This window comes from Pecten maximus, chromosome 15 (assembly GCF_902652985.1).
Source record: "Pecten maximus chromosome 15, xPecMax1.1, whole genome shotgun sequence".
Lineage (NCBI taxonomy): Eukaryota > Metazoa > Mollusca > Bivalvia > Pectinida > Pectinidae > Pecten > Pecten maximus.
The window spans coordinates 32,322,001-32,579,609 of NC_047029.1; the positions used below are offsets into that span (position 1 = coordinate 32,322,001).

Below are 257,609 nucleotides of genomic sequence, written 5' to 3' on the forward strand. Positions count from 1 at the left end.
TTCACACAATGTGCAAATTTGTCTCAAGAAAGATTTATCAATTGTGCCTTTTCAACCTGCAGATTGGATTTAGAAAGTCAGTCCTGTATAGCATGCTTGACATTGGATGACAGGCGTATGAAAACAAGGTGTATATTGGACCCAGGTCCGATGAATCTCCCTGGTATAATGCTACTCAGCAAACGTAAGGTTTTCAGCGTCCAATACGAGTTCTTTGAGGATCCAGAGCTCAAACTGTTATTCCCTAGGGGATATATTTCTGCAAAGGTTAGTTTTTTTAAACTCTCTTTCCCGAAGGTGTAGTGTCCGTCGTGCGAGTCTTCTGTTAACTACTTCTTCACAATAAGGAAACGCTCAATGGTCATGATATAATGCAGCCGTAGGAAGTTATTCTAATGAATGATCTTAGTTTACTATCGAGTTTACAGGGTCCAAGTTGTTAACATCCCTGGATGACTTATGATCATTAAGATGCCCAGGCAAATGATAAGATCAGCTACAAGCTAAGGAAAGTTAGATACAGTTTATTTCAAACGAATGACATTATGATACATTCAAGACCACATGTATTATGACCAAAATTGAAATACAAATGAACAAATGTTCACTTTACAAACTGCTAAAAAGAGGAACGATACAGGCCCATTTGTGCATCTTGTTTTTCTTTATTCAGTTGGCGTCCCTCTAGAGTTTATACATGGCATGTCTGCTGAGAAAGTTAAACCCGAAACACTATAGGAGTTAATACTGACGAGTGTTATGACTGTATTTTCAATAACCCCTGTAACTCAATATATCATCATACTATCGTATATCTTAAAATGATTTTAAATAGTATTTTCCAATGGTAAACATTTCAAACACAGGATATTAAAAACAAAAAAGTCCTTAATAATATAATTAATAATCATAGCTCCTGTATCGACGGAAATAAAGACGACGACGACGACGACGATGATGATGATGATGACGATGATGATGATGATGATGACGATGATGATGATGATGATGATGATGATGAATAGGGGAATTGTGATTTACAAGTGGGCATGAAACCTCTATCATCTGCTCAAAATATCTGTCAATGACATGATCGATATCATTGATTAAAGAAATGACTGTATCTGCAATGTTACAATACTGCATAAATCAGACAAGTCTGTTTAGCATTATTGATAATAACGTATGATTCATTAGCTATTTTGTAACCACCGGGATGATAAAACAGACGGACTTCTTAGCGATACTATTTTTTAAAAATCATTACAGTTTTCTCAAAAAATCTCTTTTATTTATTCTGATTCTTCTATTTTAGATTGCTGGTGTCGGAAGAGTAATATGCACTCACCAAACTGCTTTCCTGGGTCCCGTGTATCTTGAATGTACGTAAACAAACATATATTGCTCAGAATATCTTCATTCCCATTAGTGATTTTCAGGGGAATCTGAAGATGAATTTTAATCCGATTTCATAAGCAGGTCTGTCTTGGTCTCTTGTTGCAATATTTTAATTTTGAGACTGATATGAATCAAGATGGCCTACAATCTGCCATTTTAAATGTATTAATTTCATCAGCTAGTTCACTAAGGACATTGTAGTTTCATTCTGGAATGATAAAAAAGGAAATGGCTGCCATGCTGTCATTTTGAATTTTAACGGGTAGTACATGTAAGTATCGCTATTTCCTAGAAATATTTTCTTTCTCAAAATGCATGTGCAGGTTTCTCCTTGATTAGTTTTATTTCGTTGTCTTCAATTTTCAGAGATCTTGATGAATTTTGAATCAATTGTTCTAATTATACCTATTTACCTTATTTTACCCTGTCCTGCCTTATATTTACATAATTAATATAGCGAGACCTGTTTACTCAAAACGTAATAATTAATCAGTTATGTGTCAGAACTGCATCCCATATGCTCTTGGGATTGAACTAAGATCTGAAATGGCCATAGGCGTAAACAAACACCTTCTGAGTGACTGATAATGATCATACGACTCTTCATAAAACAATATCGCCACTCTGTGCTAGAAATGTCTTCAAGAAAGTTTATTGGTGTGCTTCTAAACACATCTATTCTGAATTACTTCCTCTTGTCAAAATGTCTAATATATTTCAATTTCAGCTATAAGAAGGATTAGGTTTATTATAATGCTGAAATATTCTGTTTGTTGTAATAATGTTCGTAAATTGTATGTTCCTTGTCGAATGACTGTATACCCTGGAAATATGACTAAAACTCCAGAATTCTAACCAATATAGTTTTATTAACAGACAACCAATAGAAAATTTCAACAGCCAATTATCACATGTCTAGAATAGAAAATGAAATCGATAAAAATGGAGTGCATTAGCATCACTGCCAAACAACAAAACGTCTGATTTAGGCAGCTTTATTTTCAATATTATGCATGTACTTTTATAATACTGATTTCCAATATAAAGCTCCCGTTCCATTGAATGTCCTCTTTCACAACTTTTTCTTTTTATTATATTTAGATACTCTACGACAACGCAATATATACTCAAGTTGGGCAGAACAGAATTTGGCAGAATCGAAAAAACTGACTGCGTTGGCCAACAGTTTCAGACTATCGGCTGTCATTGCTGGCGATATCAATGCTAGTCCAAATACATCGACATCTATAACACCATTCTTCAATGGTACGCCCCACCATATTACTCCAAATCCGCTCTCATTTTACTGCCAGTTCTATGGGAGCATTCGAATTTGTTGATTAAAGGACTAAGTCTTGTCGGATTGTTGAGTCGACAATGCATTTATATACAGGAAAACATATATGATATATCCAATAAAATATGTTATATGTATAGCTTATCCTATGACGACCAATAGCCTCTGCATAATAACCGTCTGATTTATTCCAAGTTTTAAACTAGTCTTCATTTTATATAAACAGATACCTATCAGCATTATACTGATTCAGGATTTACATCCCCTTACGTAGACATAGATGGTCGGTGTACATATTGTGCGGATAATCCATTAACGAACTTACCTAACGGAGCAGATTTCGTGTTAGACCACGTGTTCATCAAGCCAGGAAGTCACGTGATCAACACTTGCGCGCGCCCTACGTGGACTGGTCTTGCGGCAGAGGTGATATGTCTCATTTTTTAAATTATTTTCACACATCCTAACATTATCTAAGTGCAGCATTGATAACACAAAATAAATAAACAAAGTGGTACTTTGAAACGCCTTAAAATGCCGAAATTGTTATATTCAGTGGTAAATCACGATTTGTTGAATAAGGATATTAACGTAAAACAATCACAAATGTGAATTGAATCAAAACGGATATCAGTGCTTAAAGCTCAGTCTACGCAAATCGCAAATAAGAACACGGAAAGTTGATTTTACAATACCAGTGAAAAGAGTAAAAACAATTCTCATAATAAAACAATCAATTTGAGTGTCAAGCAGAAGTTAACGTTACGACATATTAAAACAATACCAAATTATCGGTCGGATATATTATAAATATACTCAAACAATTAAATTTTCCAGAGAATCCTGGAAGGGATTATTCCAGGAACTCAATACCCAAAGTCGGACCACTTCGGTGTTCGTGTGGATATCGTACCTCTCAGGCGGAGGAAGATGAACCACAAATACCCAGGTACCTACCGGACTCATGGCGGATTTCATTAAACTCTGCTTATGCTCGGGTTCTTCTGTTGGTGGATATATTCTAAGTTTCCCAGTAATGATTTGATTAAAAGTGTCTTTTTTGTAACCTTTTATTTCTGTTTTCTTTCCAAGATTTTTGTTTTCAACAATGCAGTTCAAATACTCAACCATCTCAATCATCAATACAACTCTTTTTTTTAAACTGATACACCAATATTTGTTCTCTCGATCATTTTAAAGATTTGAGTAAAATTATCTTATTGTTTTACTTTGGACAGTGTTGACAATTTTAGACAGTTACAAAGATCTAAAAGCACAAAGTTGGAATGTAAGCATGGCAAAACCACTGACGTTATTTACTTAAACATGTTTTTTATCACAAATATCTGTCTTTGTTTTCGATAGAATTAAAACTAACCAATGGACGTTAAATACGCCGATACCTGGATAAACGAAAATATGTAAGAATACAATTATATGTATCACTTTACCTACACTTACCTGACAAACAATACGTATGCAGTCTTTAACTATAAAACAGAATCTGCTAAAGCCACGACCTTAAATCTAGCCGCGGGAGGGAGGAGGGGAAGACACCTCCTACCAAAAAAGTCTTAATAGACAGATTCCTCCAGGGTTTCGGGAGAGAGTAGAAATAAAAATAATTCAGGTACAAGGTTTTTAACCTACTTCGTACTAAATAAATTCTTATTAAGACTGACTGTTGTATAATAAAATTAGTTTATCTTATATACGAACATGTTTGTCACATTGAGATAGTTGGCTAGACATTTTACCAGCCAGCAAATCAGTGCTCCAAAGTCTTGATGACAGGTAATCTGTTATCTGTTGTCTCTATATAGAAATAATTTGAATATTGCGTATATGTAAAACCAAAATTTCAAATGTAAGTTGAAATAATTAATAATTAATGAATTCCCGCCACGCATTGGCTCCGATTGGTCTGAGTGTACAGTCCAATATTTCAAAGTGGAGATAAAACACATAATTTTACGATTTAGGATTTTTGATAATTGAACATGTCAAGTAAGAGTTCATCAATATATCCGACCAATTTTCTTACGAAGGTATTTTTTCCTATGTCGATCAAACCAAACCTCACTTAATTTTCGATTTAAAGAGAATTAACAGCAGAGTTCACAAATAGATTACATTTTAAAACATTAAATACAATACCCAACTACTGAAACCATGTTCCACTTGATTTTTAAAACAAAGGGATGCGTTTCTTTCAATTTTACGGTGGCATGGGTTCTCGTGACGAGTGACAACATGGTAATCCAGTGATAAGAGCTAGCTGATATTTACCTATTCTGATACTAGCTACATTAGCCAAAAATTGTTTACTCATACATGTTCAACTTTAATTTTTATAAAACGTTACGAGGTCTAATGAGGAACGTTAGCGACTTAAGCCAGACAATTTTGACACAGATATCAATCTTTCTGTTTTCATCAATCATCTACTGATCCGTCGACGCCTTCACATCAGAGACTAGGCTTACTAAAATCGTATTACTGCAGTGCGTGGAATGAATAACAATAAAGGTAAAAGAGGGATTAGTATATTTAGTACATTTGTACCAGTGAAGTAACAAATAGTACCTACTTTATAAAGTCAGTGCTTAATTTGGTTGTGACCAATCAGAAAGTTGACTTTCTATCTACGGCATTAAAATCCGCTGATTGACAGAAGAAAAATCTCCATTTGTGCTTAAATATAAATAGTTTATCATAAGTAATGTTCAACCCGCAATGATTAAATACTAATGCACGTGTATAAGGTTTAATGTATATAGGACTTCTGACGACAAAATTAACTATGAAATAATAATAATATATCAAATTAGTAAAATACACGAAAAGAAAAAAGAACCTCATATTTGAAACAATAATCAAGGTGCCTAAAAGGACCTAAACTTAGGCTTCCATACAGACACCAGCAGCACTTTGAAATCATATTCAAATGCAGTAGTCCTATACGAGATGTAACAGGTGACACAAAAACAGCTATATTATGCATGAGCATATGATTAAATTTAGTGATCAAAGAAGTAATTGCAGTCATCAATAAATATTCATGCAAGATATAAAAATCAGATTGATCAGCGTTCTGGAATGTATATATTATATAATGCATTTCTATATAAACTTTAAAATCATAATCGGATATGCACTGTGTGTTGTTATGCGTATATAGGAATATCGTGTATAAGTGTTAGCTTGTGTTTATTTCCATGTTAGATACAACCTATTTCAAGTACGAAAAACTTCAGACAGTCCATATCGAGGTGTCTCGATTTTACCTCTTAGGAGCAAGTAATATACACGTCAATTTCTTTGCTGAAATATCGCCGTAGATATCATCCACGAACTCAAAGGATGGTCACCAAGGTGATCCTGTTTCTTCTTTGCTTCGTGGGTCGGCTACACTGCGTCAAAATCGTAACCTTCAACACTGGTCTTGCTGACAGCGTGGATTTCTATGCCAGACGGAGAGCTGCGATTATACCGGCTATCCGAAAAATTGATTTTGACGTCATGTGTCTCCAAGAGGTTTGTAGAACGAAGTTTATAGCTCTACATGAAGAAGTTTATATCGACTTTTCTGATATAAAGCTATCAATGTATATTTCATTGGCTGGAAACACAAAGAAGAGACAATACGTCTTTAAAGTGAAAAGAATGTCATATTATACCAAATTGGTTATTTCATATTTTTTCAAAACCCATAATTTGAGGGTAATCATGTAATAACGACTTTTGATCTCTCAGTGACCTTTTCTTTTGTTACGAGCATATTTGAAATCACTGAATTAAAGTTCCTCGTGTTCAATATCCTGCATATTTATTTTTCCATTATTGATACTTATTGTTTTTCACAGAATAACTTCCATGATACTAATTATTTTTAGGTTTTCTATGGAAATGATTTGATCGAAATCGAAGCTAGCCTTGGATCACATACTACTTCGTTGCATATGCCTTTAACACAGGAAAGAGGTAACAACGGCAACAATGAGGCGCCTTGTGACGCTGCTGCCAGAAAGGGCTCGCTGACATGCATGTTCACACAATGTGCAAATTTGTCTCAAGAAAGATTTATCAATTGTGCCTTTTCAACCTGCAGATTGGATTTAGAAAGTCAGTCCTGTATAACATGTTTGACATTAGATGCAAGGCGTATGAAAACAAGGTGTATATTGGACCCAGGTCCGATGAATATCCCTGGTATAATACTACTCAGCAACCGTAAGGTTTTCAGCGTCAAATATGAGTTCTTTGAGGATCCAGATCTCAAACTTTTATTACCTAGGGGATATATTTCTGCGGAGGTAAGTTGTTAGTTGATATTAACGTAAATGCGTATCAGAGATTTTCTTTTGAGACTCCAAATAAGGAAACACGTGAAACACCACAAGTGATCATCTACTCCTAATGCAATACTTTGTATAGTTCCCTATCACTTCTGTCTACTGCTTTGGTCTGATTAATCGCATTAAATAACGAAATAATGCCCCACGGTCATGATTTTAGGCAGTGATTGTTCCAATGAATGCTCTAGATTTACTCTCAAATTCACAGGGTCTAACTTGTAAAAAAATCTTTAAATGACTTATCACCAGGAAGCCTGGGGACATAGGGTCAGTTAGAGTTTTTTTTATATACCCCACTTAATTTTTATTCAAGTAGTTTCCTGATTTCGTTCTCTAAACATGCTTTTTTTTACTAGTTATCTTTTAATAGTCTTATATCATCTCTATGAACCAGTAACATAAGTTACAATATATTTCCATATAGATTCCTTTTGTGAACTTAAATTTCAGATTAATCTTCTTTTTTGGGGGGGGGGGGGGGGGGGGGGTACAAAATTTTTTTTTTATTCCCCCAGACATGTCAAACATCGGAGGGCTGCCAAGGTTGGGGCCTTGGGGTCAGCCCTCAATATAAATCATGTACCCACACAGGGGGCTTTCACTCATCGCACTCGACACACAAATACCACGCACCCAAACTCTAAACATTCTGTCAAATAAATTAGTCAGTTACAGTAGAAAATAACAATAATAAATATGATACACGTTTTGTTTTTGTCAATAACAAAACAGTTCATAAATAATTTTTACTTCATATATACACACCCATACCATCATCATACACTCACATACATACATACATACATACATACATACATACACACACATACATACATACATACATACATACATACATACATACATACATACATACATACATAATACATACATACATACATAATACATACGTACATACATACATACATACATACATACGTACATACATACATACATACATACATACATACATACATACATAGATAACATACATACATACATACATACATACATAATATATACATACATACATACATACATACATACATACGTACGTACATACATACATACATACATACATACATACATACATACATACATACATACATACATACATACATACATACATACATACATACATACATACACACACATACACACACACACATACATACATACATACATACATACACATACATAGATAACATACATACATACATACATCGTAATATATACATACATACATACATACATACATACGTACATACATACATACATACATACATACATACATACATACATACATACATACATACATACATACATAACACAACATACATACATACATACATACATACATACATACATACATTACATACATTACATACATAACATAACATAACATGACATACATAACATGACATACATGACATGACATGACATGACATAACATGACATAACATAACATGACATACATAACATAACATGACATACATACATAACATAACATAACATGACATGACATAACATAACATGACATACATACATAACATAACATAACATGACATAACATAACATAACATAACATGACATACATAACATGGCATAACATACATAGATAACATAACATAACATGACATGACATACATACAGAACATGACATACATACATACATAACATAACATAACATAACAATAACATGACATACATAACATGACACGACACGACACGACACGACACGACACGACACGACACGACATACATACATACATACATAACATAACATAACATAACATAACATGACATACATATACATAACATATACATAACATACATAACATATACATAACATAACATATACATAACATAACATACATAACATATACATAACATAACATAACATAACACAACACGACATGACATACATATACATAACATACATAACATAACATATACATAACATAACATATACATAACATAACATACATAACATAACATTCATAACATATACATAACATAACATAACATAACATAACATAACATGACATGACATGACATGACATACATACATACATACATACATACATAACATAACATAACATATACATAACATAACATAACATATACATAACATAACATAACACACACACACACAACTACATAACAAATAAACATAAAATGTAACAACATGGAATATATCACATAAGACGTAACATAAGCATAACATATTTATAACATAAATGTAACATAACATAACATATTTACATCCATCTTGACCACTAATATACAAACATAAACACATGCATACATCTTTCTCTCACACGTGTGTGGCACATAAATGTACACAAAACTGTTACAGGAACATAGACAAACACAAAGCACAAACATGGAAGATACTGGTGTAGTTGAAAACAGCATTGGTCTCTTCTCGTATTAAATATATATATGATATTTAAATGTACAATAATATATAATATTGCCATATTAATTTTTCCAAGGGAAATTTGAGTAGGGGAATTAAGCTGAAGTATCATTATTACTTTAGAATACCTCATATGAGAATAGGAAGATATTCCCTAGTGTCACTCAGCTAGGTGGTAGGATTACAGTACTTATACTACATAGCTATAAGCCATACATAAACTGGCTCATAGAGGATTATCGTAATTATACTTAAAAAGCTATAAATTAAACTATACATAAATTGGCTCATACAGGATTACACTAACTATAATATATAGCTATAAACTAAACATAGACTGGCTCGTAGAGGTTTACAGTAAATATACTATAAACTATACTTTTAAACGGTAAAACATATGTGACCAATACATTAACTGGCTCAGAGAAGATTACAGTAACGATACTACTGTTTTACACTGTAAATGCACACATTACAAATATGTTTACGGTATTTTGATTTACAAATTAAAAATATGTGACCAAACATCCCAAGTCTTTTCAAATTTCTCAGTTTCATCCCTTCTTTGGGCTACAACTTTGTCAATTTCATATATATTTGATAAATACTTGATAAATTCATTTAAAGTGGGTTTTCTGTTCTGTCTTGAGGTATAATATATAAAAAAAAACTTAGCATGAAACATAATGGTATTAGCAGGAATACAGTTTTGAAATTCCGAAGTTTTACCAAATAAAATAAAGTCCTCTTTAATTTCAAAGTTTTGTTCAGTTTTTGAATAAATCCATCTATGTATGTCCTGCCAGGAATTCTGTGATATTTGACATTCATAAAAAAGGTGCTCTATAGTTTCCTTGCTGTTTTGGCATAAATTACATAATTTACATTGTCTAATTCTAATTACTTTTAGATAGTGGTTGAGCGGAAGTATTCTTGACATTAGTCTAAAGATGAACCATTGAATACTACTGTCTTTTGTTATTTTAAAAGGGAGAGCATAACTAGCTTTCCAATTAACGTTGGAAAAAGATGGTGTAATAGAAAGCCTCTTTTTTTGCTATGTTAGTATGATTTTTATTATTAATGAGAATATTGTACATGTCCCTAGTTCCTTTTCTATTTTGCAATATCACATTAATGTGAAATGGTATAAAAGGTTTTTGAATAAATGAATGATGTGGTGTGATATCATTATCTCTCATAAATCTTTTTATTAACTCACAGATGCTTCTATATTGTAAAAAATTTCCAGTGACAATGTTAAACTTATCTTTAAGTCTACATAACTTAAAAATTCACCATTCGAAATATATCTCCAACATAGACTATGTTTTGTAAATACCATTCATTATAGCAAAAATGATCATTATTAATTTTAAAGTTTCTATTATACCAAATTGGCGATTTTAAAAGATCTTCAAAGTTTTTAATGGTTATCCTTTCTTCTACTTTGGTCCATGCTTCGAAGACATCTCTCCAAAATATGTTTTGGGTCAGTTAGATGCTAGGGAAAATGGTATACCTTTTTTTTCAAATGAATGTCATTGGGACTACTTTATAGGCTGCATGTGCTATGAAATTCAAACCCTAAAACAAAACAGGAGCTTATACTAATTAGTCAACGGATCTTGTTTTAAAAATCCTATAACACAAACTTGATACCATCACATTGTCAATATAATATCACAATAAAAATGATGATGATTGTTGAACTCTTCTAACAAATCCCATGCGACATAGCCAATCATGTAAGATCCCCTGTTTGTGGTTTTTCGGCTTGAGTAGAATTGAAAACCATTTCATACCTGAATTAAGAGCATCTGGTGACAAGAGCATTGTGTAAAAGTTGTTTGTTATGCTATCCCGCACGTGAATACAGTATCTATTAACACTGACTCGCGATGCAATGCAATATGGCAGTTGCTTTTGAGGACAATAAACAGAACCTGCCCTCACTATCCCCAAGAGTACAGCTGACCTATTCTAATTTTCGTTTTTCACTTGTCTCCGCGCAAAGCTGTCTTTTGTGCATTTGAAACATTTTGTTTCTTATTCGTTTTTAGATTGCTGGTGTTGGGACAGTCATATGTACTCACCAAACTGCCTTCCTGGGTCCTGTCTACCTTGAGTGTACGTATGAAAATAAATTCTGTAAACGTACATATTTTGGCGGTTATTCAATTTCAGGTTTTATAGCATTGTCAAACTTCGAGTAAATGGTGATTGCGCTAATATCAGTTTCTGCTTATTGTTTTCTCTTATAAGTGCAGGAGGGGGGGGGGCGTCAATTCATAATTCTGATAGTTTGTGTAAAGCAAGTATGTACTTAAATTTCAATGGTCATAGATGTAAAAACACGTTATTTAGTTTTCAAAAAAATATTTTTTACAAATTCTGAGTGGCTGAAATAAGGTCACATGACTTCTCGTAAAACAATATTGATATATCATGCCAGAAATGGTTAATAAACAAAACTGACTGACTGAGATTACTCCCTATTGGCATTTTCAAACAATATCCAATATCTTTCACGCATTCAAACTTTGAGAGAGATCATGTTAAGTCAATATAAAAGTTTTATCAAAGGCAGTACAGAATGTCATTGTATAACACGACCGATTTCTACTCGGCTGTTAAGTTGGCTTGTACCTGGACCTAAAGTCAATAAGTGAAAACTATCGTGTAAACAAAACTTCATCCTTGATAGGTTCATTTTCTCTCTCTGTACCACATCCTCGACTACAGAGGCTACGTTTACTTTCTCTCTCTACGCCCAATCTTGGATACTCTAATGGTTACGCTCTCTTTTGTTCGCTGTACCCCTGGAATATGACGTGACATAATCGAAGGCACTCGACTAGCTATTTGTATTGGTATCGGGAGAGAAAACCTGAAAAATCCCTAAGGTGATATATTCTGAAGATTATAGAAGACTGCTAACCGAGATCAAAGCCAGTGATTTTAACGGATTGTTGACCTGAAGAGTATTTTAATGTACAAACAAGGATCACAGTAATCTTTTTTCCTTTGTTTTTTGTGTTGTTTTTGTTTTGTTTGCTTGTTTGCCTTTTTTCGTAGTTGTTTTTGTTGGTATTTTCACAAAGTTAAGTCAATGATTTTGCCATGGCATTCTTGCGGTGTAGAGAGCGAACGTAACCCCTTGAGTATTGAGGATGATGAAACGATAATTTCGGGTCCAAATCGATACAATAGAGTGAATTAGCATCACAGCCGACTCATATAGGGAACAACCAACCAATTGAAAAAAATATTTTTGACACATCCCCTGTGTATAGAAAGTTAAGCCAAGGATAAAATGTCTGGCAGTCACTGATTGGCCAGTATGTTATGAAGTAAGAAAACAGATATGTAGCCTGATAGGTAACTATCAATAAGAAATGTTGATATAAAGTTCGTAAGTCCGATTGATCTTTTCTCAAAAGTTCATGTAATAATAATTAACAGGTAAACATTTAAGATTTTTGAGAATTATTACTGCGAAATTCAATTTCAAAATGGCTACCCTGGAGAAAATTGGAGCTGAAGGACCCAACTTTTTTTTATTAGGTGTTATATGATACCCTAAACGTTTGCTATAAACCATAATTTTCATATTGAATTCAAGAATTTGAATGAAAAACTCCAAAACGTTAACACTAAAGTCTATGGGAAAAACAATTGGTTGGTTGGTCCCTATAAGAAGCTATATAATGTAGTTATACATTCATAATTTGGCACATATTTAGATATTTTTTATTTCTTATTTAATGTTGTTGTTCCATTGTGTGTGTACAATTGTTTCTTTTGATATATGTTTAGACACTTTACGAGAACTGAATATTTACTCAAGTTGGGCGGAGCAAAATTTGGCAGAATCGAAAAAATTGACAGCATTGCCAAAGAGTTTCGGACGATCGGCGGTTATTGTTGGCGATATCAACTCAAGTCCAAGGATATCTACAGATATCACACCATTGCTCCAGGGTTGGTATCCTCCACCTGTATCCTTATTACTCAAAACATTGTGTTTATATTTATTATTTTCTTTTCACAACATCTACTGGCATATAAAGGCAGTTTTTGCAAGATAGTAACTCAATATGTGCTCTCAATTTAAATATCATAACGTGACGTTAGCTTGACATTTCGCAATGTCACATTATGCTGAAAGCTTCCTAATCAATCTTTACCGTTGTCAATTTCATATTCAGCGTATTCGCCGATTTCTAGACCACGGCCAAGAAGCAGTTAGTTTATTCGCAATGTTCAGCACTTAACTGCTTAACCAAATTCGCAGTTTTTCTTGAGAAAAAAACCCACTTAGATTTGAAAGTAAATTGAGCAAATATTCCAAACGTTGAGGTGGATACCGTAGTTTATTTCGCCCATAACGTCCTGGGAATAAATGAAATCATGTTATGTCCCGTTATATTGTGATACGCAGGGCGACCCACATCTGTCTCATCTTATTACGTGCTAGACACATAATTCTCAAGGATACACATCTGTAGCTTGACTATAGCTTATCACAAGTTCATTGTTCACGTACTTATTTAAAGCACCTGGCTACATTTGCATTTTGAAATGAGGCATTAGTGACCAGGTAACGACAGAAATGCGACGATTAAACCATTAGAAATGGTAGAAATGGTGCTGTTGTCGAGTGTATTGTTATCAAACATTTTATCATAAAATCATGGTAGTGATTTTCTTCCTTTTTAACATACAGACGTTTCTATTCTTTTGCATGAAATCGCAACACAAATTGACTGTTTTTTCCCTTTAATATCTAGTTAGCACTTAGGTAGAATATCCAACGGCAAACCTTTCATATCATCAATGTATTTCAATATGTAAGAAATGATCTGCAAATTCCTAAAAGTATAAACCCGTATCAAGTTGGTGGACTGTCATTTGCTGAATTATATTGAAACTACTAACTTAAGTTTGTAGAACATTTACGCAAGATCCTCATTTTTCTCACGCTTAGTAAGATGTCTCCGATTTCACTAATATTAGGTATATAAGATACGTACAGTGACAATGTACTTTTTGCTGTGAATTGAAATGTAAATCATCTACAAATTCTAATACTGGAAGGAATATAAAAAAAAATCAGGTTTTGCAAGTGGCCACAAGAATGATATGTCCAATGATATATGTACTAGGAATAACTATCATTTGACGGCCAGATATGTAAATGCCCAACCTTTAAAGACACTCATTCGGTTACTTTTGTTTTATACCGGCATACATTCCATTTACAGATTCCTATCAGCATTATATTGACGAAGGATTTACCTCACCTTACGTAGACATAGATGGTCGGTGTACATTTTGTGCCGATAATCCATTAGCGAATTTGACCACAGGGATAAATTTCCTGTTAGACCACGTGCTCATTAAGACAGGAAGTCACGTGATCAACACTTGCACGCGCTCTTGGCGGACCAATCTTGCAGCAGAGGTGATGTCTTGCTCATTTGAATAATACACAGCATCTTTTTTTAAGAAGTTCTATTCAGAAAAACTTTTAGAAAAACACGGATGTCAGTAAACAACAGTTATTTGTTATACTTATATGGATCTTTTATTCGTGTTGTTGTGAATGATTGGATAACATAATTTAAATCAAAAACTGAAGTTTGTTAAAGCTCCAAGCGTATCTTGTACAATAAATATGATTATCAAACATCAGATATCGTTATGATACTGACGTCACTCTGTCAACTGTTTGATTTATCATTAATCCATTAAAACATACTTATGTTTTTCAGAGATTCCTGGAGGAAATTATTCCGGGAACTCGACACCCAAAGTCGGACCACTTCGCTGTCCGTGTGGATATTGTACCTCTCAGACAGAGGAGAGGAAAACGATATATCAAGGAATCTACTAAGCTCCGCTAATGATCCGGACCTTGACATTGTCGGTCGCAATGTCCATTCAATTTTTAATGAACATTTCTCCCCAGTCGAACATCTTCCTGAAGGGAATATTCGTAGAGTCATAATTTGTATTGCTTTACTTTAAAACTGTTAAAAAGCACATTGTCTGTACTTGGTTTGTATTTTTACTTCTTTCAAACTGGCAATATGATCACATGTCTATTTCTGTTTAAATTCTGTTAAACACAAAACATGGAAATTATCAGAGAAGCGCCTCAGATCTGATAACTGGACAACCGTCTATAATCGATAACTATATGTTCTCTGTCAATTACGGCTTTCGATTTCTGTTTCGGGGCTCTGTACAGAAATTGGTTTTAAGTTTCATTACAACTACGAATTCATATAAAGTGCATATTTCATTGATATCTCATGACTGAAATGTTTACCGCGAAGTCAAAGAATGAATAGTGTACGGTTTGGTAAGACACAAGAATGAATTACAGTATTGATATCAATATGCTTTGCGATGATATCCCAGACAACTTAACATTCAACAAATAAAACGACAAAGGTGATTATCTAACGTTTCACCTATTTATCCTGATTGGCGTTTAGTAAAGACTTAAAATCCTCTTGGAAGTTTGTTTTGAACATCCCAAACTCATTGTCTAACTCTACGTCACTTCCGGTTGTGTTTCCGTGCGTGAGACCAGAAATCAATGTACAGCTATCAGTCTTCTTGTCCACATTGTCCTTAACACTTGTGTTGGAGTTCTTTCTTCCTAATGAACTTTTTGATGGTACTGCCATTGGGGGTTTGCCAATCTGAAAGGCGTGAACACAATATTAAAACACTGAAATACTTAATCGGAAATTTTGATCTTTTTTTTTTTTTTTTATTATTATTATTTCTTTTACATTATCAAGAGTTCCCTCTACATATTATTTTAGAACACACGTAGGTAGAACCTATTACCAATTTGAAGACATCTATTACAAAGGTATTAGGAGTTATATTGCAACATCGATGTTGGAACAGATCGTATACGTCAATAGCTGAAATCTGCCTTAACGAAATTGTTTCTTAGTATTTATCTTTTTTTTCTGAATCACAAATCGTCGTGCAAAATATAAGAATTAAAAGTTGAATTTTCTGCGCGAAGATCAAGTCGTTTATAAATCAATTTGAAGTGGTCACGAAAGTGTTGAAACTCATTATTCTTTTAAATAAAGAACGCCAGAATAATTGATGAAGCTCTCTAATCTGAATATGGTTGGGTTCAAAATCAGAATGACAGACGAACCCGTCAACTAACACTTACTTTGTTGTGAGATAACAGTCCTCGGCTAAACTGCCCCCTCCGCGCATTCTCCGTTGCCTTTTCCCTGTTGCGAAGACGAAGTTTGTCTAACAAGGTTCTGTGGGAGGGAAAGCCTTCTATACATTTCACGTCACATTGAAAACAATGTTGACCTTTAGTTGTTAGAAGGACAACGGATTAGAATGTTCACTATACTTATATGTATATGTACAACGATGCTTGCGTGGAGAGTAGTGTCTAATCAGGGTTTATGTTTGAACTGATTTAGGAACATGATAAATCATATCATTACAGCTGTATTCCAAACACAATTAACAAGTTCAACTGTTACGGTTACCAGGATAGAAAGTATGAAACAGGTTTTTTTTATTTCGTGAAAATTAGGTTTATCATTATGACGAAAATATAGGAGAGAAAAATATAGTTTACATCACTGGAGCAACTATCGATACGAAATTACAGCAGGCACAGAGGTGGAATCAAAACAAAAGACAAGGCAATCGGGCATTTTGTAAAATAGTTGTTGCTGATTATTGACCAGGTACTGTAATGTTCCTAAGACAATATACTCAGGAGGAAGGAGAGACACCAACACAAAATTGTATCATCAATGAAATTAACACGAATATAGACCTAGCCTAAAATCATTACTCCATAAGGGCACCTGAATATCAAAACAGCATTGAAATTAGTATTTTGATTTTGTATAAACATGTTGAAATCCAATTATAAAAAATATATTGTAAATAACAAAGTTATATATGTACACAGATGACGGTAAGGGTTTTTTTCCATCACATATTTGAGACATTATCTTGTGTTATTTGACGTGAAAGATAAGATTAAATAATGGTTCGAATTAACAATTGTAAAAATACATCAGCTTAAAGAGTAACCAACTTGATTAGGTGATTTCTTCATTTAATGATCTAACTAGCAAGATAAAAAAATTGTTTATTTTTACTTTCAGATTGATATTACTAACACGTATTTCTTACCTCCAGGGTAGTCTATGATACCGTCGCTTTTCGAGGTCAAGGTCACCAACTATGTCCAGATTTACTCCGGCCCGGTCCGTTTTCAGCTGTACAAAATCGCAACAAAAACACGTTTGCTAATCAATAGTCTCAAGGACCTGATATAAATGAATAAGTAAGTTTAAAAAAATTAAGGGATAAAATCTATTAGTGTTGATCCCTGAGAAGGAACAGACCTTTCAATTTAGTGTAGTGTCTTAGTATGCGAAAGTCATCGTAAAAATATCCGTCCCTGTTAATTAACTTATCACACAACATTTCATGTTCAGTGGAATTTTGGTTTTATTTAATTTTCTTTTTCTTTAAGTGAACCAAGAAACACTGCAATGGTGATAGCGTGTTTATACGGAAACTCAAACCAGTCAGCAAAGCAGTGAAAATTATCTTGGAGCTGACTTCCCAGTCTGCCTATATATGTTTGATTTTCATTTAAGGCAAGGGTCCATACCCTCTTTTATGTAAAGTACAAAAGAGTTGTTCATATTTCATAACATTTGACGAGGAGACATGCAAGTGTTGATAATCTGACGTTGTTAAAGCACTGATGGAACATCACACTTTCTAAAGTCAAGCCGAACTCATCATCAAATTTCAGTTGTGATTTTTTATCATCTATTATGTATATTTTAATAACCAAAACGATCAATACTTCGACCTATGCTTAAGTTGTCGGATTACGGCACTTTAATAGTTTTATCATGCTGTAATAACACTTTATATATAGGGCACGCTTTTATAGTTGCATCACTCTGTAATAACACTTTATAAGGCACGCTTTTATAGTTTCATCACGCTGTAATAACACTTTATAGGGCACTCTTTTATAGTTTCATCACAATGTAATAACACTTTATACGGGCACGCCTTTATAGTGTCATCACACTGTAAAGACACTTTATACGGTCTAGCCAATCCTTCCACGGCAACGTTTAAGCTGAATATCAAACAGAGAGGTACCAATCAATATACGTAGTTAGAAACAGAATCCAGAATTTTCCTCACATAGGCAAATGTTCATTTTGAACCAGGACAGAAACCATATCCATGTGTGTTTAACATGACATATTAACGCGGCACTGCTGATGGTCTTGTCAAAGAAATACCATAATAAAATGATTTTATATACACCAAACATCTAAGGCTGTAAAAAAGAGACACTTTTCAGCAGCTTACATTTTATTAAAACCACTGTCGTACACCCCCAATGACTTGATGACACACATTACCTTATTGATTTGATGACACACTTTACCGTATTGATTTGATGATATACTTTACCTTATTGATTTGATGATATACTTTACCTTATTGATTTGATGACACACTTTACCTTATTGATTTGATGACACACTTTACCTTATTGATTTGATGATATACTTTACCTTATTGATTTGATGACACACTTTACCTTATTGATTTTATGATATACTTTACCTTATTGATTTGATGATATACTTTACCTTATTGATTTGATGACACACTTTACCTTATTGATTTTATGATATACTTTACCTTATTGATTTGATGATATACTTTACCTTATTGATTTGATGACACACTTTACCTTATTGATTTGATGATATACTTTACCTTATTGATTTGATGATATACTTTACCTTATTGATTTGATGACACACTTTACCTTATTGATTTGATGATATACTTTACCTTTGCTAGAAGACACAGGGCGAGAATGACCAGCAGTAAGAAAATAACAGATGCGAACATGGCGATCTCGAATCTGTGATCATTCTTCATCGGTGACATCTTAACTGGGGGCTGTGCAAACAAATAGTGACGTTACAATTGCGCTCTTGTTCATTTTGAATCTACATTAACTAGATCTCAATTTCTTTGAAAGGTGCAAATATATCACGTGTGTTTTTGAACAATTCATTCAACAAATTAAACGACAAAGGTGATTATTGCGTTCACCTCAAAACGTGTATAAAAGCCCCAGTGTACTAAAATGTATACCATAGAATTGAGAATACATGATAACATAGGTAGGGTAAGCCGAGTAATATCTACTAGTCTTGTTAAATCGGGAGCTCACAACATGTAAAACATGCATTAGTTTTGAAATGTCCTCCATTGAAAAGAAATATGCATTACCAAACTACCTGTACCAATCACATCTGTAGCCTTGTATTTCAGCTTGAAATTACGTAAATACTTTGAATTTGTAGAGGTTTCCCTCTTAAACTCGTTGATATTTATCGGATACTGCGGACAATGACTTTACTGATACCTTGTCATATCCGGCACGTTAAAGTGACCCCTAACCCAATTAAGGTACTATGATATTTTTGTTTCATGATGTGTATTTTTTTATAATTATATCCAATAAACAAGTGACCAATTCAAAATTTTGATGCTAAATTTTATTGGCAAGAGGTTAACTGGGGCACGTATTGGATGTTTTTAGGTGGGGAAGGGAGTAAGTCGACATGTTGTTTTTTGGGTTTTTTTGTTTTTTGTTTTTTGGGGGGGTTTTTTGTTGGTTTTTTTTAGGGGGGGGGGGGGGGGTGTTAACCTAAAATTACTAAAATTACTTCGGATGTTTTTTATTTTCTATTATATTTGCAAAACCATAGAATAAGGAATTTTGTGTATAGGTTATTTAGAGTGATAATACGAGGATTTGACTTGAATGGATTGGCAGTAGATATTCCATGACTTTGGTGAACTGATGTTACGGCCATGGCATTTTTTTTAAATACAAAGTCTTATTCAAATAGCTTTAGACCAAAACAAATGAAGTTGGCGGGGCGGGAATATCCGCTCCAACCCCAACCGCCCCCCACCGAAAAAATCACCCTCATATTATCACCAAATCAAAATGCACATATCCTTTTTCCATTATCGAAACCCTCAAAACGTAAACAAGCCTTAGGACTCTTACCAAATCCAAGTTTTCGTTAGTATTTTGACATTTAGAAGTAAATATATGCAAAAAAAGTATGAACAGGGGGTATTATTTTGGTTCTGTCCTTTACAATCTCGTACAAAGGGAGATAAATACTACTCCCAGATTAACTACATGAAATATTGGTTTATATTTTCATGAATTTTTAGTATTCAGATCGACAAATATCATATATCGAGGTCATTTTTAACAAAATCATTATTCGCGGCGTTAATAGTGGATTAAAGAGTCGTTATTAGTTACCTTTTTCGTCGTTGCTGCTGGTGTATTCCAAACTCCTTAAACCGCAAAAATAACAAATGGTAATTTAATCACAAAAATATATTTTAAAGTTCAAAAATCTACACAGTGAACCTTATTTTGAAATTGATTTATCGCCAGATAAAAAAAAACCGTTGTTTTATTTTACTTCTTTTGCGATTGAGGTCCGATTAGTCACTAAAATGATGTTAAATTAGGCACACAAAGCAAATTGTTTTTGGTTTCCAGAATCTGCTAATTGAAATGCTGTTATCTAAACAACAGTTGACTCGATGAGTTGTTACTGTAAAATCTCTTGTCAATATTAAACGGTAACATTAAACTCATTTAAAACATTATCAATATTTCATCTTGCTGTGTCATTTCATTTGTCTGTTTACCCATGAACTGAGGATCTGGATCGTTTCCCGTAGGAGTTGCACCAGTTGTTCGTGTATCTTTGAAAATACTTCCTCTGTTTTTCCCTGTCAGTGGATTTGAACAAAGCAAAAATATGTTACGAGAAACTGGTAACATAAGCATCGGTTGATAAAATAGTTATAACATGTTCAGTCGCAGGAAGTTTTTTACTTACCACAAACACAATATCGACTATCAAATCTAGAAAATTTCTGACAATGAGATTCAATTTCAAATAAATGACCAACTTTTTCTGGAAACACTTCTGTTTGAAATTAGGGGCAAAACTATCTCTTACTCTTCTTTTCAGAAAAAACAGTCACATATACATGAAAATCAATTTATAGAGTCAATTAAATTGCTAGAAGCCCAAGACAATATTGATTTTGAACAAGTAGAGGCGAAAAAACGGGAATTAGAAACAGAATGAAAGGAAGTCGTTTTGATCAAATGCTAAGTGGGTTGAAGAAGGGGAGAAGCCTAAAAAATTAAAAAAAAAAAAAAACAGAAATTTCATTTCAAAAATAATTTCTAAGGTGGAAAAAGATGATGGAGAAATTATAAGAGATCACGCAGATATTTTAAATGAAATAAAGTTATTTTATGAAAAGTTAATCTCAAGAGAAAGTTACATTGAGGAGGTAAATCTAGATGCTATTTTAAATAGTGTAGTGGAGTTGATATATGTAAATGGGTTAAAAGATTACATGCAGAAACTGTCTCTTCCATAAATCAGGGTGGCAATCTATCAAAAACTTTTAGTATTAAAAGATGTTGTCGTCAAGGCGATCCGATCCGAATTTAATGTGGATTTGAATCAAATTCCTAAATTGAATTATGACAAAGAACTAGTAAAACTGAAGTCATTATTTAAAATATGGAATAGAAGGTTTTTGACACCTATAGGGAGAATCCATATAATCAAGTCCCTCCTTATTTCTCAGTTTAATCATCTTTTTATTACTTTACCAAATCCTGATAATATATTCATCAAGAAACTGAATATAGAAATTTATCATTTCTTATGGAACAGTTCATCACACAAGATAAAAAGATATGTAATTATTAAGAACTATAGTAAAGGGGTCTGAAAATGATACACTCACAATCTTTTATTGATTCATTAAAGCTTACATGGATTCGACGACTGTTTGCAAGTAATGGGAAATGGCAGGCAATTTTTTATATAAACTTTATTTTATTCGTTCAATTCATACATATACAATATACAATCATACAATCATAATTTGAATGGGATTCGGAAACAAGTGTAAGACTTATATTAATCCGTCTCCTTTTATGACACATTAAGTAAACGGCAGCAAGTGGGAGAATACATAAGTGAGCAATGTAATACTTGTATAGATGAAAAATGGGGAAATTCGGAAAAGCGGAGAGATGAAAAGACTAGAAGAAAAAGATTAGAGAGGAATTGTATGCCATGACATGAGATATACAATCTGCTGTGTACTGGACAAGAAAAAAAACAATCATTCAAATCTTTTAGAAATAGTTATAAATTCTTGAACACTGGAAAAAAATCAAAAGATTTTCATCATACGCAAGTTCGCTATCACCAAAGAGTAGTATTTCAGTTGATAAGGGATAGTTTAGAGCACTAAAACAACGTAAGCGAAACTGCGCGAAAAGTGGACAACGTAATAGGAAATGTTCATTTGGTCCCACCTTCTTGATTACACGTGCATAGAGGACTATCTATAAGATTTTTATGAAATAGATAAAATTTTAGTGGACTGCACTCCATCCTCAATCTAGCATGGTGAATCTGACCCAGTCTAATACCGCTAAGGAAATAATGTGGAACTTTGTGGCGTGGTTTATTTAAATAACTTTTCAATTTATGGACGGATCACTTTTTATTGCATCTGGCAAGGAATTCCACAAAGGGATTACAGGTGGCAGAAAGGATTTCATGTAGAGACTTGTGCGACAAGGAGGAGGGCGAAAGTTATTTCCAACACTAGTATTGTGATCATGAATGCTATTGTTACGCTGAGAAAGAATTTTTTGTAGATACTGAGGAAGCCGACCGGGAACTATTTTATGGAAATGAATTATTTTGTGGTGTTTGGGTCTTTGCTCTAAGGGAAGCCAGACTGTTTCAAGATAAAGTTTTACTCTACTTGTGAGTTTAGTTCCGCCAGTAACTATACGCGCTGCCTCTAATTGGAGATTTTCTAGCATGTCAGACTGAGTTTTTTGTAAGGTTATCCCAGACAATATTCCCATATTCAGATATAGGTCGGATAAGAGTAAAATACAGAGTTTGAAGGAAAGTACGATCTAAAGTAAATTTGAATCTGCGTAAAATATTTAACTTTGGTGAAACCTTAGATTTGGTCAAGTTGATATTATCAGTCCAACCGCCATTGTTGGACAAAATCCAACCGAGATGCCTATGTGAACTTACCTCAGAAAGCAAAATATTCTTCATGTATAGAGGAGGATGAATAAGGGAATTAGTCTTTTTGGATATTAATAGGGTTTCCGTTTTAGTAGGATTGAAGTTAACCAACCAATTCGCTGACCATTCATGAATTTTACGAAGATCGAAATTCAAACCGACTGTACTAATCCTAGGTGAGTCGATAATGACATACAAAGAGGTGTCATCTGCAAATAATTTTATATAAGCTCGTATGTCTTTCAGAGTGTCATTTATAAATAAGAGAAACAAAAGGAGGCCCAATATCGAACCTTGGGGAACCCAAGCCTTAATTTCAGACCAATTAGAAAATGTTCCGTTGATAACAACTCTTTGTTTACGATTGTAGAGGTAATTTTCTTCACCATGGTCTAAAGCAGAGTAAATATCATGAGTGATAGCAAGAAGTTGACTAACGGGTGAGTCACCGTGTCTAAATCCAGATTGGTGGGGAGATAGTAGCGAGTGGGCATGCAAAAAATTGTGAACATATTCTAAAATGCATCGTTCCATCAATTTTCCAACAAGAGATAATAAGGATATCGGTGTATAGTTTGTTAAGATAGACTTATTTTCTTTTTTATGCACAGGGGTTACATAAGCAGATTTCCATTCTGTTGGGAAAATACCAGATGTTAGAGATAGGTTAAACAGTGAGCTTAAGGGCTTACAGATAATGTCAACAGATTCTTTAAGCAATCGAGGATTGACAAGGTCGGGGCCAATGGCTAGATTTAATATAGCGTCTTTTACATCAGTAGCAGTGATATGTATATTAGAAAGAGTGTGGTTACATTCGTAATTAATCTTTGGAAGTTCAGAGTTTGAGTCATCAATAGTTGACTGGGCACAGAAAAATTCGTTGAACAGGGAAGCCTTTTCGAAATCATCTGAAACTATAGTGTCATTGTGAAGAAGTGGTGGTATCGGGGATTTTCTATAATTTGGCAATAATGAGTACACAGTTTTCCACCACTTCCTCACATTGAGATTAGATGGTTTCTTGAGTGTACCACAGAGATTGTTAATCTATGCGATTTTTGCATGTTTAATAGTGTTAATGCATTTATTACTAATTAGACGGAATTTAGTCCAATGATCATTGATAAGTGTACGTTTGGCTCTTTTGTGTGCACGTTTCCATTTTCTAATTAGTCTTCAAATTTCATTATGCATCCATAATAATTTTCACAGGTAAAAATGTAATAGAATTATTATGACTTAGTGGTGCTTTTCAGTAAGAGTTATTGCCCTTTGATATTTCTATCTTTGACTTATCGTATCGATAAGTTGTTGCCGTAAAATATCTTGTCAATATTATACGGTAAAATAAAAAGTATTTAAAACTTTATCAATATTTTCTCTCTTGCTGTGTCATTTCATTTGTCGGTTTACCTGTGAACTGGGGATCTTGATTTTGTCCCGTATGAGTTGCTCCAGTTGTTCGTGTATCTTTGGAAGCACTTCCTCCGGGTTTCCCTGTCAGTGGATTTGGAAAAAGCAAAACAGAATAGGTTATGACAAGCTGGTTACCACAGCATCGGTTAATAAAATACTTATACCATTTCAATACGCAGGAAGTTTTTTACTTACCGCAAACACAATATCGACTATCAAATCTAGAAAATTTCTTGGTTACATATACTCGTATGGCCGTGCATACACGTCATTTCTCCGTTTGGTTTTTTTTTTTTTTGGGGGGGGGGGGGGGGGGGGGGGGGTTTGTGTGTGTGTGTTATTTTAAGACAACTGATTCTGAAATTAAGAACCAATTCAATACATCCGCTAAAAGATAAACGGCGGTCTGTATTTTGGGTAGGCCAAAATGTCTGAAGGACAAAAGAAGATTACAGACTTGTTCGGCCCTTCACCTCGCCAGGACTTGTTGAGCTATGAACCTAAATCCTCTGGGTCAGAATTTTTAACTCAAGATCCAAAGCATCTACCAGAACTTGACCTAGTCAATGTGGTATTATAGCCCCGATACGTACAAAACACAACTACTAACTGGGACATGGGACACATCTCTTCTTCAAGGTACACAACACAACTACTAACTGGGACATGGGACACATCTCTTCTTCAAGGTACAAAACACAACTGCTAACTGGGACATGGGACACATCTCTTCTTTAAGGTACAAAACACAACTACTAACTTGGACATGGGACACATCTCTTCTTCAAGGTACACAACACAACTACTAACTGGGACATGGGACACATCTCTTCTTCAAGGTACAAAACACAACTGCTAACTGGGACATGGGACACATCTCTTCTTTAAGGTAAAAAGCACAACTACTAACTGGGACATGGGACACATCTCTTCTTCAAGGTACAAAACACAACTACTAACTGGGACATGGGACATATCTCTTCTTCAAGGTACAAAACACAACTACTCACTGGGACATGGGACACATCTCTTCTTCAAGGTACAAAACACAACTACTAACTGGGACATGGGACACATCTCTTCTTCAAGGTACACAACACAACTACTAACTGGGACATGGGACACATCTCTTCTTCAAGGTACAAAACACAACTACTAACTGGGACATGGGACATATCTCTTCTTCAAGGTACAAAACACAACTACTAACTGGGACATGGGACACATCTCTTCTTCAAGGTACACAAAACAACTACTAACTGGGACATGGGACATCTCTTCTTCAAGGTACACAACACAACTACTAACTGGGACATGGGACACATCTCTTCTTAAAGGTACAAAACACAACTACTAACGGGGACATGGGACATATCTCTTCTTTAAGGTACAAAACACAACTATTAACTGGGACACGGGACATATCTCTTAAAGGTACAAAATTTAACTATCTAGCCAAAGATTGAAATACTGTTACGCAATACCATACATGTATATGTCATAACAGATTGGGTTGTGTAATAGCCTTTATGATCACCGATACATTTCTGTACCGTGGCTACCATACTATTGGTGTTAATTAGATATACATGTATTTCTGTACCGTAGTTACCATTTCTTGCTGTTAATTAGATATACATGTATTTCTGTACCGTGGTTACCATCTATTGGTGTTAATTATATATATTTCTGTACCGTGGTTACCATTTCTTGGTGTTAATTATATATATTTCTGTACCGTGGTTACCATCTATTGGTGTTAATTATATATATTTCTGTACCGTGGTTACCATTTAAAGATGTTAATTAGATATATTTCTGAACCGTGGTTACCATTTATAGATGTTAATTAGATATATTTCTGTACGGAGGATGCCATTTTATGCATTTTATTTTTTTTTTATTTTTATTTTTTTTTTTTGAGAAGCACTGAATACGCTGTCGGTGTTTGGCATCTTTTAAAGGTCAGATATCAACCTTTTGTGAACAGGAAATATTTTAGAGTGGAAATCATAACTCAGTGACAAACCTGTCTGGGTGCCTTCTAGTTTCCTTATCAGGTTAATGATGTCACGTACGGCACTCAACATCCTGACTTTGGCTTCTCGTTTCTCCGATTCGTCTGTTATTTTTTCAATGCGAGAATTCTCATTTTGTATTTCCCGCACAAAATTGTTAATAGAATACCCTCTTCCGGTAGTGTCTCGCGAATGACGTATCTTCGCATCTGTGTGAGGAAAACATATATATATATTGTAAAATATGTAACCGTGTCAAATTTTTCACCAGAAAAGACAAAGAATTCATTATCGCTTATTATATTCAATAATAGTATCATACTTTCGTTTTACCGATAAGATTAATGTTGACGAGGGGGATATAACTCCGTTAAGACACAATTTGAATTAAGGTATGATTAGAATTTGTTATTTAACGGACATGTTGTAAATCAATTAGTTTCTGATTTGTTAGAGTCATATATGACCTAGGTACATTATAATTACAATCAATTATCAACCATACACGATTTACCACAAGTTTCCAGGGAGTACAGTAGACATTTAGAATTATCCGGGACCGAGCTGTATCCGGGATGACTTAAAACATCTGACCACTCACAGCTGCATGTGTCAGTCGCATCATCTAATCTACAACAAAATCAAACGCAACATTAGCAGAAAATATGTCTTTGGTTCATGGTGTATTTACATTTTGGTATATTTACCATTTCCGTGTAACAGGAGAGGGGAAATGCAGCGGCCAGGCCGGGATTCTAACCCGGGACCTCCGACTGTAGACTGTTGACTACTTGGCCACCGGCGCCCAGCCAAGTCCATTTCCACCACAACAAAGCCTTCGACCCCGAAGACACATACGAGACCCTATACCTCCTCGTTGGGTATTGAGTTAGACGTCAGATATAACAGGAGAGGGAAAATGCAATAACCAGACCGGGACTCGAACCCGGTACCTTCGAAATCTAGACGGACTCTTTAACCTTTTGAGTTACCTGGCCAACGGTACCAAGTCCAATTCCGCTAAATCTATATGTTTATAGTAATACTGTACTATGTAGGGTAGCCAGGTGGCACATTGGTAACATCTAAGCGGCCAGGGCTCGATTCCCGGATTGGGCACGAAAAGGAATGTGGTCAGTTGCTCTAACACGTGGGCTTTCTCCGCATACTCCACAGGAATACTCCTCGCGCGCTTCCATCCGAGACAAAAATAGTTGTTATATAATTTGTTTTACAATTGTTTTAAGATAGATAAAGTTTACAATACTATAGTAACACTCCTTCCCTACCATCATACCTCTATATCAGCAAAGGATATCTTGACATTTTGTATATATTTTCCATTTCTCTGTGGTAACACTCCTGCTTCCTAGTTTAAACATATTTTATTTGAAAACATTTCAAAAGGAATTGGACACAAGTTTTACAACTTATAATTGTCCTCTTCCATAAACATGAATATAATGGTATTAACAAATGGCAGCATTTACGATACAATATAATGATATTTTACACATAGATGTTCTATATATATATAAAAGAACACAACATTAATATTTATTGGTTGAAACAACGACGTGTGCCATACCAGTTACCAAAATTACAATAGTGTTATGGCTATTAAGTAAATGATCATGACATAATATTAATAAGTAAACATAAAACAAAATGTACAATATGGTAATAAAAATGTTGGTTTACATGTACTATCAACAATATAGTTTCGATATATATAGTCTATCGATGTTATATATATCAGTATTTTGCATAATATATATGTCATATATAATTTATTTTGCACAAATTGATATAGGAGTTGTATAGTCTATTGTTCATGACTTACAATTATGACATAAATGACATCAGATTAATAAAAACGGTTAGTATTTTTTATATATTCTTGAACAATCAACCGTATATTGTCATTGTCAATTTGACTAAGTCTATCTGATCCATTAAGTATCAGATTTAGATCTATATGGACATTAAATACAGACAATTTCCTCAAAAACATGACACGATGATCGTTATATTGGTCACATTGTAAAAAAAATATGTAGCGCATTTTCCAAGGGAAATGAACAATTACATGAAGGGTTCAGAGTTAAATTAATTTTAAAAAGGTCTGAATTTAATGAGCTACATCCATGTCGAAGTCTAGTGTGAAAGACATCAAGTTTTCTGTCACCAACTCCTAGTCTTATTGCTACAGGTATTTTTCGTTTTATTTGTCTTTTAAAGTTTGCTATTGTTTCTGAAGATCTTACAGTGATGTCTAAAGAATTCCATGTTTTTACTGTGCTGGGAAGAAATGATTTTTCATATAGAGACAGACGACATCTAGGTGGTACATAATCTTGGTTATTTCTCAAGTTGTAAGTAGTATTTTCATTAACTCTGTTGGGCAAAAGGTCGTTCAAATAAGATGGCGCCATATTATAGTGCATTTTATAGAATAATAAAAGTTTTTTTCTGCTTTCGCCTTTCTAATAGTGTTTCCCACCCGGTTTCTATATATAGCGACTGTCTACTTGTAAATTAGGTTAAACCTGTGACAATTCTAGCTGCTTCTAGCTGAATTTTCTCTAACTTGTCAGTATCTGAGTTGTTACACCCATCCCATAATTCACCTGCTTCCCAATATACAGTGTGCATTCATTCGATATTCAACGGCATGTTCCTAATATAATGACTTTCTGGATAAATGTCGACTGCTGGTGGGGAAATGTTACACTGTTTACCGAAAATATTAAATTATGCAAAAAAACCAATGACCGAGCGAAAACATGCTAGAAGGAAAACAGCACAAGAGTCCGCCCAAAAAAAGAGGGGGAGGGAGCGATTTTGACAAAGACAGCACCCGCATATATCTTAAGGAGAAAAGATAGATCAATGGAATGTCATCAAAGAAGAAAACGGAGAAGCCCTCATCTTACTGGGTGGATGAAAGTCTACGTTCTGTGCGCCATGCCCGGAATAGGAACGGTTCCCTATACCTAGTACTTTATTTTTGAGAGATGAATATCTGTAGCTCTGTAATTGCCATCCCGGTCTATTTATATGAAATTCTTTACCTGGTCAAACTGGACACTATTATGTCCCAAAAACTTTGTGAAAGTAGGAACGGACATCTGGAAGAACCAGTAACTACAATATAACTATTTAACTGGCACACCTCTCATTTATGGATTAGAATTTTACATAGGAATATGGCAGCCTTCTAGTCCGAATCTACCTACATGTAGAATGAATCATTCATTATTGTCCGACCGGTGACGTAAAGCGCGTGCTTGCAAGGTCGAACTCCAATCTAAATGTAATTAAAATAAGACTTGTAATTTCCACTTCTCTACGATACACTGCAATGCAAGTACTTGTATTGCAGTGTATCGTAGAGGAACGGAAATTACAAGTCTAATTTTAATTAGATTGGGTCGAAATCATGTAGGTACACCACTAGCTATCATGTTACACGTGTGTGAATGAGATCGGGAGGTCAATAGATATTGATTGGTAAGTGACCCTTGGTTGTCGTAATATACTTACGGTCTTTTGGTAAGTTCGACGCATGGCTCCAATAATAAAAGCGACTCACAGAGACGCCTACCTTCCTCCGATAACGGACACTTTGGAAAACATGGGACAGGACCAGTCGCTTCTTCATATCCCGGAACATATCCAAGAAATAATACCAAAAGGAGCCTGTAGCAGATTTTCATGACAAGCTTCCAATTCCCATCCTAATCATTGCGCTAGAAAATATACATATTTATATATATGTGTATGTATGTATTTATAAATCTGAGGTCGAAGAAAAAAATTGAAACAGTCGCATGCAAATATAGACTAACTATCATTATTATGTTATGTTATGAAAAGCATCGACACGATAAGAAGATTGTACGAAGCAAAATTGAGACGTCATGATGAACGTTATTTCGTTTGTAGCTTGACCTTTCACCTTACCGGAAATCAGCAATACACTGGTTATATCAATTTTACAAATGCTTACCTGTGAGATCGACGTGAAAAATTGTGTGTAAACAAGATGTGACGTTTTGATCATAAATGATGACGTCATCAACAATGAGCGCCTCCACGAATAACGCCAACCATTGCGCCAGTTTTTCCTGCATTGTTCCTCCGATAGTTCTTTTTATCTTCAGAATGCGTGTGTTTGCCGATAGAATCAAAGATTTTTCTGTGACATAATGTGACGACATTTTAGGTACGTTTGTATCCTTTCTTGGTGTCCCTTCTTCGTACCATGAATCTGGTAGCGATGACTCTCCTCCAGGCGCTACGATTCGCTATGGAAAGCGATTACCGAATCATTGCCACAAGTAGAAAAAAATGTCAGTATTTATAGTAAATGATAACTACAGTATTGCATGAAAACAAGCGAATCAAACTGAATGTTATCAATACAATTGATAAATAAATAAATAATGCAACATAATCCTTGCGTTTGTTAATAACTGTCACTTCAAGAGCTTATCGTGACCAGAGTAAAAGTCATAAATCGTCTGTTACATGTATTACTGTGGTAAGGGAGGTAAGCCAATCGGCAATAATTCCGGATAAGATTAAATCCATTTTCTTTGTTTATACATTATTATGTAATGATCTGGGTCACAGATATGATTCAGAGAGAGAATAAAAAACGACATGGCATCTCTGAAGCGGTAACCAGTTAGATGCTGGAGTCAGATCGCGCTAAGTTTTCAAGCTAGTTTGTATGAAATCAAGCTTAATGATGCACATCAAATAGAAAAATATGTCCGACAGAAGTTTAGTGAATGTTTACTGCACAGACACTTTATGGAAATTGCTTCAGAAAGGTAAACGATGCATAAATAGACTGCCTAGTACCGACGATATCGCAGTATTCAAAGAAATCAACGTTGAATTTGTAGATTTAAGAAATGTATTCTAGCTAAAAACTTGATATAGTTGATCAAGGTATACACAGAAAACAAAATCTGTCGGTGTACGGCGTATAGTATCTAATAATTATACGCGGTACAGTAGCTCATCAACGAAAATTCATGTATCTCGCATGTTTCGTGCATTGCAATAACCTCCATTGCATAAAATTGTTTTACTTGATAACATTCCTTATTATAAATTGCGAACTCTATAAAATCAAATCTTTAGTTACATTTTCAACGTCTAAAACAGCGCTGATGTGAACGTTTACTCCGTACTGGGAACCTGAGTTTATGTCATAAAAATCATACAGTGCATTTGTTTGTTCATTGAAAATCGCATACCATGGAATCATCAATAAATCGTATTCAAACAAGCATGGCAAATTTGGAGTAGATTTCTATCATCTTAGCTTAAAACTGAATTAAATACCAACTTGAATATTTACCGTGATTTGACCTCTCGTTGTGGTTTCTGTCCTCTTCAGATATAGCTATAGCCGGTGTCGGTCATACACGATTTCATGCTGTTTGTGTAAATATTATAAAACCCCAAATTAACTGACATGGTTGTGAATCCGCGGTTGAACTTCAGCTAAGTACCTCTCCGCTTGACTTATGATCATTAAACTAATCATTTTATCATGTTTTTGGAGATATTGAACTGTTTGTTATGTTGGACCGAAATCGTACCATTGTGCTTTTCGGCGGGAAATGTCGAGATTCCCGAATATGCCGTCTGCTGATGAACAGAACTTTGATGAACTTTCGCTATTTTCAAAAAATATTGTGATATCTTTGGATTGATTTGATATACATGTGTCACCTTTTTGGTGAAATGGAGCTACTTCATGCTGATATATTGCATTTGAACTGTACATTTTATATGATCGACTTTTATACAAAACTGTACCATGTGCTTTTCGGCGGGGAAAAAGTTCATGGTCAACGAATGTGCCATCTATTAATAAACATTGATGAACTTTCGCTAATTTCCAATCAGTCATTCGCGTCATTAACATTATCTTTAGATTGATTTGCCATGATCATCATGTATCTATTGGAGGAAAAAATGGAGCTCCTTCTTGTTAATATAACGCATTTTGTTGTCGGCATTGTCGTCCGATCCTTCACCCTCTCCGCCCTACCCTTTTCCCGGCCGAGAAAAAACGCATGAAGTTTGAAAAAAAAATAATAATTTGCTTAGCCGGGGCAGGTGACTCCTAATCTGACTAAATCCATATCTTGATCTGCGCTCCCTTTCTATAAACTGCACTTTTCTAAGTCAAGCCTCCGGGGTGTATTTTACTGAACGGGAGCGCATGCCCCGATTCGGGAGTCGACACTGGCTGTCTTAGTGACAAACGAGGGCGCTCTCCATTGCGCCACTCGACTACTAAATTCATTGTTATGTTGTCTATGATAGCCACAAAAGTCACCAAGATTCTCACCAAAGATGTTTGCGTACTATTGAGGTGAAAAATAATCTACTAAGGGTGATTAGATAAATATTTCTTTATTACATGCAAAATCAAAATTGATATATGTGTGACATTCAGGACCATTTGATGAAATGTACTTATATAAATATGATGATATTTTACATTTTTACATTACTTAATGTATATATAATGTTTTAACTATGATGGTGGATGACTATACCAGGTATTCAGTCATATATAGTATGAGTTACATATTTCTCCCATATATGTACATGTGAGTTATATTATTCTGTCTAATCTCAATATAATTCCATATTATTTCCTGAAAGAGTCGTAGAAAACCGATTCTATAAAGGGTATATCAAACATTAAATTTCTCATGACATATTTTTTTATATAATATAGTAAAAAACGTCATTTGCTGAATGTATTCACTATAAAATTTCATACAATGATGACCATCCAGCGAAATAATACAAAACAGTTCATGCCATAGAAATGAAAATGTAGAATAGTTGTTTCGCTGCTCTCCGCCAGGGCTGGGTTAGTGTTTGACAATCTAATAAAAGTACATGATTATATTGCAGCGTACTCTTTCCCGGAAATTTTCCCGCGGATCTTCTGGTAGGTAAAAACAACTCCTTCCTAAAAAAGGAAAAATACAATTGTCTTATAATCTGGTTTCCGGTCATCAAACCGTCAGTGCGACAATTTTACAGCACATCTATCTATCTCATGTTGCTTAATTGGAACATTTACACGTTTACTCTTTCAATCTGACTTCTCCCTCGAGTCTTTATGGAAATAATTTGTATTGACACTAGACTGAGTGAAATATGGAAACTAAGTAGCTTTAACATCAGATCTGATTTCTACTTGACACGAGCGATCTGTTTATGAGAATAAACAATTGTCATTGTCATTGATAGTTACATCAGACTATAGAAAGTCTCCCGAAGGATGCAGAGCCTTGTTCCGGAGCATTAACACTCTAACTTGGAAACATTTACACTGTATAAAAGTTGGCATGTAAATTTTCAGGCAGTAAACTTCATTTCCTGATCAGACTTGAATTATCGATATTCGATGACCTACCTTAATCAGTCCTGGAACTGCTACCCAGAAATCTCGATGTGGTAACATACCGGCCCCTGTGGCCTGTTTTCTCACCCGCATGTACGTCATCCCTCCACCGACGTACACGACCATTCCAACGATAGCTCTACAATCAAAATATCGAAAGGTTATTACTACAGTCTTACCTGTTACATGGTATTACCGATTTGACCTCTCCGGGTTATCCGATGAGTTCCGAGAATACATAAGGTTCGTATTTGTTTGTTTGTTTGCTTGCTATGCTTATCGCCCCGTGAACAGCCAGGATCATATTCTGAGGCGGGGTATCCTTGTAGTAGTTGGTGACTACCTCACTGAACAACTAACGGGATGCCAGTCGTATGTCATTCAGAGTAATTGGGGTCTTGCCTAAGGAAACAACTCAGCTACCCGAGAAACACAAATTGACACGGATACTGAGTGCATTGTGAAACAGTGAAAATGACCTTTTCGACTCCAGGGATTACGTTCATTATCGCTCTCTGCACAGAAAGCTAAGTGAGTTTTACCCCTGGAGAATCGAGGATGTGAAAGTGGGTAAATTCAATAACTGATAAAGTTAAGAAATATGAAATTATAAGAAGAAGAGGAAAAAGAATATTCGAGCAACAAATGTCTCATAAACTGCCAACCAGCGCATTGATAAAGTGCCAAGTGAAGCACACCGAAGTTGCGGGAAAATATTAAATACACATTTACCTTTTGAAAAACAAGACGGACAGTTTATATTTTGTATTTCATGATGTTAATTTACATTAAATATTTGTATTACATATAATTCTAGTCTGGCTTTCTATTGTCTCGCGCACTATTTGTGTATGCGGAACAACATGATAGACCTGTCAACAAGCTCAGAGCCGAGAATGTCATATCGATTATTTAAATCACAAGTGGTGAACATAAGCTTTGAACTGCTTTCAGTTGGCATTGATGGATTGATAATGCCAACTGGACAAAGGAAAATTCAACATGAATCGCTAGCGCACTTCATTAAATTTCGAGATAGCCAATTGAAAGTAGTTCGTACGGGATTCTGTGACATGTACATTTCCTGTGCATGCAAAAAGTTTAAAATCTTAAGTGGAAAAGAAACTGAGCTCTACGAATATCTCCGATACGTACATTATACAGAGAATGGTCCCGGGACTGATTCCAGCCTCTACTGTGATAATAACGTCACCCCCGGGGTTTACGGGCTCGGGGTTGGTGCCGCACACTCCTGGGCATGCGCATTGTGAGCTAATAGTAAAGGTCTGAAAATAGAAATGTTCTATATACGTACGTATTTACATAATATATTATTCAAATAACACTCTGAATATAACATGAAATTACATGGTCAGTTTTAAGTTAACGACATAACTACTTCGAAATTAACAAATTACAGGTACGTTTTGATCTTTACCGGTAAGTTTTGACTTTTATGGGTACGTATTGACTTTTGCAGTACGCTTGACCTTTACCGGTAAGTTTTGACATTTACCGAGACGTTTTGACTTTTTCTGGTACGCTGTGACCTTTCAATATTATCTATCGGATTTGTCAGAAAGTAATAATTTTTAGAATAATGTAATATTTACATCATAATAATCATATACTTACATATAAGAGAGAATTGAAACCCTGCTCTCCGAACACCTGTATGTTAGGATTTATTGAATTTGGGTCACACTGCAGCGTAACATCAACTGTCCTGAGGAAATAATCATAATACTATAGGTATGTATATATGTATATATCAGATACGATAGTAGAGACCAAAGCTCAGACTAACGAGAATATCCACTTTGAGATCGAGAGGCCTAGAGCGCACAATATGGACTATTTTTTTCATTAAATCTCTTCATATCACATATATAAACTAAAATACATCCTCGCTTTAAGTCAGCTAAATATGACAATTTAGATTTACGAACAATGGAAAATAATTTTGTACATATTTGATGAATACAATGTATTGTATTAACAAAATATCATATCTAGTCGGGTTTCCTACTTGAAGTTCTTTGGTAAATATCCTCATAAACGGAAAATATGACGTCATTCAATACATTTTATGTCGTCGCCAGTAAATGATGACGTCATCCTTACCTAGATTTGCCATCGCCAGTAAATGATGACGTCATACCTTACATTAATGTGTCGTCGACGGTAAATGATGACGTCATCCTTACCTGAATCTGCCGTCGTCCGTCGGTGACGTATAAAGGACATGTACGTTGTTTGACGGATCTGTGCTAAACATCACGGAACTGGCATCTCCTATTTGGAATGTACTGATGAAATCCGGCGACGTTTGGCATCCCTGCAAATTATCATCATCATCATCATCGTCGTCATCATCATCATCATCATCATCATCATCATCATCATCATCATCATCAATAGTAATTAATTGACAACCTGATCATCACAGGTCTAGTTGTTTCAGCAACAAAACATTATCAAATATGTACAAAAAGCTATAATCCCACGGCATATCCAAAGGGAGAGAATGCTAAGATAGAAGCTTTGTTTGGTATTTATATCCCCAGTAAAAATCACCTACTCCAGAGACGTTTTCTTCTTTTTCTTTTATTTTTAATCGCGGTAAGGTTTTTAGCATTCTAAAGTTATGACCGAGGTACCTCAATACGCCGCTAACATTCCTTCATAGACTGAATTACCAGCCGTATATTTTCCTGAGCGCAATCTAGCGGAGACAAATGGTACAAAGTAGGTAATCCAATCATATGATTTCGGAAGCATAGTATTTCGACGTTACCATGACATGTTACCGGAGCTGAGCTATTATTACATTGTTCTTTGTTTATTTAGGAAGTAACTTTATAATGAGTGAGACAGTTATGTCAAAACTTCGGATTATTCAGAGTCTTGTCAGACGGCAAAATCACATGTATTCAACCTGAAAGTTGTGATATTGTGATTAATGCTATCAGGTCTGGGAATACTCACGGCGGCGCCGCTACACGAACCTTCGTTGAATGGATAACACAGATTCAAGGAATAATAAAACGTGTCCGGGCCAGGAATGGCGAAAAACCTACAACAAAATATTTTGATATTTATTTGATTTTACAATTAGCTTTCACCGACACATGTGATAGTTGTCTACCTTAGAACTCCTTAGCTTACATTTATTTTAGTATGCCTTCGAAAAGTAGTACACCAAGGCAGTGATGTCACAGGGCAAACCATAGCTTGAACAGGAACTGCGGGCACTTCAAAAATAATGGAAGCCCGCAATAGGAGCCGAATCATCATACAGGGCAATCGTAATCTGCCATGATACTTACTTCAAATAATTATGTACAAAATATGTTGATAACTACTTAATCATGATTTATTCTGATAGTTGAGAGATAGGGTAATTTCCGTGGCTGATAAGGGTTTTAATGATCAACCGATCGCCAATCCTTGTGACTAACTTATTGGTCAAATGGTAGACAACCCTGGCTAAATAGCTTATTGGCCAAAAGATAGACAACCCTGGCTAAATAGGTTATTGGCTAAAAGATAGACAACCCTGGCTAACTAGCTTATTGGTCAAAAGGTAGACAAACCCTGGGTAACTAGCTTATTAGTCAAAAGGAAGACAAACCCTGGCTATCTAGCTCATTGGTCAAAATGTCGACAATTCTGGCTAACAAGCTTATTGGTCAAAAGGTAGACAACCCTAGCTAAATAGCTTATTGGCCAAAAGATAGACAAACCTAGCTAACCAGCTTATTGGTCAAAAGGTAGACAATCCTGGCTAACTAGCTTATTGGTCAAAAGGTAGACAATCCTGGCTAACTAGCTTATTGGCTAAAAGATAGACAACCCTGGCTAAATAGCTTATTGGTAAATATAGACAATCCTGGCTAACCAGCTTATTGGTCAAAAGTTAGACAACCTTGGCTAACAAGCTTATTGGTAAACAGCAGACAGCTCTGGATAACTTGCTTTTTGATATGCAGGTAGAAAATCCTGAGGAAGGAAATTATTGGTAAACGGGTTGAAACACCAAGCCCTGTCGCTTAATTGTCAACGGCTAGACATCTATCCAGAAAACTCCTACCAAGGACAGGTTCTTAAACAATCTCTTACTTATGTAGTTGTGACAGTGTACGCTATATGCAGGGGACGATCACATGTTGCGACCGAGAAGAGAATAGAAACGGCTCTGAAATCTAAATCTTGTTATTTGTCATATCCATTGGTTTAGGAGACCGATTAATATTATAATTTATATTGGCAACAAACAGACTAGTCTCGGAATGACAGTAAAAATAACGGTCCCTTGTCCTATTGTCATACTTTGGTATCTTATTTAGTTTTCTCCCCTACTGTTTCCTTTTGAGCGGCTGAGTACCCATTTGCAAAAACCGAAAACCTGAGAAAAAAATGGAACAGCCGCACAATGCCTGGAATGTTTACCACAGAAACCTAGTCAAAAGTCGTGACTTACTTGGCAAATCCATTATTGTCACCCAATGAGGAAATATCCACAACATTTCCATCTGGCATGAAACACGAGCAAGCGTCAATCATAGTACATTGTGATTGGACTTCTGACACGTGCGTGATGATTGTCACTAAGGTCAGAAGGCCTGTGACACTGGACAGCATCTCTTCAAAAATGGTGGCGGCGGTGGGATAGTGTGTGGAAGAACAAATGTTAGTACCGCATTCTATCTCGTAGAACGCAGATAAAAACGATCATAACACAATCACTGGTATAGTGTTCTCTAAGTCCAAAACAAAAATCACAATTCACTCTCTCATGTCGAATGTATCATATGTGTCCGATAACAGTATATGCAGATACCATGTAACACACTGATAACAGTGAGGCCTCGCAAAGTAAACATCCATGATAATAAATAGATCGGCGTACTCTGGAATAACGAGTGATACTCTTACTATACCGGACGGCACCTAACTGTAATAGTATCTCATGCGATTACATGCTCTCTACAATCCGGAACTTCTATAAAACGATTATATTCATGTGCAATACAGCTGCAATAGTGTTCGGTAAACAGTGTCCACTGTAGTTTACCCAATGAGGAGTAATCATTCGAGCCATAGACCATGGCATCTTCGGACAAATTAATTTCGATTTTACGTTCTTTTGAACATCTATATGGATAGGTTTTGTTTCGTTTTGTTTTTATTTGTTCAAGGTGTGTTATGTAAGTCACACTGAAATGTCAAAACAGCAGACTAGACTTTACTCAGTTTTGTGGTAGGGGTGGAGTGAGGGAGGAGAGGGGAGGGGGGGGGGGGGGTAGCTGGTGGTTAGCGATTTAAGTCGCCACATACGACTGTGAAGGAGTGAAAATCTGATATTTAACTTGGCTTGTCCTTTTATCTACTCAGACCGACTCGTGACACTGGTATATCGCTATATCTTGTGATTAACACATGTACTCGATTGTTTTTATTTTTCTCGATACTTTAAAAGGAGCAGAAACGTGTTTCTGTATCAGTTGTAATCATTCGTTTTTCTACAATTTCCAGTGATTGTTTATTTGATAGTCGGCGTTTGAACTTTATAAGTAATGAATGGGAAAATGAAGTAAGAACATTGATCCTTCACACAGGGGATTGAAAATCAGTAGTTACACAATAATATTTCCTGGTCTATGGAATAAGTACCGAAATTGTGTGTTTCAGGTACCTGTGTTTAGCACGACCAGTCTACATTTGTTTTGTATCTTTCATATATATGTTACTGCAAGTATAATCGATATCTTAATTTAAATGCAGATATCATTATTTTAAAATGTCTCTTTTTCTAATAAATTACAAATTAATATGGAAATTGAAATTTTGATATCTTTAAAGTATTTGTGTTACACAGTTAATGTATGCTGTGTATATGTACCTCTATGATAAATACATGTATCGAGCTATTCCTTATTTCAAATAGCGGTATCAATTTAATCAAAATGCACATCTCTTATTCAAACACAGACATATGTAGCAATACCATAATACAATTTGTTGAACAAATATAAACTTAAACGAATATGAACCCAAACGGCTTGCCATAATTTATGTACAATATAACTACACTCCGATAATGTTGTTCCGGACAGACTTTGTAACTTCATATAGAAACTGACAGTACATAAATTCCAATAATGTTGTAACCTTACCTGGGTGTGGTTGGGGTGGGTGTTGCTGCTGGGAGCAGGGCCGGGGCTAGGTTAGTCCGAAGTTGAATCGCCACAAGGCGATATTACAGCAAAACCATTCGGAATAGGGCTGTTACGTGTGACTTGGGCTGGGGTGGAGCTGGAAGCAGAGTTGGGGCTAGGTGTGCCATGGGGTGGAGCTGGAAGCAGAGTTGGGGCTAGGTGTGCCATGGGGTGGAGCTGGAAGCAGGTCTGGGGCTAGGTGTGCCATGGGGTGGAGCTGGGAGCAGGTCTGGGGCTGGGTGGTGTGACTTAGGTATGGATGGAGCTGGAAGCAGGGCTTGGTATGGTTTTGGCTCGAGTGGAGCTGATAGCAAGACTGGGGTTGAGGGCGGGACTGTTGTTACTGGTTTACTTGATATCACGACATTGTTCTATTCTTAGATTCAAGATGTGTCAGTTACGTATCAAGAAAAGACAATGGCTATCAAACTGTCCAGATGACCATCAACCACAACCACTTGGTCAAATTCGCTTGACCAGGATAAACGAAACATCAGTAAGTAAAATGTCTACAGAATTAAACTTGTATTAAATTCCATGTTAAGGCAGACCTATTTTGATTTTATGTAATTTTAATTTTTCGCGTGTATTTTTTTTAAACATGTAGAAAGATGATAGTTACCAACGTTAATGATCAGATCCTAGGGTCTGAAAACATAAGACTAAGCCCCAGACGTAGACACATTTCACATTTCAAGGACAAAATCGGATGTGATAATACAAATTGGTCAATTGGTAAATCTATTTTGCCTCAAGTCAATGACGTTGGTGTTTTTTTTTCATTTTTGTCCCCCTAATATCTTAATACAAATACTGTATAGGGACATTTCTGAATTATCTGCACTGCTACAAGGGTGTTTATACATGATATATTTACTAGTATTTATTTATTTATTTACATATCTTTTTATTTTTTTTATTTTATTTATTTGTATGCTATGTCAATAATGAGTTATTTAACATGTGAACATTATTAATTCGTATACATTTTCCGTATATTGTTCATTTGTTGCTATATTTCACGTTAAAATGTAGATTACTTGATATGTTTACAGGATTCCAAAGTAAAATAAAATGTTCAGAGAAATCACAAACAAAAGCGGACAAATCTCAGTTGCTGGGTTCTCAAAAGGTAAATAGTCAACGAAAATTAAGCAGAATTATAATTTCAATTTATGTAACCAGTTGAGACTGTTCCATGTTGCGTTAGGTTTAATCTTAGTTAAGACCTAAACGCTAATATATCTTTTGTGCATTTTGTTTTGGTATATAATAAGATGATAGTAACAAGCGAAAGGTCATCCTTAATAATCCAATCCATGGGTCCGAAAACATAAGATTTTATAAAGTACTTTGTAAAGTAGTGAAAAACAGTTCGTTCCTTCATATTTCGAATCCATGTCATTTACTATTTTCATATAGTTTTTGAATTCATATCAAAATCTTCTTATTCCAGGGGACCTGTACCCTCAACTGAGCGAGGACTCAAAGAAACCAACACCTTTTTGGTTTGAGTTTATCAATGACAAACTACCTAACAAACAGTCTACTCCGGACAATAATCAGTATCTTTATAAATCTATACGTAACGCTTATAATTTTATATTCGTTCTTTTTACCTGGTAATTTAATATCAACATGAGTAACACATGCAGCGGCTACTTACTCCATTTTCAACAGGTATAACAGAAGATTCTAACACGTGAATAATATCACCGACAAAGATCTGATTAATCAGAGCAGAGGCGTATATATCATGATATACAAGTCTCTGCTCAGAGTCTGTGTTCGTAGAATAAATATTCATATATTGCAGACATTGCTCTCTGACGTCTAACTGTCAGAAATCGTCAGTCGTCGTCCTGGGTACGTGGTTACGCTGTCGGGATGACTCGGGTAGACTCGTTTATGACATTTTAATTTTAATTCATTAATACTCAAAACACCTATATGATTCGAAAACAAGGTAAGAGCTCATATTAATTCTTTATAGTCAAATTAAAAAGAAACAATGTCACAAAGTCGAAATTCAAACAGATCAATATTAAAATCTCCAGGCATGACGATATTGACACATTAGTTAAAATCCCTTTCTTTATATGTAGATTTGAAATGTCCCCGGAAAACAGTATATTGGATCCTTCAGGTCGACACTACAGATAAGATAGGAAATAAGTATCACTTCAAACTTTCACCTCCATAAAAATTCTAAATCTTGTCGGCGTGAAAATTGAACGTGTTTGTTTCCATTATCTCATTGCAAAACTATAATTTTCTTCATATTTACTCTGGTTTTATATAATTAGAATTCCTATGTACATGTTAAGTAATAATTGCCCGAGGGAAGTCTAGTGTTGATAACAATCATTTCAAATAAGATGTGATATAGAAGGTGTGTACTTAATTCACATCGGCTCCATAGCTCAGTTGGTTAGAGCGCCAGTCTAGTAAACTGGAGGTCGAGGGTTCGACTCCCTCTGGAGCCTTCGTTGTGGGTATTTTTATCAATCATTTTAAGAGATCAATTTCACAATTTCACAATGAATAATTTCACAACTCCTACAAGTAAACACATTTTTTTTCCCTAAAGTTTTATTTAGATTATAAAAATCGTTGATTTGATTATTACTAATTTGTGTTTGATATGTGTGTTTCTACCTTAGTTTTTTTGTTATTTTGAATTGGGTTTGAGTAATTTAACTAAACATGAAACATTTATTTATCTAGAGTAGAAAAAGAGGTAATTTAATTATGCCAGCATATAGCTAATTAAATTGCTGGTTGAAAGTTGAAAAGTTCGGAAACACTAGTAAGTCTATATGTCAAAAAATATAACACCTGTTTGTTAATTATACGTCCCTAAACCATCAAAATGAATAAACTCAAAATTGTATGTTAGCTTCCTCATATCAGAGCCGACTGGTCGGTGTCAGATACCCTCTGTCAATCCGTGTTCCGTTTTAAATAGGCAAAACGTGTTACAGTACTGTACAGCCATTTGACTTCAATGATAATGGGAATAAAACATGTTACATCATCTTCGTCATAAGTCATTCAGATTCATAACTTCATATGTATACAGTGGAAATAAAAAGAATTCAATTCCAAACTTAGTTTCTGGTAGATTTGTAAGCGGTTCAATGTCGTTAGTTGGATAAGTATTTTACTAAGAGTTACTTCCCTTGACAAAATTACATTTTTTGCAACTTTTTAATAATTACATTACTAATATATGTGACTTTTATATTTTTATAATTTACTAATCAAGAGTATATAAAAGTTAATATGGTTATGTAATTGATTAATCTTAGGATGACATATTGGATTTTAAATTAAACAATGAAAACAAATGAAGCACAATTTGAGTATGAACGATAGTATATGGCTATTTTCCAGAGCTATTATAATTGTCTCAGTAGAGGAATTCTTACCTGCAGCCCTTTGGGCTACAGTGAGTGTGATGAAGTTGGGTTTCTGATCAGATGATTTAAAACCCACTGGAGAAAGGGCCTGCAACTCCCTATTCTTCACTTCTGACATTCCATCTGAGACATCGAAAAAGATCTGTTACTGATCGTCTTCACTTATGATATTTCACTCGAGACGTTGGGAAGTTCTCGATAGATTTTAATAGCAGTGTAATATCCTTCAGCTGAATAGAAATTTCTCGTTGGTAAAGAAATAATAGACATTTGATGTGCTTAATTTATTCCATACGATTCGATACGAAATGGTAGAGAAACTGACTTAAGATATCTTCAGATATTTTGTCTTTAATATAAAACTCGCTATTCCAAACATTAATGGGACACAGCTCTGTCGTCTGTGTCACACCATGGACATAAATTAGTATATTTAGTCCGTGGGAACACAAACAACAAAGTAGTCTGCTAAATTTCTGACGGTGCATTTGCATGAATAGAATTAGGGGGAAATAATGTGCTTACCAAGCATTATAAATATTGACCGCTTGGTATCTACTTCTTACTAAACCCAGGGATATGTTCAATAATTCGACGTGATTTTTCGAGCACCCCAATGGCAAGTAAAAAGAGTTATTTACAACACGTATGGCACTTCAATATTTTGTTTTGTAAGAGGAAGACACAGAGAGTTGTCGTTCCTTATGCTAACTTAGTATAAGGAACGACAACTCCGGGTGGTCTCGCTCATATATATTTTCGACCCTACACCCTAGAACAAACTTGTTTTCTCGATTCATATTCGTTGCAGTTTCCTAGATATATATATGTATTTACATCGATAAAGTTATATTACGTTATTAACACCCTCCAAAAGTTGGTGTTTCTCTTTATTTTTAGTTTTTGATAGAAAATGAATAATTAAATAATTGCACCCAAGAGTATTGTAAGCGATCATTATCAGGATGAGGACTCGGCTATTATGGTTGTAGTTTGTTGGTGTTTATATATTCACTTTGTATCATTGTAATTTTATGATTTTTTCAGAGAAGCTCTTTACATTATACAGTCGGCAGTGTAGCATCTTTAAACGTTAGCTGTGTGCTTCATTAAGGACTATATTAATGGTTGTTTACCATACTGTAAAATTGCCAACACTTTTAATAGAGGACTATACAAATTATACGGGGCCTTTTGGGGAACTATTTAGTTCATATGGAGATACTGGATGAACAAACATAATTTGGTTCCCGGGCAAATCAATGGTTTATATCACAGGGCCTTGGTACGGATGTCCCACCCACGGTCCGTATATATAATATATATGTGTGTTTTAGTTTCTTATAAGTATCATATGGATCGTGGGTTAGGAACTTGTGTCGAGTCCCTGTGATCTGTATGAAAGGTTCTTCGGTTCACTTGAGGTAACGTATGATCTATATATATGTGGAGTATAAATATATGGCAGAGTGGTGGCATTTTAACGAATTTTAATCTAATCTTCATATACATTTAAAAATACTCTCTATGATATCGCCATAAACAATACCGATTTCTCAGTCGTAAAATACCATAGAACTAAACAAACAATCAACCCAATATTTGCAAGCTACATTTGCAGTGGCTAACACGTGCTTTTACGCGCGTTTTGCAAACAGGCATTTTTTTCAGATTCAGCGTGTACATGTCATCCGAATTAAATCACTCTGGCTCAAAAACGAATTTTTAAAAATTTTGACAAGATTAAGAACCTAGGCCATTTCAAAGTCTCCATCAATCGGAATCGACCTACGTACCCTGGTGATTCGGAGACCAATGACCCGTGACGGTTTGAGAATCGGAATGTGTACTGCACGTGCGCTACATGGTAAATATATATCAGATATGACACGAGTGAGGATATTGGTGTTATCACTGCCATTTTTTGTCCTTTGTTTCGTGTACGTACCACTCATGAATACTACTGTACGTAACAACATCATGCACGTGATTAAGGCACGTGGATACGTCTCGCCGAATATTGCCACATTGAAGGTCTCATCAACTGATACGTCAGGTAAGGTAACTTGATGTTGTACAGATTTTCTCTACAGTTTCCTAGTGGTTACCACCATACCTAGTTTGCTTTAATCTGAAAATTTCACGTGAAAACATATTATTTCAGGGAATGAGGGGAGATGTGAGGGATTGGTGTGTGGTACCCCATATTCCCCATACTCCATGAAGAAAAAATCAAAAAAAAATCGTGATACAATTTGTAGAATTCAATTAAAATAAGTTCATTTCAATTGCATTATAAAGACGGAACTGTAATAATAAACATATATCCTGCCTTTCCTTTTTTTCTAAATAATTAAAGAATTTATATGTAAAACTTGTAAACTAATAGTGTAACTGTAAAAAAAAAATTATTTAGCAAAACCTATCACGTGGATAAAATCGGATAGCAGGTAATCCAAAATTCTGTTTTATCGGCCTTAAATCTGATGAAAGGAAAGTCAAGTGAATTAAAAAGAGGAAATCAACAAGATCAGAGATAAGGAACATAATATTGAATGCAGCTTTCTTTTCAATTGAACTGGTTTTGAATCAGTCTTTGATGCACATAGAAATCAAATATTAAATAAAGAATATGCATGGTACTGGGATGCAGATTCCAAAACGGAACAATGTGCTCAGATTGATTCGAATCTCTCAAACAGATAGTGAGGAAAATTTACTAGTAATGTTCCTTCAAATTTTGATGTAGAATTTATCAGGAAATGTACAATATAACTTATGTTGCTTCAGTGATTTCGTTGTTTCAGTTGGTTAATTTTCTATGTTACATTAAAAGATGATGGACGGACAGAATGTGGATCCTTCAACATAGCATGTTTAGTTTGTAAAATGTGAGCTGAAAAAAAACGCAATGTATACGAAAAACGTTCCTGTATAGCCCGAAATTCATTTGACCCCACTACCAGAAGTTAGACAAATTAAAAAACAATTTCATCTAAGGTCTGGTGTTGAGGTCAGAAGAAACTCGGGCTGTGTAACCCAAGCATGTTTTACAATGTACACAAATCTCAGACCTGTATTTGTTCATTAGGTGTTCGTCTACTGTGCTGGATAATGACGTCACCACAAACTGTTGTTTCCAAGGCTACGCATGTTCAAAACACGTGGGGTAAACGATGTGACAAACTCTTATTCATGAGTTCCAACGGAACGAAAGAACAGGCGAAGCATCTCCCTGTAGTCGAACTTCCAGTTAAAGAAGGCCGAGAACAGTTATGGCAGAAAACGAAAGAAGCATTTTTACATATATACTCTTTATATTTACATGATTATGATTGGTTCCTGAAAGCAGATGACGACACTTACGTCATTGTGGAAAATTTACGTCATTTCCTCAGCAATAAAAACCAGAAAGAAGCTATCTATTATGGACGAAGGTTTAAACCTTACGTAAAACAGGGTTTCATGAGTGGTGGGGCAGGCTATGTTCTCAGTCGTCAGGCCATTCGATCTCTCATATTAACCGGAAATTCTACAACAACCTATTTGAAATCTAAATGTGCCGAGTTTTTTATTGGTGAGGATGTTCAACTAGGCCGATGTCTTGAGTTGGTAGGGGTAAAAGCTGGAGACACCAGGGATTCGGAAGGAAAGGAGCGGTTTTTCCCTTTGAATCCGGAAAATCATATTGTTCCAGGCAGCATTCCACGGAATAGCTGGTATTGGAGTCATCTCTACTATCCACATATACAGGTAGGTATTTCACTTGTCTTGTCCCATATTGATGTAAAATAGTTTAGTAGGTTATATTTTCAGTTACTTTCAAGTTGGATAGAACAAGTGCAAAGATAGGTAACCTTGATATTGAAATTATTACGCGACATTATTTACTTTTGCAATACAATATGTATACACATTAGATTTTAGGTCACCTGGAGATGAACGACCTTGACATACTTTCAAGACCACAGGATTAAATGTAAAAGTTTTAAATAGTTTCTTCTCAATAACCAAATATCCCATGATCATGATACTTAGCCAATAGCATTCTGGGATGAAGGGGTTCCCAGTTTGTTCAAATGATTAATTTGATTTAAGATTTTAACATAATTGACTCTGTGACCCTGAATGTAGGTCAAGGTCATTCATTTGACAAACTAGGTAGCCCTTCACCCAAGCATGCTACAGACCTGATATAAAGTCCCTGGGCCTTTCGTTTATTGAGAAGTTGATTAAAGACTAAAGAGCCTACTCAACTCATGTGACCTTGAATTAAGTAAAGGTCATTCATTTGAACACACTTGGTAGCCCTTCTCCCCAGCATGCTACACACCTTATATCAAGTCCCTCTTGGTTATCAAGAAGAAGTTGTTAAATATTTCCTTTACTTAATTGAGGTAAAAGATATTGTAGCTATGTAAAATTACACCTTCATATTTTTCAGGGTTGCAGTCGTTCTGTGATTTCCTTTCATTACATAAAGCCTAAAATGATGTACGCCTTGGACTATTTTGTGTACAACATGACGCTCCCTACTAAATGACATCACAATTATGAACCTGTAAATACCTTCCTGTCTGAGGATTAGCTATGCCAAGTTGGAAACCAATCGGAAATGAAATGTAACAGAGCATTCTCGGCATGATCTGCTGTCAAGGGAAGTAACTCTGCTAAAATTATCAGAATGAACAATAAATCAATGGCCAATTCAAATAAGCTAATTTTTTTTTCATTTTTGCAGAATCAGCAATTTAAAATACGTTGTAGTAAGCTAAAACGGATGGAGGAGGGGGTTGAGAATAAATATTGTTTGGTACCAAAGGGATAGCCTGGTAGTGTTTTCAATGTATTTACAATAACCAAATCATTACAACAACATTAATTTTATTGTGCAAAAATAAACAATTTACATGCATGATATTTGATACAAACTGTACAGCCATGTGCCAAAACTCTACAAATACTGCTTGTTTCAGGGCCTGTGTGACCTTCACCTTAAAGGCAATTAAACCCAATACTGTATTATACTTTACCACATTGTGTCCTTGACCCACATACAACGACCATCTAGACTGATCACCGTGAACTTAACCTTATATATTTGATGCCAATCTGGAAAAATTTTATGAAATATTTCAGTCATAGATCATTTTTTTACCCATTTTCAAAACACTAGCCCCATTGTCTTACATCTGGTAAAGTATGATACCATTTTGACTATGTCCATTCATTCCATTCATAAACACATATGCATATAGTGAGACATCGATGTGGATCAGTATACAATATGTACTGTATTTATCAACAAATAAGCCCCTTCTTCAGTTTTGCAGAATCAACAAGGCATCGCAAACGATACAAATCCCCTCGCGTGCTAACACATGAACTCAAAATGGGGGGTGGGGTTATTGCAGGACATTGAAATAACATCAGTTGTCATTTGTACTGAACTGCAATAGACATGGATGGGCTTATTATCAGGCATGGGCTCATTGGCAGATAAATATGGTATATATTGTTATGCATTCAACAGTATCTGGTTACGCATCACACTAGCAACTTCATTTCCTGATAGTAATTATAATTATGTGTGTATCTAAATGCATATATAAGCATTTTCCTTTGTTCAGAAGGTTTAATTGACTCATATATGAAGTTTGGTCAGGATCCGTTCAAAAAGAAGTCGCATCACAGCGCTGACAAAATTTTTCTATAAATAGTAACTGTGACATTGGCCTTGACCTTGGCGCCCTAAAACACGAACTGTTTCGAGGTATTCCCATGCTGGACCCATATACGAAGTTTGGTCAGGATCCGTTCAGAAATGAAGTCGCAAGAGTGCTGACAAAGATTTTCTATAAATAGTAATGGTGACCTTAACCTTGACCTTGGCACCCTGAAACACGAACTCGTTTGAGGTATTCCCATGCTGGACCCATATATGAAGTTTGGTCAGGATCCGTTCAAAAATGAAGTCGTAAGAGCGCTGACAAATATTTTCTATAAATAGTAACGCTGACCTTGACCTTGACCTTGGCACCCTGAAACACGAACTCGTTCGAGGTATTCCCATGCTGGACCCATATATGAAGTTTGGTCAGGATCCGTTCAGAAATGAAGTTGCAAGAGTGCTGACAAAGATGTTCTATAAATAGTAACAGTGACCTTGACCTTGACACCCTGAAACACGAACTCGTTCGAGGTATTCCCATGCTGTACCCATATATGAAGTTTGGTCAGAATCCGTTCAAAAATGAAGTCGCAAGAGCGCTGACAAAAGGTGAACATACGTACGTACGAACGGAACGCTATATCCCCTCCCTGACTTTTGTCGCGAGGGGATAATTATAAATGGTAATCTAAAATGGATTATAAACAAGCCATCTCATAACTAAATATAGTTGATCTGGTATCAAAGCAATAGTGTTGTCAATTATACATAATAACCAAATAGTTAAAATAAATACAACTTTTATTATATACATATATATGTACAGTAAAACTCACTTTTGTCGAACACGCTTGAATCAAATACATTGGATGATTCGAATGTTTCGTTCGTTCCCGATTTTTTCCCTTCTTTATCTTAGTGAATTAAACATGTATGATTTGAACACTGTTGAATCAAATACTGTGGTTGTGTCAAATACATTTTGTGGTCCCTGTATCCCTTCTAAACTATACCAAAATTTCCATTTTTGTGTCGAACATCAAAGGCGTCATGCTTTCTCAGGTAAAATTTGCTGACATTGGCTTGATTGACGGAGTGTGACCGATCAGTCGTAACAGTGTTACCAGAGCCTATTGTTAGTTTCAGGCTGTCTCATCCCATTGTTTATACAGGTGCACTGGTGAAGTAAATCGTAAGGGTATACATAACTTAGAATAAAATGTACAAGTTTTAGTCTACAAACCATAACAACATGACCTACTGTTTTGATACACTGACTGCGGAAAAATATCAGGAAAAAATAAACGATAAATTACAAATCTTCCACCCGCAAAATGGACACAAAAAATACTTGTCTGTCATTGATTTATTTATCTATGCCTAAATTCTGAATACACCGATGAAACAGTAACAATAATATACGTGATTTTATTCTGTACAAAAAAACATGTGGCAATGCATGGTCATGCAGCCGATAAAAACTAACTGCGGTTAGTACAATTGTACAATTAATTTCTTTGTTATTATTTATTGTTCATTTTCGACCATGTTATCAAGCACTTGTCAAGCATACAGCCGATGATACTCGGGTATTTTGTCTCCGTTTACAAACTGACACGGATAAGTCGAATATTTTGCTTGGTCCCGTTGACTTCAACTTCTCTGAGTTTTACTGTATAAGGAATTTACTTGCTTTTGAACCATTTTTATGCATGATCATACTTAATTTGTTTACAGTCTAACATGTCAGCAAAATTTTGAAGCCAAATTTTCCTCGTAGAAACTAATCAAGATTACTCATTATCAGAGATTAGTAAAACAATGCTAAAATATTTCATATTAGGAACTTAAAGGTTTCTTTTGTATATTCAATAATGTACATTAAATACATTTGAATAGCACTTTACGGAGAGAAAACTTTTGATGTGTTTAGACTGTAAATGAACATCGAAACAACCCATATCTGGATTTTCATTAAAAGCACTAGATTATAGTATACCAGGTATGTCTATATTCAAGATAAATATAATATATATAATAGAATTAACATACATTGAGTACATATAATACAGCAAAATATATGTGATGGGTGTATTCAGACAACGCTAATGCCAGTTCAGGATAAAAGATTGTCCTGAGGTTGGCTGTTTGTTCATCAAATCAGGCATTTAAGCAAATAAATCAGATCTCAGTCTATCACAATATGCAGGATAATATATATAATATGATTAAAAGTTCATATCCAAAAGGAAGTTTGGAATGTTTCCATTTCCGGCTTCTGAATCTTGTCCCTCACTTTCTGGAATTTCTTTCTGTTGGTCCTCCTCGGTATCGTCATCTATCACAATAACATCTGGAGACTCTGCTCTCACAGCTCCTCCAGGAGAGGAAACACCATTTGTGTCAATACTTTCACGATCTTGCTCCTTCCTGGGGTGATCTGTTTTTATCTTTTTACATGTGGACAATTTATTCAACAATTTCCTCTTCACCATCCGCGTCTTCAGGCCTGACGGCAGGTTTGCCATGCTCTCCATGGTTGCGGTTTTACAATCCTTGACCCAGCCCTTTTCCTCTCCTGTTGGTTGTTGAGCTGTAGTTCCTGCTGGTGGAGACGGCTTCCCCACATGTGGTGTACACTTCCTGGTGGCTGTGGTGGTGGGTTTAACACTAGGCTTTGTTAGTGTCTGGGCTGTACAAACTTCTGTCGACTTGTCAAGCGCCTGAATTTTCAACCCCTTGTCTCTTTGTTGAATTGCCAGATTGGACAGAACTGAAATGATGAATGAAAAAAAAGGTTTGATAATTGCCGACAAGCATTACTGTTATTTATTTCTCTACTGCTCTATAATTGATTGCCTACTTTTGTACCAAAGTCGATGCTTTGTCCCCTGGCAGACTGCTTTGGCTCCATTTTCTTATTTTAAATCACACAACAAAAGAATAACATGGGTCGATATCTAAGGATTCTTAATAAAGGTATGTTACTTATTATGTGTGCATTTGATATTTCAGTCCAATTGAACTTGATGTGAATAAAAGCTCATGTCCCACTTTTGACTTTTCAAGTGTTACACTTTGCTGATATAGTAGGAGTAGAGGATAGTATGTTTTTATACATACTTAACCAGATGCAGATGTCTGTGATACTGTAAAAGTGGATAATTTCGCGTGTGGAAATTTTCGCTTAGCCAGCTTCCAAAGTGTTCACGGTGTGGATATTTTCGTGCCGTCAAGATATTTTTGCGCTAACTTGTATCTTTTATATTTAGTATTTTTATGTGTTATTATATTCGTGTGTGGAAATTTTTGCGGAGATTTACCGATAGCGAAATAAGCGAAAAATTTCCACACCGCGAATATTTCCACTTTTACAGTACCATCAAATTAATTTGTTACTATATGTAGCGTGGTGGGGTGGTGTGACTGTGGTTGTGATATTATTCAATTTCACTTACAATTCATCCAGTTTTTGCCCTCCGTAGCATTGCACCTCTTATTGACATCTCCCTGCAGCATTTTGTTCAGAACAAATCTCATGTCTGTACTCACAGATTTAGGCATTAAACTCAGTGCAAGATCCAGATTAGAGCAGAGCTGTAAAGACAATTTGTGATTTATACTACATAACTATCAATACCTACAAGTATTTCAAATGAATTCTCAAAATATTTGTGATTCAGGTAAACATGTAAAAAGTTACAGAAAAAGAAATTGACAGCACAGAAACGGATTTTAATCATAAAAAAAATCCTCTTGCAAAATATCAGCATCTTAATACTTATATGAGTGATTGGCTAGCTAGACCAAATTCTTAACAGGAGAGAAAGACAGATAAGAGATTTAAATTATATTTTTGCCAACAATGAAATTTTGTGGAAAGGGCATGAATGTACTCAATATCTTCAACATTGAAGGTTTTTTCTCCCAAATATTACAAAACAGAATGTCACATGATCAGATAGTCGGCTTTCAATATTTCTAGAAGGCATATTTTTTGTGGATAGGAATTAATCTTTCTTACTTATACAGGGTGTTACTTTACAAATTTGGTATTACTCTCAAGATTATAACTTAGGCAATCTAGGAAACATAACTATTTCTACAAGGATGAAAAATTGAGTAAAAATATTCAAGCACTCATATATCTAACCATGTTAAAATCAATTCTTACATCAACTAGAAGATTCACTTGAAACTCTGATTGCTTCTCAGCATCACGGTAAATATTGTCTCCATTTGTGGCGTATTTTATCAGCACATGCGACTTCTCATAAGCGTACATCATTGTTAACGCCATGGCAAATATGTCTACTTTCCCAGTAAGATCACTTTCTTCTTGTCCAGTTGGCTTTAGCTGATGAGGAAACTTGGACAGAAGAACCATCCAAGCTCGCTCCGGACTGAGATATTCCACAGTCCACCCAACCATGTCATTCTTCTCTCCTATCATTTTTGCGGCGCCAAAGTCAGCAATCTTCAGGAGAAACTGGTTCTCATCAACCATCAGTAGTAGGTTTTCAGCTGAAATTGATAGAATACACTATCAGAACATTTATCAAAATAAAATTATCATTGACTTTTTTTGTACGAGAAACAATACTGGTCAATACAGAGGGCACATTAAAAATTTCAAAATTTGTAACACAAGAGTTTTGGAGTCTTTATTTGGGTTTCAAGGTCCATATTATAGCCAGTTCAATCACCAATCTTAACAACAACATGGACCTTTATCAAGACACTGCTTCGATTGATATTCTCATTGAATTACTTCTTAGGCATTTCCTACCTTTCAGTTAATTATTACTTTCTTTGAAAATTTTCAAATTCTGTACAAATCAAAATTTCTGGTATGCAATACTAAAATCAGTGGAAAGTTTTAATCCATTGTTTCCCAATCAAACCAAAAAATTTCTAGCTAGTTTTAGTTCAAACTCTGATTGTTTATATCTAGCCTATTTCAGATCGTTATCAAACTTGTCAAATAAAGAATGATAAATTTGATTTTTATGCAAACACCATTGAAAGCCTGCCTCGAACAGCCCCCTAAAAATGTTAAGATTTTAATCAACGGACAGTTTATGGTAATGGGTTGTATGTGTGAACATTAATTGCAGCATGCCTGTGACAGAAAAACCACAAATTTATGCCATATACTTCAGCACTGAATGAGTTTTTTACATTGAAAAATACATTGTACACAAAAATACAGTGTACACAAAAATACATTGTACACAAGACAACTTAAGGCCCCAACAATGTTTAGATAACATGTGATCAGTACTCGCGCTGAATGACAAACTAAAATATAATTTGTGTATTGTCAAACACTGTTAACTAAGCATTTTGATAATCTAAGTATGCGTAGATATCTCATCATTATTGTCAATCAAGGTACTACTTATAAACCTGCGCCCCCACACTAGGTAGGCAGGCCACCTGCAGTTAAGTTGAAATGTGCTGAGTGACGGGATAAGCATTGTGTCCAGTCAAAACAATCTACAGGTGTCCCAGTAGCGATGGGTAATTTTGAAGGTGTCAAATTTAAATTTTCAGTTCTGTAAATATTATGACTAGGCAGCTTTAAAGCAGACATCTCGATGTTCTGTCCTATAATTACAGTAGTGCTTTTGTTAATGCAACAGGTTACATGTGTAAGACTGTAAATATTTAATGAAACAGACAAATCATTAATATATACAATAGTGTCTGATTCACAAACGTATAAACATGTGGAGACTCAACATTTATAAATTACGTCTCTAATATACACAAGTTAATTTAACTTTTGTATCACCAATAAAACTTGTACTATGTAGGAGCCTAAGCTTATACAGTAGAGCTACATGTACACAATGGCCAAGCAGCTTCGGGATTAATATAACGATCATAATTATTATGAAATGAAGAAAGTTTAAACATTGAATTAAATAAAATACTACCATTTTACCAATTTAATTTTTCTTTTTTGTTATTTCTATTTTCTTGAACATAATTTCATATATTCAAACTGGTTCATCAATATTATTCAATTTTGTTCTAATTGACCGAAGGTAAACTGTATTACATGGTACTGTTTAAAATGAATCACTTTATTTGGTAGTTTCTGTTTGATAAATATCCAGGTACGTCCTCCTGTCGGGTAGATGTTTTACTCAGCTCTAAGATGACACTTCTGATAGATACAGAAAGTTACAAACAAGTCTTCAATACAATGGTTATACCTACGTTTTATATCATGGTGACAAATTTGGCACTCCTCCAGATATTCTAGGCCACACAATCCCTGGTAGGTGAGGTCCCATATATCACGATCCTGAAACTTCCTCAGTCTTGCCATTTGTAACATGGACTGACCTACCAATCAGAGAATAAAACTTTAATTAAAAACCTTATCGTTCGTTTTTAATGCACAACTCATATATATGAACACAACAGATTTTGAAGGCCATTATGGTAGATATTCGTGGTAATATATTAATGGTGACCATTATGGTAGATCTTCATTGTAATATATTATAGATTGCCATTATGGTAGATCTCCATTGTAATATATTAGTGATAGATCTTCATTGTAATATATTAGTGACGGCCATTATGGTAGATCTTCATTGTAATATATCAGTGATTGCCATTATGGTAGATCTTCATTGTAATATATTAGTGACGGCCATTATGGTAGATCTTCATTGTAATATTCTAGTGATTGCCATTATGGTAGATCTTCATTGTAATATATTAGTGATTGCCATTATGGTAGATCTTCATTGTAATATATTAGTGACGACCATTATGGTAGATCTTTATTGTAATATATTAGTGATGGCCATTATGGTAGATCTTTATTGTAATATTTTAGTGACAGCCATTATGGTAGATCTTCATTGTAATATTTTAGTGACGGCCATTATGGTAGATCTTTATTGTAATATATTAGTGACGGCCATTATGGTAGATCTTTATTGTAATATATTAGTGACGGCCATTATGGTAGATCTTTATTGTAATATATTAGTGACGGCCATTATGGTAGACCTTCATTGTAATATATTAGTGACGGCCATTAACAGTGTTTTTTTTAGGGTCGATTTGGGGCCGAATTTCGGCCCCTTCCCCTAGAGAAATTTTGTTGTATTTTCCCAATTTCTTGCTCATATTTTCCAATTCAGAAAATATCCCTTCATATTAATTAGTATAAAGAAATGCCAATCAAAATGTATTTCACAAGATATTTTCAACGCCGGTGTTCTCGTTCTATGTTGGTCGCGTTCGATATCGCAAATTCCCGTGCTTTCTGTTTCCGTGTCTGAATCGATGTCGTTTTCCTCAATGTTTCAAATCGAGCGCACCGCGAAAGTCTGTGTCGATCAAGTGTTTTAATTGCACACGTGTCTCACATATGCTATGACAAGCGCTTGAAAGTTTAAGATCATGCAAACAAGAGTCACACAACGCGAAGTATTATGTCAAAAGACTGACAAAAAAAGAAAGGAAAGGCCTTACGAAAGTGAGTGACTTCTTCAAAAAGTCTTCCGGCGGCGATATACTAAACAACCCGTCAACCAATGAATCATCATCCGACATTGAATCTGTTTTATTAACCGTCCAGACGGAATGTTTACCCGTATAGCAAATGTACATGTAACCCGCGACGAAAATCTGGTATTTACTTTATCGGGAAAGTGGATAGACGAACATTTAATGCTGCCAAATATGGATCTGCCTTCTCTTGGCTTTATCACAGTAGTGTGACATGTGGCTACATGACATGATGTGCAAGTACTGAGAATTGTTTGTTTTTGGTGCACATTCGAGTTGTAAGCCATTTGTTACAAAGGGTGTAAAACTTGGGACACATCCCTCAAGAAAATTGAAAAAACATGACCACTGGCCTGGACTCTTTGGTGGACATGTTCAAGGGGCAAAAAACAAGGAAAATGGCCCTTTAGATAGCTATTAGGAATCATTAAGCCAGATGAATGTTGAAAGTTTAACAGATAAATAAATATTTGGATGTGTTATTGACTTTTTTTTTTCATTTAAAACCAACAGCAAATTTTCCCAATTTGGGAAAAATGCCGCTGTATTTTCCCAATTGAAAAGGTACAGGCCCCTGTAAAAAAGGGATGAAAAAATCACTGCATTATGGTAGACCTTCATTGTAATATATTAGTGATTGCCATTATGGTAGACCATTGTAATATATTAGTGACGGCCATTATGGTAGATCTTCATTGTAATATTTTAGTGATTGCCATTATGGTAGACCTTCATTGTAATATATTAGTGACGGCCATTATGGTAAATCTTCATTGTAATATATTAGTGACGGCCATTATGGTAAATCGCCATTGTAATATATTAGTGATTGCCATTATGGTAGATCGTCATTGTGATATATTAGTGATAGCCATTATGGTAAATCGCCATTGTGATATATTATAGATGGCCATTATGGTAGACCTTCATTGTAATATATTAGTGACGGCCATTATGGTAGATCTTTATTGTAATATATTATAGATGGCCATTATGGTAGATCTTCATAGTAATATATTAGTGATAGCCATTAGGGTAGATCTTCATTGTAATATATTAGTGATTGCCATTATAGTAGATCTTCATTGTAATATATTAGAGACGGCCATTATGGTAGATCTTCATTGTAATATATTAGTGATAGCCATTATGGTAGATCTTCATAGTAATATCTTAGTGACGGCCATTATGGTAGATCTTCATTGTAATATATTATTGATTGCCATTATGGTAGATCGTCATTGTGATATGTGTGTGTGGGGGAGGAGGGAGTGGAGGAATACACAAAATGCTTTTTTAGTTTTAAAGAGAAACTGTCGTTTTAAAAATGTGTGCAATAGGAAAAGTATGAGTATGGGACTTAAAATATCTGTAAAAAAACACTTCTTTTTATCACCTTTTTTCAGTTAAGTTTTACTTGAGCAACAAAACAAGTCTCCTAGTCAAGATAAAAGTCACCCACTTACAAAACTTCATCAGTGCCAGGCCTATTACCAGTAGGACCTCGACAAAAACTGTTAAGTCAGTGTCTTATTAACAGGAAGTTACCTCCATACTCCATAATGATTTCAGGAATCTTGTTCCGGACCACCATTCCATAACACTGGATTATGTACGGACTGTTCAGCTTGGCCGTCAACACAATTTCATTTCTTTGGAAATCACTGGTAATCTGATATCAACAAAAGATCAACAACTTTTATTTTTCAAATTATTTTTTGTCTATAACAACTTATAGTGGTAAGGTGCAGACAAGTAGGGCTGGGATGATACAGTGATGCCCCGATCCGATACTTATCACGATGCTAGAGCTACGATCAGATACTTATCGCGATACATAGAGAAACCATAGATTTTGATCCAAGAGGCGATTTCAAAGCTACCATTAGTTGTTCGCCATGATGTTTGGTTTGATGTGAACGAGTACTTGTTAAACGCTTTCTGATTGGCCTGCTGCAGCCGGTCTCAACCAATCATTTAACTGCTTTCACTTTAAGATTAGCGCTCAAGTTCCCCGGAAATGGATAACACTTTTGTTTTCGACAATTGTCATTTAATTTTTATTCAATTCTTTCCGAAGAAAATTCATTTATGTATTAAACAAACAAACAACAAGAGCAAGACACAGGATCAATATAGGTATCATAAAATTGCATTTGGATCGATATTAGTATTGTAGAGAAAGTGATCGCGATCCACCAGTGCATTATCCCGGCCCTACAGACAAGTACACGATTTTACAAATTAAAACTTAAATATTCAAGCATGGTCAACATATGATAGAGTTATACCAAGCATAATATTATTTTTTATTTTAGCAAACTTTATTGTATTTGTTGAATGTACAAACCTGTTTGACAACATAGTCAGTCTCATCGTGCACATACAAGTTAACTTTTCCAAAGGTACCTCGTCCCAACACTTTCTTTCTGATGACTTCTCTTCGATCTTCTGAACTTAGAAACCATAGGCTCTGCAAAGACAGTATATTATGTAACATAAAATGATGTAAGTTAATAATAATAGAGTTTGTTTTTTGGTTCATTGCCCCAGCAACAGTGAGCTTCGAGGGTCATCCTGAGTGCGAGTCTCTTGTATAATTAGTTGTGAATATTTAATTGAACAACAAATGATGTCTGTTGCATGTTATGCAGAGTAGTACTTTGTTATCAACAACTTATAATTAATATATTATCATGTACATTCAAATATTTCTTCCTATTTTCAAGAAATATAGTGAATATACTACAAATTAATATTTCCCAACAGAATATTTAATCACTACTATGAATGTGGGTATGAATGGCACTGGCAGACTTATATGAGAAAGGGAGAAAACTAATGTCAAGATAAAATATTTATCCAGCAAAAAGCCAATGCCCAGTAATAAGCCCATTCAAATTCAATGATGGTGAATATAATTACTAACAATTGGCATTTCAATTTCATTGCCCTGTAATAAGCTTATCCCCTTATTGTGAGTTGAGTTTTATTTTATATAATTATGTACTGCCCCCCCCCCCCCCCCCCCCCCGGCTTCTTTCAGGATCCAGAATATTCCCCATTAACTACAACAAAAGTACCTTATCAACAAAGATTCCTGTTTCCTCATCAGGAAGGTTAATCATCTGCAGCACCATGTCAACCAAGGCATCTTTAGTTCCATACACTGTAAAACTACAAATGTAAAAACACAATAACATGCTGTTCAGTCCAGAATTTCACCAAGAAAATAATAATTCATAAAGACATTATAAGTTTACATTGTAAGAATGTCGATGTCAGAGTCAAAGATAGAAAACTGGTCAAAGCATGCAGTAAGATTAAACTCTCAAAGAGTCATGATCAGGAACTCCCAGGTTGACGCACAGCATGCAAAAGTGCTGAGACAAATTAAATTTTGCTGCCTATTTGACCCGAGGTCTCGGGTTGTAATGGATGCTTTGATTGTTCTTTTTTTTGTCAGATTTGTAAAAATATCTGTTGAGCTAATAAATATCTAGCCATTTTGTATAACATACCCTGGTCTAAATTTTGTTACTGGTACTTTCGCGGTTACTTGTTCGCTTTCTTCTGAAGTTCCTTGCTCCAGTCGCTCATGATCAACATCCACCTCCATCCCTTCTTCATCCTCAACTTGCCTGCCATCACTATTATCTATGATTTCAAAGGGCAGTGATGGTAAAGGTAGATCACTTTCCTTTAGTTGGTCTAAAGCAGGCATTGTTTCGGCATTATTTGCCAAGTAGCCATCAGCAGAATGACTGTAGCTTTTTCCCGTGTCAAACACTTTGTTACTGATTTTATCAATAAAAACAGAGTTAGATTTGAAATCATCTTGCACAGGGGGAAGCACTTTATTAAATTGAGAATTATTTGCTGCAGAACTTATATTTCTATTTATATGGATGTCAATTCTAGTGAGCTGTTCTAGACCTACAATTATTGGCTCAGAATATTGGATCACAGGACTAGAACATGACAATCTATCTTCAGCATGATCTTTTCCAGGCTGAAGAATTTTCCTTGTTGGGGCACTGTGTGCTCTAGATCTGGGTACCATTTTAACACCAGAGGATCTCAAATCCTGACTGCTATAGTTGCCAGATTCACTGCTGGAGGTGATGTCCTCCATGTTTTCTTGACCAGTGATCATCGGATGTCAACGACCTGTGTGGAAAAGGAGGAATATAGCCGTTATAGGAACATCATTTAGGAACAAAAACAAATTTATAAAACACATAACAAGGTGTACTAGTGGTAAATAGAAATGGAATATATCTTACAGTAATGAACGGCCCACTTTTCACTCTGCAGTCTTGGTTGATTTATCGGTCTTGATTTATAAGGGGATTCCCCTTCGTTTCTGGTTTAAGCCAGTTTTTACCAACTTATAACAGCATTCTTTACAATGGAGTTTTAATTGCCAAATACCGTATTTAAATTTAAAATAAATTAGTGTATGTCATTAGATTGGTTGACGTTGTATGTCGCATGTAGAAACACTAAACGACACTGTTAGGTCAGTGATAGAGCGAGCGCCTTACGTATTACGTGATCGTGCTGCAGACCGTCAACATTTCAATCGGAGAGCATGTCTCCAGGCCAAACACTTGGCTAGATACCAGTGGTGACAACCAATCCTCTAACTTCATTGATTATCGATGTCAAACATTGTGTTAAAATAAATAATATAGTATTTACCAAAAGCGTATAGTTTAGGATACTCCTTTCTTGTTAAAACATACGTCCAAGGTCCACTAGCGCCATTTTATCCGAATGATCATATACGTCGGGAACCTTCGGTAGTTTCCGTAAACTTTTTGAACCTTCCTAATGACCTGAAAAAATAAAATGAATTTTCCGGATTATTTTCAAGTGTAATGAAAATCGTATAAATAACCTGCTTGTGTGTCACATAAAATACCTGGCTGAAGAAATGACACCCGAGAATATAACTACTGTAACATTTAATGACAAAGTGTAATTTATAATTCCTGGCGCGTGTATATCATTTGAAGGAATTCAATATTGAGATCTCTGAAGGTTTTTAGCAAAGTGTTTAAGTAAAAAAAAATGTTGAGATGTCTGTGGGTTAAAGCAGATATGGACACTTCAATATTTTATCTTTGAGGTTTTAAGCAAATTCTTAGATATCGATATATCTGACAGTTTTAGCAGTTAGTTCAATATTGAGATACCCGAGATATTAAGCAGTCATTTAAAATTGAGATATCTGAAGGTTTAAATAAGCTGATACTTCAATAATGAGGTCTCTGGATTAAGGTATCATCCGGGCCTGCAATTGAATATTGAGAAAACATATATCAAACAAAAGTAAAAATTAACAAAATTTGATAAACTTGCACAGGTTCCTTCATTTAGTAAGCTTTGGAAACTTTATAACATTATGAGTTGTACACTGATTTGCCTTATAACTTTCTTCAATTATATCTGGAATTGACACATTGCAGCATTTCATGGATATTCAATATAAATGTATCATGTTATGATGACCCACTTTTTCTGCTGCCGTTTTTCATCGTTTGTTGTAAATTGGAGATGTAAAATTAATTCGTTTTTAAATAAAATATCGATCTACACATACCCACTAATCGACATCCTTCGTCATGATGAAGAGGGGAAGACAATATTGAATAGGAACGTACATGTGAAGTCTTCAAGAGAATCGGTTGTGATCTGGCGGAAGTTTGTTCCCACTGGTAATATTTTTTGGAAAAAAAAGAAGATATTTTTTATTTTCGCCAGACAGTACCAGTTCAACAAAAGGGTGTTTGACCAGACAAAGGATTAGAATGTTGAGTCTACGGTGTTCAGTTTTTCATCAATATTTGACAGCAGAAAGGTTGTGGGAGATTTTATGCATCAGAATTGGACGAGCGTCCTTGCTGTTATTAGGCTTGGCCAATATATGTAGATCTTCTATCATGTCGCTAAAATTGTATTGTGATATGTGTTTCTGACAAAACTAGCTGCTATTCGCTGTGCCGTATCTTATTTATGAATGGCATTTTTTTGTATTCCAAATTGGACGTACAAAGCCTTATGAGTTTGTTCTTAATTTTTTTTTAAATTTATTTTAAGATTATTCCGAACGAAGCCCAAATATTGTTAGCTTTGTTACGTATGTTAATAATGTGGGAATCCTATTTCAGGTCTTGATGGATCGTGATGCCTAAGTATTTGGCTTTAAATTATCAGTATGTTAGAGAAATTGACCCTGTACAGTTGAGTGTAAGCTAACCTTTACACCTAGTGCACTATACACTAGTAGTGCATTACATTTAAACTACAGGTAAACTAGTAGTGAAATATACCCAAAGAGGTGATGAACGGCAAAACCCCTATACAGGTAATGGGCAGTATCCAAGGCTACCTGTGATTTTTACCTGTACTGTATATATAAGACTATCTAACAGCTATTTGGAAGCTTAGTTTGATGTTATATTTCAACCTTTCTATTCTTGTTAATTATACACTGTTACTAAGTTAAGACAAATTTACTTTATAAATCCTTTAACTAAGTTAAATTGTTCAAGCCAAGTTTCATTTATCTTTTGGTACTTTATATTTTGTATCGATTGATCAGTTATATATTTCACATGTTTAATTCCATTTTTTTTGTTTTCATCACATGAAAGTATATAATAAAATATTTGAAAACAATTATCGTTACTTGAAACATTTTCAATTTGATACATTTAATTTATATTGAAGTTTGATTTCAGATTAAATTAAGCAGCCTATTCATAATTTCATTTTTGGTGTGATATTCTGCCTTTTAAAACCTAATTCAGCCCATTATGGCATATTATATGTTGTACATTATATGTGTATACATCCAATGCTTAAATTCAGAAACCTGAAAACATAAAGAAATCATTTAAACCTTGATTTAACATGTAAAGAAAGAGATTATTTGAATGTACTGGTAATTAAGTGATCATAACAGTTCTACATTTCAAAATTTTAAGTTTATAAAAGGTATATATGTTACTTGAAATACACCTTCCATCTTCCTTTACTGAAATACTTGAAATTTCTGTACATGTACCCGTGTGCAGGTATCTAATACCTTGAAGATCTAACATATTGGATCTGATTCCAGGTACATGTATCAGTTACAGGTAACACAGAATGAGATAATAGCCCGAGGGAACAATTAATGTCATTTTTGTTATGAAATACATATACTGGTAAACTTGGGGAGGGGGAGGGTAACAGTTTTAAGCTTATATCCCACACATACATGTTCATGTATCTGGAGCTGCACAACACTTGTATTTGTGATATCATAATTTTCTTCTATAAAGTTACCTGCTAACAAATGTATTATATACACATGTGGATCATGTGGACCTTAAGCCAAAGTTTTTTTCTACAGTTCACGCTAACATATTTTTTTGCAATATTGTTCAAAAACAAAATTTTGGGATACATTTTGATCAGCATTTAAGTGTTTCCCTATTGCATTAAGAAAATGATTAATTGTTCTTTACCTTAAAATGTATAACTGATGGGGATTTTACCTCTTCTTGTAATTAAAGAAAATCAGCATATAAACTTTATTTATTGAATATCTTTATTGTGAAGAAAAATGTATATAAAAATTAATTATTTTTTGATGATTCGCACAATTTTTTTTTTTTTAAACATCCACAGGTAGACATTATATATGGGTAGTGTTAGATGCTAATTACATGTAGGTAAGGCAGAGTAGCCTGGCACAGCATGCTATAAATGGACCCCTGGGGGGTAATGGGGACTTGACAAAACTATAGCCAGGTGTTAAAACAAGCACACCTTATATTAAGATTTGTACTTCAAACATTTATTAACAAGTATTTAAATAAAAAGGGCGGAAGGTTATACTGCTGCTTTGTCGATTACAAGAAAGCGTTCGATCTTATTGAAAGGTCTCAATTATGGAGTAAACTAATAAGACAAGGTGTGAGGGGGAAAATGTTACGAGTCATTCAATCATTATATAATTCAGTTAAATCTTGTGTGAAACATAACGGTTATTACTCTGATTTCTTCTCCAACACAATCGGTCTCTTCCAAGGAGAAATCCTCTCCTCGATTTTTGTACTCATTATTTGTAAATGACTGTGAAATGCATTTTATAAGTGAATGTTGTCCATCAATTGAACTTAACTTAATCAGTATTTTTCTTCTTATGTATGCTGATGATACAGTGTTATTTGCTGACTCTCCAGAGAATTTGCAACAGGTCATAGATGCTCTCAAATCTTATAACAATAAATATAGTCTTATTTTGAACACAGACAAGACGAAAATAATGGTCTTTAGAAACGGCGGGAATATTAAAAATAACGAAAAGTGGTTTTACAATGAAACTGAACTACAAATTGTAGACCAATTCAATTATCTAGGGATGCTTTTCAATTATAATGGTAAATTTTATGTTACCCAAAAGCATGTGGCTGAACAGGGCAATAAAGCATATTACGCTATATATAATAAGTTCAAAAATCATGATTTCAACATTAATACCCAATGTTCTGTGTTTGACACATATGTAAATAGCATACTTAGTTACAGTGCCGAGGTATGGGGTTTCCACAAAGCCTTAGATATTGAAAAGATACATATTAATTTTTGTAAAAAAGTACTTGGTGTGAAAAAAAGTACATGTAATAATTTAGTATATTGTGAACTCGGAAGATTACCATTGTCAACATTCAGAAAACTTCGTATAATTAAGTACTGGTTGAAACTGAGAAATTCATATAATTGTATATTAAGAAATTGCTATGAGGAAAGGATAAGATCAAATGACAGTTGGATTTTAAACATAAGAGCTGAATTAGATAAATTAGGATTATCTTATCTTTGGAACAATATAACATGCAATGATAGGAAAGCTTATAAAATTATTGAAAATAGATTTTACGACGTTTATCGTCAAGAACTTTTATCAAACATACAAGCAATTCCAAAGGGTTTTCTATACCGACATCTTATCGATAATTTTACACTACAATTTTATTTAACTAAAACTATTAGTAGTTCTTACCAAAAGAATATAGCACGTATTAGACTTAGTTCACACAATTTAAATATTGAACAAGGACGGTATAGAAACCGTCCTAGAGATCATAGGATATGTGAAGTATGCAATTCTAATGATGTTGAGGATGAATTTCATTTTCTTCTAAGGTGTAACTGTTATACTGATTTAAGGCAAAAGTACATTAAGTCATATTATTACAGACGTCCCAGTGTTTTTAAGTTGATCCTTCTATTAAATACCCGGAATATTGGAGAATTAAATAAGTTAGGCAAATATATATCTTTGTGTTTTAAGCGCCGAAATAATTATATCTAATTTTGCCTCAAGATAGGTTGATACAAACATATCAGACCTGTACTTTCATTTAAATTTTATATCAGTTTAAAAGACATGTCGAATGGTTGAGATTGTATAATTATAGGATAAAAGGTATATATCAGTGTACTTCCTGTCTACAAATCAGTGGTCCTTATAAAGCTAATATGTAAAATCGTATATGTATATACTTAAAGTAAGGATTGGCAATATTTACCGTTTCTATAGTACTAGTATACTATATCATGCTTGTATTATCAATGAAATCAGTGGTCCTTATAAAGCTAATATGTAAAATCGTATATGTATATACTTAAAGTAAGGATTGGCACTATTTACCGTTTCTATAGTACTAGTATACTATATCATGCTTGTATTATCAATGAAACATATTGTATACTATATTACTTTATTATGCATTTATGATAAATGTGTATGAATATTATCTATACTTAATAAATATGTCAGCGTTCATATAGATTTTATCCTGGGGCTTATATCGAGGATTTGTATGAAGAGTTTCTTTTAAAAAATCCTGAAAATTTTGTGGTCAACGTAGGGAATGTTAAAATATCAGTGCATAAACACTGTGATTATCATTTAATATGAATTTAAGTAAATGTAATGCATTGTGCTATTTTTTAATGATATACCATGTAATGTGTTCTTCTATATCAAGATATATATATTCTTGATTGATATAATGATATGATTGTCCATCACTATCTGTACTATTGTATTATTGTATATGTATATGTCTACTCTCCAATGTGTCTCGTAACACAAGGAAATAAAATAATCTGAATCTGAATCTGTTAGATGCTAATTACAGGTAGGTAAGGCAGAGGAGCCTGGCACAGCATGCTATAAATGGACCCCTGGGGGGTAATGGGGACTTGACAAAACAATAGCCAGGTGTTAAGACAGGCACACCTTATATTAAGATGGATTCTCATCTGATACATACATATAGGTAAGGTGTTATGGAGGTACATAAGGTGGTGGTGAGGTGGGGTTTGGGCTCTTGGGCCCAGGTGGCCATGACAACAGGCACGTCCTAAGAGTACCATGTACATTTAGGTACATGTACATAACTTGTTGTGTAGATATCGTCTCTTACAGAACATAAATGAGAATATACGAAACTTCTGATTCTTGATTATGTACTATGAAATGATTTCATGGTTGAATTAACAGATATTAGTGAAGTAACAATACATTGAATTCAAAAATATTTTTGTCTGATGAAATAATAAATATTAAAATATATGTACATATACAGTGTACTTATCTACAAACAGTCATCAAGGCCTAAGGTAGAATTAATCATTAACATAAAATGTTTATAATTACATCTAAAAGATAAATGAAACGCATCAAAATTTTGAAATCATGAAGATAAACCTTAATTTTACACTATAATCAGGAACATATAATAATCTTATTATATGTCCCTGCTATAATGAAATCTTTAAAAAAAAAATAACAATGATAAAAAACACCGCAGGAAGAGTTTTAATTTCTCTTGTGCAATATATCATATAAGAACCGCAGCCAATTTTATTTTGAGTTAATATTAGATAAAATTTTATCAACATTTAGATATACCTGGTAAAGTCAGGATGACAGATATAAGGCAGTCAATTTACACAGGTCTGTATATGTAACAACTACAGGTATCTAACACAGGTGTCCAGTGGCACTGTCCATTACCTGTATAGGGGGATATGTGGTCACATCTGACTGGACGTAGTGCACTACAAGTTTACCTGTAGCTTAAATGTAGTGCACTACTAGTTTACCTGTAGCTTAAATGTAGTGCACTACTAGTTTAAACGTAGTGCACTAGGGTATAAAGGTTAGCTTACATTCAACTGTACATGAGTATGATAACAAGAAAGACAATGTTGTGAATAAGATAATCGAAATTAAGAGCAGTAAAGTTAAATACATGTAGCAAGCACAAATCTCATGCAGAGTCATTGGGTAATTAAAGCACAATGGCTATAACTTTTAGAATTGACAGGATAAGCACTAGACATATAGTTGCATACCGAGTGCATAGAGCATGATGAATGAAGGTAAAAAAGCACATATAAAATGGATGTATTAAATACATTTACTGTACATGCAATCGATTTATGCGATCCCCAGCTATACAAGACATTGTCAACTTTTTATTTGTATACCGTCAAAAGAAAGAAGGAAAGGAAGATCGTTCATGTCAGTCCTGCGTAATAGATGGCGATCGCTATTCTTGTTATTAGTAGAACCCAAGCGTTTTAATAACATTGATTTTTCTCGCACACAAAACTCAAAACTCGCAGAAAGCTCGATCAACATGGGTCGAAATCTGCGGCATCAACACAAATATACACCTGCTGTAGGGATAAAAGAAGATTTTGAGGATCTTCTGCAACGTTTTATAGCAACAGAAACTGTTAGATATGAAAATTTTGTGGAAATATGGCGCGACATGAAAATGCCATTGATTTTTGCAGGAAGACAATCCGAAAGAGAAGTTTGCGAGGTACAGTTACTAATTATCAGAAGCTGAACGAACCTGGCTAGCGGGTCACGATCTCCTTATTAAACATTTACATGTAAATTTCAGTCTCTCAATATGTAACTAGTACTGTATCAATTTAATTTACAACTTGAAAGGATATATTTGCTTACAATACAAGAGGGAGGGACTGTGTTATAATTAGTGCATTTTTCCAAACGGTTGGGAAGGTGGGAATATCTTTTATACAAACTTGTTGGAATCCTCCAGCGCACCTTCAGAACCGAGAAGGATAGACAGTAAAAAATTCTTTATCTTCGACACAGTCAAGGTGATATTGACAGGTGACCTGTTTTGAAGACCTTTGACAACAAAGAATATTAGGCTAAAATTAAAAGAAACCGTGAATTCATAACTTAAACTAAATGTATTAGGGGAGGGTACTGTATTTAATGCCGATGTATTACCAGCCAGCTCGGTGATGTGTGTAAGACTGGTGTATCTTTAGAGTTCTTTATAATTTTGATGTTGTCAGGTCATTTTTGGTTGACCCTGTCGTACTGTGTATCACCGCTAACTGAATAGTTGAGTACACAAATAACTTTGCACGAGCATGCCTCCGGTTAAATCATTGGTACAAAAATATATATGCAAGTGTCTGATGTATGCAGCGGGCAGTCGAACAGATTTTGTCCGTATTGTGAGTTTTGCGGACTATCAGCATCCAGATTATCGTGAAAAAGAGATGCATGCTTTAAAAAAGAATAACTTCATACACATAGTCTACATGTGATATTTTACGACGTGTTGGATTATGCCAATGTGTATGTGCAGCATATATGTACACATAATTACTGTAGATACAGTATTGACTGGTGACCTAGCTTAGACCTGTTCATGTGCAGTATTGGCTGATGACCTTTGAACTTAAAAGTATTCACTGGTGATCCTTGACCTGTATCTTTGCAGTACGTATTGAATGTTGAAGGTTGACCTTTGAACTGTTTGTTTTTTATTGGATGATCATGATAGATGATAACATTAATTTATGAAGATCTTTCCTCTTTTCTTAAGTTTACAGAAGAATGCTTCAGGATAGCTTCACAATATGTTGTGGCGCCTTACAATTTCCAGGTGCGAGTGGGTGCTCTCTACCTCCTGTATGGACTTTTTAACACACAACCTCTGTGTAGTAGAGCCAAGGTACTGACCAACTATGTCTATTCATGTTATAGTCTTATAGGATAACGTTTGAATGAATGCTCTTCTAACGTTAACTATGCCATAATGATTAAAGATGCTACAGCACTGACAGTGTACACTACTTCTCAAGTTCTCACAGAACAAAGTGATACCGTACCCTCAGTACAGAACATATCTAACACCAATAGATGCTAACCACATTACAGAAATATGTCTAATAAACACCAACAAAATTAAATGCTAACCACATTATAGTAATATATTTAATTATCACCCAGCAAGTGATTTGGTACTGGTCAGGTGGCACAGTGGTACCACACTTGCCTATCACCTTGGTGGCCGGGGTTCGATTCCCCGATCGGACGTGAAAAGGTATGGGGTCACCTGTCTGACCACATGAGTTTTCCCCGGGTACGCCGGTTTCTTCAGACAGTAAGACCCCTCGCGTGCTTCCATCTGGGCCAGCAACCGTGATTACCTGGTAATATAAGTTAATATAACTTGTTTCGCAATTGTTGTAAAATAAATAAAGTTTATATTTTTACATCACCCAGTAAATGCCAAGCAAATGCTAACCACAGTATGACACCAACAGATGAAACTATAAATAACAGCTGCATAATAAGATACCTTATCAGACCTCATGCTGCAGGTAGGGTAAAAATTGTACCTGCTGCCCCAATTGTATAATATCACATAAGGTGACTAAATTTGAGATCTTTTATTTTCTCCTTTTTCTAAACAACTTTCTTCTAATTGTCTCCCTTGATGTTGCCACACTTTTGGCCATTACGTGAGTGTTTGATCCTGTGAGGATGCTAGCGTTTGGTTCTGTCCCATGGCCGGGACATACCAACTAAAGTCTCTAACAATTATTGTTACCACTCCTGTTTAACACTCAGAGGGTATTGTCACTATACCAGTAGTGTGACCGGGTGGGGTGTTCTGCAAAGTGTTTTTAGCAGTATGGTTCATTGAGGCAGCACTATAATGTTGGCATCACTTCCATGCTATACAGGCACTCAACACATGCATGCAGTGTGCACACACATGGGAGGCCGTCCTTGATTGACCTTAATAGTTGATAGGACGTTAAAATATACAAAAACTAATCCATTGCAACGCTTGAAGTTACCTACAAAATATAGAGGCAAAGCAGGAGAATTTCTTTAGGATGTGATTAAAATATATTTTTAATTCAAAAGATATAATTGAAAGCTTAAACTCAAAAAGTGTAATATTTGGACAGCGGTAATAGTGTAAACTAAAGAATAAAACATTTGGTAGCGCATAAAAATAATATACAACAGCTTATTCTTGTTTTCAATCACAATTTTTTGTTGAAAGATGTATTATTTTTAATTATTTCTCCTACATTTCACAAATTCAAATAAGTGATTTTGTATTTGCCTGTCACAGTTATTTTTGTATTTATCTGCCACAAATGGATGGAAGACATAAGGTGTTATACTTGGTCTGTAGATCTGAACAAGCTTTAACAGACTGATGTTGGATTGTTTATTTGACAGATTAGAGTAACAAACTCGATGTGGCTTGACCTGTTAGAATTCCAAAGTGAGGCTCAGCGTCAACAGCATCTTGATGTCGACTTCATTTTTCACAAACTTCGTTTCCAAAATGGTTTCTTATTTACTGCCAAACCAGTTGAGGTAAGAAATATTTCATTGCTGCTTTGGTGGGTTTATTAGACTTGATATAATATTGTGAATTCCTTAAATATATGACATAAAAGGAGTATAGGTTGATACCAGGTACATGATTTTACTAATCTTTGACTGAGCACTTTAATGAATTTCAGTAAATCATGCGTTGACCAAAAATAAACATAAAGTTAAATTATAAAATGGTGATTTAATGACATGTTTAGTAATTGCATGTAAATGTTACCTAAAGATTTCCGCATGAAAAATTTGATGATATGTTAATGATACCTCTTAACACAGCAATATCCAAATAATAAATCAAAAATACTTTATACACATCAGTTATAGATGATATAATCACTCTCAAAGTTAAACAGACATTAATATTGCTTGTCTGAAGTTGTCTTGGTTATGATTTGGTGCAAGAAATTGAATTGGACATTGACCAATCCAAGGGGAAGTAATTTAGAATCTGTTTTTAAAACACCAAATCACCCAGATAATAAGCTTTTTGATTAACTTTTTCTAACACGAGGTCAATATTGTCTGTAAGGAGATTCATGTGAATTTTTTCATCCAATTGGAATTTGTGAAACGTATAACTTTATGATACTATGTACCTGTTATGCAATCACGTATCTGAATGCCTACATAACTGAACAGTTACATGTCTCCCAAGTGGATAGGATATGTGGAATCTACTGTACTTTCAAGTCAATATGGTGCATGACTATAGCTTGTATATGTAAATGTTGTTAATGTGTATTTTGTAGGTAATACATACTGTAGACAAGACGAAGGATGAAGCGTCTCTGTCTGAGGAGTTTAAGGAAGAGCAGAGTGTTCTATTTGACCTTTTCTCTACAGAAATGTTGGAGGTACGTACATTTTACCTTGATTGTAGGTTATGTGCACGAAAATCCATTAGGGGACAAACTTCTTAAAAAATCTGACACCTTTACTTAATGTCGGACTACAACAGCTCCACATACATATGTCTCTGATATAAAAGTGGATATTATGCCAATTTTGTGTAAATATGCACACATGGAATTAAACTCTGTAAGATAGGAAATGTTTAAGTAACTGCTGAGATAGAAAACGAGATAAAAATAAGCACTCTCCTTTATTGGAGAGACAGAGTAGAGTGATGGAGCAGCCCACCTTATAATAACACTAGCTGGCCTTCACCCTTTAATTGAAGGGTTATAACCATGCATTTGATCACTATTGGAGACCTTGTTTCATCCTTTATGATAACTCATTTTTATAAACTCGCGAATAACCCATGATGCATCTGTTCTTTCTTTGTCAGCAAATGGCAACTGTACATCAGCACTATGAGGCTATAAAAGTCTCCCTGGAGGGTCCTCAGGCCACGAAGCCTTCACGGTCACTATCGGTCATCAAACAAGATGTGGTACCAGGAATTACGAAGTAAGTCTCCCTGTATGTTATGGTGTTATATATCACAAAAGCAGGCAAACTGTATAAAATTGAAAAAAAAAAAAAAAATGCATATAAAAAAAATTGTTTTCCCAAATGTTTAGACTGATTTATACGACTGTCAAAGATTGATGGACATATTATGGTATGATATCTTCAGTGACAATTACACAAGAGAAAGAAGTGCAATTACATATCACAATACACTCTTTGTGCATCACAGTATGTTAAAACAATATTTTGACAGCTCTAATTATTTGCCACAAATGATCTTATTTTCAATTACCTTAATACAGCTCACTTCATGGATTTTATGTGAAATCAACTTTCAACAGATCAGAATATATTGTCCGACAAGTGTTTTAAGGAACAGATTTCATTTCTGTATACTGTTTCCTCTCCTTAATCTACATTTTAATTCATGTTTTGCAGTAAAATAAATACATTTAATGTAAATATTTTGCTTTGAGTAACACTTTATCAACATGACAGTTTTGAGAACAAATTGAGACCGTGAAGATAATTTAGAAATGTTTTGTCAAATTTTACAGGGCTGTCATCTACTACCAGGACCGACGGAGAGCAGGGGTATGTGTCATTGTTAAACTTCTGTTAGTCTCCTACAATTGATTAAAAAATGGGGGTAGTTTGATATTTGTAGATAAATTTTATCATGTCACCTGAGAAGTTCAAGTTGGAATCCTGTGTCAATATTGGATTTGCGTTGCATACGTTCATCTGTCCTTCCACGCTTTATTTTGTCCACACTCTATCTCCTACACTATTTGTCTCTGGAATTCATTTGACCTATATCAAAAGTTTGTATGGGATGTAACTCCTACACTACTAGCCTATGGAGCTTTGGGCGTACGTTCTTCTTACCTGGGATTCACTTGCATTGAATTTCAGATACCGTAAATATTTGCGTATAGTGCACACTTTTTTTTTTAAAATTGACAAGTGAAAAAGACCACTGCGCACTATACGCATGTACAAGCCTTTGCCCGTCGGAATGAATGTGATTTGAGATCGTTTCCTTCCACAGCAGGATTATGATTTAATACTTATATATATATATATAACATATCAAGCATTAAGAAAGTAATAGTTTACAAAAAATCAAAGAAATGAATAGTTATTTTGATGTTTAATTCCTTGAAATTGTGTATTTATCAGCAATTATGTGGATTTATCTAAGTCGATCGTGAGCCACACGTTCCGTACACAAACGATCTCACTTGAGCATGTTTCCGTATTCAGGTCCAAAACGATGTATAATATCTCAATTAACAGCAAACAAAACTTGAAATGATATAGCAGTACTTAGTTATTTCATACTTCTAAATTAATAATTAGTATGACCTACCGAGGTTAGTAAAATTAATTTATTCACATGTATACCACAGAAATCAATTTGAATTAGTTCCAACAAAAAATCACAAATATTATCCTCTGTGCATTCTTGACATATACATGTAATTTCACTCCAGTAGGGGTTGGGGTGGAATTGTCTGGTTTCGTATGGAAACAACTAAAGGCCTGTTTCAAATGAATGAATCAACTTGACATTGTATGGACACTTGAGTTAGAGCCTAATTTGATATTCTATTTTTTTATTTTTACAGACCAACAAGAGAAAGACTACAGCAGATATGGATGAGGATATCGGTTCCGACTCGATGGACAATGATGATGAGGAAGATGTTGACACTGTAAGTTTAGATTATACTTGTTGCTGGTTTGATATCTTGGTAATTAAATCTGTTAATCATTAAATAGTTGGCAAACTGTAGAGGTATTGAACTAAATCTTTGTTCTATTCTGGATAGATACCTGTCTTCACTTTTGTATGTATAAGATATGATCAGTATTAAATATATGATTAAATTGGGAGTCTAACTCATACAAGTAACGACAGTTTGAACAAGATTCTATAGTAATTGTTGTTTTTCATTTGTCTCCTGACTTTCCCATTGCTTATTAAAGTTATAGGAAGAATAACACTAAAATTGGTGTGAATTCAGTTTTTGCTTGTTAAATTGATAAGTTAGAGATTTAGTAGACTTTTCTATTAAACGTAGGTACTACTGGAGTAGTTCACATTGAACCAAAGGGTATTTTGGTACTACATGTATTGTATATGTACATTTATATGAAATATTGCACATAGCTTGATGAGCAGTGTGTTTTGCTGAACTGACTTTTTCGCAAACTTAATATATGTGATCTAAATACATAATTGTGATGACTGGTGTTTTGAAGTTTTGGTTTGATGAAAAATTCAACATTCAATATCAAAGTAGAATACTGTTGAGTAAATTATTTTCTATCATTGGAGTGTTGTTTGCTAAATGAAGGAACCTATCAATACTAAATGATAAATCTTACGTTTCAGAAACCATCGAAGAAACTCTTACTGAAAGAAAAAGCATTTGCTAAAGCTGCTGTCCCTAGTGGTCGCTTTCGTCGTGGTAAAGTTTCCGCTTCATCGGGTAGTGAACGTGATGAACCTAAAGCCCCTGAATCAGTACCAGATGTTCCGGTCCCTGTGAAAGAGATGTCAGGTAAGTAAAGCTTTAAGGAGAAATAGACAGGTCTGTCCTTACAAGAGAACCTGCGGATTCGTTCAGACCTTATTCTGCTAGTATGTGTGACTAATGTGCGTCATACAAATTTAAATATCATGGAAGTAGAGCTTCTGAGCTGCCTCTCATTCCAGATCAGTACATTACATGACAAAATACTGGCTTCCCATTTGCTACACTGTCACACATGGGTACTATGAGGCGATAGAGATCGCTCATCGGACACAGAAGCTCTATCAAATTTGGTACAAGATTGAATGTTCACGAAAACTATTGAAACATCAATGTTACTTTTGTGATTCGCACAGACATGTCCTTCTGTAGAGAAATGATTATAAACTGTAAATTTTATTATCCCCTGCAATAACTGCTACCAAAAATATTAACAAATTTTCTTCAAACTTGATAACAAGGTTAAATGTCAAAACAGCTTAACCAAGTTCACTGGCCATTTTTGCCGGACATTGTTTAACAGAGTTAGCCCCTTGATAATTGTTTTACGGAAAATTTTGTTTCCTGCTGTTTACTTGCAAAAACTCCTACAATATGATCAGATATCTTCAAACAAAGTAATAGAGTTATCGCCCTTGATTTATGAAAAAAAAACATTGTTATTTGCCATTACATAACTGTCCTGAATATTTTCTAAAAAATTTGAAACTTAGGAACAGGATTCAATGTACTAAGGTTCAGACAAATTCGTGATAGGGTTTGGTAATGGCAGATGAGAAGAGAAGTCTTACAATGGTGTAATGTGTCAGAAAAATGGATATAAATTCCATGAATTAGCATGTTTGTTTTACAATAATTGCAAAACAAAGTTAAATAGTACTTTATCATTCTTGTTGGCCTGGATGGAAGAATGCAAGTTGTCCTACTGTGGGAGGAAACCAGAATACCTAGAGAGAATCAACGTGGTCAAACAGGGGACCATCATACCTTTACACTTCTAAATAGGAATGGACTCGCCTATTATATATATAGATGTATTCATATAAAAGTTGGACATTTAAAGAATTATATTACACCATGTATTCATAAATTTGATTGGCTATTTTAATCAGGTATGACAATTGAGTGAGAACACTGTCCATTAGACCTCAGGAAGGAGTCGATCACTGTTGACCAGATGTCTGTCACTATTGACCAGATGTCGGTCACTATTGGCCAGATGTCTGAAGCTTGCGTTCACTTGTACCAATAAAATATTGTTGTATACATGTAAATCCACATGTTTACCGATTTTGTTGTCGTTGTTATAGATGAAGATCCTGATGAGGATTCCGACCAGGTGAAGGCCCTTAAGCAGTCCTTACAGAACATGCCGGTTATCCCGACAGGTGATGACGAAGCCTCGAGGAAACGGCCCAGGAAAAAAGGTGGGGTACAGGGTCCAATTATTTGTGTAAATAAATTTTACCCTCTGCAACAAAGTTTGGAGGATGTATACTGGAATCAGCTTTTCTGTCATTGTGTTGACAATTTTGTTTTGTCCTGTGTTTGTTTTATTTTCCAATGAATATTTTTCAGGCGATAGTTTAGGGCTTTCCAGTAAAATATCTACCTAGGAGAGGTCTCCAATATGGAGGGCACATGAGAAAATGTTTCTTATTATATAGTGTTCTTAAGGTGGTCCTAGTTTGACAGGAGTCCTCTACTAGGTAGATATTTCACTGGTGTACTGACTGTAGTCAGGTGTACCACCAAACATGACTTTTAACTCTGACCCTTTGTTAAAATTCAAGAATGCACGCAGTATTTAGTCCTCTACGCTGAAACCAGGGGGAAAATAGCTTTCCTCCCCGTCTGTCTACTCAGTTTTCCTCAGTCATGCGTCCAAGGTATGTGGCTGAAAGCTGGTATTAACTTCAGTATGAGCAGCTACAGATCAAGTTTGAGTTTCAGGGGTTTTGGGTCAAGGTCACTATTGCTATTTTCAGTGGGGCCAGTAGGGGACATGTATTGCCTAAGCAATACCCAGCTTACTTGTTTTTTCAAATTTTAATACTGTACTAATGTAGCTGCAGCTCTTTTCCCTAACAAGAGTTTTGTTCCAAATCCTTTTTATACAAGTTTTGTGCCTTTGTTATAATTCTGTGTTTGTCTATGCATTCAGTTAATTTTCCAATCTTTGTGGGTTATACTTATCAACCCGAGTTGTCACACCCAACATGATTTTCGACTCGGTCTGTATTGACGAGAGCCGTGATAAAGATTGGTCTTGTATGCACCCAAAACAATATGTACATGTTTACCACTTTGTTATTAATACTGAATATTATCAACATTTATTAAATACTGTGTTGTTATAACAGGTAAAAGCCCTACAAAGAAAAAAGCTGTGTCTGCAAAGCTTGTTGTGACCCCGCTGCCTGCTTACAGTCAAAAGGTTAAAGATGGCAGTTCACCAGATAAACCTCGTCGTCGTGGTAGGGGCAGACCTCGGAAAAAGTGAAATTCTGTTAATAACCTATAACTGTTATCAAATGTACTTGTTTTTTATTGTTATTAAATATACCTGTTTTCATCATATTGCTTTATTTTATCTTATTTGTTTGTAAGACCGATATCAAGGCTCTAGGAAACAGTTGTCATATGTATCCGTACATATAAATCAATGTTATGTAACCAAGTCATTAACATTCATCGAGCTAAGACAATTCCTTGACTTTTCCCATGGTAAGGCATTACTCACACGAGTTAAGACTCCCCTGAGTTAAGACTCCCGTTTTAATCATATATTTAACATTGCAATGTGAAGCTCCTTGAACGTTTTATCCCTTAAATAATATTCTTCTATTAAAAATTATTGTTTTAAGGAATTACCCTAACTCAAGGTAGTTGTTTCATAAATTAGAGGTACCGCCGGTAAGTTTTTAGCTTACCTGGTCAAAAGCAACAAGGTGAGCTGTGCTATACCATGGCATCCGTCGTTTGTCAACAATTTCCTCAAACTACTTCTTAACCTCAAAATGGAATCTACTGTAAACTTTGACTGGAAACATCCTTATGTGATGGGGCCACAGAGCGGGACCGATTGCCCAAATAGGGGAAATCTAGCAAATTCTTTGAAATTCTTCATTAACTGAAGGGATGAATGGGTTTTTATGCATCCTCTGATGAAGGGAAACCAATTTTGTATACACAGGGCTGGTCTTGACCCGAAGGGTGGGGTCTAATTAAGGTTGCACTTATTAAAGCCTTGTACAGGGAAACGTTTCCATGTAAAGTCTTTGATTAAATGATTATATTAACCAATCAGTAAGGCAATGAAAGGCAGTTGTAGAGACAGGTACATTTATTTGGTGGAATTCGGTAGTGTATATTGTAGAGACAGGTACATTTATTAGGTGGAATTTGGTAGTGTATATTGTAGAGACAGGTACATTTATTAGGTGGAATTCGGTAGTGTATATTGTAGAGACAGGTACATTTATTAGGTGGAATTCGGTAGTGTATATTGTAGACAGGTACATTTATTAGGTGGAATTCGGTAGTGTATATTGTAGAGACAGGTACATTTATTAGGTGGAATTCGGTAGTGTATATTGGCTATCGACATCCTAGTTTTGCTGAATATGACAATAGTTACAACATAAATACGGAACAAACAACAAAACTCAGCACTTACTTGGGAAAGATTTTAATTGTTTGATATTGCCTGGTATGTGTGTACGGTAACATGAACAAGTCATATTTCGTACGATCAATATTAATTTACTATGGTTTTGTATTCCTCTCATACACTATGTACACCTACAACAGACTATATATACATTCATCGCTCTCACATATACTCTGTAAACAACACTCTTCGAAAAGTGTACAGATCTTTGATAGAGGTTGGCCAATTTTCTTTTATCGTGGTCCAAATAGTTGGGACAGAATTGTTTGTATATGAAATAAAGATGGGCCTAGTTATGTTGTTCACCTCTATAAGATTTCCAAGGCCTATGTTAATATCTGGAGGTCCGTCAGCATGTCTGAAATGTTACACTCTAATATGGACTATGGGCTGTCCAGTTAACGGGCAAAAACGTCAGAAAGTGGGTAACAAATTTTGAAAACCCTCTAGATCTCCTTTACATTTGTTTTGGGCAGAAATGATTTTCATAACATTTCTTGTTTGTGTTACTTTCTTTTCAAAAACAAACAAGTAAATAAGAGAATTTAACTGGAAGATGGGATCTATTTACCATTTAATGACAAAAGAATGTTCCCTTTAAAATGAAGACACTTTTCATAAATATGCGGAAATGAATCTAAATAACATCCAAGAAACAGTTGTAGATGATTTTAGGCGTAAAGAATCATGATTTTTTTTCATTCACTCACAGAAATAATGTTACAGGCATCTGGCATATCGCACACACTCGAGATAGAATGTTATCAGAATTATGAATTATATATTGGTGTAAAGCTGCACTCTCTTTCACACTAGTAAACTCGCACTCTACATTAGAAGCATACGAAAGTTGCACAACAATTGGAATACCAACTTGTTATCTTGTGCAACTCTTTTCACAGAACATCTCCAAAATAACTTACAGTATATAAAATGTATGATGAGTCGCTGTTACCATAACCACAGGGATCTGTGAAATATATTTCTTCTTAAATAACGAGAGAGAAAAATAACGATGACACATCCTATACAGCCATACCACTGAATAATCCTTATATTAATTATTTATGATCTATAGAATTGAAAATGAATTTTATTTTAGTTCTTCAGCAAATTCCATTTGGAATTGAGAATGAATTTCACTTCAATTCTTCAGTAGGATCTTAAATATGCTAATTTGGTCAATATGCCACTAACTGTAAAATTACACATATACATTTAAGTGAATCATTTGTTTTCAGGGAAAACACATTTCAAAAGTTTTAGAAGCTAAAATATAGTTTTTAGTTAAATGTTTTCAAGTAATCAAAGTAAAAAAAAAATAATGAAATGTTTTAGTTAGAAGTGGGAAATGAAAGAAAACCTAAAATTGTTAACTTGCAGACTAGCAATAAAATTTCTGAGTATCATCCAGTACGAAGCACTGATTTTGTTATTTCTTTCAAATATTAAACAATATCGTTCACACATGCATACTTTTAGTAAAATTGAAAACAAATACATTCATAAATATAACTTCAAATATTTTGTAGCATGACAATGGTTAAAATAGATTTTCAAGTTACCATGGCAACATAAACACTACCAACTTCAGCATTTTCATTGCTTTAAGATACAAGTTCTTTGTAACCTCAATTAAAATTCAGATTCAGGAACCCACACAGAGGTCAGCGTAACGGCAGGCTGCTCAATCAAAATGCTGTGTAGAGTTACTTCCCTTTACATGCATTATTCTTATAACACACATGTAAATTGATATATAACCAATGGGTTATCTCCCCCTCCAATAAAATATTAAATATCCATTTCTCATACATAAATAATCACGTTCCATGCACCATGAGAGATGTTTCTTACACAGTAAGTATTCTCCATGTATCTCGTTTGATGACGAGTTTGATTTAAAACTTGAACAAGTCATGTTCCCGTCCATGTTTTGTGATTGGATTTAAAAGTTGTCAGCTGAATCCACAACACAGGGAACCAACTCCACTCTAAACACATTAATTCTCTGTGCATTATAACGGTTGAATCTTTCTTAAACACACTTTGATACAGGTGAAATTTCACTCCCACCAATAATGTGAGCACACGTCCTATCGATAGTTGGTGAACTTAACGAAGATCACGGCTTCCATTTTCTCTTTGGTTGAGCTAGGTAGGAGTGCACAAAGCACCTCATCCGGTGTGTATTTTCAGATCCAGCAGAATAAAAGATTTCCCAGTTACGGGAAAAAACACTTTGATAAACACCGACAATGTCCACTGCCAGACGGAATGAAAATCAGAGAAGGACCGTCTGTCTGTAAAGGACATCAGCAGTACAAAGCACTGACGAGAACGGTCATGGCAACAACTGCCGTGGCATGATGGATGTCCTTCACACAAGAGGCCTTTGACCTTCAACAAGGACATACATACACAGATGAGAACTGATGGATGGCACCTTGTCTGTGGGTATGTGTGACACAGAGCCACCGTGGCACCACATGCGGGATGATGATATGGTAAGTTAGAGCGGGTCGGCCCGCCACGTGAGTCACTTTCACCGCTGGTAGTCTTCCATAGGTTTAACTAGCTGGTCTGAAACATCAAAATGATACCATTAATATACTTATTGTAATCAAGTGAGGAAAGACGCATTTACAATCACTAACCAAATGGAATGCCACACAAACATGTCTTATCTGAACCCATAAATGGCTACCTGCATATATAAGCCATTTGTTCTGATCTATTGAGTGGTCTTTATAGACAGGTGCGACTTTATACAGACCTCTATATAAAGGACATCTTGAGTGACCTTTATAGACAGGTGTGACTGTAATCAGACCTTTATAAAAAGGTCAGTTTCTCTGATCTCTTGTGTGACCTATTTACACAGGTTTGACTGCACATATATATTTTTCAACATAAAATTAAAAGACAACTATTATCTTTCAGTATTTGACAAATTATCTCATAGATTAATCCTATGGTCATGTCCAATTGAAGACAGAATGTAGACTTGTTTGGAATAAAAATAATATGTCTCTCTCAAGACCAAGACAAGAAAAAATCACTGTACATACTTGAGTAATCTACTTGGAAGGAAGCCTCAGTTTAAAGATCAGCAAAATATAGATATTTTTTTTCTGTTATGAAAATGCTCCGTGTATTCTTTTTCAATGAACTAGTCAGACATATAATACCTAAAGAATTACGAATGCAACTTTTGAGATTTTTTTTCTATTAAGACCCGATAATGAGGATGACAACAAGTAATCAATACTCACCATGACTTACTTTTAAGATGGCTTCACAGACAAACTTGTACTGACTCTGTAAACACAACGTATACAAAAATGTAGTCAAGGTTAAAATTATCATGGTGTCTAAAGTAGCAGGTCAAAAATACTGTAAATAATATCATATTACAATGGCTCCTTTCATGAAGTAATATATTTGAAAATGTAAATTTAATTTATTTTAAAACAATTGCAAAATAAGTTATACCATTGTATATTAACCACACCTGTTGGCCTGGATGGAAGCAACAGAAGGGTCTTACTATGGGAGGAAACCCGGAGTACCCAGGGAAAACCCAGCAAGCCACCCTATACATTTTCACTTTTCAATTGAACCCTGCCTGCCTTGGTGAAAGGCGAGTGTGTTACCACTGTGCCACCCAACCACCGATAAGTAATATATTTGTAACTAGGTTATACGAAATGTATCAAATATAAATACCTTTTTACTAAGAATACTTTCAACTTCACAATATTTTAAAATGTTATATTGATTTTAATCCCATCAAAACTTCAACGTTATCCCAGACAGTACTTTTACAAAAGAATAGTCGATACACATTCAGATCCATAGTGTTTAGCCTTTTAATCATCATAAAATGGAAGTTTTAGATGGCCTTTGGTATCATTAATAGATCAGTTCTGTATCGTCCCCCTAGCTTTTCCTCATGTAGACTCACAGGTGTTTGTATCAGCATAGCACGCTGGTCTCTCATCTGACGCACTATAGACAGTGGATACACGGGCTGATTCGACTCGATCAGACACATGGCTGTCTCCATGGTGATCAAAACCCCTGTCCGTCCTATCCCAGCACTGAAAATATACCAAATTAAACATCATTTACAATTATATTAATCATGCTTGGTCATATCAATAATGTCATTGTAATTTCATGTTAAACAATTTTCTTCACTTCAGATATTTTCATAATTTTGTCGCAATAATAAGATATTTTGATAATTGTCTCAACAATAAGTCTTTTGTTTTAGGTAGGATTCATCTGTTTGAAAAGACTTTGATTTATCACAAAAACAACAATTTAAATCTGTGTCTGAAAGCTTTCAAAAAAGTCTTTTTCCTTAACCAAAGAGTGCAAGTGAGTGGAATCTTGATGACATTTCACTATCCTGTGATATGATGAAGTGTTAAGTCTGATGTCAAATTGTCCAGACTCATTTATGTTCCAAGAGCCCTCGAGAGATCAATTTCACTCCTTACTAGATGTTAAAATGTCATTCACACTCTTTGCATGACAAAGAAATCAGACGTTATTGACATTTACCAATTGCTGTTGGTCTTTTAGATAATCATCTTTTCAAACACAACATATACACGTTCATAAAAGCGCTGATTATGCTGACGAATGCCAAAAGGCTTGTGGTACCTTCCTACAGTGGACTAAAAGGCTTGTGGTACTTACCTACAGTGGACTAAAGGCTTGTGATACTTACCTACAGTGGACTAAAAGGCTTGTGGTACTTACCTACAGTGGATTAAAGCTTGTGGTACGTACCTACAGTGGACTAAAAGGCTTGTGGTACGTACCTACAGTGGACTAAAAGGCTTGTGGTACTTACCTACAGTGGACTAAAGGCTTGTGGTACTTACCTACAGTGGACTAAAGCCTGTGGTACTTACCTATAGTGGACTAAAAGGCTTGTGGTACGTACCTACAGTGGACTAAAAGGCTTGTGGTACTTACCTACAGTGGACTAAAAGGCTTGTGGTACTTACCTACAGTGGACTAAAGCTTGTGGTACGTACCTACAGTGGACTAAAAGGCTTGTGGTACTTACCTACAGTGGACTAAAAGGCTTGTGGTACGTACCTACAGTGGACTAAAAGGCTTGTGGTACGTACCTACAGTGGACTAAAAGGCTTGTGGTACTTACCTACAGTGGACTAAAGGCTTGTGGTACGTACCTACAGTGGACTAAAAGGCTTGTGGTACGTACCTACAGTGGACTAAAAGGCTTGTGGTACTTACCTACAGTGGACTAAAGGCTTGTGGTACTAACCTACACTGGACTAAAGGCTTGTGGTACTTACCTACACTAGACTAAAAGGCTTGTGGTACTTACCTACAGTGGACTAAAGGCTTGTGGTACTTACCTACAGTGGACTAAAGGCTTGTGGTACGTACCTACAGTGGACTAAAAGGCTTGTGGTACGTACCTACAGTGGACTAAAAGGCTTGTGGTACTTACCTACAGTGGACTAAAGGCTTGTGGTACGTACCTACAGTGGACTAAAGGCTTGTAGTACTTACCTACAGTGGACTAAAGGCTTGTGGTACTTACCTACAGTGGACTAAAAGGCTTGTGGTACGTACCTACAGTGGACTAAAGGCTTGTGGTACTTACCTACAGTGGACTAAAGGCTTGTGGTACGTACCTACAGTGGACTAAAGGCTTGTGGTACTTACCTACAGTGGACTAAAGGCTTGTGGTACGTACCTACAGTGGACTAAAAGGCTTGTGGTACGTACCTACAGTGGACTAAAGGGCTTGTGGTACTTACCTACAGTGGACTAAAAGGCTTGTGGTACGTACCTACAGTGGACTAAAGGGCTTGTGGTACTTACCTACACTAGACTTAAAGGCTTGTGGTACTTACCTACAGTGGACTAAAGGCTTGTGGTACGTACCTACAGTGGACTAAAGGCTTGTGGTACGTACCTACAGTGGACTAAAAGGCTTGTGGTACTTACCTACAGTGGACTATCGTCGGTTCTACCATCCCAGTACGTTTCTGTCGCACCTTTCCCACAAAATCTAGGAAATCTCCAGGATCATCAGGAACACCGTGATCTGGCCAAGCTATGTATTGCATGTGAGATATATGTCTCTCTTCATTTGTCTACAAAGCAGAAATCAGTCGTGAGCAATGACCAAAAGTATGTTAATGAAGAGTCAACATATGGGAATGAACCCTCAACAAGAAGTTCAACACAAATTGTGAGACTTTATTTTCATTAAACACTAAAATTATACATTTATATTGTGTATTGATTATTGAAACCTGGTTGGTTTTAAAAACCAGATTGAGCATAAAAAGTTTAAAGCATTTTACAAGAAATCTCTGACCAGAAAAAGGGGTAAATCAGGGGTAGATAACTCACTGATAAATGTGTGAGGTTAAACTCGCGGAAAGCGAATGATGTTGTGTCCTCTTCCTTAACACAGGTGATTTGTAGTTCTCCATAATCCACCGTCTCATACAGGTCAGGCCAGTACTGGTGACATTTCACCTAAAACAGCACATTAAATTAAACATGGTCTCCTAGCAACAAATCACATGATTTAACATGGTCTCTTAGAAACATACCACAAGATAAATCAAGGTATCCTAGAAACAACTCACATGGTTACAAAATTAGACAACAAAAATAAATGTTTTTCACTTTGTTTTCTTTTGATTTTATGAAGTTATCTCCATATGCTTATTGATAACAATAAATGTAAAATGAATTTGTTCTAAAATCTAGAAATCCTTAATGTATACCAGAAATGACAGCCACTGTCAGTACACTGGCTTGTTTTTCAAAGCACTGGAGAGTTAAGACTTGTGCTGGGTATAATAATTAACACTGTTGTCCCTCTCTACTCTACTCATTTAAATTTCCAGTTTACAAGTCAGTCAGACATGGTGGGCAGTAGTAAAAACGGTCACTCACCCTTCCTCGTTCAATCTTTGTGGTGAGCATGACGACAAGTGAAGAGTGTTGCTCCCAGACCATTTGCCAGAAGTCTACACATGTGTTGGGTAGTGGGCCCTGCGCCGCAATGTATCTATTTACAATACCTGATCCAGGGATCTCCATCTGTAAATGTAATGTAGGCCAAGGTCAAACATACACTTTACAAGGTCAATATATATTATAAAGTCCAAATATATTATCTTCTTCAATCACTATTTTCAATGATTTTAGCAGATATGGACAGTTCTGTAACATATATCATCTTACGGGATTCTATTTTCTGGTAACTTTCGAAGACGGAATAAAATTGCTAATATACGGTAAACCTCCGATTAATTCGAACACGCGGATAGTTCAAACACACATTTTTTTCTAGAAAAACAGTAATTTTTTAGCTAGTAATAGTTCGAACACTGGCTGTTTATAACTGACACCATTTCGGATAGTTCGAACTTGTCAAATGAAGAACGTAAAGTAACATTTTTTCCGGCAAACTCCATTGAATAGCTCGCGACGACCCGGCCCCGATGACCGGCCCAGAAAAAATGCCAAGATTTAAATTTGATCAACAAGCACGTTTAGGTTATAAGATTGTATGCGTGATCATTAGAATGCGTCTGTGATTTAATATATGCCACATATTTTAGCTTTAATTCAGTTTTTGTTACATTGCAAAATACACCACGCACGAGACAGCTGATTGCAAAATTTAGGCCCCGACAATGTATAAATAACATGCGATATTTGTATTCGCGCTGTGTATGGCAAACTAAGAAATCGTCAGTGTATTTTCACATATAACTAGTGTTAGCTTAGCATTATGATTATTTAATTGTGACTGGACAATCTCTTAAGTATTGTCAATCAAGGTATTACCTGAAAACCTGCGACCTCACGCTAGGTAAGCAGGCCACGCGAGGTGTCGCTTGCGGTAAAGTTGAAAGGATCGGCCGCCCGATCGTGCCGAGTGACGTGAAGAGCATTCATATCCAGTCAAAACAATCCACAGGTGTCCCAATTAGTGATGGATAATTTTGCAGGTATCAACTATGTTTTGTAGATAATACGACTGGGCATATTTAAAAGCAGACATGTTGATGTTCTGACCTAATTTTACCAGCACATATCGCCTATTTTTACAGCAGTGACAACAGGTTATGAAAACTGCTTTTGATGTATTTAACTCTTTACGTACTCATTCTAATTTCGCGGTCGCTACCGGAAGTGAATGCTGGGTAGGTCCTTTGTGTATTGGAGCATATGGCTATCACATCAGACGTCGATAAAACAATCTTTTACTGATCTTTTACTGTTGTATAATGCTTAATATTAAATGAAGTTTATCATATGGAACAAGTACTGAGTACGGAAACTCTTTTACCCAATTTTTCCTTTAAAATACGGCGAAATCACCAGGCAGAATCGCGGGAAATGACATGTTAATCGGCACATGTGTCACACATGTGCAAGAAATCACGCAGCCAAAACATCGTTTTTTCGGTTTGTAAAAATATTTTACGTATTTCTTACTTATTTTGATGATAAACGTTACTCAATTATATATAAATTATCGTTTTTAATTGTTTTATTGTGTTTAACACCTCAACAATCTCGCAGAAAACGAAAGTAAATTTGAGGCCGCCATTTTGTAGCTATGTAAACAGCTCGGCATGAACCGGCGGAATTCTTTGAAATAGACAATCTTAACGAATGAATTATGCTTCTGGTACGTAAAATATACCATCAATACAATATTTACATTGCTTTTTATTTCTTAAAAACATCATTTCCGTGTCAATTCCTTCGTATGACTATGCTAAACCAGCAAGTAATATCAACATCTTTCGCGATGTTTTACGACGATTTGAGTCGTCACAAAGGATGGAAGGCATGTTAATTGTGACGTGTGTAGTCGTCATGAAGGATACAAGAGCACATTTTTGTGACGTCTGTAGTCGTCGTGAGTACGGAAAGAGTTAAGAGACCATTTATTACAATAATAAAGTGATAGTTTCTCATTCAGATAAAAAATATAATCATGCAAAGATTATACTGTACAAATGTTTAACTTTTGTGTCACAAATGAAACGTGTACTGTACTGTTTTGGGGCCTACTGTAGCCGATCCGCGAGCGGCTTCGCGCAAAAACCATCATAATTATCGCGAAATGAAGAACGTTTAACGATCAATTGATATTGAATTAAATGAAAAACTATCATTTTACTTACTTATAAATGTGCCATTGTTCAGGCCGCCGTTGTTACGTATCAGATTTATGATGGATGTGTTTGTGTCTAATGATTTTACTCTGCCGAGATTTTCGTCGATATTGTCTCGAATAGTTCGAACTCACGCATATTTTCTGAAGCATAATTTCGAATAATTCGAACAGGTTCGTCAATATTTATTTAATTTTGTTCGAACTAACCGGAGGTTTACCGTAGTTATTTTTAGAATAAAATGAACAGAAATATTATTATGTTTTGTATTATAATTTTCACCCCCCAAAAGCCTCCTTTTTTCCTCCATTAGTAAGCTGCAGAACAAATGTTTACAAGATACCACTCCAAGGGGATTCTGTTTACAGTTTCACTGAATTTAAATCAACATTGGGTCTGATAACCTAGGAGATATCACTGAAAATGCATCTATAAATGTACTTACATTTACATAATTGGCGTTGATATATTCACCTCCCGACTTTAATATCACTCTGGTTTGATCGTCTGCAGAAGAAAATATGAACTATAAATACTGCATAAATCCCAAGACAATTGTATGTTAAACTTTTGTTAAAGCAAATTCTTCATACTATCCTTTAACAGTAATATCCTTTAACAGTAAAGTAAAAATAATCATTTCCAAAGCTTGTGTTAATCTTTTAAAGAGAAAATGGTCAAACAGTGGGGATTGATTCTAAAACTTTCAAGGCAAGATATTTTCAAAGTATTCAGAAATAATTTTCATTTCGTTCCTCTTGTGTCTATAATAGTGTTTCTCTTACCCACTGAAGTACCCACATCATGAGAGTACAACAGTACAAAATCATTGACTTACTAGAGTGAGAGTCAAATAGTACAAAATCTTGGGACTGAATTTACCCCCATATAGAGTCAGAGTCAAACAGTATAAAATCTTTGACTTGCTTTACTTGATATAGTGTCTCCATACACACACAACAAGCTTCTTTTTTGTAAACTTCGAATCTTTCCTCTTGGATATAATCTATTTCACTCCCAAGGGGGTGAATGATTCTATTAATCTATTTCATTTTCACTTACAAGGTGAGATATCCCTGTATCTGTTTTTGGGAATGTTTGTCTCCAGCCTAGCTGCATTCATCGTCATCCCTGGCTTTTTCCTGTATAGTTGCTGTAAACAAACAAAAACTTTTGTTCAATACAATGTTTTCACAGACAAAGATATTGATAAGACTAAAGGCATCTAACTCCTTTACTCTGGGGTCCAGTGGCTAGCAAAGTTCCTCTGTATCGCTGTTTCCAACGAGTCCTTATGCAATGTTTAATCACACAAAATAACTCCTTGCCAATAAAGTACAATTATCACAGAAAGAAGACTTTAGGTTAATTGGCCTTGAATTAGTTGATAACAAACCTCAAACTGAGCCAGGGCAGCGCCTCCTTCCAGACTTTCCTGCAGCAGTACTAAAGACGCCTCCAGGGCGTTGGCGCCAGCTGTCGTCGTGATCACATGAGACTCAGGTAGGTATTCAAAATAGTGTTCTTCTGGTGTGTCCTCACTCACGTAAACTGTAACACACAATATCACACACAATGAGTATTGATAAACTCACGTAAACTGTAACACACAATATCACACACAATGAGTATTGATAAACTTTGTAAACTGTAACACACAATATCACACACATTGAGTACTGATAAACTCATTAGTCCCAACTGGATTAGCATCACTGGATTTCAAATTAATTGTTGTTATACAATCTTATAATGGCTATTGAACCTCCCCAGGCATATATGACATTCTGTTCCAGTTTCAGCATCATTGATGGGTCCTAGAAGGACGGAAGAGCTGCCTGATACAGTTAAGTTCATTTCACAGTCTACTACATGTATCTAAACTCTAAATTAGTATAGAAAAATGATGTATTGAAAGATGATAATAACTTGTCTTTTGTATAATCATTTTACAGTCGAACCTTGCTACCTCAGGGACAGTGTCATGAAAAACAGAGCATTCAAGGTATTTTACAGAGCATATTTTATATAGACATCTTACTGTTGGAATTGAATTTTTATCGAGGTTAAGTAGTGTTCTAATTATCAGAGCTTGAGATAGAAAGAGTTATGACTTTATATGATAAATTAATATGAGCCCCTTCGCTAATTATATCTCTAAAACATTTCAAAATACAAAACTTCAAAGTACATAAGATGCACAGACAGAAGGATGGATGTTCGGACAGGGATGAAATACCACAGCACATATTTGTGTGAGGATCACCATATAATAGGTATCAACTATTCAGTAATGAAGTGACGCCTCTGAAGTTCTACAGTAATCCGAGAAGAATACACTTAAGTACTTAGATCAGAAGTGTAAGGAAACCTCGTCCTCAAATATTCCCATCATACAAAAATATTCAAAGGGTTGTAAACAGTCAACAGTTTGATGACGAAAATCATAGTAACATTTACTGATGGCGACACATTCTCTGGGCTTCTGTGTTCAAAACAGGAAGTGGACAGCCTAAATCGTTTTAATATTTAGACTCCTCTTCACCTAATAGCACTACAGGGAGCTAGCAACAACAATGGTCCTTACACAGACAAGAAAGTGTTTATGGACTAAATACAGTTATCCAATGGCTGACAGCAGGAAGTGGTAGGGACCAGTACCAATAAAACCTAACCTGGGTAAACACCAGCTCTCTAGGGGGTGTTATCAACTTCCTCTATGTCCATCGTAAACATTTAAGAAGATACTTATCAACAGTTTGATTTTCTACATCCTTATTTTTATGTTGAAAACGTTAATTCATCAGAGTGTATGTTGAAAACCTTAATTTGTCAGGGTGTAACTCTGATCATTTCATGCATTACAGTGATATTGATGTATGACAACAGAAGTTTGCACTTTACAGGATATTATAGATACAATGTAATACTCCAGGCTTCTATATCACAGACGTCTGTATCATTACCCCTCCTACTTTATCAAAAAGGTGTAACACTTGAAAATTTGGAATGGGGGAATGATTCACTTTTAATCTAAGTTCAATCCAACTAAAATATCAAACACACATAAACTTCAGTAATGTACCAGGGTTTGGAATCCTTAAATATTAACTCATGTTATTCTTTTGTCATGTGACAGTGATTTAAAGATTATACATGTAAAAGGGACCAAAAATGGTTGTGATAGCTGACAGTGGTTCCACTGAGAGGTTTTACAACGGGCAGTCTGATTGGTTGACTGCTGTACTACTATTATTGTTGATCAAACAAAATGTTTGTATCAAAACAGCTCTAATCGTTGATCAATCAAAATGTTTGTATCAAAACAGTTCTACGATAGATAGCCTACTTCCGTTCCACAGTTGACCATCATCCGATCTGTCATTGTTACCCTTGTTGATATAGTATAAGTAGGGGATATTATTTTTTCTACAAATACTAATCAGATACAGATGCCATCCAACTCCAATATCACACATGAAATGATCTGGGATGGAAGCTACAATATCTGTACTGCAGTATTTGAATACTGGGCGACACGGAGGAAAGTGATGCTGTTTACATCATTGTATAAAACAGGTACATGATTTGGAGGTAGGAACAGAGTGGCTTAGGACCACAAGTTAGTAGTCATAAAGGCTCTCATATATACAATGAACAGCGATATCCTTTATATAATATCTAATGAAGGTGAATTAATACAAGCACCTGTTCTAATTATTTTTAATCCTGTATTTAAATTGATATGTTGAATGTATCACTGATATATGTATAATGGTATCTAAAATTGTCGTACAATACATACCATGTGAAGCTTTACCCTACAGACAAATAAATCCTGTCTTAACGTAAAAACTTAATTTCTATTGTAAATATCACGAAATCTAAACCAAAGATGAAATTATACCAAAGACGATACTGTATACACAAAATGATTTTCCTTGGGTATAATTTGAGCATTATATACGCAAATGGATAATGATGCACTTCACCATGCAATGACGTACTTACAAAAGCTAGCTAATTTACGTAACATGATGTGAAATCTGAGCAGGAATTAAAGTCTTCAGCCATGTATTTATCCAGTTTACAGACTGATTGAGACTTGGATAAAATTTCTGATCAACAAGAATGACTAACACATCCTTAGGATGTCCTGCTACTGGGCAAGCTTTCCTGTATACAAATGTGCTAAGTAATTTCTATATTATGACAATCATAATTTAGTTTAATTACTATAATTTTAATTAAACTAAAATCATTAGTTTGGAAATTCTTTAACTTCACAATTTTTTTTAACATATGTTAAACTTATTTTAAAGTTGACTTTTTTTTTTTCAAATATCACAGCATACAGGTATTACTTGGTATTTACAGCAGTTTCTATGACAGTTAAATTTATGGTAATATAAAATGACACGCTGACATTACGAATGACAAAACATAGCGATCATTCACTTTATATAGCATAAAGCCATAAAAACTGCATACATATTCTTTCTAAATGTTTTTATATTATCTGATTCTATGTTCCAGAAAATTAATTGGATCCAATTTCAATGTTGAGTCACACTCCGAGAATCTTGTGATGAGCAATGTCTAGGTTTATTTATTGTCTGACCTTCATGTTCAGTCAAGAATGAACAGAAAAACCTACAGTAACATATCATTTCCTGAAAAAGTTCTACTCATTTCATTACTAAGCACATTTTGAGGCTTAATTTACAATTTCCATCATCATTTGTTTGGAAATATATAATAAAAGGTATACATTTTTCAAAGGAACATTACAAAACTATTCAAAGTTCACAAGAAAAGATTTTCTTTTGATATCTATAAAAGTGAATTGTAACATTTGTAATTTAGCCATACATCACTAAAGCCAGAGTAAATTTGGGTCATAATTTCGATAAATGTACTGAATTCTTTTGACTGGAAATTCCTTTCAGTTCAGTGCTGTACAAAACACATTGATCTGTAGTGAAGTTATCACATCAGGTCACTGAGTGCACTACCGATTAGTCGTAGGCCACTATCAAAATCATGGGATTACGCACGCGACTACCTCAGTGACAAACTTGAAAAACTGATCAACGCTCCAACGCCTTCCCATAATTCCTCAGATTATGAAATGTAATTAACTGTTGAGAACAGGCATGCTCCATACAAACCTACACAGGTAAATGGTGTTGATTATTTTAAAAAGAGTACTTGGTACACAAGTCACTGTTTAGGGACTGCTATTTCTCATGTTTAGAATGGCCAGAATACGTAATCAGTAAAAACCAAAAGTTATACATTTTTCCACAACCTTATTTATCTCTGTACTGACGCCACCACCCCCTCCCAAGCCTCATGTCCCTCCCATCCCTCCAATGAAGCCCCAGGTCCCTCCCATCCCTCTAATGAAGCCCCATGCCCCCCTCCCATCCCTCTAATGAAGCCCCATATCCCTCCCATCCCTCCAATGAAGCCCCAAGTCCCTTCTTATCCCTTCAACCCAGCTCCAAGCCCCTCCCTTTCTCCCCATCCCACCAAAAGAGCTCCTTCCAATCCCAATCCCCCAATAACAACCCTCTTGACTCATCCTTAATCTATTCCCTAACATTCTGGGTCTCCCTCCAACCTATCTTCTCCTACTTTAATTCCTATGATATTTCTACTCCATAAAAACCTCTCCTGCCCCTTCAATCTGTTTTAATATTTTTCACCTATTGTTATTTACACCTACCTGCCCCTGGCCCCGTGTCTCCAGATTACAGACAGCAGGTTAACACCTATAATTCTCTTACAACTTAAACCAGAATCAGAATATACTGTATGTAAATCCAAATGTTTCCTAAATTACCTCTCTTTATGATTTACATATATAACACTATTTCCTTTGATGTTAAATTGACAGAGGAGATACATTCCTAAAAATAACCACCGGAATAACAAACAGAGTACATGATATACTACGTCTGGAAACCATCAAAGCAATCTTAAAATACCATAATCATATGATCTATGGTACCGGAGGTATTAAAAAGAAAACAAAAATGCAAATTTTCTTAATAGAAAGTTATGTATCCATGTTGTCCTAAATGTAAATATATATATTTTTTTCTAATTTACTATCAACTTATATTAATTACTCTTGTTAACTGGCCCAGATATGCAAAGAGTCTAACTTTGGGAGGAAACTGGAACACCTGGATAAAACCCAGAGAGTCTAACTGTGGGAGGGAACTGGAACACCTGGATAAAACCCAGAGAGTGTTACTATGGGAGGAAACTGGAACACCTGGATAAAATGCATATGGTCAGGCAGGTGACCCCATACCCTTTTACATCCGATCAAGGAATGAAGCCATTAGGTTGCCTTGAAAGTCAAGTGCATTACCAAAGCGCTACCCAACCACAAATATGCAGTTTAAGAACTACAAGAAATATGACATAATATCGCCCCAACAAACACTTAAGCGTAAGCTTGTCTGTATCTATCGGAATACACAGATGTATGGCGTCCACAAACCTACGTGTGGCGGAGTAAGCTTGTCATACTCTAAAGTAACACAGAACATTGCAGCTGTACTAGAATGACAGCCAGCCATTTAGTGCAAAATCAGGCAAATACAAATATGTCCTTTTGATCAAATCTGCCAATATTCAAATGTGAATTTAATTTCCCTCTTCATCTGTAAATAAATCCTTTTAAAGAATTTCATTTTCAGCGGGGCAGTAGTATTTGAAATGTTTGGAGGTATTCAAGCTTGAGTACTGAAGAAATGTTTGCCACATTGAAGGTTTAGAGATCTACCAACTTACCATTGGGCCGCACAATTAACACTAGTTCGCCTGAATGTGTTTCTCTTGATGCCCGAATAAACATGACCACCTGCAATATAACAGTAGAATGCATTTACTTCCAAATACTCATAAATCTTATTACATCAGATAACAATGCCTCTTGGGGCGCAATTATATTCATTTGTGCAGTTTTATCACAACAGGTAAACTATAATTTGTCTGGGACGTTGAATGAGTTTCATATAATTGAAAGATTGGATATGTGGCAATGTACTATCACATTTTTTTTATTTGCTTTCGAAGTTCTTCACATTTTAAAGACTTTAAATATATTTAATTGCCATGAATGCAGCAACAAGAACATGCAAACTAGCTATAATCCAATTTCTATCTGTTCAGAAAATCTTTATTAACAAACCATTTATAATAATTTCTTTAAGAGATCCTTCAAATACACAGATCTTGCGAATGCAGAAATCAATTTTTTCATGCAGGCTTTCCAACAAAGGTACGTTCACAAGTTCTGAGCTGAACAGGATCAGTATAGAGATCAGACTTATCAAATTCTCTTTAGACAGGGTTCACTTTATCCTATACACATACCTGTTCGTGCGTATGTTGTGAAACATCCCGTCCATTGATCACAAGAACCTGGTCACCTTCGTTGAGCCGAGGTATGGCCAGGTCAGCTGGCGTGCTGGGAGCGACCCGAGATACAATGATGGGCATGCCCTGGTCTGCCCCTCCCTGGAAGTCAAAGGTCAAAGTTCAATCAGAGTTAAATTATCATCCAAACATTAATTAATGAATTTTACATATTATCTACAATATTAAGAAATGAATGTTTACGTTGAATTAGCAACACCATACAGAAACTCTCCAATTAAATTTGGATGGGCATACAAAAATAACTAAAAGCCTTTCTATACCTCATTTAATATGTGACCTTCCAAAGACTATTTTGATATTAGAATTTTGATAATGATAAATTTCCTATGAAGGATTTAAAATTCCACTTTAATTTCAGTTGATAATAAATCATTCATATCATTTTTCCGTTGACCTTGTTGTCATTGCTATACTGACCTTGACATTGAACCCGAACCGCCCCTGTTCATCTGGGATCATCCGGATGGTAACCAGACCATGTCCTTCAGGGTAACCATTCCCGTTAGGCTGAAAGTAAAGAATCAAAATCAAACTTTAGTTAACTTACAGTAATTATCAAATCACTAAAACTATATTGGCCAGGTGAATTTGCACAAATATCAACTTGTATTAATCTCTCAAAATATTGGCCAGGGTGGATTCACACGGGAGGGGTCTTAAATACTTGGGGGGAAAACCCGAATACCAAGAGGAAACCCATGTGGTCAGAAAGGGAATGTATATCAAAACACCTACAAAGAAAATTATGTCAAACCTTCTAAGTGTACACAAAATTATTACATAATATACTACCTGGTATATTTTATGAAGTTAGATTTTACATTCAGACCATGAGCTATGACCCCTGATATTTTTTTCTTTTTAAACTTTTGCCATTTTTTAGTTCTCAATTCATAATAGGAGAGAGAATGTGTATTTGGGCCTGGAAATATATATATAAACCCTGAAATATATATATAAACCCTGAAATATATATATAAACCCTGAAATATATACACACATACAGATGTCCAGTGAACTAATGAACGGATTACAACATAACATTATCCACTATTACTCATTGGAGTCTTACCTCAACTAATATAATCCTATACACACAGGTTAATCAAAAGGTGACAAGGCTGAATATATCTATATATATATATACACACACAGATGTCCATTAATATTTCAATATGTACAATATAATCCTATATACACAGGTCAATCAAAAGGTGACAAGGCTGAATATGACTTATATATACACACACAAAGATGTCCATTAATATTTCAGTATGAACATTATAATCCTGATTTAATACAGATGTCAAAATGTTTTAATTAACATATAACAATGTACATAGTCAATCCTGTCTGAACCAAGCATATGGAGTCGGTTTACACAAAATATATATCATTATTTATTTATCGATAACACCTTCTCCTGTAATAAACCTACCAATGTCAAAAATCCTAAAAAAAATCCTATATCATTGTCCTGCAACAAACCCACCATTACACTGAGTCAAAGTAGATGTTGGCCCTATGAGCTTATTGCAGGGTAAATATGGTATGTACGCTACCTTTGGTAAATTACTCGGTCCTACATAACAATCAATCCAATGTAGGCTAGTTTACAAAATTATTTTTTCCTGTAGTTTATGTGTGTGGTAGACTCAAACCCATTTACAAGTGTCCCATGAATATTCATGACATACATCATTATGGTGTAAATCTGTCACTAGTTTATGTTAATTTCCGTAATTGTGTTGTGTCAAATTACACGGACGTCTCAAACTCCTTCTCATCACATCATACCAGAGTTTCTTTGAAAATTGTTGTCACACTTTCGAGAAAATTACACCGACCCAACACAAGGATATAAGATATATGTCTACGTACAGCCTAACAATAACACGTTACATTCCACAGAGTTTGTAGTGGGTGTTGGATCTCGGAACCACACACATCACATTCCGATGGTGAATATTCTATATTTGACTATTTATGTAACCCAGACAGTCAAGTCATTACCATATAAACCTATGTAGATGTAGTAGAACACCTTATTTCTGAACGCATCATGTCCCAACAAAACTACATAATATGCGTTCCTATTGCGTCCAAACATCTCAGCTTATCTAAGAAATTGTATGTCCATGGGAGGTTAGGATACATAATGCAAAATTCTGCTATATTTCATATTACACGCAAATTTTCATATATATCAAACTGCACACATACGTATTACATGTATCATAAATAACACACAAATACACACAGAACAAGCTTACCATACACATGTACAGTACATACACAACACACAAATACACACAGAACAAGCATACCATACACATGTACAGTACATACACAACACACAAATACACACAGAACAAGCATACCATACACATGTACAGTACATACACAACACACAACACACAAATACACACAGAACAAGCATACCACACACATGTACAGTACATACACAACACAACAAACAAATACACACAGAACAAGCATACCATACACATGTACAGTACATACACAACACACAAATACACACAGAACAAGCATACCACACACATGTACAGTACATACAGAACACACAAATACACACAGAACAAGCATACCATACACATGTACAGTACATACACAACACACAAATACACACAGAACAAGCATACCATACACATGTACAGTACATACACAACACACGAATACACACAGAACAAGCATACCATACACATGTACAGTATATACAGAACACAACACACAAATACACACAGAACAAGCATACCATACACATGTACAGTATATACAGAACACACAAATACACACAGAACAAGCATACCATACACATGTACAGTACATACACAACACACAAATACACACAGAACAAGCATACCATACACATGTACAGTACATACAGAACAAACATCACAAATACACACAGAACAAGCATACCATAAACATTACAGTACTACAGTACACAATACACAGACAAGCATCCATACACAAATACACACAGAACAAGCATACCATACACATGTACAGTACATACAGAACACACAAATACACACAGAACAAGCATACCATACACATGTACAGTATATACAGAACACAACACACAAATACACACAGAACAAGCATACCATACACATGTACAGTATATACAGAACACACAAATACACACAGAACAAGCATACCATACACATGTACAGTACATACACAACACACAAATACACACAGAACAAGCATACCATACACATGTACAGTACATACAGAACACAACACACAAATACACACAGAACAAGCATACCACACACATGTACAGTACATACACAACACAACACACAAATACACACAGAACAAGCATACCATACACATGTACAGTACATACACAACACAACACACAGATACACACAGAACAAGCATACCTTACACATGTACAGTACATACAGAACACACAACACGTAAACACACAAAACACTTCTTTACAAAAATTGTTCTGCCTTATATGCATTAACACTAATACACATGTCCCTATGTAACAAGTGTAGTGTTTTACACATACACAAGTCAGCTAGGCCTCTCCCCTCATAACAATATGGATGTCCAGTGTATCAGCTGTACAATGACGCAGGATAGCCAGGTGTTCTCAGTAACAATTATCCTCAACACCTACATCTTCCTGTACCCCCCTCCTGTCTCACCAGACAACAGATTGGAGACAGCTGATATCTAAGTCTGGTATATACTGTATTGTAAACATGGACATTCAGATACAACGTAGTGTAGGAGAGTCACGTAAGATATTATATACTGTATTGTAAACATGGACATTCTGATACAACGTAGTGTAGGAGAGTCACGTAAGATATTATATACTGTATTGTAAACATGGACATTCTGATACAACGTAGTGTAGGAGAGTCACGTAAGATATTATATACTGTATTGTAAACATGGACATTCTGATACAACGTAGTGTAGGAGAGTCACGTAAGATATTATATACTGTATTGTAAACATGAACATTCAGATACAAAGTAGTGTAGGAGAGTCACGTAAGATATTATATATTGTATTGTAAACATGGACATTCAGATACAAAGTCACGTAAGATATTATATATTGTATTGTAAACATGGACATTCAGATACAAAGTCATGTAAGATATTAGTACCTTTCAATGTAAGTTCAGTTTAGATACATAGGAGTCATTATTGAATTAATCTGCGTGATCAGACAGCTGTTTTGTCCTAGGACTTGTCAGTGATGTTAAGTTACTCAAAATAAGCCAATGGAAATGTCAAAAGCATGATGAGGAGGTTCAGTTAATAAGCAAGACAATTAAACAAATTTCATAGTTTTGTCAATTTAATTGGCTTTCAAAAGAACATCAAGCACATGTGTACAAAATACTCTCTAAATATTTGTTCCCTCCCCCCCTACCCCCCCATCCCCATTTTCATTAAATTTCCTCCATGATTTCATTTCATTAAAAGTTAGAACAGGTTAGTTATTGACTTACAGAAGATTTAATGAAGTTAAATGAATAACAAGATTCATCCAACAATAACAACATTTATCTGAAATTTCAATAAGAATTACCTGAGGGATAGGATCAACACTCCAGTGACATTCGTAAAGATATGTTCTTTTAACAGACTTCCCAATTGTTGACACTGCCAAGGTCATGGTGTCAGAACTCAAAATTAAACATTGGGATCACAAGCTTTATAGATTATCTCATAAAAAGCTCCGCCCAGTATCAAACCATTTCATTATCACCATCTTGTAAAATTTCCGCATTATCCCTTTACAAGGTATGAAGTTACTGCTTGCTCCGACCTTTGATTCAGCTGTCAACAAAGTACATCACCAGTACAAAGTTTTGATTCTCAGCCTAATTTGTGGTTCAGTCTTGATTAGTTAATTAGCACACCCATTATTCCTGGAAATCCACCCCAAGAAATATTCCATTGAAAAGTCATCATCACTTTTCTCACTAGCAAAGGAAGACTGCACGATGCAGGTTACAGTTGGAGACTTTTAGAACTCGATTGAAAACTTCCCATCCTTGTAATTGGCCGATATGACGACATTCAGAAATCAATGCTGATTTAATTTCACTAGGCATGAAATTTCACTCATGCGTTCTTCACCGGGCCGATAAATGTTTAATTCTCTGTGTGGAAAACAATCCCTGGTTTATACGTCAGAATGTTAGATATAGTTACTCGCCTCTGATGTGTCGAGTAATGAACATCTCTATCGATGTTTTTTTTCCCCTCGCAGACTGTCCATTACATCACACGTAAAGCTCCTTAGTGACACCTAATGTGTCGATATCAGACAAATCTATGAAATAAACTGCGTAAATGAATTTCCTAAGCACACCAAAACAAATCGTCATAATCCAATTACTTGTATCAATAATATTTTGCATATAAATGCCTAGAAAAAAAGGACACTTTTTTCATCAGATAACATTTTGGTGTATATGTCCTTGCTGGAAGAAGTATGTACAGCCAGGAAGGAAATATCAGTCTACATAAAGTGTACTATGGAAGGAAATGTGTGGGCAGACTCCACAACACAACTTCACCACTCAGATGTTGTCATTACGAGTTGACCTCCAGTCCCAGGGTTAAACGTACTCCTAAATCATACACAGGTCTCTGTACATTGTGTATAATATACTGTACCTGTGTGAGGATATTATTGGTATACACAATCAATTCCTAGTCTGTAAGATCTTTTACTGAAGACCATTATCAATATCACAAACATCCATCAACCAACAAATAAGATTTCTGCAGAAAATCTATAAAAATGCCTAATGTATGTGTTAAAGACCTTTTCCAATATTTATCACTTCCACACTAAGGATTGAAAAACTGAATATCTTATTGCTGATCTCTATATATAGATCTCTGAATGCCTGAAATATCTATAAGATCTGTCCTATGACAGAATATCTTCAGGAGGTCGAAGTTCAAAACCTAGCTGACAAAATGAAGCCCAGTTCTAATACAAAATCACAAACATCTGAATATCTGCACCAATTCCGAGGATCTGTCCTGAAGATGTTGTCATACCAAACTCAGTTGTAAATAAACTACACATTGCCACTTATTGAACAGTTTGGGGTTGCCCGTCAATGTCTGCGTCTACCTCCTATAAACGCCTCCACACAGAAAATCTGTTCATGTAAACATCCCATTGCTGAGATGTCAATACAACACCCACACACATTTTTCTTGGAAATGTTTTTCGCTTTATCTTCGCTCCCCAACAGACAGCATGGTAATCTGAGGTTGTTGTAAATGATCTTCACTACGGTACACACAGACTAGTCAGCCATTATTATTATTATACATCCTTTATGGGGGAGGGGGGATTAGGACAGAGGATTGGCAAAGGCATGAGGATAAATATATCAACTGTGCAGAGAGGTATACAGGAATGGGGAAAGGGAGAAAAAAAGGGACAGGAATGGGGAAAGGGAGAAAAAAAGAGACAGGAATGGGGAAAGGGAGATAAAAAGGGGACAGGAATGGGGAAAGGGAGAAAAAAAGGGACAGGAATGGGGAAAGGGAGAAAAAAGGGACAGGAATGGGGAAAGGAGAAAAAAAGGGACAGGAATGGGGAAAGGGAGAAAAAAAAGGGACAGGAATGGGGAAAGGGAGAAAAAAAGGGACAGGAATGGGGAAAGGGAGAAAAAAAGGGACAGGAATGGGGATAGGGAGAAAAAAAGGGACAGGGATGGGGAAAGGGAGAAAAAAGGGACAGGAATGGGGAAAGGGAAAAAAAAAGGGACAAGAATGGGGATAGGGAGAAAAAAAGGGGACAGGGATGGGGAAAGGGAGAAAAAAGGGACAGGAATGGGGAAAGATAAAGGGACAGGAATGGGGAAAGATAAAGATGGAGAAAAGGGAGGATATGGATAGAAGGGAGGATATGGAGAGGAGGGAGAACATGGATAGAAGAGAGGATATGGAGAGGAGGGAGAACATGGATGGAAGGGAGAATATGGAGAGGAGGGAGGATATGGATAGAAGGGGGATATGGAGAGGGGGAGGATATGGAGAGGAGGGAGAACATGGATGGAAGGGAGAATATGGAGAGGGGGAGGATATGGAGAGGAGTGAGGATATGGAGAGAGTGAGGATATGGAGAGGAGGGAGGATATGGAGAGAGTGAGGATATGGAGAGGAGGGAGAACATGGATAGAAGAGAGGATATGGAGAGGAGTGAGGATATGGAGAGGAGGGAGAACATGGATGGAAGGGAGAATATGGAGAGGGGGAGGATATGGAGAGGAGGGAGGATATGGAGAGGAGGGAGAACATGGATAGAAAGGAGGATATGGAGAGAGTGAGGATATGGATAGAAGGGGGATATGGAGAGGGGGAGGATATGGAAAGGAGGGAGAATATGGAGAGTAGGGAGGATATGGAGAGAGGGAGGATATGGATAGAAGGGAGAATATGGAGAGTAGGGAGGATATGGATAGAAGGGAGAACATGGAGAGGGGGAGGAGATGGAGAGGGGGAGGATATGGAAAGGAGGGAGGATATGGAGAGAAGATAGGGGGAGAAGGGAGGATATGGAGAGAACATCTGCACACTCCTAACAGACCTATTGATATCAAGTAATTAATTTCAGTTCCTGATAATTGACTTTACCCCTTTACCTATTCAAGTATGACTGCCTTAACAGTAATAACCATCTTGGCTAAGTAATCAATAAAATCCTATTAGTAAGGATCCCAAAATAAATGATGAAACACAGGAAATTGAAGTCTTAAAGATTAACTTTGGACAGGTACATAGGAAACGAGCTGTTACTGATTACAGGTAAGCTGTACAGGTATTAAGTCAGACCTTGGTTTAATGTTGCAGTAAAAATTGTATATCAGCAATGTTTGTATCGGCTACCTTGTAGAATAGTCTCCATCTAGGGAATCCCCAACCTTGTAGAATATTCTCTATCTAGGGAATCCCCAACCTTGTAGAATAGTCTCCATCTAGGGAATCCCCAACCTTGTAGAATAGTCTCCATCTAGGGAATCCCCAACCTTGTAGAATAGTCTCCATCTAGGGAATCCCCAACCTTGTAGAATATTCTCTATCTAGGGAATCCCCAACCTTGTAGAATATTCTCTATCTAGGGAATCTCCAACCTTGTAGAATATTCTCTATCTAGGAAATCCCCAACCTTGTAGAATATTCTCTATCTAGGGAATCTCCAACCTTGTAGAATATTCTCTATCTAGGGAATCCCCCAACCTTGTAGAATAGTCTACATCCAGGGAATCCCCAACCTTGTAGAATAGTCTACATCCAGGGAATCCCCAACCTTGAAGAATATTCTCTGATATTCTCCTTCTAGGGAATCCCCAACCTTGTAGAATATTCTCTATCTAGGGAATCTCCAACCTTGTAGAATATTCTCTATCTAGGAAATCCCCAACCTTGTAGAATATTCTCTATCTAGGGAATCCCCAACCTTGTAGAATATTCTCTATCTAGGGAATCCCCAACCTTGTAGAATATTCTCTATCTAGAAAATCCCCAAACTTGTAGAATATTCTCCATCTAGTAAATCCCCAACCTTGTAGAATAGTCTACATCTAGGGAATCCCCAACCTTGTAGAATAGTCTACATCCAGGGAATCCCCAACCTTGTAGAATATTCTCTATCTAGGGAATCCCCAACCTTGTAGAATATTCTCTATCTAGGGAATCCCCAACCTTGTAGAATATTCTCTATCTAGGGAATCCCCAACCTTGTAGAATAGTCTACATCTAGGGAATCCCCAACCTTGTAGAATAGTCTACATCCAGGGAATCTCCAACCTTGTAGAATATTCTCTATCTAGGGAATCCCCAACCTTGTAGAATATTCTCTCTCTAGGGAATCCCCAGCCTGTAGAATATTCTCTATCTAGGGAATCCCCAACCTTGTAAAAGATTCTCTCAATTTTTAACAACAGCAACCCTTTTCATTTTAATTCCATATGTATCAGCCCTTGGCATTATCTGCTAGCTGTGTTCCACTGTCTTTGTAAACTGTCAAGTGTGATGGTATACTACATACAATGTATAATGGTATATTATCTACATGGTATATTACATACAATGTATAATGGTATATTCTCTATGTGGTATATTACATACAATGTATAATGGTATATTCTCTACATGGTATATTACATACAATGTATAATGGTATATTCTCTATGTGGTATATTACATACAATGTATAATGGTATATTATCTATATGGTATACTACATACAATGTATAATGGTATAATCCCTTTATATTAATCCAGGTGTAAATGAGAACATTACACCACTATATATATATACCCAAACCTTAAAACCCCTCCACAGTTCTATCTCCTGTGACACTGACCATACTACGTTTCTCCCTTTATACTATCTTACTTTCTAACAAACTTGAACATCCTATTTACACAATTTAAATCTTATTCTACCCATTTTGTTTTATTCCTTATAAAATATCTCCATTCATATGATCTTATTTATGGTATATACATAGAATGGAACAATGTAACCCTAAATTATTCAGCGACACAGCCCTTGCCTACAACTTACTTAATATTCAAATTAACTGTGAAGCAAATCCTGAGCAATTTCCATATCAGTGACTAGGTAATAAAGTTCCCAACACTTACTGCTATATTCCAAGGCAAATGGCTAATTAATTCAACTTACATTTGAAATAGAGACGTGCTTGTCATACAGAGAACACTATCATAACCATCAGAGGTACATTTAATTATATGGTAGAAATTATCTCTCATAATGAAATGTAACTTTATAGAAATGGGAAAAAAAAGTAACTCAAATACACTTTTATATATAGACATATAAATGCATTTGAAGGCATGCATGAAACGGAGACGGAGCTCTAGAATTCACCCATTTTTTCTGTTTTATTTCCTTTTCGGGACTAAAATTTTGTTGGTTTCCTTTTCAAGACTAAACTTGTGATTATTTCCAGACTAATATTTTTCCATTTCAGGACTAAAATTTTACTTAAAGACTTCAAGCTGACAGCTTAACATTTTTACAGCTTTCATTTTTGGTTTGTAAAATATTAAAATTTCACAAGGATGTTAAGCCTCTACTTGAGTTTTTAGTTTGCTGTTATATTGCTCTTTGTCAGAGTCTCCCAAATGTTTGTGAGCACATACCTCATATTCATTATTATTATCTAAATCATAAAAGTATCTGTGTGGTGTGGGGTTCCATTCTGGGGCCTACAGAACAGCTGTTTTGTATCACATACAAGCATATGAATATGTAAGAATGGTACAGATGATATATAAATATTTAAAGGCCTATTCAAGTCTTAGTAATATAAAATATGTTGGATTTTGGATTCATTTTGCACAATTGGTCACTTATAATTAACCTTGACCTTTGACCCTCTACCATCTGATTGAAATAATATCAGACAAGCTAGACATTGTCTATCAGGTCGCGGTCTGAATGTGAAAATGTCCCTGCAGGCTGGGGCTGGGACTGACCCTGACCTTGACCTTTGACCTTCAACCCCCATAATGGAATGGATGATCCCCCGAAGTAAAAGATAAACATAACGCAAAAATGATTTAGAAACCATGGTCTCCAATAGATAGAGATGGATGAGAGACTAAATTTTAATATTTTCTACCAAAATATCGTGATGAAAATTCCTCAAAATTTTACCAACCTTAAGGATTGTGAAATTCAGCTCAACTAACAAAACCCAAATCCACTGCTTCATTGTAATCACATATTTTCGACCTGTTATAGGAGTCTGTCTGAATTTACTACTCCTGGTCCAGGTAATTTTCAGTGTGGTGTAGGACTATCATATCTAAATATACCACTCTGGGTCGGGTCGGGTCGGGTCGGGTCGGGTCGGGTCGACCTGGGTACACATAGAGATACAGCACACCAACAGTCTCCATATACGTGTCATCTTCCTGTTTGTTAGCTAGAGTTCAATGTCCAATGGCTATACCTCACTTACAAACATTTCCTGATAGCAATGTAAAGGTAGATAACTGGACATATACAGGTACATTATTGTCACAAAAGTAGATTATTAAGCAAATATATTTATACAGGTATAAAAGACAATTTCAAATCTTTTATATTGCCTAGCTTTAAGCCTTTCACTAGTTAGTTGGTTGTTACAGATTATACCCGTACTATCAGGTTTAGGTCGCTTGAAGACCAATAAATTCAAATTCAAAATTACTAATTAAATTCTTATAAGAAATTGTTTTGCTGTTGAAGAAAATATTTAAAAAAAAAAAAAATTCTAACTAAAAGTAAACCTTTTTTTTTATTATTTGGGCCAGAAACATTTTTTATTTTCTAAGTGAAATCATAATCCTTTCTCTCCTGTTGTGTACCTCCCTGGCCACAATAATTTCCTTCTTTTATGTGCCCCCTTTCTTCACTATACAGGTAAATGAATTCAGACACTTGTACTATTGTGTCATATCTTCCTCGATCCTCGTCTTGTATTTTACGAATGAATCATTCATTAAAAATGTTCATGTTTATCATCACCAAGGTACTGTGATCTTGCCTCTAATATATACCTGTTATCGTGCTCAGGTAAATCTCTTCAACCCAAAACGTGCCGGGCTAGAGGTCAATGATATCAAAACTAGAGAATGTGCAAGGTCAGGGATCATGGTTTAATAGAAAACTGGGAGTGCATACATAGAAAAACAAGAATTTCAAAACCAAATTTCAGTTTTTTCCTCCTATACATTATAAGCTTTGTATTTCTGAAGAAGTTTTTATTCATAATATAGAAAAAATTCAAAGACATCTTCGCTGAATCGGAGACTTTTAATTCATCTGCCTTTCATACCTGTCTTCTTTGTGTATTTTTGTGAATGCTTGACGGAGTAGATCGTACAGTCGGGGCCGACAGAAGGTATAGCTGTCACCAGTTCATGTTTAAAAATCTCTCTGAGTTTATATTAGGCTTCACATTGAAATGTCTAAAATATCATCACAAGATTTCCTAAATGACACTTACTATATGAGGACCACAAGAGTACAAATATATTGCATGAAATTTTAAGAAATATTTAACAATATGACCATTAAAATAATTGCATATTGAGAAACTGGGATTTAATTGAATAACTAGGTTAAATTTCTTAGTCGTGACAACTGAAGATATTTAAAGCCTAAACAACTTATGTACTGAAAATTAACTGAATTTAAGAGGAAGATAATTACAAATTAATATCAAACCATCTTCACTGTTCAGTGAACTCATCATCAAAGAAAAATTCACCTCAGCTAAAACATGTTTAATGTAATTTAAATTACAAACACATCCATGAAGAATGGGATGCAAATTAATTATAAATTGTAAGTCATATTCACAGAATTAATTAAGCATTTAGTATAAGTAATCATATTTAAATTCAATATATTGGAATGTCAAAGTCACGTCAATGTTAAATTCTACTCGCAGAACTCTTCAGGTAGGGAGTAGTTTTAATAACAATCTGATTTTAAAAAATTTTAATGTAAAATTGCAGCAATTAAATAAAAAAAATGTCAATAAGTTACATTGATTAAAGAAAACTTTTCTCATTCAGCAAATATTTCATTACAGACTTTACATACATATATTCTTGAATTAAACAGTGACAACTTTAAGTGACATGACAGTCCAAACTGATTTCCTCCTTAGAAATACTGCCCGATTTAATTGTTAGATATCCACTTTACACTGAAAAGTCCTGTAACCATGTATCTATATAAGTAGAAATATGATAATAATTTATCATTTTAGGTGATCCTTAATAATGAGCTGATTAAATTTCAAGGGAGACAACTTTGCCAAGAACACAAAGAAAAATTTACTAGAAAAGGTCAGAGGTCACTATATACCCATGGAGGTCAGGGTTCCTTGTATATTTTAGTACAAATAATTGGTTTAGACAATACACAGAAACAACACATAGAAAATTTCCCCATGAAATAAAACAGTCCTGGGCTGTTTAATTCTTATAAGAGGGTAGAGGTCAACATCAGTTCAGCACTCATTCCTTAGGTCATCAGTAATGTTTAGAGGTGGAAGGTTAAATGTGAACTTGTGGCGGGACCTGATAGGAGTGTGGCCTTATCAACATCTTGGAATGCAGAACCAATGTTTATCACAGAAGTAGCTAGCAGTTTTACACACTATCACACATCCCCCTCACAAACTGTCTCCAGTCTTGTGATTGGGAATATCCTAGACTCAGAGGCGATTAAACTGTACCCTATTGTCTACTAACCCAACCTTTTTCAATTTAATATGCCAAATTAGCCAACTGGCCATGAAAAGTGTTAAAAAGATTCCAAAATGACATAATGGAGACATTTTCTTTGATTTTTCCCCTTTGATTAGAACAGTCTTACAAATTACTTAGATATATTTCTAATTGATTATTAAGAACCCCCCCCCCCCCAAAAAAAAAAAATTATGTTGATTAGTGTAACTTACATTCTGGTTGACCTGGACTAAACCAAATGCCATTGATGATCCTATCCTACATTGCCGTACCACCAGGTGGGGTGACTGGTGTGGACCTGCATCTGCCCCAGACTCCCCGCCATCCTTGTTGGACTCTGAGCCCTGTACATTGACCACCATGTCAGGTCGGAGATTCTCCGAGGGATTCCGTGACTTTGTGTTAGTATCCAAGGAGTCATCTATTTGATTTGGGGTGACTGATAATCCACTAGACTTTGGTGATATACTACCCAGCTTAGCGACTTTTGATAGTCCGTGTAACTTATGATAAAGTTTTTCCGCGTCTGTAAAGTTGGTTGTTGATTTGTTAAAAAACGTACCCAGTCTGGCATGCGATTCACTCCCAGCACTTTTAGACCGCGAGGATCTCCCTAATTTGGGGTATCCTTTACGTCTTGGAGGTAATCCATGCCGGTGTCGGGCTCCCGATCTCTCTCCATTTTCACGTTCTACTTTCAATCTTTGTTGCAAGGGGTCATTATAGACCTGGTCAGTTTTATCCAACACTATGTCTTTGATACGGTCGGCCAAAGATCGGTGACCACCAGATTCAACATGTCCGTCAGGCAACCATACAGTATCAACAGGCTGCCTGTCTTCACCAAAGTTCATTCAATTCCTGAGGCGATAATTTCTGACAGGATTTTACAGAATTGGTGACAGGGGAGGTTTTAGCATGGCCTGAATGCAGTTCAGGTTCCTGAGAAGTTTTTGAATCTATTCCTGATTTTTTAGCTGAACCAGATGAAATGCTGTGTCTGCGGTGGAGTCGTTCACCAGAGGACTTAAGTTTACTCTTGTGACTAGGAATGGTAATATTTGTGGCCATACATACCATAGTAATATCCAATTCAGTGTTCCGACTACCAGCACCACCTATATACTGGTAGTAAAAATCGAAATCACTTTACCTTTAAATTTTTCTGACTATCCCTATCCACAGTGACATAATCTGCATTCAAACGTGGACATACTGTAACAAAACTATGCGTACGTGGGAATCCACACATCAGAGATGGAATTGGGAGGAGTTTGGTAACATCACAAAACACCACACAATACTAGAACATCCACAGCATAACATCCCCTTTTATACAAACCTTGAGGTTGTTTTTATCTGTCTATTAGAAAGGTGTATACAGCACCCGTCAGTGCTCCGACACAGGTAAGATATCAGATCAGGGAATTTTAATTTAGATGATCACTAGACTTCAAACCGTAATTGTGCCGTTTTTTGTTCGCCTATTTTATACCTGCATGCACACTTTGTGGGCGAGTGTGTGTAAGTTTACGATCACATTTAACATCCCTACACAGGAACTATCAGTGTCGAAATTACACACAGAAAAACAAACTGCTGATAATACTGTATTCCAACGTCCTTCTGATAGGTTAATTCCGATTTCTATAAATGGAAATAATTTTCTTTATAAAATTTCATTCCAAATATCTCCACACCAGAAAGTGAAATAAATTTTGTATCAACGATTGGTCACTTGAAACTCGATTTGAATCTACAACAGTGCGTCAGTATCTTTCAGTATTTCGGATAACACTTCACGAAATCCATTTTACCTGCACAGGTAAATAACTAATAAGTCGACACAGCAAAAACTTCTACCAAACTGAAAATTTATAATACTCCTTTGTGAAATATTTCAAGATTGTCAACACTAGGCTGTTTATGTAACAATGTCTGACCAATCAAACTAATCCTAACACGGTCCTTTGTCACAATAACCGTAATCTCATACAGATCAATATATAGAAATGTGCTAGTCCTGCACCATTATAAACATTCAGTCACTTTTTTTTCTCCCATTTTACTGTCGGCATCAGACACAGCATATATAGATGTAGACATTTTATATTTCTCAGTCAATGAATTTTGATGTCTGCTTCAGAAAAGAAATTGTTGATATTTCCCAATAAAATTCACGCGTAACTTTAACATCCTTTTAAGTATATTCTTTACGTAAATTCCTTTGATAAATAAATTGGAATGTCATCTCGTTCCTGCGAAGGAAATTATAACCGACAATCTATCCTGAAATCCACTTCCTTTCTGTTTCACAATGAAGTATAAAATTAGATATCTTTTAAATTCCATCCACTGATTACTGGCCGTGTTAGTTCTATGGTTTTATTTGTCGAGGCCTCCGTCCTGAGATTCACTGACTATCATCTGCTCAAAGTATGACGCAGCCATAACACAAGCTTAATGTCTAATAAAATTTTCCAATGCTCTGTCTGAATATCTGCTTGAATATTCTGTTCACTTAAACATCCTGGTATGACAAGTTGTCTTATGAATGCGGGAGCCGGCCTGCATAGCACTGTGACGCCTGCTCACATTTACATACAATTTCTAAATCTCCATTTTTTAAACTATTATATTCGTGGTAGCTCCTTCACAAACAGGTCCACTTCCATTATAAATCTTCCCTTTTCAAATTATGAAAACTGTCGCTGATAGTACACATACACAACTGGTTCGTCTTACATTACGTCCTTTATGAAATTGATATAAATTACTTTATGCTTATATTATAAATCGTCCCTTTTATATATAACTGTAGCCATTCATAACACAGGTACACCGGTCCTTCAACATACTGTATCTTCCTTTTTTAAGCCATTCTCGTCTTTCCACTATGACACTTATGTACAGTGGCATGCTTCATAAATTTCTCATTCAAATTCCACACGTAAGTCTACAACTCGGCATGTCACTTGAAATAATTCAACAGGATACCTTCTAATAAAGAGTGTGTTACGCAGAGAAATGTTAGCACACCTTCCTGGCTACCTCACCTGACCTGCTCTGACGACAGCCCTATGACTAGACCCTGGCTACCGTAACGTGTATTATTAAAGGGTTCGTCCTAGTCTATTTCACTAACCCCTAATAGGGGTCAAAGCAGGCTGAGCAGCACCCAGACAGGAATTGGAAAATATTTGTGGTATGTTAGCAGCTTGACATATGGTGACAGCCAGTGTTGTTTTTTTTATGTTGTGTTTCACCACCAGATTGTCAATGTTGACTTTCTGTATCAGGACATTGATATGGGTCCTGAGTAATGGAGTAAACTCCTTAAACATTCAATATTAAACCCAGATAAAAATCTTTCTAAATATCATATCATGTACCGGTAGACATTCATCAAATATCTTCCACTGATATATATACCGAAATTCAAAAAGAATTTTGTGAAATTTCAAAACAAGAGTTTACAAGACCGCTAAGGCCTGATACTACAAATACCTACAACTACTTCATTATGCCATTTGGTGTATGTATTTGACGGTCACGTTTTTCTCTGTTGACACACTAAACAAAGTGCTTCTTGTTTCCTCCTGGAGACGGCCAATAGCCAGACTTGTCCACTTAATAGTAATCTCCATTATACAAGTAAATATGCCACTAGCACTCGCACCCACTACCCAAAATATTTACAGAAAAATAGTTTTGAAATATTTACTTTACTCCCAATAAATGTTTACAAATGACCATATGGCTGGCATAAAACTTCCACAAGGGTAGTCACTTTTATTGACATTTCAGCATTTCTAAATTTTTGAAATTTAATCTCAGTAATCAAGTATTTAAAATTTGGGATACATCAATGTATATTCCGAAGGAAATTTAATTCCATTTCTATGTTAATATTGATCCCTTCTGCCCTGATGTTACTGAACAGATGTTATTCAAGATGTTTTGATAACTGATTCTTTTAAAGGTCTGGTTAAAGAAACAGCATGATGACTATATTAGTTAAGAAATTTAATTAATTAACGAAATGTTTTCCCCTCCTCCAAAATGTTTTAAAAAATTGATGCCGATTACAAATACTTGTCAGATGGGAACACGCAAGCCTATCTAACTGAATATAAACAATATTTACCTGAAAATCCCAGATGCAATGCAACATGCATAGTTTGCTTGTGACAAAATGTGATATAATTTTCTTCCTTGTTAAGTTCAACATTGGCAATACATTCAGCCTCCAACAAATTAGTTCCTTCCTCTGTCAATGATTTCTAAGCTACCGCTGATATTAATTATAATCATCATCAACTTAACTATGCATCTATACATTCAGGCCTAGCATTGTTTTTATAACTACTGAATATATTGAACACAGAATGTTATTATTGACCACCATTTGTAGATTGATACATGGAACTGCCCCTAGGGATCATAACTAATTGGGCCATGAGGAGGGCTAGGGATTGTAACTAACTGTAAACTTGTGTAATTATTGACTGATTTAGGTGACGGTCACACCTCAAGGTGATGAAGGGACACTGTCACACCAGGATTAACCAATAGATCCATTCCTGTGGTGACCCTTGAGGTCAGTGGCTGACCAGCAGCACTACACCACTTCACCAGCTGTCCAACTTCACCAGCTGTCCGCCTTTTGTTGAAGGAGATTGTGTGATGAGGCTTTGTTTAACTGACCACAGGCTTAACCGAAACATAAATGCATGCTATAAATAAATCTTGTAATGAACAGCAAACTTAAAGTTTGATTTATTTTACTTACTTTTTGTTGATCTATTTTGTTTCCTCAACATAAATCTTGTTATGAACCGCAAACTTGATGTTTTATTCTTTTAGCCTAGTTTTGACTGATTTTTTTTGTTTATTTCTTGGTGTTTGTTTTTAATTCATTTTTTTTTTCTTCTTCTTTACTTTTCCATAGTTACATATTTATCATTGTTTCCAAGCTGGTATCCAGTTTTTCCTTGATTTTTCAATTCTTACAGAAAAATGGCTGTTTTCAGAATCAATTCTTCATAACCAATTGTGCCTTGCAACATACAAATTTTCAGGTAACTTGACACCCAGAACCATAGTCATAATGGACCAATTACATGTAAATTCTTGCTAGTGAAGTTTTATTACAGGCAAGATCTAAATGCTTTCTACAAAGACATGGGACCAAAATCAATAACATTGGCGATGGTAACGGGGGTCATTAACTAGGAACGCATCCAGAAAACAAATTGCTCATTCTTTTAGAGAAACATTATCATAGCATATATTACCTTGGTAACCAGACTTCTGCTGACATAACTCCACGACTAGGGTACACTGGTTTTTTTTTTAAGCCTGACTGGCTAAATGAAAATCTGATATATTATTCCTGTCTTAAGTATTTAATGACAAAATTGGAATTTTAAACTAAAATTGAGATTAAAAAATATGACCGAAAGATTGGAAACATATAAGAAGACAGAAAATTTAAAATAATTTTCCAAAATTGCATTTGAAAATATGAAATAATGATTTATAAAGCTGATTAGTCTGAGCTCAGCTATTTGTGGACACTTTTCACCTGGCCAGGTGAGCCATCCTCGTTAGAATCTATGGTTAGTAACTCTAAACCATCACAGTCATCAATGTCGACTTTCACCAAAAAAAAAAAAAAAAAATGAATATCAAATCAGGTCTCCTAGCGAATCGAAGAATACATGTAATATACCTGTTAGACTGATTATGTAAACCAAGCAGTACGATTGATCTGATCTCAATATTTTACATAAGCACATCAACAGTATACAAAACACCAATTCAGTGTTTCAGACTTGGAATGAAGTGTATGGACTTAGATCAATAGCCAGCTTCTTATTAACTGACAAACCTATCCATCATGTCTGCAAAACATTTCTACCAATTTATTAGTACTGATAGATTTTATCATGTCACAGAGTTTCGTTTCTTTCCTGTAAAGTAGGTGTAACATCATTACCAACTGGGTAGACATTTTCCAAAGATTTCAAAGGTTTTTGAGGTTTAAAATATCAGAAACTTCCCTGTTCAGATTTCTATTTTTCAAAAATCACAAACTTCTTACTTAATTCTTCACTGTTTTTGGAAATCTTCATTCTCCTAAAAAAACTTTTTTTTTCTAATCTGCTACTACTCCATCTCAGTTTTTCATTTTTTTCTTTGTTATTCTTTCTCTAATAATATTCTTTCATTTGCAAGTATTCATAAAAAAGATTGACATAAAGAATTAAAATATTTTTTTCAGCATTTTATCCATCATTATAAAACTAACACTCCGAAACCTCCGTAAATATAGTCTGTTTGTTGTGATTATTGCCCTGAGAACAGCTAGTGTCACCTTGAGGCAGGGTCTCCTTGTAGTAGTTAGTGCCTACCTCACTAAACAAGATACAAGAGGTCTGTGGCATGCCATCCAGGACAATTAGGATAAAATATCCAAAACCATGATAGCACAGACCAGCCCATTCTTTAGCTTCCTAAGAAACATAAGCTGACATAGGTATAAGAAATCTACTAATTTCTCCGCCTTGTTTTACAAGTTTGTTCCTCTATATCTTATCTATACTGAGTACATTCCTTCTCCTTTCCTTGTTTATAAGTACTATGTGACAATTCAGGATGTAGACAAGGTAGTGACCCCTTCCTGTCAAACTTTCAGAAGAGCCGGTCTAAATTTAAGGATGAGTCATGATCAATTTCCTGGATAAAACACCTTAAAGTTATAAATGGCATCATGCTAGGACAGGGTGACATAATACCTACTTCAAGTTTACAATTACAAATCAATATCCAACTCACAACTACATACGAGATAAAAGTATTTAATCTGTATGAAAACTGCCATATCATACAACACATGCATATTTATCAGTTCAAATGTTGGGTAGGGTTATATAAATTCCTTAGTATACTTTTCACAGAAAAAATAACATTAAAGTAAAATCAATAATTGTGTGATAGACGTTTATATTTGGCAAGAAGGTACAGACATGAACAGATTGAAAATTTAATTCATATTTATGTTAATTGAACCTCTCAACATTTTTGTGTAGGTGTAATCGACTTGTTTGCACAGTTTTATTTTTCACTGGTTGCGATAATACCATCAATCTATTACAAATTGAATTCCTGTGACGTCAAGTTTATATCATATTTCATTTGATTTCAAAAACTTTGCCAAATTGTTATAAAAAAAAGATGTCTTGTTGACATGGTTACAAATACTACCTAGCAACGACTTATCTGTCCTGTATCCTGATACTACCTAGCAACGACTTATCTGTCCTCTATCCTGATACTACCTAGCAACGACTTATCTGTCCTCTATCCTGATACTACCTACCAACGACTTATCTGTCCTCTATCCTGATACTACCTACCAACGACTTATCTGTCCTCTATCCTGATACTACCTAGCAACGACTTATCTGTCCTCTATCCTGATACTACCTACCAACGACTTATCTGTCCTCTAACCTGATACTACCTACCTACGACTTATCTGTCCTCTATCCTAATACTACCTAGCAACGACTTATCTGTCCTCTATCCTAATACTACCTACCAACGACTTATTTGTCCTCTATCCTGATACTACCTACCAACGACTTATCTGTCCTCTATCCTGATACTACCTACCAACGACTTATCTGTCCTCTATCCTGATACTACCTACCAACGACTTATCTGTCCTCTATCCTGATACTACCTACCAACGACTTATCTGTCCTCTATCCTGATACTACCTACCAACGACTTATCTGTCCTCTATCCTGATACTACCTACCAACGACTTATCTGTCCTCTATCCTGATACTACCTACCAACGACTTATCTGTCCTCTATCCTGATACTACCTACCAACGACATATCTGTCCTCTATCCTGATACTACCTACCAACGACTTATCTGTCCTCTATCCTGATACTACCTACCAACGACTTATCTGTCCTCTATCGTGATACTACCTAGCAACGACTTATCTGTCCTCTATCCTGATACTACCTACCAACGACTTATCTGTCCTCTATCCTGCCTATTTCAATTCAGCATTAGAAGATCAATATTGTAAACTGATTTTTTTAACAGTAATAATTTCAAATCCACTTGGAACTGCATAATTTAAGATTGATTAATATGAAGGAGGATCTCTATCCATTTGAACAAGGGCCATAACTCTTTAAAATACAATGCAGAAATTTTTGAGAGTTATCTTTTCTTTGCAATGTGAAATTGGTTTACTGCTGGAGTTACACCACACATGTTTCAAAATATGTCTTGAAAGATACTTACACTGAATTTAAGCAGTCTGATGCCCTGTAGAACGACAGATCAGAGTTTTGGCAAGAAATACATTCTGTCAAGGTCATGCAAAATCAAATTGCTTATACATTCACTTACCAGCATTTTAAGTGTAATTTAACAAGTTTAGTGTACATCTATACCATTGGTGTGAGAATCTGTGTATACATACTTTATATATATATATATATATATATACCATAGTGAATTGATCAAATTTGTAATTTAAAACTTAATTTAAAACTTCAATTTGATTGAATATTTTCCGACCTGTCAATTCTCTTGGAATAATAATCAGACATAACTCTGAATCATCAAACTTATTCATCACTACAATACATACAAAATTTTCCATCTGTGAAGGTCATATGGGTTCAGATATTTTTAAACAATACAAACTGAAAAACTTTGTGGTAGATTTGGTATCCACCAAAAAAATAGAGTGAAAGCAACATATCCTTGAAGTATGTGCATTTAAAATCCTATTTCTTATACCAGAAGAACAAAATAATGACATTGTCATAACCTGTCTAATTTAGCTGATGGTCTGATTAGAGGGGTTTCTAACCTGTCTAATTTTGGCAGTGGACCAGGAGAGCTATATAGTGAAAAAAAAAATTCATATATCAGAAGAACAAAATAATAATATTGTGATAACCTGTCTAATTTAGCTGATGGTCAGATTAGAGGGGTTTCTAACCTGTCTAATATAGGCAATGGTCAGATTAGAGGGGTTTCTAACCTGTCTAATTTTGGCAGTGGACCAGGAGAGCTATATAGTGAAAAAAAAAATTCATATATCAGAAGAACAAAATAATAATATTGTGATAACCTGTCTAATTTAGCTGATGGTCAGATTAGAGGGGTTTCTAAACTGTCTAATATAGGCAATGGTCAGATTAGAGGGGTTTCTAACCTGTCTAATATAGGCAATGGTCAGATTAGAGGGGTTTCTAACCTGTCTAATATAGGCAATGGTCAGATTAGAGGGGTTTCTAACCTGTCTAATATAGGCAATGGTCAGATTAGAGGGGTTTCTAACCTGTCTAATTTAGCTGATGGTCAGATTAGAGGGGTTTCTAACCTGTCTAATATAGGCAATGGTCAGATTAGAGGGGTTTCTATGAATCAACTGCTACAATACTTGTGACTATCAAGAGGACAATTTAGGGTCTCAATCAGGAAGAGGACAGATGGGTTTGGACGAGAGAAAATCTTCCATTCTATCCGTACATTTTACCTGCCCTATAAATAATCTACAAATCTCCGAATTACGGCTACAGACTAAACTTACATACAAGTACACTGTTACACAATAACCACTAAAAAATCTGCATTGATTTTCTTTTTATCCGGTATTTATACCTTTCAGCTGTCGGAGATAATAAATATTGATTTGGCGGTCTCCCTCTCCACATCCATGGCAATGAGTCATAGCCGACTCTAGTACATACCCCAAACATACAACACATATAACTACCTGCCAGTCGTTAATTAAACCTTGTACAGGGATCAATACTTGGTGCCAAACAACGTAAAAATACAACAGTAAAGCTCTGAAAGGTTTAACATTAAAGAAACAACGATAAACCTCAAATATAGATATGACAAAATGCTAACAAAGATTTACCTCCACTGAAAAATAACAGTAAACTTTGATTATAGAAACAGTTTGATTCTAACAAAGGTTTAACTCTACAGAGAAACAACAGATTCTAACAAAGGTTTAACTCTACAGAGAAACAACAGATTCTAACAAAGGTTTAACTCTACAGAGAAACAACAGATTCTAACAAAGGTTTAGCTCTACAGAGGAGAAACAACAGATTCTAACAAAGGTTTAACTCTACAGAGAAACAACAGATTCTAACAAAGGTTTAGCTCTACAGAGAAACAACAGATTCTAACAAAGGTTTAACTCTACAGAGAAACAACAGATTCTAACAAAGGTTTAACTCTACAGAGAAACAACAGATTCTAACAAAGGTTAAACTCTACAGAGAAGCAACAGTAAACCTCAAACATAGAAAAAGTTAGATTCTAACAAAGGTTTAACTTTACAGAGAAACAACAGTAAACCTCAAACATAGAAACAGATTCTCACAAAGGTTTAACTCTACAGAGAAACAACAGATTCTAACATTAAGGTTTAACTCTACAGAGAAACAACGGTAAACCTCAAACATAGAAAAAGTTAAATTCTAACAAAGGTTTAACTCTACAGAGAAACAACGGTAAACCTCGGACATGGAAACAGTTAAATTCTAACAAAGGTTTAACTCTACAGAGAAACAATGGTAAACCTCGGACATGGAAACAGTTAAATTCTAACAAATGTCTACTCTACAGAGAAACAACGGTATAACTCTAGCACAGATAAACAGTGGTAAAACCAGGAACAAACGTAAAACAACAGAGAAACAACAAAGTCAGAGACAAATTAAGAAAAACAATTACAGTAGAACTCCAAACAAATGTTAAAACTACCTCATATGATATAAAAATAATAAAAGAAACGTTCTGTTGTGGCTTATATCTTTACCCACTCTGAAATGTAGGTAACAACTCGGTCCACTTTTACAAGACTTACACAGTTACCTCCCCTCCCCTGTTACTGATTTTTTTGTTATACATGATTTTAATAATACATTAATTGCTGAATACACTCCAGATGCAGGAAAAAAAAGGTTAAATTTTCTACCTTGGACAAAAAAAAATTTGTTACAAGAAAATCTCCAAGATTTTTAAAGTTTGAAAATACTGTTTTCAATACAATTTAATTTTGTGCATTTGTTTCAAATCTATAAACTTCCTTGATATCTATGTATGCCTAATATAAAATGTGAGATATTGATCTGACAGGTTTATCCGTTGTGTTTCTCTATCTCCTACTTATCAAACACCCACAATCATTTTTCCAGCAATAGTTACCTCCTCTTTGATAGTACCTTTCAGAATACTTCCGTCTACATGCCTATCAGCTGGTATGTAATGCCACTCAGCTGGTATGTAATGCCTATGTCGTTGGCCAATAATCAATGGAACAAGACCAAATTATTAATCTCCCTTGAATAAAACTTAATTACCGTACAAAGAAAATTAGCTTAGCAAATTGTTATTAACTTTTATGAAAGTAATTTGTTTATACATTCAGCTACTATTGGCTCATTCCTCTTCCTTTCATTCTGATCAAATATATTTCTTACATAAATCATGAAGCACTGCAGTTAATACAATATTCAATTTCTATTATGAAGTTTGAATGTTAAGCATTAATTACAATATGGACACTACCTATACAGTATATGGTTTGAATCTGAAAGAACTTTTGCATCCTTGAAGGATCTATCTTAAGTGTAACATTCCAAGGAAAACTCCCACAAGCTTGAATTCAAATTTTCAATCCATTATATTGACAAACTTGACAAACACGGAATAAAGAACCTTAATTCTGCCATAACTGCATTTTTGGATAAACTGTCTTTAATTTCACAAACGTTTGTTTCCTAACAAGGGACCAAATCATAATGGAGCGAAAGTGAAATCCATTTCACACCCACGTCCCTCCGAGATATTACAAGAAGAATCTGAACAAGAGAGTGCCGTGATTTGCTATAAAAGTCCTCCTGCCATTACAAGCAGCCATAGTGTGTCTGACTAGTCCCCAGGGCGTCTGTATTCATTTAGTATATATATGTAAACCATTTCTTAGCTTTCCGGCCTACGGCTACTCCCTTGTGAAGAAACTATTGATTCTGATATATATTTCTTAACGGAAAACTGTCAAAGCATTCCACTTTCTTGGATTAATCTATAGTAAAGCCAAACACATGAATTTTTCGCCTTGTCTCACATTTTTTGCCTACTGAACGAAAGGGTTATTCAAAATCGAGAACACTATCATGTATACTGTCTTTACTGTTGAGTAAATATATCTGTATATGTATATATTTAGTCTTCATATTTATCTTTCAACATATTAGTGATGTTTCATATTTTACTGATATTTTCTTCATTTACTAATAAAATTTATATGATTTAAAGTCTTCATCTCAGCTTCCATTTTGGACAGTGGAAAAAGAAAATGAAATTCCACAATTGGAATTTTTCATTTGAAAAATTAAAAATAAATAAATAAATAATAAAAAAATAAAAATTACACATATTCAAAACTGTATATAAGGGTATTGTATTCTCATTAAATTTTACTTTAAAACAATATTTTATTTCTCATTAAGGATCCCACATTTTTTGGACTTTTTTCATCATTCGTAACAGTAATGCTATATTGATATATTCAGTACCCTGTGACAAGAAATTCTGGCCAGACAAATCCTATTGATTATATATCTGCAGGATATTTAGAGACATAAATATTGTCGCCTTCCTAATGAGGTTTCATAGAGACAGTTTGATGGGAAATAAATCACTATATCCAATGTAGCCAAAAATAAGCCTTCAATCCTGAAGAGGATTGACAAGGGAGATAACTGCTGAATTTTCCATTCCCTTTTGTGAGCCTGCATTAAAACAGGCCATAAATAGCATGATTAGGTTTACATTATTCAGAAAAATTAAGAGTGAAACTAGTTCTAAAATGATGAATTGTGTTTGTGATAAAGCAGCTTATATGCACAACAAGATGCAAAATTATATACAGCATTTTTGTGAGTAAGCCAATTTGATTTACAATTTTTAATTTTCTTGAAGATAAGATTATTATTCACTAAAACAGCACAGATTTTTCAATTTTCAAGGGGGACAGTATTGATGTGACTTTCGACCGTTTAAAGTTCTCATTTGAAAAGATAACTGAGCAAATGATCAGAAAAATGAAATATTTTTCCATCTTCGATATGGATGAACTTCTGCAGTAACTATGGTAACAAGTCTAGCTAGCAATTGTACTGATACATTCCCCTGATTATTGTTCTCATTTGCACATCAGACAATGGACCCAACATATCATGACCAATTACCATTATGTCTTCTCTGAGAGAAAGTCATTAAAGACGCTGGCTAAACAACTTGAGTATGACTGTTTTATTTTAGAAGGAAGCTTCCGCGATATTGGTATTCTAAGACTTCCAACCAGATCATTTGCTGGCAGAAATCCCGAGATGAAATTCTCCGAACGGAGCCAGTAAACAAGTCATCAGTGGATGAGGTTGGGTTGATAAAAAGGAAGGTGTAATTACCATCAAACTCCAATGTTTTAACCTCATCTATTTTACGATCTGAATGAAGGAGAAAACACAGTGCTATGAGGATAATGAGAGGTCAGTCAAACAAACCAAATTACCCAGAATTTCCGTCACTGGTACGAAGAAACAGGAATCATGTATGGTGGGTCCTAAACACAGAATGTCAGCTTCTACACTAAAGTCAACTTCAGAATGTCAGCTTCTATACTAAAGTCAATTACAGAATGTCAGCTTTTAAACTAAAGTCAGCTACAGAATGTCAACTTCTACACTAAAGTCAACTACAGAATGTCAACTTCTACACCAAAGTCAACTACAGAATGTCAACTTCTACACCAAAGTCAACTACAGAATGTCAGCTTCTATACTAAAGTCAACTACAGAATGTCAGCTTCTACACCAAAGTCAACTACAGAATGTCAGCTTCTACACCAAGTCAACTACAGAATGTCAACTTCTATACTAAAGTCAACTACAGAATGTCAACTTCTACACCAAAGTCAACTACAGAATGTCAACTTCTACACCAAAGTCAACTACAGAATGTCAACTTCTACACCAAAGTCAACTACAGAATGTCAGCTTCTATACTAAAGTCAACTACAGAATGTCAGCTTCTACAACAAAGTCAACTACAGAATGTCAACTTCTACACCAAACTCAACTACAGAATGTCAGCTTCTACACTAAAGTCAACTACAGAATGTCAGCTTCTATACTAAAGTCAACTTCAGAATGTCAGCTTCTACAACAAAGTCAACTACAGAATGTCATCTTCTATACTAAAGTCAACTACAGAATGTCAACTTCTACACCAAAGTCAACTACAGAATGTCAACTTCTATACTAAAGTCAACTACAGAATGTCAACTTCTATACTAAAGTCAACTACAGAATGTCAACTTCTACACTAAAGTCAACTACAGAATGTCAACTTCTACACCAAAGTCAACTACAGAATGTCAGCTTCTACACCAAAGTCAACTACAGAATGTCAACTTCTATACTAAAGTCAACTACAGAATGTGAGCTTCTACACCAAAGTCAACTACAGAATGTCAGCTTCTACACCAAAGTCAACTACAGAATGTCAGCTTCTACACTAAAGTCAACTACAGAATGTCAACTTCTATACTAAAGTCAACTACAGAATGTCAACTTCTATACTAAAGTCAACTACAGAATGTCAACTTCTACACCAAAGTCAACTACAGAATGTCAACTTCTACACCAAAGTCAACTACAGAATGTCAACTTCTACACCAAAGTCAACTACAGAATGTCAGCTTCTATACTAAAGTCAACTACAGAATGTCAGCTTCTACAACAAAGTCAACTACAGAATGTCAACTTCTACACCAAACTCAACTACAGAATGTCAGCTTCTACACTAAAGTCAACTACAGAATGTCAGCTTCTATACTAAAGTCAACTTCAGAATGTCAGCTTCTACAACAAAGTCAACTACAGAATGTCATCTTCTATACTAAAGTCAACTACAGAATGTCAACTTCTACACCAAAGTCAACTACAGAATGTCAACTTCTATACTAAAGTCAACTACAGAATGTCAACTTCTATACTAAAGTCAACTACAGAATGTCAACTTCTACACTAAAGTCAACTACAGAATGTCAACTTCTACACCAAAGTCAACTTTAGAATGTCAGCTTCTACACCCAAAGTCAACTACAGAATGTCAGCTTTTAAAGTAAAGTCAACCAAAGAGTAGGCATTCTTTATAGAACATACCAGCATTACTCCATATTTTGATTATCTATAGAGTATAACAGCATTATTCCATATTTTGATTCATCTTTAACATCTCTTGCAGACTTATAATCTTGGTGAAGTTATGATTCCAGTTATGGGCAATTGGTCATTATACTAATTAGCACACTTCAATGACACCTGTGTATAAAGGATACTTGTTTTGAAACAGAAATTTCTACATAGGACACCTGTGTATAAAGACTATTTGTCTATAAATACATCTGTATATAAATGACACTTGTGTATAAAAACCATTTGTCTATAAATACATCTTGTATATAAATGACACTTGTGTATAAAGACCATTTGTCTATAAATACATCTTGTATATAAATGACACTTGTATATAAATGACACTCGTGTATAAAGACCATTTGTCTATAAATGACACTCGTGTATAACAACTCTTTGGTAAATATAAAAGTATGTGCACATATGACAATTGATACTTCATAAATGACCTACAAATGACATTGGACATCTGTATAACAGTCAATTATATAAAGGACACCTGTGTAAAATGGACATCTCTATATAAGGACATTGGACATCTGTATAACAGTCAATTATATAGTGGACACCTGTGTAAAATGGACACCTGTATATAAGGACATTGGACATCTGTATAACAGTCAATTATATATAGGACACCTGTGTAAAATGGACATCTCTATATAAGGACATTGGACATCTGTATATATAACATACAATTATATAAAGTGGACACCTGTGTAAAATGGACATTCCTATATAAAGGATACCTTAACAAGCAACACCTGTGTATACAGAACACCTGTATACAACTGATGTAAGTGTAACAGACACTTCTGTATAAGGACACTTGTACATAAGGGACAAAAAGATGATAAATGACACCATAACCTCGTATAGTGAAATATCTCACTGATTTGTACTCGGTACAAAGATTGACAAAAAAAAATTGTACTCACCAAGTAATCATTGTACGCAGGAAGCTGGTTGTCGGGATCCGTATGATTAGGAATATCTTTGATTTGGTTGTCTCCCCCCACAGACGGGAAGTTGACGTTTTTTGTAGGGATGGGTTGAGGATATGTATCTTTATTTGCATTGTGAGTAAGGAAACCACCATCGCTGTAAGAACAAAAAATACATTTTTATAAAAATACTGACAATTTCTATACATTAACATTCCTTAGAGCAACACCTAACATTAATGTAATACTGTATACATATATAATATTGTAGTCTCCAAGCATTTTAATGCATTAATTTACTGAAATAAAACATCTCCAAAATCATTTATATAGATACAACACATTATAAAGTGTATCACACAAACTTTTGAAAATATAAAAATGTGTTATAATCATATTACAACGACCTCTGTGGGATGTTGACCTCTGTGATGAACTTCTTCCATGCTGATAACAGGGGAGATAATTCATCCCATATTCAGGAGTAAGTGACCATAGTTTTCTTATTGTCTATACTGTTAGGGATTTAGCTTGATAAAGAACAATAGTTTACCCAATGTGAAAGTCACCATGACACATCATTTTAATAGAATATTAACTCTTTCCGTACTTTGTGTTCTTTCCGGATTCCGTACCGGAAGTAGTTATTAGGCTCGCCCCCGGAAGTTTAAACAAAATGGCAGACTACATGTGCATTTTTGGTGTGTTGTTATTTTCATATAGAAACAGAAAGGTTAGTGTAATCTTTGTACATGATTAAGAAATATTTAACAAAATAAGATCTAGATCAGAATGTCTCACTCTGAAACGTCCTAGACTCTGATATCTAAAATGCAAATGTAGCAAGCCGCCATATTGTTTACATTAAGAACATAATGAGAAAATATCAACTATGACTATGACCGAAAAAACACGTAAAACAAACGAAATAAAAATTTATTTATCAACCAAAGTGTTTGTTTCAAAAGCTTTGAACACATTTTATATAGCATTGCATTTGGTAATTTTATTTATCAGTTGATGCTGTCAACAAATCAAACTTTAATAACGTCAACTTAGTCTGTCGACTATAGTCGACAGCGGGGAAGACAGAGCTGGAAATCATGTCGACTATAGTCGACAACGGGAAGAGGGAGCACATTTTTATGTCGACTATAGTCGACAACGGTACTGAAAGAGTTAAAAAGCATTTACAGGTTTTTATGTTGTTGGTTTTTTTATGACGAAATTTGTAGCGAAATCCCAGGTTCACATGAAAACATTAATTCACAAAAGTTTGGCACCTGGACATTTTTTGAAAAATTCTTGACCTCCACTTGGGTGGAAACTGGGATAAATATAGGGTGTAGTGACCTTTCAGATATTGTTGTAATACACTTTAAAAATGAATTCATACATATTTTATGAATCTATGTAATAATGCACAACAAACATGAAGCATAACCCTATGTTATAATACAGATTCAGACTGACTAAAAGGACAAACACTTGATGTCATGCCAATGAAAATAATTATGTCAACATATTTAAAGAAATTTCACAAAAGCAATACATTTGAGGAGGAGTTAATTTACTCTTAAAGCAACTGAAAACACCCTAACTATATTTTATCTCATAGTACACCTGAATGTGTTAGGTTCCTGATGGAAAAGCAATGGAAAGCAGATTAAAACATTACAGTGTTAAAAGGCTGAGGACATTACCCATCAGTTTCGGATTGTTGACATCGCATGCAACGCAAAATCTGTATGATGTTTACACGCGGCACAGCATCAAGGTACTGACCAATCAGATGAAGGTATCGTTTATCCATGACAACACAAAAATTACACAGGTCTACAAATTTTGAATTCACCGCATATATCAAAAGTATTCCAAACACTGAAAAACGGTGAAACATGAAGTTAACAGCTTGTTCCACAAATTCAAGTCACATGATTCCCAAGGAAATATGATGTGAGCAGCAAAATCCTGTCTCCATGGTAACAATAAATGAGGCATATGTTGTATCCAAATTTATCTAAACTTCCACTAGTGTGTACATTCTATTACCATGATTACTATATGACACACCATGATCTGTTAATCAATCCCAACAAAATATGAAAAATTGCTGATCCAAAATCAGCCTCGGTCATCATAAAGAACGTAAATGTCACTGACATTATCCTCACTCTCTGTTTTCAGTTCTAGGAACACAAATTTAACATTATCCTCACTCTCTGTTTTCAGTTCTAGGAACACAAATTTAACATATTTTTTCTGAAGTGAGTATGCAATCCTTTTACCCAGGATACATATCAAGCATACAGTAGCAAAACTAATCCTGAAGATTTGATATTGTTACGTTGATATCACAATCCAATGAAAAGCAAGAACAAATTGGAATAAATCGGCAATGCGATCTCTTAATCAATATAACCTCCTCGGCATTCCACCTCACTGCTCCCAGTGTTAATTTTCAAATTGTCTTTCTTCCAATTTAGCAACAGGAAGTTTTTTTTGACTGAATTTTAAATCTATCAATATTCCAACAGACTAGTACAAATTGTTTTTTCTGTTCCAGTACTCTCCTTATAGAATCAAAATGGCTTTAAATCCAGGAGAAGGAACAAAATACCCACAGAATTGTCTTCAATCTTCATAATGTCACAGTTTTTTTTGATAAAAATATTTCAATGAAGATCCATGTCAAACAGCTATTGCACATCTGATATGCTTTGCTATGAATGGAAACCTGACTGTATCATTGGACTATGATAATGAATATCAGGACTAGAGGAAGCCGCTACATATGACATCATTCTCCTACTGCTAGCTCTGCAAACATCTCGACTGCCCTTCACCAGTTACGATAGAGAGACTCCTATATATCTTGTCCCTCAGCCTACGAGTATGTCAAGCCCTCATAACTCGTTCACCACTGTAGTCATTATCTGTCTTTCACAACTTCTTTAGACCCCTGTTATGCTAACTGTTTATTTCAATGACATAGAAACGAAGGTTTACACATCATGACTCAATAAATGTGACCTATGGAGGCCGCTGGTTCATCAAACATGCATCCTGAATCTTGAATGATCTAGAGTTGATCCTATACACAGGGAAAAAACAACAGTTTTACAGAGGAATGCATTAGTTAAATGGTAAGCATGTTGATCAATACTGTTGTTGTAGGAGGCAGAGTAGATATCGTGGAGACAGATCACAGTGGGTACTGTAGTGTATAGTGAAATGGACCAACCCAGTACAGTAATGGCGCCAATACTACACACTCCAGAGGCTGCCTCCATCACTAATCCTCTAGGGTGTTCGTAATTTCAATAAACCTTGATTAATTAACCCCGTGGTATTACTCTCGGCTACCCTCTGTACTAACGACCTGTGGCATAAGTGTACCGTTTATTTGTTAATCATTATCATCAGTAATATTAACCAACAAACCAGCTTCATTGTTTTATCAATATTGACAAAAAATCCAATTTATCTCATACATATATGTATCATTACAAAACATTGCCTGACCTATGGTATAACATACGCCGCCAACTCTGACGTGAGTCGAGAGAAGCTGTTCAATCAAGAAATAACTAAATAACACCTACAGAAAATGAATCATCTTGCGTAATGGAAAGTTAATAAATTTGAAATTGAATATAGCACCTGGAATCGTATCACCAATCCCCAAATTATTGCTATTTATGTTTTGTGGTGAGGGAAGAAATAGGATTGGCCTTAACAATCAATCTTATCTTCAGAGGCAAAACATATGTGAAGTGCTTTGATGTAAGGAAACCTGTATTTTGTCCATGGTAGATCAGAGTTTGACAGATTGAAAGCTTACAAAACCTACCAGTGAACAGGAAGCCTATCCCCCTGCCCCAGTCAGTAATTATCTCCTGTTTAGGTTTCGACTTCAGGTCATCCCTCCCTTCCAATCCCAAGGATAATATACATACATATTCAATAACACATATGGTACCTTAATTCATATCTAAACAATATCAAATACAAAATTCTTATTACAAAATATTTATTATTTACCTATTTATTTTTATAACCTTCTTTTCACAATATTTTTTTTATTATTAATTTCTCTCATTACTCACTCCAACAACATCCAACAGGACGTCATTGTACAGATATAGAAACACTTTACATGATAACCATGTCCAGATTTTTCTAATCAAACATATGGAAACTCTTACCAGGTGAATATTGATACAATTTCTCCGCTAACTTGCTCATTAGACAATCCCCCAGGTGTTCCAGTACAGGTAAATAGCTATCCCTATAGTAATGTATCGATTCCTCATCAGACTAACAGTTACCATTAAATAGGAACCTTATAACCAGCTTTATGTCAACATTTACGTCTTTTACAACTGTTGATCAATATCACCCATCATAACATACAAATTCAAAAGATTACAATTCTAATATTCATATCAGTTTAATAAACAAAAACAATATTTCCTACATTAGTTTCATGTTATCACAACATAAGTGTTTTTATAAATATGTCTGCTATATTTCCTCGTTTCACATATATGTTTACCATTGATTAACTGTTGTAATGATGCCTAAGGGGAGGTAACTCCCACTGCAGGTCAATACCATTAATATAGACATTTAAGGGGAGACAACTCCCACATACAAATATGACTACTATTACACAGTAATGGAGGAATGGGACAACCCTGTAGACAGTGTCATTGACCACCTTTAACTACACATATATGCTACACTTGTGGAAAACAATAAAAACATTCTTTAGAGTAATGAGGTCGGGCAGAGCTAGTAAATAAACAGATGTAAAATGAAATGTTGATACCTTCAAATATAACAATCATAAATAGCTTCTCTGATTAGTAGACTTAATACTGGATTCCTTATGTAGTCAGCAGTTTCTCTGTTCTCTCCAATAACATCAAAATGAAGTAATTACTTCATCTTTATTTTTGCATTTTCATTTCTGTATATAATTACATCAAACCTTTAAGATACAGACACTACTTAGACACAGATTGCTAATAGTCATGGACAACTTTGTCACCACATGACATTTTTAATTAAGATAAAACAAGTTTATATAAAAAGATTCACAGGAAACATTACCTGGCCTTGAAAATTAAACACCAAAACATCAAACAGTTAGTTAAGGGGTTTGAGTAGTCCGGATTAAATTCTGATATTGGATTCTACTAAAAACTTTAACTTTACATTGTTAAGTAGTTCTTGTCAACAAAACCTGAAAAAAAAATAACACCAGAAGTTTCTGTACAAATATCTTTAGAATGTTAACAAAAGACATTTAAATTTCAACAAATATTTGAAGTGTTTCTTACATTTTGAATGTTATGATGCGCAATAAAAGTGAGAGCCACCAGCACAGAGGCCACTATACAAGTTGAGAACCATCAGCACAGAGGGCATAATACAAGTTGAGAACCATCAGCACAGAGGGCACAATACAAGTTGAGAACCATCAGCACAGAGGGCACAATACAAGTTGAGAGCCATTAGCACAGAGGGCACTATACATGTTGAGAACCACCAGCACTGAGGGCACATACAAGTTGAGAACCATCAGCACAGAGGGCACATACAAGTTGAGAACCATCAGCACTGAGGGCACATACAAGTTGAGAACCACCAGCACTGAGGGCACATACAAGTTGAGAACCATCAGCACAGAGGGCACAATACAAGTTGAGAGCCATTAGCACAGAGGGCACTATACATGTTGAGAACCACCAGCACTGAGGGCACATACAAGTTGAGAACCACCAGCACTGAGGGCACATACAAGTCAAGAACCACCAGCACTGAGGGCACTATACAAGTTGAGAACCATCAGCACAAAGGGCACATACAAGTCAAGAACCACCAGCACTGAGGGTACTATACAAGTTGAGAGCCATCAGCACAAAGGGCACATACAAGTCAAGAACCACCAGCACTGAGGGCACTATACAAGTTGAGAGAGTGCATACAAGTTGGATGCATATACAGCTTACAAGTAAATATCACAAATGGCCATTCAAAATTCTGAGCCATCAGCATGGTAAATATGTGTCCATATTCAATTATTAGCAATCAATATGGAGCTCTCTTCAGCTATATCCAAATGTTTACTATCAAATATTTACAGAATTATCTAACTGAAGTAAAGGCCTTGACAATATGATCAGAAAAAATATGCCCTAGTGTATTCAATGTTCCCAGTCATTCTGAAATTGTTACAAGGAAACACCAATAATCTATAATTCTCTGTGTACATTCTGAACACATGGTGACACTGAAGTTTACAGGTAAATATTGGTCCAGGTACGAGTTATGTGAGGTGACGTTCGGCCTGAATTGGTAAAACCAAAATCAGGATTCATTTTATGGGAGATACAAGAGCAGTACCAACCTTTGTTTATATACCAGGGTGACCTATTAGGTAAACACACGTGTCTTTATACAGCAGGAACAGTTGATATATCTAATGTAAACACCATCACACAGTGACCTCAATACAAAAACTTTACCTCAATACAACCACAATTACATGGAATGGATCATATTTTTCGGTTCTGACAAAGAAATGAATGGCTCATATTGCCATTCCAATATAAATTCAAAACTCATTGCTTACAAATGTCTTGATTTTATTAATTTATCACCCTTCACAAGCGGAATTCAATTTTCTTTTTAAAATCTTATGAGGTCTTATTGGATTTGGATTAATTTCAAGGGTTGGCCATACAAAAAGAAAGCTTTTAAAAAGTGTGTATCATTGTTTATAGGTAAACAACATTATCACTACTCTCACACCTATAAGAAATAGTTATCAAATGAATTTGATCGAAACCAAGATATTGGAAGAACTGTGAAATATTTCATATCCAAATTACTCCTCTCCATTTCAGTGACAACTTAGTCATTATCACACACGTCCTGTGGCAATCTCACATGTATGTTACAGTTATTCCAAGTGCTCATGACAATCCACCACACAATACAGGTGACACAAACCACTATTATCATACATCATAAAGTCAGCCGACTTTTAAACTTCTGACAGGTCTTACAAATTGATTGTTATGAAATTAATTTTTGACGAGTTTGGCATTTTTATAAACCAACCATTACAAGATCAAGTTTTCAAGGATGGAGGATATATTTTATCAAACGTCCATGACATGAAAAACATGTGCCATACTGAAATGGCCCTTTCCAACCTGGCAATGAATATGACAAAGTTGACAAACAACTTCACACAAATTCAATACATCAAAATAGCAAATTGACAGGTTGTTGAGGAAAACATGTCATTGAATGCCTCAGAAAATTCTTTGTTGGATGTTCGATGATCACATGGAAGCTTTGATTATTATGAAATAAATCAATTCTGATCTGTATACCCGACTATTGACTTGAAAATCCTTCTATCATATTCGATGATAATTTCCCCGCACTTGAACACCACATTGTCATGAAATGCAACTGCTCATTTTAACATTTTCTAAATACAGGAAATCAGCACAAATCTAAAATAACATCCAGTTAGATTATATACTATTTTCTAACACTATGCATTAAATGAACTGTACCCATTCTCGTGTAAATACACACATTGTGCTGAAACTGAAATACATTTTTAGCCATAAATCTTATATGATATCTGGATGATTTTTTCAATAATTTGAAGGAATTTCAGAATGCCAAGTGAGATATTCATCTGATGCTAGGTGGAATTTCAGAATGCCAAGTGAGATATTCATCTGATGCTAGGTAGAATTTCAGAATGCCAAGTGAGATATTCATCTGATGCTAGGTTATCTTTTAAAACAATATTTCATGATTTAAAGAAGTTTAAAGGAAGTTGGGTTGAGTAGATTCCATGCTGTTTTCATGAATACTGGTCCAAGTATCTCTAGGTAGTAGGTAGAGCATATATTTGACAGTCTAGTCGTGACCCATTTATTCATACAACGATATCTCAGATCACTATGGCAGTATAAGTGATCAGAGTTGATATGAGAATAACAGATATCAAACAGAAATTAATTAAGTCACAACAGCAAAAATTCTTTTGATTCTGCATATAGTAATATCCAAATCATGACATGTCAAACGTATTTTTGTAATTTTCACTATATATCTGGTTATGGTGCTTAAGAGTTGGTGGAAGTTTGTAATTTTCACTACATATCTGGTAATGGTGCTTAAAAGTTGGTGGCAGTAACATCCAGGTTATACTAGGTTTAATGGTCGTATTATGATTTTAAATCTATTGGTATCAGATCAAACCTGCAGTTCATAGGTATATGAATCCAATAAATTTCAGTTTTTCATATCTGACAAGACAAATCCAAAATTTGCCATAAAATAAGAAGACGGCAAAGTAGACCTTTTAATGTAATACAAAATGAAGAATACGTTTAAAATCTTAATTTATGTTTATCCACAATATTTTCAGGACACCAGATCAAGTTCCAGATACATCCTATGTAGATACAGCTTTTCTACAGTACCTGCCAATAACCCTCCTTGTAGACAAAATCTAAAGGCCACATTTTATCACCGATTTCAGACTAATTAACAAGCAATAAACATTCTCTCAGTAACATTACACTCTGAAAAAGACAACTTCAAATACAATATTATCCCAACCTTTGTAGATCTACCTGTAGGGTTATAGGTAGATGACAGGTAGGTGTATATTGTACTCACATTGATCACATTTATAGGTAGTACTTGTATTAGATTTGACTTGTCAAGTTCCAATCCATTTTAGATCAAACTTTTTTTAAGTGTTGTCTACTAGGGGGGTATTATCCTCAATACCCGTGGTATTTTAATGATTTAAACTCTATACAATATGACGTCAAACAAATAATTTGTGGTAATGAATTTAAAAAATATTCTTTTGACCTTTCTGGAAGAATAACTAAAAGGCCTATTATGAATTGACAAAGGAAGTGCCCCATTTCTTTTTGACAAAATTTGCAATTTGTTTTTTTTTTCTGGACAATCCTTCTCTGGAACATATGCAATCACCTTCCAATATGTCTACGACTCTTATATGATTTGCATTTAATGTCATATATACAAAATTAACAATGGACAAATTGAAATTAACAATGGACAAATTGTAATTCAGTATTTTTTACCCCTACCATTCAGGAATTTTCCACTTTAGAAGCTTCACGAAGGACAGTTTCCCATAATGACTCATAGCTTATGCTTTTCATAAATGGTGGAAGTAACTGAGAAAGATTCTCTGGAGAAACTGTATTCAAAGTCTTAAGCATGTGGAAGGTTAAAAACCTTCCATCAGAGTGCCATAACACATCATATACTATAATTTGAAAATATTAAATGATTGGCTATAAGTTTAATATCAATCAACATAACACCAAAAAAGATCAGGCTCACTGTATATTTTTTCTGAGATAGGGTTGTTTTAACATCAACAGTATCTTAATTTGCTTCCCTTTAAAAGAGACTGACGAAATTCCTCAAAATAATTTTCAATTGTGGCTAACAACATGCAGGCTCATTAAAGTCGGACATTCTTTGACAGCAGGTTTGATAATCTTGCATGAAATGAAACTATAGTGTAAAAACAGTTCTAACCGAGATTGACATCTCAGATAAATCGTCAGTCCATATACTTACATTAGATACCTACAAAAAAGCATTTCTGTGTTCTAAATATACATATTAAAAGAAACGAAAAAATGTGATGTTTTTGCTATAAATAAACAAAACTAAAGTTATATTATGGATGCCTCCCAATAATTGAATGTTAATTACCTCACAGGGTCCTAAAGGCCAGATATATTTACATGAATGTACTGACCTTATGAAAGAGGAAGTCCTTGTCTGGCTTGAAGATTCGATCTAACAAACCTAAGCCCTACATTACATCAGTGTTACCATTGTCTACTTGATCCATTTAAGTCATAATGTGTTTATCACTTCTGGAGGATTAGACTTTGAAACTCAGGAAGTTATTTTTTACAGCCTTGATATACACCACTTGTTCATTCCTTTTTAAGGTAGATATCCTTATCAAATACTGATAGAGATCAACCCACTATTTTATCAGCATTAACAAAAGCTGTTCATTACTTTTTTTTCTTTTTTTTTTTCTCGTATAAAACAAAAAAGAGCTTTGGTCTGGAATGAAACTGAACCAGACCTTGCAGATTATTGATACATCAAAAAGTAAATAAAGAATAGATTTAAACACTTGTAAAACACCAGGATATCGTAATCTGTCTGCTTGGTGGCAGTAGACTGGCCATACGACAGGGTTCCATGGATTACTCAATATTTCTTAAATTGTAACAGATCATAAATAATTAAAATGTCCAATCTGAGGTTTTCTACTGTGGTTCTGATTGTGGCCGACTAGACAATATTCTGATTTATCAATAGGTAATCTGATCTTACAAGACCTGCACAAAGAAGTTGATAGACTTCAATATGTTATAAATTAGGTTAGAAAATATATGTGGGTTGTAGTTCCTGTATACCTGCAGGGCTGGAGACACAATACCTTTGGTGGTAATGAAGTACCCTTGAGATAGTTATCTACAGCTACAATCAGCCCAGTGCCTAATTAACATACTATATTAGTTACTTGTATAAAAAATACTTTCCCATTTCTATTATTTACAAATTGTTCATGATGTACGTAAAGGATGTGGTCTAATTAATGTTTTTAATGCAAGTCTATATGTGAATGTAAGTCTTTGTATACAGACTATTGTCTCCACCATCACAATAGACGTTTATATCACTCAGGGACAACAGTAATATTTTTATTATGTTTTGCTCCAGACCAACTTGAAGAGCTAATTAATTTCTGAAATAAATAGTCAACAGGGAATTATCTTATGAATGATATTTCTAACAGCACATGGAAGTATTTACTGAAAGGTATGATAATTGACAGGTATTTATTTTCAAGGCTCATTATATTCAAAACTCATAAAAGGATTTTAAATAAAGTTGAGCCATAATCGAGGATTTTCATTTACTTTATAATCAGCAGAAATTTGTATCAAGTCTGTTCATTGTAAGAAAGTCTCATTGTCCATTATCTCATTGTCCATTAGTTTCCTCCGACAACTCTGGGTTTCTACCACATTGCAGACCAACAGGACACTTCCATCCTGAGTATTTATTAATGTATGTTTCCAGGAAAGCAAGAGAGATTAAGTTATCTAACTGTTAATTGTTATAAAAAAATCCTTCCTTGATATAAGTTATCTAAATATTAATAGTTATGAAAAAAATTCTTCCTTAATATTATTTATCTAACTGTTAATTGTTATGATAAAATGTTCTTCCTTAATCAATATAAGTTATCTAACTGATAATTGTTATGAAAAATTTACTTTCTATTAGCTCGGAATTAAAACCAGTAAAGTTATTGGGGACAAAAATATACTAGAAACGGGATAAGACTAAACCACAGGACATACGACCTACAATATATCTACATGCACCCAAATACAAATGACACAATACCCATTATATTTTAATGATCAGTATTTTCACAGAGTTATTGAGTTTGACATATATATACCTGTTCTAGAACACAACAGGGATTCAGTGAAGCGGAACGGTTGCGGGGAGCATACATGTATAAAATATGTGTCGACTCTGTAGTCAATTGAAGTCTATTCTTCCCCGGTTATAGGAAATACAAAAGGAAATGGTAGATCTACTTAAACTTGATCCTGAGTTTATTTTACAGTTTTAACAGTGACACATACGAAATATTCCTATTTAAGGTATATTATCTCTAAATAATTGACTGCCTGACCATACATACCCTTGCATTAGATTTAATTAGAGGGACTCGCCTGACAGGAAGCCTGACAAGTATACCTTGTATACCTTGTCTGCAATAAGCCTACCCAATCTTTTGTAGTTAAGTAAAAAAAATGCTGACAAATGCTTTTTTGTTGTCTTGCAAGATGTGTTGAACTCCCACAACAAAGTTTTTATCAATGAAGATGTTCAAGATTATTTTCCTTAAAATTTGAACTGACAAATCATGAAATTTAAACATAATATAAGTTACCAATTAGAAAATATTAAATAGTTTATTCCCTAATAATCCTGCAGGTCAAGATTTGCTATATATACTAGGGTTAACATCGTGAGGAAGACAATTTTACGATATGCCTTAAGTAAATTATTAAGATTTGGCTTCTCACCATGGCAATAGCTGTAGTCTAAATTATACAGGTGGTTGGTTACTATAGTAACAGGAAATAATTGTCACCAGACAGGTAACTAGAATGACGACTCTAGAATGACGACTCACTTCATAATTGATCACATCTCTGACGAGGGTCGTCAATTATTGTCAACTTACATATATAACCTGGCATTTTCTTACTGCTAAAATTTAACTGAATTATATGTCTATATCTAACTTTCTATAGATTCATTGTTGGCTCACAAATTCATCCTGGAATGTTCAGTAATACAGAATTGTCTAATTTTTCCGTGCCATCCATCAGTTCTGCAAGAAATCTAGCACTCCTGTTTAATGATTTGTACAGAGGTTGATAAAGACTTTGAAACTGATGATTACCACCAAATAAGGCCGTGAGTTAATTACACAAGATGGATATAACCAGCCTGGGTACAAAGAGATCTCCACACCACCCATGTTAATCAACATCCAATTATCCTTTGTAAGAAGCCAGGACATTACTGATGAGCCAGTTAGGTAAATTTAATACGATACGTGGATTCAAATGACTGAGGATACAGGAAAACTTTTCCAATACATTAACTTTTAACAAGAATTCTTAATATTAAATGATCACGTATCAATTTGTTGAAAATAATAAATCAAAACTGCAACCTTTTACCATATTTAACCACAAATCAGCCCCTTTCTTTATTTTTGCAGAACCATCAATTTTGAAATAACAAATTAACTGAAAGTAAAAAATAAGCCCTCCTCAAACTTAAATACTTGGGTTGGGGGGCAGATTTATGAGAATAAATGCAGATTTTTTTTTAAAGCAGATAAAGCTCTATGTCCCATACATGGGTACTGTAAATGCTTCCAATGAAACCATAGATATAAAACCTACAAATATCAGACACAGTCCAGAAACCTACCCATGTCACTGGTGGTCAGATTACATCAGTGGGACGTCAGTGGGATTTGGTCAATATTTCAATATTTAAATAGCTTGGATTATACCACAAGAGACACAACATATGGGGAACACATTACGTATCAAATCACATTTACCAATACGACCTGATGGCCTTCTTTGTCTCTGTACTGAGTGGTATATATATTGGAGACCCAATACCTTCCTTTATTACATTTTTCCCAGTGAAATATCAAAAAATATTCATTCTATAAAAGTGATATTTTTCACTAGTGAAAAATATCACTTTTGCTGATTTGACCAATCAAATTAATGATTAGAAAATACCAAAATAATTGACCAATCAGAAAGCCTGACATATATGTCAGCACCTGGACAGGGGGGACTACTTTTTTAGGGAACTGTAGGCCTAGTTAGCATACAGGATAGGTTCTTCGTTGATAAAAAATGTAATAAACAGAATATCTAACAGTGTCTTCAGTAATACCAAATATATTTCACGAGTGGGGCTAATATTTTGATATTTTTCACTCGTGCGCACGAGTGAAAAATATCAAAATATTAGCCCCACTCGTGAAATATATTTGGTATTACTGAAGACACTTAGATATCCTCTATATACCTGGCAATACAACTCAAAGGTTCAAATAACTTGCCAATTGGGGACTCCATACTTGCCATTGTAATTAAGCATCACAATTTAGAGAACCGATATCTATCAACTGAAAACATTGATAATAATAAAATTCAATAGTTCAAATACTTTTTTTCTCCATATTTGTCATTGGTTACCAACACAACTTAAGAACCCCTATCTGCCAATTGCCAATGCTAAGTAATAAATTTGAAAACCCCTATTTGCCTATTGGAAACTCAATATTTACAAATACCTAGTCATGAATTTGAAAACCCTTAATTGCCAAATGAAAACTCAATTTGCCACTACCTAGAAAAACAATTTTGAAAAGTTGCTTTCGTAAAGTTGAGACCTAGCAAAATTGCAAGTACATCTTTGAAAATATATCTGCTAACTGAAGACCCTATTTATGCCAATATGTTCCAATTGATAACTAGATATATAATATATCATTTACAGTATAATAAAATAAAAAGCCAAACACAGATCTGCTGTCTCCCTAGTACTTTCGCGGCTACATTCTGCCGCTCTTCAGGGGATTTATATATATTATTGAAAATACACATTTGCCAATTGGAGACCCAAAATTTGTGTTACATACATTTGCTATTAATATCCAGCAATACAACATTGGGAATCTAAGTTTGCCAATACCTATCAATATATATCTTGACCAACTTCTTGTTGTGATCCCATTCAGACTTGAAACACAGGACAATCTTACATGTGTATAGAACTACACTGAAGCTACCCTTAGTGAAGGACTACTACACACAGATACCTATCTCTAAACATTATTATAACTTTACAATACTAACAGTTGTAGATTTAGGTGCGAAATATTCCAGTCCAATAATAACCAACCTTCCCTCTCCTAAAATTTATCAATGGACTCCCCAGTCCTTAGATCTGGACTGGTCCATGTCAAGCTACTGGTGATGGGTTGCAGGTTCTCATGCCTCTTTTACCATATTTTATAATTGTCAGGAATAATTCTAATTCAGCAGATATCTGGCCAATCTAGCGAACAGTAGATAAATTGTCTTAACACATTAACACTACAGGGCACTGATGTGTTAGGGAGATAAACCCTCCCCACCTATCACAAATATCATTTTGACACTTTGATCAAAGATTGGGGTTAAGAATTGTTGAAATACAAGCAATAATATTGCCATACCTAGTAGTTTTGTCTGTGTCATTAAGACAATAGTTCTCCCTTATCCAGCAACATACAAGTTACCACAGGTAAACATTTCTAAACCTAACTTGATTCCTTGTAGCAGAATATGGAAAGGGTGTTTGCGTATAATTGTAAGATATTACGGTGATTGAGACTGGGGTCGGACCAAACAATAGATTCTCTTCAAGGGTTTTCATGCTAATTTTATCGTGAATTTCATCAATATTATTTCTTCTATGGTCACAATATCCAATTATTCTCAACAAACACATCATAACACACCATTTACCATGTCAAATCAGAAATATTTTCAATCCATTCAACTGAGAGAAACAAGATAAACTCCGTAGTATTGTATTTTGATATTTTTTCATCGTTGTACAATCAGTATAAAACCAAGACCCTTTAAATTCACTATTCATTTAAGCCGACGTCAGTTAAAATTGAAATTGACAAAACAATACTTCATTTTTTCTGGCCGGATCAACTGGTCATGATATTAAATTCGTGAACTCTGTCTGAAAATATAGGACTACAATAACTCGGGTTTATTTCTCTAACAAAGAAACTCAAGCTGATCTTGATCGTCACACAAAGGAACAATTAATTACATTAACAATGGATCCCTTTTTGCCACTAATCCACTAAACGTTACAAAATACGAGACTTTTCCTCACGGACATTTAAACATACAAGTATAACAATACCGAATAGCTAGACATTCAATGATCAACTCTATCATTAAATATACTCTGTTACACTTACTGCCTACAGTCTTTGTAAAACACCTGTGTTCTGGCCAATAAATCTCAGAAAAGCTTAAGGATGTATATTACCTTGGTGGAATAGTTATCTCCTTTTTTTCTTTCTTTTTTAAAGATTTTCAAATTTGTCAAATTTGTTCTTCTAACAAAATATATTGGAGATATCAATGTATACAGAAATACATTGATAATATCTCAACTATACAGATAACAAGCATTCCAAGAGTATTGCTAAAGCAATATATGTCCCCTACTGGCCCCCTGTTAAAAATAGTAACAGTGACCTTGACCTTGACCCAAAAACCCCGAAACTCAAACTTGATCTGTAACTCCTCATACTGCAGTTACATACCAACCTTCACCAACATACCTTGAAGTAAGGCTGAGAATAGTGCAGAAAAACTGAGTGGATGGATGGACAGAGGGACGGACAGAGGGGCAGGAAACCTACAGTGCAACCGGTAGGGACTAATATGGGGAGATAATTCAACAATATAAATGGTATATAAGATGGCTAATGTTCAATTCAATATTAATTCCACAATATCAGTATTTCAGGAAGAGTACGATAATGCAACAATTCAGAAGAGATGATTCCAAGAGAATAACAGTATTCCATTTTTTTTTTTGCTGCATAACCAAGAGTATTAATTAAAGCCTTATATAACACAAAGATTTACAACATGGATGACCAATGCCCAGACTAGAGTTGATTGACTCGTTCAAAATCATTTGACCGTGTCCAATACTTCAATATTTGTATGTGTTATATACTTTGCTGTATACGTGTCCTCTCTTGCTCAACACACCAATGTGTGTCCAAATGAATCTACACAGCAGTGATGACATAACAGAACTATTTGTTGTGTTACATACATGGTGTCTTTAATACAGATTTCTCACACATCTCAGAAAGATCAATCAAATGTTTAACCCGGGGCTGAAAACTAATGCAATGACATTGTAACATGGTCTTCACGACTCTTGACAGGTCCAAATAATGTCATTCCAAATGTAGCCTTGCCAATGGCAGCCTTTTAATAGCCTTCATGACAACCAAAGGACGTTAGGCGAGACAAAAGGACAGATATTTATCCTGGAAACTTGATGAAATACACAATAGATGTCTCCATCTCGATCAATACCATATTTCTATACACCACAGTACTGGTAGTCCATACACCCAGATATGTACTCGTATGATGGATGGTAATTGTTTCTCGTGTAGGAAACACACATTATTCTGAATATTTGATCCTAGATATAATTCAGAGTCAAAACAAAAACTCCTGACATATATAAATTATATCTTTATCATCACCATTCCAGCTTAAACATATTATAACAAATGTTTAGGTTTCCTGTCACTTTTTACAACTGATACGTCTATGTTTTATACCAGTCAGTATTATTACGCTTATAAAAAGGATGGTTGGTAACCATGGCTGTCACACCTGACCGAGGACTGTCACAGCTCAGTGACCCTGTATCCAAGTCTGACTGGAAGACTAAACATCACTACTATATAGATCCACATCGATTTCCGGATTCAAAACGCTTGAGGGAACAAGTTTTCAGATTCTCTCACAGAGTCAACTTCCATTTTCTATAATAACATTTTTTTGTTTGTACACTTCCGTAATGTTTCTTGAGTTGTAAAATATTATCATCATTTACGATTACGTCACATTTCCAAATGCTGTGTATTTAATGTTACCAACTTTGAAATGTTAGTCGATAATTTATGATTTTGTACATACTATTCTATCAAACCTAGTAAGGCAGGAACACAGACAATCAGAAGGATTCACTCTACCCCAGTATAAGACCCCCTCGAAATCCTAAACTTTTATATAAAATGGCCTCGCTTTTCACATTGAAAACTACTGAGATGATCTCTTGTTCTCAGCTGTACCAGTAAACGCTGTATTGTCTGACAGAAAGACAGCCCCCATACCTCAGACAGTCTATATATATTGATACATTTTTTGATACTTTTTAACTATAAATTATTCCATTAAACTATGAATGACTACTTAAATTATTACAATGATGTGTGTATGAGTGTATGAGTGTATGTGTAAGTGTTACAAATAACCCTAATTATATAGTTCTATTGTTCAATTACTTTATCAAAATGTCATTTATGTGGGAGAAGACTGATATAGGCAAAGCCTGTTGTCAAATCCCTTTGTACTATAACATCTTGTATAATAAAATTTGTTGAAATGAAAATACATTTCAAATCATCACAATCTTTTTCAGGTTTAATATTGTGAAGAAGTCTTTGTGAAGACTCTTCACACATTACATATCAGGTTATACAAACATCAGTCATAAGTCAGCACTTCATCATTTCTTTTTGCAGTCTTCATATTAAATGCTTGACTTGATCCTCCAATATCTAAGTTACACTTTAACACAATTTTCTATCATATTTATGTTCGAGTTTTCTACTGTATTAAAATAGACATAACTCATGCATATTTGCAACTGTTGAGTTATTTGGTATTTTCCCTTGAAACTGACAGGGTCAAATGAGAATGTATGTACAGTGTCTACAGATGGCACCACTGATGGACACATGTATAGTGTCTACAGATGGCGCCACTGATGGACACATGTATAGTGTCTACAGATGGCGCCACTGATGGACACATGTATGTATAGTGTCTACAGATGGCGCCACTGATGAACACATGTATAGTGTCTACAGATGATGGCATCACTGATGTACACATGTATAGTATCCACAGATGGCGCCACTGATGGACACATGTATAGTGTCTACAGATGGTGCCACTGATGGACACATGTATTGTATCCATAGATGGTGCCACTGACAGACATGTATAGTGTCATCATACTGAAATGCCACAACTGGACACAATATGGTGACATCCCACCTGATCACATAATATAGGCTAACCAGTCTTTAACTATTTGTGAAGCTGGACTTTAAGGACAGATGTATGTAAACCATGTGTAAGAAACATGTGAAGTGTTATATGACAAAGCCACCTGCCATATTGGACAGTCACAATGGACTAAAGCACTATTCAATATGGTAAATCTGGCCATTTACTGACAGAAATATTTCTTATCATCCCTGATTACTTATTCTGTGGAGTATATACTCACTGAACCTCAATAAAATTATGCTCTTGATTTCATTCTGCTGACTTCGCACCAATGGCTCCCTCTATATCATTTACAGGTACTCCGTATTTAGATACTGCCAACCGTTTCTTATCATCTTAACTCTACATGACAAATGATGAGAGAGCTTAACTAGGAAATATCTCAACTGTATGATGTTTAATAAAACATTCATTACAAGATTTAAACTTTTCTACCCGATTAATTCTACACAGGGACCCACTGGTGAAAACTTTTTCCTCTGGATTTTGGTGACTTATCAACAAAGGATGACCTAAAGCGTTATCTCATTTCAAGAGTTGAAGTGATCTTGAAGGATCTTGTGTAATCACACAGATAACCGGGAGACTTGACCCAAACATTTTAACCATAAAGGTTAAATCTGGTTTGATCAGTACATCCGGCAAACCGTTCTAAATGACAGTCTGCGTATCTAGTGAGATAGGTGTGTAATAAAGGACATATTGAGACTTCCTCACGTACAAACTTTATATTAACCATTCTTTATATATAATCATGGCCACCTACTGTATGTGTTAACCATTCTTTATATATAATCATGGCCACCTACTGTATGTGTTAACCATTCTACTTTCCGACCACCTGTCCTTACTGTAAACTAACAAGTTTTCACCTGTGTATTCCGACCACCTGTCCTTACTATAAACTAACGGGTTGTCACCTGTGTATTGCACCTGTCCTTACTGTTAACAAACGGATTGTCACCTGTATATTCTGACCACCTGTCCTTACTGTAAACTAACAGGTTGTCACCTGTGTATTGCACCTGTCCTTACTGTAAACTAACGGGTTGTCACCTGTGTATTGCACCTGTCCTTACTGTAAACTAACGGGTTGTCACCTGTATATTCTGACCACCTGTCCTTACTGTAAACTAACGAGTTGTCACCTGTATATTCTGACCACCTGTCCTTACTGTAAACTAACGAGTTGTCACCTGTATATTCTGACCACCTGTCCTTACTGTAAACTTACAGGTTGTCACCTGTGTATTCTGACCACCTGTCTTCACTGAACAATTTGATTTTTTTACCTGCGATACTGACATCTGACTCTACGGAAGAGTTATAAGTTTGTCATCTTCACACATTCACAATCCAGTACTTCATTCCACATTTTTGACCCCAGTTATAATATCAATAATCCTTAACTTTAGGAATTAAAGCATTTATAAGTTAAGGAAGGTTGATGAAACCAGAGTGTGTTTAGTAATAGCCTGTGTGATCTGACAATACTTTTCAAACTTTACTTTATTCATCACTAACTTTGTAAGAGGTAGAGAAAAAGTGTACAGCTTTAATGACTACTCAATAAAGTCAATAACGTGTCACTATCAAACCTGTCTAATCCGATCCCTCTGTACATCAATGACAAATTACACCTGAGGAATATGTACCCACCTTCCACAAATAAGACTGGCACTTTTCCCCATGTGTTAGGCGGCCTCAACACTGCATCAGTACTCCATATCAGCTGGTCATTTTCCTCTCACAAATATGGCCGAGTAATGACAATATTCCTTAATTTCAGCGATAGGTAATCCAGCAAATAAGGCACTTTAATATATTATTTTCCTTCCAGTAAGGCACTTTATAATAATCTTCCGATAAGGCACTTTACACAATTATACTTGAAGTTCAACTGTCATAAAAACCGAAGTGATATTTTTCCTTTCAAATTCAATTTTTTTCTCTCTTGAAAATCACATCAGACTGCAGATACTTTACATCAAGTAATGGTAGTTGTTGTTTAAATCCTCTTTAATTACAAACACATAGAAAAAATATCAAGTCTTTATGAAACAAAAACAAATTTCCTTGGTGATCATAATAACTTGTCCACCACACAAGTTTTCATTCCTTTTAGCTTCTGATTAACACTGCTGTCATTTTCTACCAATGTGAACCATTAATGTTGGACACGGCAATATTTAAAATTCCAAAGATCCTGTGACACCACACTGTCATGTGTGCGATACATGGGAAACCATAGAAGTAAAGCTAATAACCCAATACACACATAAATACCAGGCTAAATAGTCCACTAACTAACAAGCCAAAACACTAATACCTCGGGTCAAATCCACTAATCTACGGTCCGCTCGCGACGACAAAACCTAATGCATGATAATCTTTACCGTTATGCTTTCACTCCATCAAATGAATTCCATTACAAATGTTCTTTAACCATGTGACACGGTTCAGCGGAAACAGTACGCTGTCAAATAGCACTCTACGTTTCGCGGTACGTACCCTGTGTAATACCCGGTCAATACACATCTCATGCACACAAAGCTTAGCTAGTCTATACACCTGACGAACACCGAATACCTGGGATCTATCTCGCTGAGTTTTCAATACCAACTCGGCTCAATATACCTGAGTAAACTATACAGTGATTCCATCTACCTGTGTTTACCTGTTCTACCTACAGCTTGTCCACCCTATATCTACAATGGAACCTACCCAGGTTTGTGGTGACACTGAAGGTGGGAGGTCAGTCCAGATTTTTTTAAGGGGTGGATAGAACGTGGCAATTCCCAACCCCCTATGTCATTATTAAAATAGCAACTTAATAATGCATTTTTTAATTATCAGAAATTAGAACTATTGATGAGTGTGACAGTGAACCGTTCAGATGGATACTGGAACAACGAATGTTCCGTCAGGTGTGAACCAGGTGTTCTCTAAGTATGAACAAGTCATTAACTCATCTGTGAACAAGAAAACAACCTGAAGATAATCATCATTATACAATTAGAGTATTTTTACAAGCAATATACAACTTGTACAATACTGAAGTTACAAGAAGTATTCGATGTCAAATAAGGTTATCAAAATATCAATTCTAAATCCATTTAAAGATGATCTTATTTCTGGTAGATATAATGAAGTGTTTACTAATGAGCTTAAGATATATCTAAGTAAGAGAATCCCTTTGATGGTCTTTTTCACAAAATTAAGTCTTAGGAAAAAATGTTATTTCATAACATAGTGCATCACCATGATAAATATCATAAATGTTGGTCTTCCTGAATCTGATAGAAACTCAGAAAATAATAGTGTTGGTGGACAGATGGATGAACAGACCCTGTAATTATGATAGAGGGATTTAGATGAAATACACAGGATATTAATACCACAACATTCATCACTTCTGTCAGAAAATGTTTCTGTAAAAGAAATCCTTGCTGGAATCCTGAAGTGCCTCCATTGCTGGAATCCTGAAGTGCCTCCATATTTGTATATTGTAAGTGCTTGCTAGCAATGAAAATACAAAAGATGACCTCTGAACATAGCTTTGAAGGTCAAGCCTGCTGAAGCCTGCCGGTGCGTTTGTGTGTGAATGAACTTTGTTACAGAAGACAGTTTTTACACAGCCAAACTGTTTCATACAACAAGCCTTTCATTGTTATCGTATCCTGACCCCAAACAAGTATTTTCAACAAACAAAAAGATGAACAAGAAATTGTTAACACTTAAAAGAAGACCTCTCAAATGTTAACCTTTTTATCATTATGAAACTTTAACAGAAATATTTGTTTATATTATGTAGCAAATCAATTTCTGTATTTCCGTTGGTTCCAATAGTCCAATACAACTACAGGCTGACCTTATTCATTCATAAATCTTTTATATAAATCTTTTCAGAACCAATTTATTCATTTGACCGGGGATAAGCCAGGGGTGCAAGCACACAAATTTAAATTCAAAACGGCGAAATGAACCTCTCGAAGGGCCCAGAAATCTGTCAGCATTTTTACTAAGCTGCAAAAGACATTGTGGGCTTATTAATTACCAGACATGGGATTATATTTGGCTATACTTAAAAATCAAAATTATGTTCAATTTCGTCAATGTGTAAAATAAATCAGACAAAATGCTGCTTATCTGAAAATAAAGGTTTCATATTTATAGATGTTTGCCGTATGTTTTACATATCTATTTTACACCATTACTATGGTTCTAATTTTCCCAGAAATCAATGTCCCATGGAGTGTTTCCGACGGCTCTGTAGTGTTCAATCCACGAACAATTGTAATTAGTATATACATGGTGACTCGTGAGGCGACGTGCTACTCTCAGCATGGGTATTGATGTCCTTTCAGTACACTATGCCTTCAAAGACTTTTCGAATATTTGAATTGAGAAATCATTGATTTCGGCGAGTTATATGGTAATCGTGTAAACAAACATATCACGTAAGCCTGTGAAATCGTAATACAACACCAACAAACATGTCACGTAAGCCTATGAAATCGTAAAACAACACCATTTCACTAACTAATGAAAACATTCCTCTAATTAGGAGTGTTGTGTTCACAAAAAAATATCTTTAAAACTCATGCCCTTTATCACAACTGATTTCCTTTTATTTTCCCTCGTTATATTCTTACTTGGCCTGTATCTAAACTGTACGTGAATTAAAACACCTACACACAGTCTCAAGTGCATCTAACTCTGAATATTCCAGCATAACTTACACCCTGATTAATTTAAATGACATGCTTAACTAGCTGATAAGAAAAGAATTTTCAATTATGGTAACAATTTGAATATTTCAACATTTTTTGTATCAGAAAATCAAACTATTTACCCAACAACTGAAACCTCCTAAATAAAAATTAATTTGAAGTCACTTTCCTTTTTTTGTTTTCATGATAATATTATAACGCTAACTGTTTTAAAGATAATCAACCCCAAATACACACAATAATTTTAATTTGGAACGAACATTTTCATATTTTTTTTCCATACCAGAACTTGACTATATAATGTAGTTCTAGGTGTACTATGCCTTGTATATCCAGTTAACAAAACAATGCCATTTACACTGCATTTTTTCCCCATTATAACTCCATCCAGTTGTCTTGCAATCAATATCCGAGCTACAATAAATAGTCTATGAAATACCTTTATCCAAGACCTGGATTACACAACTTCATACCTTGGGTTGATTATTAAATTTATGTTTGTCCTTGACTTAAGGCCACATGCTATGTTATAAGTTTATCTTAATCCCAGCCATGTTTGTCTATATCTTTCATTTACATATTGAGATTGGTCACATATCATTTATTGACTTGTAAGTTTGGCCTTGTTGGCTTCATTCTGGTCCAACAGATATATAAAATACCTTTTATAAAACCTTAAACAATTCCAGAATGTGTCATACACTATAAAACTTTAAACTCAATGTTTTATCAACTTTATGCTTAAAACTATTTTATAAACCTTTTATCAATAATTAGATGTGAAGTTAAAAGGATTTCAGAAACTGATAAATGATTTAGAAGATTTTGAGATTTTATGGGGGGTAGATAAACTTGGGAGGGGAAGGAGTAAGGGTAATACTAATGTTTGTACATCTTATCTTTATTTAAGTACTCCACATGACAATTGTACATGCTATACTACCCCCAAACAGACTCAAAGGTGTCCTCACATACTTCGGCTGCCAGACAACCAGTATCTAACAGAATCTATGGCAAATTCATTACTCATTTTACATAAGAATGGATAATATTTTTTCAATACACCATTTTTCTTTTGGATCAATTATTATTCTAGATTTAAATTTGTAAATGTCATGAAATGTTGTCAATGACTTTTTTATTTGACAAAAACTATTATCATATATATTAGAAATATGTCAAAATGAATAGCTTGAAATGAAAATTAAAATTGAAATCAAAATCATGTTGTTGTGAAATAAATATCTTCCAAAATTATAAAGTTGTGAAATAAACAACTTCAACTATTGTGAAATTTTAAAATCATATACTTGTAAACTAAAGAATATCTTTAAAATTATCAAGTTGTGAAATAAACACTATCAAATATGTGAACTAAACACCGGGCCATTATATAGGTGTCAAGTGGAAATTGCCAAACATTTATAAGTTCGAAATGAATATTGATATGGTAATATAGAGTCGGAACTCTCCAATTGTTCTTCAATTATTTATCAATACTGTATTGCATTTTTCTTCAATCCCAAAACGTTCTATCAAAAGTTCTATATAACCATAGGTGATATATCACTTTCTCCAATGTCACATTTTAATTGGATGATATCATGTTTGATAGGGTCAGAAAATAAACTGTGCAACTGCACTGCATAACAAACATTCTATTATTATATATAGTTTGTATATAAACACCATTGTATTTTTCAAGTGAAATGATTTAGTAGAATACTTAAAGAAAACAAACTTTCAATAGAAATATAACACAATGGTACAGTGAAAGTCATTTGTTCTGTGGAGACAGCTTAGTATTGTTAGTAGAGAGAGTTGTCTATATTGACAGCTCGTACATCATCGAAAACCAATACACTATATTGTAGATATGGCCGTATGATTGGCTTATCCAACACCAGTCCTAAACACACAAAGGTAAGGTATTCCTGAGTATACCAAATCAACCCATACATTTGTCAACGGTAATGTGTCATCGGACAGGCACCAACACGAAGCTTCATCACAGAATCTCATTTACATCTCTATTTTGATATTAGAGCCTCGATCCATATCATGGTTCTGTCATGGCTGTTGGTTTATATGTAATAATCACAATAAATTATCTAAAATGCTTCCCACCTAACCCCCACCTCCAACCAATCTATAAGATTGGACAAGTGCAACCTTTGACCTTTTAACCTTGACCAATGACCATTAAAATCTAATTTTGACCTTTTAACCTTGACCAATGACCATTAAAATCTAATTAAGTATAGAACCAGATGGTGTGATATTTGGTACAGCTTGAATACATATTGTACACAGTGTTTATGTTCATTATGACATGATAACTATTGTCACGGGAACAGTGACAGTTCACAATCAAAATGTCATGTTCTATCTAAGGGATCATACCCTCACTAACAAATGATTTATATAGTTTGAATGAATCTGAACCTAAGTAAGACTATAAACATTGAACCACTTTACTATGATATTTCTATTCGCTATAAATGACAGAACTTTGCTGACAAACAACAAAAACTGTTCTGGGGCACAATATGATGTTTACATACAAAAATCAAACAGTATTATGACAAAAGTAGAAAAAGCAGTTGAAGTATAGCATGCTGGTCATTGCTAAAGCAATACGTTTCCTACTAGCCCTGGCTAAAAATAGCAACAGTGACCTTGACCCAAAAACTCTAAATTGATCTGTAGCTACTCACACTGAAGTTACATACAACTCTTTCACCAACATACCATAATCTATAATACTGGGGTAGTTAGATATACGCTTATAGAGAAAATTATGGTCTTTTCTTCATTTCTGCAAAAACTACCGGTACATTCATTTTTATTTGAACTTTTAATAAAACTATGAAAATTCAAATCACTGAAAACAACAACCATTACAGTAAACCCATAAAACTTAACAAATTGTAAAGGTTTATCCTGGGAATACTGTCAATAGACCTCTCAGTTTGTACAAAACGGTTGTAAAATAATTCCTCCATTAGAATACGTATGAAAGGCCCATCCTTTACAGATAGTTAACATGATAGATCAGATATGAACTGCTGTTGAATTAAACACAGATCATTAAAGATATAGATCTACTCAGAATTCAAATCCATTGTCCCTAATTTAACACCCTTCCCTTCAGTTTAAATTTCCCTCCATTGACTTAATTCACTGTAAACTTCATATATCCACCTACATATTCATGATAATGTGACACCCGTTCTGCTGGTAGTAGGGTGACACTTATCTTACACTGTCTCTCCTCCAACCACCTGTACATACAGTAAGGTCTCGGCCTGATGTTGTTCCTACCGTATTTATCCTGATAAAAACGAAGCCCATTGAGGTCAAACACATAATCTTTGACTCAATGTAAGAGGTGAATTTATTGTGGGGCAATGGAAAATGTGGGCAAAAACACAGGTGGGCTTATTACCAGGGACGGGGTTATTGTGAAACAAATTAATTACTTGCAAGTGATTTCTCTCATACATAATAATTGTGTCTTACTTCACTAATTGAGAACAATTTATATGCTGCATGCTGCAAGCTGTCCGAACTCAAAAAAGTTCTACTGCTAATAAATCAAAATCATGCTGAGATGAACTTTTTTCGTGGTATCTTTCTTTAAATATGTTTTCCTGGAGATCTGCAGGAAATTAGTAATGTATAATTTATGACCTCTTCTGGTGCAGGCATCTTCCTTCGTACACGAACGTATAAATAACAATATGTCCATGATTCTCTATATCTTTATCCTTTTACAGTAAAAATTCAATCCATTTCAAGTATTTCTTTTCACTTTTTTAAAGGTACACATAGACTAAACTCATTGAAAAATACTTAAGACTGTCAATTAATTTAACAGAGGAAATTGTGGCCTATTTCTTAATTTCTGTGAAAAAAATTCTTTCTTTCAAACTAAAGACTAAGACAATTTACCTATTAACAAACACCTAACAAACAAATGCCACAAATATAACTAAATTCATCAGAAATTTCTAAATTAATATTTTCATTAAACAGGAATTTTGTTTTACACATTTTTTTTCTGTATTTCAAAACAGCGTTTACCAAAAATTGTGAAATAACGTCTTTGTAATTTACAAGAAGCCTTCTGTTACCTTTTCTTTACCTTAATTGTCAAAATTCATCTTACTTCAGCCTATGAAATCACCTTTTGGGGCCATACTATCCAACCTACTTAACATCCTGCTGACTTATACAGCTTAATTTTTGAGTCGGCATTTTATAAAACTTTTGTATCCTGAAAACAAAATACGTTTGCTCAAAAAAACTTACCATCAACTTAATATGGAAGTATTCATTGTATCATCCTCTTTTTCAGAAAAAAAAATCAAATCAAAATAATAATTGTTGAATTATCAAGCTAATGAGGCTTGATACAAATGGGAAAAGATATTTCTGTAAATAATGAAGAAATCAATTGATACTAGTCCAATCTGACAACATGATGAATGTCGTTTTAATGCTTCAATATGTTAATCGACCTCACAATCTTACTGGCTCTATCAAACAGAAAACTATTAATATTCCCACATAAATCTCATTGGTTTTACAGAACTTAATCAATATTCATGATTTTAAATCATCCTGCCATTAAAAAATATGGCAATATTGAATTTAAAGAAGTAATTTATGAAATTAAATGATGTTAAAGTAAGGTATATCAGATCAGATGGCTGTGTGGATTTTTTCAATAATGAAAACATCAAATTCTCAACATGCAATGGTGATTAATCTAAGTTCTGTAGTACTTATGACTTTATATAAACACATATTTAATCTTCAAATCTGAATAAACTTATGCCCATTATATATTGGTACAGTATATGATTATATAGTTGTCAGCGATGAGTTTGTTCCATACAGAAATTGGGACTGCATCATATCATTTATTGTTGTACTATGCATCCTGAAAAAATTGATTTATTTTTAATTATGTTCTTATATTGTAGCAGTTTACTTTCCTTTATATTGTGATTATATACAGATTAAATATCTATTTTTAATTAAAGATTTCAACATAAAGTCAATTTTGACACGATAAGTTTGTAAATGGACAAACCCCCTGAGAAGGTGAGATAAATATTATTTATTAATCCACATCATTTGTCAAGACTGGAGAGGTTTGTGTGTATACAAGTTCCTTAACACCAGTTTCTGTGAATTAGAAACAGTCATTTACCACCTGAGCCACAAAGAGTCCATGAAGACGGTAATACCACCTCAAGTACTCCATAATGCCCTACAATAATGTAGATTACACTGGCAAGGGGTCCATAAAATCAGTGCACATTTAATATTTGATACATGCACAAGCTGTTAATCATACCTGTCACCCGCTCAGTCCACAAAGGCCTACAAGTCTAGAGTAGAAGTCTGATAATCTTTATAGTAACAACAGGAAACTAGTTACTGAAGCTAAAATAACCAAACAAAAGGTAACCAGTAAACTACTTAACAAGGAAATACTAATTACAGGTAACTTATTGTAATCAACAGGTAACTAAGACACTTGGTCACATGTTATCAACAGGTAACCAAAGACAACTTCACTGTAGACCAGCAATAACCACAGGTACCAAAGATAACTTCATTGTAGACCAAAGGTAACCACAGGTAACCAAAGACAACTTCACTATACACCAAAGGTAACCACAGGTAACCAAAGACAACTTCACTATAGACCAAATGTAATCACAGGTAACCAAAGACAACTTCACTGTAGACCAAAGGTAACCACAGGTAACCAAAGATAACTTCACTGTAGCCCAACAATAACCACAGGTAACCAAAGACAACTTCACTATAGACCAATGGTAACCACAGGTAACCAAGGAAAACTTCACTATAGACCAAAGGTAACCACAGGTAACCAAAGATAACTTCACTGTAGACCAACAGTAACCACAGGTAACCAAAGACAACTTCACTGTACACCAAAGGTAACCACAGGTAACCAAAGACAACTTCACTGTAGACCAACAGTAACCACAGGTAACCAAAGACAACTTCACTGTACACCAAAGGTAACCACAGGTAACCAAAGATAACTTCACTGTACACCAAAGGTAACCACAGGTAACCAAAGATAACTTCACTGTACACCAAAGGTAACCACAGGTAACCAAAGATAACTTCACTGTACACCAAAGGTAACCACAGGTAACCAAAGACAACTTCACAGTAGACAAACAGTAACCACAGGTTACCAAAGATAACTCCACTGTTTATAGGTACCCACATTTCAGGTAACTGAAGTAACTAAATAACAGTTAGTCACCTAAAAGGTAACCAACAGTAACTTAATAACAGGTAATCACCTAACAAAGAAAACTAGACCACATGCAACTAGTGGGTAACTAAGGTAACCACAGCTAATTCACAGGTAACCAGAGAACATAAACTCCCAAACCTCCACCACAATCAGATGTCCTGTCCTTATCAGATTAAGGATCCTTTATCAGGATTCTACAACCTGAGAATAGTGTTGTCCCAGGCCAAGATTTATTTATTGATCAATAATTTTCAAACTTTATCATACCTAATGACTGATCTACATTTCTAGGTTCTATCAACATGTATATAAATCTCTCATATGCTGTGCAATTTTTTGAATGAATTTGTTCTAGGTCAACAAAAAAAAGTTAATGTTTAAAGACAAAGAATCCAGGGGGGATTAGATGCAGGGGGTAAAGGGGTAATTATATTACAGACCTTTGGCTATTAGGTACAGGAGTAATGATATATTATTAGCAATAAGGAAATTCCAAGCTTCAAGGTAAAATAGAGAACTGGTTCACGAGTGTAATGGGGTCTGTTACGCCTTGACCCACTAAACAAAGCGTGCCTATGTCCAGGCAGGAAATTAAATGCTGGGGTTGCATGTATCTTGGATGTTAGTGTCAGTGGTAGCCTCGGCCAGGTGTAACTAGGCCTCATAGAACAGGTATGGTAAAGGTGTCAGGGTCTTGACGAGTACAGGCAAAAATCAGTGTATATTTGGGTCTTCACAAGCACACAGTACAAATCTCTGTGCACATGATACAGGGAAGCTGCATTATGATTTTTACTGATTTAACAAACAACCTAAAATTCAATTTTACGCCATTACCTACCTATGTATCCACAATTTGCAGTACTGTAACCACCAATAGGCTGATTTCATGATCACTGTTCAACCAATCATCACTCAAATCTCTTTGAGCCAATCATCACTCAAATCTCTTTCAGCAAATCATCACTCAAATCTCTTTCAGCCAATCATCACTCAAATCTCTTTCAGCCAATCATCACTCAAAGCTCTTTCAATAATCATCACTCAAAGCTTTTTCAGCCAATCATCACTCAAAGCTCTTTCAGCGAATCATCACTCCAATCTCTTTCAACCAATCATCACTCAAATCTCTTTCAACCAGTTGTTATATTTTCTCAACTTTTTTTTTAACCAGTCATCTCTCAAATCTGTAAATCTCATTTTTATAGCAGAAGTATTTTGTAGAAGTGAAGAAAACATTTGCTGATTTCAAATGATTTTTTTTTTATTTATATATAAATAGCCTTGCACCTTCTCTCAATTAGCCAGCTGCCTTCCCTTATTAGAATTTATGGAGGATCTGATTTCTTAGTTGGAAGACAGACAATATACTGTGCAGAAAAAAAACATATTCTTTTTTTAAGTATTTGATGTCTGAATGGACATAATTTTTGTTTACTGGTTTCAAAATTACTTAAATTAAATCACTTTTCACTAATCAAAATTTATGGACCAAAAACAATTTTACTTCTGAAAATTTTCTTTGTTATAACCTATCCTGAGTTGACATGTACCCTTTGTCATGGCTATTTTGGTTTAAGCACAGTATATGATCACCGATAGGTACAATAGGTACTTATTATAACTTATAGCCACCAGGCTACACCTGTAAAATATTACCTGTGTAGAAACAAAGAAAGTACACGCAGCACAGAAAGTCAATAATTTACTATGGGTCTACCATATATAGAACAAAGAAAAATTGTTTAAAAAACACTAATGTGTAAAATGTTCAAAGTGAACTTACTAGGATTTAAAGAAATGTCATGAGGAAAAGCATTAACCCCAAATGGTTTGCGATTCTCATATATACAGTTTCCTAAGTCTAACTCTTTTAAGATATACATTTTGGACAAAAGAAGAAAATAAATCATAATTAAAATCTATTTTAAGAAATTATGTCTTTCTTTGCTTTTTTTCTCTACGTTATACCTGGACACTGATGTGAAAAGTTTATAATGAATTTGTCTTTTTCTAAACCAAGGTCTTCAAACAATTCCTCTATTTTACTGATCGGAAAGTCACACAATAATCTCAAACCCATAATTGATACCAGAACAAAAATTCCAGAAAAGAAATAAAAAGCTTGCACAACTTGTATACATGCACTTGAGTTTAAACCAGGGTTTTTACAGGTGAAATGAAATACAGTCATTATTTCATTATCAAGAATTTAATTACCTGGAAAAGGAAACTCAGTATCTTCCGTAGGTGATCTCCGATGTTATCAGTAAATTAACATAGAAATAAAGAGCAATTTGCAGCAGTCTCGCCAAAATAAACCTACATTTAACTACCAATCAAGCTATGCTAATATGTAAAGAACTATCTAGTACTGTATCAATTCTAATAAATATCTCCTATAAATCATATCATGTTACATGTCAAACAACCAGTTTCATTGTATTCCATGTTACAATGGAACTATTTAACAAGGTAATAAATAGGGGAAATACAACATCCATGTCAGATTTATATTTAAATCTTATCAAAGACCAGCTAAATTCTTATGTGCTTTTTTTATTTCCTTTGATCTTTCATGAAATTTCTAAAACATAACATGGACTTAAGTTAGTACCACAGCTCATATCAAAATGTGTTGAGTAAGATTGTGAAAAATAATTACAGTGGAACTTCGTTAACTCGAACTCGGATAACTCGAATACCCCGCTTAACTCGAAGTACCTCGCCGGTCCCGGCAGAATTCTCTCTTTATCTTAGTATAAAAAACTCGGAAAATTCGAATTCGGATAACTCGAAAAACTCGGATAATACGAAGTAAAAATTTGGTCCCAACAATAAAAATCCTACTTGAAATGTTCGAATAACTCGAAGTATAATTTTCGTCGATCGGTGGCAAATGCCGACATTTTTTAAGAGCTAAATTCCGTTTGTAATACTGAACATATCGGCACTACTAACCTACATGCTATTAGAAGTGTTTCATAAATTCATAAAAGAAATTGTCAGTTGAATCTTATAACAACAAGTCTTGGTGATAAAAAGTACTGCTTTACTTACATCAGGTAATTTCCCAAGGCGGTCGCCGATATCAGTACACACGATAGTCAACAACTCATCTACCCGTTCGCTCAAGCGGAACTAATCTCTGACACACTGGTAGATCTACCCGGCTGATGTTTTTACAGGTGTAGAAATGACACAGTCACCGGCGCCTATTAAATCTTTAAACTGCTGAAACAATAGCGTAATTACTGCTGAGTCAGTGCTGTCTATTAAATCGGATAAAACGCCAACTCAGTTACAGTAACATTTTATACGCACATGCGCAGCCCAACTTCCGGTGCTAATACACATGGAAATGGCGTGGTTGTCAATAAAAAGTAAGTAGGCCGATCAAACAGTATTTTATATATGTCCAATTAAAGGTAATGGTTCTGTTACGTTTTGTATGCAATCTGTGTTAAACTTAAACGGTTATTTGTTTTGACATTAATAACTTGTTATTTTGTCGAATTCCGTTTTATCGTTTACCTTTTGCAAACATGACTTGCACATCAGATCGTTATTGAAGTGACTAAGTGAAAGAAACTTTATCGTGACTGTATATTGGCAAAACTACACCAAATTACAAGTGACATAACGAAACATTACATATATATTTACATGTATTGACCAGTCTTCACACTAAACTGATGAGCGACAGAGCGAAGTTATAATGATTATATAATGTTGACAAATATTGACCAAACTTTTCACCAAAAATGATAACTCGCTCAATTCGAACACTCGGATAACTCGAAGTTTTTTCGTGGTCCCGTCGACTTCGAGTTAACGAAGTTCCACTGTATAAGAAATGAAAATCATTTCTCTAATGGTAATCTTTCCCTTATTATAAGTCTGTAGTGTATAGGCGCATTACTTTATTTTAACATGAATTGGTATATCCATAATTTATGCAATAAACAAATTAATTTTGATGTTTTTGGCATGAAAATCATTAAAATTTACAGAACTTCAAATTTCAATTCCAAAAACTTTAATTTTTAATCTAAGCATTAAACATCTATCTCATTATCGTTGTTTATCTATCACAAAGTTAATCTTTTAAAATCTTTCTCTACCATTAAGATACATGAAAATCAAACAAAAGAATTATTTATCCAATTAAATACTTGTCACACACTCAATTGGATGTTTTTTAAAATAACAATATCTAAACCTGTAGATATGGACAGCGCTTCCCTAAAGAATACCAGAGGGGGATTATCAGTATTATCAAACAGTAGGGGGTCATCTCTAAAAATCCCTTGTTTGACCCCAAATAAGGTCAGCAAATGACCCTTAGCCTTTAAATATACCCAAGTCCCATAGAGGGGAAAACACCTGTACAATTTGCTGTAGTAAATTCTTCATGAACCCCCGCAGGTTTAAATCTCTAAGTATCATTGTAAAAACAGACTCAACTGGAAAATATATTGGTCTTACAGATATTGGATCTATGGAGTTCTTAACCCTGCTTAAGAAATTATATAAGATATTTAATGGCAAATAAAATACAAATTAAAATCAAACTCAGGTTTTAGATTAATTTATAATGTAATCCTAAACATTGCCTTTACTTTTATGAAAATCTCACGATACTTTAGATATGGTTATAGATATTTTTTCTATAATCTTCATTGGCATTTTTGCATGTTAATTTGTATATCTGGTAGATGTTAATACTTTTCAAATTCTATGTCACACAATTCCTAATCCACTAAAGTTAAACTGAAATTCTATAATGGCAAATCATAAATTTCTCGGTAAAGACCTTGTTTAAATATTTGCCTAAATATCGTCACAAATTTGAGCGCTGTATGACCCCCACCTCGAATATTTGTCACAGAGTATCACAGGCCAATTGCAGCACCAGTCTGTGAACCACACGATGAAAACCACGACAGGAACTGTTTGAATAACAACCATTCATCAACTCAATAGCAATTCTTATACAAACTCTTCACAAACTGTACCAGCCTTTTTACAAACATATGAGAAAGCTAACACTTACTGGCAGAAAGATTCTTTAAATGGCTGAAAAAGCATTATGTATGTCATGTTTGTTACATTCCTCATGTTACACAATACAGTCAACCAGTTCTACAAACTATCATCAAAATGTTTTGTACCAGTTTTACAAACTATCATAAAAGATGATTCTGATGAGGACGCTGTGATCTTCAGGACTATTGTGCATTGTAGTGACAACTATGATGTTATATAATTTTACAAATCAGCTTTGTCATTTCCCAACTTTACACAAGAATTAAACACTGCCAACTGCACGGTAACATCAAACAAGAACTCAAATAGGCCCAGCAAAAAATAGACCCTACCCCACAAATAGACCTATGTCCACAAATAAGCCATGTTCACAAATAGACCCCACCCACAAATAAGCCATGTTCACAAATAGACCCCACCCACAAATAGGCCCATGCTTACAAATAAGTCAATGCCAAAAAATAAGCCCCTTTGATTATTTCTGTACAACCTCAAAATTAAAATAGTAAGATGAAATTGTATACCATATAACTCTTCCTCAACCTTACGTTTACACAAGGAGTGAGGGCTTATTTGATGATAAATACAGTTATACAGCAGTTCCATGACTGGCCTCTATAACTACTAATGAATTTGCTAAGTATAAAAGACTCTATGTGCTATTTGTCCAGAAAAGTTAAAAGTGGAATATCTGCCATTTTAAAATGCCTCATAAGTACAAATTGTATCCAACCAACAGTTGCCATTACTTTTGTACTTCTATTGAAAATTGTATCCAACCAACAGTTGCCATTACTTTTGTACTTCTATTGAAAATTGTATCCAACCAACAGTTGCCATTACTTTTGTACTTCTATTGAAAATTGTATCCAACCAACAGTTGCCATTACTTTTGTACTTCTATTGAAAATTGTATCCAACCAACAGTTGCCATTACTTTTGTACTTCTATTGAAAATTGTATCCAACCAACAGTTGCCATTACTTTTGTACTTCTATTGAAAATTGCTACCAACCTTTCTTTTTGTTCTTGTTTAGAGATATAAGACTTGACCCACTAATGTTAACAATGGAAATAATAACAATGAAAAGCAAAATCTGGGTCGTTCTAATCATAATAGGTATAGCCATTGTTAATGTAAAACCTAAATCAATTCATCAGAAATCGGCCAGGAAACCTTACAATACAGGCATGCAGCCACTGTTTTATACAGCTGACTGCTGTACACACTGAAAGCTTTGTGTCAAGGTCACATTATCTGCTCATTTGATCTGGGCAGCAAAACTACTGAGTCAACTTTGCGTGATGACTATGATCAGGAGGGCTTAAGTGTCTGAAGGCATGTTTACTAACTCAACAGCTCTCACAATCGTAAGGTTAACTAATAAGACAGCTCTCACAATCATAAGGTTTACTAACTAGACAACTCTCACAGCCATCTGGTTAACTAACTAGACAACTCTCACAATCATCAGGTTAACTAACTAGACAACTCTCACAATCGTAAGGTTAACTAACTAGACAGCTCTCATAATCATCTGGTTAAGTAACTAGACAGCTCTCACAATCGTAAGGTTAACTAACTAGACAACTCTCACAATCATAAGGTTAACTAATAAGACAGCTCTCACAATCGTAAGGTTAACTAATAAGACAGCTCTCACAATCGTAAGGTTTACTAACTAGACAACTCTCACAGCCATCAGGTTTACTAACTAGACAACTCTCACAATTGTAAGGTTAACTAACTAGACAACTCTCACAGCCATCAGGTTAATTAACTAGACAACTCTTACAGCCATCAGGTTAACTAACTAGACAACTCTCACAATTGTAAGGTTAACTAACTAGACAACTCTCACAGCCATCAGGTTAACTAACTAGACAACTCTCACAGTATTAAGGTTAACTAACTAGACAACTCTCACAACTGTCAGGTTTACTAATTAGACAGCTCTCACAAACATCAGGTTAACTAACTAGACAACTCTCACAATCTTAAGGTTAACTAACTAGACAGCTCTCACAATCATAAGGTTAACTAACTAGACAACTCTCACAGCCATCAGGTTAACTAACTAGACAACTCTCACAACTGTCAGGTTTACTAATTAGACAGCTCTCACAAACATCAGGTTAACTAACTAGACAACTCTCACAATCTTAAGGTTAACTAACTAGACAGCTCTCACAATCATAAGGTTAACTAACTAGACAACTCTCACAGCCATCCGGTTAACTAACTAGACAGCTCTCACAACTATCAGGTTTACTAACTCGACAGCTCTCACAATCGTAAGGTTAACTAACTAGACAGCTCTCACAATCATCTGGTTTACTAACTAGACAGCTCTCACAATCGTAAGGTTAACTAACTAGACAACTCTCATAGCCATCAGGTTAACTAATCAGACAGCTCTCACAGCCATCAGGTTAACTAACTAGACAGCTCTCACAATCATCTGGTTTACTAACTAGACAACTCTCACAATCGTAAGGTTAACTAACTAGACAACTCTCATAGCCATCAGGTTAACTAATCAGACAGCTCTCACAGCCATCAGGTTTACTAACTCGACAGCTCTCACAATCGTAAGGTTAACTAACTAGACAACTCACAATCGTAAGGTTAACTTACTAGACAGCTCTCACAGTCATAAGGTTAACTAACTAGACAACTCTCACTATCGTAAGGTTAACTTACTAGACAGCTCTCACAATCATCTGGTTAACTAACTAGACAGCTCTCATAATCATCAGGTTTACTAACTAAACAGCTCTCGCAGCCATCAGGTTAACTAACTAGACAACTCTCACAATCGTAAGGTTAACTAACTAGACAGCTCTCACAATCATCTGGTTAACTAACTAGACAGCTCTCATAATCATCAGGTTTACTAACTAGACAACTCTCACAGCCATAAGGTTAACTAACTAGACAACTCTCACAATCGTAAGGTTAACTAACTAGACAGCTCTCACAATCATCTGGTTAACTAACTAGACAGCTCTCACAATCATCAGGTTTACTAACTAGACAGCTCTCACAATCGTAAGGTTAACTAACTAGACAGCTCTCACAGCCATCAGGTTAACTAACTAGACAGCTCTCACAATCGTAAGGTTTACTAACTAGACAACTCTCACAGCCATCAGGTTAACTAACTAGACAGCTCTCACAATCGTAAGGTTAATTAACTAGACAACTCTCACAGCCATCAGGTTAACTAACTAGACAACTCTAACAATCATCAGGTTTATTAACTAGACAACTCTCACAGCCATTAGGTTAACTAACATTTTCAGAAGAGATGGTCTTTTAACCCAGGGTTTACTAACAGAAGGGTCTTTCAAACAGAGGGCACTTCAAACAACTCAGAATATAATGGTGGTGATATCAATGTGGTTTTTCTGTGTTGAAAGTAAGTTGTTCATCAAAGACAGGAAGTTGTTCGTCAGACAGAAGACAGTAAGCTGTGTATGGTTTACTTGGACCATATCAGAGTTCTCTATGATCAGGAAATCTATGTACTAGTTAACAGTCAGTAATGAACCTGTTATACCCGACAACACAATCCGTTACATAGCGCGGCATAATGTGGTCGCAGTCTATTGACTCCGAACAATATGGTAAATCCCGGACCTAGTACATGATTTCCACACCTTATTTATACCAGTATATAGACTATAAGTCTCATCCGTCACACTCCCCTTGTTCTCATAATTCATATCATCAATACCGATCACCACAATAATGTAATATATCTTCTTTTTTTTTTTTTGTTATAATTGGATTTCAAATTTCACAAATCTATATTCGAAAGTCAAATAATAATGTAGTTTTATTTCATGAAATTTTAAACTCAGCAACAACAACATTTAAAAAAAAAAAAAAATATTTGACAATAATAAGAGGGATTAAAAATAAAAATCTGTCTGATTTGAAAAATGGTTTTGAAAGAGATGGACAGGGGTGAGACAGAAAGAGAGAGGAGTGAAAAAAAACTTCTTTGTGTAAAGTCTAGGGTAAACATAAAAGACTTGTGCGCACTACATTTGCAGACAATCAAAAGTGGATTATCTGCCAAAAATGCGTCAGTAAGCACAATTAAATTGTATCCAGTTGTTGGCTGTATGACAATGTATTCAGAACGCCGAGACAATTCAAACACTGGCTGTATATACCGTGTGTTAGCAACAGACAGACCTTATACAACATAATCTCCCTACCGCTAACAACACCATGATCCTCCCACTCAATACTGATTATAAGTCCAGTTTAAATTTTAGTCCACACAAAAACTGTTCGAACAAATAAATATTTGTATAAAAGATAACTTTTTTTTGTAGCAGATTATAGACTGTACAGGTATTCAAAGGTTTGTGAAATATGAAATTCTATTGTCTGTATTGCTAGATATGAAATTCTATGATCTGTATAGCTAGATAGCTGCAAGACAAGGACAAAGGTATTTGCATGATTACGTTTTAACCTATGGTATCGTACGAATACTTTTGTCCGAGGTCTGTATATATCTTTACTACTCAGTCAGTTCATTCTCCCACTTTTTAAGTATACATGTGATCTGAATGGATAAATGATCGGAATGGATAAAACTAGGAATTTTTATACACTGATACATGGTTATCAATATGACCCTCTTCAAATATGAACCTTTGAAATTATCTAATCTTTTTGAGATCTACTTGAAAAGTAGAAAATAAATAATTCAAATTTTTATTTTACATTCAAATTATTTCATACTTTTGTCTGTAACTTTTTTTTGACTCTTGATTGTATTCTAATTAATAGAAATTATCTCTCAAAAGTTTCTTCATGAGTGGAGGCTGATATTTAAACAATCACAGGTCAGTATGTGCCTGAACATAGACGTCATCATAGAAATTCCCCAATTTTTTTTTTAAGAAACAGTGACTTTGACCTTATCAACATCTTCAGCCCCACTACATTTATATGTAAGTGTTAACATAGTGTGATGTTTTGGACTTCAGGTTTCTGTGATCGACATAGATTATAGAAGAAACAGAGAAGCAGACCAAGATCATGAATGGGCCTATCATACAACATGTCTGCTGATTTTGTTTTCCTCTTCAGATATTATAAATTCTAAGATTAAACTTTCCATAACATAACCTCATAGCTCAAGCTTTCTGTTTAGGTTGAAACGTTCGGGCCAGGGTCAAAATGTGTTTGATAAGATCCTTTATTTATACAAGGGCATTAGAACAGGAGAACAGCTTCCACCAGTTCTGACCCAATCCGGACATAAGTGGGGAATATATCCCTTCGATGAATGAGAGCATTGATCAAGGGAGATAACCAATCAGTAAATGGGAGTATGATGGTTGTGTTATCTGGGGTTACGTCTGAGCAGACAGATAGAGTGTTTACTGTGTCAGAACCTGGTTAACTGGTAACATGGGCACAGATAGCGCCCACATATACACAGAGTCCCCCTAACCATTACGTCAGGAGGTCAACACTGGAGTACTGATAAAACAAGTGTGTACCTACAAACTGAAAGGCTAAAACATGACGGTGGAATTATCATACTTATGTATAACTCTTATACCACATTATTGCTATAGGGTCCATTTCAGTAATTTCTCAGTTGACATCCTCAAAAATATCATCAGAATTGTTATAATTACATCTGTGTAAAGACATCAGAATGCTGTGTAAAATCTTATCTGTACTTATAGAACATCTACTGATTTCTATATGCAAAGAATGCCAAAGCTAACAAATATCTGCCTGACTTACATCAGGAAAATGAACGGAAAATAATGAATAAGGTCTTTGTAAAAATATTCTGACCTCTCAATATATTCAGCAAAATTTTACAGCCATCTGAAACACAGAAACTTATGATAACTAAACAAGACTTTGTCTGCTGCCACCAGAAAATACTCTCTCATCTTGCAATTTCAGCCAACATAACGTGGCAGTTTTTGTTTACTATGAGCCTATTCCTCCCTACTCACTATTTCTATAACCTAATTCACATAGAATCAAAGATGAAAGCTATCTAAAATAAGAAACTAGTGATGATTTATTTAGTTTTGTGTTTATTTATTTTTATTCATGAGGTCTTAGTCCAAATATTCATATGTTCACAATTTTTTTTTAATTTTTCTCTTATATAGAAATGCTTGTTGTCCTCCACTGCGTTAGGAGTAGGATATTACATCATAGTTGTCTGCAAACATGCCATTGCTCACAAATAAGCCCTATTGGTCATAGTACAATAGTAATCTGAAATAGTAAATCTATTATGGTCTACAATAAACTCTTCCCAAATTTTGACACTAAACTTTTAATTATGGAAAGTTTTTTTGTTCTTTTTTGTTCTTTTTTTTTTTAAGGACATTATGTTAAAAAGAACACAGGTTTCGCAGCAGGCAAAGAGTTAAATTTGCTTGACAAAGAAAGAACAGATTTAAAGCCAACAATATTGAACATTTCCTGCTATCCGATTTTGTTGTCATATTCTTCCGGTAGAACCTGTAGAAAGAAATGTATAAAATACCACTTACCTTGGGCAGATCTCTCAATCCATCAATACATTCAGCTAAACAAGAATATCCCCTACAACCAATAACCACTACTGAAACACTGTAAAAAGGGGAGATAACTGCCACCTTTATTACTTACTCGTCCGATTTTTCCGAATGCACAGATCCACGTGCTGATGATCCAACTTTGTAGTCGTGCGGTAATGTTGCCCGCATTTGGTTATTGACACTGTCGTATCTATTGAAGGAATGGTTGCCACCTGCAGGAATTGTTCGTGAACCATCACTACTAAGACCCGAGAACGTCTGTGATTTAGGGATATTCCGATGTCCATCTATAAAGTTCCTTTCTTCCATAATCACTTTTGTTGTATGTCCTCCTACTGTCCGTCGAGCAAACTTTTTACTTGGCGACCTAGTCAAGAAAGGGATCCTTATTTCAGTTTACATATCAAACAAAACTATCCTTTTTGTTTTAATCCTTCCTTCCTGAAACAGAACCACCCATTGTCAATTTCCTTCTATGGTTAATTGATAATTTACTATTTCTGAAAGCGATAAACTATAAATAGAAACATTAAATGATTCCTCACAGGAAATAATTTTATCAACAGCTGAATTTCCTCTTAATTTTTTATTCATTAAGCTTAAATTTATATTGATATAGGACATAATTAGTGAGTATCAAGTTTTCTAAATAAACATGTCCATACCATAAGAGTAAGTATTTCTTATGTAAAATTCAACTTTTGATGTCATATCTTAATGCAATGATATTCTCTTGTACATGCATTTGACCCATTTCTACAAAAAATGTTGATACATGAACAAAAATTCTAAATGAGGTGCATAGGTCATCAACTTCACCAGGAAGAAATGCTGTGTATTGTGAATAGGTGTGTGGATGTGAAGGTTCATGATTGGTTGATGAGAAAGGTCAAAAGGTTAAACAAAGGGGTCAATACAAGAAAAGGTTAGTCAATTCTGAAGCAAGCAAAACTGATTATATACAAAACTATTAACAATACCATAAACTGAAACAAAGAGAGGTGAACAAATAAAATATATAACATTCACCAGAAAAACAGTCCAAAAATTGCAATGCTGTAAGTCTGAGTGTATTTAAGACATGTACTACAAGTTTTACAATACTATAACTACGTATGGGTATACACCAGGCATCTGAACATCAACTACGAAAACATTTAGTTTGATTCACGAGTTAGTCTAGATCAAAGCATGGAAATTATCGGAAATTGCTGTCTTATGAAAAACAGCTACTGTACCAATAACAGGAATGTTTTAGATCTGAACCAGAAATATATAAAACATTTATTTTACATGCACAAAAACACATCCAATGACAGTGGAAAATGGGACTGACACATTCAACGTTTGATACTGGGTGTTTGTTGTCGTCTTAAATGACATGTACAAAAAAAATCTTTTTTTTTCTTTTTTTTTTTTTAAATTATGATTTATCCATGTTTAATATTCTTCTCCTTCTTTGTCTCCAAACTAGTCAATTGTACCTTCAGCAGTCATGTTGTTTTACTAAATCCCATCAAATAAAATTTACATGTCATTCTGGAAGATTACGGCTGCTACCTACGATACAAATTACTCTTTAGCTTGATTGGTATATTTTTTTTTTTAATATTAAGTTTAAGATAATGAGCTGATGTTTCTATTTTCAGTAACATCGAGTCAATATTGCATTTATGACATCAAAATCATTGTCACGTCATAATGAACCAATGTTAATTTCCTGTTATAAAGATAATGTTATTCCATCCATTTACAAACATTTTCTTATCTTATATATCTTTGATTCTGTCAACATAATTGAAAAATATTACATAAGGACAACATTCTTATGTCAAGAAAGAGAGAGAGAGAGAAGAAAAATAAAAATTGTTCACGGAGGAAACTGACACATCCCCAGAAATATACACAGGTACACCAAATCCTACTAGTTTAAGGTCAGAGGTCAAAAGTTAAAGGTCATTTGTAAAGGATGTGGAGATTTATAAATCCCAGGGTTCCAATTTCTACAGGAAGTAATCTTCCCCAGTACAAACAAGAATTACAAAAAATCACATCTGATCCAATCTATTGAATAACAACTATATATTACCGAAAAAATCCGATGATCCTAATAGTAAAAAAAATAATTCATTCATTCATACAATAAATGGAATATATATACGTCATGCAAATCAAAATGAATTCAGAAGGCAATCTATGCAAACCAGACAGCATTCTGAAATATTTTGACCAATCAGAAAGCATTTAAGATTCCAGTAACCAATCAAACAGCATTCAGATTCATTCTCACACAGCTAAAACTAGTATGTTAAAATGGCATATGAAATTTCTTTTAGAGTTAGCTTGAAGACAATAAGCTAATATTCTTTTTTCTTTTACATCAATAAACAATAAAAAAAAAAAAAAAAACTAGTTAAGATTTTTAACATGTAAATGAAGAATCTAATAAATGCACAATAATTTCAGTAAATGTTTGATACCATCTACACGATGCAGAGCGGGGATTGGCTAGATACACATAACATGTGAGTAGCTAGACTGAAAGTTCAGGACAGGAAACTTCCTCTTTCTCCTGTCATAAGGCTCTCACCTGGAAAATGAACGATCCAGTTTAGTTCGCCGCTTGCTTTCTTCCAATGTCTGGAACTCTGTTTTTCCACTGGAAATAGATCTTCATTTAGTTTTGGTGTCAATTTTTTCCTGGAAATTTTACTCACTTTTTGTTATACGGACACAACTATCGGGGATGTGTTTTAGGAACGGGGAAGAAGGGGACAGTTTCAGGGCATACCTAGCCTGATTTTGAATTCAGATGCCTGGTATGTATGATTGGGTGAAACAGGTCACACAGGATGATCAAATCAGCTTGCAAAGCTCCATGTCAAATCTCATGTTATTATTTGTCCAATTTTCAAAATGTGATATTCAAAAACTTCAAATGAACTTCAATAATATAAAATAGAAATGTATTTAAAACCAATTATTTAATTAAACACCAAACTGGGCATGCATTCCTCCAGAACATTGACATGAGAATTCAATTTTAACAATATTGCAGATTCTCTGTATAAGTCAAACGAATTTACCTCCCCTGTATAAAATTTGTATCACATTTTGAATTGGATGGTGTTTGTTTAGATTTGAGTTTAGTAAATCAGTCCAAGAAAACTTAGTGAAAGGAATCCATTGCAAATTCTGTGTTTGTTATAGAGAAAATTTAATTAAAATACCAAAACCAAATAAATATATTTTGAGAGACTGAAATCAATCACTACAGATTTCACAGCAGTGGAGATCAATTTTCAAATTGTTTCGCATGATTTAAACAAACGTTAATTCAGTGAAAGCGAAAAATTAACTTAATAAAAAAAAAAAGACTTTCAAATTTAAGCAAACAAAAGATAAACAGATGAAAATGATCTCCAAAGACTTATTTTGTTGTAATGATTCAAAAGATTAAACTCTAAATGTATGAAGTCTGTGTAATCATAAAATCCCAAACCAAAAGTTATTTTTGGGTTAGTATTCCTTAAAAACAATATTTCTACGAGGCTCCTTTCAATTTTCTGTCTAAATATCACATTTCAAAACAGTTTATAATATCCCTCAAGTGTTATTTTCACCGCTAAAACATGTCGTACAGATACCTGATTAATATGTATATTCCTGTGTGAAGTACCAAGCTTTCATCTTTTTCATTCTTGTAGCATTCTGATTATAATTTCAAACTTCTCTTTCTTTTTTACAAAAAACATAATTGTACATACCTTCTTCTAAAACTTAATTTCATAAAAATAAATTATAAAGTTATTTATATATCAATTTTTATATAAATTAATGGGATGACAAGAAACTTTCATGATAGCAGACAAGCAGATTTATTTTGCTAAATGAGATTATATTGCTGCTCATGTTATGCAAATTGAAATACATGTATTGATAATTCTATTGTCTGTGTGCATCAATATTTGAATATTTGATTTTAGAATTTTTTTAAATATTTTATATCAGATGTTGAAGTTTAATTGAACAGGAAGCTGAGCAAACACGGGCATGTACAGTTAACGAAAACATGATGTACAATCCTACATGCAGACATGTATACTGTTCGAACTGCGCAACTAGCATGCAGAAACAGAAGGTAATATACTGTAGGAGTCAACCATTCATTACAGATTACAGATAAACAATTCTCAATTTTCTGAATATGTCATGATAAATCCACACATTTTTTTTCTCCTATTTCATTATGACAAAAAACTCAATATTTTCAAAAACCCATGATCAATCTATTTTTATCACAATTTTTCTTGATTAAAAATTTCATAAGAAATCTACACATTCTAATACATGTATATAAAGGATTTTAACAGCAATCAATGTATGTACTGTACCAGTGATCACTTTCAGCTGGTTGCCTCTTTTTTTTTTTTAAATAACATTTTAAAAGTACTTTCAAATGTATTTCGTTTTGCTTGTTTTTGAAATTCCTTTTTAATTTCAATCTTATTTTTCCTGTCAAAATTTCTAACCACAATTTCAAGCCTTGATTAGAAATAAAGAAAAAGAATCAGTCTGTATGAAATGTTCAAAATCGACAATTATAAACTAAGGGAGATAAATCATTCTTACATGGCATACTTTCCATAAAAATTGTTGAATTAAAATTCAGTTCATCCTGATTACATTTTCGTCAATTTACATTCAAATTTAAGAAACTTTCTTCGAGAACCACAAAAATATCAATATTCATCATTTAATGTATTGATGTTAATCCTGGCTAGTATTGAGTACATCCAGTGCCTGTTATAACTATTACAATACTAAGTATGATCAGTATAAATAATTACACAAGTCAAACCACCATTAAAGCTTGTAAACAGAATTATCAAAACCAGGTCACCCGTTACAGTAGTGACATATCTAGTGTGTGTGTGTGATGTTTGTGCTATAATACATTTTTCTGTTAGAATACAATACCTACAGTTATATGAAACTTGAAATTAGTTGAACATAGCTATTTATAAAAAAAATCCCAGATTTTCCTTTTACAACCGAAGGGAGATAATCATAAAATTATTTAAATCAAGTTTTAACTTCATTTTACAACTTATTTACATTCACGAAAACTTATCATCTGTATGTATCATCTCTCAAGGACGATTGTAAGAATATTCAATTAAAGAAATAAATTTTTGAGGAAATTAAAATAAAACCACTGCAAAAGTTCTGCTGAGTGTTTGAACACATTAACACAGATACCCACCTATGATAAATGTCTTACCTGTATCGGAACTTTCGATCCAATAGAGAAAATTTTCTTGGTAGGAGGATTCGGAACATAAAGCCGGAAAAACGTGTGATGTTCCACACAAGACTTCCATAAGTTTTTACAAGATCGATAGCTCACCATGTTAAACCCTATCAAGTTTTCTACAGCGTCGTTCTGTGACAGAAAAATGAAGATTGTTCATAACCAAATATATCATCATATTAAAGTTCAGCATTCAGAATTATTTGTGACACAAATCAGTCATAGTTTTGCCATTTTCAAAAATAAGCTGGGCATTTTCTAGAAACATAAATACAAAAAAAATATCACTTCTTCAAAAGACTCAATAAAATAAAAATTGTCCTAAATTTTGCACCTTCATCTCTAGCTTCAAAAGAAATGAAGTCTGAAGATAATTTTTGGTTTACTTTTAAAATGACGTCAAGACAACCAGTAACTTACCACTTCTCGTCGAAGCTGTATAAAAAACTGCTTCCTTTTAAAGGATATTTTTACTATTTTTGCCCTGAAAAAACAAAACAATGTGGTCATTTGCAATCAGACAGATCACACAAAATTGCATGGAATCCTTCAATTTTTTATAAAATATTTTTCATAGAAATGCTAAAAGATCAATTTGAAAACCAAGTCAACAGATTTTTAAAGTTAACATCCATTATATACATGCAATGATATATTTGATATGTAACAAATTACATATAAATTTCAAGCTTACTTATAGCTTAATAGTTTAAAAACAAAACCACAAAATATAAGAAAAGGGCACATGATTAAAAACTGTGGTCTGACGACTCAGACACTGATCTTTGGTTGTAGGGTGGTGACGTGAGGTTCACATTTCATGGACAATTTCAATGTACAGATTCAAATTTTTTTTTAATTCAGTGTCTACCTTCATTTTAATGAATATTTTGACACTTTGACCTCCTCATGTTTTTTTCTCAACACTTTGACCTCCTCGTGTTTTTTTTTTCATAACTTGTAATAAATCCTGAGGACCATCATATCAACTTTGACTCAAGAGTAGGGGTGGGCTTATAGTAGGCATTGGTAGCATTTTTAATGAACAGCAATATAGGTATATACTGACAAACTTATTACCAAACATGAGTATACTTCAGATAAATATTCTCTTTTGCCCATAGACAAAACTTCCATAGGGAGACGCCCCTAGGAGAGTTGTATAAACCTCCACCGGGAGACGCCCCTAGAGGAGTTGTATAAAACCTCCACCGGGAGACGCCCCTAGGAGAGTTGTATAAAACCTCCACCGGGAGACGCCCCTAGAGGAGTTGTATAAAACCTCCACCGGGAGACTCCCCTAGAGGAGTTGTATAAAACCTCCACCGGGAGACTCCCCTAGGAGAGTTGTATAAAACCTCCACCGGGAGACGCCCCTAGGAGAGTTGTATAAAACCTCCACCGGGAGACGCCCCTAGGAGAGTTGTATAAAACCTCCACCAGGAGACGTCCCTAGAGGAGTTGTATAAAACCTCCACCGGGAGACGCCCCTAGAGGAGTTGTATAAAACCTCCACCGGGAGACGCCCCTAGAGGAGTTGTATAAAACCTCCACCGGGAGACGCCCCTAGGAGAGTTGTATAAAACCTCCACCAGGAGACGCCCCTAGAGGAGTTGTATAAAACCTCCACCGGGAGACGCCCCTAGGAGAGTTGTATAAAACCTCCACCGGGAGACGCTCCTAGGAGAGTTGTATAAAACCTCCACCGGGAGACGCCCCTAGAGGAGTTGTATAAAACCTCCACCGGGAGACGCCCCTAGAGGAGTTGTATAAAACCTCCACCGGGAGACGCCCCTAGGAGAGTTGTATAAAACCTCCACCGGGAGACGCCCCTAGAGGAGTTGTATAAAACCTCCACCGGGAGACGCCCCTAGGAGAGTTGTATAAAACCTCCACCGGGAGACGCCCCTAGAGGAGTTGTATAAAACCTCCACCGGGAGACACCCCTAGGAGAGTTGTATAAAACCTCCACCGGGAGACGCCCCTAGAGGAGTTGTATAAAACCTCCACCGGGAGACACCCCTAGGAGAGTTGTATAAAACCTCCACCAGGAGACGCCCCTAGAGGAGTTGTATAAAACCTCCACCGGGAGACGCCCCTAGGAGAGTTGTATAAAACCTCCACCGGGAGACGCCCCTAGAGGAGTTGTATAAAACCTCCACCGGGAGACGCCCCTAGGAGAGTTGTATAAAACCTCCACCGGGAGACGCCCCTAGAGGAGTTGTATAAAACCTCCACCGGGAGACACCCCTAGGAGAGTTGTATAAAACCTCCACCAGGAGACGCCCCTAGAGGAGTTGTATAAAACCTCCACCGGGAGACACCCCTAGGAGAGTTGTATAAAACCTCCACCAGGAGACGCCCCTAGAGGAGTTGTATAAAACCTCCACCGGGAGACGCCCCTAGGAGAGTTGTATAAAACCTCCACCGGGAGACGCCCCTAGGAGAGTTGTATAAAACCTCCACCGGGAGACGCCCCTAGGAGAGTTGTATAAAACCTCCACCGGGAGACGCCCCTAGAGGAGTTGTTTAAAACCTCCACCGGGAGACGCCCCTAGGAGAGTTGTATAAAACCTCCACCGGGAGACGCCCCTAGGAGAGTTGTATAAAACCTCCACCGGGAGACGCCCCTAGGAGAGTTGTATAAAACCTCCACCGGGAGACGCCCCTAGGAGAGTTGTATGAAACCTCCACCAGGAGACGCCCCTAGAGGAGTTGTATAAAACCTCCACCGGGAGACGCCCCTAGAGGAGTTGTATAAAACCTCCACCGGGAGACGCCCCTAGAGGAGTTGTATAAAACCTCCACCGGGAGACGCCCCTAGGAGAGTTGTATAAAACCTCCACCGGGAGACGCCCCTAGGAGAGTTGTATAAACCCTCCACCGGGAGACGCCCCTAGGAGAGTTGTATAAAACCTCCACCGGGAGACGACCCTCGAGGAGTTGTATAAAACCTCCACCGGGAGACGCCCCTAGGAGAGTTGTATAAAACCTCCACCGGGAGACGCCCCTAGAGGAGTTGTATAAAACCTCCACCGGGAGACGCCCCTAGGAGAGTTGTATAAAACCTCCACCGGGAGACGCCCCTAGGAGAGTTGTATAAAACCTCCACAGGGAGACGCCCCTAGGAGAGTTGTATAAAACCTCCACCGGGAGACGCCCCTAGGAGAGTTGTATAAAACCTCCACCGGGAGACGCCCCTAGGAGAGTTGTATAAAACCTCCACCGGGAGACGCCCCTAGGAGAGTTGTATAAACCCTCCACCGGGAGACGCCCCTAGAGGAGTTGTATAAAACCTCCACCGGGAGACGCCCCTAGGAGAGTTGTATAAACCCTCCACCGGGAGATGCCCCTAGGAGAGTTGTATAAAACCTCCACCGGGAGACTCCCCTAGAGGAGTTGTATAAAACCTCCACCGGGAGACGCCCCTAGGAGAGTTGTATAAAACCTCCACCGGGAGACGCCCCTAGAAGAGTTGTATAAAACCTCCACCAGGAGACGCCCCTAGAGGAGTTGTATAAAACCTCCACCGGGAGCGCCCCTAGAGAAGTTGTATAACGGACAGGTATTTCACTCACCATGGGAATGTGTTGATTTTGACGTTATTCTGGAACACGACCAGTCCTATAGAGGTCACACCTAGCTGTATATCTACATTACTCTGATCCTGTAACCAAACATACAGATTACAGCAAGATAATACAGTACATCTTTCATATATAGAGACCCTTCTTTACTGCCAGCTGAACATGATTTCTATCAATATTCCTTTTTTCTATCATAATACAGAGGTGAATCTTCCTTTAATACTTTCACAATCCTTTGATTTCATTGCAAATAATGTCTTTTTTTTTTCTTTTTTTTTACCCTATATAATCAAAACTTGGCCGGTCAAAACATAGCCAGATTTTACGGTACATTAATAACGGCACATGACACAGGATTACAGTGAAGTATAGCTTGCTAAGTTCACATTAAAATGTTTCCTCTTTGTGCTAAGCAATATAAACATATAATAAAAAAAATCAGTTTCTCAAAAGAAGATAAGAACACAAAATTTATGTTCCATAATATAATTTCAAACTCAAGTTAATTTTCATTATATAGTTGAATAGTTAAGCTTGCCTGGTCTTGTTTTTTCACCATTTATATTCTAGATATGATCACATCATACTCAATTTCCATTACAGGCAGATACTAAGTTTAACATATATATACTACAGATGAACTGGACATTTCATCATCAGCCATTTACCATTGTGAAATGATTCTCGTGTTCAAATTCAGAAATCTGGCTCAAATTTATAATTCCAAACTATAAAGCCAGAAATTTCTTCAATTTTAAATGTCTTAAATGCATATTTCACACGTAGGCAATTCTAACATATCAATGAAATATTCTACCTCTATCTTGGATTTTCTCATCCTACTGAAGGATGTTGATCTAGAAAATACACTTGAGCCTGGAATTTGAATACGAGAAGAGTTTCATAATTGGCCCTTAACCAGTCTGTTGTACTACCAATGTGCTGACATAATCATTCTCTAACATTTGTAACTTTCTACCCTTCTATAACTACAATATCACAATGATTTTCCTTGGTATTTGTGGAAAATTTAATAGATCAAATTAGGGAAATTTTACATGTAAATTATGTATTAATAATAATTGTTTCATGAGTGTCATGCTTACAAGTTTTAAAATACAGTATAAATACTGACTTAACCTGATGGAACACACCAATTCTGTTCCTTTTTTCTGATCAATTTTCTATAATATTTGCCATTATATTTTTCAGTGTTTTTTAAACAGTTTTACCCTATGGAAACAATTAAGAATTTTTTATTTGTTTTTGAGAAAAATAAAGCTAAAATGCACTAGGAATGAGTCGCACCCAGTTATATAGGCCAGGAAAACACTATTCAATTTTTCTTTTGTTCTTTTATCTATTTTTATTTTTTCAATTTCCATTTAAGTGAATTTCACCAGTTTTTATTGTTGGTCTTATCATGCTTTCTTTTAAAGCTACAGACAGGCCCAATATCAAGTCCCTGGGCCTCTTGGTTATTGAGAAGAAGTTGTTTAAATATTATAGCCTATTTGACCCATGTGACCTTGAATGAAGGTCAAGGTCATCTATTTGAACAAACTTGGTAGCCCTTCACCCCAGCATGCTACAGGCCCAATATCAAGTCCCTGGGCCTCTTGGTTATTGAGAAGAAGTCGTTTGAAGATTATAGCCTATTTGACCCATGTGACCTTGAATGTAGGTCAACATCATTTATTTTAACAAACTTGGTAGCCCTTCACCCCAGTATGCTACAGGCCCAATATCAAGTCCCTGGGCGTCTTGGTTATTGAGAAGAAGTTGTTTGAAGATAATAGCCTATTTGACCCATGTGACCTTGAATGAAGGTCAAGGTCATTCATTTGAACAAACTTGGTAGCCTTTCAACCCAGTATGCTACAGGCCCAATATCAAGTCCCTGGGCCTCTTGGTTATTGAGAAGAAGTCGTTTGAAGATTATAGCCTATTTGACCCATGTGACCTTGAATGATAGTCAAGGTCATTTATTTGAACAAACTTGGTAGCCCTTCATCCCAGCATGCTACAGGCCCAATACCAAGTCCCTGGGCCTCCTGGTTATTGAGAAGAAGTCGTTTGAAGATTATAGCCTATTTGACCCATGTGACCTTGAATGAAGGTCAAGGTCATTCATTTGAACAAACTTGGTAGCCTTTCACCCCAGCATGCTACAGGCCCAATATCAAGTCCCTGGGCCTCTTGGTTATTGAGAAGAAGTTGTTTGAAGATTATAGCCTATTTGACCCATGTGACCTTGAATGAAGGTCAAGGTCATTTATTTTAACAACTTTGGTAGCCCTTCACCCCAGCATGCTACAGGCCCAATATCAAGTCCCTGGGCCTCTTGGTTATTGAGAAGTCGTTTGAAGATTATAGCCTATTTGACCCATGTGACCTTGAATGATGGTCAAGGTCATTCATTTGAACAAACTTGGTAGCCCTTCATCCCAGCATGCTACAGGCCCAATACCAAGTCCCTGGGCCTCCTGGTTATTGAGAAGAAGTCGTTTGAAGATTATAGCCTATTTGACCCATGTGACCTTGAATGAAGGTCAAGGTCATTCATTTGAACAAACTTGGTAGCCCTTCATACCAGCATGCTACAGGCCCAATATCTAGTCCCTGGGCCTCTTGGTTATTGAGAAGAAGTCGTTTGAAGATTATAGCCTATTTGACCCATGTGACCTTGAATGAAGGTCAAGGTCATTTATTTTAACAAACTTGGTAGCCCTTCACCCCAGCATGCTACAGGCCCAATATCAAGTCCCTGGGCCTCTTGGTTATAGAGAAGAAGTCGTTTGAAGATTATAGCCTATTTGACCCATGTGACCTTGAATGATGGTCAAGGTCATTTATTTGAACAAACTTAGTAGCCCTTCATCCCAGCATGCTACAGGCCCAATACCAAGTCCCTGGGCCTCTTGGTTATTGAGAAGAAGTTGTTTGAAGATTATAGCCTATTTGACCCATGTGACCTTGAATGAAGGTCAATGTCATTCATTTGAACAAACTTGGTAGCCCTTCACCCCAGCATGCTACAGGCCCAATATGAAGTTCCTGGGCCTCTTGGTTATTGAGAAGAAGTTGTTTAAATGAAAAAGTTGACGCCGGACGGACGGCCGGACGGACGGCCGGACGACGGACGCCGCACCATGGCATAAGCTCACTTGCCCTTCGGGCAGGTGAGCTAAAAATAAAGCTAATATGCACTAGGAATGAGTCGCACCCAGTTATATAGGCCAGGAAAACACTACTCAATTTTTCTTTCGTTCTTTTATCTATTTTTATTTTTTCAATTTCCATTTAAGTGAATTTCACCAGTTTTTATTGTTGGTCTTATCATGCTTTCTTTTAAAGCAGACTTAACCATTGCCAAATTTCATATAATCATTTTCTAAAGCAAATTTGACTTTGAAACCGTTAAAACAGTATGAAAATGTTAACTACTAGATATGGTATGAGAACGTTAACTATATCTATGAGACAAACTTTTTACAATCATGTATAACCATATGCATGCTAATATCAATTCTATACATGTAAATTTTATCAAGTTAATATACATGTATTTTACAAAAATATTAATATTAGTTTATATATACATCTGGTAATTGCAGACAATGATTGTGGCTATATATATAAAGCAAATTGGTTAGTCAAATAAAACCACACAACAGATATACAACATTTACACATCAGATGTGGACACATTCATCAATATTTAAGTATATTAATGTAATGACTATATAAGGACATTAATTCAGAATTTTTTTGTTTCTCTCATTATGGTTTAAAATCCATTCAATTGAATTACGGGTAAATTGTGATGAGGATTGATGCTGAATTGGTAAATATTTGTATCCTACGGATATGTCCACATTACATCAATATCCTGAACATGCTGTGACTTCCTCTACACCTATGATAACATGTTGTACCAGTTAATTATATCTATACATACATTTAGACAGTCTGTCCAATACCTTTCCAAAAGTCAGATTTTGTGGGGTTTTTTTTCACAAACACAACCACATTATATTTTTTAGTTTTAGCTTACATTAAAAATTCATAAATAATAGCAAAAAAATCAATTGAAAATATTAATTACCAATTCAAAAAGCAGACAAAACTTACTGATTATAAAAGTTTTGGTACAAAAGTTTTTGAACTTGGTAAAACACCACTTATCAGAATGCCACCTATTAGAATCTTAGATTATCCAAACTCCTGTTATCCCACCACATAGGAAGTATATAGCTGTTGTAGAGATCTACTGTTTTTCTCTTTTCAATGAAAAGTTTCGGGAGCTTACTTGATATTAATGTTACTGATATTTGGAAAGTTAGTGGACATGATGTGCTCTATATTATCCCTGTATAACCTAGCTAGATTGCATTAGATGTTAGAGGTTAGCTGTTGTAGTGCTAAATGATACTGACTATATTGAACGCGGGTTCCTGTTCTATTTCACCCGTCATCATGGACATAGACTGCAAGAAAATGAAAACATGAATTATCTCCCTTCACATGAATTTCAATATTCTTATTTTCTTACACAATAAGGAACTTCATTATTTTTCTTCTGAAAATAATAAAATGCACTAAATTTCCGTCTAATTATACAAATTTTGACAATTCACAATTTTAGACTGATATAAATAACAATATTGGTACTTTTATCTCAGATCACAAAAATCTGATGGAAATTTAATATTCCAATATTACATATAAAAACATATCTCACTAAAAAAATAAAGAAATATTATAGTTGAAATGTATATCAATGAGAGGGAAAAGATGAAGACAGTTAGATATATATTATTTTATCATATTTCAGCAAGATGTATATGTACAGTATACCATCACCAGTAAAACTACAACTAAGTAGATCAAGCCGAAATGTCACCATCAAAGCAAGAATCAAAGTAAGAGAGATCTGCACCAAGGGAGATAATTCAGTTTTTTTACTTATCCGAAAAGTACAAAACAGAAAAAGTGATAAAAGTAAGAAAAGCTGACTGTTCAGGGAGACAGAATTATACAGGAATCACGATTCTCAAAACTTATCCCGAGATAAATTCTCAGGGTTATAAAAGACATGTCACAAAATTCAAAAATCATACTCTATTTCATGCAGCTTTTTATAATAGTACCAAGTAAAGACATTTAGCTTTACAGTTAACATACAACATAAACGTTGATAATGTTCCTGATGTACCTAATACAGAGTCAAAATATCTCAATTATCAAAGGAAATCTTGTTTAATTAGTGTGACTGTAAACTCAGTTGTATTGTAAAAAAAAAGACAAAATCAGCTGCATAAAATATGGAGTAAACATTTTTGAATATTAATCATTTATTTTAACGTTGTTAAAAAAAGCAATTTGAAAAAGAAAATAATTTAATACTGTAAGTACAAAGTGCAAATCCAACAAGAAATATACAAAAGTACAGCGAAAAGCTCACACATACTCTAGATAAAATGATAATACTTCAAAAACCAAAATTCATCCAAATCTTGTAAAATGTCAAAAACAAGAATGCTTTAAATTAAGACTTTAATAAAATTTCTAACACCATTATCGACAATGTTTTACAAAAGCAAGCACATAAGCATCTGGAATATTTCAACATTACTTTGACATATTATTGTTCACAAAAAGGAAAAGTTGAAGAAAAAAAAATCAAAACATTTTTTTTACACATTCAGTTGAAAATAAGAAAAGATTTCTTCAACACATCTACACAAACACAAATCAACATTCTAAAGTTCAGGCAACAATCATTCACTTTTAATTGACTTAAAAAAAATTCTGAAATTACCAGAAAAATGGCGGGGAAAATGTACATTTTATTATACTGTGATAACCTCTGTTCCTAAAACATCCGTCGACTCTTCCTGAATACTATCAGAAGCTGAAGACACAAATCACCTATCGCTTGACCTCTAAATTTGTGATACCCCAGAGATACAGAGATAGCTCTGTAAAACACACAACTTTCACAGCCGTAACTCACACGCACAAAACACAAGCAAGAGAAGAAGGTGACAGGCAGCAGGGTGCGATGATCAGCCTTAACTTACCCGTGCATTGTGGAGATCAACTCCATACATTTCCAGACGTTTTGCCTTGTCCAGGTAGTTGTACTCAGCATCAGCCGGAGTCTGGCCCCTAAAGGGAGGTAACTCATGTGATTAAGAAATACAAATTCCAGCCAGAGTCTCAACTCTGGCCCTTAAGGGAGATAACTCATGCCAGTAAATACAAAAGGAGGACATTTTTTCAAGCGCAGAAATGTAAATGTAAGGTATTGTCGATCAACTCGGATCTGGTCCCTAAAGGGAGACAACTCATACTATAAAATAAAGCATAAATATATACGTGCAGGTGGTTCTAATGGGTGACAATTGTGTGATACACATTCTTCATCAATTTGATTATAATCCCTAATGGGAAACAACTAATGGATAAAAACAATTGATAGTATTCCAGAGCCGATATCATACACTCCATAACAGCAATTATCTGAACCTTTTTTTTTTCTCGTTTTTTTGTGAGGCAACAGAAAATTTGTTTCTTCATTATTCAATTTTTCAGCATTACAGGGGTACATACTTTCTATCTAAAGAGCAGAAAATATGTAAGTACTAAATACTACACAACAGCTATAACGATTAAGATTGATTAATTTATCATGAATCATATTTTGATTCCAATTTTGTATCCATGTTAGGATATTTGCCCTACTTTTGTCGTCCTATACCGACACGTGAGGAGCAATACCTGTGCTGTATGTGTTGTTCAGACACTTGTTTCTCAAACTCCTCCGTCTGTGTGGGGAGAAATCGGTATTCAGTGAGGTAGTTGTCCCGATGTTCTTCTGGATTATAATCTCCAAGCTCAGCTGTAATAGACAAACCAATCATAATGTCTCTAGTTATAGCTGTAATAGACAAACCAATCATAATGTCTCTATTTTAGCTGTAATAGACAAACCAATCATAATGTCTCTAGTTATAGCTGTAATAGACAAACCAATCATAATGTCTCTAGTTATAGCTGTAATAGACAAACCAATCATAAGCTATTCAATAGCTGTAATAGACAAACCAATCATAATGTCTCTATTTTAGCTGTAATAGACAAACCAATCATAATGTCTCTAGTTATAGCTGTAATAGACAAACCAATCATAATGTTTCTAGTTATAGCTGTAATAGACAAACCAATCATAATGTCTCTAGTTATAGCTGTAATAGACAAACCAATCATAATGTTTCTAGTTATAGCTGTAATAGACAAACCAATCATAATGTCTCTAGTTATAGCTGTAATAGACAAACCAATCATAATGTATCTAGTTATAGCTGTAATGTCTCGATCTAGTTATAGCTGTAATAGACAAACCAATCATAATGTCTCGATCTAGTTATAGCTGTAATAGACAAACCAATCATAATGTCTCGATCTAGTTATAGCTGTAATAGACAAACCAATCATAATGTCTCGATCTAGTTATAGCTGTAATAGACAAACCAATCATAATGTCTCGATCTAGTTATAGCTGTAATAGACAAACCAATCATAATGTCTCGATCTAGTTATAGCTGTAATAGACAAACCAATCATAATGTTTCTAGCTATTCAATAGCTGTAATAGACAAACCAATCATAATGTCTCGATCTAGTTATAGCTGTAATAGACAAACCAATCATAATGTCTCGATCTAGTTATAGCTGTAATAGACAAACCAATCATAATGTTTCTAGCTATTCAAGAGCTGTAATAGACAAACCAATCATAATGTCTCTAGTTATTCAGTAAACGCATTTTCGTTTTCTTTTTTTTTTTTTTTTTACATCTTACAACACCTGCATGTTTAATCTTTAAGTGGAATTTTTTCTGTACTTTTTAACTTAAATCTATCTTTAAACACGAAAAGTGTTTATTTAGATGGTGGACTAGTCTGTCTTTGACCTTTGACTTTTGAAGGTCACAGGAATCAGTTGATGATACTTACATTGGACTGCGTAACTAGCCAGCAGAGCAGCGGTACTGGGGGGACAAACCAGCCTTCCCTCTAGTATGTCTCGCTTCACTTGTAGGAAAAAGTGGTACCTGTCAAGTATAAACATTACAACATCTATTATAACTCAGAGCACCCGACCAAACTCAAGGAGTTCATCCAGGACATGTTTTAAATATTACACTACATGTAATATCATTGTGATATAAAGAGCAATTGACCTTATAATTAACCTAATTGGATTTTACCCCCAATTCAGATAAATATTAAGGATTTGTATAATCCTTCACCTACAATGATCTCCCAGGTCCCTTGGGTATTACTATGTAATGGAATTACAATTAATTAATTCTTTAATTTGATTTAAATAGTAAAACTCCGGCTGAATAGCCGCTAATAATGCCTTTAATTATGTGCGTAGAATTGACGATGTTGTCAAAGTAAATACGACTTGATTCCCAATGGGACTGTGTTTTTGCATTAAATATTTGGTTGAAATTTGTAAAATCACCTTTTACATATCCATACACTAATAAGTCCATGCCTAGTATCTGCAAGCCCTGTCTACAAATCAGTGGTCCTTATAAAGCTAATATGTAAAATCGTATATGTATATAATTAAAGTAAGGATTGGCACTATTTACCGTTTCTATAGTACTAGTATACTATATATCATGCTTGTATTATCAATGAAACATATTGTATACTATATTACTTTATTATGCATTTATGATAAATGTATATGAATATTATCTATACTTAATAAATATGTCAGCGTTCATATAGATTTTATCCTGGGGCTTATATCGAGGATTTGTATGAAGAATTTCTTTTAAAAAATCCTGAAAATTTTGTGGTCAACGTAATGAATGTTAAAATATCAGTGCATAAACACTGTGATTATCATTTAATATGAATTTAAGTAAATGTAATGCATTGTGCTATTTTTTAATGATATACCATGTAATGTGTTCTTCTTTATCAAGATATATATATTCTTGATTGATATAATGATATGATTGTCCATCACTATCTGTACTATTGTATTATTGTATATGTATATGTCTACTCTCCAATGTGTCTTGTAACACAAGGAAATAAAATAATCTGAAAAGCCCATCCATGTACACGTAATCATATTGCACTTCAGTCGTGCCAACAAATGCAATATAGCCAACATTAAGAAGCCATTTTACCAACTCTGTGGATACACACGTTACTCTCTGTGCTGTTTGTCATATTGAAGCAAAAAGACAGACAGTTTCTTTATGAAGAAAATTAATTTTATATGACATTACAGAATCGAGTTGAGAATAAAATGATTACATTATTAAGTGTGGCCCTCTCTCCTAACCAAACTGATAATTTTTTATAAAGCCACAGTATAGAGAAGCGACTTCCTTCAGTTATTATTACTATATTATATCAACTTCCGTTGATAAATCTCTTCCATCTTTAAAATTGCTTCTACATTGAAATTTTGTAACGCACATAAAAGAACTACTTTCAAACATTACCAGGCTATAAGCATGCTATCAGTCTTACCCTAATTTTTATTTCATAAACATGATTAAATTCTGACAAACCATTCACAAACTTAACCATCTTATCTTTTAATCTTTTTTAAAAAAAAAACATTTCTTGGTCAAATCACGTCATACCTAAAAGTCCTGACAAGAGGAATTGGAGTTGTATAATGTACAATTATGCTTTATAGTTACAAATAGAATGTCCATTTTCATAACAGTTGTAGATCTTACAAGATCCTGACGGGATACCTATAAACATGATGTTTAATTAGAACAATAACTATGCCAGAAAGGTCAGTTTTTTCACAATACCAAGAATTTATATCATAGCTATGTTTTACATGAAACAGGCATCTAAACATATAAATGATCTTGCTATACCTGTTAGACAATTCACAATCTTTTTTACCTATTCTATAGGTATCCGTTAGGATACAAGTTTTGAACAGTTTAATGAGAACATAGCCATCACTGTAAGAGTACATAATGTATATATTTATATATATACAGGTAATGGAAACAGTTAAGACATTTTATAGTGCTATCACGCTGAAATGTTGTAACCTGGATGTGACACCATGACTCACTACCAAGTCACATTTTGCTTACAACAAGCTAATGAGAATCAATCCTGCTTAACTCAAATCAGAGACCACATCACATAAACTAGTACCCATGGTAACTCTTTCTAAGGCTTGTAACCATGGACACATAACATAACTTGGCTTGTAACCATGGCCACATCACATAACCTAGTTCCCATGGTAACTCTAATTGAGGTGTAATACCATGGACACATTACATAAACTAGTTCCCATGGTAACTCTAATTGAGGTGTAATACCATGGACACATTACATAAACTAGTTCCCATGGTAACTCTAATTGAGGTGTAATACCATGGACACATTACATAAACTAGTTCCCATGGTAACTCTAAGGCTTGTAACCAATGAAACCCTTTAATAATCCGAGTGACCATGGCAACTCTAGGGACACAGACTTTGAAGAAGAACTGCAGTTAAAAAAAATCTTGAATAAATGAAATAAATATCCAGTTTCTGTTTTAATCACCATGAAATTCTTAGAAATACCTATATACTGTCTATACAGTAATCATTTGGAAGTAAATCTATTGAAAGACAGATTATATATTTGATATTAATGAGACTTTTATGATGATCATACTGACCAAGCAGATTTTGTTGAAGACATGAAACGGTTTCTTAATTGACTTCAAACTTTCAGATGAATTTGCAGACTTTAGTAAAAAAGTTTATGGCTTTTTTGTAATATAGGACTGAACATCTACATCACTACGCAGACAGGGAGACTGTTGATGTACAGCCACTGCCATGAGGAATGCTGGGTTTTTAAATATAAGTCTGCAACATGAAAATGCTTAAACATATGGCAGTCAAACAATGAAAATCAAGCATTCTTCTGATCTCAATGGTATATACACACATGATGCATGAGAAACTTAACAGTGTAACTACAGAATCCTTTGACTACTAACAGGAAGTCATGTTTCCCACCAACCATATCCATCTAAGTTTCTAACTTAAAATCATGCTTGTCCATCAACCATTTTCAAATTATGTTTCTAACAAGAAGTTGTTCTTGTCCACCATCCATTTCTGTCTTAAGTTTCTAACAAGAAGTTATCCTTGTCCACCCACCATTTCTGTCTTTAGTTTTTTACAGGAAGTTATGCATGCCGACCAACCATTTCCATCTATGTGATGCTCTGCTCATTGCTGAGCCACAATAAAGCCAGTTTTGCCACTTAAAAAACATTTTATGTTGAAATGAAAGAATTAACAATGTAACTCATATCAATAAGCTGGCCCACATAATAATAAGGTTTTAATCCATGATGGTATCCCTCGTGTACAACATAAAAAACATCACAAGTAATTTGTTTCCCGGTTCCCTGATACACCCATTCAGAGTTTTTGTCGGAACCAACCTGTATAAACACACAGATATAATAGCCTGATGTTACAAGAGCTAAAATCCAACAATATAACAATCCCCAAGGGCCATTGTCTATTTAAAACAAGATAAAATTATGTTTGGAATGAACTTCCCAGGAAAAATTGTTAAAGCCAGAAAAAAAATCATAATGTTTTGTAAAATGCGTTTTGTTTTTTATATGGCATTGGGCTTATACAGATTAAGTTGTTGTCAGACGTATTGTATTTGTCATAATAAAAACGCCTGGGTTTTAACATAGGCTTTGTTATCACCAACATTGCCACTCTTACAGTCTGCCATGACACAATATACCTCAGAAATTTATGGAGAGCACTTATTACATCAGACCATTACCCACAATACCCTGGTATCTTACGAGCATCCTCATTATATCTCAAATTAGGTCCAAGGCCAAAATGCTTTACTACTAATGCTTCAGATGAACACATGTGAATTGGCCTCCAGCATGTTAAATGAAGTAGCCACCAGCTACTACCTCGTCTCAAAATGAACCCGATTCTCCACAAGGTCAATTGCAGGAGTGTTGAATCTATGGGCTTATTAAAGGATACTACATCGATATCACCCAATACATGGAATGTAATTATCTTGGCTACATCACTCACACAAATCAAAATGAATTTGGCCAGAGTAAATCATGACTGGAGGACATTAGTCACTTGTATAAATGAAATATTTATACTTAGTCTCCCAATGGTCGACACATATCATATTACAATCTGGCATTAGATATGACAAGTTCAGCTTTGAATTGTGGAAAAAAACTAATTCAATAATTACTCATTATTGAATATCTGAGATGTGTCTGCTGATCATTAATATTTTAAAGCAAAATTATTGGATATCTGTTTTAATCGCTGGCATGGAAGGTGTAGTGATTCATGGCTGTGTCTGTGTCAATGATATGGCCGTATGGCCTGTCCAGACGAGATAAATGTTTCATTTTAAATTTCAATCTTTGTACTGATCCATATAAAAAGGAGGAATTATCATCAGAACATCATACTGGTTTGGTGATGACCGGTGGGTTCTCAAATATTTAAGATTGTCACCGAATATCATAGCCAAAGATATCTGTACTTTGCATACAAATACTAATTGATTGAAAAATATATTCTTCCATCAATTGAAACAGATGATGAATCAGATAATCCATGCATGAAAGTGCACCTGATTAGATGTTGAACAAAAAATCCTTTGCCCTCATCTTTATAACTCAAATCAATTCAATTACAAGAGTGAAAAAAATCCTTTACCAATATCATTTAAAAAGTTACTGGATTTAAAGGAAATCCATTGTTCTACTGCCACTGAAAACTGTATATGTCTGCCTGGAGGATTCAATAGATGATGACATGAAGATAAAATTATCAACATAGAAATGCTTTCATACTTTTCGTGTTTTATATGAACACAATTCATCAAAGAATCAAAGTAGGTGAGTCACGTAGGTTTCCTGACATGTCGATATCCAATTCTCACTACAACTATTCAGGTTTTAGAATTAATTAAGAGATAGGAGATTTTCTTATCATCAAACAGGTTGCCTGTTGCCTGCCATTATTATCAGAAGACAACGTCATTTTGGTAACAGCTAAATTCATCACAAACAAGTTAATATCCAGGAGAGATGGAATTATTTTATCATTGATAATGGAAAGAAGACTTATTTATTTTAACAAAACAATTTTTTTTTCAAATTATCCTTCTTTCTTTTTTTTTCTTTTTTTTAAATTCTTTTCATGATAGTTTCTACCTTTGGTTATTAACAGGTAATTGAAATCTGATGTGAGGCCATGTCTTATCTACAGGTAAAGTGTCTGATGTGACACTCACCATGAGTTATCTACAGGTAAAGTGTCTGATGTGACACTCACCATGTGTTATCTACAGGTAAAGTGTCTGATATCTGATGTGACACTCACCATGTGTTATCTACAGGTAAAGTGTCTGATATCTGATGTGAGGCTAACCATGTCTTATCTACAGGTAAAGTGTCTGATATCTGATGTGACACTCACCATGTGTTATCTACAGGTAAAGTGTCTGATATCTGATGTGACACTCACCATGTGTTATCTACAGGTAGTGTCTGATATCTGATGTGAGGCTAACCATGTCTTATCTACAGGTAAAGTGTCTGATATCTGATGTGACACTCATCATGTGTTATGTACAGGTAAAGTGTCTGATATCTGATGTGACACTCACCATGTGTTATCTACAGGTAAAGTGTCTGATATCTGATGTGACACTCACCATGTCTTATCTACAGGTAAAGTGTCTGATATCTGATGTGACACTCACCATGTCTTATCTACAGGTAAAGTGTCTGATATCTGATGTGACACCATGTGTTATCTACAGGTAAAGTGTCTGATATCTGATGTGACACTCACCATGTCTTATCTACAGGTAAAGTGTCTGGTATCTGATGTGACACTCACCATGTCTTATCTACAGGTAAAGTGTCTGATATCTGATGTGACACTCACCATGTCTTATCTACAGGTAAAGTGTCTGATATCTGATGTGACACTCACCATGTCTTATCTACAGGTAAAGTGTCTGATATCTGATGTGACACTCACCATGTGTTATCTACAGGTAAAGTGTCTGATATCTGATGTGACACTCACCATGTGTTACCTACAGGTAAAGTGTCTGATATCTGATGTGACACTCACCATGTGTTATCTACAGGTAAAGTGTCTGATATCTGATGTGACACTCATCATGTGTTATCTACAGGTAAGTGTCTGATATCTGATGTGAGGCTAACCATGTCTTATCTACAGGTAGTGTCTGATATCTGATGTGACACTCACCATGTGTTATCTACAGGTAAAGTGTCTGATATCTGATGTGACACTCACCATGTCTTATCTACAGGTAAAGTGTCTGATATCTGATGTGACACTCACCATGTCTTATCTACAGGTAAAGTGTCTGATATCTGATGTGACACTCACCATGTCTTATCTACAGGTAAAGTGTCTGATATCTGATGTGACACTCAGCATGTCTTATCTACAGGTAAAGTGTCTGATATCTGATGTGACACTCACCATGTCTTATCTACAGGTAAAGTGTCTGATATCTGATGTGACACTCACCATGTGTTATCTACAGGTAAAGTGTCTGATATCTGATGCGACACTCACCATGTCTTATCTACAGGTAAAGTGTCTGATATCTGATGTGACACTCACCATGTGTTATCTACAGGTAAAGTGTCTGATATCTGATGCGACACTCACCATGTGTTATCTACAGGTAAAGTGTCTGATATCTGATGTGACACTCACCATGTGTTATCTACAGGTAAAGTGTCTGATATCTGATGTGACACTCACCATGTCTTATCTACAGGTAAAGCCAGGATAGTTCGTGATCTCAGAATTTCTGAGAAACACATAATGTTCCTGGAAGGAAACAAACCATCCACTCTGGATCAAAGGTTGGATTCCCAACTGAGCTAACATGGCTCCTTATTGCTGATATCAATTTGTAATCAATTAAAATTGATATTCATAGCCAAGAAAATGCAGGACTGAAACTTGTGTTGCAATTAAGAAATATTGTTGAAATGCAACAGGCAGCTATATCTTTAATATTGTTTAGATCATTTTTACTGATTATTTTTTCATTTTTCTCACACAACAACAGTTTGAATGGTAGGTTACTTTAAAATATTACCTTGTATACTCTTCCGACAGCTTGCTTGGATCTGATACATAAAATTTTACACGGAAAAAGAACTGGAAGGGAGGACCTGAAACGAAAGAAAAAAACACATGACATTAAATAATTGATCACTTCCTGCTTAAATGATTCAAAACAGTTTTTTTTTGAGTCCACTGTACAGTTTTTGTGAATCGATATTTAAGAACCTAATGAAAAATATGTGTCCCCGTAGTATGTTTTGATTTTCTAACATGAACAGCATTCAACAACAGCCATGACAACATTAATACAATAGGTAAACAATGTTGACCATCTTCAAAACTTATAAATAATTTCTGATAGACAAAAAAATGTCTCTACACAACACAAGTGGCTTCATTTGCTGCCGTTCTTACAATGGACACAAACAAACTTTTCCATGTACATACTCGATGTTAAAAATACAGCTCTTTATAACGCTCTATATAATTAATGTCGATCACTGCCTCCATGATGGTTGTTATATTAGCATATGTATGATGCATAGAATTTACAACAATAATTTGGAATTCAGGTTGTTTTCATTTCTCCTATGTGAAACTCTATAATCTGATTTCTATTGTTAAATTCCCAGAGTTATTATATATTTAGAGCATTCTTTTTGTATGTTGTCACAGACTAATCAGCCAGACATTCCTTTGTGAAAATGTCACAGTTATTCCCAGCTTCATCGCATACACAATACAATGTAGAGTAGCTAGATTGCTATTTGTATATATGGTTATCTGTTCCATTTTTATCTACAAAACAGAAAACTAGAATTGTTTTCCCTAAAATCCATCCAATAAACACCAAAGAAAAATGAATTTATTCAAAAGAACATTTTTTATCATCTGTAATCTAATTGAATTTTCAAAGAAGAACTTTGATGTTTTTAAAAATCTCAACATTATTTCTTGACAAATGAAAACAAATTTGAACTAAAATTAATTTTAAGATGGCTGCCTTATGCCATTAATTATTCTTTCAATCACTGAACTGTAGAAATAATTTTAAGATGGCTACCTTGTGCTATTAATTGTTTTTTCAATCATTGAACTGTAGAATTAATTTTAAGATGGCTACCTTTCGCTATTAATTGTTTTTTCAATCATTGAACTGTAGAATCAATTTTAAGATGGCTACCTTGTGTCAGTAATTGTTTTTTCAATCATTGAACTGTATAATTAATTTTAAGATGGCTACCTTGTGCTATTATTTTTTTTTTTTTTTTCAATCATTGAACTGTAGGATTAATTTTAAGATGGCTACCTTGTGCTATTAATTGTTTTTTCAATCATTGAACTGTAGAATTAATTTTAAGATGGCTACCTTGTGTCATTAATTATTCTTTCAATCATTGAACTGTAGAATTAGTTTTAAGATGGCTACCTTGTGCTATTAATTGTTTTTTTCAATCATTGAACTGTAGGATTAATTTCAAGATGGCTACCTTGTGCTATTAATTGTTTTTTCAATCATTGAACTGTAGAATTAATTTTAAGATGGCTACCTTGTGCTATTAATTTTTTTTTTTTTTCAATCATTGAACTGTAGGATTAATTTTAAGATGGCTACCTTGTGCTATTAATTGTTTTTTTCAATCATTGATCTCTAGAATTAATCTTAAGATGGCTAACTTGGGCTATTAATTGTTCTTTCAATCATTGAACTGTATAATTAATTTTAAGATGGCTATCTTGTGCCAATAATTGTTTTTTCAGTCACAGAATCTTGAATTCACAGAACTACAGACTAAAGTCAACCTAAAGATAAAACAAAAAGATCCATCTAGTACACCCTGGGGGAATGAACACAGACTGAGAGGTGATGGATGCATTGATGTTGGTGAGCCAAATTCTACTGTCAAGCTGTTGGACTTGACAGAAATCTTCAGTTTTGAAAATCAATGTTCATTAAAGAGGTCATAGTTCCCGAAAGTGCTCTGGCACCAGCATGTCCCAGATGAACTCAATATTAGATGAGAAATGACTACATTACAAGTGCCAGAAAAAAAGTCTGGTTTTCTATTTCAAGGGTATAAGTGTTATCTAGTCCCTGTCACTGGTATTATGAGCTCAAGTTAAAAAATACTTGACCTTTCTGCACTCACAGCCATTGAACCACAAAGTGAGTAAATGAAACTGATGATATTAAGGATGTTGAATCTGTTTTGCGTGATCAGTAGGTATACAGTGGATAGAGAATTTGTCAACTTAGGGTTTATATAAGTTTACTCAGTAATAAACCAGGGTTATATAAGTTTACTCAGTAATAAACCCAGGGTTATATAAGTTTACTCAGTAATAAACCCCGGGTTGATATAAGTTTACTCAGTAATAAACCCAGGGTTATATAAGTTTACTCAGTAATAAACCCGGGTTGATATAAGTTTACTCAGTAATAAACTCAGGGTTATATAAGTTTACTCAGTAATAAACCCAGGGTTTATATAAGTTTACTCAGTAATAAACCCAGGGTTTATATAAGTTTACTCAGTAATAAACCCAGGGTTTATATAAGTTTACTCAGTAATAAACCCAGGGTTTATATAAGTTTACTCAGTAATAAACTCAGGGTTTATATAAGTTTACTCAGTAATAAACCCAGGGTTTATATAAGTTTACTCAGTAATAAACTCAGGGTTATATAAGTTTACTCAGTAATAAACCCCGGGTTATATAAGTTTACTCAGTAATAAACCCAGGTTATATAAGTTTACTCAGTAATAAACCCCGGGTTATATAAGTTTACTCAGTAATAAACCCAGGGTTAATATAAGTTTACTCAGTAATAAACCCAGGTTATATAAGTTTACTCAGTAATAAACCCCGGGTTATATAAGTTTACTCAGTAATAAACCCCGGGTTATATAAGTTTACTCAGTAATAAACCCCGGGTTATATAAGTTTACTCAGTAATAAACCCAGGGTTGATATAAGTTTACTCGGTAATAAACTCAGGGTTTATATAAGTTTACTCAGTAATAAACCCCGGGTTATATAAGTTTACTCAGTAATAAACCCAGGGTTATATAAGTTTACTCAGTAATAAACTCAGGGTTATATAAGTTTACTCAGTAATAAACCCAGGGTATATATAAGTTTACTCAGTAATAAACTCAGGGTTATATAAGTTTACTCAGTAATAAACCCAGGGTTTATATAAGTTTACTCAGTAATAAACCCAGGGTTTATATAAGTTTACTCAGTAATAAACCCAGGGTTATATAAGTTTACTCAGTAATAAACTCAGGGTTATATAAGTTTACTCAGTAATAAACCCAGGGTTATATAAGTTTACCTAGTAATAAACCCCGGGTTTATATAAGTTTACTCAGTAATAAACCCAGGGTTATATAAGTTTACTCAGTAATAAACTCAGGGTTATATAAGTTTACTCAGTAATAAACCCAGGGTTATATAAGTTTTGGAATCATAGTAGTGCCCAACATTTCATACTAGATTGTTATCTGTAACAAATATGGTGAAGGGAATGGGATGAAGAGGTCAATTCTTAAAACATCTAAGGATGGAGACAGAGTTATACAACTGGAATCAGTCCAAATGTGTCAACAGAGCCAATTTCCTGTATATGTAACCCCTCAAATGAACATTTTCTATGATATCTTAATATATACACAGGAACTTCCTGTCTTCAATTCAGAAAATTTATTAAAATTGGCTCAGAAAATTTAATTAGTAGAAAACAGCTAGTTCTAAAAATTAAAACTGTTACTTGTTAATACATCATGAATGGTTTTATTTGTTTGCCCAGAAATAAAACTAAAGAAATTGTACAACAATTCATTTTGAAATTTCAGTTTCAATTTATTTGTGTGAACAACAGAATCATAATTCATGAAGTCATCACTGTAGCAAGATTTTATACTCTGAAAAGTCTTTAAATTAAATTTTCAGTAATACATTTACTCCGTCAGGCTATTTCCTTCTTGGCAGGATAATGCCAGTATGCCTATAACCGATAGACATAAAACCGGAAACCTTTTATCCTGGTAAGACCCCAAATCCATTCCATCAACGGTTTTATGGGGAACTTGCATCTCCCAAGTTGCTGAAATCTATTCCTCAATTTGATGTTCAGACAAGAGTTTAGTGACAATCAATATTGTGGTTTCATAAATTTTCATGCGTGCTTTTCAAACTGATTTTGCAATGTTGATTTATTCTCTATTTTGTTGTCATGGAGTATTGGGGCTTCTCATTCCCTTAGGAAAAGAAATTGAATGTCTTGTCAATCTTGAAAGTAAGTTACATTGAAAGTGATCAAAAACCCAAAGTGACAGAAAACAGATAAATTTAACAGGTATATTCTACTGGATGAACTTTCATAATTCATTGCAGATAATCATAGAAAATATACATTAGATATGCTAACTACTGCAGTTCATACAGTAATGAACTTTGCCCAGTATCACAACTGCATGTGTTCTGTTCTGAAGTTAATATATCAATAAACATTACTCAATATTTTTTGCTTTGCTTTGCTGTTAAATTCATAGACTAATTAAGATTCCAATTAATGAACTTGCTCGGTACAATTGCTATGTTCTGTTGTTTAATTCATAGACTAATTAAGATTCTCATTAATGAACCTGCTCAGTACAATTGCTATGTTCTGTTGTTAAGTTCATAGACTAATTAAGATTCCCATTAATGATCTTTGCCCGGTACAAATGCAATGTCCTGTTCTGCAGTTCATACAGTAAATGAACACCAGATGACTGCACATGTACCATAATATCATCCTCAAACACATTCTAAAGACTGGAATATGGATTTTTATAATTACATTTTACATTTTCTTCAAAGAATTAACACCTTCAAATACCACAATTATCTGTATTCCAAACCAGGGAAGAGAAGACATAGGACCACTATGCTAGTAAATGAGATATCCTGCACCAATTTTCTTATTTAATTTCAAACTTGCTCAAGAATTCTGCATGCACGAAAGACAATTTGATCATTATAAGATGGTTTCTATGACAAAGCCTGAGATTATTGACAACACAATGAGTTTCATCTTGGCAGTAATACAGAAGATTGTAATTATGACAAAACAGGTTTAAAATCAAATCTAGCTTATTTGAATGAAAGCCAAAAATCCTTCTACTGTGAATCAGTTTCCATTCAAATTATACTTTTATTTTTTTTTCAAATTTCCTGTCTACGAAATTACTTTGCTATCTTCCATTAAGATCTGTAGTCTTGCATTGAAAGTACAGGCAGAGTCGAGATGTTATAAGAGGATTTAGTGTACTGGAATGCAGGTATACTCTAGTGTTCATTTAACATGAGTTCTCTCAAAATCCAAGATTTCGATTTTTATTCACAAAATAGAAAATTAAAGGATTTGAATAATGAATCATTTTTTCCACATAACTTGACTCAGCTATCAACAGATATTTTCAGGGGAGATAATTTACCATTAAAGGGAGATAACTTGCCCTGGTATACTCACCTCTACACTGTTTCTTGATAGTTTTAAGTGGATCCAGCCACCTCTGAAAATACAAAGAATTAGATTATATTTCTAACATTGAACGTTAGCAGAAACAGTGAAATGATACTTTATAACAAACATAATGTGGTCAATATTTTAAAATAAAATCTTAACTAAACTCAATATACCTCAATGTGGTATCATATACTTCAACGCTACCTTAACAGGCACTGTCAGCCTAAAAGTCAGCTTAAAAGCCACATAGAATATGCCTATTAAAACCTCTTATTAATGGCAATACCGCGGGGTTTATTTCTTCCCCTACCCTCACCAAATAGATAAATAAATAAATTCTATCATGATTCAAAGTTTACTTAATGTGTAACACAGGCTTGTGAGGTCTAAAACAACTGATCGTTGATCCTACACAAGTTTGGGTGCATTTGTTGGTACACCTGACTGGTGGAGTGACACATCCGTGTAGAAGATGCTGACTCAGCCAGAATAACACAAATAATCAATAAATTGAACAACAACAGTTTGGTGAATCTGGCCGTCAGTGTGTGTAATCCGAGGACATGATCCCTGTTAATTACATAGTTATCCAGACGGCCAACCTACTTAGAGAGTGACTAGGTCGCATCAACTACACTCTCAGGTTCATATAAACAATCACTGGTTCACAGAACATATACTACTTCATATAAACAATCTCTGGTTCACAGAACATATACTGCTTCACATATACTGCTTCACATAAACAATCACTGGTTCACAGAACATATACTGCTTCACATAAACAATCTCTGGTTCACAAAAACTAAAAATAAATTACTACTGGTCTACAAAAACTACAACTTGTTCAAAAAACACTTGTTTACTAAACTTCCATTTTTTTTTTTTTTTACAAAACACTGGTTTACTTCACATTATCACAACACAATTGGTTCATATTAACTACCATATGTTCACAAAACATAATTGGTTCATATTAACTACCATATGTTCACAAAACATAGTTGGTTCATATTAACTTCCAATGTTCACAAAGCACTGGTTAACTTAAAACTGTACTGGTTCACTAAACATTGGTTCACATAACTTTGAATAGTACACATACATGTACTGATTTTATAACATAATGATCCTGTTTGTTTTTACGGAAAAATTGGTTCACCAGTTTTTAATTGTAATATTTAGGGCATACATCTTGACGGACCTGCAGATATTAATACAGGTCTTTGTCATGGCTTGTCCAAAAGCAACATAAAATTACTAGCTCTGTCTTTATTTCAAAAACAATTAACTCTAGTCTAACTGTCCGTACCTCGATAAATGAAATGAAATGAAAATAGAATTCAAACCAAGCTAAATAATTTCATCAAAATTACTCGAAGGGTTTACCACATTGTAACACTCTTAACACCTTAACTGAAATAAAATGTACAGCAGCATACGTTGCTTTGATCTTTGTAAATAAAGGTGTATATATTGTAACACCACTGAACACTTGCTGAGAATATGATCATAAAGCTCAGAATTATAGGAAAACAAATAGTGTAGGCATGTACGTTTTAACTCAAGTAAAAGTTATCGGTTCTAATGATGAGATAATGCTAATATTTCATTAAGGAGTAGCCAAATATCTCTGCCAAGATTTTTTATTTGTGCCCATACCATTGGAAGTTCAATTAAACAACATATCCTTGCCAATAAGGCTTTTTTTTCCCACGTTTGAAAGGTTAAATTAAATTATCCACAGATCTTGGCTAAGATACCTCCATTTTTCTACACTGCATGTGAGTGTTTAACAAAATAAAACCCATTAAAACTTATGTCTTTGCCAAACAGGAATCCTTGCAAGACATTCTTTGAAAATTCACCTTGAACTATTGTCTTAAATTCCTTGTAAGGGATGGGTTTACCGTATGTTGTTAGTATATTCACTGAGGTTCAATATACACAGATTGGCTTATTACCAGTTATGAGATTATTGAAGCATTGATATGGTATATTCTTATTTGCTAATTTCAATTTATAGGAAATTTCAGTTGTATCAATTTGAAATTATCTTCTGGACAATAACGAACTTGACCTTAGACACCAATTTCAATTCAAATGCATTAAGTGGTTATGCATGCTGAATGCAAATATTTATAGACTTATCTAAAACCATGCCAACTCACACTCTAACATCTTTGTGTACTAGACCATGCTAACTCACACACAGTAACACCTTCTGAGTACTAGACCATGCTAACTCACACACAGTAACACCTTCTGAGTACTAGACCATGCTAACTCACCCACAGTAACACCTACTGGGTACTAGACCATGCTAACTCACACACAGTAACACCTTCTGTGTACTAGACCATGCTAACTCACACACAGTAACTCCTTCTGAGTACTAGACCATGCTAACACACACAGTAACTCCTTTTGAGTACTAGACCATGCTAACTCACACACAGTAACACCTTCTGAGTACTAGACCATGCTAACTCACACACAGTAACACCTTCTGAGTACTAGACCATGCTAACTCACACACAGTAACACCTTCTGAGTACTAGACCATGCTAACTCACACACAGTAACACCTTCTGAGTACTAGACCATGCTAACACACACACAGTAACACCTTCTGAGTACTAGACCATGCTAACTCACACACAGTAACTCCTTCTGAGTACTAGACCATGCTAACTCACACACAGTAACTCCTTCTGAGTACTAGACTATGCTAACTCACCCACAGTAACACCTGAGTATTAGACCATGCTAACACACACACAGTAACACCTTCTGAGTACTAGACCATGCTAACTCACACACAGTAACACCTTCTGAGTACTAGACTATGCTAACTCACACACAGTAACACCTTCGGAGTACTAGATCATGCTAACTCACACAGTAACACCTTCTGAGTACTAGACCATGCTAACTCACACACAGTAACACCTTCTGAGTACTAGACCATGCTAACTCACACACAGTAACATCTTCTGAGTACTAGACCATGCTAACACACACACAGTAACACCTTCTGAGTACTAGACCATGCTAACTTACACACAGTAACACCTTCTGAGTACTAGACCATGCTAACTTACACACAGTAACACCTTCTGAGTACTAGACCATGCTAACTCACACACAGTAACACATTTTGTGTACTAGACCATGCTAACTCACACACAGTAACACATTTTGTGTACTAGACCATGCTAACTCACACACAGTAACTCCTTCTGAGTACTAGACCATGCTAACACACACAGTAACTCCTTTTGAGTACTAGACCATGCTAACTCACACACAGTAACACCTTCTGAGTACTAGACCATGCTAACTCACACACAGTAACACCTTCTGAGTACTAGACCATGCTAACTCACACACAGTAACACCTTCTGAGTACTAGACCATGCTAACTCACACACAGTAACACCTTCTGAGTACTAGACCATGCTAACACACACACAGTAACACCTTCTGAGTACTAGACCATGCTAACTCACACACAGTAACTCCTTCTGAGTACTAGACCATGCTAACTCACACACAGTAACTCCTTCTGAGTACTAGACCATGCTAACTCACCCACAGTAACACCTGAGTACTAGACCATGCTAACACACACACAGTAACACCTTCTGAGTACTAGACCATGCTAACTCACACACAGTAACACCTTCTGAGTACTAGACTATGCTAACTCACACACAGTAACACCTTCGGAGTACTAGATCATGCTAACTCACACAGTAACACCTTCTGAGTACTAGACCATGCTAACTCACACACAGTAACACCTGAGTACTAGACCATGCTAACTCACACACAGTAACATCTTCTGAGTACTAGACCATGCTAACACACACACAGTAACACCTTCTGAGTACTAGACCATGCTAACTTACACACAGTAACACCTTCTGAGTACTACACCATGCTAACTCACACACAGTAACTCCTTCTGAGTACTAGACCATGCTAACTCACACACAGTAACACCTTCTGAGTACTAGACCATGCTAACTCACACACAGTAATACCTTCCGAGTACATGCTAACTCACACACAGTAACACATTTTGTGTACTAGACCATAACTTGCACTTGTGAACTTCTAAGGAGGTTCATGCTTCAGCTAATACACTGGAATCCTTTGTATATAGGTCACTGCATAAATTTGTCAAAATGTTTGTGCCAAGATGACCAGGTAGCCTAAAATCTACAGATGCTTTGAAATTAATAAAACTTTTGGTGATTTTTGCATCAACAATTGTTCAGTGGCAGTGTTTATTACCACATTGCCTTACTCCTGTCTCCCCTTCCCCTTACATTATAAACAGCATGTCGACTAAACTCCACTTGTTTGTAGTTGCCATGAAAAATACATGATGTAAATTTGTGTGTTACTAGAGATAGCTGGCTGCTCTGATCCGAACAGCCAATATTGAATTGCCATGGTAACCCCACAGCTCCCAAATATTCATCAATACCAGTTCTCCAGAACAAGTCTGAAGCTTCGGGTTAAGTATTTTTCTCTGTCTCGATTTAACCTTTGAAAATATTCGAGGTTTTCCAAGAAACAAATTGAACTACAAACTAATGAGAACATGTATAACTGCCAATACCTCAGATGCCTCAGATGCCTCAGCTAACCTGGCTGATAGTCTTAACCCTTCACAACCTGACAGATACTCCCCAAATCATTAGACTAAATAATATACACTTGAGTTCTTCACCAATATATACTGACTGAGACTAATTGTAAAACCATCATTTTCTAACATACTTCACAGTGTGATCCTGTTTTTACTTGGAAAAAGATAACTCGATCTCACTCAGGGCAGAAAGACAGCTAGCACACCATGGCATATCACAATAAGGAATTGCCAACATTGATATCACTCTATGGTTTCCATGAAGTCATAAAGATTTGGTGAATGGGATTCAGAAGCTGACAATGCTTAACACACAGGATCACTGACTTGGTATCAAGCTGACAATGCTAAACACACAGGAATTCTGACTTAGTATCAAGCTGACAATGCTTAACACACAGGATTTCTGACTTAGTATCAAGCTGACAATGCTTAACACACAGGAATTCTGACTTAGTATCAAGCTGACAATGCTAAACACACAGGAATTCTGACTTGGTATCAAGCTGACAATGCTAAACACACAGGAATTCTGACTTAGTATCAAGCTGACAATGCTAAACACACAGGAATTCTGACTTAGTATCAAGCTGACAATCTAAACACACAGGATTTCTGACTTATTATCAAGCTGACAATGCTAAACACACAGGATTATGTACTGAACAATGAAGGATGTTTTCTGACCTGGTATAAAGCAGACAATCACTACGATATTGAAAATTGAAAGTCATTCCGACTTGTAGAGATCAACAATTTATCTATACCATCAATTGTTTTTGTTTTTCTTTCTCAATTTGCATGTAAATCAAATTTGATCAATAAAGTCATTATGAAGCCATAGTTCCTAATCAATCTTCCATTTCTATTCACCAATTTGTCTTAATTTACTCTGTATTAACTCTTTGAAAATGTGTAGTATGTAATGTTTTACGACATATTGTGATATCTATGGTATCCCCAGTCTGTATCACAATATTATGTATCGTATCATGAGATTGGTGGTGATACACAGCTTTCCTGACTTAATTTCAAGCTGACAATGCCAGACAGACTAACTTAGATCCAAGCTACTGAAAGTTTTCCAACTTTAACCAACTTAACTACAGCTTTCCTGACTTGATTTCAAGATGACAATGCCAGACAAACTTACCTAAATCCTGAACACTGAAGGTTTTCCGACATTAACCAAAGCTTTATCAATCACTGATGTTCACTTTCAACTTTCTTTTCCTCCAAAGTAATTTCTAATAAATTGCAGAGCATATACATAGCTCAGAACATAAGGTTAAAAGAACGCTGATATTATTGGCAAAAAACATGAAAATGATTATGTATAATACTGTGTCTATAAAATATTTAAACCTCCTTAGCTACTAACTCAGCTACTGGCTGGCCCCAATTATGTATATTATCTACAGGAATATCTGTAACATGTATAAAGAGTGGGAGTTTGAACTTTGTACAAAATGTATTATTTCAGCTCTCATGGTGGAGGATCCAATTACGTCATCTCATATCTCATACCATTTCTAGGAGTTTTCTGGGGCAGGTACTAGTTCGACTCGAACAAATACCTCTGTTTAACAGTATTGGTGTTTGGTTCAAAGATCTAAACAGGGGCAAATATGTCTTCAACAAAAAATAATTTTTAACTTTTGTATTGAAACAAAACCATTTTTATCCCACATATAGGTTTCACTTTCAATATAAGAAACATTGCCTTATGTGACAATTGCTTCATCGTGTTTAAGAGTAAATGGTGTGACGAGACACAAAAAGCTACTTTTGATACTTTGTAGACAAGTCTTGAGAAATTTTACATAAAAGGGAGACAATCCTGTTGGAAGCAAGTTACTAAAAAAAATCACATGAGAGGGCAATCGTTTTGTCAGCGAGTCTTTAAAGACGTTTCATTAAAGGGAGACAATCTATTGGTTTAAGCAAGTCTTTAGAAATGTTCCTGGACAAAGACTCGTTCTGTTCTTTACAAAGGTAAAGGAATGTATTCAGAACAAGTGTGTGTCGACATCAAATGAAAGTATTCCCTGACTACTGAGAGAAATATTGCCACGATTTAATTCCGATTTAATTCTGTGGAGTGTCCAGGCAGATCGGTACAGTTACCCACTGTCTTAACCTCTCCACATCACACACTAATCCTGTCAGAGATTACAGTGGCTTTACTTTTGTTTTCGAGTGTTTCCTGCTGTCCTCTTCACTCATTCTAGATAGTGTAAAACACCATGTACTCTTGTTTCCTACCTTTGATGTTTGATATTAGTGGGACTATCCACCCACCAGCTATCCCGACCAGGTGAACATTGAAACTGTAACATCTACCCCATAACTACATCTACATCATTATACGGTGCCATATAATAATGTCCTTAGCAATTGGTTTGTTTTTGTTTAATGTACTATTAACAGCCATGGTCATTTAAGGACGTGCCAGGTTTTGGAGGTGGAGGAAAGCCGGAGTACCCGGAGAAAAAACCACCGGCCTACAGTCAGTACCTGGCAATTACACCATGTAGGTTTCAAACTCGCAACCCAGAGGTGGAGGGCTAGTGATAAAGTGTTAGGACACCTTAACCACTCGGCCACTGCGGCCCCTAGCAAACCCTGTAACTACTTCTACATCATTATACCCCATAACTACATCTACATCATTATACATATAATGTCCTTAGCGAACCCTTGACATTTTAATTAGTAAAATAATAACCTTAACTTTTTTTAATATGTTATACAATGACTTCAATCTTAATCAGGAAAGCAATTACCTTGACCTTTCAATCAGTTATGGAATGACCTTGACCTTTCAATCAGTTATGGAATGACCTTGACCTTTCAATCAGTAAAGCAGTCAAAGGTACAAAATTTTGTTTAGGAAGACTTTGGAAGTTTGCATTTGATTCAGTTGAGTGAAATCAAACCTATTCTATGGAGAGTTATTTACAACATTTATAATTGTCTTGGACCTAACAAAAAATCTAAAACATTTGAGCCCTGTATGAAAAATGGTTTGATGAAACCAATTTACATGGAAGCTGGATGGATAGATGAACAAACAAGCTTTATATTACAAGATTCCCTCCAATCTCCAATACAGAGGGATCGTAATGTAATTTTACCTAGCTAACAAACGTTTCTATCACCATGATCCTGGGTAAATCAGGTGCAGCAGACCTAATGTAGAACATCTTCACTCCTACGCCTGCCTGTTTACCTGATTGGTTTGGTCTGCTGAAAAATCTATCAGTCAGCCTAACAACTCCGACCAACAGAGAGAAGAGGATAAAATATGATACAACTGCTGTTGCCAATAGAATATATAATGCTTCCCCGGTTCATTTAATCATAATTGCTCATGTGAAATCTTTTGCCATGCGAGTGATATTAAACTTTGATCAAAAAGTCACCTTGACCTTTTCAGCAAGTTTTGTTGCAAATCATTTCCTAATTCATCAAGCTACCAAAAATAGTTGATGTTTTGATGAGTATTAAAATTTACACCATGTTAAAAGGTTCCTAAAATATTCATTGGTCGGGTTGCAGAGTGGTAACACACTTTCACCTAAGATTTGATTCCTTGATCAGAGGTGAAAAGGGGTTACTTCCCCAACCATGTGGGTTTTTCGAGAATACTCAGGTTTCCTCCCACAGTTAGACCCCTCACATGCTTCCATCTGGCCAACAAGTTTGATTAATGTACATATTACTTGTTTCACAATTGTTATAAAATAAATCAAGTTTACATTTAAAATATCCAATTTGTATAAATGTTATGTTCATTTTCATAACCTGCATTGGATATTTTCCTTCAGGTATTACACATGTTCATACAAGTAACCTTGGGTTATTCCAAAAGATATCATATATGTTCACTAAAGTAACAATGGTGTTTCTCACAGAAGGATTGGCCTTTTCCTTAAATTAATGTATTTTTCACAACAAATATTGGATTTTTTTCTCAAATTAATGACGTATCTTCTTAAAAGAAGCACTAGATTTTTCCAAAATGGGTTGTGCTTCTTTATTATGAGAAATTCAAAATATGCTTTGTTCTGTACATGTTCTGTACGACTATAAGACTGACTGTTTGTATGACGAGTAGAGAAGACTGACTGTTTGTATGAGTAGAGAAGACTGAATGTTTGTAAGACGAGTAGAGAAGACTGACTGTATGATGAGTAGAGAAGACTGACTGTTTGTATGACGAGTAGAGAAGACTGACTGTTTGTATGACGAGTAGAGAAGACTGAATGTTTGTATGACGAGTAGAGAAGACTGACTGTTTGTATGACGAGTAGAGAAGACTGACTGTTTGTATGACGAGTAGAGAAGACTGAATGTTTGTAAGACGAGTAGAGAAGACTGACTGTATGATGAGTAGAGAAGACTGACTGTTTGTATGATGAGTAGAGAAGAATGACTGTTTGTATGACGAGTAGAGAAGACTGACTGTTTGTATGACGAGTAGAGAAGACTGAATGTTTGTATGACGAGTAGAGAAGACTGACTGTTTGTATGACGAGTAGAGAAGACTGACTGTTTGTATGACGAGTAGAGAAGACTGAATGTTTGTATGACGAGTAGAGAAGACTGACTGTTTGTATGAGTAGAGAAGACCGATGTTTGTATGACGAGTAGAGAAGACTGACTGTTTGTATGACGAGTAGAGAAGACTGACTGTTTGTATGACGAGTAGAGAAGACTGACTGTTTGTATGACGAGTAGAGAAGACTGACTGTTTGTATGACGAGTAGAGAAGACTGACTGTTTGTATGACGAGTAGAGAAGACTGACTGTTTGTATGACGAGTAGAGAAGACTGACTGTTTGTATGACGAGTAGAGAAGACTGAATGTTTGACGAGTAGAGAAGACTGACTGTTTGTATGACGAGTAGAGAAGACTGACTGTTTGTATGATGAGTAGAGAAGACTGAATGTTTGTATGATGAGTAGAGAAGACTGACTGTTTGTATGACGAGTAGAGAAGACTGACTGTTTGTATGACGAGTAGAGAAGACTGACTGTTTGTATGACGAGTAGAGAAGACTGACTGTTTGTATGACGAGTAGAGAAGACTGACTGTTTGTATGACGAGTAGAGAAGACTGAATGTTTGTATGACGAGTAGAGAAGACTGACTGTTTGTATGATGAGTAGAGAAGACTGACTGTTTGTATGACGAGTAGAGAAGACTGACTGTTTGTATGACGAGTAGAGAAGACTGACTGTTTGTATGACGAGTAGAGAAGACTGACTGTTTGTATGAGTAGAGAAGACTGACTGTTTGTATGACGAGTAGAGAAGACTGACTGTTTGTATGACGAGTAGAGAAGACTGACTGTTTGTATGATGAGTAGAGAAGACTGACTGTATGACGAGTAGAGAAGACTGACTGTTTGTATGACGAGTAGAGAAGACTGACTGTTTGTATGACGAGTAGAGAAGACTGAATGTTTGTATGATGAGTAGAGAAGACTGACTGTTTGTATGACGAGTAGAGAAGACTGACTGTTTGTATGCCGAGTAGAGAAGACTGACTGTTTGTATGACGAGTAGAGAAGACTGAATGTTTGTATGGTGAGTAGAGAAGACTGACTGTTTGTATGACGAGTAGAGAAGACTGAATGTTTGTATGACGAGTAGAGAAGACTGACTGTTTGTATGACGAGTAGAGAAGACTGACTGTTTGTATGATGAGTAGAGAAGACTGACTGTATGACGAGTAGAGAAGACTGACTGTTTGTATGACGAGTAGAGAAGACTGACTGTTTGACGAGTAGAGAAGACTGACTGTTTGTATGACGAGTAGAGAAGACTGACTGTTTGTATGACGAGTAGAGAAGACTGACTGTTTGTATGACGAGTAGTCAGCTCACAGGCAGTACAATCTCTGGAGGAGAGATTGTGTTCTATACAATATAATCCTGTATCAGCAAAAAGCTCAGCTCTTATCCTCGTTGTCTTATACCATTGACAAGAAGACAGGGATACAACAATATCAGCTGGCTTTACAGGAAATCCTCTCTCCACTGGGGACATACACCCTGCCTGGTGTTCTGTTATTGACTGGATGGTGTATCAATATATATATATACATAAAGATGATATAACACAGTCTATCTGACCTTTATCAGATCTAACACACAGAATATTCATATATCCACCAGAAAAATTCTTGTTTCTGACCTACAAGATGATAATGCCTGCATTTCTGCAATGCTTACTAATCCCACATTTACATATCAACTCTATTAACTGTGATTTTAAACAAGCAGTGTTCAAGTCCAGTATTTTTATTATATAAATTTGTGTAGTTTTACCAATGTTTTGAAGCAATTTAGTAGACACACTTTTTCAAGGGATACATTTTTAAATTAAATTTACTCGAAAATACACCAAAAAAGAGCACTTGAATATATAAAGCAACCTTCATATCTGAAAGTCAAACTGAACAGTCTGTGCTGGACAGTAAAGATATTAAAATTGTACATCCATTTCTTTCCTTTCCAGATTCTGCACAATAGAAAACTAAAGACCAAATAATACGTGAAGGGGATGTAATACAAGAATCAGAGCAAAACATCTCTGGGCTGCTGTTCAATTGAGACAATCTACCATCAAATTTTACATACAACAGTTTCATTTTCAAGAGCTTGTTTTATTCCCAACTTTGAAATCTATATACAGCATGTATACATTTTAAACGATTGCAATAAAACTTCACTATAGAGAGTAACAAGGTTGTAAGATTACCAAAACTTATGTTTTTATAATCATTGGTAACCATGGCAACAGTAGGGAATCATGCCAATAGAACCGATTATTTCAAGAGAACTACTTTTTGCCAATTAGCAGCTTGGTATAATTACATTGAGTTTGCAAGGTTAGTCAGATAGGTACACTACGAAGGTTAATAATCGGAAACACTTTCTTTAGCCGAAGGCTGTGAACCGATTCACACACAATTTCAATAACAAGAACAAGCTGTCTACATACCTGCTTGCCAACTAATCTAAACCTACGATGAATGATATGATGTCGTAATCTAAATTAAGTTCCGTATATATATCTTAACCAAGTACTAGTAAGAGCTTTTAATTCAATTCATTTTTTTTCTTCAATAGGTAAATCTACATAATTACAAATGGTGTGATGATGCTATCTACTACAGATTCTGATGTAACAAAATCTGGAACTATAAATATCACAATTCCCTGTGTAGACTGTGGCAATGATATTTAGATTTATTTTGAACTATGATTTCCCGATTTTGAGAGGTAAGCTATACATGGTAGGGTTTATCCGCGAGGTTTGATTTCCCGATTTCCGTAGGTTAACTATAAAGGTAGGTTTTTTTCCGCGGGGTTTGATTTCCCGATTTCCGTAGGTTAACTATACAAGGTAGGGTTTTTTCTGCAGAGTTTAGATTCCCCATTTCCAAAGGTAAACTATAATTGTTATGGTTATTTCCATGGGGTTTAATTTCCTGATTTCCGTAGGTAAATTAAACGTGTTGGGATAATTTCCGCTGGGTTTGATTCCCCGATTTCCAAAGGTAAACTATAATAGTTATGGTTATTTCCATGGGGTTTGATTTCCCGATTTCCGTAGGTAAACTGTATGTGTTGGGGTTATATTTCCTCTGGGTGTAAAATCTAAAACTGAAATATTCTCATTCCATTCTTCTTTCCTTGTTGATGTCACAATGCATGTGATATCAGAAAGTTATTACATCACGACTGAACCAATAGGAAATCACTGGTACTGCATGGTACTCATATATTTTAAAATTGGTTTTTGACACCAATATCAAGGAAGTTGATCTGATAAATGCATTTGCTATTTTTATATTAACTACAATGATTAATTAACTGCAGGCTTAAACTTTTTAGCAAATTCCTGGTGTTTTTCAATACTAAATAGCCTATATTGGAGTTAAGGTGTTTTTCAATACTAAATAGCCTATATTGGAGTTAAGGTGTTTTTCAATACCAAATAGCCTATATTGGAGTTAAGGTGTTTTTCAATACTAAATAGCCTATATTGGAGTTAAGGTGTTTTTCAATACTAAATAACCTATATTGGAGTGAAGGTGTTTTTCAATACTAAATAGCCTATATTGGAGTTAAGGTGTTTTTTAATACTAAATAGCCTATATTGGAGTGAAGGTGTTTTTCAATACTAAATAGCCTATATTGGAGTGAAGGTGTTTTTCAATACTAAATAGCCTATATTGGAGTTAAGGTGTTTTTCAATACTAAATAGCCTATATTGGAGTTAAGGACATATCCTGCAGAATTTTTCTTCTATAATTGAAAATCCTCTGTAAAGGAATCCCTCCTAGATGCAAATTCCCAGAATCATAGCCTGGGTATGTTTTGTTCTTCCTAAAAATCAATGATTTAACAGCAAGCTTAATCACTTAAAAATCTCATTTGTAGAGGGCCTATTGGTAATGTTTTACTCTCATTGATCAGTCCTTAAACTTTACACACAATTTACGACCCTGTATCTTTATACCTGGTTTCATTAACCCTCCCTTCCCTTCAGACCAGTAATAGTATGGCTATCTGCTTGTTTCTCCTGTACCATTATTACAATGGAGGGGTGATGATTTGCGGCTCAATCACAGAACAGTCTATGATTAAGCTGAAACATGTAATTCAGGGGTGTGTGATCTGTTATCAACTGGAGCCATTCTTGTTATAGTTTAATAAAGAATGCAATATGCTGTCTTAATCCCCTAACTCTATCAACAAGCAAACCGTATTTTGATTTTTACAAATGTAATGTTGAGCTTTATTTTAACCCAATGTAATAAATTGGTACCATATTTACGATCCAAATTACACAGTGTTTTAGATGTAGTAGCATTGTATTCCAGATTTAGTTCTCAAATAGATTACAAAATCTACTTTGACATTGATAACAAATTACTATCAAGAAATCAATGCTTGCCTGAAAAACTACACACAATAACAGTATATCTAGATCAATTAGAAGTACTGTTTTTCATTTAGAAAATCTTTTACCAGGAATGGCAATGACTTTTCTCATTAAGGTTATTTTTAGTTATTGTATGTAAAACAGAGCTGCTTTTGTTATGGACCAGGAATTGTTCCACTAACTATTCTTTATAACAACACATCATCAAGATCAGACGTTTCCACTATACACATGGGAAGTGTATGCTGTTGGTGACTTGGAAAGGTTGGAAACCTAAATGCATGTCAATTTTAGTTACTTTTTTTACCGCCTACATGACTCCATCTATTGCTTGGTTTTCATCACTAATCATAGTCAGCGTTCTGTTGCTGTGTGTGACTTACCAGTGCGTACGTACTTAGTTTCTATCACTAATCATAGTCAGCGTTCTGTCGCTGTGTGAGTTACCAGTGCGTATGTACTTAGTTTCTATCACTAATCATAGTCAGCGTTTTGTCGCTGTGCGTGACTTACCAGTGCGTATGTACTTAGTTTCTATCACTACTCATAGTCAGTGTTCTGTCGCTGTGCGTGACTTACCAGTGCGTACGTACTTAGTTTCTATCACTAATCATAGTCAGCGTTCTGTCGCTGTGCGTGACATTGACTTACCAGTGCGTATGTACTTGGTTTTCATCACTAATCATAGTCAGTGTTCTGTCGCTGTGCGTGACATTGACTTACCAGTGCGTATGTACTTGGTTTTCATTACTAATCATAGTCAGCGTTTTGTCGCTGTGCATGACTTACCAGTGCGTATGTACTTGGTGCCATGTAGTTATGGCCGACCATGTGGTCTGGAGCAGGTGACAAGTCAACAAACTGAAGACCAAAGTAATCCTTCTCTACCAGCTCCAGGTGGTCAAACACTTTATCCAGTAAATGCTGTGCTTTTGCACGTTTCTGAAATAAAGCAGAACAGGAATATCATTTAATAATTTAAGTAGTCCTCGTATATGGTGTTTTGTTGTACATGATATAATCTTCATCTTGACATGTTATCGCTGTGGTATGTTTTGGCCTTGTGTGTTGATGGGGTGTTGTATTTTGTCCTTGTGTGTTGATGGGGTGTTGTATTTTGTCCTTGTGTGTTGATGGGGTGTTGTATTTTGTCCTTGTGTGTTGATGGGGTGTTGTATTTTGTCCTTGTGTGTTGATGGGGTGTTGTATTTTGTCCTTGTGTGTTGATGGGGTGTTGTATTTTGTCCTTGTGTGTTGATGGGGTGTTGTATTTTGTCCTTGTGTGTTGATGGGGTGTTGTATTTTGTCCTTGTGTGTTGATGGGGTGTTGTATTTTGTCCTTGTGTGTTGATGGGGTGTTGTATTTTGTCCTTCTGTGATAAGATGCGATGGTATATTTTAATTGTCCTTGTGTTGGCACTGTGGTATATTATGTCATTGTTTGTTGACACTGTGGTATATTTTGTCCCTGTGTGTTGACCCAGTGTTATATTTTGTCATTGCGTGTTGACACTAGTATATTTTGTCATTGTGTATTGACACTCTGTTTTCAGTTGACATTCACAGGCAATATGGATGCCAACTGCACAAATGCAAGGGAAATTCAGGAAATCATGTATACCAACAGATAATCCTCAAATGCAATAAAATGGATGTGTCATATGTAATTCTTTTTCCGACAACATTAAATATTGCTGCCCGCATAAAAACTTGAAAATATATACATATGGTCCTACGTACAAATGCTTTAAACTCAAATACAATTGTGGATTGAAACTGTCTTCAGGAACATCATAACTGAAATCTGCCTCCTTAAACAGATCAGTACCACCCTCAGAAGGAAGAGCACGGCCTCAGAAGGAAGAGCATGGCCTACATCTCTCATGTGTAGATAAAACAGCTGGCTATCTCTCCACACGTCTCATATTTCTCACACCTGGCTGATTACATGTAACAGTAGCTGACCCACCCTGACATCTAATGGGGAACCTTTTTTCAACTCATCTATTTTACCTCAATGTATACAGGTCCAAGTTTTCTCTGGTAAGAAATATTGTCAATTTTATAATGCCATTAATAAATCTGCTAAAATTTCCCTATAAAATATTTGAAAGTGATATATTTTAGAAGCACTAATCTTGTTGATAGAAATATCAGCCCAATCTTTTGTAGGTATATTGAACATTTTCTACAAATAAGCAGGGTAATATCCTGGTTAAATTGAATGATAAAGTATCTATATACTTAGACAGCATAGTAGATTAATGAAGTAGTTTTCTTTTTTCAAACGAAAATTTAGAATTTAAGCACTCTTTTGCTATCAAGTGAAATAAAAAACATTCAGAATCTGTCTTCTGGAAAAGAATCAAATTTTGTAATTTTCCTTCAACAAGTTTGGGCAAATAAACGTATTCACTGTTGTAAATGTCAACTGAAAAAATAAATTCTCAATTCAGGAGGCTCAGAAAAAATCAAGAGCAATTGCCCTATCATTATGCCATCATCATTACTAGGTCTCTGATCTGTCAGACCACGATAAGATGGAGATCACAGACTTCCTGAACCGGAAGACTGTTTGCTTGCAGCACTATAAACCAAACCGAAACTACTGCTGATCAATGTTGTACCCATGCTTGAATCAGTTGCAGGCCTTCCATCAGCCATTCTGAACATTGGTCACACGAACTGTGCTCTCAAGCATATACGCGAATGCCTCATTGATGAAAACAGTAGGAAATACAAACCAAAGAAATATCGGCAAAGATTAGGATCTTGCAATTTGTCAGGATTGCAAATGGGTAAGATAAATGAAGCAACGAAATTGTGTGATGATATTTCACAATTCTAGCATTCTGTTTGAATTGGTTTCCTACAAGCAGCACTGGCTGTATTAACTTGATATGTTTATCTTGCCAAATATTCATTTAAGAACCCAATTACAAAATTATGATTAGTAACAAAGACTGATAGTATCCCTGTTTTATTCCGTAATATAATTTATAATGTCATTAAACAAAATTAACCAATTATGCCCATTTGAAATCTTGGTGGTTTGAATCTGTAAGTCTCATTGGAAAATTTATAGTTTCTCGAGTATCATTACCTAGCCTTATATGGTTCTGTAATAATAATTGATGTCGACTCGCAGCCTATTATAAATGGGAAATAAAAAGAAAACGAATGTCTTTCGATTCAAGAAGAGAAGAAAAAAAGAAACCACAAACCCTTTCTGTGCTGTTTTCATATTTGTTTTGCTTAATCGAAGACAGTAGGAAAAATTCTTGGCCACAATCTATTAGCTAATGGCTGTCAGAATTAGATGTAATGAAAGCTCATACTGTCAGCTTTCGATTTTCCCAATCTGCCTTATATACTAATATGAACAACTATTATAGAATGGTAGCTAACATTAGGATATATGAAAGATTTCACATCAAAATACAGATGTTCATGCTTCAGTACTTAACAATTTTGATAGATCGCTCCAGCTTAGTCAAACCATCCTAAATGTTCTACAGTTGTATTTTATCAGACCACTTTAAATCAGAAACATTCTAACACTACTTTCCAAACACATCAACCATTTTCTATTCAAGAATATCTGAATATAAAAACAAATGTTTAAAAGGTGGATCAATCAACAAGACAATTTGGCTTCAAGGTATAAGACAACTATTCAGATACAGACATAAACTTGTCAAACTTTTTAGGGCAGAATGATGATCAAGTAGAACATCCTATTTGTAACAGACAAAATAGTTATAATACGTATGTACATGTTATATATCAAAATGAAATAAAACATCAGTTTGAAAAAATATTTTGGGCAGCAGAATAAAAATACTGGAAGATCTATAAAATATTGTATAACACATTCTACCAATCTATGACCAGATAAATGTCCTTTCATTCTCCTTCCGCTCAATCATCATGTTCTTGTTGGAACAGATCACTACATCTCCGTCATTTATAACGTGTGTAAATGCCATCTTACAGTTAACCAGTTTAGAATTGCTATGTCTCTGGAGTAAAACATTGATATTATGTATGTCTATGAAATGGCCAAAGATCACATGCTGCATATATCAGGTATATTTCCAAAGAATATATATATATATGTCAGAGACCTAGGTTTCCAAAGAATATGTATGTATGTCTAAGACCTAAGTTTCCAAAGAATATGTATGTATGTCTAAGACCTAAGTTTCCAAAGAATATATATGTATGTCTAAGACCTAAGTTTCCAAAAATATGTATGTAAATGTCTGAGACCTAAGTTTCCAAATTATCAGTGAAAAAGAGGCCTTATGTATATATCCATAAAGAACCTGGACTGAAAACACATGTTAGGTCACGTTTTGGGCACACTATATGCCATTTTCACTTGCCGATTGCATTACACTCGACAAACCATTGTCAGATATTTAGTTGTGTTCAAACTGTTGCACCCTAAAATCCCAGGGCATCCAATCAAATCACGTCTTACATTAAGGCTTGATTTCACAGTAAACAAAAATTACAGCGCTCAGTACAAAGCTACTTTGTGGACTATGTCATGGCATTTTACCTACAAACAGAACCATGCAATATTTGGGGAAAAATTTGAAGTGCTGGATCAATTGATAAAAGTTATTGATAACGTATCTCATCAAAAGGACACAAGTCTCCATGTGTGTTAGTAAACATTACCAATAAAGAACATCTGTAACGCTTGTTTTGATTTGCCGAAAAATTTCATGCGTAAAGGACGGTAATTTCAAATTTCTGCTAGAGGGCCAGAGCTGAAGACTATATCTGCCAAAGGTTCCTTGAGTGTAACACAATCAGAAGCCTTGGCTAGCGAAGATGACTATAGGCATGCTTCAAACCAGGTTTTTAATTAGCCTTCGATATAATTCAGGTATCATTAAAGGTCCATTTCAGCCCATTTTCAGACTAAATTCCTTTACTGAAATCAAGGAAATCTCTCAGAGATTAACGATCCTTCAGCTAGGTAACAAAAATGGAGTAATGTAAAATATTAAACGTTTGCAGCGTATTAAGTTTTGTTGATTTCGTGGTTGCTATGGAACCACGAATATAAATACAATGAATACTGCTGTGTGTATTAGTTATATCATTGTTACATGAACTCATCATGAATGTTTGTTTCCGCAAAATAATTTGAAAGCTCAAAACCATGAAAGAAAATGCACATGAACATTTCATGTTTTAGGGTAGGTACATTTCATGTTTTAGGGTAGGTACATTTCATGTTTTAGGGTAGGTACATTTCAGGTTTTAGGGTAGGTACATTTCATGTTTTAGGGTAGGTACATTTCAGGTTTTAGGGTAGGTACATTTCATGTTTTAGGGTAGGTACATTTCATGTTTTAGGGTAGGTACATTTCATGTTTTTGGGTAGGTACATTTCATGTTTTTGGGTAGGTACATTTCATGTTTTAGGGTAGGTACATTTCATGTTTTAGGGTAGGTACATTTCATGTTTAGGGTAGGTACATTTCATGTTTTAGGGTAGGTACATTTCATGTTTAAGGCAGGTAAATGTTTGGTGTATAATTGAATTTTCTCCCTTTTCTACCACACAGTGCAGAAAATCCCAATATAATTGAAAAACAGAATCTTTACAATAAAGTTTTGTATTCGGCCATTATGAAAATCATAGAAAGTTATTGAACCAAGGAGGATACTTAAAACTAACATTTTTGTTCATTATACATTATTTCTGGAAATTTCATTTTAGAGAAGAATTCATCACAAGTAAAATTATTTGCTTCTTCTGGAAATATGACTGATTATCAAAATGTCTAGTCAAAAAAATTGTGAAAAGTTTAAAATCATAGTAAAATGTTGCAAGTTCCAGTTTCCATGGCTACTTACATCAATTTCAAACTGTTCCTCGCTATCGTCTAGAAAATGTACGATACACTGCACCGTCTTTGGCTGACGATCCTGAAGATGGGCAGCCATCTCCGATGCCCGAACATTGTACGTGCCGCCAGACACCAGTCGCATGGACATAGTGTGCAGCTCTGCAATAAAAAAAGAAGACACATGATTTCATAAACTAATAATATAAATAAAACATTTACATGCAGATTGATTTAATAAGTAGACATGATATAAGAAATACAATAAGCCCCTGCCCACAAATAACCCTCATTCTCCATCTTTGCTGAATTATCATATTTAAAATAATACTAGCTAAAATTGGTTCACAAATAAGTCCCCAGAAAGGATACTGTAAATGCGGAAATTTACGCTAATTACGCAGGGTCCTTTTGATCGCGAATACTTCCCCACATGTTTTATTTTGATAAATTGGTAATATCGAACTACAAACGAAGGTGGATCAATCGCGAAAATGACCCCTACACATATAATTTACATATCAATTCACGAAATTAACCCCCCGCAAAAAAAAACACATTTACAGTACTACAAAACTTTTAAACTAGGGCAGGGAGAATATACGATGATATGTAACATGGTGATATATTACAATAATTGTACATTGGTGTACAGGCAGTTTAACAAGCAAGGCACAAACAAGTGCAGAATTACCAAATTTACTAGTATACTGGACTTGTATATAATGTATATAACCAGTAGGTATATTTTTTGTAACTTTTCGATCTCCTAAAGCACAGATAAATGAGTTACTAATGGGCCCACAGATCTTTAATGTGCAGTCTAACAAAAGCTGTGAGTGTAAGTACGCAATTTTTTATATAATCTTTCTCTTTAAACAATACTGGAAGCTAGATCAGGCAAACTTCCTAAAAGCAATTTACAATAACATTTCATTGGATGGTAACAGGGAAATGTTCAAGGAAGCTGATATATGATACGTTTCTTGTTATCTGTAAATTAGTACAAATTACATCCCAAAAATATATGGGCCGATAACATCATTATCCTCGCAAAACGTTAACTACACATGCCAATATGACATTTGTAGAAGGTCAAAGTTCAGAACTGATGAAGCTTCTTACTTGGCACATGGTGTATATAGGCCTTAGAGACAAACCGAGATCGAGGACAGAGCAGAATGCTCAAGGATTGAGGGGAATCATCAACACAGTTCTAACTTTGTCATAAGTAATAGCATAATTTAATATGCCAACTTCTAGAAAATTCTATAGAGATTGTCCAACATTTCAAACTTCAGAAAGGTATGTTGAAAGAACTCCTGATGACAAAATCACACCTGAAAACTCCATATTATAAGCTGCTCCTAAAATAGATTTATTTGATTTAAAAAAAAAATCATGGAGGTTAATTACCCATTTATCTAAATTAAGGGGGCAAGATCTCAGTCTCCCTACTGAGGGTAAGCAAGCAGGTGTTATATATACATGCCAATTTCATGTAAAAGTAAATAGTTCACATAATCTCATAAGAGTCAATCAAAGCTAAAGCATATATCTTATCAATCTTATACTGTAATACGGGGCGGTATATGATTTAAACCAGTCCCTGTAATAAGGGCTAACACACAAATGTCTGATTCAAATTGGACCTTGTAATAAGGGGCTTACACACAAACGTCTGATTCAAACTAGACCCTGTAATAAGGGGCTTACACATAAACTGATTCAAACCAGACCCTGTAATAAGGGGCTTACACATAAACTGATTCAAACTAGACCCTGTAATAAGGGGCTTACACATAAAGTGATTCAAACTAGACCCTGTAATAAGGGGCTTACACATAAAGTGATTCAAACTAGACCCTGTAATAAGGGGCTTACACATAAACTGATTCAAACTAGACCCTGTAATAAGGGGCTTACACATAAAGTGATTCAAACTAGACTCTGTAATAAGGGGCTTACACATCAACTGATTCAAACTAGACCCTGTAATAAGGGGCTTACACATAAACTGATTCAAACTAGACCCTGTAATAAGGGGCTTACACATAAACTGATTCAAACTAGACCCTGTAATAAGGGGCTTACACATAAACTGATTCAAACTAGACCCTGTAATAAGGGGCTTACACATAAACTGATTCAAACTAGACCCTGTAATAAGGGGCTTACACATAAACTGATTCAAACCAGACCCTGTAATAAGGGGCTTACACATAAAGTGATTCAAACTAGACCCTGTAATAAGGGGCTTACACATAAACTGATTCAAACTAGACCCTGTAATAAGGGGCTTACACATAAACTGATTCAAACTAGACCCTGTAATAAGGGGCTTACACATAAACTGATTCAAACCAGACCCTGTAATAAGGGGCTTACACATAAACTGATTCAAACTAGACCCTGTAATAAGGGGCTTACACATAAAGTGATTCAAACTAGACCCTGTAATAAGGGGCTTACACATAAAGTGATTCAAACTAGACCCTGTAATAAGGGGCTTACACATAAACTGATTCAAACTAGACCCTGTAATAAGGGGCTTACACATAAAGTGATTCAAACTAGACCCTGTAATAAGGGGCTTACACATAAACTGATTCAAACTAGACCCTGTAATAAGGGGCTTACACATAAACTGATTCAAACTAGACCCTGTAATAAGGGGCTTACACATAAACTGATTCAAACTAGACCCTGTAATAAGGGGCTTACACATAAACTGATTCAAACTAGACCCTGTAATAAGGGGCTTACACATAAACTGATTCAAACTAGACCCTGTAATAAGGGGCTTACACATAAACTGATTCAAACTAGACCCTGTAATAAGGGGCTTACACATAAAGTGATTCAAACTAGACCCTGTAATAAGGGGCTTACACATAAAGTGATTCAAACTAGACCCTGTAATAAGGGGCTTACACATAAACTGATTCAAACTAGACCCTGTAATAAGGGGCTTACACATAAAGTGATTCAAACTAGACCCTGTAATAAGGGGCTTACACATAAACTGATTCAAACTAGACCCTGTAATAAGGGGCTTACACATAAACTGATTCAAACTAGACCCTGTAATAAGGGGCTTACACATAAACTGATTCAAACTAGACCCTGTAATAAGGGGCTTACACATAAACTGATTCAAACTAGACCCTGTAATAAGGGGCTTACACATAAACTGATTCAAACTAGACCCTGTAATAAGGGGCTTACACATAAACTGATTCAAACTAGACCCTGTAATAAGGGGCTTACACATAAACTGATTCAAACTAGACCCTGTAATAAGGGGCTTACACATAAAGTGATTCAAACTAGACCCTGTAATAAGGGGCTTACACATAAACTGATTCAAACTAGACCCTGTAATAAGGGGCTTACACATAAACTGATTCAAACTAGACCCTGTAATAAGGGGCTTACACATAAAGTGATTCAAACTAGACCCTGTAATAAGGGGCTTACACATAAACTGATTCAAACTAGACCCTGTAATAAGGGGCTTACACATAAACTGATTCAAACTAGACCCTGTAATAAGGGGCTTACACATAAACTGATTCAAACTAGACCCTGTAATAAGGGGCTTACACATAAACTGATTCAAACTAGACCCTGTAATAAGGGGCTTACACATAAACTGATTCAAACTAGACCCTGTAATAAGGGGCTTACACATAAACTGATTCAAACTAGACCCTGTAATAAGGGGCTTACACATAAACTGATTCAAACTAGACCCTGTAATAAGGGGCTAACATATAAAACAATGAAGTAGCATTTGTCAGCAATATAACTAAACTACAATAGGTGGACTTATCACCAGCATGAGCTTACTGCTGGATATATACAGTTAGATGAGTAACTCCTGAAGCCAGGTCTCCAAACAGTAAATTGCTGGTTATCAACATCTTTTGTTTTGTTTTCATTGCCAAAAATTCTCCAAGCAAGACTTGTTTTATTGCATAAACATGCCATTGCCACGGCTGACACAAGATTGTGTCCGAACTTCTAGCCAGGTTTATTCAGGCAACAAATGTCTCTCGGCAGACATACAGCTAATTTGTCCCAAGACAAGTGACAAGTCTTTTGGTGCTAAAGGTGTCCTTTTCACCAGTCTTTGTTCAGATTTACTAAAGGTGTCCTTTTCACCATTCTTTGTTCAGATTTACAATAGGAAGAAGGCCTTAATGCATAAGCCTTACATGTGACTCTCACTACACCCAATAAAATATCATAAAGATAATTTATTATCCAATGAAAATTGTTGTCACATCTCCAACATGGTAGGATGATCAAATACACAGGCTGCACATTCCTAATATAAGGTTAAAGAAAAACAGAAAATGTAAATGAAAATCATATAAATTTGTCAGATAAAGTTTTAGTTCACTTAAAAATTAACACTAGCTAGTAAATCTTGCCAGAATTTAGTGTTCAGGAGCCATTATAACAAGTCTTTATCAGAGGATACAAACATTGCTTCAGTAACCTATAATTATAACACCAATTACATTAATATATCAATTAAAGTCGGAAGTCCTGACTTTCAGCAATGATTTTCTGTTCTGTTACAATGTATCAGGTAAGAAGGAACCTCCAAGTCTGGACTAGATGAGGCGGAAATGTTAAGTTGTTAGGTACTTAAACCCCTATACAAGGTTTGGATCTGTATAACAGAGAACCATCACCCCTCCTCCCCACCCCTCACAGCCATCTGTCTTACTTTGATCTATTCAGCTTTAAAGAACACTCTCATTTACAGTGGTACATTATTGTCAGGCATTAGAAATGTAAAAAGTTTACCCTACTTGAGATACAGAGGAACTGGTTGGAATACTGACTCAATACACAAAATCCATACCTTGAGTGAGATACAGAGGAAATGATTGGAATACCGACTCAATACACAAACTACATACCTTTAATCATACAGAGGAAATATGATTAGAATACTGACTCAATACACAAACTACATACCTTTAGATACAGAGGAAATGATTGGAATACCGACTCAATACACAAAATATATACCTTGAGATACATAGGAACTGGTTGGAATACTGACTGAATATACTTGAGATATAGAGATAATGATTGGAATACTGGCTCAATACACAAACTCCATACCTTTAGATACAGAGGAAATGATTGGAATACTGACTCAATACACAAACTCTATACCTTTAGATACAGAGGAAATGATTGGAATACTGACTCAATACACAAACTCTATACCTTTAGATACAGAGGAAATGATTGGAATACTGACTCAATACACAAACTCTATACCTTTAGATACAGAGGAAATGATTAGAATACTAGTTTGGTTTGTTTTTGTTTAACGTCCTATTAACAGCCAGGGTAATTTAAGGACTGCCAGGTTTGGAGGTGGAGGAAAGCCGGAGTACCCGGAGAAAAACCACCAGCCTACGGTCAGTACCTGGCAACTGCCCCACGTAGGTTTCGAACTCGCAACCCAGTGGTGGAGAGCTAGTGTTAAAGTGTCCGGACACCTTAACCACTCGGCGTCCGCGGCCCCCACCCAATACTGACTCAATACACAAACTCCATACCTTGAGATATATAGAGGTACAGTATCAAAACCTTTGTTTTTTTTCAAAAACGATTATCCATTTTAAACAATTTCAGTATTATAAAGGATCTAAGGAACCCTGTAGCTAACTGCTGAAACCTAGAATTAGGTCTGTCCTCAGCTGCAGCAGCCAAAACTCCTGGAGAGAACTCCAGGGTAAACTAGAACACACAGCCATAGCTGGCTTTCCTTAAAGACTTGGTTTTGTTCTGATGTCCTTGCAATGCCCACAGTGACAATATGACAGGTAGATGTCTTAGCTAATTAGGTGACACCACAGGTAAGTAGATAAGAAACCACCAAATAATATAGAGAGTCTAACAATTAAACTAGGGACAGCACATTTATATGGGGCCGCAATAAGTCAGAGCGCTGGCCATGTAACCTCAGGTGAAGATCTGAGGTGTGTGGTTCGACTCTCTACCCGTATTGGTTGGTGTTTATCGGGAAGCTGACAAACGGGCCGGTCTGTGCTGTCATAGTTGTGTCCTTGGGTTAGACAATCTACCTTAATTGCTCTGGGTGGCATGCGATTGGCCTCTCATATCTTGTTCAGTGAGGTAGTCACAAACTACTACAAGGAGACTCTGCCTCAAAATAAAACTAGCTGTTCAAGGTGTGATAAACCCAGCAACAAACAAACAAATGTTTCATTTAAAGCAAAATATACCTCTTTGTATCATTATTGCAATAATATTGTAACAAAACTGTAATGGATATGGGTGTGCTTATTACCATGCATTGGTTTATTATTGGACAAATATGTTTTTCATTTTCCAAATATTATATATTAATATTGTGAATCAAGTTTTTCTGCAAAGCCAAATATTGATTCAGATGTGATTAATTAATATACCAGCTATGTAACAGGTTGGATTTTTTTTTTTGTCCATATCACTATAAAAATACTAATTATATCTGAAAACGAGTTTTATTGAACCACTACAACAAGCCTTCCCACATATCAAAACACCTGTATACCAATCCTAGTGGAGAATACCTATATCTGCCATCAGTGAACACCTGCACGATTTACCTGTCTGACACCCACGCTATCCACTACCTACATATTCTCACCTGAGGTATAGTTTACAGACAGGTAATTATCACGGAATCTCACCTGTAATTATGTATCTAATCTCATTGTTTATCTTTCATTTGCTCTAACATCAGCACTGCAAGCTTACAGAGATCAATCAAGTTTATATTTAAAATAGAAATCATCTATGAACTTCACTACAATTATACAACTCTGGTACTGAAACAATTAAAGCTGATTTGACAAGCAGTAATGACATTCTAAATATTTAACTTCTGTTCCTTTGTCTTAACTACACTGCCTATAAATGATAGGCAGTTGTAAGATTAAGTGAAATGGCCTTTTAGTGAGACATTTCAGTTAGACACCACTTTAATTTATGACTTATTCATTGTGATTCAACATTTCAGGGACACACCACTTGGATATACTGGATATTTCAGTGAGACAACACTATAATTCAACATTACTTGATATTTCAGTGAGAAATTTTAGTGAAACAACACTATAATTATGTAATACTTTAGATTTCATTCGGTAACACTTTAAGTCACCATGACTTGATATTTCAGTCAGATTACACTATAATTTAGCATGATTTGATATTGAAGTTATATAACACTATAATTCACCATGACCTGATCAATATTTCAGTCAAATAACACTATAATTTAGAAGATATTGATATTTCATTCAGATAACACTGTAATTTAGCACAAATTGATATCTCAGATAATACTAGTCAGCACAAATTGATATTTCAGTCAGATAACACAACAATTTAGCATGATTTAATATTTCAGTCAAATAACACTATAATTAAGAACATATTGATATTTCATTCAGATAACACTATAATTCAGCACAAATTGATATTTCAGTCAGATAACACTATAATACAGCATGACTTTTGCTCTTTTAAATATCTGACCTTAACACTTACCATGTTGACTTTGATCTTCAGGGTCAGGATCTAGGTCAACTGTGGTACCTAAGGAAGCGGTACCTTCAGAGACAGTTCCTAACGAGCCACGTGGGGAACCCCCTGGATCAGATGTTTCTGCAGTGGCAATCACCACAGTTGGGCCGATGGATGTCGTAGCAATAGTAGCCATGGTTTTTTTTATTTAATTATATATTTTTTATGAAAATGATTGCTTGCAGACATTCACTGACATTTCCACATAAAGCTGTCTCATTGTCTGTTGTTGATCAAGATTGTACATCCAATATATCTAAAATGTACAGTATGTAAATACTGTTATACTACAGCATCAACCAACACAAAATTTGAGTATTCTCATGCATTCCAGTGAAGAATCCTCAGAAAAACCCACAGAAAATCAGTTGACAGGTATTCAAATGTAGATCAAAAACACTACATATATACACAAATCCTGGAATAAGAACCTCTTAGCATACATATTCCAGCAAAGTTGCTGAATAGCTTCAACTTCAAAGTTTTAAAAAAAAATTCCGGTAAATGCTAAATCCAGCAAGAGATATATTCAACTCCAATGAATAATTTACCTCACAATATTCCACCAAATTAACATTGAACCACTACCTTCAGTTATACTTGATGAACTGAATGATGAACTGAAGGATACACACAGAGTGCAAAATTGCCAGCCAGTATTCGCCACAAAGCCTTATCTGGATATATTGGAAGAAATTTCTGACTTATAAATGCAGTTACAAGAAAAACTATCCTCTTTGAAGGTTGCCTAATAGCAAACAGCCCAGATTTCTCTTTCCACACAGAATAATGGCTTTGTACATATTTGGCTGTTTGGTAGGCTCACAGAATGATCACTTTTATCTGTTTATATACGGTGCTTCGGTGCTTCGTTGGTGTCCAGAAATTGCTGGTGACAAATTCAATACGGCGCATAAGGAAAAGCTGACGATAGACATCAGAATCTGCCTGCTACTCCACCAGTGTATTGGAATAATTCTATAACACGGCAGGCATCAGCTACACCACCACACTGATTCCCAATGTATCGGGCTATGTGGAGAAAACAAGGTCCATAGCTTGTGATGCAATACAGAATGTCAACTTGGAATATACACTGACGACCAGTCAGTACATGTGGGTACAATACTATCCATTCTACTATTCTCGGGAATATGTCCAAATTCACCCATTCACTATCGCATCATGGACAACGATGATGGTAAGGCCTATTTAACCGAATCCAGATTTAACATTCTAAAAACCTCTCCATATAATTAGAAGCACACACATGTACTTTGTACTAGTTCCATAAAGTCAGTATGTACTAGAGGCAATACACCTCCTCCCGATTCATCATCTACACAGTGAGAATGTCAGCCGTTAGCCTCCACAGCACTCAGGGTTTACTCTGCTACATTCATCCTTTTTCCTTCTTCTCTCACTTGACAACCTGTCACTTTCATAGACTGTGCTCCATCGCCAACTAAAATTAATATTCATAATTATCTTGATATTTATATTGATACATTCTTAATAACTTTTATGGCCATTTTTGTAACTAAATTTCCTTTCACATCTATATATCCTTGTATACTTTCCTCTTAAATTTGATTTCACTAGTGATTTGCCTCAATTACAAGCTCATTTTACAACATATAACACAGACGTCGACTCTCTTGCTGTTAAAACCGAAGTCTGATTCATAAAATCTCAACTTATCCTTAATATCATTCTAAACTTGGGATAAACGGTGCCTTTAATAGTACAATGAAAACTAATTCAGAATTTTGTCTGTCCTAAAATATTTCTTTTTTTACAAATGTTACTAATGTTTAAGCAATTCAAGTAAATCATATATATATATATATACCTGCAGTGACAAAATTGTTACTTTTTTATTGCTAAATTAACTTCATCATAAGCCGAATTTTGAACTTATTACACAATTTTAATTGCAACTTCTCGTTATATTATTAGCTCTCATATTAAATAGTACATGTATATAAAAATCTTGTAAAGACAATTATTTTCAATCAAAACTTACAATACGAAATGAAATAATGCTTTTAAAAATTCTTTACCCCTTAGAGATTAATGCAAGGCTTATTTTTCCTGATCACAGATATGCTGCCATGTATGAAAACCATCTCGATAATGTTTCATTCAGATCAGAGGTAACATGGGAACTACCATTCAAATGATTTCCAACATGACAATCTTCCCAGAGCTTGCATCACTGATTTGTAGCAAATCAATTGACTGGTTCGCTGGATGTTATCTGTCGGCCTTGTGTAGCGCATCAAAACGTGGAGATAGTTTTCTTTTTTGATTTACTCCGAGAATGAGTCACACACAGCTGGAATAATTGATTTACAAACAAATCGGGCCCTGTTTACTTAGAAAATTGCCACATCTTTTTACTTCCATTCACAATTGTTGCATTTGAATTAACACACGTCACACAATCCAATCCTAATTGCTGCCGAAGCTCATTCCTACCTACAAAACATCTGATATGCTAACAGATCCATGAACCCTCTGCGTAATTAAGAATTGGTAATTTTCATGCTGTTTGTTATTTTCGAAATTGGGCTGAAATCACATCTGTATCACTGGTACAAAGATAGTCTATGTCTGTGTGATTCCTCCCGATTTGTTGTCATAACAACCTCAATGTCAAGGTCAGTTGTTCTGGGCTCCAGATGCTTGCCATGAAAAAATTCTGGACAACTCCTGGTGTGTCAGATCTCCATGGAGATATGATATAAAACTTGTTTAATACAAATGTAAGATCAAGTTTCTGAGTTTGGGTAACGATCCAGGATATTTTCATCCTCTGCAAGACAGCTTCATACTCAACATCCGCTTTATTTCAGATTATTTCTGCTAATACTGTCTAAAGTATTTGTCAGCTTGCAAAATATTCCTGTTTCAATAAATCCAAAGGTTTTATAAATCCATATAGTAGCACATAATGAATTTGTTCAGATTTCTTTTAGCCAAAAAATCTGTGCACATGTTTATAAATATCTACGTTTTATCTAGTCCTCTTGTGTTTTCTAATATACCACCCATCAGCCTTGTCCTACATTCCGACACTTCTTTATTTCAAAGTTTATCAGCCTTACAGAAAATCCATGCACATAAATACTATGTACAGTGCAGTTTTTTACAGCTGTCTGTTGCAATTGCTGAGGATAACACATCCAATCAGACACTGTGTGATATGCATGAAGATGTCCAACATCATAGCTGAGAATTACACCTCAAACTTCAGAGATAGAAATCAGAAATGATGATAACAATGTTGAGCTCCATAATACAATAGATGTACCGTCTGTGCTGTAAGTATACAGTACTATATAGCCCCTATGGCTACATCCAGAGAAGACGGCATCCTTTTACTCTCGCACACATACACACACACGTTAATGTAGAGGTCCACAGGTTTAGTGGGGATGATTCAGACCTTTCCGCCACCAGTTACACAGCAGGGTACGCGTGTCCAAATTGGTGACACACAGGTTTAGATGACTGAAGCGATCACAACATTCCTGCACAATGTTTGATGTTTAATTGTACATGTGCACATGCGATTTGATCTGTAACCACACCTCATCCTTACATCACAGTGTTGTGTATCCTGCCGTTTAAATCCATGTTTTGTAGCTTGTTGAGTAAAAACCTTCAAATTTTATAGTTATTGATTTCTATAGAGGTATAACAAAAAGTCACTAGTTCTTATCTGTATAGCGGTCTGATGGCCATAAAGACATCATTAACATGAGCTAGTTTTGATGAACATGGTATGCACACTATTTACACTCAATTATTATTTGCAACTGTCTGGGAAATTCCACATAAATCACACAGGCGAACCACAGGGAAGGGGTATCTCCATAACCAAATCAGGTCTAGAGCTAATGTGTGGTCACAGATTTTTTCTCTGACACAAGTCAAAGTCAGGCAAAGTTTATACAAGTAAACTCACACCTCAAACTTTTGATTTCCCAAATGTGATTAAGTAGACTGAACCTGTAATGCAGGTTGATATATAATCTGATATATATTTTCCAAGGATCTGTCCACAAGTTTCTTTGGCTTGGAATACTCTTCCTGCTGAATTTCCTATGCGTCCCGGAAATTTAGCAGACTGCCTCGATATTGTATCGGTGTCGTGGATTCCACCACGACAGCCTTCGCATCATGGATCGAACGAACATACACAGGCACACAAATAATTCGAGCACAGTGACAAAATGCCTGTGACAAGAGGCAGCATACTGTATATATTCTATAAACAGCTTCCTATAGGTTCCGTCCATCTCACTGAAACATCGGGTCAACTAAGCCATCAATATAAAAAAAATATGCCCACATAATCACTTAATTACAGGGAAGTTAATTCCGTTGTGTGTTAATTCATGTGGAGAAAGCACAGGCAAATGTCGCCTTCTGCAAAATTCAATGCCAATGCATTCTGCTGTTTCTAAACGTACACCATGAAAACGTTTTAAATAATTCTGCAATAGAAGCTCATGGTCGACTATGAATGTTTGTGGCTTTTGCTGTAATTGCTGTCCTGGCAGCTGAGAGACAGGATAACCAGGAAATACAGGGTTTGGAGGCGGTTTTATTTCCCCCGGAACATTGAGTTTGGTAGACTGATTTCTGGGTATAACCTTTTTCCCTCTGCAGAGCAGATCGCACACACGAGCTGTGCAGATCAATGCTGTTAGATCAACATGAGGAAATCTTGTGTGTGGTACTGACAGACACAAGCGAGTCCGGCTGGAGAAGGCGGCTGGTGGTACTGACAGACACAAGCAAGTCTGGCTCTCATTCCCAACACTGTATATAACATGCTTTTAATCCAGACATTGAAGGCTTTTTTGATACATCAAACTTCATCCTGAAGATGTGTCAAATTTAATGTAAATATAGATATATATTTCATGAATAAGAAAATAACAGAGTGATAATTCAGTCATTCAAACATCTGTATAAATTACAGGACCTCTGTTTTTCAAATCTTGATAGTATTTTTTAACACGAAACTTTCCAGTCTGAAGAATTGATATGTTGACATGAGAGTAAAAATGTTTATTTAACTTTGTATTCTCTAAACAGCATAAATTATCATCTTTGGAATCAGTTCCAAGATCAAAATTGATAATCAGTTAAATGTTTTTATTTAAAATTGAATATACAATCAGTTGGTCAAAGTCATTTTTCATGATGTACGGTATTAATTGAAAGTTTTCTTTAGTTTTTCTTTTCATTTCTATGGTCTTAATTGAATATTCATCCCATAAAGAATATATTTAATTAACTTTAAAATAAACTTATACTTGACTTTTTCATCATGCTTTTTTTACCCATTGATACACGAGAAATTTAGACATTTCAATGAAAAATAGCGAGAGTGCAATATACACACATGATTTTTAAGTATCTTAATAACATCATTTCCATGGCTCCTTATTTCGGGAAAATGTAAATCTAACAAGAAACATATTTTTGGCTTTTGTTCAAGTTTAAAATATTAAATATACATCACATCTACATGATGTTTTAGCAGTAGTAAATGATGCGCTCCACACATGACACAGTGATCTGAGATGACCCTTTGACCCCTACAGCTCCCATCTCTTCCCTCCAGGAAGTGTGAGGCTGCCCTGATTAGGTAGACTGGTGAGAGATAGAGGAGGCAGGTTATAATAACATTAGTGATATACAGCTATACAGGATGGTGTACAAATTCCTTTAACTGTTGATATCTACACAGCAGGTGTCTTAACCAGGTTAAGTTCTGCACCGTATAATTTTGCAGATCCTTTAAAATTTCATTTGTGTTTTACAGTTTTTATGTTATATTATAAGCTAACAAAACAGTGTTATGTATGTCAGCTTCTGATAAGATAGTCAGATAGTTGGAGATGGGGGAGGAGGGGGGGGGGTGGTGGTGGTGGAGAAGGAGTACAGACAGACACCAACAGATTTATCTCTTCCCTCCTCCACCCATCATAACATTACATGCATCTCCCATATCCCATCATTATGTTTCCTTTCTCAATATCCTTTTCTTCCCATCTCCCATGTATAATTTATTTATCCCTAACTGTATACATCTCTCTATCCTGTCTTATTTATCCCTAACTGTACACATCTCTCTATCCTGTCTTATTTATCCCTAACTGTACACATCTCTCTATCCTGTCTTATTTATCCCTAACTGTACACATCTCTCTATCCTGTCTTATTTATCCCTAACTGTACACATCTCTCTATCCTGTCTTATTTATCCCTAACTGTATACATCTCTCTATCCTGTCTTATTTATCCCTAACTGTACACATCTCTCTATCCTGTCTTATTTATCCCTACACATCTCTCTATCCTGTCTTATTTATCCCTAACTGTACCCATCTCTCTATCCTGTCTTATTTATCCCTAACTGTACACATCTCTCTATCCTGTCTTATTTATCCCTAACTGTATACATCTCTCTATCCTGTCTTATTTATCTCTAACTGTACACGTCTCTCAATCCTGTCTTATTTATCTCTAACTGTATACCATCTCTCTATCCTGTCTTATTTATCCCTAACTGTACACATCTCTCTATCCTGTCTTATTTATCCCTAACTGTACACATCTCTCTATCCTGTCTTATTTATCTATAACTGTACACATCTCTCTATCCTGTCTTATTTATCCCTAACTGTATACCATCTCTCTATCCTGTCTTATTTATCTATAACTGTACACATCTCTCTATCCTGTCTTATTTATCCCTAACTGTACACATCTCTCTATCCTGTCTTATTTATCCCTAACTGTACACATCTCTCCATCCTGTCTTATTTATCCCTAACTGTACACATCTCTCTATCCTGTCTTATTTATCCCTAACTGTATACATCTCTCTATCCTGTCTTATTTATCCCTAACTGTACACATCTCTCTATCCTGTCTTATTTATCCCTAACTGTACACATCTCTCTATCCTGTCTTATTTATCTCTAACTGTACACATCTCTCTATCCTGTCTTATTTATCCCTAACTGTACACATCTCTCCATCCTGTCTTATTTATCCCTAACTGTATACATCTCTCTATCCTGTCTTATTTATCTCTAACTGTACACATCTCTCTATCCTGTCTTATTTATCTATAACTGTACACATCTCTCCATCCTGTCTTATTTATCCCTAACTGTACACATCTCTCTATCCTGTCTTATTTATCCCTAACTGTATACCATCTCTCTATCCTGTCTTATTGATCCCTAACTGTACACATCTCTCTATCCTGTCTTATTGATCCCTAACTGTACACATCTCTCTATCCTGTCTTATTTATCCCTAACTGTACACATCTCTCTATCCCATCTTATTTATCCCTAACTGTACACATCTCTCTATCTTGTCTTATTTATCCCTAACTGTATACCATCTCTCTATCCTGTCTTATTTATCCCTAACTGTACACATCTCTCCATCCTGTCTTATTTCTTCGTCCATAACCAATTTTATTTTTATTTCTCCTCCCCTGTTTATACTTGCACTCTGTCAATCGCCATCCTAACTCTACAAAATACAACCCATTTTCAAATATATTTACCATGTATTAAGACATTCTACAACACAAGATTGCACTTCAAATCATGGGGAGATTTTTCCAATGCAAGAGCCCAAAGCAATACGGGCTTGGAAAAAAGTGAATCCATTGTCATTGTTAGACAAAGACTACAGTAAACTTGAATATTGCAAATGGCAACAATACGCGTGGCTGGTTCAGTCATTATGTACTTGTGTCGTTGGCTACCTAAAGTAATTAAGATTCTGCATGTTATAGAAATGTGTGTTCTACAATAACAATAGAATTGTGTGTACCATCACAAAGAACAGTGAACACACAGTGAAGAATCAATAAATTAATGCATACATTTTTAACAGGAATGTTACCAGCCTAAGACTGAAAGAGTTATCTCCCTGGAAAAGTAGAATTTTTTAAATTTAATAAATGATTTTAAAAATGTATTTCCACATTTATTAATTTGTTTTCTTTATTGATCACATTCCATTTTCATATCTGAGAAACAATGAGCTTATTGTTTTCATGAAATCCCTGTACGATAATTATTTCCTGAAATACATTCATTATGATCATAAAATAACTTCTTATTCTATCCAAACTCTAACCTACACATGTACAGCAAGTATGTAGATTTTTATCTGACACTTTTATAGAATCAAAGTGCCAAGGCAACTCATAGGTGCTGTGCAGGAAAGATCGAAATAAAGGAGAGAAGATAGAAGGGGTTGGGGGTAGGGGTGGGGGTACCAGTAGGGATGGGGGTTTGGGGTATCAGTGGGGGTGGGGGTTTGGGGTACCAGTGGGGGTGGGGGTTTGGGGTATCAGTGGGGGTGGGGGTTTGGGGTACCAATAGGGGTGGGGGTTTGGGGTATCAGTGGGGGTGGGGGTTCATGGTCTTCATGTCATTTTTAAGAATTTGATTGACATTGAAAAGGCTATTGTTGCATTAACGGTCTGCTGAAGGATACAGAATTACTTTTTTAAAGCTCACTGAATTCGCATACTATACATACTATGATAAGTTTAATTCTTAGATAGGTGGATCTTCGGCTTTAAAATGTCTGTCAAACTTCCTGATAAACAACATCACGATTCTCTGTAAAACTCCCTTAAATAACTGTCCCACATATTTTTTCTTATGTTTAAGTTGTTCATTCAATCTAATGCATTTTTTCTCTGTATATTAGTTCATCTGGATCACGATTTGATATCTGATCTTTGGTAACTTTGTCAGTCAAAAACAGTATTTGACAGGTAAGGAAAATGTTTATTAACCCATGAGGTGAATTTCCGATGTCGCAATAAACGTAAAGGATCAACAAGAGTATATACGAGCTACCTCCCTTCCCATAAACCAGACAACAAGCGTTATTTTTTGCAGAAAAAAGTTCGGAACATTCAGTGATAAAGCAGGCCATTGCCTATGATTTTATCATTTTTCATATATGATCAATTATCTAAAACAGGCTATTTCGACCATAAAAAAATCAAAAATCATATTACAAAATAACAAATACTTTGTAGAAGGAGACAGTTTGTTTCATTTCTTTTTTCTTTTTCTTTTTTTGTGAAGAAATGGTCCCATCCTGAACCCATCTGGATTTATCATAGAAATAAGCAATACCTGATTCCCCCAGAAGTTAAGAATGATTTGGTCCTTGCCAAGATTGGGCAAGACTGGTAGAGGTGACTGGAGCACGGACACTTAAAATAAATTCTAATTTTCATCAAGATGAGTATTTCACTCAATGAAACGTATATGCCATCCTTTTACAATCTATCTAATCAGGGCCACTGATACCATATATTTAACTCACCCGCCGGTCCAACACATAATGAATGACTCATAGTTATTGTTGAATAACATTAATATGATGTGTTTTCTCTTTGACCATTTTTACCCACCTGTCTGACCTTGGTCCAAGGTATAGGTACGCTTCTTCCTGTGCATGGTTTACCCTAATTACATCGATTATCATCACACATCACAGTAAAATGATTACACGAACACATTCAGGTCAAATATTGAATAAAAATAATAATTCCAGCTGAAGGAGAGATATATTCCAGAATGATACGATATGTATTTTTCCCTCGAGTATATAGTTTAACATAGGCACCATGTGAAACACTATGACATACTGGTTCAAATGTAACAATGTCACGCCGATCAAATGAAGGGGTCTCCTAAATGACAGTTATCACCCCGTGGTTTGATGGACTGGTCCTGCATTTAAACACATAAACTTCCTTACCAATTGATCCTATTATCCTCTTACATTGAACTTTCAGGAAAAACTTAAGTTCACAACAACAATTGACAATCCCAATCCAGGAAAAACGTAAGTTCAAAACAAGAACTGACAATCCCAATTCAGGGAAAAGGTAAGTTCACAACAACAATTGACAATCCCAATTCAGGAAAAGTGTAAAATCACAACAATTGACAATTCCAACTTCGCTAAATTTGAAAAAGCTGCTGATATATTTTTTATACTGAAAAAGAATAACTGAATTTCCTTTCAATAATAACTCCTGTTTTGTTATCCAGATTTTTCTTCCGATAAGATCTAGATCAGGCGATACCACGAGATACATCCACAACCAAATCAGTGTGATTTAAGTTTGATCATACGAAACATTTCAGTAGAGGACGAGACACTTTCCCAGTACAAGTACGCACACCTATCTTGCTTAACATGTATTTAACTGATGTCAAAACGGAAGAATCTTTGGCATTACATGAATGAAGCTAGTAAAGAGGTAAATGTTCCCATGAATGCTCCACAACAAGTAGATGTTTTCATTTCAGTTTTGAAATTAATTATAATTTAATATTATAAAAATAATTTTCATCATGAGTAATATCACTCATCAGAAAAACACTATTTTCATGCCATAGAAATGAATATTTACACAAATATAATTTTTCAAATATTTCGTACACTTGTCGCATATGATTATACAATGTGGATTATATTTCTTACACCGATTTTCACAAACAGGAAAAAAATGTAGATTGTCAGCGATTTATGCAGTGTCCTCTTACCAATGAAAACATACCATGCGGTGCCTTGAAGGACATTTCAATGACATATAGCTTAAGTTAACAGTGTCTCAAGAGGCAGGAAAGCGTGGCACTCTTGTTTCATATATTTATTCAGGAAATCGACTACTTCCTTTAACCTTGAAGAGTTCCCCACAAACATTGGCTCCAATTAAAAACCACTGTCAATTAAATATCAGAAACTGATGGTTATGACCTTGACATTGTACCAAGTGACCTTGACATAAATGTGCCTCTTGAATCATTTCCCTTCTGAATGCAAGCCATTTGAGTAAAATATCTTAGCGGTTTCTTTAGATTAAATTTGAAATGTTGTGAAAACAATCAAAGTCTAAGACATTACTGTAGATATAAATTTTTACTAACTTTATATCCACTCTTCCTAAAATAACACTATTACTAATAATAACATCTGGGTTTTTTACAGCAACTGTTACTTATGTTGTCCTTTTCCCAACTCGTCCAAAGCTATTCTCAATTTCATCTCTTGATCACAAGTTTTCCCAACTTTATCTTGACCACAACTTTTCCGAATTTTCTATCGACAACTTTTCCCAACATTCCCTCCTAACCAAAACTTTTTTCCATTTTTTCACCTATTAACAGCTTTCCTCAATCTTGTCTCCTGACCACAACTTTTCTCAATTTTATCTCTTGATCACAACTTTTCTCAACTTTATCTTGACCACAACTTTTTCCACTTTTTCTATTGAACTCTTCCCCCAACATAACCTCTTAAGCCAGAACTTTTTCCATTTTTTTCTATTAACAGCTTTTTCCCAATTTAATCTCCTGATTACAACTTTTCCAGGACTTAATCCCCTGACCAGTTACGACTACTTTCTGAATTTTCTCTCTGGACCAAACTTTTCCCCATTTTGTTCATTGACTACAATTTCTCCAATTTTATCCCAACATCCTCTGATAAATTGTCACCATATATTCTATCAGTATTAGTTCCCTGGCAGTGAAACATGAATGGAAGATGAAGGCTTGTCTGATGAATAGAGGCCGTTCACTGTAAAACCTATAGGCTACCATTGACCTGAATCAGTACACATTCCTATTCACTTATACACTACTCAAGTACATAGTTCTCCCCATCAGCCTTACTTTATAGGTACAGAATATCATAAGAGCTGACATGGTCAGAAATCTTACTATAAAACCATGTCTTGACCTGTGATTAAAAAGCAGGTTTAACACTGTGAAGTAATTGGAGCTCAGATTAAAAGGTTGTCTTGACCTTGATTTAAAGCCGGTCAGATGCTTAACCTCTGATTATATCGGTTAACTAATTGGAGATCAGATTAAAAGCATGTCTCGACCTTGATTAAAAGTAGGTCAGATGCTTGATCTCTGATTAAAATCAGTGAAGTAATTGGAGTTCAGATACATAGCAGGTCAACATGTCTACATCAGCCGGCCTACTTCCACCACACTAAATGGAGTCATTTTACAGTAAATGGAAGATCCAATTTCACCATAAAATGACAACCAAATGTCACAAGCTATAAATGTAGGGTAGTTAACATAAGGCCTGGACCTATATAGCTACACTATCATAGTTCATTAACCTTATTCTTCATGATTATCTACTTTGTTATTATTATTAATCCCAAGTTGCAAATAAATATCATGAAATCAATAAATGACTTATTTTTACAGGGTTTTTGGTATGCCAAAAGTTAAAAGAGTCCAAGTAAATCTGGAAAAAAAATGAGCTCATATACCACCATATCTACAATCAGAAAGGCAGCACCTGCAAATCATGAGTTACCCCCCTTTGTTCATTACCAACATTATTGTACTAAATTTCAGAAATGTAAGAGTCTGATCAATGGGTCTAATAGATTTTCCTGCATATGTTTCCAAAAATGTTTGTCTTGCATCTGCTGTAAAGGAATCAGGATAGAGATGATGTTACCGTATACTTTCAATATGTGATTCATTAATTTTAGGTGTAACGGTGATTCTACAAATACCAAATCAGCAGTTACTCATCCTAAAGCATGCTTAGAAGTTTAATATAACACAGCAATGTTTCATACAAACCTGGTGGTACATGTACTTGTAGATTCAGACCAGCTGTCGCTTCCTGAAATCTTGTCATTCTCTCTGTCAACTCCGTACTAAAACGTTCCCAGATTTTTTTAACACTTGCCATAATGGCAATAATTGCAGACACAACACTTTTTTCACATGTGAACTGGCACAAATCGCTCCTCCCCAATTAATTAAGTTTCCAGGCCACTATTTAGCACCAGATGTTATACAGGGTAATTCCAGTTGTAATGTTCTTGGTACAGTTACACATCCCATCTCTGACTGAACCTCACTTAGGATTTTCACCACAAGTGCTGGAGTGTTGATATGGAACTTTAAAGCCTGCACACCTCTCTATCTTCAAAATAGTAAATTATGTCACAGAGGACATGTTGTACACTTGCACATCACTTGTAAAAGATACCCAGTCAAAGAACGAGTACAAAGGGCTATTGTTTTATATATAAACAGTTAAATCAGTCCACCTACAGCTTAAATTTATGTAACGTTGAAAGTTCGGCAAAACAATGCAGACAGATTACAAAGATAAATATAGACTCCTCCTTCTAAAATCCTTGTTTTGTTATCATAACTGTGTGAGAGTTTCACTTATTCCAGACACATGTACCCTCATTTGTAACATGGATAAAATCTTCACTCCACAAAACTTCTTCATTCATTAGAATTAGAAAATCCCGTATACTCAATCCTCTGATCAAAATAGATGTCAAATCTGGTTAAATTGGGTTTGCCCTATGAATGACATTCATCATACCATAATGACTACTTGGATCACAATATATGCATGAACATCATTTGTATTAATTTCGTCTACCTATGTAGTGCTACCTGAAAGAGGAGTTGCTGAAAATATTTTCAAAGTGTTTTCATGATCACTGAAAGAGAGAAGTTATATTTTATTCAAGAGGCTTTTTGGCAAACCTACAATGTTTTGAAAATCACTTGTATTCTAGCACTCAGACTTCAGTCAGTGCTTACATGTACCCCATAGGATTTTAGGACGAGATTGTATTCTGTGCTTAAAGTACAGTCATGCCTGAAAGAAAATCTCTGAAAAAGCTCCAGTTATAACATGTCTGTACATCAATTTCTACACCAGAAATAGCAGGAAGGAACAAAGATAACATTATTGTCCATAGGAAAAACAATGGCAAAAACAAGTGTTGAAAGTAAGGGATTGATTTACGGAGTTACATAAACATCGAGTTGTCATTTCAAGCTCTTAGGTTTCTGTACTTTTAGAATATAAACAAAATGTTGCAGGACTACCTCGGAGAAACTATATCAGCAATATCTGTCAAATTAACACATAAATTATCTTATCATCCTACCATTCACACTCAGGTTTTACCCAGGGATCTCCTAGTCACTGGGGATCTTATCAATGGGAATAGCTTACAGCAATACAGCCAAGAAAGTGCATATTTGTCGCAAAAAAAACATATCCGTTTAGTTCAGACTCAAAAGTTGCACTCAAGCTTCATAAAGCAATACTCTAGTGATGTTAGGAGTAAACAGTAATTAAGAGTGGCAGTCACTGTAAACTGTGAAATTTGATTCCTGTGCAGAAGAAAGAATTGCGTATTCATTTGAAGCTCAGGCCAATTCGGTTTGGATTGGCAACTTTTTTAACAGATTTTGGTACATAATGTGATATTATAAACATGCTACATGTAGCACACTTCCGGTCTAGAACATTCGCCGCTGTATTACAAGAGGTTCCTGTATATCCTTCCAAATGTAAAACTCGTTATAGGTATCACAATATCCTAACACCTGTAAAATCCCATCAAATAATCATAGGATCTGGTTCTCCATATCAAACTTTTTTGTGAAATTCTAATTCTTTGAAAGATTTCTGATATATACAATTACTCCACTGGAAAATTTGTACACACTTTTCCGAGTACTCCATTGACACAGCTCAATTCTAGAAAACTCCAATCCTTTGAAGAGGCAATCGGCATAAAACTTTGCATATATAGCTCCTAGAATGATGATATCTCTAAAAGACTTCTCAGAACACATACATTTGCCATTTTCCAGAAAATCCTCTAAATCATAATCTGTACCATCTTAAAATCCTTTCTAAACAGAATATTTCAGTTACTTCCCTTGGCAAAATCCATGTCCCAATAAACATTGTAATTATTAGGTCAACAGAGGGTACAGCACCGAGCCAAGCTAAAATGTTTCCAACAGAGCCTTCCAAAGTTAAACTAAACATGTAAATACTTTTTCCATAAGTGAATTAGTCTTTGTATGTAAGTGTAGTTGGCAGAACACATTGCCAAATATTCCTCAAAAGCAAACAATTCTGAAATCAGTTTTTGAAAATTTGAATTGCACCAAGAATCTTTAAAACAGGAAATATAAATCATATGTTATCAGTGAATCCATCTTAAACAGGAAGTAGAAGAAGGGTGATCAACAGACAGCACAGCCCTTAATGTTCAACACATCTGTAGATCCTCTTATATAACCAGCCTGCTCAAAACTAAAACTTCAGTATGTCGGTGAACAGTGTCACAAATACATCTCCCATCACAAAACTTCAGTGTTCAGACTTTGGTCAGTGTTTACAACCAATATTCTAACTAAGACTGGATCATCTCAATATCTCCTCACAAAACGTCAGTGTTCAGACTTTGGTCAGTGCTTACAACCAATATTCAGACTAAGGCCGGGCTGTATCTCATCACAAAACTTCAATGTTCAGAATTCAATCAGTACTCACAGAACAACCAATGTTCAGACTAAGGCCGGGCTGTATCTCATCACAAAACTTCAATGTTCAGAATTCAATCAGTACTCACAGAACAACCAATGTTCAGACTAAGGCCGGGCTGTATCTCATCACAAAACTTCAATTTTCAGACTAAGGCCGGGCTATATCTCCTCACAAAACTTCAGTGTTCAGACTTTGGTCAGTGCTTACAACCAATATTCTAACTAGGACTGGATCATCTCAATATCTCCTCACAAAACGTCAGTGTTCAGACTTTGGTCAGTGCTTACAACCAATATTCAGACTAAGGCCGGATTGTATCTCATCACAAAACTTCAATGTTCAGACTAAGGCCGGGCTGTATCTCATCACAAAACTTCAATGTTCAGACTTCATATGGTGATTAAAAGGAATCTTCAGAAAAAGTCCGGACTGTATCTATTTAACACTTCCATGTGTTCGCCCATGCTTGCAGCAAATACCCAAAATAAGGTTGGATGTCTTTCCTCACAAACTTCTGCAATCTGTTGGTCTATGCTGGCAGCAAATATTCAAAATCTGGTTGCACCAAAAATTGTGTATATGTTAAAGATGAAGACTAAAAGAACAAAAATTTTCAAAACATCAATGACTCATCTGCACATGAATCTTTTATACATTTTTCCAAATTTCTGAAAATGATAGTCAGAAAAAATACTCCCTAATATACATTTAAATGATACTGGAAGACAGCTGGTATCAGCCTGAATACCACCAGGAATAAACCAACGTTTGTTTCATACTAATCCAACCTTCAAGTTAATCATCACGAGTAGAACGACACTCCGAAGCATTTTATATCATCAATAATCCATCTTGAAATGAAAATCCCCCAATATTATGCAATCTGGGCGGTATCTCTCCGAGTTTAGCTTCAGATAGGTCCAAAACAATCGCTACAGCATTTCTCTCCTATATATAATCCATCTTGAAATTAAAATCCTGCAATATCATTCAAATTCCACAGGAGTGAAGTCCAAGATAAGTCTAAAACTCAACAACGAAAATTAACTGACAACTGTTAACATCTGAGGCCTGGACATGCAGCAGTTATTTACTGGAGAGTAAAACCACTGTATGAGAGAACAATTGTAGTAGTTGTTCCGACACATGGCTCGCACATACTTCTGACACTCTCATAGAGTTACAGACCTAGATATAAGTAACAGACACGCTCCTCCTCCAAAAAAAATCTCATGTCAAGATAAAAAGTGTACTCTAATCAAACTCACAGGAACACGTGATCATCGAGATAATAACAGGACTACATCTTTGATTTTTTTAACTTCTCGAATAACACTAACTGCACTGAATTTTGAAAAGAAGATAATGAATATGTCGTTCTTAACACAAATAAATTACTGGTACGGAGCCCCTTCAATCTCATTTCTTTCCTATATGTACATATACCTACGTCAGTCTGACTTGGTCCTGCAGTCTTATAATTGTACAACACTTTGGTAAATTAAACACACAGGCATTTGTAAGAACCATTTTCAGGTCTACATACTAATCAACTCAGTAATTAGTTAAGTTTTAAACCCCAATAAGATGTTCACTAACACAGCCTCTGTGAGCACAGCAGCCCACATACTTACACATGCAGTCTTTACACATCTACAGTGTAATGTGTAGGCTTCAAATCTGCCACAAAATGCCCATCCCTCATGAACAGTTATATCATTTCATGGAAACATCTTTTTTTATTTCATACCAACATATCATGTTTGCAGGATACAGAGCATCTGTGATGAAGATTTTCTGGTCCTGATCATGATACCGATTGTATAATGAAATAGACATCAATTCAAAGGTTACAGATCTGATGTTAGAGTTACTAGTTCAACATACATATTAAAAACTGTATTAAAACAGAAAATATACTTTGAGTTGAAATATATTCCTAAAGTCTTCAGGTGGGTTCAAATTCAGTTTTTTAAAAGTAGGTCAAAAGGTCACAGTCAAGGTCAGCAGGTTTGCATATGTAGTGCCCATAGAAATGTCTTGTGACAAGAAACACATAGGTCAAATATGACAGCCTTATCTCGTATGGTTACCATACTGTGGCCAAGGTTGAAGTTTTAAAAGTAGGTCAAAGGTCACCGTCAAGGTTAGCTGGTCCACATGTGTACAAATGGAAAGGATTTCTCAAAAGGGAGACTGCACATGTCAAAGTCCTGATTAAAATAAGCTGCATCCTCATTAGTATTGACATATCAGTTTTATAAAAACTTTAACCTAGCTGTCTACAGCCGATGCCAGGGGTATAGCAATAGCTAACCTGGACTTTGTCTTGTCGAGCTAAAAATGTTGATCCTGCATGAGTGAAGTTTGAATCTGATTTGAAAACCATTGTTTTCATGCAGCCGTTTTGAACTCTCTTCCACATAGATTTACAATATGTGTATCCTATATATATCAGGTACTGGTGTCTCGGAATCTCGGAATCTATCGACAGTTGTAATGGAGTCCACCATGTTAATCCCCCTTCCTTACACTGTTATTGTATATTTAAGGGTCTCATTAGTACAGACAGCTGTGATGGCTGATGTACTGACCAGTCCCAGTAGTCAATACATACCAGTATAGGACCCAATACTTTAAATCATAATTACCCTCACCAACCTGCTTTAATGGCAATGGAACATGGTTTCCATGGTTGTTTTCTGAAATATACCACTTGGATCAAAGATGGCGGAACCATGATGCTTCATTTGTTTTACAAATTTTAACTTTTATCAAAAACGAGACAAGGAGTCATCATTTGCTGATGAAATATGATAAATTATATGTGATCAATATATGATGGAACTTTTCCAATATTGATTTAACATCCGTTACGTTGTTAAAAAGAAAAATAACTGGTTTTAATGTTTGAAGTGGATATTTTGTAGAAACAGCTACCATCTTGGGACACTTAATTGAGATTTAAATTGCGATTACAACTAGTACGAACCCAATAAAGAAATGTACATTAAAGTTTTACGACGATTATGAAACAAAGTTCTATCAACTTCTCTTGTGATCTTAGATTTGAACGAATGTCAAAATTTTACAGAAATTCAATGCGATACTGGATTTGTTAAAACTAATGTTAAAATTCAACAGAAATTTCATCAATGTGATACTGGATTTTTTAAAACTAAAAATTCCACAGAAATTTCATCAATGCGATACTGGATGTTTTAAAACTATGTACACTGTAATGTTAAAATTCCACAGAAATTTCATCAATGTGATACTGGACTTTTTATAAGTAATATTACTCAATTTTTAATTCTAACACATGGCTAACATGGGCAAATAGAAATCTGGTCTCCATCACAAATCCTGTCATTTACAATGAATTTATATGATAAAATGATTTTTTATCGAGATATGTCGGCTAACATATGTTATTTCTATACCCTGATTTTAGATAATAAATACATACTCCCATTAAGAGATATGGAATTTAGTTAAAAATTTCATTAAAATCCCACATGCTTTCTCACATGCAGCTTGTCTTTATCATTTTTGTTTTGCACTTGATTCTGTTTAACATAAACCCAATAGACATGAATATGATACCCATAAACACTATCAACATTAGATATAGACATGCATATATACCGTACAATTTTCAACACACATAGTGTGATGGTATATTTCAACTGTTTTTATTTCAAAGGTATAGAAATAATTTTAAGGTCTCTACATATCCCTGTATCTGTATGGCATTCAACATTGTATAGTTCATATGGTTTATATCAGCTATGAATGTCATATGGCAAATGATTGATTTCATCATTATCATAATTGTAGCATTAAATACCAATGCCCATTCTTGAAAGCAGCTGGCTGTGGCTTCTACTGAAATGCTCTCAGATGACATTCATGTTAATATGTGTGCCAACTAAAACTTATTCAATGTTTAAGCATGTTTTGTTTTTATTTCATGGTAAAATAAATGTTTTTGAGTTATATTGTTATCCTTCAATTTTAAGGTCAAAGTTCTAACAACCAATCAATGACCCCATCCCGAATTTTCTTTTGACATCGTTTGTAAAAAATAGTGAAAAATAGACAGTGTCAAAATGACTTTCCCAGCTCACAAAAAATGCTAAATGAACTTTAATTGCATTATAATTAGAAAACTTGAAATATAAAGGAATCCAAAAAATGTGAGCAATGCCAGAAATTCTTGCAACAGCAAGTAGGTTTCATCTTTAATATCTCGAAATGCTCTTAAAGGATTCATCAAAATGCATTTCCAATGGCTTGAAATCTGTCATTGAATTCTGATACAGATCTCTAGGAACAATTTGTTAGTGTCTGTTATTTTAATTGCTGTCATTACAGTGTGCCCCTGTGAGCTGTGACGCTCCATGAAGGGTAGGTTTGGGAGTTTTTCAGCGGACCTCAGCGATGAATCCACTGCATCCCTATCAAATCCCGTTCAATTTTGGAATTAAGCAAAGCATGCGGTACCCTACAGATTCTATTTAATGCAGATTTCATGTTATGTCAGATTCAAGATATGTTTCTGATCAAATTAAAATTCAGACAAAGGACTAGTTGGTAGATCATTTGCAAAATGAAAATCATGCTGTATTATATTCTTTGCAAGCAAAGACAACTTTCTCTAGTTAACTACATGTAGATTCACTGTATGGTGAGGTCATGTATGTAGATCCAGTACTGAATTAATACTTTGTATATAGTGCAAATGATAAGGATTTAAGGACATATGACAGTGATTACTGTGGAGAATTGATGCTAAGTCCCGCTTGCGGTACAGGAAATGCTGAATTCAATTCGAAGCAACATTGCCCTAAGTGGTTCTACCTAGCTCCAGCTTTAGTGCACGGGCAATCATGATGTACATGTACAAATTTCCATTTCCAGTCGTTAATTTTTCATATCTAGTTAGGCTTCTTTTTCCTGTGTCTTGACAATGTGGTTCAGTTTTTATGATATTCTTCTCAACGGTAGAAGGTATCTGATACTTGTGTGTTAATCACCCTTATTTCAATGGGGACTCCTTGTATCTGTGTCTCGACACTAGTGTGGTTCAGTTTTTATAATAGTCTTTTCAGTTGTGTATAGGTATCTGATACTGAGAGAGAAGCCAATGCTAAAATGCACGCTATTTGTTGGTCTGTGCCTTGGGGTCTCCTAATGCGTTAATTACCCTTACTTCAATAGGGTTATGACAATGTACCATATACACTTGTTTCCTCATTATCTACATGCCTACATCCGAGTTCCCACCTCCTCCATTACCTCACAGTAATAACACAACTCATCAAAGTGAGAGATGATACTTCTAGTCTAGGACAGTCTGTTCTACAGCTGATGGTATCCTCATCATCTCCAAATTAACAGCAGCTGAACTTAACCTTCTCCACTAGTGCTCACACATACACACACCAAAGTTGTCTCCTTCTTTTCAGTGCATTACCTATATACTACACAACAAGAGATTTCCAGTCATTCTCTTCTCCTGATATTGCCAACTGAACAGGAGGCAGGGTCCCCTTGTAGTAGTTGGTGACTACCTCACTGAAAAACATTCAGGAAGGCTGTTGCATGCCATCCAGACCTATTAGGGTAAAGTGTCTTGCCTAAGGCAACAACTATGACAGCACATACCCGACTGTTTCTCAGCTTCTTGAGAAACACAAACCGACATGGGTAGGGAGAGGTCGAACTATGCACCTTGGTATACACAAGACTGAAATTATTAACCCTCTACAATGTTATTAATGAACAGTAATGATACCAATTAAACCTAGAATTATTTTAGAAATCAGTATAAAAAATTCATCAAAATTTTGGAAATGGCAATCTGGACTTATCTGAAACAAGAGGCCCATGGGGCCTGTATCGCTCACCTGGTTGGATTTGACCAAATGTCAAAATAATGTTCATGTTCAATTCCTTTTGTTTGTTAACCTCAAACAATGCTATTTATGGTTATAGCGTGGGGATCCCAACTGCTTTAAAGAAATAATGAAGTCCAGACTCTCTGAGTTTACAACATGCATTTATAACTTTATGACTAGTAGTGATTTAAAGGAATTACCTCTATTTCCCATATGGTGACCCGCCCCTTTGGCCCCTTGGGGGTCAAAGTCACCATTTATGCAAAATCTGTTCCCCTTCCCCCAAGAATGCTTCTGACTAAATTGGGTTCAAATCCATTCAAAACTTAATGACAAGTAGCGATTTGAAGGAATTACCTCTATTTCCCCATTAGGCCCCGCCCCTTTGGCCCCTGGGGGGTCAGAGTCACCATTTATGCAAAATCTATTCCCCATCCCCAAAGGATGTTTCTGACCAAATTGGGCTCAAATCCATTCATAACTTTATGACTAGTAGCGATTTAAAGGAATTGCCTTAATTTCCCCTATTGGGCCCCGCCCCTCAGGCCACTTGGGGGTCAGAGTCACCATTTATGCAAAATCTGTTCCCCTTCCCCAAAGGATGTTTCTGACCAAATTGGGTTCAAATCCATTCATAACTTTATGACTAGTAGCGATTTGAAGGAATTACCTCTATTTCCCCATTAGGCCCCGCCCCTTTGGCCCCTTGGGGTCAGAGTAACCATTTATGCAAAATCTGTTCCCCTTCCCCAAAGGATGTTTCTGACCAAATTGGGTTCAAATCCATTCATAACTTTATGACTAGTAGCGATTTGAAGGAATTACCTCTATTTCCCCATTAGGCCCCGCCTCTTTGGCCCCTTGGGGGTCAGAGTCACCATTTATGCAAAATCTGTTCCCCTTCCCCAAAGGATGTTTCTGACCAAATTGGGTTCAAATCCATTCATAACTTTATGACTAGTAGCGATTTAAAGGAATTGCCTTAATTTCCCCTATTGGGCCCTGCCCCTCAGGCCCCTTGGGGGTCAGAGTCACCATTTAGGCAAAATCTGATCCCCTTCCCCGAAGGATGTTTCTGACCAAATTGGGTTCAAATCCATTCATAACTTTATGACTAGTAGCGATTTAAAGGAATTGCCTTAATTTCCCCTATTGGGCCCTGCCCCTCAGGCCCCTTTGGGGTCAGAGTCACCATTTATGCAAAATCTGATCCCCTTCCCCGAAGGATGTTTCTGACCAAATTGGGTTCAAATCCATTCATAACTTTATGACTAGTAGCGATTTGAAGGAATTACCTCTATTTCCCCATTAGGCCCCGCCCCTTTGGCCCCTTGGGGGTCAGAGTCACCATTTATGCAAAATCTGTTCCCCTTCCCCAAAGGATGTTTCTGACCAAACTGGGTTCAAATCCATTCATAACTTTATGACAAGTAGCGATTTGAAGGAATTACCTCTATTTCCCCATTAGGCCCCGCCCCTTTGGCCCCTTGGGGGTCAGAGTCACCATTTATGCAAAATCTGTTCCCCTTCCCCAAAGGATGTTTCTAACCAAATTGGGTTCAAATCCATTCATAACTTTATGACTAGTAGCGATTTAAAGGAATTGCCTCAATTTCCCCTATTGGACCCCGCCCCTCAGGCCCCTTGGGGGTCAGAGTCACCATTTATGCAAAATCTGATCCCCTTCTGCCAAGGATGTTTCTGACCAAATTTGGTCAAAATCCAATAAGAACTTTATGACTAGTAGCGATTTGAAGCAAATGTTGACGGACGGACGACGGACGACGGACGACGGACACCGGACGACGGACGACGGACGACGGACGACGGACGCTGCACCATGGCATAAGCTCACCGGACCTTCGGTCCAGGTGAGCTAAAAATCTAAGAAAATTGATGCAAATTTTTCCTAAAATTGGGTGATAAGGCGAGCAAATAGTGTTAAAAAGTGTGTAATATTTCTAGAAAACAATCTGTTCACACTGTAGACTTCAACCAAACAGGCGATAAAACGTACATCCTCTATCAGGTAAAATATTCTGTTAGAGCCAACACCTGCATACTCATGTGTCCTATTTTTTATCATGATATTCATTTATGGAATTTTTTTTCCATAGGAATATGTTTCATGTTACTACAAACTAATCTTTGTCGGTGTTCCTCTGTTTTACACACAAGCTGATGCTCGTCTGCGATGATTGTCTCGACTTGTTGGCATGTTATCAGAAAATACTCATCATTACACAGATGAATTTACAATTTCACAATGTTATAGTCAGCTGTATCTCTCCTCTGAGGCTGGGGCACAAGTTCTCAGTAACTGATCTGATTCACAGGAATCTCTCCTATTCTACCTTATGTACTCACTTCACTGGCTGAATGTGTAAGGTGAAGTTTGTAACAGTGAATGGAACAATACGAGGTTATCTCCCTTCTACGTGTATGCCTGATACAAGTCAAGATTTACTTTCAGATCTTGTAGATAGATTTAAATCTGAATGACACAAAAAAAAAAACGAATGTCTTTACTTTCTTCTTGAAATGTTCTTGTGAAATTTTTTGCAAAATATGTATGGTATGTGGTAATGTACTTTTTATAAAGGGTGTTGAGCATGCGATGTTATTAAATTCATATAGTTTATCTTTTCCAATCCACATTTTTTGTCAAGAGAGTATCGATGATTAAGGAACTAATTTCTTTTAGTATTTACTACTACAATATATACAACAAACAAATCTGTATCACAAACTGGTGACTGAATAACTGGAAACTCATGATTAGTTTAAACTGGTCAGTCAATTAACACATGCAGTAGACCCTTGAGAGTATGTTTTAGACTCCCAAAAATGAGTGTTGACTCTTGGGATTGAAGGACACATGTTTTGACCCTTCAGATTCCCAAGAAATGGTCATTTGACTTCTGAAATTTCTAAAATTCAAAGGTCAACTTGATGCCCTGATTTATATACTGCCATTTTACTTTAAAACATCATATCACCTGCACACTGATGGCCTTTCATCTTCATGTAACATTATACTGACATCAGTATGGGTATCAGAAGTTTCTCTCTGTCTGTATATGGGTTCCATGTTTTTTTATTTTCTTATGACTGTCCCTCTAATTCAGGAACACACATAATAACATAAAAGTACAATATATATCTCGGATTGGGATATGATATCTTTATTATTAATTCTAGAGGCAACCAATCAGAATAAAGAATTTGACATTAAGTGTGCCGAAGGAAGATCCCAATCCTTGATTTGATTCTTATCCCTACCGTAATGACTTGGGTGTGTGGTAAAGAACTTGGCAAGGAGATACAACCCACAGACATCGACAGTTCTGATAACCTATGGCAGGGCTTATCAACACATTTCAACAGATTTTTATTACTGTGAACATCCCACCACTGAAAACAGGTGCCATAGGAAAGTCTTACAGGAGAATCTTAAATTGCAACTAATAATTTCAAACCATAATATCAACTTCAGAAATAGATAAAATATTGTTATCTGAAACAAGGTTGGCACCAATTACATCCAAGTCGAGTTCTCACAATTTTGCTGACACAAAGTAAATTTATTTTTTATTTCTAAATAGATATATAGGATACTGTATATCAATTAATAGGTCAACTCTGTAAAAGCCCCAGGAAGGTTCAAATCACTGGTAATTACAGGTGTTACATGTAATGACAGGTGTTCCAGGTAATTATAGATACAGCTCTTAATTAAATGCTTTGTCTTGGAGAATAGGCTAGGCGTTGTGTGTTAATGATTAACACAAACACATTTTATTAAAAGCACTGATACTTTCCATCAGTAAAATGGTATATATGATATCATAGGAATGATTGCACATCACATTTACTGAAAGCAAATCTGGTACAATAAATTTTCAATTATTATAAAATCCACTTTCTTTCGCAAAATAATCAGCAATTACAGAGTTGAGAAAAGTTTAAACTTTCCAACATTATCAACACAAAACTTGAGTTGGTTGCAGAGGCAAAATGTTGCCTGGGCCTGGTTTTGTTTTTGAGCACCAGATGAATGACACCTACAGGGCCATGTGTCCAACAGACACGAAAGGTCAAACAAAAGGTCAATCTGTCTAGCCACTTACTGCAAAATACATGTTACAACCAAATCTGAGGAGAAGAGGAGTACACACACATTTACCAGGCCTATTATATACAATCAGGGGCTTGGCTGCTACAGGTTTAACTAAATCATGTTACCATTTACCCTATGGTAACTACAGTGATGATCTCACCCTTTTAGGGGGAAACTAAAATCTCATTCTTTGTCTTAGGAGGTAACTTCTATCATGATCTTGACTTACTACTAATTCAGTAATTTTGCATTCTGAGGTTAATTCTTTAATGAATTAGGATTGAAAATTAAAAATTGCTAAAGAACCTATCCATATCTCTTTGGCTATATAGCTGATAAATGAAAAGAAAATCAAAATCACTTTCAAAAAAGCAACAGGATGATTTTTTTTTCTTACCTTATTCATACAATAACCCCATGCCTGGTAACTAGCCCCTACTTTAAGTCAAAGTTTATTGAGATAGCCTGGATAAATACGGTACCAGATTGTTTTGACTTGTTCATCTGTGCTTAATACAGGATAATTATGGTACCAGATCATTTTGGCTGGTCAAGAAACTAGAAACAAAGCTTATATTAGAAGCACTGACCAGAGAAACTGGAAACAAAGCTTAGGGCACTGACTAATTATCCTGTTGAAACACCAGCAATGAATCATTAAGTCACAACAAATAATCAGCTCACAGATACGTTATTGATTTTAGATTTCATTAGTTGTCCACCCGAGTGACCCACTTCAGAATTTCTGAGACAAAAATGCCCTAGTATATTGATCTCTGAATAGTTGACAGTGTTACTAATTTGATGTATTCCCACAAAATTCCTCCCTATTTCAACATGGAGCAGAGCTTTTTTCTACAGGCATGTCTTTTATGACTCATGCAGGGAAATGCATGTGCATCTTGTGCTTTTGGTTAAATTTGTTTAGAAATCTGCTAAATCAATTTCCTTGTTGCTCCTAGTACGAGAATCCAGATGATGAAGAAATGGCATTGATTTTCCAGAATGCCCTCTGGCCACAATTACCATTGGCATACTCCTTTATAAATTGGATAATATCCTGATGGTCGACTTTTCCCTAGACATGCAAATGTACATTACTGGTTATATTGACATTTCTTTTTAAACTAGAAGGAGTAATTGACCTGTAACAATGTCATAGATGTTTATTTATTTATAGATTGTGTACTTATAATATATATATCAATACATATTAATAATTACTAATTAATACAAAAACTATTAAACAACAGTCACTGCAACTCGATTTATTTATCGTCTTTCCAGAAAAATTATGCTTAGAGGAAATAACCTGTTGTAATTGAGTTTTTCAGCTACAATCTGGTTATAAAATACAACCAACCAAAACAAGATACTAATATGAACAGTCACACACGGAATCATTTTGGAAAATAATTTTTTCCGAAGCATTTTATAAAGATCTATACAGTTTCCTACAGCATTTAATGGGCGTTGGATCTTAATTTACAATAAATATGATTGCTTTGCACAATAAACACATTGTTTTTCCTGGGTAGTTTGGTAATTTCTCTTTACTAAATTGCAGAAAAATTTTTACATGTAAATTATGTCAAAAATTAGCATGTTAATAATCGTTTCATGCTTATTACCAGGGTCAAGTTGTTCAAAAGGTGATTAGCTTAATCACTTGATTAGTGAAAATCACATTTCTACTTTAATTCAAAACCTGAGTCTGTGTATTCCTTTAAATAGGTAAGTAGGAAGAAACTGACAAGTGTTATCGTTTTATAAAATTTTGTTAAGTTAAGTTTTACCAAAAATGATCTTAACAAGATTTTTAAATTGTTGTTAAACGGTGATTAGCCTAATCACCTTTTGAACAACTGGGCCCAGTTGTCTAAAGCAGTAATGCAGTGTAAATCCTACATTATACAAGATAGCTCATACCAACTTTGACCTCTATCATTATTTTACCTACTTTGGGCAATATTTGCCAATATATTTTATTCAGAAGTTTAATCTATGGACACAACTCAGATTTTTTTAAATCTTTCTAGTGTTTTATTTTTTGGAGGGGGGGGGGGGGGGGGGGGGGAATTAATAGGAAATCATGGTGGCTGGCGTTTTTGTGCATCCATTTATAAATGCAGGAAAAACACCGAAACATCATACAAACTGTGGACAGTCCTTCAGAAACAATTGACCAAAGATCCTACATGTAAAAGCTGGTATTGAGACACACAGTACACAATATTATGATGTATATGATATCAGTAGAGTATGGACATTTAAGCCGTTTTTTTTCACTCAGGGAACATTTACCTCGATTCAGAAAGACGAAACCAAGAAAAAGGGGTTGTTTTTGGCAGAGTGATTTTCCCTTACAATTAATAGCTATAGAGGCAATCTTTAATTTCATTGTGTGCTTTTCATAATTCTTCACATGTGTACATTTGTTTTGTAATAAACTCAGCCTTAAATACTTGCCTAGTTATCTCTGTTTCAATATTTTATTTCTGAAATACATCATAGTGTATTTAAGTTTTGTATTCTAATTACTTCAATTCAATTCATTTTATTGACTTTAAGCTTTACAGCTCATCAGTACATGTGACATATATACAATACAATAAATTGCTTTATCATATTGTTGGACTATGTTATACAATGTTTCAAAAGTGAACATTGTTAATAATTGATAAATTCTATCAAACTTAACAAGGGTCTATCAGTAAATTTCGTGTTTATAACCCATGTAATTTCATATACTTATCTGCTTTAATTTTATTCCATCCCAATCCTGTATATGAAAACTGCAATACATGCTGGGAAACTATGTACATGTACAATACACACGAAATCTGTAATACACAAGGAGTTACCCCCCTTGGTCTCTCAAGTTACGAGAAAACGTACATCTTATAAGTTTATGTTATGATTGTAAACACTTACTACCGTACACTCCTCATACTCAACTAGCCATCACATTTAGCCTGAATGACAGTCTCAACTAATGCACGGGGTCGTGTCCCCGACAATTAAAACTATACAAGCCGACCATGTTATGAATCATGGACGACATTCAATCTGTATTGTTCGCCGGTGGAAAACACGTGAATTTGTTAATTTATAAACAGTTTGCACACAAAAGGAAGTGTCATATCGTAATTTTAATAGTATCTTCATATTACCTTCACTTCAAAATACGATTTCAACTCAAAATGGCAATTTTTATGTGCAAGGTGTGTAAATGTACGCGAAATCTGATAAAAAGCAGCAGGTAAAATTGTTGGTTATTCCAATTCACAGGTATAATAATGTGGTCACAGACTTACCTGGCACGGTTTGACTTGCTGTTAAATGTCAACAAGCCTTGAACTTGGTGTCTACTCCATTGAAGTTAGTTATATGTCGCTGTTTTGGAACCAGCATTGGTCAAATGTCTTTTCTCAGGAAGTTAGTCTCAATCAAAATGGCGGAGAAAACAAAGTCACGTGACCGTAATCGACGACATTGTTAAGCCGCCAGGTGGCATTTCATAAATGACAGGTGTGCTAGCAATGAGATTAGGAAAAACACATCTCGAATAAAGATTAATTAATGAAGCTATCGTCTCTTGTGTTTCTGTTATGCTTATTTGAATGTCGATACTATGTGATGCGTATCAATGCTTCACTCTAAAGAGTGAAACGCTTAAAACAGTTTACCTACATCTCTCATTTCCGCATTCCTCGGAACACACCTTTTTTATACGTACATATGTACGTAGTCGACGCTCGTATAAGAACTTGAGTACTTGTTCGTCACCCATGCATATGAGAGTTTTATTCACCTGTACTGCATGATGAAAAGTGAAAATACACATTTCTGTATTTCTTTATTCTGAGAACTAAAGAACATTTCAATTTGAGGTATTATAACCAGCAGTGGTTAAAAAAACAGTAAGAAGGAGAAATCGTACACATTGAAAAGGTCGGTTAAGGTTGCGCATTAATTGGCGGGTACAGGCCTACTATCACGAATCAATTTTAACGTAAATTCTATAAAGAGACAATTAAGTAATAAATTAAATCAATTTCGTCATGTTATCCGTTTAAGATAATTTCTGAAAAACAAATAATTAGGTATCATATTGGAGGGGATAGCTTGCCCTAAAAAGGACACTTGGCACGAAAAGAGTGCAATTGTACAGTGGAGCGAAAAAAAAACTGTTTGGACACAAACGATTTGTACAGAATTCAGATACACATGATGAAATTGAAACTCAATGGGAAAGCAAGTACAAAAAGGAGACCCATCGGTACCGATCTTACGAAAAAAAAATGTAAACATTTTTTAGACTGAAACAATGTACACGTGATGTTGTTTTAGCTTAGATATTGTGAATCAAGTTGTATATCTGTTTTGAAATTGATTGTTGGAGTATATGAGGACTTCAGACTATCGGGTCATTTGGGTGTCAGTCCTTCGGAGTATTAGGCGTTCGGACATATTATAATTAGTTTGTATTGCTTATTTACTGTAGATTCCTCTGTATATGTGGATGATGGATATGTAATGAATTTGCGTTTTGAGCGGCTGATTATTTTTGTCTCCTTGTGATAGCGCGATACTGATGTCGACGTTATAGTGCTATCTCACTGAAGCATACTGCCGAATACACCCAGCAGGTCACCCCACCCGGTCACATTATACTGACAACGGACGAATGAGTGGTCTCACTTCCAATATGTTGAACGTTGAGCAGGAGTAGCAACTAGCCTACCATTTTTAGCCTGTTATCTGATGATGGTGGGCTATTCAAATTGTACTAAGTCTGTGGTCCTTCCGTAAACAATCCTTGTAATCGTTATTTCTTGAAAAGTACTGGAGGGATATTTCTCAAATTTCATGTGTAGGTCCCCCTAGGTCCCTATAGTTATGCCAATTTAATCTCGAGGATTTTAATCGGATAAACAAACTAGCTGTCAGGTTGCCATATTGGATTTTGAACATTGAAGTTTGTTACCGCTAATTCATGAAATTACTAGGGATATTTCTCAGACTTCTGTGTATGTTTCCCTGTTTCCTAGTTGTGCCTATATGATTTCGAGTCTGATTCAGAAAACAAAATGGCCACCAGGCAGCAATCTTTGAGTTTGACAATTGAAGTTTATTATCACTATTTCTTCAGAAATACAATGGGAATGTTTTCAAAATGCACATGTAGGTTCCCCTTGGTTACCAGTTGTGCCCAATTGGTTTTGAGCCTGATTGGGAAAACAAAATGGCCGACAGACAGCCATCTTGGATTTTGATAATTGAAGTTTGTTAGCGCTATTCCTAGAAAAAGTACTGGAGGAATATATCTCAAATTTCACATGTAGGTTCCTCTTGTATAGAATCTGGTATATCGTGGCCAGAGGACAGAACCCAAAGCCTTCCTCACAGGGACGAACGCTCGGCTAAAGGTCAAAAGGTAATTATTTTCGCTTCTGACAGCTGATATAAGAAATGGATATTGTCATTTTTGGCTCACTCATTTTGAATCTTCATTGGTCATAACAAAAGTTACAAAACCTGGATTATACTTTCATCTATGCGTGGTTAACCCTACAAACATTTCAGATCATGAATTTCATCTACAGTTTAATTTTAATTGAACTTAAAAGTTCCAATGTTTCCAATTATCTGGGGGTTGAAATTAATTTCTCACTTTATATCTGTAAAAATACATTGTAGCAATAAAACCATTTTTCTGGCAATTACAATTAAACCAATGTACATGTATATGTTTCTGAATTTTTGAAAACAATTTTCAGGGACAGAGCCTTGGAATCGCGGTTGCTGATGCTGAATTTTACCTACATCTGTATAATCCCTATTGGACACGCTCTATGGTCTGATTGGAGGTAATGTTCATTAGTTCAAAACAGCCATGGATACGTTGCAAATCCACATGAAGATACCGCTATTTGTGATTTTCAGATAAATGTCGGAAATTGACAAAACTTGTCCATGGCAGATTAGTATATATAACTCCCAGGCAAGATTCACAGAGTAAATTTTCAACATCATGGGTATATAAAGGGGCCAACTTAGGTTAATTAATCTATAGGCAAACATTTGAGATACGAATTTGTTTTGCTAGTAGGGAAAACGAAACTCAATGAATTCCAAAAAATAGTGTATTTGATTTCAACAACTTGAAAATGTATTCCCTATAGTATAAACGCAATTCTTAACAAAATACAAGCTCAATTTACGTACAACCTGTAAAAGCATATCTTCGGAACATTTTTGAAGTGAATGGAAACCAAACGTGTCAACTCACAAGCAATTATCGGCGCGTGCCGATTAGAACGCCAGAAATCACAGACACCTGTGGTGCAGTGACAGGTGTGACATCTTGTGGACCGTAATTTCACACCTGGTAATTGTTTAGCGGTATACTAAAACGTGAGAATTCGTAATTCTCCGAATATGTATGTATATTTTTTATAAGTCCTGTTTTAAGAGAAGACATGACTTGCGACACACCAATGGAAAGTAAAATCACAAGGATCTCAATCACTTCACGATAATTACACAATTACAAAAAAAAAAAAATCATACACTTTAATCATTGCGAGTTTAGTATAACTTTTTATGATTAGTCACGATGAACTAAATTGTATGTTTTTATCATAAAAAAACGGAGCTAAAATTCTGGTTCTAATAAGTACCTATGGTATGTACCTGTACGTAAACTATCAATAACATTATAGTTGTTGCGAAGCACTTTTATATAATTTCACTGACAACGATCGTATATTTTTATCTTTCTCAAGCATTTAATCGTTGGTAATCCATGAGACTCTGACATGTTAAAATAAGGGATAAAATCTGTAATAAAAAGTACGTTGTAGGTTCCAAAACTGGATTTCATACAGGAGATATGTCCTATTACTAACACCGGGTTTTGTAGAATACAACTTATAAGTTTTCACTGTACGTGTGTATCGTCTTTTCTCACAAATCAGAGTATCCAGAACTGTTGTATTGTTGGTATGTTTATTTTGCGAATAAAATGGCACATTATTTTACAAAAAAATGTTGATGCCGTGTTCCTTTTTATAGTAATGAGTAAGAAATGGCAGAGACCTATATTTTTTTGGTGTAGGTTACATAGAATAACATATTTGAATACCGTTTTTCGTTCCGGGTACACTTAAGGTCGAAGATATTGGAAATTTGGCCCTAACGGAACACCATAGTATGATACTGATATATAGCGGTGGAGTGGGGGGAACATGTATGGTTTTAGGAGCTCTTTCGAATGCTATTTATAATGTAACATAGGATGTTGTAGAAGTATTTTATTGTTAACGGCGACAATAAGAGTCATTTAGGGCAAAACAATACCAAATTAGAAGGAAGTTAACAGAAAGAAAACACACCAAACTCAAAGTAAAATGTTTAAAGTCAAACATCTAAAATTCACTGATATCAAACAACTGATTAAAGAACACATAATGTTATAGTTCTATTTCACGTAAATAATCAAATATAAGTGCTATGCAGAAATTGTATCAACTAAGCTTTTCGTAGACGTAATGTTAAAAAGGCCTCGCGAGTATGTTTGAAATCGGGGTACTCAGTCATTAAATGCTTGACAGTAAAAAAGGTTGATTGCATGTATGACAACTCGCTGATGTATGTATGGTCAATGCGACATGACAAGAGGACAACTCCCCCACGATGAATCGCTTTTGTTTCACCATGTCCACTTTAGGTTGAACTTCACACACCTTGTTTAACTTTTGTGACCAATGTTCTTGAGAGGTCAGTTTAGTGAGGTTAGTTATCGATGGTTTAAAATCAGAATATGACAGTTCAATGTCGTTTGGCTGCAGATTATACTGTCTTAACGGCCTTTTCAG

General features: G+C 35.1%; 8 protein-coding genes and 2 non-coding genes across 16 annotated transcripts; 5 read left to right on the forward strand and 5 right to left on the reverse strand.

The window, feature by feature from the left end:
* The first annotated feature begins 5,853 nt into the window (after window positions 1-5,853).
* On the forward strand, window positions 5,854-15,531 carry LOC117343491. Its single transcript, XM_033905860.1, has 6 exons — window positions 5,854-6,232; window positions 6,592-7,011; window positions 11,536-11,602; window positions 13,292-13,456; window positions 14,740-14,939; window positions 15,250-15,531. The coding sequence occupies exons 1-6, from the start codon at window positions 6,059-6,061 to the stop codon at window positions 15,379-15,381; spliced, it is 1,158 nt and encodes a 385-aa protein (XP_033761751.1). The 5' UTR covers window positions 5,854-6,058; the 3' UTR covers window positions 15,382-15,531.
* A 412-nt stretch (window positions 15,532-15,943) lies between these two features.
* LOC117343489 lies at window positions 15,944-31,241 on the reverse strand. Of its 2 annotated transcripts, none has more exons than XM_033905859.1 (11): window positions 31,186-31,241; window positions 30,720-30,925; window positions 27,688-27,803; window positions 27,185-27,382; window positions 25,153-25,236; window positions 21,293-21,376; window positions 20,895-20,929; window positions 19,391-19,501; window positions 17,684-17,769; window positions 16,686-16,749; window positions 15,944-16,188 (listed from the first exon to the last, which is right to left on the reverse strand). In XM_033905859.1, the coding sequence occupies exons 2-11, from the start codon at window positions 30,890-30,892 to the stop codon at window positions 15,955-15,957; spliced, it is 1,185 nt and encodes a 394-aa protein (XP_033761750.1). In that variant the 5' UTR covers window positions 30,893-30,925; window positions 31,186-31,241; the 3' UTR covers window positions 15,944-15,954. The 2 variants fall into 2 exon arrangements, with proteins under 2 accessions (XP_033761750.1, XP_033761749.1); XM_033905858.1 differs by having other exon boundaries at window positions 16,686-16,782.
* A 2,357-nt stretch (window positions 31,242-33,598) lies between these two features.
* LOC117343492 lies at window positions 33,599-39,440 on the reverse strand. The gene is made up of 7 exons (XM_033905861.1): window positions 39,110-39,440; window positions 37,615-37,702; window positions 36,834-36,964; window positions 36,262-36,352; window positions 35,782-35,912; window positions 34,639-34,765; window positions 33,599-34,188 (listed from the first exon to the last, which is right to left on the reverse strand). The coding sequence occupies exons 1-7, from the start codon at window positions 39,268-39,270 to the stop codon at window positions 34,120-34,122; spliced, it is 798 nt and encodes a 265-aa protein (XP_033761752.1). The 5' UTR covers window positions 39,271-39,440; the 3' UTR covers window positions 33,599-34,119.
* Window positions 39,441-43,259: 3,819 nt separating this feature from the next.
* On the forward strand, window positions 43,260-43,333 carry Trnat-agu. Its single transcript has one exon. It is a non-coding gene; the product is annotated as a tRNA-Thr (tRNA).
* A 923-nt stretch (window positions 43,334-44,256) lies between these two features.
* LOC117344417 lies at window positions 44,257-44,385 on the forward strand. The gene has a single exon (XR_004536182.1). It is a non-coding gene; the product is annotated as a U8 small nucleolar RNA (small nucleolar RNA).
* A 1,674-nt stretch (window positions 44,386-46,059) lies between these two features.
* LOC117343493 (glycoprotein-N-acetylgalactosamine 3-beta-galactosyltransferase 1-like) lies at window positions 46,060-49,092 on the forward strand. Its single transcript, XM_033905862.1, has 3 exons — window positions 46,060-46,325; window positions 47,361-48,022; window positions 48,714-49,092. The coding sequence occupies exons 1-3, from the start codon at window positions 46,085-46,087 to the stop codon at window positions 48,810-48,812; spliced, it is 1,002 nt and encodes a 333-aa protein (XP_033761753.1). The 5' UTR covers window positions 46,060-46,084; the 3' UTR covers window positions 48,813-49,092.
* Window positions 49,093-50,723: 1,631 nt separating this feature from the next.
* Window positions 50,724-62,274, reverse strand: LOC117343494 (protein kinase 3-like). The gene is made up of 9 exons (XM_033905864.1): window positions 62,184-62,274; window positions 61,001-61,649; window positions 60,563-60,656; window positions 59,830-59,952; window positions 59,028-59,151; window positions 56,169-56,297; window positions 54,115-54,464; window positions 53,399-53,537; window positions 50,724-52,713 (listed from the first exon to the last, which is right to left on the reverse strand). Exons 2-9 carry the CDS (start codon window positions 61,633-61,635, stop codon window positions 52,169-52,171), a joined length of 2,139 nt encoding a protein of 712 aa, XP_033761755.1. The 5' UTR covers window positions 61,636-61,649; window positions 62,184-62,274; the 3' UTR covers window positions 50,724-52,168.
* Window positions 62,275-69,148: 6,874 nt separating this feature from the next.
* Window positions 69,149-78,788, forward strand: LOC117344215 (snRNA-activating protein complex subunit 1-like). Its single transcript, XM_033906886.1, has 10 exons — window positions 69,149-69,382; window positions 70,433-70,561; window positions 72,091-72,231; window positions 72,999-73,103; window positions 73,541-73,662; window positions 74,223-74,259; window positions 75,297-75,383; window positions 76,067-76,235; window positions 77,519-77,635; window positions 78,572-78,788. The coding sequence occupies exons 1-10, from the start codon at window positions 69,194-69,196 to the stop codon at window positions 78,709-78,711; spliced, it is 1,236 nt and encodes a 411-aa protein (XP_033762777.1). The 5' UTR covers window positions 69,149-69,193; the 3' UTR covers window positions 78,712-78,788.
* A 1,095-nt stretch (window positions 78,789-79,883) lies between these two features.
* LOC117344145 (tyrosine-protein phosphatase non-receptor type 4-like) lies at window positions 79,884-147,259 on the reverse strand. 6 transcript variants are annotated; one of them, XM_033906796.1, is made up of 14 exons: window positions 146,462-147,259; window positions 126,141-126,303; window positions 96,969-97,058; window positions 96,486-96,629; window positions 95,901-95,970; window positions 90,487-90,641; window positions 90,153-90,243; window positions 89,536-89,597; window positions 86,848-86,994; window positions 86,293-86,421; window positions 85,882-86,030; window positions 83,849-83,984; window positions 83,157-83,202; window positions 79,884-82,464 (listed from the first exon to the last, which is right to left on the reverse strand). In XM_033906796.1, exons 1-14 carry the CDS (start codon window positions 146,491-146,493, stop codon window positions 82,427-82,429), a joined length of 1,452 nt encoding a protein of 483 aa, XP_033762687.1. In that variant the 5' UTR covers window positions 146,494-147,259; the 3' UTR covers window positions 79,884-82,426. The 6 variants fall into 6 exon arrangements, with proteins under 6 accessions (XP_033762687.1, XP_033762689.1, XP_033762686.1 ...); XM_033906798.1 differs by lacking the exons at window positions 126,141-126,303; window positions 146,462-147,259 and adding an exon at window positions 114,018-114,059; XM_033906795.1 differs by lacking the exons at window positions 126,141-126,303; window positions 146,462-147,259 and adding an exon at window positions 110,083-111,506 and having other exon boundaries at window positions 83,167-83,202.
* A 20,310-nt stretch (window positions 147,260-167,569) lies between these two features.
* On the reverse strand, window positions 167,570-253,449 carry LOC117344147 (tyrosine-protein phosphatase non-receptor type 4-like). Its single transcript, XM_033906800.1, is given in 15 exon segments — window positions 167,570-167,849; window positions 170,073-170,141; window positions 172,767-172,780; window positions 172,782-172,928; window positions 173,217-173,280; window positions 176,375-176,463; window positions 182,470-182,557; window positions 183,170-183,290; window positions 184,408-184,505; window positions 191,642-191,717; window positions 197,132-197,174; window positions 211,544-211,696; window positions 216,635-216,786; window positions 224,218-225,718; window positions 253,044-253,449. Coding segments are annotated over 14 exon segments (1,566 nt in total). The 5' UTR covers window positions 224,390-225,718; window positions 253,044-253,449.
* Window positions 253,450-257,609: the final 4,160 nt, after the last annotated feature.

What these genes read in the sequence shown, in the direction of transcription:
- LOC117343491 (XM_033905860.1), top strand. Translation starts at nt 6,059, where the DNA reads ATGGTCACCAAGGTGATCCTGTTTCTTCTTTGCTTCGTGGGTCGGCTA. An exon ending in GGGGATATATTTCTGCGGAG is followed by an intron (nt 7,012 to 11,535) that starts GTAAGTTGTTAG and finishes ATTCGTTTTTAG; the next exon opens with ATTGCTGGTGTTGGGACAGT. An exon ending in TATCACACCATTGCTCCAGG is followed by an intron (nt 13,457 to 14,739) that starts GTTGGTATCCTC and finishes TTCCATTTACAG; the next exon opens with ATTCCTATCAGCATTATATT.
- LOC117343489 (XM_033905858.1), bottom strand. Translation starts at nt 30,892, where the DNA reads ATGAAAATCTGCTACAGGCTCCTTTTGGTATTATTTCTTGGATATGTT. An exon ending in ACTAGAAGGCACCCAGACAG is followed by an intron (nt 25,237 to 27,184) that starts GTTTGTCACTGA and finishes ATCCACTGACAG; the next exon opens with GGAAACCCGGAGGAAGTGCT. An exon ending in TCAAGATCCCCAGTTCACAG is followed by an intron (nt 21,377 to 25,152) that starts GTAAACCGACAA and finishes ATCCACTGACAG; the next exon opens with GGAAAAACAGAGGAAGTATT.
- LOC117343492 (XM_033905861.1), bottom strand. Translation starts at nt 39,270, where the DNA reads ATGCTGTCCAGTGTCACAGGCCTTCTGACCTTAGTGACAATCATCACG. An exon ending in GTTTCAATTCTCTCTTATAT is followed by an intron (nt 35,913 to 36,261) that starts GTAAGTATATGA and finishes TTCTATTTTCAG; the next exon opens with ACCTTTACTATTAGCTCACA. An exon ending in CAGTTCCAGGACTGATTAAG is followed by an intron (nt 34,189 to 34,638) that starts GTAGGTCATCGA and finishes TTCCTTTTTTAG; the next exon opens with GAAGGAGTTGTTTTTACCTA.
- LOC117343493 (XM_033905862.1), top strand. Translation starts at nt 46,085, where the DNA reads ATGACCCGTGACGGTTTGAGAATCGGAATGTGTACTGCACGTGCGCTA. An exon ending in CTCATCAACTGATACGTCAG is followed by an intron (nt 46,326 to 47,360) that starts GTAAGGTAACTT and finishes TTTGTTCATTAG; the next exon opens with GTGTTCGTCTACTGTGCTGG. An exon ending in TCTACTATCCACATATACAG is followed by an intron (nt 48,023 to 48,713) that starts GTAGGTATTTCA and finishes CATATTTTTCAG; the next exon opens with GGTTGCAGTCGTTCTGTGAT.
- LOC117343494 (XM_033905864.1), bottom strand. Translation starts at nt 61,635, where the DNA reads ATGATCACTGGTCAAGAAAACATGGAGGACATCACCTCCAGCAGTGAA. An exon ending in GTAACAAAATTTAGACCAGG is followed by an intron (nt 60,657 to 61,000) that starts GTATGTTATACA and finishes TTACATTTGTAG; the next exon opens with TTTTACAGTGTATGGAACTA. An exon ending in AAGTGAATCTTCTAGTTGAT is followed by an intron (nt 53,538 to 54,114) that starts GTAAGAATTGAT and finishes TTGTCTTTACAG; the next exon opens with CTCTGCTCTAATCTGGATCT.
- LOC117344215 (XM_033906886.1), top strand. Translation starts at nt 69,194, where the DNA reads ATGGGTCGAAATCTGCGGCATCAACACAAATATACACCTGCTGTAGGG. An exon ending in CTCTGTGTAGTAGAGCCAAG is followed by an intron (nt 70,562 to 72,090) that starts GTACTGACCAAC and finishes TTTATTTGACAG; the next exon opens with ATTAGAGTAACAAACTCGAT. An exon ending in ATGAGGAAGATGTTGACACT is followed by an intron (nt 75,384 to 76,066) that starts GTAAGTTTAGAT and finishes CTTACGTTTCAG; the next exon opens with AAACCATCGAAGAAACTCTT.
- LOC117344145 (XM_033906794.1), bottom strand. Translation starts at nt 110,724, where the DNA reads ATGAACTTTGGTGAAGACAGGCAGCCTGTTGATACTGTATGGTTGCCT. An exon ending in CTGCCCTGGCTCAGTTTGAG is followed by an intron (nt 90,244 to 90,486) that starts GTTTGTTATCAA and finishes GTTTGTTTACAG; the next exon opens with CAACTATACAGGAAAAAGCC. An exon ending in TTAACCTCACACATTTATCA is followed by an intron (nt 86,031 to 86,292) that starts GTGAGTTATCTA and finishes TCTGCTTTGTAG; the next exon opens with ACAAATGAAGAGAGACATAT.